At 39.8% G+C, this 248,813-nt stretch overlaps 11 protein-coding genes and 1 long non-coding RNA gene across 24 annotated transcripts; 8 read left to right on the top strand and 4 right to left on the bottom strand.

Annotated features, from left to right (window-relative positions):
• Window positions 1-9,791: 9,791 nt before the first annotated feature.
• Window positions 9,792-26,648, bottom strand: ptpn1 (protein tyrosine phosphatase non-receptor type 1). The gene is made up of 9 exons (XM_040007862.1): window positions 26,218-26,648; window positions 23,935-24,025; window positions 21,077-21,177; window positions 19,089-19,187; window positions 18,837-18,974; window positions 17,757-17,966; window positions 16,310-16,471; window positions 13,570-13,724; window positions 9,792-12,275 (listed from the first exon to the last, which is right to left on the bottom strand). The coding sequence occupies exons 1-9, from the start codon at window positions 26,272-26,274 to the stop codon at window positions 12,014-12,016; spliced, it is 1,275 nt and encodes a 424-aa protein (XP_039863796.1). The 5' UTR covers window positions 26,275-26,648; the 3' UTR covers window positions 9,792-12,013.
• A 116-nt stretch (window positions 26,649-26,764) lies between these two features.
• On the top strand, window positions 26,765-41,128 carry LOC120719024 (kelch-like protein 12). Of its 5 annotated transcripts, XM_040007857.1 has the most exons (13): window positions 26,765-27,257; window positions 29,168-29,394; window positions 29,572-29,725; window positions 30,875-31,092; window positions 32,224-32,265; window positions 32,404-32,553; window positions 32,669-32,783; window positions 32,869-32,975; window positions 33,806-34,001; window positions 34,123-34,281; window positions 36,442-36,540; window positions 37,385-37,571; window positions 40,047-40,294. In XM_040007857.1, the coding sequence occupies exons 1-13, from the start codon at window positions 27,200-27,202 to the stop codon at window positions 40,171-40,173; spliced, it is 1,839 nt and encodes a 612-aa protein (XP_039863791.1). In that variant the 5' UTR covers window positions 26,765-27,199; the 3' UTR covers window positions 40,174-40,294. The 5 variants fall into 5 exon arrangements, with proteins under 5 accessions (XP_039863791.1, XP_039863794.1, XP_039863793.1 ...); XM_040007860.1 differs by lacking the exon at window positions 37,385-37,571 and having other exon boundaries at window positions 26,765-27,052; window positions 40,047-41,128; XM_040007859.1 differs by lacking the exon at window positions 32,224-32,265.
• Window positions 41,129-46,674: 5,546 nt separating this feature from the next.
• Window positions 46,675-56,693, top strand: tuba5 (tubulin alpha 5). Its single transcript, XM_040008255.1, has 5 exons — window positions 46,675-47,507; window positions 49,191-49,416; window positions 51,341-51,489; window positions 53,760-54,440; window positions 56,251-56,693. The coding sequence occupies exons 1-5, from the start codon at window positions 47,505-47,507 to the stop codon at window positions 56,539-56,541; spliced, it is 1,350 nt and encodes a 449-aa protein (XP_039864189.1). The 5' UTR covers window positions 46,675-47,504; the 3' UTR covers window positions 56,542-56,693.
• Window positions 56,694-63,578: 6,885 nt separating this feature from the next.
• kdm5bb (lysine (K)-specific demethylase 5Bb) lies at window positions 63,579-87,488 on the top strand. Of its 2 annotated transcripts, XM_040008209.1 has the most exons (28): window positions 63,580-64,041; window positions 65,287-65,364; window positions 65,710-65,832; window positions 66,170-66,340; window positions 68,182-68,238; window positions 69,451-69,600; window positions 69,718-69,811; window positions 70,134-70,255; window positions 70,701-70,859; window positions 73,067-73,186; window positions 73,275-73,433; window positions 73,560-73,741; window positions 73,866-74,028; window positions 74,159-74,278; window positions 75,527-75,721; window positions 75,996-76,177; window positions 76,283-76,407; window positions 79,353-79,503; window positions 79,618-79,732; window positions 80,286-80,641; window positions 81,484-81,622; window positions 82,542-82,721; window positions 83,217-83,378; window positions 83,770-84,255; window positions 84,769-84,853; window positions 84,948-85,156; window positions 85,238-85,492; window positions 86,568-87,488. In XM_040008209.1, exons 1-28 carry the CDS (start codon window positions 63,889-63,891, stop codon window positions 86,703-86,705), a joined length of 4,629 nt encoding a protein of 1,542 aa, XP_039864143.1. In that variant the 5' UTR covers window positions 63,580-63,888; the 3' UTR covers window positions 86,706-87,488. The 2 variants fall into 2 exon arrangements, with proteins under 2 accessions (XP_039864144.1, XP_039864143.1); XM_040008210.1 differs by lacking the exon at window positions 68,182-68,238 and having other exon boundaries at window positions 63,579-64,041.
• A 5,106-nt stretch (window positions 87,489-92,594) lies between these two features.
• On the top strand, window positions 92,595-117,183 carry LOC120719194. The gene is made up of 3 exons (XR_005692633.1): window positions 92,595-92,606; window positions 93,056-93,066; window positions 116,836-117,183. It is a non-coding gene; the product is annotated as an uncharacterized LOC120719194 (long non-coding RNA).
• LOC120719193 (ras-related protein Rap-1A) lies at window positions 102,622-118,476 on the top strand. Its single transcript, XM_040008219.1, has 8 exons — window positions 102,622-102,751; window positions 105,044-105,131; window positions 107,446-107,514; window positions 107,627-107,683; window positions 107,767-107,907; window positions 110,847-110,990; window positions 114,909-115,027; window positions 117,819-118,476. The coding sequence occupies exons 2-7, from the start codon at window positions 105,075-105,077 to the stop codon at window positions 114,996-114,998; spliced, it is 558 nt and encodes a 185-aa protein (XP_039864153.1). The 5' UTR covers window positions 102,622-102,751; window positions 105,044-105,074; the 3' UTR covers window positions 114,999-115,027; window positions 117,819-118,476.
• A 203-nt stretch (window positions 118,477-118,679) lies between these two features.
• On the top strand, window positions 118,680-129,216 carry xkr5l (XK related 5-like). Its single transcript, XM_040008213.1, has 3 exons — window positions 118,680-122,875; window positions 125,032-125,231; window positions 125,500-129,216. Exons 1-3 carry the CDS (start codon window positions 122,340-122,342, stop codon window positions 126,459-126,461), a joined length of 1,698 nt encoding a protein of 565 aa, XP_039864147.1. The 5' UTR covers window positions 118,680-122,339; the 3' UTR covers window positions 126,462-129,216.
• Window positions 129,217-133,392: 4,176 nt separating this feature from the next.
• Window positions 133,393-145,237, top strand: LOC120719189 (CDK5 and ABL1 enzyme substrate 2-like). 2 transcript variants are annotated; one of them, XM_040008214.1, is made up of 9 exons: window positions 133,395-134,095; window positions 134,810-134,902; window positions 137,054-137,131; window positions 137,284-137,383; window positions 138,210-138,393; window positions 138,486-138,583; window positions 141,569-141,675; window positions 141,818-142,022; window positions 143,528-145,237. In XM_040008214.1, exons 1-9 carry the CDS (start codon window positions 133,560-133,562, stop codon window positions 143,666-143,668), a joined length of 1,542 nt encoding a protein of 513 aa, XP_039864148.1. In that variant the 5' UTR covers window positions 133,395-133,559; the 3' UTR covers window positions 143,669-145,237. The 2 variants fall into 2 exon arrangements, with proteins under 2 accessions (XP_039864149.1, XP_039864148.1); XM_040008215.1 differs by lacking the exon at window positions 137,054-137,131 and having other exon boundaries at window positions 133,393-134,095.
• Window positions 145,238-145,589: 352 nt separating this feature from the next.
• On the bottom strand, window positions 145,590-158,838 carry LOC120719191 (proteasomal ubiquitin receptor ADRM1-like). Its single transcript, XM_040008216.1, has 10 exons — window positions 156,993-158,838; window positions 155,119-155,376; window positions 154,921-155,037; window positions 153,861-153,984; window positions 153,673-153,759; window positions 153,469-153,574; window positions 151,682-151,923; window positions 150,231-150,388; window positions 149,779-149,881; window positions 145,590-145,938 (listed from the first exon to the last, which is right to left on the bottom strand). The coding sequence occupies exons 1-10, from the start codon at window positions 157,194-157,196 to the stop codon at window positions 145,835-145,837; spliced, it is 1,503 nt and encodes a 500-aa protein (XP_039864150.1). The 5' UTR covers window positions 157,197-158,838; the 3' UTR covers window positions 145,590-145,834.
• Window positions 158,839-158,954: 116 nt separating this feature from the next.
• Window positions 158,955-177,817, bottom strand: osbpl2a (oxysterol binding protein-like 2a). The gene is made up of 14 exons (XM_040008217.1): window positions 177,695-177,817; window positions 177,283-177,428; window positions 177,104-177,176; window positions 172,127-172,202; window positions 170,766-170,900; window positions 170,390-170,487; window positions 170,121-170,303; window positions 168,466-168,573; window positions 168,293-168,382; window positions 168,085-168,211; window positions 167,534-167,653; window positions 165,911-166,034; window positions 164,482-164,572; window positions 158,955-163,336 (listed from the first exon to the last, which is right to left on the bottom strand). The coding sequence occupies exons 2-14, from the start codon at window positions 177,317-177,319 to the stop codon at window positions 163,234-163,236; spliced, it is 1,365 nt and encodes a 454-aa protein (XP_039864151.1). The 5' UTR covers window positions 177,320-177,428; window positions 177,695-177,817; the 3' UTR covers window positions 158,955-163,233.
• On the top strand, window positions 177,068-194,922 carry si:ch211-197l9.2 (protein SOGA1). 2 transcript variants are annotated; one of them, XM_040008212.1, is made up of 9 exons: window positions 177,068-177,219; window positions 183,917-184,141; window positions 184,801-184,959; window positions 190,024-190,095; window positions 190,185-191,291; window positions 191,399-191,518; window positions 192,996-193,045; window positions 193,159-194,323; window positions 194,521-194,922. In XM_040008212.1, the coding sequence occupies exons 2-9, from the start codon at window positions 183,944-183,946 to the stop codon at window positions 194,674-194,676; spliced, it is 3,027 nt and encodes a 1,008-aa protein (XP_039864146.1). In that variant the 5' UTR covers window positions 177,068-177,219; window positions 183,917-183,943; the 3' UTR covers window positions 194,677-194,922. The 2 variants fall into 2 exon arrangements, with proteins under 2 accessions (XP_039864146.1, XP_039864145.1); XM_040008211.1 differs by lacking the exon at window positions 177,068-177,219 and adding an exon at window positions 180,942-181,782.
• Window positions 194,923-199,662: 4,740 nt separating this feature from the next.
• On the bottom strand, window positions 199,663-227,419 carry dnmt3ba (DNA (cytosine-5-)-methyltransferase 3 beta, duplicate a). 6 transcript variants are annotated; one of them, XM_040008130.1, is made up of 26 exons: window positions 225,315-227,419; window positions 220,957-221,082; window positions 220,145-220,290; window positions 219,488-219,653; window positions 217,663-219,368; window positions 215,899-216,019; window positions 215,263-215,319; window positions 215,079-215,134; window positions 214,600-214,749; window positions 212,390-212,455; window positions 212,094-212,243; window positions 211,884-211,991; window positions 209,989-210,118; window positions 209,729-209,845; window positions 209,565-209,609; window positions 209,405-209,484; window positions 209,180-209,292; window positions 207,092-207,275; window positions 206,005-206,089; window positions 205,211-205,356; window positions 204,994-205,084; window positions 204,749-204,897; window positions 204,565-204,650; window positions 204,268-204,337; window positions 203,984-204,102; window positions 199,663-202,816 (listed from the first exon to the last, which is right to left on the bottom strand). In XM_040008130.1, the coding sequence occupies exons 2-26, from the start codon at window positions 221,069-221,071 to the stop codon at window positions 202,675-202,677; spliced, it is 4,398 nt and encodes a 1,465-aa protein (XP_039864064.1). In that variant the 5' UTR covers window positions 221,072-221,082; window positions 225,315-227,419; the 3' UTR covers window positions 199,663-202,674. The 6 variants fall into 6 exon arrangements, with proteins under 6 accessions (XP_039864064.1, XP_039864065.1, XP_039864066.1 ...); XM_040008131.1 differs by having other exon boundaries at window positions 226,469-227,419; XM_040008132.1 differs by having other exon boundaries at window positions 226,474-227,419.
• Window positions 227,420-248,813: the final 21,394 nt, after the last annotated feature.

Here is a 248,813-nt window from a genome sequence, read left to right as displayed (position 1 = left end):
AACACATCTAAGACCTGTCGATATGGCAAAAAATGCGTATTTAAACCCTGTCTAAGTGTTCAGAGTGGGTATATATAGAAAAACGATCTGGAAGATAGATTAAGTGTTTTGAAGTTTTGCACTAAAAACATAGACCCTGTAAGTTAACACTAAAGGCAAACAATTATCAGAACTGAACCAAAAGTAGCCAAACCCTTGCCATTTTTTAGCAACAATGAAAACAAATATGTAAGGGTGATTTTAACACTGATTTTGCCTTTTTATTTTCAATTTTTAATTACAGTTCCTCCTCCTAAGTGAAAGGCACACCGGATATCCGGACCATGAGTTGTAACGGGAAGCCAAACCGCCTGAGATACGGTAAACGGACCAGTACATGATCTGTCTTGAAGTGAACCAAGATTTCAACATCTTAGTTCACTTCTGCAATTTTTTTTGCTGTGGATGACTGTGAAAATTGAAGACTGACGTGCAGAAGTGACTTGCGGTCACTACGCAGCAAGCCTCCCTGCCCAGATCTTGCATAAGAGCAGGCCATCCTTGCAAAACGAATGCTGGCTTAATTATTCGAGCAACGTTTGTGATCAAGAAGAGTTTATCCTAATAAACTCTCAATGTGTGAAAATGGAGAGCATTCAAAATGTACAGTACAAAAACAGTGATGATTAGGGAACTAACTTATACATCTTTATTCACATGAAACCTGAAAAGACTTTTTCATTTTCAGCGGTAAAAATATTAGGGAAAATCCACTTGAAAATAATTTTTAAAGTGTTTAGAAAGTCACAAAGTTTACTTACTTCAAAAAGCACATTTTCATCTTTACATGCAGTCTTACAAAATATTAAAATGCAATAGATTTCTGAGTCTTCTTGAAATTTGTGGTAATGTGATAATTTATTTGCACAGTTTACTTTTAAAGTAAAAAGGCCACAATGCAAAAACATCCAAGTAAAATTTAAAAAACAAACTGCATGTACATTTTTTACCAAGAAGCAGTCACCAATTATTATTAGCATGTTTATGTAAAATATTAGATTGTGTTTATTGCATGTCACAATAAAATAAGCCAATAGATGTCCAATGACTGCATAAATAAAAAAGCAAGTTAAACAAGTTAGGTAAATTTCAACTGTTTGGTTATTTAGTTAGTTATTTGTAACCACTAAGTAGGAGGCAGCCTTACAGCTACTTTAGGAACTGCTAGCCAATCAATAGTCAAGAAAGAAAATAGTCAAGAAATAAAGAAACAGAAATGTGCATCTGAGCTCGTTTAAACAGTCAAGACTTCATCACTCAGAGAAACTGACTCTAGGTATGACTGCATGCACTTCACTAAAGTAGGAATAAAAAAAAAGAAAAGGAAAGGAAACACAACATCCCACTGATCTTTAAGGTAATGAAGTTTATATCAATATTGAAAGTTCAGTCTAATGCACTGTTCCTCAAAGCTGCCCACCAAAACTTTCCTAGATTACCAGACAAATGAATCGCCATGCACACAAAGCAAACATCCTGTTTTATTCTGACGACCACTCCTTGAAAATGTTGAATATTGTGGAAGTGAAAATTTGTCCTCTGATGTACTCAGTGTATTTAAGAAATTCCACTTCCATCTAGAGGTGTATGATAGTACTGATACCAATGCGGGTTTTGGTATCGTATCGATACTGGGCCTCTGAATTCTAGCCCACTGAATTGTGTTAAAAAACATGTAAAGAAAAAATAATACCTCAAATAGTTTCAATAAAGTTTGAGCCTTTTTTTTTTTGGTGACGGTCACGTCTATTTTATTCATAGTTTAAATCACACATAAACAAGAAAAGCTGCCCCACATTCAAAATATACACAATGCTGAAAGGTGTGTTTTGTTGTATTAACTCATTATTGTAAAAAGTACAAATCGATGATTCATCTCACAAATCATGGGACACTGCTCTCCCCCATGTAAGCGGCCTTTGTAAGTTAAAACTATCAGTATCGGCATTGGCATTAGCAATACTGGGCTTGCATTTACTTGGTAATAGATTAATAGATTGATACCAAAATTTGCAGTATGGCACAGCGCAAAAATATGGCGCCATCTGGATTACAAAAGCCCAGCTTAAACCAGTTTAAACAGGTAGTTGAAGCCGTTGGGAGGTCATATGCCTCTGAGGCCGAGGGAGAATAATATAATGATGAAACACTGTACAGCAAAAACTCTCGGCTGAAAAATAATCAAATCACAGACAGCAGCTTGAATTATCATAGTAGTAGTGGTGTGTAGGCTTTGACTGACATGATTACTCAAGAGGAAACAGGGTGTGTTGACGTGGGTGGCAGCCATGAAAACATTTCACTCACCCACACAACTATGTGGCCATCCTCACGTTCACGTACACTTACCTTTCACCTCATTTGTAACAACAGCTTTTGGTAGCACAGACTCAGCGGTACACAACACCACACGCAACACTTCTTTTTTTCTTTTTTCTTTTGTTCCTTTCCACCGTTTCTACGAAGACAATATCAACAACAAACCCAAAGGAACACAGTGATGACATCTGTGGTGAGGCAGGTCAGCCAGCTTTGTTTACATGTCGACCATGTGTCGACGTCAAAGTCATCGCTCCTTGCTGCGTTCAGCAAGAGGAAGGATGTGGAGCTTATAAGCGGGGAAGCACCGGCTCGAACCTCTTATTTACGCTATGACCTACATGCATGTTTTTACCCTATGATAGTTGATTAGTATATGTCACATCAGTGAGAGTGTCGGTTGGTCCCAGCACCAGCAACCGGAGGGGGGGCAGGAACAGGAACAGGAACTGCTCACGGCTGAATGTCTCAACAGAAACAACCAAAGGCATCAGCCTCTGTCAGAGAAGCAGCAAAAACCGAGCTTTTCCATTTAACTTAAAAACAACATTGCTGCTTGGTTTGCAGAAAAATTACCCCCTGCGACTAACACATAAAAACACAATTTGACATGTTTGCGTGTAAGCTGTGCAGCTGCTTAAGGGGGAGCAGCAGGGGTGTAATCCAAGGGTTTTTCCAACCTCAGCGTCAGGGTGACTTCAAGAGGTCACAAGTTAACCTCGAGGACTCATCAGATGATGAGATGAGATGCAAAGTTCTGCTATATCCAGTCTTTTTTTCTCACGTCTTTGCTGCCTTAAAACATTACATCCTTGTATTTGTTGCATACCTGTTTGATCTTCTCATGTGGTTTTTGTTTAAATAGCTACTAGGGGAACTAGAGGGGAAGTATCTCTGGGGTGGAAGTGGTAACTGTTTTGTGATAAAAGGCCCCAGTTACACAAAGCTTACAGTCCGAGGTCATAAATCCTTGTCCTTTCCCCCCCTTGAAGCAGGGATATCGAACCCCTTTTACATCTAAAGAAGTTTGACTTTGTGCATTAAACTCCTGAGATAACCTAATATAAGTTAAAGAAGAGCAATTTCAACAGTGCGTCTCAGATTTTCTACATGATAAAGAGATGCTGCTGTAATAAATGAAAAAAATCAATCTGCAAGAGTCTTATGTCCTTTTTCACATTTTCACATTTGCCCCATGGGCCGATTAGGGCGTTTGCAGGGCTGATTTTGGCCCCCGGGTCTTAGGTTTGACACCCCTGCCCTAAAGGATATGTTAAATACGAAGCACCAGCAGCTCATTACTAATTACCTATTTAAAAAAAAAGTTTAGACTTTGTTTAAAATGGAGATAAAAACAGAAATCAAACCATTTTAAGGGTGTGTTTAGGCAAAGCAATAAGAAGACAACATGTGAAACCCTGAAATGGAAAACATTTGCCTTTCGATTAGAAATTAGCCTCTCTTTTTTTAATGCTCTCTTTGAATTTGATGCCAACAACAGGTTTCAAAATAGCTGGGACAGACACATGTTTACCGCAGCGTTGCATCACCTCTTATTTTAACAGCCTGTAGGCGTTGAAGAATGAAAGAGATCAGCTGCTGTAGTTCTGAAAGAAATATATCAATGAAGAATGGAAAGACGTAACGTTTGGAAAGACGTTTCAGCTACTCAGCAGTTTGTGGGGTCTTTTTGTTTTATTTCAAATGTGCCCTATGTTTACAGTTGGTGACATTTCTCGACTCTTACTACTACTTTTACTTTTATGGCGCAAGTTTGGGTGCTGAGATAAGATAGCGTGCAGGCTTGGTGGCAAATATTTCAACATTTGGTAGTTTGTCTCACCACTTCATGTTAAAAATACTCCTTAAGCATCTTCAGCAGAGGATATTTAGACGTTTCTCATGTTGTTTGGCACACAGTGTCCATGTACGCCAAGCAAATTGCAGAGAGCAACAGCTTTGTAAACTGTAACTTGGGTGATTCTGTTTGTTATTCCGTACCCTCTTTCTTAGTTTAGCACTAATCCAAGTCTTCATTAGGGTGAGGATTAGACCAAAGTCATAGCAGGATGTATAGGAGTGATTCATTAGATCACACTCATTTGTCTGAGTGACAGATAAATCCTTATTACTAGCAGAGTGGTACTTCTCTCACTGGCACTTTTTGTATTTTGGTTTTCCTTCCAAGCGCGCAGAAGAGGCAGTCATCTAAATGTGCATGTAGGAGGACACCGTCAAGAAAGGTCAAAGGTGTCAGAAAGGAATAAGGAAAAGAATATGTGAACAGGTTTTGCCTGGAACGCATCTCAGAAACCAGTGTTAGACTGATCAGTACGCTTCATACATTCATGACCCAAAGAAGGCTGTAATGTTTCTGGATGTTGTTTATATATGCTTTGTTTTGAATTTTTGAATGGACAGCGTTCAGTAACACTTGTTGTTGAGAGTCTTCCTGAGCCTTTAGGGCAGTGATTTCCAGCAGACTTTTTCCTGGCTTTACTACAGTCGCACTGAAGGGCCTGAGAATCATGTTCAGACAATATTGATTTAGATTTGGCATCACCGCTGGCATTGCATCAGTGGAAAAGAGATTTGTTGCCAGTAAACTGAGGTGTGAGTTGTTCAACCAGATTTTCATTTTTTGTTTTTAATCATTTAATATCAAAAGGAGCCGGTTGAGGTGGCTCAGCCATCGGAAAAGGATGCTGTCTGGACGCCTCCCAGGTGAGGTTTTACAGGTGTGTCCAACCAGGAGGAGGACCCGCAGCAGACCCAAGACATGCAGGAGAGGTTACATCAGTGTTTTCCCTTGAAGAGCTGGAGGAGGTGGCCGGAAAGATAAATAAAACGAGCATAAATTCTTCAAACTAATCACTGTGTTTAAATGATGTGCAATTTTTTTTTGATTCAGTTCAATTCAATTCAATTTTATTTCTATAACGCCAAATCACAACAACAGGCAATTTATATTGTAAGGTAAAGACCCTACAATAACACAAAGAAAACAGAAAACCTCACCAATCATATGACCCCTATGAACAACCCCTTATTTGGAAGTAAAAACTCCCTTTGAACAGGAAGAAACCTTTAGCAGAACCAGGCTCGGGGAGGAGGTGAGCGGATGAAGAATTTTCTTCTGGGTTTTATGTTTCTAATATATTTCCAGCCTTTTTAAAACAAAAAACAAAAACCAAAAAAACCAACTGCATTGCAGTTTAGAAAGACTAAAGAAAGACGGAGCCGACGTGTCTGGCTCTGCCGACTGGTAACGAAAATCTTTTGCCTCTAAAGGTTACTAATTAACAAAAATCAAACTCTTCATAAAGCTGTCAATATTTTCAGTCTAACTCCTGGCACAGTATAGTTTTTACAGTTAGAAGAGATATGTTTATCAGTGAGCCTTAGAGGTGCTGGAAGGTTGATTTTATTACCTTTGGACAGAGATAAACTGTTTCCAGTCTTCTGTGGTTCAGCCAACCCCTCTGGCTTTCTGTTTGCTGGTAGCTGCCTTTCACAAGAAAGTAAATGAACATATTTTCTATTATTGGTAGAGTGTTTCTCAAACAGTGGAGTGCAGACCACCAGGGGAAACATATACAATAAAGCTAAAGTGAGGTAAAGGATATTAAACAAGCAAAAGTTAACTCACAATTTAAATAAAACTTAATAAGTAAAGTGTGAAAATTGGTCAAGTGTGAACATTTTTTGGCTCCTGAAGAGGGGCGTACCAGAAAAAAAAAACAAAAAAACTTGAGAGCTTCTGTTTTAAATGCAAAAGGGTTAAACTCAAGACCCACAAGCCAAATCTGGCCCTTTGCAAATTTTAATCTGGCCCGCTTATAGCTGTGGTGTGCACACCAAATTAAACAAAGAGCCACACCTTCATACCACCTGACAGCTAACAAGGTAACACACAGTCCAACCAAAAGGCAGCTGAGGTATGAGACTGAGTAGGTCATGTGAAAAGAGGCCAGTTTAGGCATTAGCCATGAGGCAGTTTCTGTTTTAAGAGAAAATTGTGTCATTAAGGAACCAGTTGAAAGAAGAAGAATTTTGATGTTTAAATGAAAAAAAAAAAAGGGCATTTACAGCAAAGAAAAATATTCTTCCAGCTAAATCTCAGAGTGGGAAGTTCTATTCCTACATCCAGCTGGTTCCATGCCTAAACTGTGTTTCGCAGATGGAAAGTCGAGACGTTCTGGTGAACGACTGTGCTATCATGTTGAGTCCTGTAAAACGGGCTCGGTGAGACTTGCGGGCATATGAACGGGAACAGAATGAAAGATCCGCTACTTTGCTTTGACATGAAGGTGTATTTTTAAGTGACCCATAGGGCAGGTAGCTGTCTGTCAGGTTTGTGAAACAGGTTGCTGTGGGCTGGTTGTGTGGTAGCCTTCTTATAGTTTAAACACACAACTTTATAAAGTCTAAAAGACTTTTATGTGGGCTGATTGAGGCCTTTATGTGGTCCAAAGTGTACATGAGAAGGCTATATGAAGCATAAATGATCAGTCATTAAACTCTATATGTATGGCCCTTGCTATGCTTTTCATTTCCTGGTGTGGCCTCTTCAGAGAAACTGAATTTGACACCTGTGCTTTAACTGTGATTTTTCTTTTTTTTTTTAAAAAAACAAAAAACTTGTTTTTAAAGCCCGAAAAGGGATCGTGACTATTTGCATCTTAAATGTTGTGGAAATTTGAGCCAAGTTGCCTTTCAAGACAAGTTAACACTGAAAGCTTTGTCTTATTCACTCTCCTGGGTTTTTGGAGTTTTGAAATAATAAGGGCATGAATAGACATGATACACCTGATGACAGTGTACTCACACGTTGTGGTATTGAGCTCCCATTGTACAGCGCTGCCGAGTGTGGTGACTCAGACTTCTGCAGAGTCACTCTTGGAAAGATCTGACTCTCCTCTTATTCAGGAATTTCCTGATCCCTGCTCGGCTCCCTGTGAAAATGAACTGCAGGCTACAAGAGAGACTTCCAGTCAGCCATTGCCCCACCCACCCTCACAGCTGGCCAGCTATTGGGAAGTTCCAGGTTAATAACTAAACTCAGGACATATGCTGAAAGAGTTAGCCGGGCAGGGCTGATATCTTTTTTTGGTCAGCTGTGAATGTGGAGTCAGCATTGTGAAAATTAGGCTGAGTAAGGAAGCAGAGATAACACAGTGCACCTCTGACATTTATTTAAGCCCGTCTGTCTTCCTCCATTTTTTTCTTTAAGTTTCTCACTAAAGTAAAAACATCAGAAAATGTAGGCCGAGATGACATATATAGATAGGAAACACAATCAAAGTGACATTTAACACATGTCTAATATTAAAATAACAATTCATTTTCACCACAAACAGTGCATGAGTCACAGCAGCGCAGTCAGATTAGAAAGATTGTAGTTTCAGTTGAAACATTTGTGGTTTTAGGACTTCCGGTCACACCTTGATTGTAGTTTTCCTAGTGGTGCGTGTTCTTTGCCTTGACGTCAGCAGAGCGGTGGTTGGGAGTGCTATTACTCACTCACTGTTTAAAATACATTCTTGTACACCAAGTACAGCACAGTGCTTGTTTCTTAATTTCCCAAACAGGAAGTTCTAGCCAAGAGTGTTGCCAAATCATCTGCGCTACACCCCTGTGGTGAAGTTTACTCAAGAAACGCATGCATCTCTGGACATGTTTAACCTAACTTTAAAGTTTGATGGCTATTGTTGTTAAAGATTTTACACTAGCAGGAGCAAAATCTCGTTATTTATCAACCGCAAAGTTTGCTAATCACAAACTGTACAGCATTGTGGTTTTATCTGTGGGGATCTCTCAGATTAAATAATGAAAATTAAACTTTAAAGATTGGTTTTAATGAAAATGTTCCCTGTTTGTAAAAGATGGGAAAAAGTTTGAAGACAAAAAGAAAATTAATGTGACGTCCTTCCTCACAGTCACTGTGAATTCTGAAGGCAGTGTCTGCAAACTGGTTTACTCCAGGCTCTCCACCGCTGTAAATACAAACATAATTGATGAGCAAACACCGATATCATACAGACAACAGGAAAGAGTGGGCCGTAACAAACACGGCCAGGCTTCACATCGAAAACAGGTGAGGATCACAGTCCCACAGAGCCACCTGCTGGTGAAGACAAGCAGAGGCTGGTCAGTACTGCACGGCTCATGGCATAAAAACTCAGATCTGAGAAAAGTTAAATATTAAATAAAACCACGCAAGATTTCCCCTTGAAAGTACACAACCTTTTTGCTTTTTATTTTTGACATATAATGTCTTAAGTACAGGAGATATCCACATAACATATTTAAGCTCTTAAAACCAGAACCAAATCAATTGTACACTCCCTCCAAGTGTCACGCTCTAAAGCCAGAACCATTTTTCTACAAGCATATTTAAGTAGAAACATCAGGGGGTGTATCATAACTGGAAAAGCAAAACTGCCCCATTTTATGCATTGTCTGTTATCTGATTCTTCCTTCCACTAAATTTTATGACTGCAGGATACGTGGCTGCTCAAAATAAGTACGCATAAAGTTTGCATAACAACTACTGAGGAGCAAAAATGTAATAGTTTTATTTTTACAGTAAAACTGCACAGTTTGTTACTTTATTATCTGAATATTTTTGAATTTCTGTCATAGATAAATTGAACCGTATAAGAAACAAACAGAACCAGTAAAAGAAGTAAAATATTACCACAAAATACCCCCACTTTAAGTCAGTAAAATCTTTTCTTTTCTGGAGGATTAAATTACGTCTGAAAAACACGAGGGGCTCTTTGAGAGTTAATAAAGCTATGAAATTTTTCTTAGTCTCCTCTGTTATGCAGAACCTTATAAATAGGGTCATCGTATGAAAAATTAGCGAGTCCCTCCCAACTAACCCCGCCAAAATCTTTTTTCTTTTAAATTGTGCAATAGCTGTAATTTATCTAATGAATCCATGCAAAGTTTTACCTTCATTTTCACTCAGAGCTGACACACACTGGGCAGTTTCTCGTTTTCAGAACATTCTCTGTAAACCCAAAAGATGGTTATGTGGGGGAAATCCCAGCAGAGCCGCAGGTTCTGAAATACTCTGAGCAGCGTATGGCACCAGTCACTTAAATCAGCTCTCTTCTCCACTTTCATGCTCAGTCTGAATTTCAGCAAGTGGCCTTGGCCATACCCATTTGCCTAAACCCGTTGAGTTGCTGTTAACGAGCAGTTGAACAGGTACAGCTAGTGAAGTGGTCGGTGAGTGCATATTTTCATTTTTTCCAGTGATTCTGAAATCATCCCCATCCCCAACAGCAATCCAACAAGCAGGAAACCTCAGAGGACTCATAGTTCTCAGCTCACAGCGATTATTTGTCCAAAATATAAATACAATGAGACATTTCAGGACTGAAAACAAGATTAGGTGTGAATCAGGACAAATCAACAGCAACTGTGCTTTTTTTTCTCTTTTATTTAAAAAGGAAAATAACAAATGTAAATAAAAAAATACATGTTTTTGAGCTCAGCATAAGAATAGAAAAAACGGGAAAACCTGGTGCAACGGCTGCACAGGTGCTGAGATTTAATCCCTCGCTAAAGCAGAAAAAAAAAAAAAAACCCAGTTCAGCACACTGAAACCTGATTTAAAATATATGTACAGTATAAAAAGAAATGAGTACACCACTCTTTAATATCACCTAAATGTCAGCTCATGTGAAAGAGACAAAACCAGCTATAGTTAAAGCACCGCAAATGAAAAACTCAGTGCAACGGTAACCAATTAAAATGTGACTGAGCAGCAAATAGAGAACTGTCAGGTTAAAGGTCGTTTAATGTTCAATCGGATAAACATCCACTGGAATCTTCCTTGCTCGTCACGGTCACCTTACCCCTTCTAGACTCGGCCTAACTTTCACTTCACGAGCAGCGACATAAGAGAACAGACCACCTGTTGATTTCTCTCCAAGTGATCATTTCACACAGAAATGTAGCAGAAATCACAACACAGCTAATGTCCTTTCCCCCACATACACACGAGCGCCGCACCAGAGCCCAAAAACCAAGCATTCGGATGAGACTGTGTCGGGTATGTGTCAAAGGTGTGCTTACTTCTTTTGCACAGAGTTTCTACTGTGAAGCGTCTTTTGTTTTGTAACGTAACAACTCTAACGGCATTCAAACTAATAGTAAAGTAATAATAACAAATTTAACATTAAAAAAAGTTCGCAGGGGTGTACTCACTTCTGTTGTATGCTGTATCTAATACAGAATTATACATTCTAAAGAAAGGTACAGCTATCGAGTCCCAAAGGTAAACGAACGCTAGCAGCTTAACTAATCTCTTCTTAGGATAAACCTTTTGATTCACAAATGCAGCATGCTAAAAGAAATAATAATCATATAAAACAATATCGCCAGCTCAGGGCCATGACAAGATACAATGGATCATCACTACAGTGTATTATTTTCATCCCTGTGCTGGTGTTTGATTTTTGGTTTGTTCAAAGTCCCTGGTTCCCCGTTCAAACTCGAGAGTTAGTAAAGGGCGACACATTGCTGAGTATTTGTATTGCTGGAGAAAAGAGATGGACGTTGGCTACTTTGCATCTCCGGTCTTTAAGCTGGCACTCCACCAACTGAACACACATTCACTTATTTTACAATGTGAATCAACTCTGTTTCAGTTATGTTACGCATTTTATCCACTGTGAGCGATACTAGAACTAAAGCCCAATGTTTATAACCTTCTAAAAGTTCTCAAGCTGTTGAAATCACTCAGACGTTACAAATACAGAGTGAGACACGTCACTCTACCTTGTTTTTTTGTTGTTGTTGTTTTTTCCCCTCCTCCTGTGTCACTTTTGGGCTACCACGGAGAGAGAGAAAAAAGAATCACATACCAGGAGAGAACCCGGTCTACATCTCACATTTGATGTCCTGTAAATGTTATATTAATATTTTCACCGGGTAGAATTTAAAAACTACCACTCACACAAATGTACATATACACACAAACACATATATTGTATGTACTCAACCTGCAGGCTATTAGTGGAGTCACATAACAATTCAAGGCCCACCCCAACATGCTCTGGATTTCATTTTACTCTTGGGATCCATGTTGACCAACAGCAAAGGAACAAACAAACAAAACAAATAAGGTTTCTCCCACACTGGCATATTTTCAGACAGGCTGGTCATAAATCTGGTTCTACGATTTCTGATCTGTTTTGTTTAACCAAAAGAAGAAAGAAAAGAAAGCAAAATCCTAACGGGCTCATGATTTACTAATAACATGGAAGAACACATTCACGTGTCGTTTGGTAAATAAGAGAAGAGACTCATGACAAAAAATGGGCTGATAGGTCATTCATCCTGATTCACAGACCAGCAGAGCCCTCCGAGTCTGCGTTTAAGCCAGCACACATTATTTGGGATGTGACACCTGAAAAACTGAGGCCCTGAGCATCCAAGATGACACACAGAAAGAAAGTTTGGGTCGGTCATAAGGTCGGCAGCCAGCCAACCACTCGCACGGCATTTATAAAATTAAAACCAGTGGAAGTGAATCTGCTGAAGACCAAACAATCCACCCCCTAGCAGAGTCAAAGCGGGCTGATTGGTCAGCCTTGTCCACTTTGCAACGTCAGTGGAGAGACGGGGAAGAAGGGCATCAGTGGAAATAGGCTCGATAGCAGGCGAAAGCACTGAGAGCCAGCGCTGTGCACAGGCACACTTTGGTTAGTAGTGGGGACCAAGTCCCCGGCATGGGAGAGTTTTCCTTTGGCTGCTGCTCAGATTTGTTCGGAAAGGAGGTATCATCGTGGATCTCCAAATGGCCGTCGGACTGAGCAACACCGTCACGAGCGTGCTGGAGGTCAGCAGCAGGCTGAGAGTCAGCAGCTGGCATCCTTTTTCGAACTTTTTCTGAGGAGCTGAATGAGAAACAACGAAGGTTCAGATGAGAAAATAATTCGTTTTTTGGGTTTTTTAAAACTTCTTTTTTTCCACAGAAACATGGACTTCCTTGCTAGCTGAAATTGGAATATTAGTTTTTGAGAGAAAAGAACAAACACAAAAACAACAAACAAACAAAAACACAACAACGTACTAACTTTACCTTTTTTTGACCTCATAAAGTCCAATCAGTTACGTGGGGCATAAGGATTTCATTCTTTTCAAATATGAATGAAATTTCGAGTAATGAGGTCAGCATATGTACAAAGAATCACTGTGAGCAAAACATCCTTTTGATTAGTGGTACTTATTCTAAATTCATGTATTTAAAATGTTTACGAATCCTTTTCAAAATTACAAATTCACAACAGAATGTGAAGAAATAATCACTGTGACCTTGTATTCACAAAGTATTGTATTGAAAAGATATCATTTTTAACTCTACGTGAAAAAGGGCCACGCTGTACCTTTCTGTAATACCACATGTGCCACAAGATGGTGCACTGAGCCTGGGTAAAATTTATTTAACCAAGATATCAAGTATCAAGACTAATCTTGATTCATGATACAGAGTTTTTGCACAGTTGGAAATGCAGTGTGAAGGATTTTGGGTATGCAACCTACACAGATGTGCTTGTGTAAAAACAACAACAACCAAAAAAAAAAAAAAAGTAGGTGTACAGGGATGATGTTGTGCATAGGTCGCATGCTTATTGATTGATAAGTAGGCCTGAACAGGAAGAGTTAACATCACAGAGCGAGAAGGGCCAAATAAAACAAGTGATAAAAGGGTGCCAATGAAAAGCACAAACGGAGGCTGCACTGGACAATTTTCATTGGTTTTAAAACCCTTTGTTAGAGAGTAGTCCACAGAGCAGTTGTTTGTGACACTGCCCCCTGCTGACAGTAAACAGCTACAGCTAGACAACAATCTGCAAGGTTGTACGTAGGCTGTAGGACTAAAGTAGGCCCTGTAAGCATCAGCACACACCTGTGGCATCTTAACACACCCACTGGTGAAATGCTTCCCTCGGATGGAGCAAGTCGATCACGAATCAACAGAGAGCTTTCTGTAGTGTCTGCTAAATACTTAAAAGCCGTGTATTTAATTTTAGGAATTCAACACCTCATATTTCAAACTGCACTCTATTTAATTGTTTCCTGGCCTTTCTGCTCCACGGAGCTATGAGCTTTAGAATCAACACTGACACACGATCCTGTTTTCCTAACAATATTAGATAAACTCAAACAAAACGTGATCTGGATGATTACCCCAGACTGTAGGTCTGTGTTGCTCGGATGATCTCTTCAGGGAAAAAGGACGGCTCTGCTTTGCCATTCTGAGGGTCTCTGGGAGGAGGAAGAGGAGGAGGAGGGGTGAACTCGGGAGGATCGTCTTCCTCGTTGGACTGCGCTCTCCATGACTCCTTGAAGAGGGGAAAAAAATAAAAATAGCTAAAATAATAGATTTCAAATCGATAGATATTGCAGCATGTTTTGTTTTTGTTTATTTTTTAGAGGGGACCTTTCATCAACAGAGACTCCAGTTTACCTTCATTATATTGTGCATGTTCCTTTATATTTATTATATTATATCAGTCTAATCACAGTATGCTTCTTAATTATTATTATTATTATTATTATTATGTTTCTTATTACCAGTTAAATGAGAACATTAAACTCAGTGCATTTATTTTTATGGTTTCTCATAACTGACAAAACAAAACCTGTTTATAAAAAACAGACACAGGCTTTGAACTCCAAGTCAAATGAACCACCCACGCACACACACATGACCAAGTAGTGATTTCTAACATTCACTCTTAGGATGTTTATGTGCTTTATGTCAAAGGGTTGATTCTGTTCATCTGGACGTCTTATTTAAATGGCCTCCTTGACTCCGCGCTCCTCCCAGACCAGGATGTGTACATCCTGATCATTGAAAGAGTGTCCACTGGCCTGTAGGTGGAAATGGACTGCAGAGTCCTGGCCTGACGAGGTAGCTCTTCTGTGTTGTGCCATCCACTTTGCCAGAGGTTAGTTGGATTCCCCTATGTATAAATCATGGCAATCCTCCTGGCACTTAACAGCGTACACTACATTACTCCGTTTGTGTCGGGGGACCCGATCCTTGGGCTGGGCCAATTTTTGGCGCAGTGTGTTTTGGAGTTTAAGCCATGGAGACGCAGTGTTTAGAAAAAAATGCGTCTCAACTGTTCCGATACGCCTGACACATAAGGGATCACTACGGGTTTTTGCTTAGGCAGCAGTTGTCCTTCTCTCCTGGATCAGCTGGAGCTTTCTTTAGGCGCCTTTGCACCTTTGACAAATGTCCAGCTGGGATAACCACATTTACTCAGAACCTTCCTGAAGTGATGTTCTTCTGCTTCTCTGGCCGCTCTGTCTGTGGGGATGGTGTTTGCTCTGTGTTGTAGCGATTGACAGAATCAACCTTTTGGGATTTACTTACCTGGATGATTTGCTTTATGATGTTAAAGATGACCTATAATCCATTTTCTCACTCTATCCACTTTGTTAGAAACACCTTGCTAGGAAGGACCTCTTGTGCCTTCAGAAATGCCTTGATTCTTCATGGCATAGATTTGACAACTTTCTGGAATTATTTCTCCATACGGAGATGACAGCAACCACAGATGATTGTGTGGAAAAATCCCAGTGGATCAAAAGTTTCTGAAATATTTAGACGAACAACGTTCAAAGTAATTTAAAACCACCTTTCTGCACATTCTGATTCTCAGCTTAAACCTCAGCAGGTCCCCTCGGCCATGTCTACATGCCTAAATGCATCAAATTGCTGCCATTTGATCGGCTGATTAGATATTTTTGTTAAGAAGCGGGTGAACAGATGTACCTAAAGATGTTGTCAGTGAGCGTACACACTGGTACAATGAGGGGATATACTTGTATGGTCATCTCAGTGGGAATCCAGTCTTTAAGTGATGACGTGATGAATCCTGCTTCCAGCCCCAAACTACTCTGCGTTTAATAAGGCTTTTGTGTTTTTTACATATTCTAATGCTTTGTATCTTGTTTTATTTAATCTCAACAAGCCCCTAAAAACAGTCAGTGATCGTATTGTGTGATGGATTATCTCAGTTGTTCTCCCGACTGAAGTTCAGTCAGTTTACAGCATCCTGCCATGTGATTGCATTTGTCCCGAACCTTCGGGAACCCTCACGTTAACTTTTGAGTGGAAAAAAGTTAGCGTTCATCCTCCAGCTTCACTGTTTATATTATGCTAACATAGCTGTGTCGCTAGTGATCACATAGCACATCAAACCATCAAGCCAAACTTCAGTAACCCTACAAACGTCACTGCTGTTTACTTTCCTGTCTTCAATAATGTTGGAAGTGATAGCAGAGCTGTACGTCTTAATTTGTTTCATAAATCTCTCAGTCAGAACATGGTATATTATATTTAGATGCAAACTAGCGAGCTAACTTCCTGATAACTTAGAACTCCATTAAATTTCATAAATTCAGTTTTCATGGATGCCTGGAAGTTAAACTTAATCGTTACACCTGGTAGAGCAACAACGCTGATCATTTTAATAAAGATGAACGGATTTAGACAGTTTTTAACTCTCAGTGATGCCGCAGTGATCGCTGGACTTAGGGACCTGCAGCAAAGTTTGGGCACTGGCACGGCTAATGACGTCAGACTTAAAGACTGGATAGCTCCACCACGATACGCTTTACCAGTGACAGCTAATCAAATGAAAGATGGATTAAGGGGAGCAAGAAACTAAAACAGTTTGTTTCAGAGAGCAGATAAACTGAAGCTTTGGACTAAGGTCCAGTATAACATTAAAAAACAACAACAACAATAAAACAATAACTTAAATTCTGAAGCAGGTAAAGTTACTCTCATAGCCCTCCAAACATAAAAATATAAAAGGTGGATATTGGTATAGCATTTAATGAAAAACAGACAAACCAAGTAAAATTTGTGCATTAAGAGCACAGAGCAGAAACGAGAGGAGGGACTTGCCTGCACGGAAGTATCTCCCTTGATGTACTTGGCACCTTCAATTATAGCCAGGTAGGAGAACCGAAGCTGATCTGCAGTCTGAATCAAGCCCGTTCGATAGCGTCGCATCTCCAGCAGCACATCGCGAATACGAACTGAAGACGGGTCTTTGCGTAGGGACATCTACACACAGCAGCAAAAACATTCAATACAGACGTTTCTGACGTCCTCTGTAAGGTGTGCAAGAGCGTACTGACTTCTGTCATACTAGCAAGAAAAAAATAAAAATAAACAAAACTGTATGTGCTTCTACTTGAGAACAATGAGTGAGCTACCAGAGGTTTCAGCCACTAAACTGTAAAGACAACTTAAGCCAATAGATTTAGGCACACGAATAAATAAGAGCAGCTATCACCACTAAAATATACTTCTTTAAAATAACAAAAAACTGTAAAATTAAAAGACTAATCACTTGAAAACAATAGGAAAACTATAAATAGAAGAAAAATGCTCCTAATTTCAAGATCAGGACCTAGACTGAAAGGCAGGTAAACACAGGAATTTTGAAAATATGTTTATAAATACTAATACTGGAGCACACCTAATAAGATTCAGCAGGCTGTTCTAGCAGCTTGAAATACTTAACCTGAGGGTGGCCTTTGGAAAAAAAAAAAAGAAGAGAAAAAGAAAACGAAATCACCTCTTCAACCAACTAAAAGCCAATGTAACAACCTCAGTGCAGGTGTTCTATTTTTTTTTTATTTTTATTTTTTTTTAAATACAGCTGCATTCAGTAACTGATTTTTTTTTTTCTTTCTTTTCAAAGATTCCTCTGAGCAGAGTTTCAGTACAACCAGCCAGGTAGAAATAAACGCGTGGATGGTTTTTTTCAGCATCTCCCTGGAATAAAAAGCTTCTAACCTTTATAAAACTTCTTAAATGATTAAAAAAAAAAAAAAAAAAAATTAAACTGCGCTGCTGATGTGGTTCTAAAAGTGAGGTCTGCAGTAAGGTCTGTACGAATTTGGACAATGACACTTTTTTCTGCACAACAGTGGATTTCAGTCAATATATTACTGAAGTTCAAACTTTCAGCTTTAATTCAACATTAATGCAATACTCTTATTAAATTGACTTTTTAGGAATTAGACATTTTGATACAGTTTCCCATTTTTTAGAATCTAAAAAAGTAATTGGGCAAACTAACAATTTTAAATAGATTTTTTTTTTAACACAACCTAACCATATGTCCAATTTCTAACCAGGTGTTCCAACAAGACAGCTTAGACAACTAATTTGTTCTAATGGATTCCCATTATCTTAGCACATTTCATCTGAAAATCAAGTGTTGTTCTAGCACTACAGCTTCTCAAGAAAAGGTTGCGTTAATTTCCTGTGCAAATGTCAGTCTCCTAGGAGATTAAATTTGTTATTATCATAACTTCCTAAGAACAGAGTTTGTACACACCAACAAGAGGCAGGTGTCCACGAGGCAAAAGGTCCCAGAGCGCCCAATTCCAGCACTGCAGTGCACCACCACTGGTCCCTGGTCTGAATTCAGACAGCCCGACTCTCGCACCTTGAACAGGAAGTTGAGGAAAGATGCAGGAGACTCCGGCACCCCAAAGTCGGGCCAGGTCGTGTAGTGAAAATGCAGAATCTCGCGAGTCTCTTGAGTCTGCAGAGAAAGATTGGAGAGAAAACATGTAGGAGAAATGAAAAACTCAAAACAAAGTGCTGATTCCAAACTAAACCTGGATGTAGGGTAGAATACCATGTGGTGCAAATTCCTCTTTTATAAATTATCACAAGCATGACGTTCATGTTTTTTTTTTTTTAATCTGTGAATAAACAGACACTCCTTTTAATCATTAGCATGTTGGCACCACAAGTTAGTAGATGTGACAATTAAGCCAGCATCAAAGATGAAGTGCTGTTTCACCAAGTGTGAAATAGAGACTCGCTGGAGAGCCAAAAAGGAAGTGTATGTCATTTGTTGCTGTCAGTTCTTGAGTCTTACACAGAACAGTAACCAGTGGAGGAAAAATAAAAACAGAGGCTACACAGTAAAAGACCCTCGCAGAGAAAAACAACAACAACAGAGGACTAGAAGCAAAAGCAAAAGCAGCTCATTAGAAAGTAGACCATTTCTCACAGTTTCAAATATTTATAGCGCCTACAATTGCCTAAAAACAACAACAACAACAACAACAACAACAAAAAACTAGTACAGTAAATCTAGTGATCAAATCCACTACAGGGGGTATGTAAAGACAAGCCCTGTGAATTTGCCGTTTTTTTGTTAAGTCTGGCCTGATTCTTCATTTCCACTTCACCGTCAGGCTTGACTTATTCTTCTTTCTTTTTTTTCACTAATGATCTTGAGTATGAAAATTGTTCCTTTAAATTAAAATCTATGTTTACAAAGTTTTCACTTTTTTAAAGTTTTCTCATTTTCACTTCAGTTCATCATCCCTTTTCTTTACACCGGTGTGCTTTTACCCAACCCTACAGTTTTACAACCAAACTCAGCAGGAAGACAACTTACACACAGATTTTCCAACTCCAGCTGACGGACGGTGTAATAAGATTTGATGTCTTCAGAGACGAGGGTGAGCTTGAAATTGGTGTCTTCGAAGATGGCATCTCTCTCCTCTCTCTCTGGCCAGTACTGGGCACACTTAATCTAAAATGACATGAAGGTACACATTACACGCTGGGTAACGGACAGCAGTGAGGTTCAAAGGTAAACAAGGTATGACGATACTAAAACATTGTGAGGACTCAAACAGCTGCTTACAGAGCCTTTCTCTATGACCCGGTTCAGCATCACTACACCACGGGTCCTCTGCTCCCACACCATTTCCCAGAAATGGCCACATGTACTTGGTAGGGGTCCCTAAAAAGGAAGTACAGCACATTTGTTATATAAAAGGCAGGAAATAATATTTTTAGTGTAACAGAACACAATAAAACAGTATCTATTTAAAGAGCTTTCCAAGGCATCTGATTATTATTATTTATTCATTTATTTTTAAGACATTTGGTCTTCAGCATAAACACTCTTGCCCTGAAATTTCCTACAGAGGGAGACTGCAGTATGTTTACCCTTTGCTTAACTTCTTTGGATCAAAAACTGATCTAATCTACATTATAAACTCCTAAAAATAGCCTGGAAATATAGACGCAATTTTGAGTGCTGTTTGTAAATACATAACATTGTTTGTAATACACAGAGCTCTGTGTATTACAAAACTGTCTTGTAATACACTTTTGTTGTAATTGCATGGCTGGGAGAGGAAACATGATCACTCCTGTCTAATACACTTCTTTGAATGTTGCCAAATCAGCTTTGACCCAAAGCCACCGAAGCTACCCTCCATTATCAGCTCAAAGATGCCAGCTGCAGATCAGTTCAGTCCCAGTTCCTGCTCAGTTCCTTCTGCCTTGTCACCAGTTCATTGTCTGTCCGGCATTAGTACCAGCAGGGATCATCCCCAAGCTTTGCCCTGTGCTTTGACTTGGACACTTTGGGTCTTTACATTTGCCCATTTCCAATGTGTGCGCTATGATACGTGGAGCATTTACCAGCTTGATATATTGGTATTGTTAGTAAATAACTGACAATATTTGCTTCACAAAGTGCTCTAAAAGTTTTGCTTTCTCAGTGCGAGAAGGAATAAAGACATTTTAAATGCTTTTGGCAACTGATTTAGCTTTATGTGGGTTTTTTTTTTTTTTTAAATCAATCTTCAATGATCTTTGTTTCTCTCTCTATGGTTACGAGCTGTGGGTAGTAGATCAAAAAGGCAGAAAGTCAAAGCTCTAAAGGATGTCTGGGCTCAGCCTCAGAGACAGTATAAAGAGAGTGGTTATGCAGGAGGGGCTCAGGGTAGAGCCAGTGCTCCTCAGGGCAACTGACCAGGAGTTCTCCTGGCACCTCATAGGTGAGTTGTTCCAGGCAGGTCCTCCAGGGTGAAGAAGCCCCAGCAAACCCAGGACACCTTTTAAAGATTGTATCCCTTGGTTGGCAATACCTCAGTGTTTGCCCAGAAGAGCGTCTGCTGACATTGCTGCCTCTTTGACTTGGAGCCGCATAAACAGCAGAACAACACAATGGTATATTCATGTCCACTTGGCTGAACCCAACAGCAGCAGGATAAAAAACAAAAACCTGAGGCACAGGACAAGTTGAATGAAGACCAAAGCAGCACTTGTGCCTGCAATTGTGACTTCATTTCAGCAAGTATAACGAGCCCTAATGTCAAAGTGTTTTCCCAGTGTCACTCTAACCAGAAGGTCAACTCATTGATGCTGAGGATGACTTAAAAGTGATAAAACATGATAAACCTCGACTGAGGTTAGAATGAGGGTGGAATGAAAAGAAACCCCTTCATCGTTTAAAAGCACAACAAACAAAAGGATTCTAAATCTATCATAAAAGCCGAATCAAAACCTCAAGAAAACGGTGTCAGCAGAAACTAAGAATTATGACCTTCATAAAGGGAGGACCTCATGCTGAGTTATTGCATTAGAGTGGCCTTGTCTTTAGCTCTGTGTGCCTAACAAACTAATAACTCATATTCATTTTAAAAATGCTGCAGACAAGGACCTAAAATAAGGCGTAACTATAAAATACAAGATATTATGGTCATTAGGCCAACCAGGAAACTATATTATCTTATACAATCAGAAAATACTGACTTAAAGGTTTGGATTTTTCTGTCACTGTCTCTCTGAATTAGAGGAAATAATGAATTTTCAGTGCTGAATCTTTTCTACACTTACCTGAGTAAGGATATAGTTCCTCCGTGCCTCTTCTGCTGTTATTAGGCTGGCATTAATGTAGTCATTTGTACCTAACTGCAGACGTATTCTGCTGTGATCAACTGAGAAGAGAAAAAACAAAAAAGAAATATGAAAATATGCATATGAATTTTTTTTTTTTTTTTTTTTTAAATGCCACAACCCACCAGGGACTAAAAATGCAGTTCTCAAACCAAAACAGCTGTAGGGAACACTTAACAAGCATCTTCATACAAACTAAAGATGTTTACTATTGTGAGATTAGCTATTTACGATTTCCAGTGAAATAACCTTTTAGGTAAAAGGTTAGCAGTATAAAAAACTTTCAGGTTCCTCATTTTCATATCTGGTAAAGGGGAATAAGAAAACCCTTGTTGGTATTTACGGTAACTATTTGCAACTTGGTCTGAGAAAAAAAAATTTGCATGGCTTATTGAGTGTGAAAAAGAGGAAACTCTGGTGTTCAGCTGTTAGTTCAGGATGTTTGTAGAAAGTTCATCGCAACCTGACTATCTGCTGAAGCTGACATGAGGCTTTCAGTTGTTGCAAAGTCTCCAGCAGTAAAAAGATTTTGAGAAGAGGTCAGTGTGACTTGTGAGAAGATAATCACGAGAGGAAGTGCACTAGACCCATTTTAAATGCCAAACTGTTATAGAAAATTAAAACAAACAAGCAAGAAAACAAAACAAACAAAGACATTGATGATCAAAAAAAAAATACATATGGGAAAAAAATTGGTATCTTTGTGTTCTTTGAGTCACCAGCAAGAGGGAAACTTCCAGAGCTGAAAACAAAGAAGTGGCAAAAACTGCAGATCCTCTAGAGACCACCTGAGGTTGACTCTAAAAGCAAATAATTCCCACAAGACTCCCCTGTTAAAACACCCAAATTTACAGCATTAAAATATATATTTACAACTTGGTGTAGAAAAAAAAAGAAAAGAAAAAAAAAAAAAAAAAGAGGAAACTCATTCACATAGATAAGTGAGTTATTGAGTTAGCTTAGTCATTGCGTTGATTGACAAGTGTACTTACATGTAGCTGATGTACACCTCCACTAACTGCAGTCACTGAGCTTTTTTAAATGGAGATCATTTGACTAATAACTAATGTGTGATACAAACTAGTCACAAAGTTTGTGCTCCTTTTTGGTGAGTGTTTACTGCTACTGTATTAATCATCAATCATCAATCATGTATTAATCATCAATCATCAATGCTATGATGATCAAAAATCATCATAGCATTATGATGGTGGCAAAACTCTAACTTTAAAGCTTCAAAATTCAGCTTTTATCCACATGCACCTTTAACATTGTGTATGGTCACCAAACTGCCAGTAAGAATATATTTTAGATACACAGATTTATATCCTGAAGTAACAGCACAATATCCAGCACACAGCTTGTAACAGTACCAAAATTTTGGTCAAAGACACCAGTAAGTCCCAATGAGGGCAACACTGCTAATGAAATCAAGCTCACAAAAAACAGTGGCTCCTTTAAGATTTTTAAGATATATCCTCAATTCAGAAAAAAATATTTTTTTCTGTTAATATTTATGACTGAATTGTGCATCAGTACCGGTATATACACTCACTTTTTATGTAAAATACAAACAAATAGGAGCTGTGTGATTATGGATAACCATATATTAATAAGATAAGCATTTCCTCTATTTCCTCTCTTTTTTGTTTCTGTGTTTGCTTTTTATTTCACCATTTATTTCAACGCTTAAAAAAATAAATGATACTAAAAGCATTGCTGGGGAAAAAAACACAACAACTTAATTTCCCCTTTCCCTGATCTTACCCCGTGTAGCTGTTTTTGAGACACTCTGTAATAAATTAGCTGGAAACACTACGCCAGTCAGAGTGATGCAAGGCTGTTTCTATTGCACAACACTACCTTCACTTAACTTCAAACTGATATTACAGTTCTTCTACCTACTGAAACTCCAGCCAGCTTAGGTGTTTATATAATGCTGCATAATGCTGTGACTTCACCACAGATGTTTAAACATAAATAGGAGATTACAGACCCTTCAACACTGCGGGTAGAGTACCAAGCAAAGAGACCCACAGTGGCATTCACTTAACCTTCAAGTATTCAAATGAGGTCGCATTATCACCCCAGCTGTATATTTATATGTGCCTTTGTGATATTTTGAATCAGAAAAAGGTTCCTACCATGACATGACATTTGCCAGTCCACAACTTTTCATAGTTTCTTGCACGAATAACCCCTTTGGTGTGGCAAAGATAGTAGAAAGCTGTGTGAAAATGTGAGCATGTTGTTTTTTAAAACATAACAGTGTTTGATTTTATTGTAATTTTCCACTTCTACTCACTCATTTTAATGTTTTGCAATGAACCACAGTTCACAGAGGCAGAGCAAGATTCAGAGATATCCTGAAGCACATGTGGTTTGATAACTGAGCAACCAGAGCTGGCAGGCAGGACACAAACAAATCTGCTCCTTTCAGGGGCATTTGGACAACGTTTCTACTGCAGTTACCCAAATACTGTATCCCTGTGACCATCCTCTGTCTGCATGGTGCTAGCTTTAAGAGGCAGGTGAAGTTTTAGGTTATGTATCCCTTTTACAGCAGGTTTGGTATAAATACCTGGCATAACTGTGATGCTTAAAATCACTGAAAACCCTAGTTAATTACATGAAAACATTTTCAAATATCTGCCCTAGATAAATGAAACCAGTATATGAGTATATAATGAGGTCCTAAATGTAATTTTAGTGGCTACAACACCTTGAGAGTTGTGGGAATATTTAAGTATTTCAGACTCTGCAGTCCAGCACACTGAGGCAAGCAAAGACAAACTTACACGGGCTAACGTCTCTGTATCGATTCCGAGTCTTGTTTTCAGGTGATTTGGCAACCTTACAAGGGAATTCACTCGACTGCTGCCGAATCTCCTGTAACAGAATAAAAGGAGGAAAACAAGCATTAAAGCAGAGTTTTGGTGTTTTCACAGGGTTTTTTTTTTCTGTTTTGTTTTGTTTAAAAAAACAAAAAACAAAAGAAACATCCACTCCACATTAAAAAGCTCTGAGTGTGACTGCTGTATTCTTTAAGACAAACAAACAAATAATGATGACATTCGCTGATGACCCTTTTACAATTTCCTCTAGCTATTTCAATAATAATCAGGATTATATTTGCCTCAATACTAACACTGTCAAAAGCTTGTATTTAGACTACCCTTTCTTAGGGTGGCTAATTAAATTTTAATTTAAATGTCAATTCTCATTTCCAACTATTATGAAAACAAGAAACAACATTCATTTTCATTGTTTTTATTGTTTTATGATATATATGTTCCAAGCCCACCTCTTCTGCTTTCACCTCTTCCTAAAATGTTTAAACACGCTGTTTAGTTCAGCTGCAGGCAGTATAACTGCAAGAGAGCTAAAGAGTGAGAGAAAAAGTTTCAAGGCATAGGTAGGGGAACCTGTGGAAGGATTTTTAATGGTTGACTGCAGCCGTTTCCAACTTTAGATCACTTAGGGCCTGTCACCCTATCTGCTTTTGGCAATGCTGAACAGTTTGCTGTCAGCTTCAGCTCTCTGTGGATCACCTTAGGCTGCGTTAACGGTTTCCCAAGAAGGCCAAACTCTATTACAGCCTTTCGCCCATCTGGACCCACAAACATCCCGTTATGGAAGCTATGGGCTTGTAGGGACCATCACCTGGTCTGGCTTTATAATCCAAAGCCCTGCCTACTGAATTTTTTTTTTCTATTTTATTTGAATTATGTAACAGTTAAAGAAGATTCCATGTGAAAAAACAACAACAACACGGTTTTAACTTCAGCCACTGCATAATGTTTGTAAATAATAGAGAGATGATTGAGATTTGACTCACTGACCAATCATAGTCCATAACCTCACGTTCCACTGTTTCAGTTTATTCAATTTTCTTCAGTAGGGATGAATAACAAGACACGAGGGAGAAAACCAAAGTCCACAACAGGTCTGATTGTTTGATCACGACTGGATTATGAATAACAATTAAGCTCCATTAAGAGCATTTCCTGGCTCAAAACGAGCCTTTGGGGTGATTACATGAAGTTCAAGTAGCAGGTCAAATTTTCTTATACGCAGAAAGAAAGAAAAAAAAAAAACCAGTACACTTCATATCATAAATGAGGAAGTGAATGCCTTCAACATGTTTGGCAGACAATGTACAGGCAATGTACAGAAAATATTTAATGTGTTGGTAAATGTTTTGAACAGTACTTTTGCTAGTTCACAAAAAAAATTCCAAAGGGGTACTTCTAATTTTAAGTTTTAGGATATGGTCTTAAAGAATTAAAATAGAAGCTGTATGTTACATATAACAGACTAATGAATCCTTTATGTCATAGTATATTGGGAGAGGGGGATTCCTGGCTCAAAGCAGGTTTCAGTTGGGGTTTTTTTTTTTTTTTTTTGTTATTTGTTTTGTCAGTAATGTATTTTTTCTAAATTAACCCCAATGAAAACCCTTAACAATGCATTTAAATTTGAGTAAATCAAACCCCATTCAACAAAAATTACTAAATTTTATTTTATGAAAGGTTAAAACTTCTTTAGAACCTGGCTTCTTTATTAAGTTTTTACATAAAGGAAAGTTTCTACCATTATTGTGATGCATTTCCATTTGAATTGTTACCTATGGCATTTTACATCTTATGTGTATCATGGTATGGGAGCGAAAAAACTGCGATACGATATTTTGGAGGTTTGTATCGTGATTTCACTCGGTTTCAGGTGTTATACCCCTAGGTAATGTATTATAAACATTTATAATAACTATATTTAAGCCTCCGATTAACAGCGGAATGGAAATAGTGGACGAAACTGAGAATAAATCATTAAAAATAAGTTAGTACGTCCAAAAAAGTATGACGTCAGTCAGCGTTGAGCTGCTGCCTTTATACCCGAGCAGACGTATCAATCATCGGATAACTCCGAGCAGGAAGAACAGGCACTGAACTAAACACCAACACACTCATATAGCCAGAGAAACTATAGCTACCACCTCAATGTACGTAAGCTACACATTGGCCTAACCAGCTTCAGCTACGGTCTGATTATTTCCACCTTAATTTGCCAAGAGCTCTTACCTGATAAATGGCGTTCCAGCTGCCGTTTTCATCGATTTCCCGAAATTCAGCTTCCATCGCTGACAGTCCAGCTGCCACTCACTCTCTCGTTGTTTAGCCTCCCGATACGAACAACCAAAAGTCCCCGAAGATTAAACAAATTTCAGTCAAACTATTTCGCGCAGTAGCTGCCAACTGGTCTGCCGCTGTTTTGTAATTCTCAGTGCGGCTGCATAGATTACCGTCTCGGCCTGCTCTTAGCGGAAACACGCCGCTAACTCCTCCTCCTGCTGTAGCTGCCGTCCTTGGGTGACCAAAAAAAAAGAGAGCAGAATATATTTTTTTAAGAAATAAAATTCCTCCTGCGTTTCTCTGTGTGTCACTTTGGGTTTATAAGCCCCCGTCAAATCCGAATTTCACACTTTGTTTGCTTGAGACGGCTATTTTACTATTCCTACAGCGGCAGTTGAGACCGACCAGCGGGCATGCGCGGAAGGCATCTTGTTTCTGGAGCGAAACGCGTCTGGGCGGTCTCCTCGGGGGTCGCGCACGTACACTCACGTAATGGTCTGTTTACGTCCAATCTGTGGAGTCGCTACTCTGCTGCTGCAGTTTAGTCAACGGGATATTATATCTGGATAAAAATCCCATCGGGATTTAATATGATGCCGTTCCGATATATGTGTCCTCACGGTGCATAGAGTGACCCGGCAGAGGTCGTCATGGAGTAGCTGTAGTTGAGGGGCTTTGTTAAAGGCAGTACGACTGGGAGCAAAGAACTGGGACAGGGAGACTTTGGTGCTACTAACGTTAGCTAGCTGAGCAACTTAGCTAGACGTTTTTACTGCTGCGACAGGTATTATTACAAGTTGTTTTGTGTGTGTGTGTCGCTCCATGTGTTGTCTTCTTCTGGCCGTGAGCTCACTTTATATTGCTGTGTTTTCGTAGTTGTTATTGTTAGCGTTGGCGTTAGCCGTCAGCTGTCGTTGGCTGCTGCTAGCTAATGTGTAGCTATAGTTATTGCCTCCCAGTGGTGGAAAAAGTATTCCGATCTTTTAACGGTAAGTTGTATTTGCAAGACTGTAGTGGAAAAATATTCCAAAAATGTAAAGTCTGGAAAGAAAAAAAACACACATTGCTCTTATTTGACTAGCGTTATTAAATATGTTTTTTTTTTATTCATAGAAATAACTGATCATTTAAGCCTTTCTACAAGAAGTAGAGTGATGAGAAAAGTATTTGCCCCCTTTCTGAGTTATTTTTTTCACTTTTGAAATCTTCAAAGAACTTTTAAAATGAGGCAAATATAATCTGAGGTAATACAAAGGACAGTTTTAAATGATGATTTAATTTATTCATGGCGTAAAGATATCCAAACCTAGCCGGCCCTGTGTGGACAAAAGTAATTGCCCTCTACAACCTTGATAACTTGTTACACCACCCTTGGAAGGATGAACCGCAATGAAGTCTTTGTGATAACTGGGAATGAGTCTTTCACATGTGGAGAAAATCTGGCCCACTCTTCTTTGCAGAATGATTTTAATACAGCCACATAAGAAGGTTGTCAAGTATGAGCGACCAGTTTAAGGTCATGCCAAAGCATCTTAATCTGGTTTCAGTCCAAAATTTTAGTAGGCTGGTCCAAAATCTTATTTTTTTGAGCTGTTAAGAGGCAGACTTTTTTATGTGTTTCAGATCCTGCTGCGTAACTCATGTTAATTATGCTTGAGCTCCATGGGACAAACTGATGACTTCACATTGTTCTTCAGGATTGTCTGGTAGAGAGCAGAATTCATTGTTCTATGAATTACAGCAAGAAGCCCTAGACCATCACACTACCACCACTGTTTTTCATTGTTGGCATGATGTTCTTTTTGTGAAATGCTGTGTTAGTCTTACATCAGATGTAACAGGACACAAACCTTCCAAAGGTTCAACTTTAGTGTATTTTTAGAGTTTTTATTTATTTATTTATTTTCAAAAGGTCTGGGGTTTATTTAGATGTTCTTTGGCAAATGTGAGACATGCCTAAGACCTCCTGGATCAGTCATTGATGGGCTTTTGGCCAGCCTACCAAAATTACTCCACTCTGGTGAATGTTCACCATTGTTCCAAGTTTTCTTCCTTTGTGGTTAGTGGCTCTCACCGTGGTTCACTGGAGTCCCAAAGCCTTAGAAATGGACGTTAGTGACTGTTTTGACATGGCATAATATGTTGGTTTTTGAGGCCTTTTGGCCTACTTTACTTTGTCAGGCAGGTTACTCTTGTAATTTCTTGATTCAGTAGGTGTGGCAGTAATCAGACCAAAGTGTGGCAAGTTAAATTGAACTCAGATTTCCAAAAATGGGGTTAATTGGAGTTAATTCATGATTTAAAAAGGGCAACAATTCCGTTTTTACACAGGGCCAGGTAGAATTGGATAGCCCCCCCCCCTTAATAAATCAAGTAATTGTTTGCAAGAAATAAATCCAGAAGTCTGGCAAATACAGCCCAATAAATACTATAGTGCTTCTATGATAGTCAGTATTTTCTCTCCATTGCTGTCCTATAAGCAGAATAAATTATGCTATTTCTTGTCCTTGCCAAGAAAAAACATTGTAGAAATAATACACAATACAAAGTATATTAAGTAAGTATTATATAATGTAAAAGTTAATATAAAATGTTTTTTTCATGTACATTTTCATTAGCAGTTGGTGGTTTTTTGTTTGTTTGTTTTTTATAAAGTGTTGTAAAAAGGGTGTAAAATAATGAATCTGTTATCATTTCCCACAAAGTGTCACAAACTTATCTTGTGAATAGCCAGCAGTTCAACCCAACTGACAAATTACTGACAGACACACACACTGACTAGCTGCATGACTTGCTTGTACAATATATAAAAATGTGTCCTTGTGGCGTGCTTTTATGCTTACTGTGGAATACCTTTCTTCCCAAAGGATGTTTTCAAAATAGACTGTCTTTTTTCCAGATTCATTTAGTAGTTTGAGATCCGTAAGGGATTCTCAAAGCAGCATGGCTCCCAAAGACATCATGACCAATTCCCATGCCAAATCCATCCTCAATGCAATGAACTCACTTCGCAAGAGCAACACACTCTGCGACATCACTCTGAGGGTGGAGAACACTGATTTTCCAGCTCACCGAATTGTCTTGGCTGCCTGCAGTGACTATTTTTGTGCCATGTTCACTAGCGAGGTAATAATGTTTGAAAAATAGATGTCCCAGTTACATTCCTGATGCACTCTTTTATGCTGTTTTTTTCTTTGTTGGTCTTTCTGGGTGTCTTAAGGTGGTGGGTGTTACATTTGCCTAAAATGCAGGATGATTCTCAAAAGTTATCCTTCAAATAAATGTGTTGTTGTGGCTCTGTAGCTTGCAGAGAAGGGGAAATCTTTTGTCGACATTCAGGGGCTCACGGCATCCACTATGGAGATCTTGTTGGACTTTGTCTACACAGAGACTGTGCTTGTCACGGTGGAGAACGTACAAGAGCTGCTCCCTGCAGCGTGTTTGCTACAGCTCAAAGGTAAGTTCAGAGTTGTACCTTGATTTAAAAAGTTTCTAATAATTGTCTCTGGTTTTGACATTGTCTTCAGAAGCTTCTGTGTTTTGAGCTTTTATAACTTTGTTTAACATGTTAATATAACATAATATAATTATGTCTGTTTACCACAGTCTGCTGATAAGAATTAGTGTGTATGGGTAAATGTGGCATATTTACAGTGTTCATGTTAATCAAAGTGCAGTGTTATGATTAAAGAATATAAACATAATGATTAAAGAGTTTGCTTAAGCCGTCTTTTCTCATGACTGTAACCCCAGAAACGTCTTATTCAGTGTCCTCAAAAATAAATTTTACCAGGTATTACAAGGTTTGAATTGTTTCCTCTTGCAGGCAGTAATGTATTAGTTTTAGCATGATTTAGGTCAGTTTATGTGTCTACCCAGTAGAATAAACTGGGTTGTTGTAATGTTGGATTTTGGAGTTTTAGTAAGCAGGCTTGTTGAGATAAGTCACTTTCGCAAACGTTAGTAACTGGGAAATTCATCCAGTTACAGATTTAAATGGATCATCTTTAATTCCCCAGTCCATTCATGCAACAACGTAAGGGCTTAATTTGAACCCCAGTTACGACAGTGTAATCTATCAGTCATCCAGTGTTGTATTCAGTATTCATACCTTGTATGGCACCTGGAAAAATCCATGCATCCATCCATCTTCTGCCAGGATGAGTGGGCAGCAGTCTAAGCAGGAGAGCCCAGACCTCCCGCTCCCTGGCCGCCTCATCCAGCTCATCTTAGCGGACCCCATATAATCTTATATAAAAAAAATGTAAAACAAAAAAATGACAGCGAATGTTGCAAATATATATATTTTTGTAGAGAGTGTGCATGAGTCTGTTTGTAATATTAATCATATCATCCAGAATTATTATAGTCTGCTGGGAACCGCAGAAAATGTGATGTAATAATTATTTTTAGGCTTAATCATCAATTTAAAATTCTACTTTCTAATTTGGTTGGTGTGATAGTGAAACGTTTATTAAACAGTGGTACTATTCCATTAAAATGCCTTCTGCGTTTCCAAATTAAGAGAGAATTACATGCTGGTTTTTGAAAGAGTTAAGGCTACAAATGGTGCATGTGTGTACAAACCTATCTCCCTCTTCCCTAGGGGTGAAAAGAGCGTGTTGTGATTTTTTGGAGAGCCAACTCGATCCTTCCAACTGTCTGGGCATTCGAGACTTTGCAGAGACGCACAACTGCCTTGACCTGATGCAGGCCGCTGAGCTCTTCTCCCAGAAGCATTTCTCCGAGGTGGTTCAGCATGAGGAGTTCATGCTGCTGAGCCAGACAGAAGTGGAAAAGCTAATAAAATGTGACGAAATTCAGGTAGGAAAACTGCATGCAGGGAAGCTTGCTTCTCTTTAAAGATCTTTTTAAATGTGCTGTGAATGCTGCTTTGTGTTTTGTTGCTCCAAGCACCTGAAAGTTGCCTGGTAACTTTTTTGTCTGCATGAGAGTTAGTGATATAGTTTTGTATTTTCTAATTGGTTTGATTGACTTTTTGTTTTTAATTCAGTTCCCTTTCAGTTACTTTCCAGAGTGGCTTTATTAGTTTCATTTTAGTTTCTGTAGTTTGAAAATATTTAGTTTTAGTTTCCTTGGTTAGTATGAGTTATATGGAGGATATTTATCAGGGGGAAGATTTAGGGAAATCCAAACAGGCATTGCAGTTCAAACATGACTTTTTGTGAAGGCTGTTGCGTCACAGTCACATAGACATTGTATATCTACAAATGCACTAAAGCCTCATCAGACAGTTTATATAGATTTTACTAAAATAAACTAAAATGAAGACATTTCCACTTTATTTTTATTTTGTTTTTAGTTCATTTTGCAAGTTCACAGAGTTTTATTTCAGTTAACTAAAATCTTTTATCACAACTAGTTTTAGTTTGTAGTTGAGTTCTAGTTAAGTGTGATAACTTTAGTCTGCAGTACTACTGAAATAGTTAAATTTCAGTCTAAGATCCCTGAAACAAATAGTTGATTTAATGTAAATTGAGCTTGACTTTCACAGCTTCTATAATATCTGTCAACAATCTAAGCGCCAAAAATGAAAAGCAAGTATAAACCTGCTACAGAATCAGTCTGTGACCCCCCCCCCAACAACCCAACCACCCAAGTTCCAGTCAGTGTTGTGGATTGACCTGACAATGAAATTGCAGAGAAGTGAATCTGATTTAAGTTTGGCTTTGTGCTCAGGAAATTCCTGTTTCCCAACCACATACCCCGCTTTGTGAAAACATAGTTATTATCACATGATGATTTATACATCACAAGTTCTGTCAAATTGTCTTTCCTGTCATATTTGTTGTTTTTAAAATAAAACCAGACCATACATGTAAATCGTAGTCACGCATAATTTGCCTTCAGTTAAAGTTTTCTGTCATCTTTGAGGATTTGAAGTTTATTTTAGCAGACTGCGCTGTTTCACCTTTGTACATTTTGTCTTTGCAGTTGCAGAAGTCTCTTGAATTGTTGCCACTAGTCTTGCCACAAGTAATTATATTTATTGAAAAAAAGCTTGCATCAAAAATCAGTCTTGTGCAATAGTTCAATTGCAGCTGTTAGCAAATCCTTCAGTGTTGTGTAGATTTACTATCAGGTGTTATTACTGTATATGTTGTTGGTATGCAGGTGGACTCGGAGGAGCCTGTATTCGAGGCCGTGTTAAATTGGGTCAAACACAACCGCAAAGAGCGGGAGCCCTACCTGCCAGACATGCTGGAGTTTGTTCGGATGCCGCTGCTGACCCCCCGCTACATTACAGATGTCATTGATACTGAGGTGAGCCAGGCGACGCTTTGTGGGTTGTTGTGTAATCACATGCCAAGCCTCCTATGAAAGATTTTTCTGTCAAGTTTTATCACACCGTAATTAAGCAAGTTTTTACTCGTCTTAGCCTCTCATTCGGTGTAGCCTGCCATGTCGAGACCTTGTTGATGAAGCCAAGAAATTCCACTTAAGACCAGAGCTGAGGAGTGAGATGCAAGGCCCACGCACACAAGCCAGATTAGGTAGGAATCCAGTTTTCAACTGCACTTTAGCTAAATACTTGTCTTGTAGACAGAAGCTTTGTAAAATACGTTATTTTCTTTTAAGGTGCCAAAGAAGTCCTGCTGGTTATCGGTGGGTTTGGCAGCCAGCAGTCACCAATAGACATAGTTGAAAAATATGATCCCAAAACTCAAGAGTGGACCTTTCTGCCTGTAAGTATTAATTTGATGCATGTGTTTGGCTGTTGAACCAGGGGTGTCAAACATGCAGTGCAAAGTGTGAACGTGTTATTGAACTCATAAATTGCTTCCAATTTGTCAATGAAATGCAAGGTTTTTCATGATGCCCACATTACACAAGAAATGGACAGAAAATTAAATGTGAAGTTGTTAGAATCATGAACACATGAAATCCTCTTCAGAAACGAAAACTGTACAGCTTTGATCTGTAAAGTGAAATATTGTTGAAATAGATGTTTATTAAGGCATCTCATGCTTTTCAGCACCTGTTTTGTAAATCGATAACTTAATAAAGAATAAAAAATAACCTTTAAAATTAAAATGACTTCTATAGAATACAGTATTTTCTAATGGCTGGTAAATTTGTGAGGGTGTAGGGTGTTAAGGGTTGTCTTTTACTCAGGCTTCTGCTTTCAGCTTTCTTATATCTCAAAATGGCAAAAGTTGTTCTAAAAGCAAGTTTGAACACCTCTTTTTTGCAGTTATTGTGAAGAATTATCTAAATTTACTTTAATTATAGTGATAACAAGTATAGTGAAAAGCAGCTCGGCTTAAAGAGTTTCCTGTCTTTCCCCAAACATGGGATTTTGAAAAGCTTTTTCCCTGGAAGGTAGATTTCTACTATCATCTTTGCTTTGAAAAGAATTCTAATAGATTTCAGTTCGCGTGTCTTTTGCTCTGGCTTTGGTTCATGTCTGCAGAGTTGATTTCTTTTTAGTTATAATGCAATGCCCACTGTAGATTAAATTAGACTGTATGTGACCCATGAACTCAAATGAGTTTGACACTTGTGTCTTAAACAGAATATTGCACGGAAAAGGCGTTACGTGGCCACCGTTTCTTTGCACGATCGAGTCTATGTGATCGGGGGCTATGACGGCCGGTCGCGGCTCAGCTCCGTGGAGTGCCTGGACTACACAGCGGATGAGGACGGTGTTTGGTACACCGTCGCAACCATGAATGTTCGGCGAGGCCTTGCTGGAGCTACAACACTTGGAGGTCAGAGACATTCTATGCTCAGTGAGCTTAGTCCCTTCTCTGAAATCACCTGTGATTTTCTTTGTCCATCTCCATTTTTCATGTTTAATGAGAGAGCTGTGTTGTTATTGGCTCTTGACAGATATGATCTATGTTGCTGGTGGCTTTGATGGCAGTCGGCGTCATACCAGCATGGAGCGATATGATCCAAACATTGACCAGTGGAGCATGCTGGGTGATATGCAGACAGCTAGAGAAGGAGCTGGTTTGGTGGTGGCCAGCGGGCTTATATACTGTCTAGGTATGGAGACAAAAATACACAGTCATCAAAATTTGATTATCACATAAGCCCAAATATTAACCTGAAAACCAGCATAGACTGTATGTAAAAGGTAGACATAGACCTATAACCCTTGACTGTTTCATCCGTCAACATCTGGATGTTTTCATATCGTAATGATTCATGAAAATCATTACGAAAATCAGCGTGGTCATTGATTTGAGTGACTGCAGTAGGGTGCAAACACTGGGGGCTACAGGCAAAGCACAGATTTGTTTTTCATTGCTCCAATGCACAGTCATGTGTTTCTGACATCTAATGAGCCTTCAAACTCTCTTATCTGATACTTAAAACATGGTTTTCTTGATTGTATTTTATCATTATGTGAAGTAGGGAACCTTTCACAAAGCAGTCCCTGGTTTATATTTGTTGTGTTTTGCCTTTTCCCTTCTTTTTTTTTTTTTCTTTAAAATCTTCTTAAACAATCAGTGCGTTTCATTTTCAAATTTGTAAAATGCAAGGGGCACCCTATGCTCAGATTACCCCTTAAGCAGAAGTTTTCCATGTTGTGATGACTGAGTACAAATCTAAGTAGTCACTATGACTGAAAATGCACACGTCAAACTATTATGGCTAGTGCTGTGTGACTGAGGATGGAGTTTTTGTTGTTGGTTTTGTACAGTTAATTCTTCTTTTTCATCCATTTACTTTCTTCTGATTTTTATTTTCATTGACTGGAAAATTTAGCAAGCCTGTATAGGTGGAACAGAAAAGTTGGAAATGCTGGGTGTTGATTTGCGCTGAAGCTACAGGTCACCAGTGTGTAGCTCTGCATATTTGATTTAGAAGGTTTTCACATCAGATGCCCTTCCTGACGCAACCCTCCCAGAGGTTTGTCTCTCCTCTTGGTCTCAGCTAAAGTCATAACACCTACATTTCATCGATCTTTTTGACTCCAGCGAAGATGGTATTCTAAGAAACGAACACACGTTGTATTCTTTAAGACTTGAAACTAGCAATTGAGACCATAAACTCATCAAGAAAGGGTAGACTGGGGTCAGAGATCACTTGAGCAGTAGACATTTGAAGCAAATCATGAAGCAACTACCATTTTATACATACAGTATGTGATTATAAGACTAATTCTCACCCTCCTTTCCTTTTATTTATAACAATGAAAGCATGAAGTAAAACCATTTTAACATAGTCAGTTGTTCTGAAACACTCTACCATCAGTTTCGTGGAAGCTGTCTTCATTTTCTCCAGCAATAACCATTTCACAGGCATGTCTTTTAGAGCTCCTTGTCATTTATGACAGCAGTAATTCTTGGCTGTTCACCTAAAGAGTTTATCCAAAGTTGGTTTCCCTCAGAAGATGTCAGGAGGCAGTTTGTACTCAGTAGTCATTGGACTCCTCTCAAAAACTCCTACAGGATAAATTACTTTGATAGCTGACTAACTCTGACAGACACATTAAGGCTGCAAGCAACCCACAATGCAATGAGAACTCCATGTTTTCCAGTGCAGGCAAATATAAAAACTGAGTTATCATTTCGTCTTTGTTTCGTGTCAAGAAAACTATGTTAATGCGTCTTTTTTCTGGCTGGTTTTTTGGTTAATCGTGTGGTTCATAACTTTTTAGAAATTAGGGAGAGTAGGCATAGCCATAACGTTAGCGTTTTGGTTAAGATTTCTTTAGAAAACTGCTTATATTCTCCTTCTGACCTCAAAAGTAATCTCTGCTTTAGCTCATAAAATAAACCAAAAAGATTTTTACGTCATATACAAGCTGCACGTAGCTTCTGGGTCTGAAAAGTGAAACCTGTCCCTGATTCCCTTTAGAAAGAAATTAGATTTTACCGTAGTGAATGGAAAAATGGACCTCAGCTTTCCTGATGTGTGCCCTCAGTCAGTCTTTATGTTTGCGTGTGCACGCAAAGCAGCATAATGTTTGTTAGGATGACATAGCAGAAGGCGCTTTTAAGTGGGCCCGTCAAGTCGCTACAAAATGAGCGTTTTAAAAAGTTAAGATGGCGAGTGTCAAAACGCTCAGCTTGAGTCTTCACAATAAAGAATTTACAAGCCAGTGGGAGACATCACAGTCTTTAGTTAGAACTCTGTTGAACAGCAGCATAAAAAAGCTCATCATGATTAGTTTTCTGACCATCCATTTCTTGACAGGTGGCTATGATGGGCTAAACATCCTGAATTCGGTGGAGCGGTATGACCCACACACAGGCCACTGGACTAGTGTCACACCCATGGCCACCAAACGGTCAGGTAGGTAATAAAACATAATCTTTTTTCCAGTTTGGATACATTACCGATGGCTTGGTTTTGACTTTCTGCTGACATCGAGTACCAATCCACTGCAAGTTATTGTCTCCTAATTTCGGCTGCTCCCTTGTTTTGGGTTCCCACAGTAGATCATCTTCCTCCATCTCACCTATTCCTAGCATCCTCCTCTGTCACACCAACCCTCTGCATGTCCTCCTTCACTACACCCATTAACCCCCTCTGTGGGCTTTTTTTTCCTCCTGCTTGGTAGCTCCATATTCAACATCCTTTGTCATGTGTATCTATTATCCTTTCTCTGCACATGCCCATGGATTGGTATTTATTTAAAAATAAAACATAAACAGGGACCATGTTATTTGCCTCATTTGTAAAATTATTTATTTAATATTTCTAAAAGCTTCCAATCAAATGTTAATCTAAACTTAAAGACAGTGAAAGTGATTGAGCAAGAGATGCTGGTTTTGAAAGGTTTTTTTTGTGTTTCAGTCATGTTAACAGACTTGACCACAGTGTGCTGCTGACTACAAAAAAAAAAAACGGCAAAAATTTGAAGTTGCAAGTTCAGGCATATAACAAGAAGCTGTTGGAGTGGGAAGCACGCATCTCCTCCAGACAGCTGACCTTTTGCTGTTTCCTTGATGCTTTGTTAGCTCTCCCATTCACACTGCTGCTGATGCATGGTGTAGTAAACACAGAACATCATACATAAAATGGGCCACTGTCACAGATACTCAGTACAACTTTTTGAGCTATGGTCACACTGATATCCGATCCAAATTCCTGCGAGCTGTGCTGCTGTCTGTTGACGCCTTCCTGCTGTTTCCAGGGGCCGGTGTGGCTTTGCTCAATGACCACATTTATGTAGTGGGAGGGTTTGATGGCGTTTCACACCTTGACTCCGTCGAAGTCTACAACATCAGAACAGACTACTGGACCACTGTAGCCAGTATGACGACTCCTCGGTGTTATGTAGGAGCCACCGTTCTCCGAGGGCGACTCTACGCCATCGCCGGGTAAGAAAGAGTTCCATTGCTGTGGCAATAGTCCTAAAGGGGTTTTACTTAATACAGCGCTCACATATGATATGAATATTGGCAGGCTTTTGGGTTATTGTGCCTTCTTTCCATGTAGGCTATGAAGTGAAACCAGTTTCAGTACATTATCGTTATTCTCATAGTAGAAATGCTTTCTGAAGAAATGGTCTGTCAAGTCTACTGACTGCTTTTTGTCCCAGTGATAACACGAGGAATCCCTTCACGCTGTGTGGAGAAACACAAGTAGAGAATGTAGCACTAAAAAAGCAACTTTTGAGCACTCAGGCTTCGACTGAGCCTCAGAATGTATTTTTACAGAGATTATGGGTTTTGTTCCTGATTTTACTCAGCATAGAGCAGCTGGTGCACGGAAAGAATGTCTCATAGCTCCTTGCATACAGTGCGCACATTAATAGTAAAGAATAGATCACATATGTATTTTCAGCAAGTCTGCACACAGACATGAGAATTTTAATGATTGCATAAAGGAAATGTTTTTTTTAACATGAATGCATAATGTAATCCCACCATATTCCATTTATCTTGGGTCAGACCCCAGTTTATTATAGTTACTGAAACAATACCACATCCTTAGAGAAATTATTACAATTAAAACATGCTTTAGTTTTAGTATATTTGTTCAAAAATGTAAGCACAACAAACATTAGAAGGACATTATGTTTACTCAAACTGGAGTGCCCACATGGTTGTGAGCCATGTGTTTGTATTGTAATACAGGTTCTGACCTTCTTGAGTCATGCTCATGACGAATAGTCCCAGAACAGAAAAACTAAACTGACACTTAAACTAAACATATTCAAACCGTAAAAGCTCAACTTAAAACAAGCACATCGACTCTGGAAACGTAGTGAAAGTAAACTGAACTGAAAAGAAAACGGTAAAGCTGAGCAAAAATGTGAACTAATACAAACTGAGGTTGAGATCACCTTAGCGGGTTCAGCCTGGTCATTAATTTCGGAGACTGCAGTGGAGATGCAAACACTGGAAGCTACAGGCAAAGCACACAGATTTGTTTATTTTTTTCATTTGTTCATTTTTTTCTGCAATGCACAGTCGTGTTTCATAGTATATTAACAGTAGTTTCTTGACATCTAATTAACCTTCAAACTCGCTCATCTGATACTTAAAAACATTGTTTCCTTGATTGTATTTTCTCAAGATAAAAAACTTTTTACCAAAGCTGTCCCTGCTTTGTCTTTGTTGTGTTTTGCCTTTTCCTTTTTTGCTTCCCTTCTAGCATTTCAGTGTAATTAAAATCTTCTTCTTAAACATTCAGTGCATTTCATTTTCAGAATTCCCCAAAGTGACAAAGCAAAGGCATCTGTAAGTGGTTTAAATTCAGAGCAATTTGAGCTACAGAGACAACTCATAAATTATCGCTAACACTCTTAGGTAAGGTGTCCTAATCATGATGCTAAAGATGACCTATGATACATTTCCTTATTTTCTGTCATATCTACTTATGATACATAATAACAGGGCAGGGGAAGGAAACTAATCTGGGTTGTTCAGACAGATGCACTAACTGACTGCACAAAGCCCCAGGATAAGATGAATAATGGTGAACTGTGACACATACGAAGCTATTTCAGTATATTCCATATATACAGAGCTGAAAATAAGGATGGCGGGTCCTCGTAAAATAGGCTGATTTTTATCTTTGCATTCATATTGTTAGCAGACAAATTATTGTGGTCAGAAGTTTACATACACTGACCATGGGCATGAAAGTCATGCAATGTCAAACGAGACAAAGATTGAGCTATTTGACCACGATGACAAGAAGCATGTTTGGAGGAGTAATGCTCTGAGGCTTTTATTTGCCAGTGGTGCTGGTAAATTGCACAAAGTGGATTAAATTCTTTAATTTAACCTGAAATCAATACCTAGACAGTTGAAACTTGGAAACAACTGGGGGCTCTAACAGGACAATGAGCCCAAACCCTAACATCATACAACATATATTTGAGCCTCCATGTATACTTTTAGCCCTTTAAGGACCCTGATTAGAGAAATTAAAAAACACTTGTGCACCCAAATCTTGTTATTATAGTCATTAAAGATGTATGCTATACAAAAACGCCACCCTGATAAAGAACCAATAACCAAAACCATTAAAAGCCCCAAATTACCACAACATTCATGCGAACAATGAGTGTATGCGATCTTTTGACTTCAACTCTACATTAGTGATATTTGAGCAGCAGTTACTACTGTGTTTTCATATTTGTTCTTCATGGTACTAATGTACGCAGACAGCTGTAGACACAACGTGTTTCAGGGTTGAAGGTGAATTGTCTGATTTAACTTAGAATCGGTACAGCATTCTGCAGCAAGCTTGTCAGACAGTAGTAATGTGATCTTGTTCAGTGGCTTCATTCAGCTCTGTTTCCTGCTGTGTTTCAAACTCTCAGTTCCTCTCCATTTCTCCAGATATGACGGGAACTCTCTCCTCAGCAGTATCGAATGTTACGACCCAGTTATCGACTCTTGGGAAGTTGTTACCTCGATGGCGACCCAGCGGTGTGACGCGGGTGTTTGTGTTCTACGAGAAAAGTGACGTTTGCCAAGAACCACAAGAGGAAAAGCAAGCGGGAGGGCAGGCTGCTAAACTGTGCTTAAATGCCTCTAAAACACAGCCGCAAAGGGAGATGTCTGTTCACCAGTATTCAAATAGATACCCTCAAAAGATTATGAAGCGCAGCAGTTTGGGCCGCCTCCTCCAAAGGACGGTTAACCCTCCGCGACTCGGACCGTGCTACAGAGATTCAGCTTCACCGTGGTAGACTTACCTCAAAAGAGGCCTCCAAGGAGCCCATCAGGACATGCATGACTCTCTTCTGTGGTACTTGTGTCTGTCGTTACCTGTGAGATTATTTTTTCATTTTGTCTTCAAAGTGCAATATATTTCTACTCATGATGAGAAAACAAAATACAATGGAGCAGATTCAGGCTCCAGTTGCTGCTATATGCCTTATGACATTGGCCTACATCAAGCGGTGAGCATCCATGTTGCCTCCCATTTGACTTTGATGATCGTTGCCCTACATTAGCTTGTTATCGGGTGAACTCATTTGGCATTTGCAACGTCGTTAATGAGTCAGTAATTCAACCCCTACCCGTAAACAGTGCTTTTTAATTAAAATAACTTTAATATGTTTCATACATATTCTCTCTCTCTCTCTCTCAGAAGATATATTTAGAGATGTTTTTGTTTTAGAAAATGACTGATTTGTACCCATTGGTTCTTGATTCATTTGTTCCTCGATTTGGCAACTTTGAAAATTCAAGTATGAGGTGCTTGTGATTTATTTTTCTTTCCTCAGAGTATAGATTTGGATGTAAATGTATGATACACTCCTAACATCACTGTTGCCTGGGAAGTAAATAAACACATTGAGAACCAGTTAAGATTATCTGTGATACATCTGAACCACCTGTTGACAGGGAAGACAATTTGCTGAGGAAGGTTCATGACTTAATGCGAGCCACATTGAAATCTTCTAAATCAGCGGTCCCCAATCTTTTTTGCACCACGGACCGGTTTATGTCCGACAATATTTTCACGGACCGACACTTAAGGTGTTGCGGATAAATACAACAAAATAAAACCAGCACTGGTACCCAAAAAAAAATAATTATTCATAACACATGGGAAAAGACCCAAGGAAACCAGGTTAACGATAAAAACGTTAAAAAAATAATGATAAAAACCCTGAAAACCATGAATATCACACCCGAGCCTCAACTCTTGCAGTCCGGTACCAAACAACTCACGGACCGGTACCAGTACCCCAACCGTCCGTGGCCCGGGGGTTGGGGCCCGCTGTTCTAAATACTGAGAAGAGTATTTGCGTCCTTCATTACCTTTAGAAGAGGATACATTGGACTGTTCTTTATAAAAGGAAAAGCGATAATGCCGTTCCACAGCTCATAAAAGTGCACCATCTGTCATTGTTCAAAAAATCAGTGATTTTTTGAACAATGACAGAAGTGCACCATCTGTCATTGTTCAAAAAATCAGTGATTTTTTTTTTATACCCCACTATCACATGTAAAGCTTCACAGAGATTCACGGGCATAGAAACAGATTTGGTAAATGCACTGGTTCTTATATATAGCGCTTTTCTACTCAAAGTGCTTCACAAAACTCGCTCATTCACCCAATCACTTTTAGTGATTCTTAGACAGTTTTTAGTGCTGTCTAACTAACATTCATACACACAGTCACACTCCAATAGATGCATCGGAGAGCAACCTGGGGTTAGTATCTTTCCCAAGGATATTTGGCATGCAGACTGGAGCAGCCTAGGATCGAACCACCAACCTTCCGGTTAGTAGGTGACTTGCTCTACCTCCTGAGCTACAGCCACCCCAGATTTAAAACCTATCAACTGACAGGTGGCACAGATCACATAAATATTCATTAGGAATGTTTTTTCCATTTCACTTCAGACATATTTTAAACTTTCAAACCCCTTAAAGCCACAGGTGAGCTGTGAAATTATCATATTATGACTTAATGTCTTAAATTTTTGCCTTACACAAAGAACATAAAATTATATATTTAAAAAATGAATGTGGAATATTTAAATGATCATTAAAGTTCAATAAAATTCTATTTGCACTAGTTCTGTTTTTGCTCTATTGTTGCCTTTGCAATCATTGATTATTCCAACTTAAGTCACAGAAAGCTTTAATAACAACTGGATCATCTCTCTAGCAGGAAGAGAAAATGATGTGCGGACAGGATGAGCAAAAAATCTCAATGTGACAAACATTTCATTTCACTTTCAGGCTCTTTATTCATCTGTCTTTAAAAAAGAAGTTACTTTTCTAGTTAGGTGATGTTTTTCACCTATGGTTCTCTGTTATGTCTTGTGTGGAACAGCACTGGTTATACACAGTAAACCTATGTCAACGATCTCTGCCTTCATTTCATTAAGACACCTAGTGTAACTGAAATCACTGCACAGCACGCTTTTCCAACTCCTTATAAAATCTCCTTAACACCTTTCCCTGACCAAGTTTTGGAAAAATGATTTGGAAAAAGAGGTAGGAGGCAATTTTTAGCTTATCTGGCTGAAGGACTGATGAGCTTATGCAACTGCGAGGGAACATCATATAACCAACAAGAGCGCTCAGAGACCAGCACCTCCCCCCTCCGAAGAGCAAGGTCTATACTAAAACGTTGATGTTTTTATTGCAACATGCTGATGTCTGACCTTTGACCTATGACCTTGAAGCATTACATACTAAATATGTGATGCTTAATGGTGTATTGTATTATCTTTGCCCATATGATTTGAACAGAATTGGCTGAAATCTTTGGCCTTTATAAGCTATAAAATATTATATTTTTAAGATATAAGATTAAGATTTAAGATTTTGTAAAACTTTATGGCATCATTGTGACATTATAGGGCATTGTACTAAAATGTGTTGTACAGCTCTCTCCATGCCTTTTCGTATGATATATTATTCGATATGGTCTCTTGGAATTGTTTTTCAAGGTCAACCTTGTCCTTGGGCACTAACAATGTAGGTCAAGGCCAAATGCTTAGCCAACCTAGATACTCATGCCCCCCAAGGTGTAGTATATTGTTGTGAAGTTTGAAGAGGGTCCTTAAGAAATTATAAGTAATATGATAATTTTTATTCATGTTCACATTTCAAGCTTCTCTGGCAGAGACCCTTTAAAATGTTGAAATATCACAGAAAGATCACAGAAAGTAAAAATGACGGCTGTAACGTTTGGGTCTGAGAAGCCACCAGGCTACCTGTGGTTCTGGTTCTTCAGATATGATAAGATAAACCTTTATTAGTTTTTGGTCACAGCAGAAAGTAAAAGTTCAGAGCAATAAAAATTAAGAAAAACACAATAGAATAGGATAAGATAAAATAGAATAACATACTATACAAAATAGAATAAAATGCTTTCAAGGACACACATCGTGTGTGTGTGTGTGTGTGTGTTTCTGTCTGCACGTGTGGGGTCATGTAGTTCATGGGAAGATGATCCTCAGATTTGACCTCTGTGATCATATTACTGGTGAGTTTCCTGATGAGTTTCTGTCCTCAGTCACTCATTTTATAAGAAACTTAAGTTCAATTTGTACATTTTGAATAAGAATAAGATGGCAGCGCACACTGTTGCAGCGGCTTACGGCTCTCCGTCTCAGTACTCCATTCTATTCTATTTTGGTTCTTTTAGGTATTCTTTCTTAACCAGTTGTGACTGACAAGTCTGACTTGCCCCTTGCTATTCACGTCCGGATTCAAAACACCAAGATGGAAACAGCAAAAATGCTCTTCTCAAGACTTCAAAGTGTGACTTCACCGTAGCTACGTCCATCTTTTTCATGGCTCCTGGTAAACCATTTTTGTGCTGATCTTAAGACCAGAGGAGGTTTGGAGCTATGCAGTTATTGAGTATTGTATGTGTATATCTGTTGTGTTAGTTACTCTGGAACTAAACACTTGCACTTTGCAATTATAGTGCTTACAGTTAGTCGTAGAATAGCTGGGAGGGAAGAGATTTCACAACCAGACCGGTACCGGTCTGTGAGTCGTTTGATACTGGGCAGCGAGAGTTGAGGCTCGGGTGTGAAATTTATGGTTTTCATGGTTTTATCATATTTTTAGCGTTATTTTTTTAATAGTTTTTATCGTTAACCTGGTTTCCCTGGGTCTTTTCCTGTGTGTTATGAATAAATCTTTTTTTTTGGTATCGGTCCGGGTTTTATTTTGTTGTATTTATCTGCGAAACTCTAGAAAAGTATGTTAAAGATTATGTAGCAGCATGTTCCATCTGTGCATGCAGGAAGAATAACTCCCTTTGACCCTCAGGTTTGCGCCAACCCCTAGCCACACCTCACAGGCCCTGGTCCCACATAGCTTTGGACGTTGATACTGGTCTCCTCACTTCCTCCAGTAAGACCATAATCCCTTCTATAATAGACAGGTCCCAACACCATCTACAGTGTGGGCCTACTTCAAACTGCTTTTGAGTCCATTCCCAAATACTGGCCTTCTGGCCTGTGACAGCATTGCATCACTGACTAATGATTAATAATAGACTAATGTCCATGGTGGGACTGAATTACAAATTAAAAATAAATAACTGACACAATTCAATTAAACACGACTCAGCTGTATCTGGGGACTTGCAGGTCCTCTACAATCAGCCAGGGGCTGCTGCAGCTCCTTCAGCACCCCTGTTCACCCAGGCTTTGATATTATACAGTAGTTATTGCTCTAGAATATATTGTGTGACTTTTTGTTATACACTGCAACTATGTGTGCAAGTAAAAGTCTGGTAATAAATAAATAAATAAGCCTAGCCTAGCATGAACACAATAACAGCATTTTACTGTTAATTATTGCTAATTTTAACTAAAAATGTCAAATAATACATTAAAAAAGAAAAATTGTGGAGTTAAAACATTACAAAGTGGAAATGTCAAGCTAATAATTAAGACAATTAAGAACTAAAAACGAATTAAGACAGCCTCCCTTTGGGGGAGTTTCAGACTTGCATTCACCAAATGTAATTCTGGTAATATCTCTAACAATAGGTGCTTTTCCCACCACTAAGTACGTTTATTCCAGAAAGGAAATGCTATCTGACAGATATCTGAAGCTTTGATTTGATGAATGCTAAACAGAGCAATCGGATACTGGTGAAAGACTGCCTTTCAAAACCAGCGAATGATGAAACAGGATCATTCCAACAGGTTTTTTAATAAAAGAGAAATATTAGATTTCATGGCGCAAATGTGAGGAAGATACTCTCTTGTAGAGATCTTCAACAGAAAATGTATGTAAATGCAAACCTGAGTAATAAATCAAATATGTTTTCAAGTTTAATATTTTTGCAATACATGCTGATATTCTTAAGGTTCTTCATGTATGCAAAATACTAAATGTTTTATGTCACAGACAGTGCAGAAAAATTATGTTTCTTGGGATTCTCATGTTTTCAGAGGCAAAATTTAGTATTCTTTAACTCCTCCATACTGAATTGACTCATGTACGATTATGTGAAAAATACATTTTTCACAGGGTTCTGTGCAATTCTTAGAAAAGTACACTCCATGACTCAGAAGCTAGTAGAACCACCTTTAGCAGGAATAACTTAAAGTAATTGTTTTCTGTATGACCTTATCAGTCTTTCACATCGTTGTGGAGGAATTTTGTCCCACCCTTCTTTACAAAATTGTTTCAGTTCATTGAGGTTTGCAGGTATTTGTTTATGCACGGCTCTCTTATGGTCCCACCACAGCATTTCAGTTTGAAGTTTGCTTTGAGGTTTCTTTTCCTTCTTTAAGATATTCTGTTGTAGTTTTGCTCATGTGCTTGGGATGATTGTCTTGTTGCAAACAATTTCAATACAACTTTTAACTATGTGGACAGATAGCCTCGAATTTTATTCTTGACTACTTTGGTATACAGAAGAGTTAATGCTCAACTCAGTGATTTCAAGGTGTCCCGTGGCTGCACAACAAGCCTGAAATCGTCACCCCTCCACTTTTGTGCTGACAGTTGGTACGAGATGTTTGTGCTGATATGCTGTGTTGGGTTTTTGCCAAATGTGTCATTGTGCATTATGGCCAAACATCTCCACTTTCGTCTCATATGTCCAGAGGACGTTTTTCCAGAAGACTTGTTTTGCTCGAAAATACCTTTGCAAGCTGTGCTGCCATGTTCCTTTTAGACGAACAGCCTTTTTCAGGCCATTATTGTAGCGAAACCATTTGTACGTGTGTATCTTAAACAACATGTGTGTATATCGATCTGTGCAGAGATTTTGTTTGCGTATCCCAAACAGTGTGTGTAAATCTGTAAGCGTGCATAGATATTAATGGTTGAAAAGTCTCAAAGCTTTGTTCAAATCACTGAAAATACACACAGGTCACCAAGCTATGTTTTTTTTAAACAAGAATTTTGCTAAACTTCTGCATTTCTCTTCACAATCCTTCCAAACAAGCCATGTTTGTTACAGTTACAGTTAAACTTCCTGGGATGTCCACTCCGGCAACTGTCTCATTTTCCAATTATGAATAATCTGATTCACTTCAAACTGTTCAGAAATGACCTTGAAAACTTTCCAGATTGATGTGTAGTAACAGTTTCTTTTTTCAGATCATTGCTTGTGTCTCTCTTCTTTGACATTGTGTTAACCCACACCTGAATGCTCCAGACCAGTAAACCGCCAGCCTTCTGCTTTTATGGTGGTACTCACACCTGCTGATGGTCAGTAAACCAAGTGTATTTGTTTATCAGCAGGTGGCTACTACTTACTGAAGGTTTACCAGGTTAAATTCAGCAGTATAACCAAAAAGATTTTTCCCTCTTCCCTCTGTTTTAAATGTTTGTTTTCAGGTCAAAAGGGGAAAATGATTGACAGACCTGTCATAACTTTATAAAACGGAGAGTTGTTTGCAGTCAGGTTTTGCTTTACCAAGAGGGAAAATGTGAACAAACTTGTCAAAGATGACAAGTGTGTCTGATTTTCTGTCCAAATGCCGTTTCTTCTAATGCATACAAGTAACAACAAGCCAGAAAAGTGTCTAAAACAACATTTTGAGGCAGAACTGGCTTAATGGGGGAGGAAAGCTTTCATCCCTCCCTCCATACATCAGTCTTCTCCCTCCTCCCAAAGCCCTGAATCAGCACCTTCAGACAGACCCAACTGAGAGGCATCTACACGTATAAAGAGCGGCGAGCAGCACGCGGGACAGAACCGAGCTGTGCTGGTGGAGACACGTTACTCGTCCCGGGACGCGGCAGAGGAATTACGCAGTCTGTGTCTGTCCAGAGCTTCACTGACAGACGCTCAACTTCAGATACTCCACAACAGAAGCTGCTTTTAAAATCGTCTGAAGCAACATGGTAAGGGAATCTCTGGAAATCTAGAAACTTTAATGTTTGGTTTTTAATACATAAAAATCACTTTTTCCTCAATGACCTCCGCTCTGCACACGCAGTCTGCACTGAATAAATTTGTTCTGTTGCTCACATTATTCTTTAATCATATTTTAAGGGCCTATACCCTGAAGAAAGTGCAAGTAAATACACTTTGGTATATTTTTAATGTTTCTCGAAAAAAGGGACCTTTTTTCCCTTTTTAATTCAAACCTACATTGAGTGCTTGGACCTGGATGCGTCATAATTTTGCTCATGATCTTCCAGTTTTCTTTTGTTCTTCCTATCAGTTGGTTTAATCTGCAGTTTGTAGCCTATTTATTGGTTCATATTTAAGATTTGCTGCGCATGTTTTAGCATTCATGTTCTCTATTGTCTCCCTATAACTTAAAAACTGTCACTCAACAGTGAAAAATCATCTAAGGGGATGTTCTGCCTCTGGGTAAAACGAGCTGAAATTTTCAACATGCTGAAACACGACTGGAAGATTTTGGAAGATGCACCAGTGAAGTGTTGAAATGAGTGTGGCCTGTTTTTCAGTATTGTTTACACCTAACAATAGACAGACAAAGGGCACAGACACGGCACAAAAGAGAGTGTATTAGGAGATGTTTGTGCTCTGAGCTCTTAACTGCAGTGTGAAAGTAGAATTCTAAGCCAAATTATGAAATCTAATTACTTTAAATATTATTTGATTTTTAAATAAGTGGATTATTTTACATATTTTACTTTCAGCATAATTTAAAATTGAGCAATTTCATTTATTTTTATATACTTACATAGTATCTCTTCATTAATGTTTTTCTTTTCTTACAGGTGTTTCTTTTTAGCTTAAGTTAGGATTTTACATCTTCAGTTTTTGTGTCTGAATTAGAGTAACTCGACTTCTTTTAGCATTTCTTTATATTTTGAAGAATCAAGTTTAAGCAACTCATCAAATAATCATTGTCATATTTTGATTTATGGACACTTGAACATTCTGCCTGCATTTTTATAAATCCTCCAAAATAAAGAAAAATAAACAAACAAAAATCACATCAAATGTGATTAAAGCATTTTTCTCCAAAGTAAAACTTTTTTCTTTTCTTTTTTTTTTTAATTCAGTGATAATTAAATTTAAATACTGAGGACGTTTTCCGTTTGGCTCCTAGTTTAAATCTGTGATTTCATAACAGTAAAGGAAACAAGTCTGTTTTTACCTATGTGAGAGATTTGAATGCATTTTCTTGGTATTTTGGGCTTTGTCATCAATCCATTTATTATTTTATAAACCTTTTATTCCACTCGAGTAAAATTTAAAAAAGTTTTTAAAAAAGTTTCCAGTAATTTTCCTTTGGCTCTGAACAAAATCTCTTTGGGTGTTGCCAGAAATTCCTCTATGCAGAAAAACACCCTAATTAAATTTCTCTGGTAAAAAAAAAAAAAAGAAAAAAGAAAACTTTCATTGTCTGCTACTGTGCTGAGCACCTTTATCTGAAATGAGTCTGACTTCAAATATGCATCCAGCATGGCAAAAAAGTGCAGTTTTATAGTTAACTTGTCTTCTAAAGATCCTTTTTTGTGAATCTGAATGATGTTTCCAGTTGGTGACTGTGCTGATTTATACTTTGTGTCTATGATAAGCTTCCAACTTGATCTTCTTCTGTGCAGAGGGAGTGCATCTCTATCCATGTGGGCCAAGCAGGTGTCCAGATGGGAAATGCCTGCTGGGAGCTCTTCTGCCTGGAGCATGGTGTTGGGCCTGATGGCGTCTTCCTGGACTCTCCAGCTGAAGCAAACTCTCGAGAAGATCCTTTCAACACTTTCTTCAACACTGGGAGCTCTGGGCGTCACGTTCCACGAGCGATATACGTGGACCTGGAGCCCACTGTGGTTGGTGAGCAGCTTTGATTATGTGCTTTTTTTACCCTCCTTATTTTTTTAATTATCATTTGGGGTCCAATTATCTGTGGTCATAAGTATCAAGTGTGACGCATTTCAATCCACATGAGCCATGTGCAGTTAAGACTGGTATCCAGGCAACAAGTGCAGTCGTGAGTCCTTCACCTTTTATTGAATGGATATTATGTAAACAGCTGGATGTGGAAGGTAATATTCAGTGGATTTGAGCAGGGAAAGAACATTTTCTTCCATTATGTCTCAAACTTTTTCCACACTTTTATTGTTTCATTTTATATAACTGCTTACCAAGCCTTCACTGAACGGTCTTAAAATAAAATATTTCTTTCACAAATTTAGTTACTCTAAGGTTCTGCAAAAAACCACATCACCTGTGGATAAATAATGAAAAGTAACATAGTTAAGGAGCAGACCTTCACTACAGCAGCCCAAGCAGCAGCCTCTGGGGCTGAAAAATGAACACAAGTGTCAAAAGCTGCAGCTCCTCTAATGGCCACTTGAGGTGAGTCAATCCACAGAGAACTTTATATCATTTAAAAGTGCATTTACAACCAAAAAAGAAAAGGAATAAAGAACAGATTTTGCCTGTAGGGATAGTTTCTCCCTTCCTGCAGTCAGTACAGTGGTGGATGTGCCTGCCTGCTAGGCCTCAACTCATCTGTTGAGCCACTAAACTGGACCTCTTTGTTGTATTTGTGTTGTTGGTGATTGCTGGAGCAGTTTGATAGAATTATCTGGAAAATAATGTGACATGCTCTGTCGAAGAAGTTTGTGCTTCAGTTTTGATTCATGAAATTCTCGTATTTTGTCTACTCAATGCTAATTCCAGATCTTTTTGTTTGTGTGCTGAACACATAGTTTATAATTTCAACTTGCTAACCAGCCTTGGCTCCCTACAGCAATGAACCCCAGACTCCACAAACCCAGTATAATGGACTAAATCCCAATGTTGAAGCATTTAAAAAAACAAAAAAAACCCACTATGGTAGCCATATCCATTTTTTTTTTACATATAGTTTCTGGATTACACAAATCAGAAACATACTTGACAACTTTATAATATAATAAATAACTGAAATGTCCTGTATTCCCTATTTCAGATTGGTAAAATATTATAGATTTATTTATTTATTTATTTATGTGATTAAAAGTTTAAGCAAGTACCTTCATATGTGAAGTTAAAATATAATTTGATATTTTTGACCTGTCAGGTTATCTCTTGCTACATTTTGTCAACTTCATGGCTCCACGCTGTATCACGTTTGAGTAAAGTCTACATTTTATCACCTGCATCCTCACTGCATTAGATTAGATCTTGACTGGTAAAATACAGTAAAATGGTAGGATTACCATATTGATGTGTTAAAAGGTGAGGAGTGTGCAAACAAACACCAGACAAAAAAAGAGTGAGTTGTTTATTAAGATAAAAACCCCTAAAAAGCAGTTCACATCCAAAATAAGAAAAAACAAAATACAAACAAAACAATGAAAAGAAAACTTTGAGGAATGCAGGATTATGTAGTTTGAACCAAAAGGCAGGGCTATTTATACACATGCTTTTATACACTGAGGGCTAATGAGGGGAGAAGAAACAGCTCGGTAACAAGGAAGAGGTGAACTTAATCAAGGATAATGAAGTGGGGAGAGTAAACCAGGTGAACACTGAGATAAGACACCAGCACGCTAGGAAACAAGGGACTACACCCAAAGAATGCTAATCAACACACTTGAGCAAAAATGTGAAACTCAAATCTAATAATAAATCTATGGACCAAACACAGTGCTAAATAACAATTCAAAGTAAAAGAAAAAAAAAAACCCTTCAAAATTCAGGGGCTAAGAACCAGCATCATGACCTAAAGGGGAGATGAGTCGGGTCTGAATGTGATCTTTCCTTCCAGATGAAGTGAGGGTCGGAAAGTACAGGGAGCTCTTCCACCCTGAGCAGCTGATCTCTGGAAAAGAAGATGCAGCCAACAACTACGCTCGAGGTCATTACACTGTCGGGAAAGAAATCATTGATGGAGTCATGGAGCGCATCCGTAAAATGGTTAGTAATAATGAAAGAGAAGCGCTGCTATTTTCTTTATCAGTAGGGGTAATGGTGCTCTGATAATAGTTTTATTATTAAACCCTTTTTATTATTTGGACCTTTTATTTAAGTTTTCTTTTTTTCTCTCTAGTTATTCATTTATTTTTTTTGAGGTTTAGTGACTGTAGTTTAAAACGTTTTGGATTTTTTGGTTGTTGGTTTTTTATATAGTTTATCTGTGTTACTAGACTCACAGTTTAAAATAACCCTTGTTCATCTTGTGCTGTTGCCCCTTTCAGAAACAAACCATTTAAGCTCTTCTCGCTTTAAGGTGACTCCTCTCAAACAGCAGCTGTATTCCTATTGTTAGAGCAAATACATGACATGGAATAAGGAGAAGCATCATAATTGACGTGACACTTAAAGGAATATCCTGCTTCCTTTCTAGGTTTGAATCAGATGAGGAGATGGTAACTCTGTTATACCAATGCTACTGGCGTCAGTTACCCCAGGCCCCCCTCCCTGCTCATCTTAACCTCACAGCATAGCTTGTTGTAGCTTGTGTTTAAGAAACTGTTGCACCAACTTTGGCACAACCCCATAAAACCTGTTTGCACCGGTATAAAATAATAATTAGCAGAATTTAGAAGAACTGGTTTTACTACAGTAATAAAACTTTCAGCCTTTAGGCTATAGCAAGCTAACAGGCTGGTGGGTTTTGATACATATTGAACAGACGGATATGTGAGTGATGCTAAATTAAGTTACAGGAATAAGGCAAATGAGCATAATATGAAAAAAAGTCAGTTAATATTTTATTTTAGACTTGTTTATTATTAATCATTTTCAGGTTGGTACACTTTCTACCTGAAAGCAGCCAACAACAGACAACTGACCAAAGCTCACTGATCAAAGCTCACTGATCAAAGCCCACTGATCAATGGCCATCAGTACCATTCACAGAGAGTTGGGGAATGGCTGCAATCACAGCATTGTAAGATGGCGAAAGATGTACCCTTAGGCCCCCTCTTCGATTCAGAGATGGTCTTTCCCTTTTCACATAAATGGCCTCCTTGACTCCCTGTCCAGAACATCCTGGAGAGGCCATTGATCAGTGGGCTTTGATCAGTGGTCATGAGAATTTGCATAGTTAAGATTAAGGAACTGACCTCCCAGCCCTTTGTTCCTTCAATGGGCTGGTTTCAGTCATTATGCAAATGTACTGTTTATAAGATTGGGGAAATCTGCAGTCAGCTGAGACTGAAGAAGTCACTTGGATGAGTGATGAAACGTTTCTCCCACAAAACGCTACGTCCAGATGAACAGAGTCAACTTTTGGAGATTTACTTACCTGGATGATTGAGCATGCATCAAGACTTAACACTGGCAGATTCCAAGAAATTTAAAAACTCAGGCATCAAAGTGAAATGCAATAAAAGAAAATATTGCAAGATAACCAGACTGGTGGCTTGCTTCAGTGCTCATTAACAGTATCTGAGCTACTTTTCCCACATGAACTACAACTAGAGGAGATTTGGGGGAACTTTCTCCTCTGCCTTTTAATCCCATTGTACAGAAACTGTCTACAGGCACTCATGAAATAGCCCTGAAAGAAGAGGAGCAAATGACTAAAGAACCATTTATACCTTCTTCTAGGCAATAAACACATTAAATAAAAAAAAAAAAGTTGTTTTTCTTTAAAGTTTTTTAAAGTTGTTTAGTTTCCACAAGTTTTTCTTATAGTGAACCTGTTTGGCCCCGTATAAAATCAGCTAATGCATGCTGATTGGTCTGTTAAGGGAGATAAACTCCCACAATAGCTGCTGTTTCCAAATGATAGCTAGAAGTTAGAAATTTATTTTAACTTCAACAGAAACTGGCATGTGCGTGTAGGAAGCAGTTGGTTTTGGTGGTTGATAGTGATTTCCATCAGGAGGCCATGGCTGCTGTTTCTTCTGCTTGTGCTGCTATAATCAAAACTGCAGATGCTGCAAAGTGGCTTGTGGTGTCCTCAAGACTGATACACACGTGGTTTGGTACAACTGAAACCTGTAAGAAATGGAAAAATGGAACCAGTTGTAAAAAAAAAAAAAAATTTTTTAAAAAATGATGAAAATTCAATTTAGTTTTATTTATACAGTCACCTCAAGATACTTTATTATGTAAAGTAAAAGGCTCTACAATTTCAGAAAGAAACACCCTATCAATAAGGTTACTTACCTGTTTGATAAACTGTATGAAATTTGGCTTTAGCTGCTTTATTCCTGAAAACTCTTGTGTCTCGTCAGACCGACCAGTGCACCGGCCTGCAGGGTTTCCTCGTCTTTCACAGCTTTGGAGGTGGTACCGGCTCTGGCTTCACCTCTTTGCTAATGGAGCGTCTTTCGCTCGATTACGGCAAGAAATCCAAGTTGGAGTTTGCCATCTACCCAGCTCCTAAAGTGTCCACGGCAGTGGTGGAGCCCTACAATGCCATCCTGACCACCCACACCACCCTGGAGCACTCCGACTGTGCCTTCATGGTTGATAATGAGGCCATCTACGACATCTGTCATCGTAATATAGACATTGAGAGTCCTGGTTACATCAACCTCAACAGACTGATTGGTCAGATTGTCTCCTCAATCACAGCCTCCCTTCGTTTTGATGGCGCCCTCAATGTGGATCTGATGGAGTTCCAGACCAACCTGGTCCCATTTCCTCGTATTCACTTCCCTCTGGTTACCTACTCACCAATCATCTCTGCTGAGAAGGCGTACCACGAGCAGCTGACCGTGTCTGAAATTACCAGTGCTTGCTTTGAACCGACCAACCAGATGGTCAAGTGTGATCCTCGTAACGGCAAGTACATGGCGTGCTGCATGCTGTACCGAGGCGATGTCATCCCAAAGGATGTGAACGCTGCCATTGCAAATATCAAGACCCGGCGCTCCATTCAGTTTGTTGATTGGTGCCCCACTGGCTTCAAGGTTAGTAGCCATCAGAGACATTATAAAAGATGGATGGTATGAAGTTCTGTTTTGAAACCTCAAGCTGAACAATGTCACATTAACATCTTGGTGTTTGAAAACAGGAAATGGTGAGCAAGGGGTTGATCTTAATTAGAAATTGACCGGCCAGTGAACATACCCTGAAGAGTCCTCAATTCTGACCTCAGTGATGTCCATAATTTACAAAATGGACATCATATTTTATTTAATGTGACCAGAAATCAGTAATTAAACACATAAAGTCATCAGAAAAAGCTAAGATGGCCATGTGGACATTAACCTTAGTTTTAGAGCTTTTTCATACAGAGTAATCCAAACTGCACAGCAACATGTTAACAACTAACGTAGCATTGTGGATGGATCACCTCAGAGGTGCTCTCGACTGAGGTTTTCAGTGTCTTCTTCCTTCCATTCCATCCTGTGGATTAGCATGACGAAAAGAAACACAACTCATAATGATTTCTATTGTGAGCTCCAATAGGTTGTCTATATGTACAAGCTGTGATCAGCTGACCTGCTCTGCTACTCTGAGGTTTACTGCTCTTTGTGGATTTACACAGCTGAATTCAACAAGATGTAAGCGGATGTTTCACAGGCTATCATGACATACTGTCTTGACAGTATACTGTTTATATTGTCATACCATCCATCTTTACTTTTAAAATCACTAACAACATAGCACCGAGCTATCTTAAGGAACTCCTAAGCTCATATGTTCCTGCTAGGGCTTTAAGATCATCCTCACAGTTACTGTTGGTGCAGCCTAGATCTCGGCTTAAGTCTAGAGGTGATCGAGCGTTTGCTCTGGCTGCACCAGAGTTGTGGAACAACCTTCCGTCTGACTCTATTCAATCTTTTAAATCACGGCTTAAAGCGTATTTGTTTAATCTTGCTTTTTCTACCGGTTAAATGCTGGCCTTGTTTGCAGTGATTTATTCTATTAATTTTCCTATCATGCTTTTATTTGCGCTGTGCATGTCATATCGCCATTGTGTTTTGATGGCATAGTTATATTGTGCTATAGTTATGTGCTATAGTTATACTTTTTTCTATACTCAAGTAAAAAACAGAAAATGGAAAATTGTACTTAAGCACAGTAATGAAGTATTTGTACTATGGTACCTACCACCTCTGCAAACTCCTCAGAGCTACTTCCCACTACTGCCTTATTCACCATAGCAAGTGGCATAATCTGGCAGATTTTTATGTTTGGTTCCCTTCAACTAACAGGATTTGTGTCTCCTCCCAGAATTTAACTGTTAGGCAAATGTGTAAACCATTCGACTAAACCTCATAAATCCACTTTCCATGGCTGCCTGGATGTTAATCTTTAACACCCGAAAGAACAGGGTAGAGAATTTTGACTGTTTTAACCCTAAGTGGTTCCTCAGTGTCTGCGAAGGAGCATTTAAACCTAGAAATGGCTAATGATGTCAGATGTAATCAGTAGTCACACAGGCCGGGAAATCAGTCACTGACCCCATGAAATCAGGCATCACTAGAGAACATGTGTAGCAAGTAAAAAAACGTCTTTTTACATTACAGGTGAACATTCTCCATTTCTGGTTTGCATCTCACTTTTTCAGTTTTCAGTTGGTGACTGTTTGCAGACAAGTCGGTATCTTTCATGCCAAAAATGGCTGACTGCCGAAATCTGAGATCAACCAAAGCAATCATAACTGCAACTTCCTGCAGCCATTTGCCAGCCAGTCAGGGAAAACATATTTAGTAGTTGCTGGGTTGCGTTTAAGATACGTCATGTTTCTGACTTTTAACTTTGTCTTTACAGGTCGGCATTAATTACCAGCCTCCAACTGCAGTTCCTGGTGGAGACCTGGCCAAGGTCCAGAGGGCTGTATGCATGCTGAGCAACACCACTGCTATTGCAGAAGCCTGGTCTCGTCTTGACCACAAATTTGACCTGATGTACGCTAAGCGTGCATTCGTCCACTGGTACGTGGGTGAGGGCATGGAGGAGGGAGAGTTTGCAGAGGCCAGAGAGGACCTGGCTTGTTTGGAGAAAGATTACGAGGAGTTGGGCCGAATGAACCCCGACTCTGAAAACGACGAAGAATACTGAAATTTGTAAGGCTTAAATCTGTGACAGCAAAGCTGTTATTTAATCCTAAATAACCAAAGCGAAGCATTTCTCACTGCCTTTCTTGTAATGCCATTTTTATGTGAGCTAAGTTGTATTTGAATTGTGCTCTGAATAAATTTTGTCTTTGCATATTCTGTGTGAAACTTGTCAGAGACTCGGTGGTCTAAGATGGTGCCAGATAACCACATGTGACCCCTTTACAAATCAGGCCAAGGGGTCTTTGATGCAAGCCTTTCCACCCCCCTCCTGCTCATATTTCCTGTCTGCATCTACACTTCACGCAAGCCACTGGTGTCAAACGTTACCTATGACTAATAAGAAGAGCCTATTAATCAAATAGCAGGTTACTATTTCACTCATTTTCTTCTATGTACGCTGGGACTTGTCCTAGCTGCCTTTAGGTGGAAATTGTATTACACACAGGACAACCACACTCAAATTTAAAATCACCAATTCACCTGACGTGCAAGTCTTTAGACTGTTGGAGGAAGCAGGAGTACCGAGAGGAAACCCACGCAGGCACAGATAGAACATGCATACGCAAACAAACTCAGCCGTCCCCCAGGTTTGAACCCAGAACCTTCTTGCTTTGAAGCACCTTTGCTAACCGCTTCACCACCCACTAAAAATAACAGCTTCCTCTCGTTTGGCTGCATGTCCTCCTGAGATGTGTCGTTTGACTGTGAATAGCAGCCAGTCAAACACCGTGCAGAGCAACATGCAGCAAAATGGTCAACAAAGTGTTGTGGTGTTCCAGAAACTATACAGCATACAAAAATATGACTGAAGATCACTGGGACATGTCACCCTCATCTCCAGTATGTCTTGCTTGAGTTTTCACCGAGTGTTATGCTCAATTCTATCAACATATTTTTATTTTTATCTGCTAGAATAGCTTTGTATTGTTCACAGACCAAAATAATCCTTTATTTAAAACTTTTTGGCTCCCTGCTGTATCCCTTAAAAGCAACTACTTTCTTGTGTTTTCATTACATCATTAAGTGCTCTGGGGCATCTGTTGTAATTTGGTGCTATATAAGTAAAATTGAATTTAATTGATGTGCGGATCCTTGTTAAATAGCAGCTTTGAAGGGAAGATGTGTGCTTACATGACCATATTAGAACTATTGCCTCTCAGGGATATCATGGAGAGCCAAAAACAGAAACATTTTTTTTTACAAAATAGTGTTTACAGCAGTGTGAAGCTTGAATACAGTTATTTATACAATGACATCATTATTCCAAACTTCAGCCGTGTTAATACAGGCATTCACCATTGTAACAGGATAACAGAAAATGAGAAACTGTATAATAATTCCCATTGAAAATAAATACATAGGTGGCCCATGCAGTGATGCCATGAGTTGCTCCACAGGTGTTGACGACTAAATTCTTGTCTACATTTCCGTTAAAACACTCTCACAGTGTCATGATGGGACAAAGGCGGGAGGTGGAACAGCTTTAAATTGTGAAAGTGCTCGAATCTTAGACAATTTTCAGATTGTTAAACACTGGAATAGATAATCTGATTTCTTAGTTAAAGTTTCTATGGGCAGAAACAAGATTTCAGAACAGGAAGTAAAACAAAGACAAGACAGTAAAGTCAAATGTATCAGGGAAGCTTCTTCTTTCAGCTGCTAAACTGATCTGCAACAGTATCATCCTCCGTCACACCTCTTCTTGTTCTCCTTCACTACATCCGTGAATCTTCTCCACGGTTTTCCTGCCTGGTAGCTTCATATTCATAAATCCACTATCCCTCCTCTGCACATGTCCAAGCCTTGCTTCCCAAACTTTGTCTCCAAACTGCTCGGCCTGAGCTTTCCCTCTGATGTATTCCTTTCTGATCCTGTCCCAATTTTCCCATAAACTTCCATAGGACTGGAAAGCTTTTTGCAGCCAAAGATATCACCTCCTGGTGGACATTTAAAAGAATGCAATGAATGCAATTCCACACTTCACACCCAGTACCTGTAACCTAGCTTTGTTACAAATTAAAAATGAATTTCTTTTGCTTTGGACCCAAACCAGTCTCTGCTTTGACAGGTCCTGAGTCCTTTTGGACCTCACCTGGAGTCTTTATAGGTCTGGTTACTGTGAAAATGTGTCAGGTTAGTTACGGAGGACGGAAAGATATTCTGTGAGGTTTCTCTTCAGATATGTTTCTCCACTCTTTGCTTATTACAATTATCGCTGAACAATCATGTAAACACTGCTGTAAGCCGATTTAGTAATTAAATGGCATTCTCTGGTTTGGAACGGGTTACCGTGAGCGCAGGCTGGACCTGCAGCTCCTCTCCAGATTCACTGTATCAGGTGATGTTGGTAAGTAGGCCACGGCAGCTGTACTTCTAAGGAATCAACTGAAATAGGATGTAATCGGATGCAGAGGTGTTTCCTCAGTTATTTTGTTTCAGATCCTTTTAAGTTTGAGATTTACAGTTATTTTGATTTTTATTAGCTTTACATTTTCTTTACATAACCACGCTGCACTAATCAGGAAAAAGGGAAATAAAAAGATGCCACTACATCTTTTGTATTTACTGCTCAGCCATTCCTCACTGAGCACATTTTAAGTTATTTTAAGTGAATTTCATACATGCAGTTTCAATTTAGCATTAATCTAACATCTAACCCCCCTAAGTGGGTTATGGGTGGCCTGGTTCATGTTAATAAGTGTTTGGTTATATGTTAATCAAATATACTCTATTTTCACATAAATAGGGTTAACAGGCAACTATAGCCTGGATATGTGTACACTGGTCTCAGTTTTGTTGCTTGTTTTGTTTCCATGTGCAAACTGTTTTTTAATCTCCCTTCAGATGTGCTCAGTAAAAATATAACTATTTCTCTTTGTTTCATCTTATTTCTTCTTACAACTTCTATTCATGGCCTTATATCACATCCACAGAAATCGATATCCTGCAAGCTCCCTTTTTTGACTTGTTGTTAAACTCAAATGCCTAGAGCAGACATGTCCAAAGTCCGGTGCCTACCTCAAATGCATTATTTATGGCCCGCCACAAACAGAATTAATAAAGTGCAATTTCTTTGTTTACCTCGTGTTGTCAGCACCATGAGATGCAACCAATCGGTGTATAACACTTTTATACACTCACACAACAACAGAAAAGTACGCATCGATTACAATTAACATGAGACACTGATATTCAGCAGCTTCACTGAAGTTTCATGTATTTCAGACAGCTTGACCTCTGTGTTATTTTACTGTCCATATGTGAATCAAAAGCAGTTTTATTTTGTCACCATTATTCTTGTGTTAATGAAAATGCCTGGTTTTTTTTGTTTTGTTTTTAAAAAAAAAAAAACATGTTTACACCTCAAAAAGAAAAGAACGATTGAGAAAGATTATTGGCCCCTGGGTGATTTCCCATGAATAAATATGGCACTATTGGACAAAAGGTTTGGACACCCCTGGCCTAAAGTATGAAAACCACCAGTTTCCTCTATTAAAATAGCAGTTTCATCTTCTTAGGAAGTGTTAGGGTTAAGTGTAAGGTAGCAGCTGTTAGCCAGTTTATTACAGCAGCTGCCTCTGATTAGTACACACAGTGCTGTGCAAATGCACTCTTGGATGTTTAGATTCTTATCTGACAAACAGTACAGTAAGTGAGGTGGGCAAAATTAAAGCTGCCATTACTTCAATGCACACAGCCAGATCCAGGATGAATAATCAGTAAACTGAAAGACAAAGAGCCACAGATGGCACCGGTCCCCACAGAGCAGTGATCCCAACATCATGGAGTCAGTTTGGGATTATGAGACAGCCTAAATCCACAGAAAAACTGGGGCAAGTCTTACTATTGTTTGGTAACACAAAATATTAATTGCATTTTTTTTATTTATTTAACTGTTTACTCCACTTTGTGTGGAAGTTAACTGATAATAACTACTATTCATGGCAAAAACAAAAAAGAAAGAAAGAAAGAAAGAAAGAAGCAGATGTTTTATGAGATACATCTAATCAAACTGCGCTCAGTGTCTATTTAAACAACGAGTCCGGGCAGCCGTTAAAAGTGTCACCTGCACGTATCCCTCCGCGCAAGCATAAACATAAGTCACTCAGTAAAGAAGAAAGGCGTTTAACGCACAACTTCGTTATATTGTGTTTTTATTATATTTGGAAGCATGAAATTCGTTTGATATTACCCGCAATTCGCTGCCAGCTGTTACAGGCTGACGCTGAAGTGGAAAAAGTAAAGAGTCGTTTCACTTTTTTGGCGTTAGCTAAGATTTTGAGCCTGTGGAGCAGATGCATGGTGGCTGCCAGCTAGAGGCATCCAAAGTAATTTAAATTAAGTTGGGTTAGACAAGACCATGACATAATAATGTCCATTTTAAACAGATATTAGTTGCAAACAATTGTGAAATATTGACCTTAAAAGCTTGTACTTAGGCTGCCTTTGGAGAAATCCACAGAAATCAGATGGTGTTATTTCTTGTGAACACTGAGAGGTTTGACTCAGTAGTGGCAAAAACACAAGCTTTTCAGAATTTAGGAGTCCAATTAAAACATATATTTGTCTTGTTTAATGAGCAATCCATGTACAATGCACATGACGTGCAGCCTGAGATGTCTCAGCTGTATTGAGAAATACTTTTAACCTTAACTTTTGGCTGACCGGGATAGATTATGTATTTATTTCATGTTTTAGCGCCAAATATCTTACCCCATCATGGAACAAAACGTCCTCTGAGTTATTTATTTACAAAACCCTACTCTTGATTACAACAGTGTTTTTACACCTTTATGATTTACACAGCCTGCTTCATCTGTTTTCACCTGCATAATACTGATATTGCACAAGGAATAGAAAACACTTTATTTACCTAAATATAGATTTCACTGCCAAATTGGTGCCTTTGGTGAACAGTTTGTGGTCCCTGGGCCACGTGTTGGCCATTCCGGCAGTAGGCCATTACGCCATCATGTGGGCGGGGTCCAGTCCTCCAAAGTTTCTTTTGTCCTGTGTTCAACTGGCTGCCCCTCCCTCAACCTGGTTCTGTATTTATAAATAAAACGAAACTATGTAGAATTAGGCGAGTAAAAATGTGTGTTCGTATCTATAAGGTAAAAGTGTAGATATCAAAATGTGGCAAGCTTAAAGCTTCACATGACAAGAAACTTTCATTATACTGAATAAGCTATGAAAATGATTGAATTTGCATTTGAAATTGTGTAACATGTTTTAATTAAAAGGCAAAAGGTAATGCAAATTTTTCTGAAATTTCTTTTTACATAATTAGTGAGAATGGTAAATGGCCTGTATTTATATAGCGCTTTACTAGTCCCTAAGGACCCCAAAGCGCTTTATCGAGTCCCATTCACACACACATTGGTGTAGCAAGCTACATTGTAGCCACAGCCACCCTGGGGCGCACTGACAGAGGCGAGGCTGCCGGACACTGGCGCCACCGGGCCCCCTGACCACCACCAGTAGGCAACGGGTGAAGTGTCTTGCCCAAGGACACAACGACCGAGACTGTCCAAGCCGGGGCTCGAACCGGCAACCTTCCGATTACAAGGCGAACTGCCAACTCTTGAGCCACGATCGCCGCATTCAAAACATTCAAAAGAGGAATTAAAGATATTCAAATGCCACAATGACAAAGGAACATCTTTTTATTGATGGTTAGGAGTTGAATCATTGTCTGTGTAGTTCTCAGTCATCCAGGTCATGGTAGTCTAAGAAGACTGGAAAGAAGGTGACTGGGCTTCTTTCCAAGCTCCTTAAATGAGTTAAATCATTAGTTTTTACTCATTCTATGAATGCATGTATGTCATTTTATTTGATGATTATATTGTAATTTGATCTGCAAGTAATTAAATAATTAATAAGACAGTACCTCTGGTTTTTAGCGCAGTACAAACAAGTCAACTGTGAAGTAAGTAAGTAAGCCTAAAACACATCACACTTACAAAATACTGAAGTTAGTTACTTCCTTTTTCTAGAAATGAATTAAACATTTTCATATACCTACACTGTGAATCCCCATCTAGTTATATAATCGTTACTATTTAATTAATTATCTTTTTCACAAGGTGGCATACACTTCGTATCTACATAGTTCTCCCGTATTAGCTTCTCTTCACTGGCTTTTTGTAAAATTTTGAATTTAATTTAAAATCCTTCACATTAAATATAAATTCTGAAATATTATTACCAGATTAGTCCAACAGAGCTCCAATTTTGGGTTCAGGAGACAGACAGCCTTTCTACTTTTAAGAATAATCTTAAAACATTTCTTTCTGATGAACCTTATAGTTTGGTCTACATCAGGTGATCCTCAATGATCCCTTTCTTATGGTGCTATAAGTAATATATAGGTTTTTTTTGTATAGTTTTCTGTTAGTGTTGACAGGGCCAGCAGCTTAAAGAATTTGCAGATGCTGTTGCATTGATATGCACCTTTATGTGAAATTTAACACGAGTCCTTATCTGTTGTTTGTGAGTGGCAAGAATTGTAGGATTGGTGTGAACTTTATTGATTTTTTATTTTTTATTTTTTTAATTATTGCAGCATGCTCTGTTATCCTCTTTTTTGTCTTCTCTTTACCCTCATACCATACCCTTGGCTAAGGCCAGTCTTCTGGGGATCTTTTTCTGTTAAAAAGAGAGTTCTTCCTCCCCACAGTTGCCAAGTGCTTGCTCTTAGGGGATACTTTGATTGTTGGGGTTGTGTTTCTGATATTGTAGGGTCTTATCTTACGCTAAAAAAAAAAGAGAGTGTGGTGTTGTGAAAACTGAATTAAAATGAAATTTCCAAGTGGCCTAATTTCGAATCAGCCCCACGTTAAAGTGGAGTATATCCTGTTCCAGGGTACAGTTACAAAACATGAGGATATGAAAAAAATAAATAAATAAAACTATGATTTCTGTCTGTAAAGTCCTGCGTAATTTAAGATATCACATTACAGGACACGCTGTAAACTGTATTCCTTCTGTAGTTACTGATTAATACGTCGATTTAACCGCAGAAACAGAGAATTTACACATGCATAGATAAGAGCTGCGTGGTGTCTAGTTTTTCGAGCGGAAGTGCTCACTGCTCACTGCCTTGGAACATTCTCCTCACTGTGAGTGGATGTGTGTGTGTGTGTAAGTGGAAGAGTGTGTAGGTTATGTGTGTATTTGAGTGTGTGTATGTGTGTGTGTAAGCTGCCTCCTCTCATGTTGATGTCGACTGGCTGCCACCCACTCTAGTGGTGAATAGACAGGAAATAAAAATTAATTAATTAAATTGAAAAAGCATTCTTCGAAGGTGACCTGTCCTGTCCGAGCTTCCACCGGGTCGTCCGAAACGATGAGCCTGCCTCGGCCGGACGAGTTCAAGCCTCCTCCGGAGTGCCCGGTCTTCGAGCCCAGCTGGGAAGAATTTCGAGACCCGTACGCCTTCATCAATAAGATCCGTCCCATCGCTGAAAAAACGGGCATTTGTAAAGTGCGGCCGCCCCCGGTGAGTGTCATTAAAGGTGAAAAAAGCGTTACGGAGACGCGGATGCTGAATTAGTTCATCGTTAAAGACGGAGAGCTGGGGATTTAAAGGGACTGCTCAACATGGCGGATAAACGGTTGTTTCATTCTTTGTGCTGCCACTGCTAGCTGCCTCTCATTCGTGACTATTTACAACGTAGCCGCGCTGCTTTTGACCGACAGCAGTCTCGTAGACTTGTCGGTGTTTTGAGTGGGTTAAAGTCGTGATTCGCCGTGTGTCAACAAAGCGTCGATGGTCTCAGTCATTGAGTCACTTTTGCTTGGCTAGGCTAGCGCAGGCTAACAGCTCAACCTGTCATAATTCAACACACAGCTTTGACATAGGTGGCTATGCGGAAGCCATTAGGCTCCGTAGAAGAAGAGGATGATCATGATGTGATCATATGAGGGACAATGCTTTTACTCAGCTTGTTCCCCGAGTGTCCTCGCATACCTAAAGTTGGTATTAATTAGGGATTATTTTCTCAAGAGCATCCTGAAGTGGTCATCGCCCTCCAGTGATCGCCCCGTCACTTTTTTGGGTGTTTTTATTCCGCCTGGCCAAGTCCAGGATTAACTCTTCATTTCCAAGTGTCAGATATTGAACCCCATTGTGGGCCAAAGACTCAACTGGGTTTTCTTTCTGAAAAGTTATTGTTAAATCCGCCATATTACGGCCACCTACACCCTGGCGTGCATGTTATAAGAATATGAGTTTGTTAAGAGTGAGCCACTCTTCATGTATATGCCTGTGTTGTAGGGTGTTGTCCTCCATGTTGGCTTTGTGGTAAGCTGTGCTGGTGAGTGAGTCTTCCATCTGGCCATTTTGTGTGCCAGTGGTGAGGGGGGGATGTTGGCTTCAGACTTGAAACAAGAACTTTAGGGGCCCAGCATGGGTGTTGAATGGGTGTTTTCATTGTATAGCCCAGTTTGTGTGTGGTATTGAAGAGCTTATTGATTGTTGTTCTCTCAGCTATCAGCAGGCCTTGCCTAGCCTGCAAATATGTAGTCGTATGCCTCTTTACCTGCCTAATTTCACTTTAGATAAGCCACCAGTGTTTAAAAAGAAAAAAAAGTTTGGCTAATTTGGGTCCAAACACAACTGGGAAAAACTTAAAAAAACAAACAAAACAGTAGCCTCAGTCACATGGCATACTATTGCAAAAATGAAAGTCAAAGAAGACTACATAATTAAATGACCTTCACTTGTATTTTTGTTGCTGTTTAGGGTTGGCAGCCTCCATTTGCTTGCGATATCGACAAGCTTCACTTTGTTCCTCGGATCCAAAGGCTCAATGAACTGGAGGTGAGTTTTGCTAGTCAGATCATACCAGCCCTCATTTGACTCGTTTATCTTTCTGTGGATCAGTACTCTGAAATGTTGTTCTATTTTTAACTCATTCACGTAGCCAGTAAACCCACTGAGGCTACAATGAAACAAAGACCAGTAATGTTATTACTGCTTTGGAATAATGTTACAAAATAAAGGATTACTGGATTTAAAACTGAAAGTGCAATTATTTATGTTTTACAAAAACAGCAGAACAGCACCTAATATTCATTTTTTCTGGTTTTGCTGTCATGTCCCTCAGTAATCTTCTTGGTGTTGTTGGTCTTTAGCTGACTTTTCATTGCTTGTCTCTTTTCTCAGGCACAAACCAGAGTCAAACTCAACTTCTTGGACCAGATTGCGAAATTTTGGGACTTGCAGGGATGTAGCCTGAAGATTCCTCATGTGGAGAGGAAGATTTTGGATTTATATAAGCTAAATAAGGTTGATATTTGCTTGCACTGCACATCATTTTTAAATCAAATACCCAGGGGTTTTAGCTGAGTGAAAAAACACCCTTTGGATGGGTGACTACTCACATAAACACGATTAGTTAAGACTCTTATTTTTGAGGCAATTTGATAAATAAAAATGTATTTCAAATTTGAGTAAATTAAACCAAAAAGTACTTGTTAAGAGATCAGAGTCCTGGAAATTTCCTTTAGTGGAAGATGAAAACCTTTTTATATGGAAAAGGAAAGGAAGGAAAAGGAAGAAACTGTCCATTTATGTGTAATAATCTAGTTAAACCACTCTTATAACAAACTATGTGTCACTTCAGCTGGTAGCAGAGGAGGGCGGGTTTGACATCGTCTGCCGGGACAGGCGATGGACCAAGATTGCGCTTCACATGGGCTTCGCCCCTGGCAAAGCCGTTGGCTCACACCTGCGAGGGCATTACGAGCGAATCCTCTATCCCTACAATCTGTTTCAGAATGGAGCAAACCTGCTGGTGAGTTAGACCCATGCATCAGCCTGACAACATATCTTTTTTCCCGGTAGTGTGTGACTCATCTGGTCTGTGCACTAACTATAATGAGAAATGCCCATTTAGGGGGTGTTTTCTACTTTCATTGCTCTACTTGTGCTAATGCAAAGTATACATGCAGTGCTGTACCTTACTGTAAAATAAAAAGTAACCATCCCAATACAAAGTGTAAGTGCTTTAAAGCAGCAGATATTAAAGCAGCCAGATCTTTTTCATACATTCGGGAGCCGCTGCTTTAGTGAGACTTTAGATTAGCTTGCGTGTCGTTTAGTGGAATACATTTTCAACTTTCATTTTAACAGCAAATGTTTCTTTCTGATCTTGTTGACTAAAGCAATTATCATCTGGCAGTTTCCATAAAGATGACGGGTCATGGTTGCCATCCTCTTTTTGTTGTTTTCTTCTTCTTCTTCTTCTTCTTTTTTATAATTTCTTCTTGTTTCATTAATTTTGGGAGTACTGCAGCATCGATACCCAGCTGAGTTTAGAGAGACTAACAGCCTCAGCAGTGTAGGAGTGAAAGGCGCACATGTAGCATGGAGTACTGTGTTGTAATATACTGATTAAATCGTTTTTTTATGATTAAAAACATTCTTAGTAATATAGTAGTCTTATTACTATATATACATGTGTAAAATGTGTGTGAGTGTTAGCTCCACCGCTAACATTTAAGAGCTAAACCACAGAAATGGTTCAGTTTTCCTAAATAATTCCCACAGTTCATAACGGTTCATAGCTGCACTTCCTGGGTGGCTGTGGCTCAGGAGGTAGAGCACGTCATGTACTAAACCAGAAGATTGGTTCATTCCTGGCTCCATTAATGTGTTTGACAAAATTTTCTTGGCCACGATACTGAAACCTGAGTTGCTCAAAAACAAACAATAAAATCTTAAAATCAAGTTTAACAGCCTGCCAATGTGAGGAAGCCATTATAGGCAGTTTGTGGTCTTGCTTGCATATGGCAATTAATGCCCAAACCACAGCTTTTTGGACCAGTTTCCTTCCACCAAGCAGTGACAGACTGACACCTGAATAGAGAACAACAAAGATAAGGTACATTTAGTTGGGACACTACAGTGCCTGCAACCAAAACATGGAAAACAACCAAGCTCAGTATAATGAAGACAATGTCAAAAAAATAGCTTAGGAAGGTAAATATTTAGCTGTACACAAAAAGAGTACAGTTAAATAGAAAATAGAAAATAAAAGTGAGAAGCTCAGTGGATCAAAACCTAAATATAATATAGGAAGGAGCTCAGTCAGTAAAATCAACAAATGTATGCCTTCATTCAAAGTCACAATAAAACTGGTGAAGTTTGAACATGGTTTAGGGCACAGCAGGTGGCTGTTTGGAAAACAAACTTAGGCGTGGTACACGTTTGCATTAGCGTAAGTAGGACAATAAAAGCAGGAAATAACCACTGAACTGGTATTTCTCATTTCTTCTGCAAATGAAAATGATTTATAGTTCAATGTTTCCATTGAAGCTAAATGTTGTTGAATGCAAGTTGAATGTAATATGGAAGGAGCAAGATTAAACAAATGCATTATTAGGATCGTTTGTTCTATGTTGGGTTGTATGTTTTGTGTTTTTAAGAGCTGTCTGATTTTTGCAGTATTTTTAAGTTAGCTCTGTTTTCTTACTGATATATTGAGTTTGATTTTATCATCTTGTGTCTCTTTTATTGATTTTGGCTCTAATTTTTCATGAGATTTTGCAAGAGAGATAATTTAATTGGTCATTTGTGACTTCTTACACAGGTCACTTTAAACTCTGTAATCACCAAAGCTCTCTCCTGCCTTAGGCACCAGATCCAGCTTCCAAACTGATGCTTTTGGAGGCTGACCCTGAACTTCAAGAAGTACGTTTGTGTCATGTTTAAGAAGCTACTCGGCCTCACATCTAACAAAATGCATGTTTATCTGTGGCTGGGCAGCATAAAGTTGTGGGGCTATATTTACAGACAACATTTAAATCTCTTCATAAAACAGTTAATCTTAGTATCAGTTAACAGTATCTTCACCTTGATCTACTTTCTGCAGTTGTAATGTGTTATCCACACAATAACCTGCTGTTGGTAATTAGTTAAACTAAAAAGTCAAACTCCTGAGAGTCTGAGATACCTTACCTTCACACACAAACTGTCTCAACTCACACGCATCCTTCTGTTTAATTTGGCATGTTTCTTTGCTCCCTGTTTGAGGTGACAAACTAACCACATCCTCCTCATGGACATTTCTTCTTTGACTGTTTCACTATAATCACTCTTAAATACCAAATGATACCAAACTTTAAAAAAAAGTAAACCACATCTGGATATTTTAACAATAAAATCCACTCTTAAAACTATAATACCAAAACTAAAATAACTCTGAATACCAGATACACTATTAAGTCCTTATTGCATGTGTTTGTCTAAGAATGTGTACATGATGTGAAATATTGTGTTTGTATTGTCATACTCTGAACTTCTTGAATCACGTCCGTGAGAAGTACCACACATGTGATTATAATTTACAGATCAAAACTAACACTGAATCTAATGAAAACAAAATATTTTCAAACAATATAAACATCAGTATAAAGAATATAAACTTTCTCTGAAAAGAGAAAGAAAAGAATACAAAAATTAAACAAGATAAAGATTAATAAAAAAATACAAAAATGCTAGAGTAAATGTACCTTTTTTCCGCCAGTTATCTTATTAAACTTTTACACCAGTGCCTGACAGTGGTTAACAAACTTCATCAGAGTGAGAAAGACTAAATGATATTTTTTATATTCTTATATGTATTTTTTTTTTTTTTTAGTTAATTTTGTTTCAGGCAGTTTCCATTTTTTCCTTTAGTCTATAATCTTTTTTAAATTTCAGTTTATTTATTTAAATATTTAAATAAAATATTTCTTCTACTCTTACTTTTAGTTTTAGTTGTAGTTAACTGTACTGTACTACCTGGCAGTCAGTTTATATCTTCCTGATTACTGCATCTAATTATACAGGTATTTCCAGTTAGTCGCATAGGTTCTTTCTAACAGCCTTTGTGATATAGTTCTCCCTCGCTGGCTCTTTCAGTGTGTTCAGAAGCCTGTCCAGCCGGTCGACAGTGCAGAGGAGGGCACAGACATCAAGGAGCAGAAGCTGCAGGACCAGGCTCAGAGGACACCTGTCCAGATATCTGATGCTTGTCCAAGTGCTCGCAGAGCCAAGCGCATGAAGTGTGAGGTGGGAGCCACAAAGCCTGACTAAAACTGCCCTGAAACCATCAGTACAAGCTTCACTATTCAACAGTTATTTGAAGAATCTCGTAGTTTGACGTTTCAGTTCTCACTTTGTCTGTAGGCTGTCTGTGTGAAGACTGAACCAGGTGAGCCCGGTGATAGCAAGCCAAACCTGAGGCGGAGGATGGGGTCTTTTGTTGTCAAGACAGAACCAGGTCAGACCCACACCCCAGAGCGAAAACAGTTATTCTGTTGATATTCACAACATTAATGCAAACACTTCAACACACTTTGTTTGGAATCATTAAGCATTAATAAACATGTATGAATGTTGTAACAAGAGTGTAAAGTAGCGATAAGCAGAAATGAATGGTAATTAAACATATATTCAGTAGTTACAAATCCTCCTTTAGCCAAGAAAATAATATTTCTATAGTAACTTAAAAATACCAAATATGGAGTCCATGTATTTTTAAACATTTCCTGTAAAGGATAAACCTCTTCTTGGTCATAGTAACGTTTTTTGTGGCCTTGCAGAGAAAGAGATTCCAATTCTGGTGAAACAGGAACCAGTTGAAACCAAGGAACTAATATTTGAAGCTGACAAAGTTCCCAAGTCACGGTATAAGAAACTCATGCCTCCAGTTCCTCCAAGTCCAGTAAGTAGACACCAAAAGAGTGTGTTTTAGTTTAATGCAACATGATGAGAAATCCACCCTAAGTTTTTGTCATTTGGCTAAGTTGCTTCCTTTGTCCATTAAATATGTATCATTTTTTGAAGAGCACAAATAACACATAACAAAAAAAATGTGACATTTTAATGCTGAATGTAATTACATAAACTAAAAGATACAATAGCACAAGAAAAGAAGGCAGAGGTAATGTAAGAAGAGAAAAAATGAGGTTTAAAATATCATGCACCATAACTGATCCTTTAAAACTGACAGCATTTCAAAGTATATTTTTAACATGCATGTTAAAATTCTTCATTTTTGTAATAAATATAATGAGTTCTGGTAGATTTCAGTCTATGTAAAAAATGTTTTTCATTTCTATCTGTTTATTTTCGTCTCACTACAAACTGCTCCTGTTGTTATTGCCCAGGTGGATCTGGTTGTTTGTCTGGTGTGTGGCAGTGGGGGAGATGAAGACCGCCTGTTGCTGTGTGATGGCTGTGACGACAGCTACCACACCTTCTGTTTGATCCCTCCTCTGCAAGACGTTCCCAGAGGAGACTGGAGGTGCCCCAAGTGTCTGGCTCAGGTGAGATTAAACAGCACAGTCTGGTAACACTTTATAATTACTATCGTTAATACATAGAAAAATGAGCTAAATAGTTTTTCACTGTTAGCAAATATTGAAAAAATACTAAATAATATTAATTATTACTTAATAATTCTTTGTAAACCATCTATAACATTATCTTGATAGTTGTTAAGGTGGAATGGATGTTTATAAAGCTTCTAAGTAGTGCATAAATACTGTGTAGTCCATCTATAAACATTATTGTTTACTTTTGTTTATTGTAAATGTATTTGTTTTTTAAGCTGTTGCCAGGTTTTATAGTGTTTGTTTTTAAAAGAACATATAAGCAGGTATGTTATCAGTGACGTAAAGACTATGATCCTGTAGTTTACTTTCACTTTTGCTATCTGTTTGTTTGGCTTAGAAAAACAGTACTGGGTTGGGTTACAGTACAACAAATAAGAAGTAAGATCAGTGTCACTTGTTCTGCAACAAGTGTAACTGCACTAAATACAAGAATCTCTCATCACTAATGAAAATGTGTTACAAAACTACACTAATACTGTAACTACAATTTAAAGTTTCTTAGGTATGGTTATCTTAAACTGTTACTCAAAGTCTGTATAGCTTAACGCTAACATTAAAAGGGAACTAAAATGCGTAGTTCTACATCTGTATTTTGTTTTGGGCTTTTACTGGCTTGTATAGCAGAATTAACAGCTCAAAAAAGTTGTATAACTTCTCTTAGTTTAAGCAATGTAAGGAGTGAGTGGGCTCAAACAGCTCCCATAGCCAAATCACAAAAAGAACACGACTCCGGTGCAGCCAGTGTATTCCCAGGGTCGGTTTTAAAGGTTCTCCTTCCGGGAGCCAGCTCTAATGTCTGGCAGACTTTTGCTACCTGCAAAGCTCAGAATAATTTGATTTCACTTCTCTTTGCCACTCTTTACTTTAGTATGGACCTTCTAAATACACCCATGTATTTTTAATGCCAAATCAGAGCCAAAATATGGTGGAACTGAACAGTCTTCTGGGTGGAAATCAGAAAAAGAAATCATGTGTGAACGTCACACCTTTATGAGGCAGGGCTGGCTTTTACCACAGGCCACCAGAGGGGTGCCAAAGAAATATAAAAAATATTTTTAATTCTTTGTGATCTAATTTTGAAACACTGCTTACACCATTAAGCATCTGATACTCAGAGGAGACCTCAGGCAGGATGCTCTGCTGGGGGCTGACTCATATAACCTGCTGCTGCTGATATAAAATGGTGTTTAGTTTGAGTTTTAGATATATAACAGCTGCAGCAGTGTACATAGTAAGTGAGTTTCAGTGATAACGTACAGGTGACAATACCTCTAAATTGCAGTTACTCCAATGTTTTGTTGCCTTTGAAGTTAATGGCTGTTTAAATCTGGCCTAGACTGTTCATGGTCGCATCATCTCTCCAGGTGTAAGTTGTAAGTGTAGTGTGAAGTTTGTCAAAATGTCAGAGCAAGAGGAAAATTAAAATAATAAAACACCCAATCCAGTTGGAAATGGCTTTTAAGATGTGTATGTGCTGAAGGTTGGAGATCGATCTCCTCAGGTGTTGGCATTATAACAGTCTGCAACCTGAGTGCCACCCTTGAATCCCTTTACCACTGAGTGAAATATCAAATCTGAAACCAAGTGGGGATGCTTCCACCTGTGCCCCATTGCTCATCTGCAGCTTTCACTTTCCTCTACTGTTGCCGAAAGTTCTGAATCTTTGAAGCTGCCAATTTGGCTCTCTAGACTGCAGACTCTAGGAGACAGGCTTCTATGTTCAGGCTCCAACACTATTGATCTAAGGGTTTCGGGGACCCTGTGTTGTTGACGTAATTAGTTGTTTTTGGACAGACATGGTAATAGTGGAGCTTGCTTGATTGGTCATGCCAGAGGCCACTTTCAATAGTGAGATACCGAGTGAGGTTTGAAAGAGAACTGCTTTAAAAAAAATGCTTTAAAAGGTTTGCTCACTTTTTCTCCAAGATCGTTTTTTTACCTCCTGGAAGTTCATCCATTCTCCCACAGATTCAATTTCAGAATTCTCAGATTTTTACCTATATGTTTTTAATTATGTAGTTATAGAATAGGTTTTTGGCATCATAATTCCATAAATAATTGTGCATAAATTAAAAACCACACACACAAAAGCTAACCGTGTCAATATCTTTGAAAGGCTTTTTTAAATTTGCCCACAGGAATGCAACAAGCCTCATGAGGCGTTCGGGTTTGAACAGGCATACAGAGACTATTCCCTGCGTGCATTTGGCCAAATGGCAGATGCCTTTAAATCTGATTACTTCAACATGCCAGTTCATGTAAGTAGATAAGGTCCAAACATAAACATACTGCTCTATGTCAGTCTGAGTATTTTAAATTCAATTACCTCTCACTTCTTTGTTACAGATGGTGCCCACAGAGCTGGTAGAGAAAGAGTTTTGGCGTTTGGTTGGAGCCATTGATGAGGACGTTACTGTAGAGTATGGAGCAGATATCGCCTCGAAGGAGTTTGGAAGTGGATTCCCTATTCCAAATGGAAAATTTAAGGTTTCTCCAGCAGATGAGGTAAATGTCTAAATAAGCAATATAAAACCTTGCATATATCTGTGGAATCATGTTTTGTAAACTAAGAAGTACAAGCATTGCACTGTAATTCCTGCTATTGACCTGGGTATGCCGTTCCCCACGCAGAAATACCTCAAATGTGGCTGGAACCTCAACAACCTGGCGATGATGAACCCGTCTGTACTGACTCATGTAACAGCTGACATCTGTGGGATGACGCTGCCGTGGCTTTATGTTGGCATGTGCTTCTCCTCTTTCTGCTGGCACATCGAGGATCACTGGAGCTACTCCATCAATTACCTGCACTGGTATACAAAAAAAGTTTCTTGTATAGGTTTATTATTGCTTGAGCTCCTAAAATAAAATACATTTTATTTGCACCTCACTTTTGGCCAGCAGGAGTGAAGTCTTTTCTATTTTATTCATTTCAAGGGGGGAACCCAAAACCTGGTATGGTGCTCCTGGTTTTGCTGCCGAGCAGCTGGAGGACGTTATGAAGAAACTGGCCCCAGAGCTTTTTGAGTCTCAACCTGACCTGCTCCACCAGCTGGTCACCATCATGAACCCCAACACCCTGATGGACTATGGAGTCCCAGTTCGTAGTCTTTTTCACATCCTGTGTAGTCTACATCTGTATATGTAGTCAGTGTCTGTTATGAAGTGGATTTACAGATAAAACTTGAATATTTCTCACAGGATTTTCTCTGCTCTCCACTTTGCTTCAGATTTACAGAACAAACCAGTGTGCTGGTGAGTTTGTCATCACATTTCCTAGAGCTTATCACAGTGGCTTCAATCAGGGCTTCAACTTCGCTGAGGCGGTCAACTTCTGCACAGTGGACTGGGTATTTAATCCCTTTATTTCCGCTGTTCTAAACAGCATCTCTTTTTTGTTTGGAAAAAGTATTTAAAACACTTTTTCTAATATAATTTTATGTGAAAGTAGAAGATGTGAATGAATAACAAGGTCATTTTTTTATTTTTAGTATGAAAGATTTTCATTGATTGAGTACAAAAAAAAATGCCAGCCTATTTTAGTGGTACTGCTTTACAGCTTGATTTATAGTTCTGTATAAAATCTACACTTTACCTGATCTGCAGCTTCCCAGAAAAGTATTTACGCATCACAGCAACACACATTTTTAACCACTGTTATAACAACTGCTTTAAGTCCTATAAAAACAGAGGTCATGTTAACTGAATATGTGAAATCTGAAAGCTGCCCATCCCTTTAACAGGTTAAAACACAGATGGTGAAACTGTAAAATGGTACTAGGAGCACTGGTGTGTTTCTAAATTCAAACAAACACAGTAGAATCCTTCATGATGGTATTCAATGGCACCTGTTAGCAATAGGTGCAGAAGGATCACATATTGTGGGATTTCCTCTCAGTGAAGTGAGTTCTCACAGAATTAGAGAATATGTAAACTATCTAGAAGGCTGTGTGGCATTGATAGCATGCAGGAGAAAGAAAGACAATCGCAAGAGAGAATGAAGCACCAGTGACGGCTGTAGAGTCCACGAACACCAGCGCAATGTGCAGAGAAGACTTTTAGTAGCTTTAGTTCAAGTCTCTGTGAGAAATTTTCCCACGAAGCAGGTAGAAAAAAAATCATGCTGAGGGCAGAGAAAAGCAGACACAAATACCAACAACAGTCTATGCCACAGGCTCTTTGGGATTCAGTGCAGGACTATAAATAAAGCTTAAGCTGCTTTATCGGGTCATGCATCAGTATTTAGATTACCTCCAGTATTTTCATAGTGTTATGCAAAGGCTGTTACTATGAACTGGAGAGAAATGTGAAGCGGCAGTTTATATTAAAAGTAAATTATATTATATCTGTTCACCCAAAAAAGATCATGTTGCTTTTTTAAAATTAGTTTTCTTTTGTAAAGTAGCCACAAGTTGAAATAAATTCATTTTAGTATCACAGGAGAGTAAGAAAAGCTGAAAATATTTACATTAGGCTGACATTTTTTTTGTTCTTCTTTACACACTTACTCAAAATTACTGCTGACTAATTTCTCTTCTGCTATTGCTCCATCACCAATTACACACTTAACTTTCTTTTGTTCCTTTCTCTTCTACCAGATGCCTCTTGGCAGACAGTGTGTTGACCACTACCGCATGCTGCATCGGTACAACGTGTTTTCGCATGATGAGATGGTGTGCAACATGGCCACAAAAGCAGATACACTCAGCGTGGTTCTGGCCTCAGCCGTGCACAAGGACATGGTCGCCATGATCCGAGAAGAGGAGGAGCTGAGAGAGAAAGTGAAGAAAATGGTACAGCATCTTTCAACATCTCGTGTAGACATAATGACAGAGTTGCATAGTGTGTAGACTATTTTTTAATAAATAAATACAGGTTTATTTTTCATATCACTAGTTTAAAATTGCTTTTTTGTTTTGGCCTCGCAGAAATGTGTAAAAATGTGCCACTAAGCTTTATTGGCCAGCTGTGAAAGTAGCATACATGTTTAAAAAAAGTGCAAAGAGGTGTTGTGTTTAAACACACACTGCATCACCTAATGCATTTGCTGGTATCTCACACCTTCAGGGAGCGATGCACCACCAGGAGGCAAAGTACGATCACCTCCAGGATGATGAGCGACAATGTTTCAAGTGCAAGACTACCTGCTACCTGTCTGCCATCACCTGTCCCTGTACCCCCGGAGTATTGGTCTGTCTGTACCACATCAACAACCTCTGCTCCTGCCCCGTCACCAACTACACAGTGAAGTAAGTCCCACTGATTATTTTTTAGTATTAAACTACAGAAAACTGTGGTTCTTCTGATTTGTGCATCTTATTAAAAAAATCAATCGTTTTGCTTTGCTGCTACAGTTACAGATACACACTGGACGACCTGGTTTTGATGATGAATTCTGTGAAGCAGCGATCTGAGCTGTATGATGAATGGGCCTCCCGTGTAACAGAGACTCTAGAGGCCAAACTCGAAAAAAAGAAAGGTAAGCAGCAAAGGACCAAACAGATGGTTTCACGTATTTAAGTAAAATAACCAGTGTTTCCTTGCACCTAATTTCAGAAAATGAAACTATATTCAAATTTAAAACCAATGTTTTGAAGTTGCAGTAGACAACCTCCTTCCATGGTGCTGTAATAAAGACTGCACTACTTTCCATTTTAAAACATTAGCTTATACTCGACTGAGTAAGCAGTAATTATAGCATCTGAATCTCGCTTTCTATCATCTTTTTAGCCACCTCTACCATCCTCCTCCTTTTTCTTTTTCCATTTCCACGTTTAATGTGGTTGTTCTAGCATCAACCGTTTCAGTTATCTGGCCACAGCTATGGATCATTACAGCCCAAAACAAAAGCACTATGTTCAGTTTAGCAAACAAGTCATCATTTGGCAAGGAGATTTCATACCTGCTGGAAGAGACGATGGCACAGTTAAAGTGAAGTTTATGGACAGCCCATGTAAATGCAGACGGTTTCATTTATTCTGTAGCTACTATGTTTTGCAAAAGTAGAAAAATACACATCTACACCAAAACAGGGCAGGTGCTGAGCTGAAAACAAGCCAGCAAAGAATGTAAAAAAGTTGATGGATGCATGTTTAAGACTCATATTAAAAAGGATTGCTTTGCCTGCCAATCTGTAAATAGTCAGTAATATAATTTTGCTCGTCTTTTATCTCAGAAAGTAGAGCACTGATGAAAACCTTGTTAGTAGAAGATTGTCAGCTTTCCTGAGTAGATGTGAGAAATTCATTCATTTTACTCAAACATGTATCCAAACCTTATTAACTACCTCAGTTTCAGATCGTAAAATTTCCTACTCATCAAATTAATACAGCTGTTGTACACTTGACAAACTGCACAGTTTGTCATGTGTGACGCGTCCACCACCAGCTGCAGTCTGCGTACTGTGAGTTTGGTGTTCTTGTTTATTATGGCACAGCAGCAGGATCCCCTCTTCATCTGCCTGCCTCAGCATCCCTCCTCTCCATGTATTTTAGGCTCAAACTGGGAAAAGTGTCACTCTGTAGGAAGTGTAATCGACCTCCTGTTTAGACTCCTCAGCATGGTGTTAACTGTCTGACGTTTATTTTTAAAAGTGCCACTTGTTTAATTAAATTTCGTTTACTGAAGAGGCTGTCACACTGTTCTTGGGAGCTATAGACAGCGGAGCAAAAATAGTTTACAAAACTTGCAAATGAGAGCTCTACAGCTTTTTCTCGTTATCTTAATTAAGACGCTTTAATAGGAGAAACATGTAGCAAATCAAAGTGGTAACCTGCAGGGCTGAAAAAAGAAGCCAGTGCATAAGAGCCAAAACTGCCCCCAATCCCCCAAAACTCCCACATTAAAAGGACCAATGAAAAGACTTAAAAATTAAAATAAATGTTCACAGCTTTTTATAAAAATAATTGTTTGGAAATTGTTTGGGATTGTCTGTTTGGGATTCTCCAGTGATTAAAAACTGTTGGTAGATGAAGTTTTGAGTAGGTGTACCAGGCAGCTGTAGCCAACTGGAGTCTGCTAGAGTCCACCTGTGCTAAATGGAGTCACTGAACAAAACTGCCGTTTGTGTCTTTTGAAGCATTTTAATCAGGTAAATAGAAATTTGTCCAACTACTTTATTAGTCTGTTACTTAGTACCAATTGGAAGATATCTGAGTTTGTGCATTGCAGTCGTACAGTTGCTCATCCAAATATGCTCACTTCTGGTTTCAGAAAGCTCAAAACAAACGTGTGCCACTGCGTTTGCATTTTGACTAACAAAGCTGTGTTTGCACACACTGTTAAAACACACACTGGGCGAGACATCTTGAATGAATGATGTTGGACATTGACAGCCCCCTTTCTATTGGCCAAGTGGGGAGTCATCACTGCATATATTGCTCTAATATTAAGTTGCTCTGCAGCTGCACTGCGATTAGAAATAATGTGTTTCGAGCTCAGAGTCAAGGTCAGCATTTCCTGTGTGAGTGTATGTGCATTCAGAATGTTTTTGGCCTTTATTGGATGGTCCAGTATAGAGTACACAGTAGTGGGAAGACAGTGAGGGGGGGCTGACACACTGAAAACAACCCAACACAGTAAAGACACAATACATGTGTTACAGCTCAACCAGGTGAGCTTTAGTGGCGTCCCCTGTGCATACAGTGGTTTGCAGACCTAGGATCAGGTGTTAGAGGTATTTACTTTCATTCTGGGGCAGCTTGTTTGCGCTGCTATAAGTCCTTTAGTTAAACCCTTGGGACAGAGAACACAAAAGTCACAACAGACAAAGAACTTGTATATGATGAAGTGAGTCAATATGCTAAAAACAATGAAAATGCTTCACTGCCACCTTTGTTTTTGCCTTTCATGGTGCTTTTGTTCACCTTTCTTCCTCTTTGCTGAGTTCCTGTTCTATCTTGCCCCAACCTTTTAACCAGTCATTCATGCTACACAAAGCACATATCACTGTTATATCGTGAGTGCCTCATCGCAGTCCAGACCCGACCTTAAAGGGCCAGTATAACATAACACACAAAAAGAAGCACCCCGAGTTTTGTTCCTGTTTTTGATATTAGATTAGAAGATATTAGAATCACACTCGATAATCATAATGAGCTGTTTGACTAAGTGATTCTAAATAAAGTCAATAAAGAAATGAAATCCTAAAATCCTTCTACCAATGACTCCGCTCCATTGTCACTGTCAGCAAAGTAATTCCTCAAAGAGCTCCTGGAAGCAATTAACCTAAGACTCAGTTAAGTCAATAGTGGTGTAAGTTATAAGATAAAAGTATTTATTACTCTTTGCAGCGCCAGTGGCATGTTCAGCAAAAACAATAAAAAAAGAGGTTGCTGCAGTAAGTCATCAGTTGCTCAGCAACATGTTGGGTTATTTAAGCTGCAAATGTGTTAGACTATGATTAAGCTGCTCTTGTCTCCTCAGGCCTGCCAGTCTTTCGCACCCTCCTTGCTGAGTCAGACTCCAAGCTGTTCCCTGACAACGACCTGCTGCGTCGGCTTCGTTTGGTCACACAAGATGCTGAGAAGTGCGCGTCTGTGGCACAGCAGCTGTTGAATGGCAAGAAGCAGACCAGGTAACATTAATATGCGATGTCACCCAGGCTTATGCATTACTTGTTCTCACACATTCTTCTTGTTGAATAGTAATAGCGCCTTAATGAGGGTGATTTCTTCACTCATGGACACAGGTATCGGTGTGGAAGTGGGAAGTCACGGAGCCAGCTGACTGTGGAGGAGCTGAGTTCATTTGTGCGGCAGCTGTATAACCTCTCCTGCAGTCTCCCTCAGGCGCCCCTGTTGAAGGTAAACTGAGGAGAAGAAATTTGCTTTTACCAAAGTAAAATTTCATTTCTTTAATTTTAAGTCACATTGTGCAGCTTTTGTTATTTGTGCAGTTTCTGTCCTGCGTTCCTTGTATTTAAAAATATGGCAGTGTGATTGGCACTAAGGCCACTGCTAAATGGGACAGTTTTATGCCTCACAGGTGAACCACAAAGTGTGGTGTCAGTGAAGGGAGGTAAATGTTGGAATAGCTTATTAATGGCAATAAAGTAGACCTCTGCGTAACACGTTAGATCTGTGATCAGTTTTATCTGAACTTTATGTGATGTATTGTTTTTATTTGTGTGTTTTTATGTGTTTTGCGTTACATGTCTTTTCTGTATTGCATAGTTTGATGTGACCTGCTTGAGGACTACAGATGTAAATTAGTGGTTTTCTTACAATCTTACACGTTTACGTCTTATTTTTTACGTCGATGTCCATTAACATGCACTTTCCCTGTTAAATAAATAAAAATGCACTACTTGATCTGATTTGAAGACATTTTTCAACTTCTTGTATTTTGCATCTTCAGGAACTCTTAAATCGCATTGAAGACTTCCAGCAGCACAGCGAGAAGGTCCTGGCAGATGAACTTCCCAGTGTTGCTGAGATCCAGAGCCTTTTGGACGTCAGCTTCGACTTCGACGTGGACCTGCCTGAGCTGCCGCGCCTGAGAGTGAGGCTGGAGCAAGCACGATGGCTGGAGGGGGTGCAACAGGCCAGCGCTCAGCCTGCTACCCTGACTCTGGAGACCATGAGGAGGCTCATCGACCAGGGAGTCGGATTAGCACCTCATCCGTCAGTGGAGAAAGCCATGGCACGACTTCAAGAGCAGCTCACTATGTCTGAGCACTGGGAGGACAAGGCGAGCAGTCTTCTTAAAGCCAGGTGAGGGCAGCACCGATTAGTCCATGATAAAGTTTGCATCATAGCCACAGGATAGGAGCTTCCAAAACAGCAACAAGGACATATTATGGTAGCTTGTCATGCTCTGAGTTTAATCCAAAAGAAAACCAGATGATTTCTAAGATGTTATTCTGCTTCTTAGCTTTAACTCTGTGTCCAGGTATTTGCACTGATTGTAACTGAATAATGTAATATTACGTCAGTGCTCCTGATTTTGCTTCATTTTAATTACAGCTAGTGCAAAATGCTGCTGCTAGAATATTCAACAAGACCAACAAAAAGTGAGCATCATGTTTAGTTCTGCCCTCATTCCATTGGTACTCAGTGCTGTCCAGTATTAACTGTCATTAGTGCTTTTCAGAAGCTTTTAATGGCATGGCTGTCAGGAATGCGCATTTACTCTCACCATTATCAGGCAAACTAATCTCCAATCAGGACTTAAATATCAGCATTTAAAAAAAAAAGTTTTGTGTTTCCTCATCATGCTTAGTCCACTGCAGCTTTGAATTTGGGGTTTTCACAGAATTTGAGATAGTGTATGAAAAATATTTCAGATGTTTGACAATTAAAATATTATTTAATGTAAATAAGTTTGGTTTTCAAAATAACATAAGCTTTATGTTTTATGCAATTTTATGCAATAAAACCTGTATGTACAGAACATTTTTGAAAGTGTTTGTGGTAAAATAAATATTTAGAAAGCTTGTGAACGAAGTGTCATGGCATTTCTTGGTATGGATAATATAGATAACATGGACCTGATGCAAATATTGTGCCAATGTTTACAACCTATGGTGCATCATTTGTGTTTTTCTACCCACCAGACCACCACACTCCATAGAGACCCTTAGTGCTGCTGCTGAGAAGGCATCTAGCATCCCTGCCTACCTCCCAAACTGCCTTCTCCTGAAAGACACCATCAGAAAAGCCCAAGAGTGGCTGCAAGAAGCTGAGGAGCTTCAGGTTAGCAGAAATTTTAAGAATGGTTGGACTATTAGGAAATATAATATTATTATATGTTATTTTGATAGGGTGTGACTTAAAAACAATTGTGATGGTGTTTATAACGATTGAGAGTTCTCCTGTCATGAAAACTTGTTAGTAACTTATTGCCAGTTTAAAGGAAGTGCGTGAGGTTACTGCAACAAAGAGGCTGTTCTTAGAGGCGTGTAAAAGACAGCAGGAAGGCAGTGAAACTGTGTCACTCACATTTGTGACCAAAAATAGAGGCGTCTGGGGTGTAAAAAGTGTGAAGGGGTGTGTGAGTAAAAACTATTTTTAGATTCAGCCTCCGTGTTTCACAGCAGCAGTGAAGGTGACGCTGTCGTAGTTATTTTGAGGCTGGAGCCTCTCCACTCTGACCCACACACGCAGTGAGAGGAAAGAGGCGGTGCAGTGAAAACAAGGGGAAAAGAAAGTCAACAATTACTGTAACTACAATCGAAATCTCTGAGTGGAAAAGTCCAAAAAGACTCATGTATTGTATCTTTTTGCCTGATCCCATCCTCTGCTGATTTATTTTATACAACAACTATATAGTATACTGAAAAAAAGTGCTGGCTTACGTATTGTATGTTTCGCCGTGCCTTTCAGTGTCTGGCACAATAATAACATGCAGGGTTGAGTGTAAACAGGAGCACAACTTCCTTTATTTTAAGGCTTTAGTTTTTAATTATTCTTCAGAATATTTTTTTAGAATAATTAATTCTTTGTGTTATTATAACTATTAAGCTATTCACTAGTATATAACTTAATGAAAATTATTAGTTGTTTTTTTAAGGACCAGTAAAATGTAAACGAGGCCAACATAACTGGTCAGCTGGTTCAGGGTATCAGTGGGGCAAAAAAAGTGTGTTACACTAAAATAATCTTCTTGATTCAGGTCAGCGGCTGCATCCCGATGGTGGACACCCTCTCTGACATGGTGCTACGAGGACAAGCCATTCAAGTCCACCTGGAGCCTTTAGACAGGCTGGAGTCTCTCATGGCACAAGTGCAGGAATGGAAAGAATCAGCAGCAGCAACTTTCCTTCAGAAAGACTCAAGCCTCACCTTGCTGGAGGTAAAATTAAATTAGATTTAAAAGGATTTTTAGGACATTTTGAAATATTATCTGCTGAGGTTAAAACCTGGCAGGCAGAAAATGTTTGACTTGTCCGATCCTTCCTGTTTCTACTTCTCTTTGTGCGGAGAGAGTTGAGCTTGTGTTTAATGAATTTGAATACTGTGTATGTATACTGTATTGGATTCTCTGGAAACAAAGAAAACATTTGAAGATGTTTTTTTATGGGATCTTACCCAATAAACTGTATTAGACAAAACAGTTAGTCACCAAAACTATTGCCAAACTTCTACGTGAAAATCATTTATTTCCATCAAATTCAGGCTTCGTTGTAGTGTCTGGCACAATAATAACATGCAGGGTTAAGTGTAAACAGGAGCACAATTTCCTTTATTTTAAGGCTCGGTGCAGATAAAATCCCCGTGTCAAAGGCAGAGGTTGTTAGTTTTAGGTCCTGTTAGTCCAGGAGACTCACAGGGCTTTTGTTCTCTGCAGGTTCTTTGTCCCCGATGTGAAGTTGGAAATGTCGGTTCTCCAAAGAGGAAGGCAAAGAAAGGAAAGGAATCACCTAAAAGTAACAAAAAGAAAACTTCGAGGTTCAATACTCTCAGCGATGTGGAAAAAGCGCTTTCAGAGACCACGGATTCTACCTCTGCAGTAAGTATTCAAAGAGCTATTCCCTGAGACACATGTGCTTCAAAAGAATAAAGTTTGCTGAGTTACCTGATTTTGACGTTTTGGTGGTCAGATCCTGATGACGAGAAGTAGTTTTGAGCAGAAGGAAAGTCTTGTCTTTTCAGGTTGTTGCAGGAAAAGCTTAACTGCATATAGAAGGGTGCTTGGGATGTGTGTTGAGCAGTCAAACTTGATATGGGGCACAATGCTGAACAGGGTGATAACAGTCAATTTAAGAAAAAAAACAAACTTTTATTCAAACATTCGCTGTAATATGATGATAACACAGTAATTATTTGCTTAATCACTGCGGTAGAGATCTGACTGCTGAAATTCATCAGGAAAAATACTGAGTCTATGTTTTATTCAACAGATGGCAACTCTTGAGGAGCTGTGGGTGAGGGAGATGGAGGCTTTCTCTAATCTCAGGGCAGCAAATGAGTCAAAGCTCCTTCCCACGGCAGACTGCATGGACCTGAGGGTGTGTTTCTGTCAGAGGGCGCCCATGGGTGCGATGCTACAGTGCGAACTCTGCAGGGATGCCTTCCACAGCGTGTGCGTCAGAGACCCGTCAGATCCCTGCAAAACACAGCCATGGCTTTGTCCGCAGTGCCAGCGGTCAGAAAAGCCCCCCTTGAGCAAAGTCCTCTCTCTGCTGGCATCACTGCGGCACATCGGGGTGCGCCTTCCGGAGGGTGATGCGCTGCACTATCTGATGGAGAGGACAGTAAACTGGCAGCAGCGAGCGCAGGAGGTTTCACAGGCATGTAACCTACCAGAACTCGAAGAGAGGCCAGGAACTCCTCCCACTCTCACCCGCTGGGTTTCAGGCAGTGACAACCCTCAGAGCAACACTCAGGTCACTCCTCATCTCTTTGTGCCACTTTTTAAGCAGTTAATTTTTTGCAAATGTTAATTGGTAATGATGGGGAACAATTCTCTCCCCAACTCTGCTAAATGAAAATGTACGTGTGCAACAGAGAGTTAGATTTTCTCCACATGACACAATAAACCAGTTCCCTTACAAAACCATTTTAAGATTTTGGTTCAGGATCAGGTTTTTACAGCTTTTCCAAGCATTTCGTACAAAACAGAAGGAGCTAACAGAAGGAGATATATTAGTATATTAGTATAAATCATCTGGCAGGTGTAAAAATAAAATAAAATAAAATAATGAAGGAGGAGAAATGCACCATTAAAGGGTGCTGTGAGATGTAATAAAAAGATGATAGGTGTCTTAGAAGCTGCAGAAATGACACAAATCTGATTCATATGTAGAGCTCAGTTCCAGCCCTCTTTGAAGCTTAAAGAGTTGTTTTTATTATCACCTACCTGCGTGTGTTAACATCGGAGTTTGATGGTTTTGATACAGGCTCCTTGTTTGACTCCAGAGTGGAATAGGACAAGCCATGCTCAGACCGTCTTCTACACCGAGCAGAGATGCATACCGCTGCACGGTCAGTGTCCTGATCCACTTCATGAAGACATGACTCGCAGTTTTTCTGTCGTTTCAGATTGTCACATTTTAGATTTTGCGTGTTTATGTTGCAGGTTTGAGTCGGGACCTGGAAGAGCTGATGGTGGAGGGGCTCCTTCTGCAGGTGTCTTTGCCAGAGGTGCAGAGCCTCTACCTTGTCTTATTGGACAGAGCCAGCAGCCAGCAAACAAACCCATGCATGTCACCACCACAGGAGGAGCCCACAGACTGTGAGAAACACATGCAGTTTAACTCTCAGGGAACAAATCTGCCACTGAACCAGGTACAAGCCAAACCAATAAAGGAACCATTTCACATCCTGAACACTGCAGCGCCAGTTTCATCGTGCTGATTTTATTTTCAGGATGGTGCCAAAGGTGCAAGCAGCTCAGAAAAGAAGGTGAAGCGGCATCTGGAGAGAGACAGCTCAGATGGAGAGCGCAGAGCGAAGGACAAAAAGCACTCTCACAAGAGACAAAAGATGAATAAAAAGAATCCACAGCGCAGGCAAACCTCGACCTCGTCCTCCCCGCGCTCCAACTTCTCCCAGTCTGACGACTCTGATGAGGAAATGGCTGTGTGTCCAGCAGAGAGGTGTCAGCTGCCAGAGGGAGATGAGGTGAGAAAGACCTCTGACAGGAGCCACATAAATGGATTTAGTCTGCAGAGGACAGGCTAAGGTTACTTTACTGTCTTCCATATGAGGACCTCATCTCCGGTCAGGAAACTGCTGCTTCAAAAACAAGACGAGCTGTAATCTTTATTTTTATCTAAAGAATTGATCGTGAACAGCAAACACCAGCGCTCCCAGACAAACCTGTGCAAAAACTCTGTGCTGTAGGTTTCTGGTGAATGACATTCTAATATTTCATTTTATTAACATAAAACCTTCACATAAATGTGTTGGCGGGTTATGGGTGAGATTTTTGGAGCCAAAAGCGACCCCTTAACAACGTCACAGACTTCTGAGGGGGTCTGTACCTCACAGCAGGCATTAATATTAGTCAGATCAACAAAAAAAAGGCATCCCCCACAGCGGAGATATTCAAGTCAGGCATTCAAATTAGCAGAGTCGAGCCCGAGGAGGGTTGATCAGCTAAAGCTGTGTCGGGACATCTGTCAGTCAAACTGGCCAAACCTCAAACTCCAGTTTCCAGGTGGATGAGTTATAAAAAACACAGGGAGGTGGTGTAATGATGGTGGAAACTATCCTCCCCCTCCAGCTATGCTGTTCCCGTGACTTTGAGTTTGAAGGATTTCCAATTTTATAAGACAAACAAACTAAATAACAACAACATCATGAAGTAGAACATAGCCATCATCTCTTGGAGGACACATTTAACTTTAAATATATGTTAGATTCTCCTGTTGATTAAATGTTGATTGAATATGTGTGACAGGTCTATCATAAACAGGACGGAGGGGAATTTTTTCAGGATAAACGCAAACTAAAACTTTCCTCCGGATTAACTGAATTTTTCGATGAATATCCGACTGCAGACTAACTCTAAATCTTTATTAGATTTTTTCCATTGATGGCATAGGTGGCACCTTGTTTGGTCGAGCTTGTAAATTGTTTTGCTGCCCTCCATGAAAACACAGGTGGTGTTGATGAACATTGTGGAGCATATAGCTTTTGGAAGTGTAGACCTGTTGTTTAGCTGTGATGTTGACTGACTTGTGTGTTTCTGCAGGTGAATTGGGTCCAGTGTGACGGCAGCTGCAATCAGTGGTTTCACCAAGTGTGCGTCGGCGTTACGGCAGAAATGGCCGAGAAGGAGGACTACATTTGCGTCACGTGTACACTGAACGACGGGCGCGTAAGAAAGTAAAGATGTCATTCTGAAGGGAGGCGTGTCTTGAGTCTGGAGGGTCACTGACCCCGTACCCCTCTTCACCCCCTCGTCCCGTCTGTCTAACCCTTTTGTAACAACGGTGCTATCTCCTCTTTGACATGTTGTCCAGAACTATAATGTTTAGTTATTTTTTTGTATTTTTACATATATATATTATATATATTTCCTCCTTCTTATGAATTGTTTGTGGTTGTCTAAATGAAAAAAAGAAAAACACAGGATGTGAAGTCTGCTGCATGGCATCCCGTTACATCGACGCAAAGGAGTCTTACACCATGAACCCCCCTCCCCCCCGGTAAAGAGAATTAATCAAGGGTTAATATTATCTTCTTTAAAACTTTCTTGCATGTTAAACCAGAGCTAAGGGGACAGAAGTCGAGGTTTTCACCCCCCAAAAAATGACTTTTTTTTTTTCTTTGAAATCCAGTGTTTAGTACATGCATCTTAATATAATTATTCCCATTTTTTGTTTTGTAGAATAGTTTTATTTATCTGAGCAATAATTTTTGTCTGAATCGACTTAAATGGCTTTGATCTCGGCTGAGTTGTGTTTTAGCGATGATGGTGTGATGTACAGAAAGCTACTGGGTTACGTGTCTGGGTTACGGAGAAACACTGCGGCACGCCAAAGGAAAAAGAGGCTGCTGGCTGGGCAGATCCTCGCCTTGTAACCCGTCACGGGAAACAGCAGGAAGGACCTGGAGTAGCTGAAGATGTTACAAGTTTATATTGTGGAATAAAGCCCTTTTGTTCTATGGATATGCCTTGTCTTTTCACTTCAATGTAGTAAAAACAAAAAATCACTGCCTGTCCTCAAAAACAGGATTTAAATAAGCTGTTCAGACAGTGGTCATACAAGTTTACCCATCAGAGATCACAGCGACTAACTATTCTAAAAACCTGATTTTTAAAATGTAATAATCATTAAACCCTGATAATGCTGATTTTTATTGCTTCATCATGAAACAAATTTTACAATAAACATTTATGATCCCCAGTTATATTTATCTTTGAAGCCAGACAATAAAGACCTGAATGATCCGTAAACACGGAGTCTAACCAGATGCTGACGTCAATAATTTAATATCATTTTCCGGATTGTGGCTACACTACTTAAGAAACAGTGTAAATTAGAGTATTTTTACTGTTTATTTATTAGTATTTATTGTTTATCAAAGGGTCTGAATCCTCTACCAAAAAAAAATATTGTTCTGAATGATCGCAGTGCGGAAACAGGCGAGATTGCCTCAGTTTTCTGTCTGACAGTAATGATAACATTCGGTGGTTCTGCGATCTCATTGGTAGGTGACACAGATGGTGGGGTGTGGACAACCAGGAGGAAAACATAAAATCTGAGTCTACAGAGCTTATATTTATGTTTTATTTTTACAGAAATTCAATTTTGAAACCTTTTAATTATCAATAATTGATCAACATTTTTGTTTTCTGAAGCCGGGCCTGTCAAAACAAGTTTGAGAACCCAATTTTTCATTCTGTGTAACGCAGAATAAAATTTCAGTTATTTTCAGTGTTTAATAATTTAATAGGATGCTAATCTTTAAATTACACCCTCACTTTCAGAAACATCAGGATAACTGTAAAATGTAAATAAAAAAAACTGTGGAACAATTTCAGGATAATGTTGGTCGATGTAAAACTGTGAAGACTTTGAATATCTCATCATTTATAGATGAAAATATGATCAAAATATTCAGAGAATCCAAAGAAATCTCTGTCTGCGAGGGACAAAAGCCATGCCCTGCATTAAAAACAGACATGATTCTGTTATTTAATCATTGGATGGGCTCAGGAACACTTCCAAAAGTCATTGTCTGTGAACATGGTTCATCCAGTGCAGGTTAAAGCTCTATGATGCAAAGAAGGAGCCATATGTGAATATGATCCAGAAACTCTCTCTGGGCCAAAGCTCATTTAAAATGAGCAACGTGGAAATCTGTTCTGGGCTTAGACAGCTTGAAATCTGACGTCCTTAAAGAGGAGAGGGACCATCCAGCTTGATATCAGCGCTCAGTTCAAAAGCCTGCATCTGTGACGGTAGGTGCATTAGTGCCCATGCAATTAGCAGCTTGCACATCTGGAAAGGTTTCAGAGCAACATACATCCAGATGACATCTTTTTCAGGGAAGGCCTTGCATATTTCATATTTTAGTTATTACAACAGCTTGTTTTTTTAGTATAAGAGTAGAATGAGCTGCTAGAATCCTCTATCAGACAAGACTGAGACTATTTTTCCCTTAAAAGTCCAGCAGCTCAGTTCCCAGATGTTTACAGAGTGTTGTTAAAAGAAGACTGGATGCCACACAGTGGTAAACATGGCCATGTTCTAACTTTTTTGAAATGTGATGCTGCCATTAAACTCAGAATGAGCTAATATTTTTCTTAAATGGTACACAGCATCGGAACCTTTTCAGAATGTGTTTACCATTCAGCCAATTGTCTGATACAGGAACAGCATATCTAAATCTATTATTATTGTCATTTGCTAAAATTAGCAATAATTAATAAATTTAAAGATTCCACATAAATAAATATCTTTGCAGAATTACGTACTGCTGAAAAAGCTGCAAGGACTTTATAAAACCCTATAAGATGCCACCATTGTGGCAGCAGCTTTCCAACTATACTGGCATGAATGTGATCATTTCAGAGTCCTTGAGCCTGATTAATTCCCTTGATAAAAGTATCTATCTGTTTATACTTGTTTTTATACTCCAAAGTCCATACTTCAGATTATGTGTAATCTTTCTAAATCTGATAAATACTTGTCCAGACCTAGCACAAAGCAAACATGTGGACCTGCACAGTGACATGATGATTATTTTTAGGTATTTTATCAGACTACCTAACAAAGACGTGAAATGTGCCTAAGCCCTGCTTTATAATTGTGCACGCATTTCCTATCGACGCCTGTCTGAAGTCTTTGTGTTTGGGGGACATTTCCTCCTCTCACAGCAGGAGGAGAAGCTTGGTGATAGAAGCAGCTCCTTATGTGAAGGTAAATTGAATTCATTAACAGGAAGCAGCTGGGACAAAGACAGCAGCTTTAGCCACAGGGAAACACAATAGGTTCACCGACCCGAGGTACACCTGATCAGTGTCTTTCGCAGAGTGACCTCTCTAAGCTCTTTACTGGTTTATCCTGAAGGGGGAGCCAAAAACCAGCTAAGAGAAACAAAGTAGTCTTACAAAAATGACGAGGCTAAATAATAAAGCGACAAAATGCACACGCAAAAAAAGACACAAATGAAAGTGTTAACAAAGATTTTTTTAAAAATTGATAAGAGGAGAGAAAATACACATTGAGATTCAGAGATCTGAAAATGCACAAAAAGGAAGTAACCATAAAGTCTGAGGAAGTTATTTAGTAACATTCTGACATGTAAAATAAGGAATGAATATTGAAGGATGTGCACTATTTATAGACCAACTGTCAAACTGAAGCAGATTAGTAGTGCTAACTACATTAGCTCCTTTGTTTAAGGGGTCAGGTTTCCCTGAGTTGTATCCTTCCAGTGAAGTGGGATTCAGATATTTGATCTGCCCATCAGAGGTTTGTTCAGTTGAATCAGCTTGCAGCCATTGTTTAGCAGCTATAGATCTGGCTGAGCCTTCTTCCAGCAGAACAATGCTTATTAAGCAGCACTGTGATAGTGGAAAACAGACTGAAAGTTTCTAATGAGACAGCACTCCGAGGGACCAAGATCAAATTTATCCAAAAAGCATCATCAGGCGGATCCAAAGCAACAAAACTGTCAGAAGAATTGAGCTGAAAGATAGAAACGTGTCATTAGTAGAGCAAAGAAAGGGTGGTTATTAGTGAGGTTGTGTCTAGTCTAGCCTCTAAGCTTCTACTCAGGAAGGGAAATGTGAATGGATGGATGGTTGGATGATTGGTTGATTGGAGGTTTGGAGGTTTGGTTGGATATATTGATGAATGGTTGGTTGGAAGATAGATAGACAGACAGATCTATGGATGGATGGATGTGGTTCAGCAGGATTGGTTTGGTTTGGTTTGTCTTTTCTCTCTCCCCTTTTCTACCCTTCCCTAATAATTATTTCTGAGGCGGAGTTGCTGGGCTGGCACTTTGTGTAATCTCCAACCTGGGGCAGAGTTCTTCAATGTGAGTCATCCTTCACACACCTGTTTGCCACAGACTCAGGCTGTGAGTATATCAAGGACAAGTGGTGCCACAGTTCTCTGTGAGACTGTCCCCATCGATATGGTGACAATCAGACCACATTGCCTAGAATCTGTTTAGGAAGTCCTTGCCTACTTATCTGTAGTTTCTGTGTTATTCTACTTGCCTGTTTGGAAAGTCTTTTCCCTGGATCCTGTGCACGTCTCCTGTAACTCTTCTACCCTCTGGCACCAGCCACTGTGTTTAACTATTTTTAGATACTAAAGTAGATCGGAAACAAATGGGTTAAAAGTTATAAAGCTGTGATATAAACTACATGTTTGGCTTATATTTATTTTTTATTTTGATATGCTTGATTTTGTTTTTGTTGCTCAAAGTGAAATGTTGATTTAGATTTGCACAGATCTGAGATCATTTTTGACTAATTTTCACATTATCACTTACTGGGCTTTACTGTTTTGTGTCTAGAAATCTGCGTAACATTTAAACTGCTTACTTGTCTGCAAGTACCAATAGCTTGTTCTTGCTGTTGCTCAGTTGTGGGAAACTGTAACCTGCTTATCACAACAGTCTGAAGTGTCTGCCAAGCACATCCCACAAGCCACAAGAATTAACACAAGTCTAGAATGTACCATTTTCACTTCCCTTTTCACACTGTGTTGTACACAGATCTTAGAAGCTTTCTCTCGTTGTCACGTCCTGGGATTTTTTTTTTATTTATTTTTTTATGTTGTAGTTTCGGTTCCTGTTTTGATATCCATTCTCGTGTTTGTATATTCTTTTTTTTCCTTCCTCTCTCTGCGATGTCTTTCTGTTATTTGGTGTTTTGCTTTCAGTGTTTTGGCCTCGTTGTCTGTGTCTACCATCTGTTTCTCTGATTGTTCCCACCTGTGTCTCATTCTTTTTCACTTTTCATTTCTCTACTTTGTGCCTCGTTGTCATCTGGAAATCTGCTGAAGGATGCAGAAGGTGAAAGTAACATCCCATTCTTAATCCATAGAGTTTAATATGATGTTGGCCCACCCTTTGCAGCTATTACAGCTTCAAATCTCCTGTGAAGGCTTTCCACAACGATGACCTGGATGACTGAGAACCTTCACAGACAAAGTTTAGGAGTGTGTTCTCAAATTCATCCCAAAGGTGTCATATCATGTTGAGGTGTTCCTTTCACACCATAATCCCCCCTCCACCAAACTTTACACTTGGGACAATGAAGTCGAACAAGTACCGTTCTCATGGCAACCACCAAACCCAGACTCGTCCACTGGATTGACAGACAGAGAAGCAGACATGTCTCCACAGCTCTATAGTCCAGCAGCGGCGAGCTTTGCATTGCGTTTAGTCATGCAAGGCTTGGATGCAGCTGCTCGGCATGAAAACTTGTTCCAGGGAGCTCCCTATGCACTGTGGAGTCAAGTGTGTGTGTGGTCATATCGTTGCCTTTTTCAAAGCACCTCTCATAACCAATGAAGCAGACCAGATTCAAAACGTGGTACTCAGATTCAGTGAGTTTATTTACAGTGCTCCTGGAAGTTAACTATTTACAAAATGCGGATGAAGCCACAAATCTCCAATCTCTATTTACAAGGTCCTTTGGAGAAAAAAAGTCTATCGATGAGCTCCAATCTCTCTTCAACCTCTCTCTCTCTCTCCCACCAGGGAAATGACAGTTTTTCTGCAAAGCAGAGAGGAACAGGTAAGTAATCTGGAGTTCAGGGTTACGGATTCGATTATTATATAACTTTTATTCTTTTTCTTTTTTAATGCTAGCTAAGTATTTGCATATTGTCTGTCCTTTGTCTTTACTGCACAATGAGCTAGAATGACTGCCTCCGGGTTGCACGTCCTGAATGACAATAAAGGTCCCTTTAACTTTAGTGGATTCGGTTTTCTTTGGATCAGATATTCCCAAAGACAGTTTGAAATGAAAGTCAGAGTTTATGTGGGCCACATAAATGCTGATCACGACTCAGCATTTCCTCCTTTTTGTTTTCACTGATTTCATTGTGTTCATTTTTGAGTTTTCTGTTCCACTTCTACTTTTTTTCTTAAAGCTTTCTTTTTGCCAGCTGAAGGCCATTACTCCATTTGACCCATTTTCCTGTCAGCGACAGCATATAAACTGCACATAAGGTCAAATATAATAAGAATAACATGTAACCCAAGAGTGTGCTTTTGTTTTAAGACTTCTGCTTTCTTAATATTTAATCACAAATCTCTTTCAAACTTTATTAGAAAGTGAATTTCTCTTTATATAAATACATGTAGAAATGTTCCAGTATGGCCCACACTTTCTGTTTTAGATGTTTGTGTTTTTTTTAAATGAGCCAATCAGAGACTGGCTTTTTGTTGTGTAACAAGCCTCTTTCTTTCTCCTGAATCCTGACACTTATTTAAACTTTCAACTTTTTCATACTTCATTTATCTAAAAGTTTATTCATCTTCTCTAGAACGGGTTTCTCTGCAATAAACATAATACAATAAACATAATGTGGTAATAAGAGATGAGCTGATAGTCATCAGCTTATTTATAGTCTCCGCATAATATTTCTGCATCAGGGAGTCCCCTGCGCTTCTCTTTTGACACCTCAGAAAGTGAAGGCGGAGACTCGTGACATACTTGCTCTCTTGCGCCTTCTAGACAGGAAGTGAAATTGACCTGCCGCCACGTTGCCTCCACCCAAAAACAAGAAATGTTGCCTCTACCTTGTCCTTAAATTGAAACTTTTTTACTGTTGCTGTCGTTTTGGACCTCAGGGCCACCGCATCAGTCAGAGTACAGTGATCAACAAAGTCCATAAAAGTATAACCTCAAAGCAGCAAAGCTGATTATACATGTAATTCCCAGTTAAGTCTGTGTTTAATGAGTTCAAACGACAATATGCCAGTGCTCCCAGGGGCTGTTGTTTAAAGGTAATTCTGTTTACTTCAGTCACAATCTAATTTTAGGCCTGTCCTTTATAACTTCCATGACTCCAGTTTATGACTGTGAGCGTGGTAATAACTCCTTAATTTGTTTGTTTGAATAAAGGCACATTCTGCTTGAGCAACATGGAAACGCTGTTCTCGGCATTCAGCCCATCAAATGATATTTGCAGCCATAAGTCATCCGATGATGAGCCTGTCATGAAATCCATATTTAGCCAGCGTAATGAGGAAGATATGCAGTAAGAGCAACTCATCTGATCCATTCGGGCCCTGGATCGTGACCAGCCGGGCGTCTTCTGGCTTTTTCATGTGGTTCTTTGTCATATAGGGAGAAACACATCGAGCGACCAAGGACATGTCCAAATATAGCTGTCGATGATCAAACAAAGGAAATATCTAGATATGTACTCCCAATAATGCGACACACCCAGAGTAATTACGTGTGTGTGACAAACAAAGGCAGCATCTAACCACTCGAGTGAAGGACAAACAGACTGACAAACACATCAGGTGTCTGTGCCACCAAGGTTTTATCATTTTATTAGATTTTTGGTTCCAGCTTTTAATTTTTTTTGGTTATTCTATTGATGAGCTTCAGTTTTGTGATATTGTTTGGCTTTTTTTTATTATTGTTCTAGCTCCCGCTAACTTGTCTCCGTGTTTGTGCCTTTGTCTTCCTGGTTTGTTTTGGTAATTGTTTTCATTTGTTCATCTCTTTGTACATCCAGTCTCTTTGTCTCAAGTGGGAGAAGTCCGAAATGTTTGGGAAGCTGAGAGAGGAGAGGGCAGGGCTCAGGAAAATAGATAGGCTCCATCCTCTGGGGACCGTGATTGCTTGAATAACTTCATCATACCAACTGTTTGTTTGAGTCTAGACTAACTGATCAGTCACTCAGGTCACTTTTGGAGCCCTTAAAATTCTAAAAATACCGCAGATACATTAATAAACTGCTTGAAATGTTTAAAAATACACATTCAAACTGTTGGTACTTCCTAAGTGATATAAGGCTCTAAAATGAAGTGGCAAGACAAGACAATATTTTGCAGGAGTGGCCAGGGTGTGAGCACCAGGGTGGCACAAAAACTGATGTTTCTAATTTTTGTTTTCCTGGGTGGATCCTGCAGGGATTACTCTTTTTTTTATAGTCCAACATGGAAGCTAACATCACCCTGATTCCCTCGACAAGCAACCGGTTTTTCCACAGACTTCTGGATTATTGCAGAAAACAAAGAGTTCGTGATGCTTACACGTTATCTTCACAAACCGACGCCAAATTGAAATGTAAATCAATGGCAAGAACCAAAATGCTAATGTCAGGCTGTAAATGAAATACACAGGGGTGAAATGACTTTAACATCATCAGCACTAAAGGTCCCCTACAGCTCCTGAGGTCTAGCCACTTTTTGATAAACACCCTCTAGCATCAGAATTCACAGCTGGTGTATTTTACGTGCTTATGTTGCAGAGCAGTGATTCCCAATGTATGGTCCACAGCCCCCTGGTGGACCGTAAGAGGCCATTTACTATAATTTACTGTTTTGTTTTTTTTTTAGTTAAGTGAAATTCTTGCTACTTCTTTTTTTTCCCGAGATGTCCCCACACCATGTGGAAATTGTCACAGATTTTAGCCTGCACGCCCTTCCCGGCACAACCCTGCACTTTATCCAGGCTTCTGACTCCCTGAGGTTGGGTTTGTCTTAGATCTTCGGTGTTTTGAGTGACACATCTTTTGAACTTTTACAATCTTATAGGATAAACTGACAGGATAGAATGCACTACTAGGGCCAATGAAATGGAGAGTGAAGTGAAAGGTTTATAACATGGATGTAAAACTAATTTTACATTGTTAGCCACATGCAACTCACTTTGACCTTAAGTGGGTCAGACCAGTGAAACTCCTCTTTCTGTCAGTATAAAGAAGTTTAACCATTGAATTCCTCAAATATCTTCATATAATAAAAAACAAATCTATTGCAGATAGTGAAAAAAGAGGAACTTTTCCATCATTTCTTTGTTTATCTATTACTTAGATACTTTGGTGCTTTAAAAAAAAAAGCTATAAAAAACCCAACTTTGAAAATGCAGTTAAAACAAAATCTATGCCCCTCTTTATATTTTCCAAAGCCATCCAGAGGGCTGGATTGGAGTCTTTGGCGGGCTGATTCTGGCCCACAGTCTTACATTTGACACCCATGGTTTGCAAGTTGGTGATGAGACCTTTGCTTCAAAATAAAATATGTTTGTTTTCATGAAATCTTTACATTATAAAAAGAAACAGAACAAATGAAACAAAGAAATAGTGTTTAAAAATGTCTCACTCTGATGTATCGCCATTGCTAAACTTAAGAAAGGACTTAAAGCTGTTGATGGAGAATCAAGTTCACCAAATAAATGATCAAAAGATTAAAATAAATCAGTGAAACCATAAAGGAAATATTTAATTTTCCATCTGTGACAGTAGTAAATGGACAGATACATACACGTTGCTTTCTTCTCTAACTGAGCACCCAAAGCACACAAAAGCAGAAGCTGTGACTGAAGGTCCGTGTGAGCTGCAGAAGATTTTCACATTTTAAACAGTCTGAATTGAGGAATAGCTGCAGTGGAACAATATGTGAAAACGTCTTAAGCCTGTATAAACCACAGGCCTACCACAGGGAACTAGAAGTAGAAGAAGTGCTAACTCATTTCCGGGGTTTTGGATTCATTCCTGCAGCACTCTATAGCTGTATACCCAAAATCAGTTTTTCGGTTGTTTGTCTATGCAGGCTGCGATGAGGAAGTCATATACAAGTTAATGAGGTCTGACTGGGAAAAAAATCTAATAAAAACCAATTTCAATAAAAAATGGAATTGTTGAAAACGCTGCATTTTTTATATATGGGAACAACAGCCAATAAAAAAAGTTCAGCTAGAAAAAATACTTGTGCTTCCTGGATGTAACTGCAGTTTTTTGTGCCCCCTCACCCTCACCTGCACCACTGGTTAGCCACTTAGGTGGCCAGACTTCAGTCTGTGGTGACTTTGGCCTCAGCCCTGCTAAAATGGCTGCACTGTTTGCACCCAAACCTCTCAGGTAAGCAAACAGAAAGGCATGGTGGGCGCCAGCTCAGCTCTCCTGGAGAAAATAAAATCACATCAGAGGCTGTGATCAAAAGTTAAATATGCACTGCCTTATCTGATGCCTGTTCATACTGCAAGTACATGTATATTAGCTGAGGAGAGAGTCTGCACTAAAAGGTCACATTAAACATGTTATATACACAGCCACTTTATATAGTCGAATCCCTCAGGCAACAGGCAAATAACAGCATGTGATTGGCTGCCAAAAGTACAAAAACCGGAACAGAACCAATGTGACACTTTAAATAACATTTATCTGACAAAAAAAACTGTATAGCTGTCAGAAAACATGCCTTCCCTGTCACTTTAAATCTGGCACTCCAAAATGAGGAAGCACAGCAACATGAATGGCTTTTTATATCACATCACTGTGCATTATATACATCAAAGAACACGTTATTGGATTCAACTTCAAACGTCACTTCAAAAATCACCTGCCAGACATCCGTCCTCAGTGCAGCTGTGCTACTTTTTATAATCTGGAGTCTTTCCCTCTGCTGTGCTTTCTCTTCTCTTTCAGGGAGCCAAATCTATATTCTGAGAACTTATGTGCTGCTCAAGATCTGCAAATATAAACAAATAAGAGACCACTGTCTGCAGCCTTAACCGTGAAAATCTGAAGCTTTAAGGAGAGAACGGTGGATGTTCATCCTCTGCTGTTTATTTGTATGCTCTAGAAAGCATGAGAAATGCTTATCAGCCATTTCTATACATACAGAGACTCTTAAAAAACAAAGATGTCATCATACGTTAAATTAATCATCTTTTAATATTAAATGTATTTCCTTATTGGTTACTGTAAATATAGTTTTTGTATGTCTGTTACAGTTTCCCAGCAGCATGAGCATAAAGTTAGTTATGCTGAATGGACGTAAATACGTAGTGCAGTGTTATTATCATGTATTAGAAGTAAAACTACTGCTAATAATAGTGTAAATATATTGAAGGCACTTAAAGCAGAACAGCTGCCACGGTGAGTGCTATTTATATTATATTATCAGGGGGTTTCCCCGCCAGAGCCAAAATGGTGAAAACACTTTCGTTGTTTAGGATTAACTCTACAATTACAGGCATTTCCTGTAACCTAACATAACCTTTAGCCAGAAATAAAAGAAAAATGCACAGATTTATGTCAAATAAGTAAACCAGACATATTGCCCTTAATGTACAGGGAAGGTAGGAAGCAAATGAAATGGTAAATTAATTGCAGTCTGCATATATTCAACAGTGCCTGAGTATAAAGTGCAGCTGAATGAATGTACAAGGTGACAAGGTGGCAAATTTACAGTTATTGCACTAACAGTGCATCCCGGGCAGGGACCCTGGTAAGCCTGAGGGTCCAGCCATGAGAAACACAAAAATGATATGTGATATATTTTTATCACAACATAATGATAGGCTTATATATATGAAATACATACATGTGTTGAATAGACATAGAAAACAGGAAATTGGAGATTGTAACAGTAAAAAGGCATAGGGGTGATCATATATGGTGCACATACAGAACATGGGTCGTACAGAGGTCAGAGGGTGCCTTAAGAGGTGGTGCCTTGGAACAGACATGAGAGCCACTTCACAATACGTTATGTTACCTGGTAATTCTAAATTGGTCAGGGATGTGAGGTAGATAAAATGCTCAAAGTGTATAGAATAAAGCGATGTAGTTAAAAGTGCTTTGAATGATCAGTAAGACGAAAAAAGTAAACTGTGAGTCCTTTACACTTGCGAGCACAAGGACCCACAATGTAAGACATAATGCAAAAACAAACAAATCCATTTACTCTGAAGTGTGACTAAAACAGAGCTCAAAAGTGGGGATTATAATGACACCTGAAGTCCCACACACTCGCTTCCTACCACTGCTTTAAATGTATACAGAGAAATTTGCAATAAGCAGTAATTAAGTGTTAATTAATGTTTAACTAATATTGATAATTATAAAGGGTAGTTATTAGTATTGTTTTATGACAAAGAAGGGAGGACGGTGTTTACCAGTTTTAGTGTTTATACGTGATTATATAATAAATCCCATTAGCGCCAAAGGTTCTTGCCAACTTTCAATAAAATAAATAAATAAATAAATAAAATATCTTTATAAGTGCTTTGTTTTCATTTCTTTGGTAAAATGGGAGATTTGTTTTTCTCTAAAAAACGATTCTTGTCAAACCCATAAAAATACACTCTCCCTGCTCTGTGAATCATTAAAAAAAGAATCAATCGTCCATTTATTAATGTCAGATAAGCTTTTATATATTCAAAATTGATCTGTAGTTCAAATTTTGTTGCAGACATGTAATGCAAGAATTAATTGGCCCTGGTCAAATGTGATCTAAACCATAAGTGAAGGCATATAGAATATGAATAGTTTGTTAGAGTTAAATGAAGAGGAAAACAACTTAAAGTGTTGTTTTCATCGAGTCCGAAGCAGAAGAGTTTAAGTCTGTACACAAGATTATATGATAAATGCCAAATTGTGTAATGTTATTTACCTTAAGCTTTATCCCACTTCTAGTATGTAACTGGAGCTTGTTTTCAAAGTGAAGAGGTTGTAATTGAACCGTAACCTGGATTGCAGTGATTGGCTGATCCTGGTCCAATCAAAACACGACGGTCTCTCTGCCCCCCCTCCCCCGACCCTTCCGTACATCCACAGCTTCAGTTAGCGCACACATAGCGGAACACGGTGAGTGCCCTCTGCAGCTCTATCTCAAAGTAAAACTGTTATTTTAGTGAGTAATTGTTAGGGCCGTGTCTTCATTGTTTTGATCATTAGTCTCTAAGCATTTGTTTGTCTCTGATGAGACACCAGAGTTACTTCTAGTTCCGCCGTAATTAAATAATAGTGGTGGTAAAATAGCTTAGCTTCGAAGCTAACTTAGATTGAGGTGCTAACAAGTAACTAACGAGTTATCGGTGCAAATGTGGTTTGCGGTTCAAGTCCTTTAACATCCAATTATATTTTTAAACATTTATCCTAACATGTTTAGTGGCATGTCTGTTTGCTAACTTGTGCGTAACCAGAGTCGTTAGCATCAGATGAAACAGAAAAAGCTATTTTTAAGAGTTCACTCTTGTGCTAACGGTCTAGCTAACTTATTAGCCCCGGTGTTTGCTAAACAGTTCTTTTACCCGTAGCGCAACTTAAAATAGAGTTTGTCAAACTGGAACTAATATTAAACCGTGAACTCGATGGAATTTCTTCCGCGGAACCGACATTACTTAACGCGGCGTTTGTCCCGCACAGCTTCGCCATGTCTTTTCCGGGCTAGGACGTTAGCTAGCTTTCACCGGAATGTGCTAGCAGAATGCTAACATTTGAGTTGTCGAAGTGTGACTACTTTTGGGGCATCTTAGACTCCCAGACTTGGCATTCGGCTCACATTTGTTTCGTGTTTAACTGGTGATACTTCTCTCTGTGACTGGTTGTTTTAATACGCTTGACAGTGAAGGTCTGCTGCGCTGAGAAACTAAAAGCCACACCCTTCCTTTCGAAACTAACTACGTTACAAAAGTTATCCCGAAAACAAGTTGTCATTTAATTGTCGAATGGAAGCCTTCTGTTTTAATGTATAAAGTTTTACTTTAAATACTTCTTCAAAAACATGTTTTATTTATTTAGGGAAGTTAACTTAAGTATTTTTTTGTGCTTTTAAGTTGAAATCCCCCCTCCCTCTGGCTCTGACACATGATACTAGTATCTCTCAGGGTTGGAAACAGGGGTCTAAAAAATATTACTCTGTGTGATTAAATAGTTCAGAACAGCATATTTTACTGTCTGTTTGTTGATCAGCAACAGGTCCTGTAAACAGTGAGTAACTTTGCGTTTGTTATGTAACATGACAGCTGACCTTAGCTTATTTAAATAGCCATAAAGAGTCGTCCATCAAGCTCTCCATGTGACTGCACAAACGCACCACAGTAGAGTTTTACAGTGCTTCTGATCACCTTCTTTTGTGTGACTGGTGTAATGTTTGCTCTGAATGAAATGGCTTTTTTCCCTATCAGGTGTTAAGAGTTTGTAATAAATCATATTTAAGTTATTTTTTTGTTTGTTTGTTTTAACTGTAATTGAGTGAAAGGTTTCTACTCATTTAATGTTCTCTGTGATTTATTTATTTATTTTTTTTAGTTATTTTTAAAGAGCTCTAATAGGAACAATCATTTTTCAGTTCTATTAGCTGAAGTTTCTGCAGTGTAAAACAAATGAAGCAGTATTTCATTTATAATGACTGATAGATTAGCTGCCAGGTGACAGAAGAGCCCATCTACCCTCCATAATGTACAATATGTGGCATAGAACGCACAGATGAAAGGGAATAACGCTCCAGGAGTGCATTTCTTATTGAAACTTGTGTCCACCACTGGAAAAGGGGGGGGGGGGAAGCTTCCTGACTGACAGAGTTAAGTTGAAATTTTGAATTAACGTCTCAGATGTTTGAGTTTAGTGAGTTACATTTTGACTTATGACTGTCCCGCCCCAAAAAAGTTGTTTTGTAGTAGCGGAACAGCTGGCCGGTAGAATTTGGCCTGTTTGAGTTTCCATAACTTCTTGGTTTCAACATGTCAAATCTTTGCAGGTTGATATACAAGCTATGATATACGCTGAATGATTTAGCCAACTGTAATTGGCTCCAGACCTGTTGGAAGTATCCTCCTCCTTTTTTCTCTCATTTGATGATGATTATGATCCATCAGTATAGCTGCCATATGCGCACATTAACTTCAAAGCATGTGGAAGTCCAGGCGTGAGCTTGTGCTGCGCCCATCCACACTTAGAAACTGTGACAGATTGAATTAGTTAGTTATTAGTTAATCTCGGAGTAATGAAATTATTTATATAATGCATCAATGAGGAAACTGGATAAAAATTGCCTTGAGTGGGTAGCTATTGCCAGTCACCTAGAATAGAATAGCTCTTTATTGTCATTGCACTTGTACAACGAAATTGTGGGTGCTCCGCACTAACTGTCAAATTAAAATGTAAATAGTAGACAGCAGGAATAAATAGCAAACAGGAGAAATATACAAAAATAAGAGAAAGACAAATTGGAGAACAAGTTGTAAAGTGCAACTTGTTCATTGTCAGTGCCTGAAATCATTGTCCCTCAGCACAAACTTAACAGATGCGCTGCTTCAGTGCTTATTGGGAGGAGATTCCTCACATTGGTGGGTTGTATCTTTGCTGGTGTAATAGGTTATTATTGCGTATTGGCATTTGTTAAAAGTCAAGCTAGCTGCCTGTTAGTAACTCTTATATAGGACTTTACAACAGTTTAATTATCCACTGCAATGATCAGCTTTGTCTACATTTTGATGCTGGATTGCACAGGCACATCTCACGCTCAGGATATTTGTATAATGTCATCTAATTGGCTAAAGGTTGTGCGAGAGCATTTGATGAGTTGACGCCTGTGCTGGCAGTTCTCAAGCTGAATTTCTTTCAGTGCAAGAAACACTAAGCAATACAACCATAATTCAGCACCACTCTTTCCATTAGTGTCATTTTTGACAATGTTTGGTTAGTTTTCTTCTATATCTGTAGTTGGCATTCAAGAAAATTTGTTTGAAAGAAAACAAAAGTTGCTCCCAAAGTTGATGTGCAGTTATGTCAAATTGTAATTGTCATTCCTGCTGGATGATAATTGTTCAATTTAGAACTTTTTTCCTGTCTGAACAGTTTGGCGTGGCCTTGCTGGCACCTGAGCGACCCTTGGACCCTTCCTGTTGACATCCCTGTACCTGAGGATCTGCCAGCCCCTCCTCCCCAGATGTAGAGGGAGTTGTAATCTTCAGCAGCCGTGTACACAGTAAGTTGAGCAGTTTTGTTTGTTGTGTTTTATTCACAGAATGAAAATATGTCCATGTCCTAGTGTCTACTGAAGTCTGAACATGGTATATCATCTTGTAAGTAGTTAGCTTCTTCTTGCTCAGTTTTGGAAATTCTCTCTTTCATTGATGCCTGGACACTAACCTTTTTTACAACATCTGGGAAAACAGCCACACTGAGCATTTTATTGAAGAACAATTTAGACCTTTTTAACTCTCAGTGCCTCGCTGTGTGTTTGCCTTTGGACCTGGAAATGGCTAATGTGTCATTTCTAAAAATGGATTTTAAGGGTCTTTGTTCATTTGTAAATGGAGTTGAATATTTAGTTGTCAGTGCTGCTAGCATTCACAGGCACGTACTCTCATTACCAAAGCCAGCAAAAATTAATGAGTGGGATTAGCGAAGGTGGTCACAGCTCGCATGCTCGATAGGGCCACTGTTTGAATCCAGGCTCATATCTAATCACCGGAAGGCTTAGTTTTCTTATCTGATACCAAGGCTTTGAAGCAAGTTTTGCGACACCTACATAAATTTACATTTTAAACACGGTTTCATTTTCCGCAGCCTTCATTTTTATGCATCAACCAATGCATCAGGCACATGCTGGCGTCTCAACGTGCACACCTACCCTCCTCGCCACAATAATGATTTCAGTGCAGTGGTCATGCTCGCTCTGATCTCTGTTTTCTGTTTGGCGTACTCGAGTAGATGAGGGTCATTACAATGGCGCTTTGTAGAGGGCCTCGTGTGCCTGCCTCACACTGTGGGTTTCTGGTGATGCTTCATACGTCGTCATTAGAATTGCAAATGCTGTTCGAGTGTGACAGAGTGGTTTTTGTATTGTTTGGCTCAACATTTGACAAAGGTCCCACAGACCTAGCATAATTAGTAGATTCAAAGAGGCTCTCAAATGAGATTTTAGCCTGCATCACCCCCTCTTTGACATTTATACATCAAATGAACATTACATTTGCATTTCAGAATAACATTTAAAATACGCCTCTCTTTTAATACTACTTTGAAACTTTGTCATTGTTGTTACTGGTTGTTATTTCTGCACTTTCAAGTTAAAATGAAAATTCTTCAATCAGTCAACACTGAAAGCACACAGGAAGTTAGTCAGATCTACTGAAGTTTCCTCTTAAATAATCAAACAGGCAGTAGATGAAAACCCACAGCATTGACGAGTGTGATGATAAAATGAGAGGCAGTAATTTAATTTGGTATAATCTCACTTTACATTCAGTGAGGGGTTTCTGGAGAATAACAGGCAGATTTCAGTTAAAATGCCTGTCTTCATCCTAAACATTTTCATTCCTTTGACATCTCCTGTCTCCTCTGCCAATATTTTTCTAGGTCACGCTTACAGAAATGTGTCAGGCTGATGGAGTTTAATGACGGGTCATTCTCTGTGGCCTTTCTCCTCTGTATTATAATGAGATGAAGTTATTTGTGGCTTACCTGCTGACTGCAGTGTCACTGTCAGAATCTGCCTCACAGTGTGCTTCAGATTAAAGTTTGCATGTTTGTATTGCAGATGTAGTTCTTTCTTGAGTTTTACCTCCAGGAAAAATACTGGTTTGAATTCCTGGAGAGAGTAAGCCCATCTTTTTTCAAACTTTTTTCTAATTCTTTTTTTATGTAAAGAGGTGACGCCCGTATCATCATGAAGTCTCTTGATAGTGGGTGGGAAGTCGAGCAAAATTTTTTGGCAGACGAATGATTAGGTTTCAATCCTCTGAGGTCAACAGTGACTTCTCATTGTTGTGGATACTGACGGGGGTGTTCACACTGACATCAGTGTCTAGTCAGTAGATTCACTATTCGAAATGCATCAGGGCTTATCCTAAGAGCTTATTGCCCTCCAGGCACACTAAAAATGAAGACTCCAGTCAATCTCAGTTGTCAGTACTTCTTTTGCTTGTATGTCAGGCAGAGGCACTGCTGATAGCACATTTTAGCATCTGTTGTTTCATCAGACCCTTTTCATGACAGCAGGTTCTGGTTTAGATCCAATGCTCTGCCACAGTAGGTTGTTTGGCTCCCAGCACCAGTGTTAGGGTCATTACTTATTACTTGTAGTCTTTTAAAAACCTTACCCGTTTGGCTGTCATTTAATTATTTAAAGGCTTCTTTCAGGGGAGATGAGAACATAAAGAAGACTAGTGCCAGAAAATGTTTTGCTTATTCAGAATAATCTCACACAGTTCAGTGAAAGTAACACATTGATTGTCTGTCTGATATTTAGCATCTGTCTTCTGTATTTTCACAGATTCTTGCGCTGTCCAGTGAAGTTGCCCACCATGCGCGAGTACAAGCTTGTGGTGCTGGGGTCGGGAGGCGTGGGAAAGTCTGCACTGGTGAGCGATGGCTGCTACTAAAGTTTGAAAGCAGAGGGTATTTTTTTAATGAGTTTAGACAAGACTGTAAATGAATCCAATCCTAATTTTAATCACAGTTTTAGCTTCCATTAATCAATAATCGCTAAAATATTTATTATGTGCTCAGTTTCCCTTTCAGCACATCCTTTTCCTTTATTTTTGACACTGAGTAATGGGTCCATTATATTCGTCACATTGGTCATGTTGAGTGCAAATAGTGATGTCGCCACAGCTCCACGAGTAATTGCTGCAATACTCTGGGAGTGTACAATCGTACACATCATTTGCCACGGGACCCATGTTTGATTAGAAAAATTGAGAGACAGCCAAAATGACACCAAAGCGTGGCTCGATTCAGTGGCAGTGACATCACTTTTTGGTGTTCAAGGGCAAGAACGACAAGTGTAAAATGGGCCCCTTAAAGTCCTAAATTACTTCCCATTAGACAGAGGAAGGTTCATATTTATTTATACAGTTTATTATAGTTGGGTTGTATAGTAGTTATAAAGCATAGAGCTGAGTTATAATTAAGGTTAAAGGGCATTCGTTCTTCTTTTACAGACTTTAAAAATCCACTATATTTTCAAACTCTAGTACTGCTAAATAATTATGATTTTGCTGTTAATTAAACCAAACAGACAAACAAAAATGTGTGTGTGTGTGTATATAATATTACAACACACACAGTTGCAAAGTTTTTATTTACACATAGCTGAAATTAATGTTTTCTTTTCTCAGTGAGGTTTACAGAGCTGTTGAGCTATTTATCTCAATAACGGTGTTTTTCATATTTTATAATTATGAGGATACTTTACATATTTAACTACCCCTTAAATTCACCAGCAACAGAACTTATAAAGAAAGCAAGCATGCATATATCCTTAAATGCAAAACTAATTCCTTGAACGGGTCTTACTGTTTTTTTTCCTCAGTGTTTTATCATAGACTGTTACAGGAGCGGATGATCGCTTTAAGCATATCCAAAGTTTCAAGTAGTGAGGTGTGTGTGCGTAGACGGAATCCCTGTGATCCAAAAGCTCTTTTTCCTCCCACTCTTGAATCCGTAAGAATGAAAGCACAGAAGTTTCAGCCACCTGCTGTTCTGACTTTCCGTCTTACGAGGGGCAGCCAATAACTGTAAAGCCAGAGGAGCTAAAATGACAAGGTTCTGCGCACCGAGGCAGAGGAAATATAAATAAGAATTACTTTGAACTGGAAGTCCTGTAAAGCTTTTTTGTAGAGTCCAAGGATTAAGCGCAACCGGTCACCTGTAAAAACTCAAAATCATCCTGAGATAAAATCCTGTAAAGCAGAAAAAAACCCTGAACATTAAGAGCTTTATAAGGTAGGATTTACTGTACATCTGTTGTTAGATTGAAAGTCTGACATGGGAACAGCAGTCTGTCTGTTACATCACTTAGCAGAAATCTTAAACAGTTTTTAAACAGATTTTAAAGCAGGATTTAATTTACTCAGACATGCCAGATGACCAGAAATAACAGGGAAATGCGAAGATATCTCAGTAAGGTAACAGACCAGTGGTGTGTCATTCACACAGGCTTATTTCAAGCCACAAGAGACCCTGAAAATGTATGTTATACCTTTATGAAAATGGTTATAAAAGGAGTTATTAATTGAAAGCAGGGAGTTAATTTTACGTTTGGTGCTCCCTAAAACTGCTTTCGGGAGCGATCAAACGTCCATCTGTGCAAGAAAATCTCTCACCTCTTAACAAATTGGCATCCTGCTTTGAATGAAAATATCTACATAGGACTGTAGATCAATTCAAACTTTAAGAATATAAAAAACGTGAGCTACAATTATGTCTTATTATTTAAGGACTTGAAGTTGGATTAAATGTTTTTGTCAGATTGTCTTTGTAATAAGCTTGTTATGGCCACATCCATAAAACATTAAGGCTCAGCTGTGGCTAAGCATACAAAGAGAGTGCCACGCCCGAGATTTATTAGACTAAGTTCTTTTATTTAAACAAGAAATGAAATAAAGGCCTGAAGTACTGGCTAAAAGAGGGGGAGGATCTTGTACCATCATCCCTAAAGTAATAAAAATAAAGTAAACCCTGACAAATTAAAGCGAGGATCTTGGAATGCTGAAGACTGGCTTGTTCTGGGCCAGCTTCCTTTAAACAAGAGCAGAAGAATTCATCAACACTCCGCCCAACACACCTAGAAAATAAGGGAGGGGGTGAGAAGAAGGAAAAAAAGAGGAGTGTAGTAGTTTCGGATTGGTAATGATGTCCTGTGTTATTTCCCTTTTCTTTTCTTCATTATAGACAGTCCAATTTGTGCAAGGCATTTTTGTGGAGAAGTATGACCCCACAATAGAAGACTCCTACAGAAAGGTATGACCTAACCTGCACACACATTCATTGCTTCGCATGACTTTGTAAACATTTTCAAATAAAACAAGTCTTGTAAAAATGCACCTTTTTGTTGTTGTTGTTGTTTTAACAGCAAGTCGAGGTCGATGGGCAGCAATGTATGCTTGAAATCCTGGACACAGCTGGAACTGTAAGTCAAACATGAGCAGGATGCAGGGGTGTTTCGAGGTAATTGTGGACCGGCTGCTGATGCCGTTTGTTATCGTTCTTTAGGAACAGTTCACGGCCATGAGGGACCTGTACATGAAGAATGGCCAGGGCTTTGCTTTGGTGTACTCCATTACTGCGCAGTCAACATTTAACGACCTGCAGGACCTCCGGGAGCAGATCCTGCGAGTAAAGGACACAGAGGATGTGAGTTTAACACACTTTCACACTTGTTTTGATTATAAAGCGCTCTCATGTAAGAGGTCCCCATTAAAAATGTTTGTCCTCATTGTTCAATGAAAATTCCGAAACAAAACCTCCTAATTTTTTTCTTTAATTATTTGATACATCACAAGCAAAAAGGTTTTTAACTTTAAGGGTTCATAACTTTCTAGAACCCAAGCATCTCTTCTTTCCAATAAGTTTTTTTTATAGAAGGCCAAGAAAAGCAACAAATCTTTAATGTCTACTTCAGCAATGACACGAATGATTAATTAACAGAAAAAGAAAGGGATCGACCAATTAATTGGTCAAACTTGCTTACAGCTGACAAGGCAAAAAAATAATTACTAATAAACGTAAATACTGTCCAAACAAATATTGAGCATGAATTTTTGGAGTTCATTAGTCAAATCATGTTTCAAATGTTGCTGAATGTTGATTCGCTTTATGCTGCATATAACATGGCAGACATACAAACTGTGGTTTGCAGAGTTTGGTCGGCCAGAGCTATGTTCTCTTCTATGCTGGCGTCCACATACCGATGCAGAATGTGATTACACCTGTATTTTGGTTGTTTGGTTATATTCCAGTTTATTTAGAAACAGCCGACATGCAACCACTTACCTCTTTTTATGTCACCGTACTGCAGAACAGCACCGGTTACCACAACTATCAGCTGTTTACTCTAACCCTCATTTCAACCAAGAACTTTCTTACTGTGAAGTGACAGCACTAACCACTCCAACACTGTGCAGCCTAGTAGCACAGTGTTGGAAATGAGTTAATGAGTTTCACACATTTGAATTGGCTAGTAGAAACACCATCAGTACACCTGTCCAATCAATTTGCTTAGCGTACGTTTTTTACTGCTCCCTGTGCCCGTGTGAGCTCTCTTTGGATACTCTGGTTTCCTCTTTTGTGCTTGTTAATTGGCATTTATATATGCAAGTGTGAATGGCTGTCACTCTGTAGTGGGGACCCAGTATATGTGCCACTTGCATAGCTGCATCCATTAATGCCCACCATTAAGGCCCGCTGTAGTATTCTCCTGAAGGATTGCCACTCAGATCGTACCTCCACATCAGTCCTGATGTAGGAGAAGGAGAAGTGAAAACTGAAAAGTCCTGTTTTTCCAAACTGTTGTATAGCATTAAAATGGTGGTAAAAAGTGACATGATCATACACTGGTGTTTTCAACCCTTCGGCACAAGATGCCAGGTTAATAAAAAAATCCAGCCTATGAAATGTTAACACTTTTTACTGTCAGTTGCTCACCTGATATCTGCCCACTTACCTCTGTTCACTAATTACAGTAATTAATGCCCTCACTTTCTCTTTCTTTCCTCACACTGGCAGCAGTGTGGCATACACTAAGAAGCTCTTATAGCTTTTGCAGATACAGCATGCACTATTGCAGGAGTGTGTTTGCTCTGTTAAACTCCCCCACAATAGATAGCTAAATGTCACATTCAGATGTCTTTGAAATATTCTATTGCGTAATTAAATTTACAGTATTCATTCATATCCCTAAAATGTTCAACACTAAAGTGATACGAAGTTAAAGTTTGTGTCATATACATGTATATATGTATATATTTATCAAGTTTTTTTTAAAGTGGAAAACGGAAGTTAAATACTGAGTAAACAAAAAATATAACCACTGACCATGAGCCAGACTGTTGCAGATATTACTGTTAGCCCAAAATGTCATAATGCTTTAACAAAAGTAATTGGAGCTAAATTTACTCTTGATTCCTTTTCTATTATTCGCATAAAAATGCTGCTTTGACAACAAGCAGTAGCATCCTTTGGGGTTTGAAATAGTTTATTTGGCTTAAAATGCTGGTGCATTTCTTTGACCTACAGACAGACTCCTTTTTAAACAACTTTATCATGTTTATTTATTTATATTTATTATATTATAAATCTTTATTATGTTTGTCTTGAACAAACAAACGAGTAGCAAGCACTGGATAGATCATTGACCAGCCCTTTCTACGGACATCATTGGTGCACATCTGCAGAGAGAGCAAAAATAAATCCATATGTGTGTCTATCTAGGACATAAATACAAGTCTCACCAAAAAATAGAAACAAGTGTAAAAGATCCTTTTTTTTTTTTTTTTTTTTTTCTTTCTTTTTTTTTTTTTTAAGTTTGGTTGGTTGGTTTTTTTGGAAGGAACACCTGATGTCTGTTTTCACCGACCAGTGATGATATGTTGGCAGAGTATAATAAACATCTGAATGCTGTAATTCTGAGGCTCCTCCTCAGTCTGCAGAGGGAAAACTGGCAGCGTCTCACTGTGTAATCTGCCCTTGTCACCTCTCCTTCATTAAAGTCAGCACCGTGGGAGAAGAGGGCAGAGCGCAGGGAGGCAGGAACTTTGTGACGGGGTGGAAATGTCAGAGCTGCTGTTGGTTGCGATCTGCTGCCTTCTCCTCTCTCTAAATCAAGAGAGATGGAGCATGCTGAGTGTGTGCGCTCTTTATTTATTCATAGCAGGTTGCTCAGCTGGTCTGTGCGTCTTGGTTAAGGTCTCTTTTTGCTGCAACCTTCTGCTCCTCAGTATGCACATAAGCTTTCTAACCACTGTTTAGTCTTGTGATGAAATCTTTCAAACATGAATTTGGTCAACATTTTTGAGCATTTCTAATATATTCCTATATTTGTTGTCTTGTTTTCCATAATCATTTGGAGCCACCATTGTAATTAATAATGATGATAATGATCATGTGGATAGTTTAAATTAAAATCCACCCTCTGATCAGATTCCTGAAACTTGTGATAAACATGAAGAAGAAGGCATTTTTATGTATTTGTTTCTTTCATTGCTTTTGTGTCATTTTACATCTGCAAAAAAATAAAACTAAAGTTCCTCATTATTTTGTTTTTTGAACATGTCGCATGTCTACTAATCCATCAGGTTCCCATGATCCTGGTGGGAAACAAGTGTGACCTGGAGGATGAGCGTGTGGTCGGGAAGGAGCAGGGTCAGAACCTGGCCCGTCAGTGGAACAACTGTGCCTTTTTAGAGACTTCAGCTAAATCAAAGATCAACGTTAATGAGGTAAGTGCTAATACCACACGCTGCACGTATGGTCTCTCTTCATTATGCTTCTGCACCAGTGACTGCATGCCTTCATACGCCAATTATGTCAAAATGTCACAACTGTCTGATAGGACTGTAGCGATGACCTTTGACGTTTATGAAATGTCATATCTTAAAATTCACCATGAGATTATAATACTGTAAAAAAAAAAAATTCCCTACATAATTATCATGGCCAAAATAAATTATAAATACAAAATGACAGTATAGAGGCAGGAGGTGGTTCACTGAATGAATTCATAAATAATAACATATAAACTTTCTGACAATAAATAACTGAGCAGTAATCAGCTGCCTTCCCAGCAAGTTTCTCGTCCTGGACTTGAGCTCCACCATCTTGAACTTTTCCCTACAACATTCTATAAAGGAGTGTCCACAGGAAGTGATTTGCTTGTTACGTACCGCTTTGTTGCTGACAGTCAGTCACTGTGGACATTCAAGTCTCAGGTTGCCTAGGTAACCCTCAGATGTATGTCTTGCCTTCTCATTTGTCAGTCAAAAGTGTCCTTCACTCTAATTTGTAGTTGCATCAGTTGTGTGCCTTTAAGTTAATAAAGTTGAGCTCCGTGACTGCTCACTCAGTGTCATCACTCAGTGGTTATTTCATCCTGATTTTAAGTGCTCTTTAAGTGTTTGCCACATTGCTGCTAGTTGCTTCCTGTGTGGATGCCTCTTTATGTCTAGAGTAGCAGCACCTGTTCTCTTCTTCCTGCTTAGAACAACCCCTTTAGTTTGCAGTTTGCAGATCTTCAGCGCAGAAGGATGACAACTGACAAGTTTCAGTTTGGATTCCAAGATATGGATTTGAAGAATGTCCAGCCACTAGATGAGGGATTCAGGACAGCAGCACCCTCATCACCCTGCCATTAAGAAACAGTTAAAAAAATAAAAACAGTACTGGAGCTAGCTGGCTAACAGTGAATGAACTGTCACAAATTAAACATCCATTAAATGCCTTTTATCTATCACTCTCACAGTCAGGTGGATGAACGAGGAAATCTGGCATTTAGTATCCTGAGCCACAGCTGTCCAAAACTGGTTGACAGCCTTCAGTCATTAAATCATATTTTATCTTGTATGACTTTGAAATTCAAGGCACTTTGACATTGTGTTGTGTAGGGCTGTCACGATTAGTCGACTAGTCACGATTACGTCGACTGTCAAAATTGTCGACAACTAATTTAATAGTCGACGCGTTGTTCCCAAAAGGCGCAGGAATAAGTAGTAGGATTTAAGAGTGTAATAACGGACTGAAACAGAAGATGGCAGCACTGCATGTACAAGGATGCCAGCTGCCATTAAACCCCGAAGAAGAAGAAGCAGTGTCCGGTATCGTAGCTGTGTCCAAATTCAGGAACCACATCCTCCTCCTGTGCCCGCATTTGTAGGCCGATTACGTTACAGCGACACGACGAAGACTGTCCAAATTCGAAGACTCCGACAAATGCACCCTTCATTTCCCCGGCCCTGCTCAGTTTCCAACAATGGCAGCAGCTAGTTAGTTTTAAAATTACTCTTATTGTTCTTTCTGGGTCACAAAATAAACGTTTAACATATTTTCAGGCGAGAATGTAGCTGTGTAAACCTCAAATATCTGCTCAGTTTATCAAGACACCACATATTTTCAAAAGCGCTCCGACGTTTTCGGAGACGTCTGTTACCCACCAGCTCGATAGCTAGCCGGGGGCAAGGCTCACTAGAGCCCGTGAGAACACCGGACTCCCAGCAAATCGTTTTCAAACCCACCGCTGTCTTTCGCTACTCAGGTTAAACATGATATATAAGTCACTTAGATAACTTCAAAATGTTATTGTTTGGCTTTTTTCAGTTTTTTATTTGTTCTTGAGTAAATCGGTTTGGCTGAGATTAAAGTTATAGTTTTTACGCAGCTGAATAAATGTCAGGCAGACAGCTGATTATCAGAATGTGAGATGCTGGAGAATATACTCCAGTGTCCTGTTATATTTTAGATAGCAAGGAGCAGACGGCTGGCTGAGTTTATTAAACTTCACTGAAACAATCTGCAAATTTCATTAAAATTTAATAAACTATCATCTTGTCTTTATTTTTAGTTAGCACATACCTTAAACACTTAAAGCTGTAAGCTAATGATAGTTATATAAGAGCAGATGCATGCTAGTGCAATAAGCTGTAGGTTTTACGTCCAGTGGATGCATGATCTGATTAGTCGACTAATCGCAAAAATAATCGGTGACTAGTCGACTAGTGTTGTGCACAGCTCAAATTGCCTTGCCGAGTAGGTAAACATTAACATTGCCATCACCAGCAGCTTTCCTTCCTCACAGGTTAATGTCGACAGAATGTGGTGATACATCGCTCCAGTCAAGCGGTTACATGCAGGTTTACTCGGGCATAGCCAAAGCACTGCAGAACTGTGCTGGTTCACACGGTTGTCATCTATCTTTACTTTCTGCTTTGCTCGTTTACAACTTCCCATCATAAATAGGGAGATTGATAGGGGGTATTTTAAGCTACCCGATGTTGAACATTGATAAAATACGAATAGTTGGTTCAGCAGGCTAGTATTTCTGTTGGCAAGCAACAAGCAAGCAAGGAAGGTTTAGTCCTTTAAACAGGAAAAATAAGCAGACATTTACCAACTGAAGGTAAAAATCTTCATGCTTTTCAAGCTGTTTTATATCTGTATTACAGTAAAATAATTACATATGCGAGCCAGCTGAACAGTTGCAACTTGGTGGGGACAGATTGCATAGTCAGATGGCCACTCTTGACATCACTAGTAAAGTCTGTCTTGGAAACACTGCAATAAATGTAAACACTATTACCAAAACTTAACAACACAACATTAAAATATCCTGAAAGACTTTACAGTTCATTTTATTTAAGTATGCAAATGGGGGAATATACTCGACTACACCAGCATTATAAATGATATACTGAGACAAATTATAGAGAAGTTAAAATGGAGCACCAGACCTCAGTGACTCAGCCAGGCCAGCCAAAAAGGGTACACACACCTGACAGATGAGGCACAGGTTAGTGGAGTAGCTAGCTTTAAACAGTTAACTAAAGGAGCAAATTAACTGCAGGAAGCGTGGAAAACAAATCAGAAATTAAAATTGACAGTTCACCAGTCTTCAGTCCTTTGCTCACCAGTGCAATACCAGCATAACCTGCACCTGTCTGCGTGACTGTTTTCTGTTGTTGCAGCTGCTTCTCTCACTTCCCACAACAAACTCAGCAAGTCAGAGTAATAGTCATCCTCGTCTTACTTTAGTCAGCCATTAAGTGTGTCAGTCAGCTCAGTGGGGGGCTCAAATCTGCTGTGGGTGTAGTGGCAAGTGGTGTCTTCACATCCTAAACCCAACACTTACCTGCAGTTCTACATGAATAAAACATGAATAATATGTTTACCAGACTTATTTCTTTGGAAGCATGAGAGGGAATCTGTGTTTAAATGTCTGGTTGACTAGTTGCACTCCTCGCTGTAACAATAGAGTAAAACTGGGCTTAAAAAATGTAAATATTGAGTTTTAGTTGATCAGCTGCAGATTTACACTAACACACCTGAGAGTTTCCCATAAATGCACACAACCTTATGATATTCTTAAAAGCATTCAGTGTTAACTTAGTGACTTTGTGTTTCTAGTTATCTTTTAAAAATACATTTCTAATTGTATGATTTTCATTTTAAAGACAGAAGCTGCTTGACCGCTAGACCAGCAAATGAAACAAGAGAAACTGTGTTTGCTGTCCACCATTTCATGCATTTTAGTGTTGTGTGTCAACAGGAATTGGTACTGATAACATCATTCCTGAGCTGTAGCTCTCTCCGTACATCCCATAATATACTGAAGCAAAGTGCTGAAACACATCAAATCGTCTCTGTTGTAGATTTTCTATGATCTGGTGCGACAGATCAACAGAAAAACGCCGATGGAAAAGAAGAAGACAAAAAAGAAGTCAAGTTGCACACTGCTCTAAATTGCCATCCCACGATAGCTCCAGGCCAGGTGAGTGGGTGTAAAAGCAAAATTTATTCCAGACATTTGCAAGGCTCCAGCTGTGTTCTGAGCGCTGGGTTATCACAGAACATTTAGAAACCTACAGCAATAATTATTATGATGATTTTTTTTTTTGAGGGGGAGGATTGGTGTGTTGCAAATAACAAGATCTCTGTAGGTTTAATAGTGAATGTTTCATGTGGACTTTAATTAACCAGAGGCCTCTCAAGTCCTCTTTTTGTGTCTTCTGTTACACCATCCTCCATTTTAATTGGATCAAAGAGGGTTTACAGTGTGCTTATATGAATTTTGGCGAATGTGGTGGCTCCACCTGCTGCTGCAGCAGCGCAACTGTAATGAAATCTAATTATAGAGAGCACTGTTGGAGCTTCTCTGGCCTTTTTGTTCCTACAACAAATTCACAGAAATTACCAGCTGTTTTTTTTTTTCCTTAATTACACCACTGTGTTATTGTCTGATGTTTGTTTTTCAATATAAATCTTTGGTTTGCAGTCTCCTTGCTTTGATATAAAAAAAATCCGCCTCTGGAGATTTGAGGTTTGATTGAGATGCTGTGGACATTGTTTTGCTCTAGCTTCTTAAATGACGCCTGCTGTGTTGCAAACACTGGTCATCAAGCAAAACAAGGCATTTCCACTGTAATGAAATGGGAGCAAACTGGACTCCTGGAAGTCTCACCAGTTCTGCTACTTTCTCTCCCATCTTGCAACAGCTTCTACAGTGTGCTGATGATATTCACCAAAAGCACTCCTCCCAGACTGAACCCAAACTGTCCTTTTGGTGCAACACTTCGACGTTTCAAATGTTTTTCTTCCTCTTTAAGGTTTTTGTTCATCTTTCGCAGCACCATTGCTGTTTACCTCCTAGTTTCCTGACAGCGATCGTCTTATCATAGACATACGTCACACATGCTCAAGCTGGCGCAACTCAGGCAGCTAAGGCCTCACAGACACATTGGGAATGATGTTTATTGCACAATAGGACTGTAGATTTTCTCCTTATCACACTGGAAGTGTTTCAGATAGTGACTCAAAAGTTTGAGTCTTTCTTTTTCCCTACTACTATGATTTGCTTCTGAGGCAGTTATGACTTGTCCACACTTGTACTTGCCGTTCAGGAAATGTTTGTGAGTTGAGCATGCGACACTCTGAGTCAAATCAAGGCATGCTTTAGCCACTACATGCTGTTAATTCCCAGCTTCCTCACTGGGCTAAAATCCCAAAAGACAGTCTCTGAAGTGTGGCTCACCATCCCTGCCTGATGGATCTTTGTGAATGCAGAAAAACAGTTTATACTGTGATTGTTTTGTCTTACAAAGCAGCAAATATGAAGCATAACGAAGTTGACATTTTTATGTTTCATGTGACATTTTTGGGAAGCTGCAACAAAAACATAAACTGGGATAAGCAGCACTCTGACATTTTGGTGCCACAGTAAATCTCTTTGTAAACTGGAAACAAAGGTTCACCAAGAGGACAGATGGTTTCTAGAGAGGTGGAGGCTGAACATTTATGAGTTGTTTCAAAGCGTCTCGCCTCAGCCGAAGAAAGTCAATATTTTCTATGGTTTCAATATAGCTGCTTCACTTCACTGATTCAGAGCAGCTGAAAAGTAAAAGTTTTCACTGCAACAAGAACATCCCTTATATGGACTGACTCCCAAGTGCAAGTGACTATTGGACAGCTGAATTATGCTTTTATAGGAAAGTGATTTCATGAGTTAAATACACAAGGAGTTAGAGAATTAAGTAAAATGACAAGTACAAAAGAGGGGGGGGGGGACAGCACTACACTCAGCCAATGTCAGGTGTCAAAAAATGGGCAGAGTACCAAAGAACTGATGCTCCCAAAGTTTGAATCGCTGACATGAGTGCAGATGGGATGGCCTTCTACAGGAAACGTGCTACAGTTCAAATGAAACATGAACAGCTGCAGCAGTGAGAGCGCTTTGGTGAAAAGTCTAGCCTAATTTTCCATCGGTTTTTGGATTCTGAAAAGATAGAAGGTAGAAGGGGAAAAACTGAACAGCCTATCCAGTTGGCTCCATGTGAGGTCTCTATCCTGCAACAGCCGAAAATTAAGCAAGTGAACATCTTGTGCCCTTGTGGATTCGCTGATGGTTTTCATTTTATAGTTTATATTTTAGAAAAGCAAAGGAAGCACACTTATATATATGTATGTGTGTGTGTGTGTGTGTGTCTATATGTAGTAGATATTTAGGTGTTTACATCCATGTTAACTGCCACAGTTGAGGTTCAGCAGAATTAAGAGGATAATGTGTTGACAAAATTAACATTCGGTTTATAAACTGCATGTTTTTACAGTTTAAAATGAAAAAGAATCCCTTGTAACAATCCTCCTAGCTGTTAGTAGTCACCACAGTGGGTCATCAGCCTCCATCCAGGGCTTGACCAATTTGGTGTGGAATTATTTTGATCTGCATATTTGATTCAGTATTTATTTCACATCAGTGCAGCCCTCCCCATTTATCCAGGACTCAAACTGGCACAAGGAATAAAGGCTTGCAGCCCACCTTGTAGCTGGCTGGCTTCACAACTTATAAGAATTCAAGTCTTAAAAAATAACCCTGGTTGTTCATTTCCATCTTGATAATCATACAGGTTTTTCAAAGCAAAAACTACGGGAATTACTAAAGGTGGGCAAATGTCCTGCAGTGTCGAGACACCGTCTTGACTTTTTAAAATGTTTCAGGAACAAGTTGTGTCCACATCGTTTACATTGAATCTTCTGACTTTATTCTTTCTTTTTCTTGCTTTCAGAAACTTGTAATGATTAACTGTTTCCCAGTGGATCGTGCCAGCATTCCAAGTCCTCTCCGAAGCATTTTGAAAAAGGCTGACAGAGAAATTTCACCACTCGCAAAATGGCAGGAGACGGCACATACTCTCAAGAAACTTTCTTTCTGCTCTTTAATGGCAAAGATATCCACCTCTTCTTTTTTTACTGTCAGCCTGATGACAACTGTTTTGTTTTTGTCCTCTTCTCCAAGTTGTCTTTCTTTTTGGAAATATCAATATAAAAGAGGAGACCTTGGATTTATATCCATCTATGGGAACTAAAATGTTTTATTAAAAGTAACATCAGATATTTGACACATTGTGACAATGCGTTCGCAAAAGTATCCATGTGAAATGTTGGTCTTCTTGTACATTTCTGCACTAACAGTGTCAATGAAGATGCATCATTGTCCATAAATTACTCGCTCCTACTTACAAGGATGTGTATTGATGAAATAACATCTTTCCTAAGTGACTTTGTTTTATATCGAGAGCTGCAAGCCTTCCATATTTCCCATAATATATTCTACTTCCATTTTTGCATAATAAAGCTAAGGAAATTAGTATTTTATAGACTGATGGGGGAAATGGTGCGTTCTGATTTGTGTCTTGAGGCTGAAAATATATTGTACTAAACCAACTCTAATATCGCTTCTTGTGTTACCCTGTCACAGATGATTTTCCAGCTTTTATGAATGATTAAATTTTAGTACATTTTCATTAGTTTTGGTCTTGGTTTTTGTCCTTTTAGCATGTTTTTGGTGTTTAACAAAAAGATTGGGAGTGAAGTTTGGACACATCTGCTTATACTGCTGCCCTCTGGACCCAAATGAGCTGTGGAAAATTGGTTATGAAATCACTTTTTAAAATAATTGATTTGATCAAAGTCACATTATATGAACAAATATGTTTTATCCACAGCAGCATGAGTTGACAGTGCATTTCGTTAAGTTCTGGTTTTCTGGGTCACGAATAGAGCAGTGTGAAGATCGATATCTCCCAGAGAGCTAAAAGAGTAACTTGAGTGTTTCCTGTCAGCAGAAATGACGGCCTCAGACTGAGTCACCAGAGGAGGTCTGAGCTGAGAGGAAGCTGCAGAGAAAGAGGAACTCGTACAGACAGACAGGGTATGAATTGAAGGCAGCAAAAAGCAGAATCGAGACTGATTAAGATGATGAGCAGACAGAACTCAGCTGCTCCACCTTGGGGTGGTGGCTTTAATAATTAAGTAACAAAAACAGTACGTGACCACCATGATGCATTCACAGGCCAGTTCTTACGTACCCTTTGCAGCAGCTCGTTAACAAATATCTAATCAGCCAATCAGCAACCCAATCCACTTAGGCATGTAGACGTGAGCACATCCACATGTCTAAATGAATGCGGCATGGTTGTTGGTGCCAGATGCGCTGGGCCAAGTATTTCAAAAACTGCTTATCCAGTACTTTCCCACACAAACATCTCCAGTGTTTAAAGAGATGGTCTGAAAAACAATATCCAGTGAGCAGCAGTTCTCCAGGAGAAAATCCTAGAGGTCAAGCCTCTGAATCGTTTACATGTTCAATGGCAAACTTACACACTGTACACATGGTTTCTTGTGCAGGGAGACCGTGTGGGCACTGCAAGATTTCAATCCATTACAGAGTTGCCAGTGATGTGCTTGGTGACTATGGTCCCAACTGCCTCCAGATCATAAACAAGCTCCTAATTGCTCCAACAACTCTTACTGTCTTACCAAGGTTCTTGCTGATAGTCTTGTAGTCCACTTCAGCCCCGTGTAGGTCTACAGACTTGCTCTTTGGCCTTGGAGGTGGTGGAGAGGTTGAAATGGAAGAAATGTATTCTGTGGACAGGTGTGCTTTATACACATAAAAAGATAAGATCAGGAATATCTGTAATTGATTGATATTAATCTGTGTGGGCATACAGCCAACCTGTGGGAGCCAGAATTGTGGCTGGGCTGTAGGGGATCACATGCTTATTTCACTCAATGACATGCAAATTCATTTATAACTTTTGTGTCGTGTTTTTTCTGGAGTTTCGGTTGATTTTCTGTTTCTCTCCATAAAAATTAGAGACTGTTCATTTCTTGGTTTGTGAGCAAACTTACAGTTGTTGCCAAAAGTTTTAAGAATGACACAAATATTTGTTTTCACAAAGTTTGCTGCTTCCAATTTCATGATAGTAATTTGCAAATACTCCAGAGTGTTATAAAGAGTGATCAGATGAATTGCGAAGTCCGTCTTTGCCTTGACAGTGAACTAAATCCCCAAAAAACTGGCTGAGATCATTTCAATAATCTTGTCGTTAACTCAGGTGGAGATCATTATGTCATGCTGACTGGTTTAGAATACCAGACTGGAGGTGATGAAAGGAGGCTGATGTTTGAAATCATTGTTCTTCCTGTTAACCTTGGTTACCTGCAAAGAAACACAGCCATCATTGAATTGCATAAAAAAGGCTTCACAGGCAAGGATGGTTTTGCTACTAAGACTGCACCGAAATTGAAGTTCAGTTGAAATTGAAGGTTTCAGAGCAAACAAAAAAGTCCAACAAGCACCAGGACGGTCTCCTAAAGATGATTCAGCTGCGGGAGTGCCACCAGTGCAGACCTTGCTCAGGAAACGTAGCAGGCAGGTGTGAGTGCATCTGCACGCACAGTGAGACAAAGACTTTAGGAAGATGGCCTGGTGTCAAGAAGGGCCGCAAAGAAGCCACTCCTCGCAAATAAAATATCAGGACAGATTGATATTCTGCAAAAAGTGCAGGAAGTGGACTGCTGAGGACTGGCGTAAAGTCATTTTATCTGATGAAGCCCCTTTCTGATTGTTTGGGGCATCTGGAAAAAGGATTATCTGGAGAGGAAAAGGTGAGCACCACCATCAGTCCTGTCTCATGCCAACAGTAAAGCATCCAGAGACCATTCATGTGTGGGGCTGCTTCTCGTCCAAGGGAGTTAGCTCACTCACAATTTGGCCAAAGAACACAGCCCTGAATAAAGAATGGAACCAAAACATCCTCTAACAGCAACATCTAACCATCCAAAAGCAGTTTGGTGAAGAACAACGCCTTATCCAGCATAATGGAGCACCGTGCCATAAGACCAAAGTGATAATTAAGTGGCTCGGGGAACAAAACATTCTGGCAAACTCAAAGCATTGATTATGAAAGAATGGGTTCCCATCGGTCAGGATTTGGCTCAGAAGTTGATTGAAAGCATGCCAGGGCAAACTGCAGAGGTCTTGGAAAAGAAGGGCCAACACTACAAATATTGACTCTTTGCATAAACATATTGATGAAAGCCTTTAAAACTTATATAGTGCTTGTAATTCTACTTCAAAACATCACAGAAACAACTGAGACAAAGATATAAAAACACTAAAGCAGCAAACTTTTTGAAAATCAATATTTGTGTCATTCTCAAAACCTTTGGCCACTACTGTACAAATTCAGTAAGGGATCAAATAATTATTTCCCGCACCATTTACACTGGGTAAGTTTGAGCCATTCATTTATAGTTCAGCCTGTTTATAAAAGGGTGAATGTAGCCTTCAGTGAAGTGTTTTTGTCCTCACCATTTAGTTGTTCTGAAAGTAGACCTGTTGAGAGTGGATCTAAGAACCCCAGGGACACGGCACAAGATACTCTGCCAGCTTCTCTGCTTTATCACCCTTTTTGACTCTAAAAAATAACCATAGTTTGCAAAATAAACCTCACTTTGCATTAAATATGACTTGAAAGCAGCGATTGAGAACATAAACTCAACAGAAAACTCACAGACTTCTATTTAACTGGACTGTTTTTGGAAGCAGAAGCCCCCTGCTGGCCATTTAAAGGAATGCAGGTTAAAGGCACTTCTGCACTCCCTTAGCTTCTTAGACCCAGGACCATCATTTGTATACAGTTAATGCACTTTACACACACATATAAGCAATGTTTAAAAAAATTAAGGCAGACTCTGTATTCTTTTTGTGAATGCTATGAGACCTCTTTGAGCTTCTAGGGGACCCTGGTTAGGAAACATTAAGCTACTATGATGTGTTAGTAATTTATAATGTTACAGATTACAGTTTTACAGTTTTAAAATGTGAAACTTCTATTTGTAATATTTATTCTTCAGCTTTATTATTTTTACTTTGTGTCGAGTAAACTATTTCTGTAGTTCTCCCACTTCTGTCTTTTAATAAATTCCTGGATTTGTGGACGGACAAACCCAAAGTACCCGCTGTAACCGAACAGCTCAGCTCCCTTTGATGGAGAGAAATCTCCGCTCAGACCGCTTAAAATCTCATTTTCCTATATGATCTCCGATGATTGAGGAGCGGCAATGATTTCCCCCCCTCTGTCCCTCTCTCTCTCCTACTCTGGCCCTCCTCCCTGCCTCCTTTCCCCTCCCTCCCTCTCTCCCACACGCATTCATAGTCTACAGACCGACAGGCTGGGCGACCCCCCTCCCCCCCTTCCATCATTTTCCCATCCCTTACTCGCTTCCCTACAACAAATATGGCCGCGAAATCTGACGGTGCACCCGTCTCTCTCCGAAACGCAATCCCACCCGAGTGCCCCTCCAGGTCGGACCCGCGGACTCCCCAGCGCCGTCCCGCCGAGCAGCGCTATACCCTCTCGGACTGCTGCTGGACGCTGTGCGCCCTTCTGGTGTTCTTCGCGGACGGGGCCTCAGACCTGTGGCTGGCCGCGGACTACTACCTAAGGAAGTACTACCCGCAGTTTGTACTGACTCTGGTCTTTGTGATAGTCCCGTCCGTGGTCGTGCAAGTGTTGAGCTTCCGATGGTTCGCCTACGATTTCTCGGAAACCGTGGAAAGCGGCACTGCCGCGGCCGCCGTGGTGGCAGCGTCGGGAGCTGCGGAGCGCGACATCAGCACCAAGGACAGCGGCGAGCGGGGCGCTGGCCGTTCTGCCGCGGCCGAGGTGCTGCCAGGGCCGGGCACCGGGGGAGGAGCCCGGGGGTGCTGCAGAGTCTTCGTCTGGCTCTTCCAGGCTCTCATTCACATCTTTCAGTTGGCACAGGTCTGGAGGTAAGTCAGAATACTCAAAGCGTGATCTGAGCCGAGGGGGGACTACACATTGTGGCTGTGTGTGGGGGGGGGTCTTTCAAAGCACAGCATCACTCCCTGTAGTTATGAAACCTAATCATTCAGGGAGGACTGCGCCCAAAATGCCAGAATATCTTTTTGTATTGTTTGACGTCTTTCACGACCATGGAAAGGCAGAATTAGACTCCACCCTTCCACTCCCCCAACCCCCTGGCTGGCTTCTAGGTCAGTCATCTGTCTGAAAATCACCAACTCATCCACACCAATCGCCTTCAAATGAAGTAAAAATGGGAGGAAAACAAGAAGGAAGAAAAATCCTCTTGTCTTTTCAGTAGGAGGAAGGAGCCTGACTGCTCAAGAAGAAGGATGATAGTCATAAATGTCAGGAGAGTTGCTTCACATTTACAGTGATACTTGCCTCTCTATCACTGTTTGGTGTATTTTTAGTTCCTACCTTGAGGCTCTGGCTCTTATGTTTGCAAAATCCATATTCTCAAACCTCCCAACAGTTTTTTTTCCCTGCGAGCCATGTTCATACCCAAACATGTTTAATTACTGGGCGCTAAAAACAAACCGGTGTACACTTTGGCATTGCTCTCAAATAGATGGCAGTAGGTCTGTAGGTCAGCTACTCAAGCAGTGATGGTGAGTCGGTGCTCAAGCTTGGAGTGCCCTGATAGGCTTTGACAGGTTTGAACTGCTGCCAGCCAGGAGGAGCCATTCATCTAAACTGTAGTAGGTGGACAGTTAGACAAAATTACATTCAAAGACAAGTTGTGTTTTGCAGACATTTCGGGCTGTTGTAGAAAGAAAGATGCAAATCAGTTGTTTGATTTATCCGTAGGCCTGCATAATCTCTGTCCTCTCTCGCTCTCGCTCTTCCTGCCTCTTTAGACAGCCCTATGGGTAATAACATATATTGATTCCTTATTTCCTCCTGGAGACTAGTGTGAGAGAGCGTGTCCTGGATCACATTAAAACATTGTGGCGGCACAGAATTACCGGTAATGCCATTAAAGCTGTTGTGCGTGCCCCGTTCATTGCCGTTCTGCTGCTGCTGCTCTCAGACCAGCGTGTCTGCACATTAAGAGGATTACCGCTGTGTGTTTTACCCTCAGCTGTTAACTCAGGAATGAGCCGTCACTGATACACAATTAGTCAGGTGAACCGGGATCAATTTGGGCCGGCTACCAGAATTGAATGTCAGTGCGCTTGAGATGTGATACGGGCTCGTGTCACACACAGGGCGTGCGATGACACTGTTTGTGTGTGTGTGTGCGTCCTCTTGTGTGGCGGAGTCTTTGACCCTCGTTATTGCACATATGCTCTATTTTCCCAGTCTGTTCCATCCCAAGGCACGCTTTGTGTAGCAGGGACCAGAACAAAAAAAGGGTTACACAATCTCCCCTGTGGTTCAGTGGGCTTGTTGACATAGGGCTTCTCTGACCCTTCTCCCCGAGGCAATTACTGAGGCGATTATAGCATCAGTCCTCCGTGACAACCACCGGTGATTTTCCAACATGTAGATGCTCTGTAGCGATAATCGTTTACACTCTGTATATTTGCATAGTGCAAACACATTTGTGCAGAAATATGTGTGCTTTTCTGCAGCATCCTGTTTGGTGCCTATACAAGGTCACTGCAGAACGAATGGAGGTGGGACTACATGTCAGCAAAAGCTCAAGAGTTCAACAAAGGATTTGCAGCGAGCTCTTTTCTCCCTTCTAACCTTCAGCCTTGAAGGTTGCGTTGAGAGCATTTATTTGGATTTCTTTTCTCTCCGCAGCTCCTCGTATTTTACTTTTTCTGAACTCCTTGGACTTATTTTATTTGAAGAGAGACTGGAGACAAGCTTCACACATTCCCCCCTCTGATGTCTGTACTAAAATTATAACCACAGAGCTGCTTAGTTCAGTTTCAGTTTAATCTAAATCCCAGTGGGGCAAGTAACCAGCTTTCTGGCAAGAAGTACTGACGGCTCCCAGAGTTTGGAATAATGAGTTATGACTTCTGAGAGTCTGTGTTTGATGTCCAAAAGTTTTTGAAGCACAGCATTAAAGCCTAATCTCCCTTTTCCATCTCACAAAAACTAATGCACCGCTGAAAGTTTCTGAAATATATCTGCCTCTGATACTCAGGTATGTCCACGCCTTGTATTTGGGCGTGCAGAGCCGCTGGCACGGAGACCCAGAGCGGCGTCACTACTATTGGCGCATGATGTTTGAGAGCGCTGATATCAGCATGCTTCGTCTTCTGGAGTCCTTTCTGAAGAGCGCCCCTCAGCTCGTGCTGCAGCTCACCATCATGATCCGGGCCAATCAGGTGCTGCCCCTTCAGGGTAAGTGCCCCCAAAACGACCAATCACCACAGCCATCATGCACATGATCACATCAGTCAGTCATGAGTCTGCAGCCCACACTGTACGCACGCTGTGAGCGATGAGTCACTTGAGCTCGCCTCAATCAGGCTCCCACTGAGATGAAGGAAGTGCATTTTCTTTCTGTGCTACATGGTGAGACAGTTAACTCACAGCCATTTCCATCCCATCTTACTCCTCTTGCCAAATCTCTGTCTCTCTTCCTCCCTCTTCTCCGCTCTCTCCCCAGGGCTTTCAGCTTCTGCCTCACTGATATCCCTCGCCTGGATGATCTCCTCCTACCAGAAAGTCCTGAGGGACTCCCGAGACGATAAGCTACCCATGACCTACAATGCAGTGATAGTTCAGATTCTGTGGCACTTATTTACCATCGGAGCTCGCACACTGGCGTTTGCCCTCTTTGCCTCCGTGTTCCAGCTTTACTTTGGCATCTTCATCGTGGCCCACTGGTGCATCATGACGTTTTGGATCATTCAAGGCGAAACGGACTTCTGCATGTCCAAATGGGAGGAAATCATCTATAACATGATGGTGGGTATTGTCTATATCTTCTGCTGGTTCAGCGTCAGAGAGGGGCGCACCTGCTGCAGGATGCTCATCTACAGTCTCACTGTGTTTGTTGAGAATGTGGCGCTCACCACCTTCTGGTACCTGTACCGCAGCACTGGCGAGCGCCAGAGTACCTCAGACTTTTACGCTGTCATGATGGTGTGCGTGGTGGCCAGCAGCTACGCTCTGGGCACCTTCTTCATGTTTGTGTATTACTGCCTGCTGCACCCTGACGGTGCAGTTTCAGGGTGGAGTTACATAGTGGAGAAGGAAGTGCCCGTGGAGGCTCTGGCCTCGCCAGCCTCCAGCCTCCCTCCTGACCTGGTAAGCAGCCCTCCCAGGACCCTTCAGAGAACTAAAGGGTCAGACAGAGAGCCGGGGATAGATGGGGATGTGTTTAAGGTGCGGCCACCTCGGGGAGCTCAGACCCCAGTGCCTCACCTCACACCCAGGACAGAGGGCCCCGTCATCCGGATAGACCTGCCCAGGAAGAAGTACCCCGCCTGGGACGCTCACTTCATCGACCGTCGGCTGCGTAAAACCATCCTGGTGCTCGAGAGTGCTGCCCCCGTTACACCGAGGATTCAGTACCGCTGCCTGGGCACTCCCAAAGAAGTGATGGAGTACGAAACCACCGTGTAATGCGCCGATGGTGCTGTGACTCAGCTTGTTCCTGTGTGGACATCCTGCCTTAAATAAAAATGGCAGGAGGATGACTCTCACTGAGTGGTCAGTTTTAGCTCCACACTTACTTTAACGGCTCTCTGTTCTGGCCACAAACAGCCACAGCAGGGGATGGAGTGTTGCGTGTTTACTTTCTACATGGGGCAAGATTCTGCGATATTGTCTGGTGACGGTGCATATTTTGGTTTCTGTATCATTTCTCAGGTCAGGATGTGTTACAGAAAGATATGGAAGGTAGAGAGGATCACAGGCAGGCAGAGAAGTGGAGCTGTTATCAGTCAGAGGCAGAAAGTCCTCCTCGGCGAAGGTGCTTCAGCAAATCCTCGTCAGGTGGTCGACAACAGAGACAAGCCTTCAACATGCATGATTATTTATGGCAGCTAAAACTCAAACATCACCGAGTGAGTAGGTAGACTTGCACTGCATTTTTAAACACCATCTTATGCACAGGTAGTGGTCTCCCGAATCACAATTTTCCATAGCTATTCACTCATGTTGAAGGAGTCTCTGAAAATGCTGTTTCTAATCCGAAGGGCACATCAAAAGCAACATTTGAGTTGAATGTAAAAACAGTTGAAAATGTGATTATTTGTGACAAGGCTTTGAGCATTTTCATGCTGTTAGTGGGATTGTCATCATTCCTGTGACACTATATTTGTTTTTTGTTTTTAAGGTAAGCTATGTGCGTGTTTACAAGCAATCTGTTATTTTGGGGACATGCCATCACTATTATAACAAGATGCACCTTCCTCCAGAATGTGTATGTACTGAACACTGCATTTTACAGGACTCAACAGCTGTATTTTCATACTGCATCCATCTTCCACAACAAAAACAAAACAGGACAGATGATAATTTACATGTAAAATACTGTAAAATGAAGAAGTTGTTGCAGAGGGACAGCACTGTCTGTATTTGTACTGTATTCATATTTTGTTGTCTGAACAGTGTTTAAAAAATAGCTGCAGACTCCAGACTCCTAACAGAATAGCTTTGATATTACTGATGGTACAGGCATGTAGTACTTTTGGTAGCCCTTTATTTTGCCAGTCTGTGATTTCCTAATAATTTCCTCAAAAGCTTTTTAGGACTAGTTTTGTAGTTTGGCACAAGCAGATTAATAACATCCAGAGAAATTTTAGTGAACATATTAAAGCACAGCATTAAAATCACTTGTCTAACTCCTCTTCGCAGATCTTTTGGGTCTTATAGGGTGTGGGGCATACCCCCTGTTAATTGGGTGTGTGTTGACACATCACTCTAGAGCACAATCCTATTAGGATCTGGGAAATTTGGATGCTGGTGCTCCTCCTAGGGCTGTTTATTGTGTTCCTTGAAAATGAGAAAGGCCATGTTTGGTGCATGGTGCATAGTCTGGTTTGAGGAAATCACTGCTACAGTAGCAGAGATGTGAACAGAGGCAAACAGACTGTTGCCTCTGTTCACAAAACAGACTCCTTTTGCGCTGTGTTGTGAAAGCCTATTGGCCGAGAGTCTCCCAAAGAATTAATTCTGCTGACGACAATCAGAAAGTGATGACAAAGCTTTTTGGTGCCATTCGTGGGCAGCTGAGAATCTTCAGCTTCACTTTTATATAAAGAGGAAAGAAAGAGAGCGCTTGGAGAAAACTAAGCAAAATCACAGGACCCTTGTAAATTGTGGAAATATTGTACTTGTTACTTAAATCCAGAGTCGTTCTTCTTTTGTCTGTAAGGGGCAGATATTTGAAAAAGGGACTTTATTCTTTTGAGTAAAGCCAAAGTTACATCCACGTGAATTCCAGTCCACCCGTTACAGTTTTTTACAGTTTTTTTTAGTATATATAATTCATTCATTCTACGCTAATTATTGTAAACAGTGTTTTTGTATTTGTAGACAAATTGCCAACAGCTTTACACGTTTTGTTGACCTCCTGAAGGTTTTGGATGCATTCTTGTAAACTGTGCATGTGGAGACCGAAAGAAGGACTGGGTTTGCAGTCAACTATCACCTGAAGAGGATTTAGCTTTTTAGAAGCTTTTATTTTAAAGTCACCTGCGTAAAACAGTGATCAGTGCATGTAACTGGAACTCTTTGCCCAGATATCAGATGTGAGTGAGCCCTTTTTTTATTACAATTTACCCCAGTGTAATAGCAGTTTACAAATTCACCTAACAAATTAAAGCTTTCCAGTTCGGACCCTTGTGGTTGCGGGGCATCCAGCATATAAAATCTGCCAAATCAAACATGCAGCACTACCTCCTGTCACGACCCCGTGAATTAGGGAGCTGCTGAAAGTAGCACCACCCGAATTGAAATAATTGTTAAAAATGGACTGTTCAGCACAGTCCATTTTTAACTATAATTAGTGACAAATTACACTGAATTAAAGTCATTTTACATGAATCTTTTGAGGAAATTATTTTTAATTAATGGACTTATAAAATAAAGTTTTACCTTCCTTTCTTTTATCAGGGTTGTTTTTCTATAGAATAGTCACACAGGAGAGATTTTCTGACTTTTGTGTGTGCTAGTGTGTGTGCTAGTGTGTGTGTGTGTGTGTGTGTGTGTGTGTGTGTGTGCGCGCGCGCGCAAGCTCACATACCAGCATGTGTATGGGTGTATGTGGGAGAGTCCTGCCGTGTCCATTTAAATAATTTGAAGCTGTGTCTATGACAGTTTTGTTGTAAACACCGTCCTTTAAGCTGGTTTTTCCCAGATGGCAGAAACAAAAGAGAAAAAAAAAAGACCACAGAGCACCTTTACCACGCCTGCTGCAGTCAAAGAAAAAAAAAGCCAGAGAGGCTTTGATTATGGTGCTAACTCAATCCATCAATAACAACCACACAATGTACCATAAAATGAGTTTGTTGTGGCAGGAGTTGGGTGGGGCTGTACCTCAAACACAAAAGCTAGAATCTAAAAGCCTTAAGCTGGTCATGCCAGACTGTTGCTGTTCAGAGCAAGAAAAAAAAGATGGAACAAGAAGGTGGAGATGATTTCATGATGTTGTTGTTGCTAAAATAAAGAGCAGTGTGTTTACCTGACTATCTGTTACTATCTTTTTGCATAGATAGAGGGTGAATGACTGTAATGAGTCGGAACAACAGGCTAGATGTAGGCAAACAAACATTGATTTTAGTCAACCAAAACATGATGACAGATAAAATTCTATCCATGTGCATGTTTCAACCTGCAGCATGTTGATAGAGGTTGATATTATCAAGACTCAAGAGTTTTTGGGTTTTTTTTTTTTTACACATTGATTTAATACTTCAGTCTTACAGTTGGTGGTGAGAAGTTTACATACACTTGTCACGGGCATCAATGTCACGGTAGTTTGAATGAACTCTACTAAGAAAAAAAGGTCAATTATCCAGCCAGACTTATGGCAGAAGCAGGTTACAAAAAGTATTGATCGATTTGCAACTTTCTAAGAGATATTTGATCAAATGTTAGTGGAGGTGAGTGCATAAATTGAACCTGTATGTTTACTTTTAAGCCTGTTTGGATTAGAGAAAACCTGTGCACCCAATTCTTGTTTTTTTAAGTCCTTATAGATGTAAGCTGTACAACCATTCCACTCTGAAGAAAAATCACTTTAAAGAAATCAGCAAAAGCCCCAAATTACCACAAAATTCATGCCCATGATAAGTGTATGCAAACTTCTGACCACAGCTGTAGATAGATACTTCAGAGGCAGATCGACAGATTGTTCTGATTAGATTGAGTCTTAATCCCATCTCTGCAGGGGATCAGTGGATTATCAGTACTGAAGTTGTCAGTACTACCCACATCTCCAAACATCAGCACAACACAATCTGCCCCCTCTTTGGCACGCTGCTTGCAGTGTAATTCCCTTAAATGGTGAAGGAAGGAAAGGACCTATTGATTGCTCCCACTCAGGAGATGGAAAAGCTTTCACACTTCAGTTTCTGTCTCGGAGAAACACTCACTACGAGACTATAAGTGTGGAACCAAAATGCAAATATTGTGCTAACCGTCCCATTAACTGTGATTGCTGCAGTACAATGAGATAACAAGCAGCCGAGCTGTCTTTGATCTCACAATTACAGTCTCACGCTCCCACTGACTTGTTCACAAATGCTAAATAGGTGCTGCTGTAATTTTCTCAAAAGCCAAACAATGGTGTGAAAATATCACTTCAACATTTATTTCTTCTAATGAGTCACAACTGTAAAATCACAGGCAACCATACAAAGACGAGGAATTTTTTTCACAGCTGTCAACGACATCCTGAGGAAAGCTATCTGGGGTGTGAACAAAATGAGGAGGAGGAGCGCTAAAGTGATGACAAGATCAACTGATATCTGATCTATCATAAATTAAAATTTAAAAAGTAAAGAAGAAATGGCAGAAACACCCTTCAACCATGTTACAAGCGTTAATGTTCAATAGTTTGTCCACCAGAGGGCACTGTGCAACTTGGTGCCATATGTTTAGAACACCACAAACACAAGAAACAGCTGATCTGGGCAGAGTGTAACTGAGTAATCCACGACTTGTGACAATAAAACAAAATTATTACATGGTTACCAGTTTTAAATGAAGTGTTAAAATGAACAATTTCTCCACAGCAACGGGGTTTGTCTCCACTATAGCCCCCTTTTTATTAGTACCTACTTGGGTCAACTCAACACAGTTAACCACAGTTTTCGGGGGTTTTCAATTAAGTCATAGTACCTGGTACCAGGTGCCTGTTTAGTACCTGCTTGGCTGGGGTTCCAAGCATACTGAGCAGGTACTAAAATGTGACATCATCAGACTCCATGCCACCGATTTGCTGGTCAGTAGCGATGAGTCTTGAGAGGATCTCAAAAAAATCAAAACCGCCATTTTTGAGGGAACAAGGGAAATGGCTACAAAAAACAAAGCCATGGTCCCCCGAGTCTAACGAAAACCACAGCTCGAGCAGCAGGCATATTCTTGCATCAACGTCCACCTTTGTTCTAGCATTCATGTCGCATAATAATTATGGCACAGGATGCTCTGCAGCATTACTATGACAACAACCACACACACTAGGTGGTACTGGATTGTAATGAAAAACCAGTCGATCCGAGTTGAGTCGTGGCGATCCGTGGCGATACATGACCGATCTGTGCCGAGTCCATCCAAGTAGGTACTAATGGAAAAGGGGCTTATCGGGCTGGGGCTTTTCTTTGTGACTTTTGCATGTTTTCCCCATGTCACCCATTGTCTCTGGGTACTCCAGCCTTCTCCAAAAAACTTGCAGTTAGTGGGGTTAGGTGAATTGTCTTTCTGTATTAACTCTGCAACAGACAGTCAACCTGTCCAGGGGTCATCCAGCTGGGATAGACACCCCTGCAACCCTGAATTAGATAAGCATGAAAAAATGGTTAGGTTAGCAAGGACTCATAAATAATTACACGTAACATGTGTTAGAAAAATCTGTTTATTTTTGTGAATCTAGATGGAAAAATATCGACAGATATATGATATGTTAAGTCAGAAAATATCGGCACTGGTATCAGTATCAGTCTTTAAAATTCCTGTATTGGGTCACGCTCTAATGCAGACACAATAATTAAGTAAAAGAATAATGAAATACTTGAATTTTATTCACCAGAAGTGAAACACAAACTTCTTAGATGGTCCGGCCCACACAGGAAGTCATAATGTTTGTTAAATAATTCAAACACAAAGGAGATATCCAGTTAAAAAGTGAGTCCTAGCAGACAGCTCCCAGCTACAGTTACCTGGGTCATCATTCATTCACCCACACATCTTGAGTCATTCCCAGGCCAGATGAGATATGTAATGTCCCCAGTGAGTTCTGGCTTTACCCTGGGATCCCTTCCAGTTGGGTGTGCCTGAAAAAAACCCCAAAGGGAGGCATTCGTTCACCTATCAATCAAAGCAGGACTTTAGGCCTTACTAGCATTCAAGTGGATGACTTATAAATAAGTGTGCAGTTGTTATCAATAGGAAAATGATCCAAAGAGAACAAAAGTGTTTTTCTGCAAGGCTGTCAACGTGCTTTGCTATACCTAATGCTATAAAGTTGGACATTTTAAGATGGCAGTCTTTGGAGACTGATTCACTTTTGGAGTCAGCCTCAAGTTGAACCCTAGAGGAAGTGCAGTTTTTTTGACACTGTTGCATTGGCTTCTTTCAGCTCCAGAGACTGCTGCTTGAATATAACACATCTAGAAAAAAAATGTTTGCTTCCTTGTTGATTTTCAGACTTTCTTTTATGATAAAACACCAAAACATTCATAGAGCTTGAATGCTCAATAAGAGTGGAAAATTGCTAAATAAATGTCAATAAGTACATTATCAACATTTGTAGATTACACCAGCGTGACTGAATGTTTTAGGAATCGCATGTCCATAAATGGCCTATAGAATCTCTCAATCCAGCCAACAACATACATAAAAATCAAATAAAACTCCCAAATCAGTAAGATGCAGCGCTATGCTAAACACACAGAGGTAACTGACGGCAAAATTCTTTAACTCATTTAAACTGCAGTGTATTTCATCAGAGACCTATGCAGTGTTGCATATCAGACAACTAGCCAAATTGAAATTATTTAAATGCAACTGGAGCCTTCAGGTGGATTTGGCAATTCTATTCAGGCCCTTCGTTTAATATTATTAATAAAATGTGTTACCATGTTTTGATGTGAAAAAACACTCACCCACCTTTGATTACATTGAACACATTTTTTTTTTTTTTTAAAAAGAAGATTGTTAGATCAATTCATTAGTTTTTAGACCTTGATGCCCTCGGACTGAAAAATATTTATGCATATTCTGATTGATATAACTGATATAATTGATTAGTTGTCATATATAAAAGCCATTGAATATTTCCTTTGTTACTAGCCCCCTTCCCACTATAACATTACAGCCAACCAGGTACAAGAAACTAGAATATTTTGGTGACTATATCCAATCCCCTACCAGTATTTACACGATTTAATTTGCATAATCACCCTCAAAGCCAATCAGCAAACAGAGAGGTGGGGCAAATATGCTCTTACCGGTTTCGCTTTGCCTTTTCGTTCAACTGCCACATTTCAAACTAGAATGGCGACCGCTCTCTGCGGTCTACAGTCCACTGGCAGTAAATCGGCAAAGACTCACCAAGACCAGCGCAGGAAAGCGAAGGACTCCCGGCGAAGACAGGCTGCTCTGCTGTTTCTCAGTAATATCTCACTCGACGGACGACCCCAGTGTCAACCTAGCGATGGAAATGTCGACCAGAAAGCCGCTGAGGAGCCCCGACCCAGGGACAGAGACTGCGGTGCCGCTGTTGTGCCCCAGCCGTCGGATAGTCAAGGACCGGTCGCCCAGGTGACAGACCTCGCCGCAAGCGGTAGTGGCTCATCCTCCAGTTTCCCAGGGGTGGTCGGTCCGGGTGGACCTTCTTTGGTAATGTCCGGGCCAGGTGCTGTTGGAGCTAACGAGGTATTTTTGGATAGTACCAGTGCGGCCGAGACGCTAACCCCAGACACTCCTCTTTCTCCCGTCCCGACCGGACACCCGCACTGCTCCCGTGTCAAGTCAACGCCCGCCGCGCTCAGTCCCGTCGGTGCCGGTAATTCTCTGGATTCACGGCAGAGGTGAGCACATTAGTGATTTATGTGTCAACATGGGCCTTTAAACGGGGCTACTGACTTCCGTAAGAGACGGCACCAGCTGGTATCTTCAGGGGAAGTCACTTTGATTTTAATGGGTTCCAGCATTTTCGGTATTATTAGCTATCAGTAGGTCTAAATGTTAAACACGAGCACTTAAATCAGGGTTATGTCTCTGTAATCTGGTCAAAACTGTTCATTTGTGTCCTGAATTAAAACGATAATGTAACATGTTCTATATTCATGTCAGAAGTTGGGAATTCCTTTGCTACGCCAGATAAAAACAATCAACAAAACATATGACATGACAAAACAGAAGCTGAAGTAAAATAAAGGAACCCATTATTATTTTTTTAATGTATATAAAATATAATAATAAAAGTGTGAATATAATATAATCATAATCGCAACAGAAGTCTGTATTAAAAGCTATATGTAATACGAAGAGGAACAGAATGAATAAAAGTCTAAAGGTAATTTTTTAATTTCAATAGAACAAATAACGTGAAATAGCTCAGTACATGAAATAAAGCACATTTGTTATCACTCTGTGGTGAAAATACTCCAAATAATTCGCCTTTACCTCCAAACCTATAAGGCAAAGAGATTTGTGATTACAGTGAAAGTCCTAACACGTGCACACTCTTTGTTTGGGTTATATTGTGAAAGCATTATTAATTCAAGTGGTGTTTTAATCAGGCTGAGGAATGTCTCTGGCTCACCGGGACCCAAAGTGCCAAAGAAAGTCCACTTCATCAAGAGTATGAGGCAATACGATACCCGAGGATCCAGGTGAGTCTCAGAGCAGTGTTTGTACACATATTTCCACCCAGATTTTAGCAGAGGAATGTAAAAAAAAAAATGCAGAAAAATCTGTCTGTTTAATTTTTAAATAGGCCTTAAATATAGCAGCGTTGTACTCCTCTGTAATAAGCTGCTTATCTGGTGCACAAGCTGCAGAGGAATAACAGGGATACAGCTGCAGAGTTGTGATTGCTAAAGTGAATTTAATCACCCCTGGAAGCTTAGCAAAAGCCAAAAGAGGTGCAGTGTGGAAATGTAACACCCCATTACGGCAACAGTAAGGTAACCCAGAGGGGGCCAGGGAAATGAAATGCCACACTGCTGGCAGCTGGTTGACCACAACAGCGAAAAAATAAATATTCTATCTGTAAACTTCGGCACAAACATGTCAAATAATTATTTTTTTTAATCTATTATCTTACTCCCCATTTGCCATCCAACATCCACTGTCTACTTCATATCCATCCCCACATGCATATATATGTGTGTTCAGTGTTTTCTGCTGGTGCGTGCAAACCAATGACAATCCCAAACTGTCCCACAGGTTTGGCTTTCTGTTTCAGTTTGAGGCAGACACACATTGCGTGTTACTTCCTGAGCTGAAGGGAAGCTCTCATTTAGAGTTTATACCATAAGGTAATTAGCACTAATAGAAGTCAGTGTTGTAATACTGTCCCCCCCCCCCCCCCCCACAAGAGATTTGGTATCTCTCCGAGGGTCAGCCGGGCTGCGTGTTTACAGCTGAGTGTTGGCAGTGGCTGCTGACTGTATGTTATTGATGTTTTTTTGTGGGGAGCTGTTTTTAGTACGTACTGGTTGTGGTGCTGCTCAGTAGATCAGTCTGTTTGTCTGCATTTCTGTCAGCACAGAGGAGTCCTCGTGAGTGTTTACTGTGTTTGCTGGTTGCCTGTTCCTGGTTTGAATGAATCCAGCTGTAGTTTCAGCCCCTTGTGTATTACCAATACATTCGAGTTGCACAGAGGTTTATGCACTATATATAAGAAGAAACACAGAATCAGCTGATCTGAGTTACAAGCCCCAAAATACATAGAAGTTGGTCAAAATGGCACTTTTTAGGTCGCCTTAATGTTTCTGCAACCCTCATATTGTACCAGAGATGGCTGAAAAACACATTTAAGGTCTGTTAAAGTTTGAGCATCGATATCTTGGGATATTATAATGTCAAGAGCAGAACCACTCTAGTTATATGTATAAATATAAAGATTTGTGTAATGTAGAATAACAGAAACAAGCCGTGCGTTGGATGTTTTATCTGTTTTCTCATATTTCACTGGAGAAAACTTTAGAAGCTGTTTTTAGGGTGAACTTCTCAAAGGTCAAATCATCATGCGGGAAAGGTGGCAGCTGAAAATCATTCCACTGAAAATCAATCAGTGGCTCCCACCTGACTCCCTCATAACCAGCTGTAAAATAGAACGAAAATCACCAATATTCAGAGTTATGGACTCGCAAAGTATAGAAGTGTGGGTCTATTAGCCAAAGGCTTAGGCTTCAGACTACCAATACATGTTTCAGTCATTTTTTTTTTCCCAATGCTGGCTCTATGAGATGTCACTGAGAGCAGATATCTCTCTACTCACATGGATCTTGCCTTTCAAACACTCTCATTTACTAGGGGCAACCATTCAGAAGAATGCTGTCTCACAGGGAGCTAAATCAGCTTGTTTCAGTAAGATAAATAGGGATTATTTTCAACTGTGAATCACACAAAGCGCTCTAGTAGAGCCTAAGGACAAAATATGGAGCTGGAAATGAGCAGAACACGTCCTCTTTAAAATATTAATTGAATATTTGCAGAGTTGATGTTATTAAAGCAAAGAAAACGCTCACAGTATTGGCATACCTGTGGTTTTTATGCCCTGAAAAAACGGATTGTGATCCAGATTTTATGAATACCTCTGTGACTTGAATGTAATGGTTCCCTCCTCCTGCTTTAGGTTGTTGTCGAGAGCTGTGTAGCTTTAGTACTGACAAGCACAGAAGCGGCTGTGTGACTGATTTTGCCGTCGCTGCAGCTGATGAGTGTTCGTGTAGCTGCAGAGTAGTGGTGACTGTAGCTGTTGCTTGTAGACTGACACACCATCTGTTTTGTCTGCCTGTACTTGTTGTGTCCTGCAGGATCATGCTGATTTGTGCCAAGCGGTCGCTTTACGCTGCTTTCTCAGTGCTGCCCTATGGAGAGAGTTCAAATATCAGGTACAAAGAAAGCACCATCCCAAGCAGAGAGCACCCATCCTTCACTTTTATGTTTCCATCCTCCTCCTGTTTGATCCATATCATTCTCAAAAGGGCAGCGAGTGTGCAGGAGTGGGTGGAACGGTCACATAAATGTGTCTTTTCGTGAACAGTGACCCTAAGCTGGAGGCTCAGAGGCAAAGACTCTCCTCGGTGGTGGCTGCTGATCTGCTTCCTTCTCTGGAAGGTGTGGAGATGGGTGCCTGTGGAAAGGTGAGTGCCAGCCTGATGTACTGCGATACCTACAGTATACACACGATTGAAGCTCTGCTTGTGCTGTGACTCATACTCATCTGAGACTAGCACACTGTAACTTGCCACTGAAGACTTGTGCACGATATTAAAAACATACCAGACATTGAGTAGATCACTAGATCAGAGGTGGACACATTTTTATTTTCCAGAGCACTTTATTAACTAAATTATGTAAACTCCATGAAACTGGTAGACATATCAGGTTATTTTTTCTGGGTGAAAGTGTTTCCTGCACATAAAGAATTTTTTTTCCTCAATATGGAAAAAAGGGCTGCAACTTTGTGTTTTAATCTGAAGAATTTTGCCTGACTCAAAATGAGCTTATATTGGGTGACCATGCATATAAGCACGGTGCATGTTTACTGCTAATTCTGGATATTTGATAAACATAAAAATCTGTTTTATGCTTGAGTAAATGAGCGCTCTAGCTGTTAAACCTGAATAAATATCAGGTCGGAGTCATTACAGTCAGTTGCCTCGAGATTCATGAACATAGTGCTGCCTTGTATTGATTTTTAATTTATTTCATTTATTTATGTATTTTTGGGACTGGGAGTGGACGTCGGGGACCAAACTGTGATGATTTGCAGGCGGCTTCTATCCTTCGAGCTGTACTTTGCTCATCTGTGCAGTATATTCAGAGTTTGTGAAAACTGGATTGCCCTTTTTTGGGGGGGAATTAGACGAGCAGATTGTTGTTTGGTTTCTTTGTGTTTGTTTGTTTTTATTGTAACTAAATATACTGATGAAAAGGTAGATACTTGACTGTCTCGTTATTCCTCAGACGGTGTCCTACGCTCAGTTTCTTTATCCAACCAATGCCTTGGTGAGACAAAAGAGCGGTGGCAGCAGCAGCGGTGGTCCACCAGATAGCTGCACAGCCCAGACCCCTCAGTCACGTTTCCGAGGCAACGGGCAGAAGGGCTTCACCCCTGCTCGTCTGAACAACAGCGCGGCACAGGACCCATGTATGAAGCTTACATCTGCATCTTGATCCTAACTGACCGGAGCCGTAATTATTCACTCATTTCTGTGTGTGTGTGTGTGTGTTTGATTTCAGATGTGGAGGAGGTGGTGGAATATGACCCCAACCTGCTCAGTGACCCTCAGTGGCCCTGCGGGAGACACAAGCGGGTTCTCATATTTGCATCATACGTGGTGAGCGAGGCTGCAGCTCTTACTTTCATTATCAGCTAGTCGGGGAGTTATTTATCAGATCGCAGCAGATGAAACCAAGCAAAACAAAAAGAAACTCGGGGTTGTTTTTTTTTCTCATCTTACCAGCTAACTAATAAACACCGAAACACAGGTTTATAATAGAGGTGGTGTTCGTTCATCATCGGTTCGTCTGTGGTGTTGTTTTTGCCATCAAAACTCAACTAATTTTAACTGAGGAAATAGCATCCATGTCTCATTCACATTTTGTGTTTTATACCAGACCTCAGTGCAACTCACCAGTTCATCCACTCTGAAATAAGGCATTTACCACCCCTCCTGCTTCCCTTTAAGCCATCTTCATTCTTATTGGCTGTCCTTCCTCTGGTGGGTGGGCCAGAGGTGTTAATATTGGAAATCTTTGGAGAATTCTCTGCAAATTTGGCTGTAGGAGTCCCAGGAGGAAAAAAACGCTCAAAAACTTTTTAAGTGTTTCTTTTTTTAATCAGCTTAGACCTGTGATAGTTATAATTGCATTTTTATGTCCCTATCCCCACTGAAATTATAGGAACTTTAGATAATGCTTAAAAGTAAGTTCCCAGAGGAGTTCCAAGGCTTCTGTGCTCACAGCCTGAGCTGAGTGCCTGTTTTAGCAAACTAGAGATATTCTCTCCCTTGGACATCATATAAAAAAACCTTCTGAGCATACGCCACCTTGTTCCATTAAATCATCTGCAGCATGTGACAGAAACTAAAAGGTCCAAAATCTAAAAATGTTCGGCTGATAACCTCATAGCAGTTACAAACGAGAGCAAATGCTGACTGGAGCTGAGGCTGTTAAATGTTTAACTCTGTATCTGTATTGCTGGGGATGAGAGAAATCTGATTTTTACAGTGAGGTTTGTCCTCGAAGGAGGCGCTTTCTCTGCCATGTGAATGGATAACCAGGTTACTAACAGGTTACTACCTTTCCACAAATGCAATACAAAAGACTGCAGACATGGAAAGTAACAGTGGAGCAAACACAGAATGACAACACAGAAAAGTAAATGTTTGTGTGCACGTTTGTTCTTACGACTCAATCCAAAACTCCCAGATGTCTGCAGAAGTCTCCCAAAGCATTTCTTACTTAAAAAAGCATCAGAGGATATAAAAAAAAATCCAAAATAGTTTCCCTCGTGTTTTTGTATCAGATTCCAGTCTGCCACAAGTCATTTCACATCCAAAAACTTGAAATGGGATTGTTGCAGCAGTGGATTGTGTTTGCAGGAGGCTGCTCAATATGTTTTTGTGCAGTTTCATTCAGCACCACCACACCCAGAGCAAACACTGTACATGCTGCTAGCTATAGAAGCTAACCCGCCTGTTAGTTTCTAACAAGAGATGACTTCTGCAAATAGCTACATAAATAAACTGGGATCCAGGTGGGGCTCAGTTGATGAATTTGTTATTAATCTTTGCTGGAAAGTAATGAAAAATATATACAATGAGAAATGATTCAAGGCACGGCTGTTCCTCTGGTTTTCCATGATGCTGTGGGCCGTGATTGTACACAGTGTTACATATTAAAAAATAACGTCATGTCTGGAAATTTATTTTATTTTAATAGAGTTAATATATTCACTGAAGCATGCAAAACGCTACCTTCATAATATAGTTACAGAGTTACAGGCCCTCAGATTAGACACAGAGTGGTTGAGATTTGGCATTTTATTATTTTTATTTACCTTTTTTAAGTATATTTGAGCCCCATGACTTCATAAATACAGTAGATATCTACATGAAAATTTTCAAAGCAGAAAAAAACAATCACGTTGTCTAATTATACCAACACAGAGGGAATCACGACTAGGAGATCAACCTGACACTTAAAAAGAAGACATTTCATGTGACATAACCTATTATTGGCCAATTATTAATCCCATGATATGACCGTGAGATGACCCTGAAAGTCTACCCAAAATGCACTTTTTAAAGTGTTCTTCAGTAAATTATTAGAAACCAGATCAAACATCCAGGGTACCAATGCTTGTTTCTGTTCTCAGCATCACAGATATTAAGTTGCTATTAGCAAAAGTAACACCAGACTTATAATCACATTGGCTAAAATATCATGCACCTTGAATTATTTATTTATTGTAATTTTCAGTAGTTTCCAGGAAAAAGTATTAATGAATGTATGAAATGACCCCCACTTGGAGTCAGATGAGTGATTCTGAGAGGGTCAGCTGATTTTATCTTATTCTGTTTTTTGTTTTTTGTGTTTTTTTTTTTAATTGAATGACCCACATTTGATTTTATATATAAGGGCAGATGTTATACTGACAGGACTGCACAGATTCATGTTAAAGGTTTTTTCCATGTGACTGGAGACATGATGATACACAGGTCATAAATATCCCCACACTTTCATTTTAGTCTCTAAAGCTTGGCTGCTGGAAGTTTAATATGACGGTAAATGTATGACAGTCAAAAAAAGCACAACAGGGCTTCTTTGATAGTCTTAAAATGAGCTTATTGAGTCGTACAGAAGCTCAAAGTGTAGACGACTGTGATGGAAAAGCTCCCGTCCTCTCACTCTCTGCTCTGTTATGTGTCCTCAGGCTTACAGTAACCATGTTTTCTACAGCAGGTGTGAACTTTTCTCCGTGTCCTCTGTGACCGAGTTTCTCTGAGTTTCCCTGGTTCTTTGTCTCGCCCCATCTGTCCTCCTTTGTTTCAGAAATCAGGACAGGCCAGTTTCATTTGCCTTGTAAATTGTTGTAAAGCAGTTCTGCAGTCATGTTGAAGAGTAAATAAACCCTTTATCTCCAGTTCACATGATTTTATTGTTCCTCAGCTGACTGCGTCACTCGTCTCTGACCTCCAGCATGAGTGTGCTGGTGAAGCAGTCCTTATCAACACAAGCAAAGCTGAAACGCTTTACTGCGGCTGTTATTCCTGGCAGTTCCATATTGACACGGCGGTTTTGTTTTTCCATCTCTGCAGACGACGGTCATTGAATACGTGAAACCATCTGACCTGAAGAAGGACATGAATGAGACTTTCAAGGAGAAGTTTCCCCACATTAAACTGACACTGAGCAAGATAAGAAGGTGCCGATTTCTCACATTCCTCTCTGATTTTCAGAGTTTGAGCCTTTTAAAGATTCGGCCTCGGTCTGTAATCTGGTTCAGAGTGTACACACAATACGCCCTTCTTAGAAAACTGATGAGTGTGACTTCTCACCTCCTCTAGCCTGAAGAGAGAGATGAGGGCCGTGAGCGAGGAGTGCGGCCTCCAGCCGGTGACCATAGCAATGGCTTTTGTTTACTTTGAGAAGCTGGTGCTGCAGGGACGCCTCAACAAGCAGAACAGGAAGCTGGTGGCGGCGGCGTGCGTGCTGCTGGCTGCAAAGATCAGCAGCGATCTGAGAAAGCCAGAAGTTAAACAGCTGATTGATGTGAGTAAAGTTTCCACTCAGAAAACAAAACAGGATGTGTTTAAATGTAACTACCTACCTTTCTCTTCGCGCTCAACTAGTGTGCAGTGTAGTGCTAAAACCAGACTTTAACTGACCCACAATCATATAATGCAGTGTATTCTTCAGGACCAACAGTTGGGAGAAACAGAACAGTTTTTACAATAATATAAACTCAGCTCTGCAGAACATCTGCAGTCTCAAAAAAGACTAAAACCTGTAGATTTTCTTTCACTTAGTTTTTCTAAACTCTTAATATTCATTTGAGTTAACGAAAATGTTTTATAATAGCGAGTTTTAAGTCAACTGTAATAATCGTGGTCTGCATACTGCCAGCTTTCAGTTGAACTTTTTATTAATGTAAGCTAGCTGTGGATAGCAGATGAAAACATCAGTGTTATGACTTCTATTGTCATTTTTAACTGTAAGAAGAAACTAATCATTAGTGAAGGTTCAGTTCACTACATTTACTTTACAGGTGGTGAACGGGCCTGCGGGTCCAGTCAGCTGGACCCAAGAACCTTTTCACTGGTTTGGTGTAATAACAGGCATGTAGTGCCATTAAACTAAAAAAAAATGAAGAAACGTGCACTGCTCTCAAAAAACCCAACACATTTCAAAACCTTATTCGGTGTAAAGTCGGCAAACTAAGTCCCGACTGTGGAGGCAGAATTGTTGAAGTAACTTTAGGTTTAACCCTGTTCTCAGTGTTACATGTTTGGCTCATGTCTTACTGTTATTCCCAAGATCAGTACGTACAAAATCTACGCCTACCAGCCAAAAAGTTCTTTGGAAAATGGTGTCGCCTTTCATGGAAGATCAGACCTCAGTTCAAACATAGGCTCCTAATTTTTCCTGTTAGCAGAGGGTCATTTTAAAACACTTTTATCTTTCTGTGAACCTTAATACTGTGAAATAGGGCAACTAAATCTTGCACTTACTGACCTTTTATATGAATTTTTCAAGGAGGCTAGTTTGAATCCTGTCTTTCTATTTGATCTGAGAGAACAGTGCTGAAACTGTCTCAGTGTCACTGTTTTAGGAACGCATCACTGTGTCGATGCTTATAAAATATGCATCCAACAGGAGGAAAGGCGAGGAATAAATCTGTTTTTTGATTGATGCTCAACAGAAAGAGATCTAAAGCTGTGCACTGAGGTCCGCAAACTGTTTGTTAGAGATCTGATTGGTCAGTAATTGGTGGTTTCTTACAGGCTGAACTCTTATGTTGAACAAAATATGCTTAAAAATAAGTTACCATGACAATGAACCACCTTCATAACACTAAAGAAAACTCAGGGTTGAACCTGAAGTTAGCTTAATAATATGGAGTCCTGCTTCATGGTGCAGGTCTATTTAATAACAAAAAAAGAAAAGAAAAAGATATCACAGATCATTTAAGTCAACTGTTGGCATGGACAAAGCAACAGGACAAATCATCACCACCTGTTTCTTCCTCTGTTTTTTTTCTCTCCGTGGACGAGCAGAAGCTGGAGGAGCGTTTCCGCATAAACAGACGCGAACTGATTCCTCTGGAGTTCCCGGTACTGGTTGCCTTGGAGATGGGACTATATCTTCCCGAGAGCAAGGTCATGCCGCACTACCGAAGGCTGGTACAGCAAGGTTAGACCGGACGTGGCGGAGTAGGACGTGCACACGTGTGGCGTGTCGACCAGTTTATAAGCTGTGGTGTTTGAAATAAATACTTGTGGTACTATTTATTGTTGCTGTACATTAACTAGGTTACACTCAGACTTGATGGCATGTGTTTCTCTCCCTGAATGTCTTTTTGTAGGTGTGACGTTCTCATGTTGATCCAGTCATGAGCTCTATGTTAGAGATGTTCACTGAGCACATTAATGGTGCTTTTATTTTGGTTTCTTGTGGGTTTTTAGGATGCCACCCTGTTTTAACGTCTTTGTAAAGGTACGCTGTTGTGTGTGTGTGTGTGTGTGTGTGTGTGTTTGTAAAAAAAGAAAAAAAAAACTCATGTGCACCTTTCTTGTTACTATACAGACTGTATAGTATTTATTGTAAAAGACATATTGCTGATTTCTTTTTTTAAATGCCTTGTAAACCCACTGTGACGCTGAAGCATTTTTAGCAATGAGCCTGAAACATGACACTGTAGATCGTAAGTGGGAAACATCTTTTCGGGGAGAAGTGGCCTTTAATTTGTTTACGTCCATTCGATATTTGTACTGTATGTCTCACAATTATCCAGCCAAACTCTCGTATTTACCGCGAATAGTAAGAAAACATCAGACTCCTGTGGCAGCTCTGTGTTCTGACTTTGGTGTTGGTCGTGCTTGTATCCAGTATTTCCACTGTGCTGTGGTGTCACATGCAGAGAAACAGGATGATGGAAGTTTCTTATTTATAGTAAACTTTTTTTTTTTTTTTTTTCCTCTTGTTGTTTTTGTTTCGTGTCATTACCCAGGGATATGTTTTGTAAAATGCACTGGTTAGTTATCTTTTAATTCTCAGGAATTCTTACTTTTTCTTTTTTGGTGCAGTCACACTATGGAAAAAGGGTTGGAACAAACTATGTAAAATGACCTTGAGAACGTTGCGTCAAAGACATTTTTCAGGCTTGCAGCCACTCAGTTTCCGTCTTCAAAGAAACTTTGAGTTGCAAACAGTCTGTTAGCAAATGAATGATGTCAATTATATGCAATCAGTTTGTGATAATGTGGGAATTAACTGTGATTAAATTGGCAAAAATCACAAATCTGATGCCATCTGTTGGATCTACACAAAAATTCACATGAACTGTTTTTATTGAGAGTCCAGCCAGGATCGCGTAGATTTAAAGGATGTAGTTGCGTGTCCTGTTCCACTCACTGGTGCAAAATGACTCTGCCAACATGTTGCAATCAGTCTGTGTGTTTACCAGTGAGACAGGAATTATTTGCAAACCTCGAGCGAGTCTAAATTTAGAGACTTGCTTCTTTAGAAAAGGTGACCTGCAGTTGAAAGCGGTGGCCCAGATGTTGAGGGTGTAGCGCGCCGAACCTCTCTCCAAAAGTTGAACATCGGAGGTTGTCAACCTATTTTACTCTAGTGCGACTGAGCCGTTAATCTTTTGTAAAGTCAAACCCAAAGACGCCGTAGCGATCATCACTGGAAGATTGTGGTGTTTTCATTGTGACTCCATGAATAGATGAACCGGACGGTAGAAACGCGTCAAGTACAGACAAAAAGTGCCTGAAATCACAGCGGCAGTGAAATTGTTAATGATCGAAGTGACATTTCTTTGTCTTTCTGTGGTTGATCTTTAAATGTTGGTCTTGTCTGGGAAAGATAATCTGTCTTCTTACTTAATGGTGATTCAGTTTACTGTGTTTGCCTGATGTGATTAAATTAAAAAAAGTGTTCAAAATAACCGATGTGCAGAAAATGTACGGTTGTTGTCGAATTGTTGGATGATCATTGTGTGTTTACACTGTTCTGTAAAATGAATGTTTTTAAAATATATTTTAAGACACTGAAAAATTAAGTTTGACTTGTCTTCTTGGCTACTAAAACAAAAACAGTCAGACACTAACAAGTGTTTCTATTATTTTTACTGTTCCCTCATGTCTGGACAGGATAGGCTAGTAGCTGACATGCAGGTGGAGTACATGTTCACCCAGTTACATCAGTAGATATTAATTCAACACAGCACTATCAGCTGGGAGTCACACTTTCTACTACATCAACCACAATCTTTACCCTTGAGGTGTGGCGGGAATAAAACTGCAGCTAAGCAGCAAAATAAATACATTAAATAATAATATTTCTTAAAAGAGCGCTCAGTCCAGACTCATGTCTTCATCGTCGTCTTTCTTGTCTTTGGAGTCGCCATCCTGATCAGACTTTGTCTCCGTCTCCATGGCTTTAGCAAAAGCCTCCACATCTGGAAAGAATAAAGGAGCAGAATTCAAAGCTGGAGCTTAAGTTATCATGTAGTTAGCTGAGCAGGTTAACCTGGAAGCAATTTCTCATCCACAGTTTAAAGAGTTTTTCTCCACTAAAGTTAAAACAATTACATTTCAAATTTTACCTGGACAGAAAATAATTTCTGTTAGCATTTAACACGTTTCGTTTCAAAACTTCACACAGATGCAAACAATTTTATTTGTTTACTACAAAATTGTAATCTATCGCTGGTTCTTACTGCAACGTTAGTGTCGAAGCATTTTAATATTGTGGCGTTAAGAAGGATTTAAAACAAGTACAGTGTTATTAAAATATAATTAAACTGATTTTATTCAATCAAATATTTAAGTGTAAAATAAATCACAAACTCCAAAGTCTGTCAACTAACATCAACCCAGGTGAAATGTTGTTAAGAATATATAAAGTAGCATAATTTGCAAAAATTAAGCTGTCAAAGTTTGGTCTAAACTTAAAACGAAACTTTTTATTAAAAATAAAACCTACAGCTATTCATGGATTATTGCTAATGTAATATTTGCCTTGGTGTACTAAGGCCCAGTTTCAGCTCCTTTGCGTTTCTTTGTTGATCAAAGGCTGATTGTTAAAGTTTTTCAAATGATCAATCACATTAGCACAGCTGCTGAACTGATTAAAGCAGGATTAAATCAGACTGTCATCGACATCACTAATCTTAAGTAAAACAGAATTGAAGCATTCTTGTTCCAACAATTTGCGACTGTTCCATGTGGGGACTCAACACAAAGGAAACGTCAGATTTCATACGACACTGTGTACGAACAGAAGCTGGAGGTGCACAGCGAAGTACATGCTGCTCAGCGGGCAGCTTCATTAAATCATACGCATGAGAGAGATTTTTTCTGGCACGCTCCTGCACAGAAAGGCTTTCATCTTTCATTCCAGTATTACAATTTAGGCCTTGCAGGAATGTGGCAGTTTCTACTGAGGCTGAGTGACGCACATTTCATCATTACAGGGCGAGCAGGAGGCCCCGCGCGGACGTCAGCGTGCCCTCTGATTTGTTGCGACACATAAATGGACCAACTATGCGTCTGTCATTCAGGCAGATTAAAATATATATATATATATATATATATATACTTCTGCATGTGTGCCCACCTGCATGGAAAACTAAACTCAGCCTAAGAAGAAGAAACTGAAAAAAAATGTTTTTAACGATATACTAAAACCCATAAAGAAAACTTCTGGACTTCACTTTTGAAGCATAAGTGTTAGTATCCTGGCCGCCCTCCACTCAACGTTGATTCCTCACAGTCAGAGGTGACCATATTTTGTAGAGAAGGTGGTCTCCTAAGCCTCAAGGCTGGTTTAAATTTTTATTACTTGTTTTAAGAGTCTCACTGGTTTGGCGCCACCCTCTTGAGCAGCCCTAAAATCCTCCCAGAGCCCTGATGCTACATTACAAACCTACTGCTCTTAGACATTCACAGAGCCAAGCTCCAAAGCGAACGATGCAACAGAACAACCTGCTCAGTCACTAATTCACTTTAAAACACAGTCTTCCGCCCACAAAGACAGCATTTGATAAGCTCCCCAGTACCCTTAATGTCAAGTTTGAACCTCTCAGTATATCAATAAAACATGTAGATTTGCGTCCATTAGAATAGCTTCTAATGGCTTTTTTAACGTCCGTGTAGCACGTTGGTGAGCTGAGCTTGTTTTAGATGTGCTGTAGAAATAAACTTTGACCTGACTTGTAAATAAAAAAAACTAAGCACAAGCTTATTGGACAGGCTCTGTCGCACAGCAGATACAGTGGTATGCAAAAGTTTGGGCACCCCTGATAATTTTCATGTTTTTCCTTCATAAATCGTTGGTTGTTTGGATCAGCAATTTCATTTAAATATATCATATAGCAGATGAACACAATGAAATTTGAGAAGTGAAATGAAGTTTATAGGATTTACAGAAAGTGTGCAATAGTTACTTAAACTAAATTAGGCAGGTGCATAAATTTGGGCACCCTTGTTGTTTTATTGATTTGAATACCTTTAGCACTAATTATTGAAACATAGAATTTATTTGGTAAGCTCACTGACCCTTAACCTACATACACAGGTAAATCCAGTCATGACAAATGGTATTTAGGGCGGCCAATTGCAAGTTTTTCTCCTCTTTGCATCTTCTCTCGAGAGTGGCTACATGGGAGCCTCAAAACAACTCTCAAATGACCTGAAAACTAAGATTGTTCAACATCATGGTTTAGGGGAAGGATCCAAAAAGCTCCATCCATCCATCCATTCGCTTCCGCTTATCCTTTTCAGGGTCGCGGGGGGCGCTGGAGCCTATCCCAGCTGTCATAGGGCGAAAGGCGGGGTACACCCTGGACAGGTCGCCAGTCTGTCGCAGGGCTAACACATAGGGACAGACAACCATTCACACTCACATTCACTCGCACATTCACACCTAGTGGCAATTTGGATTATCCAATTAACCTATCCCCACAAGCTGCATGTCTTTGGACGGTGGGAGGAAGCCGGAGTACCCGGAGAGAACCCACGCAAACACGGGGAGAACATGCAAACTCCACACAGAAAGACCCCGGCCTGATGTTGGAATTGAACTCAGGACCTTCTTGCTGTGCGGCAACAGTGCTAACCACCGTGCCACCGTGCTGCCCTCCAAATCCAAAAAGCTATCTCGGAGATTTCAGCTGTCAGTTTCCATTGTGAGGAACACAGTGAGGAAATGGAAGACCACAGGGACAGTTCTAGTTAAGGCCGGAAGTGACAGGTCAAGGAAAATCTTACATAAGCAGAGGTGAAGGATGGCGAGAACAGTCATAGTCAACCCACACACCAGCTCCAAAGACCTGCAACATTATCTTGCTGCAGATGGTGTCACTATGCATTGTTCAACTATTCAGCGCACTTTGCACAAGGAGATGCTGTATGGGAGAGTGATGCAGAGGAAGCCTTTTCTGCGCACATGCCACAAACAGAGTCGCTTGAGGTATGATTAAGCACATTTGGACAAGCCAGCTTCATTTTGGAATAAGGTGCTGTGGACTGATGAAACTAAAACTGAGTTATTTGGGTATAACAAGAGGCGGTATGCATGGTGGAAAAAGACCACAGCAGGCTGTCCATGCTCAGAAACCATCAAACCTGACTGAACTGGAGATGTTTTGTAAAGACGAAAGGTCCAAAATCCCTTCACCCAGAATCCAGACTCTCATTGGAAGCGATCAGAAGTGTTTGGAGGCTAAATGTCAACTAAATGTTGATGTAATTTTTCTGTTAGGGTGCCCAAATTTATGTACCTGCCTAATTTAGTTGAAGTTACTATTGCACACTTTCTGTAAATCCTATAAATTTCATTTCACTTCTCAAATACCATTGTGTTCATCTGTTATATGATATATTTAAATGAAATTGCTGATCCAAACAACCAACGATTTATGAAGGAAAATCATGAAAATTATCAGGGGTGCCCTAACTTTTGCACACCACTGTAGATGTCAGTATTTGTCGATGTGAAAACAATCGAGGCCACAAACAGCAGTAAGCATGATTTTTATGCTGTCACGTTTTAACATCGCAACGTGCGAGTCTGTGTGGACTGAAACAGGTTTGGAGCGTCCGCTAGGACAGCTGCATGCCGTTCTGCAAACTTTTCAGTGTTAGTGCGTTTTAAAAATCGTCTCACTTGCTGCACATTATTAAATGTTTCTTACATTTCACGGCTGACAAAACGTAATGTTGCCGTTGACCTTTAAGTTTTGCAGAGCTGAAACAATCAGGTACAGCGTCTCTGCGCGACATGAGCCAACACTGACCTCCTTTGTTAGCAGCGTCGACGGCCTCTGCAGGCAAGCCAAACTGGTTCATTAGAGGCCCCAGCTGCCCGGACGCCAGAGCGCTGCTGAACATGCTCATAGCCTGCAGAGAGACCATAAATACCAACAATAAGGACAAATGCCACTACAAGATGCTAAATGCCAACAACCTGGATACTCTTAAACACACCGTATCTCAGTTCAGATGAAATTTCTGAAATCAAGGATAATAAAATATTTAGGTTTAATAGGAAAATGTGTGCATTTATCAGCCTGAAACTGCTACAGGTGCAACAAATGTGGATATAATATGACACAGCATAAACCAAACACTATAATAAAAGAAGAACAAAGCTACAGCAGTTTTAAATGACAAATGAGGAAACTGTATCACTTTGAAGGGAGCAGTCAGTTCCTCTCTGTTAAAAAAAAAAACTATACAGGACATCCACCTGCTGAAACTGAGGTGAGCTCAGCGTGTTTTGCAGCTCCTCTGAGCTCTGAGGCAGGGACTCTCCGGAGGGCAGATAGGGCATCAGCCTCTGCTGAACCTCAGGATTGGCCAAGATGGGAGCCATGATCTCAGGCGTCAGGACGCTCGCGAGGTCCACTGCGGGCAACAAAGACCCACACTGACTGGTTAATGCAAACAACAACATTATCATTCATATTTCAAACATACGAGACACAAAAATCACTTTTTTCAAGCACAGTTAGATGCAAGTGAATCTGTAATCTGTAATTCTGAGCCTCAGTGAGATTATTGCTGCTTTAGATCATGAGGTTTCTTTCTGACTTAAGGGTAATAATTCAGTCATCTGTGCCGTAGCGCCATAGAAAATCTTTATTAATGGAGCTTAAACGGTCAAACGATGGAGCTCTCAAAGGGCTTTATGATCTCAGTCACTATGGTTAATTTAGTAAAATTATGATTGAAATTAAAGTTAAAAGGGAAGATAAAGCAGGCTGTGCTTCAGGTCGTGACTACTTTTACTTCTTTGTGTTCCTCAGTTACAAAGTCAGATAAAATCTTCGTCTGAGATGTTTAGTGGTGGCTGTGAGATCACCTGTATGTCGAGTCAGGTTTTGACGTTATCTCTGAGGGTGGATCTGACTGATCCCTAAAGTATATTCTGCTTTACTGTCCTTATGAAGTCCACAAGAATACAGGTTTAAGGCCTGGATGCTGATTGTTGCTGTTTTTCTGAGCTTTTTGTTAAAAACAAATATGAAGCAATGTGCTGGGAGTGAATCAAACAGTAAGTTAGGAAGTCATCATCTGAGAGAACCTTGGTTCATTCACCAACTAATAACCATTTAACCCCCACAGCCTATCTAAGCATTGCACTGACCAGAACCACAGTGCACCCAGCTTCTAAAGGCCCAATAGGTGACGCTATCAGGTCAATATGGACCAGACCTCTAAGGAATGTTTCCAGCCCCAACCTGGTGCTAGCAATTTGTATCTAATAAAATGTCTAATGAGGGCATATTGTGCAATTTTTCTTATAAAACTTAATTCAATATCACACACTGTCTTTGGCCCTTTTCTTCCTCTGCCATCTTACTTTTTGTATATTAATCTGTCAGCACATCAGCAGGAAGCTGTGCCTAATGTAGCACAGCACAATGAAATTTAATCAAAACAGCGACAGCCTGCAGAATTTTCAGGGGATTCGTGCTCCTGCAGCAAACTGAATTATAATGCAAAAATTACGCAGAATTAGCGACACTGTTGTGATCACAGTCTTAATTATTTGCCACTTAATTAGTGAAGATTTCACTAATTAGGTCTAATTATTCATTTACTTTCAGATTTGTTGTTTTTTTTAAAATAAATAACAAATCTCAGTTTTGAGGAGAACAAAGTTCAATTTTCCTGAAGCTTCCATCAAATCCTCACCTCCCTGGCTGCTGGCAGGTACGTTCATGGTGGCCAGGATGCTCTGCAGGTCTCTCAGCTGGATGGGCTGCGTGGGGTTGGCTGCTGCTGCCGCCACGGAGGACACAGCAGGGGTGGAGGGGGTGGTGGCTGTTGGGGAGGCCGCTGAGGTGGCAGAGGGAGTGATGGGAGTGGTGGGAACCTGGGAGGAGCCGAGCCGACTAGCAGCGGAGGTAGAGGTTGGGGTGACGGCTGTGGACGGACTGTGGATGGAAATGTTTAGCAAAACATTATGTAAAATCACAACCCCTAACCCTTCACCAGAGGTTGTTTGGTTTCCCTGATTTATAAATCATGGCAATCCTCCTGGCCCTTAACAGCGTACACTACATTACTCTGTTTGTGTCGGGGGACCCGATCTTTGGGGTGGACCAATTTTTGGCGCAGCATGTTTTGGGGTTTGAAAGCCACAGAGATGCTATGTTTAGAGAAAATGCGTCTCAAATGTTCCGATACTCCTGACACATAAGGGATCACTAAGGGTTTTCGCTTCGGTAGCAGTCCTTCTTTCCTGGATCGGCTGGAGCTTTCTTTATGCTCCTTCTCAGCTTTGACAAACGTCCAGCTGGGATAACCACATGTACTCAGGGCCTTCTTGATGTGACGTTCTTCTGCTTCCCTGGCCGCTCTGTCTGCGGGGATGGTGTTCGCTCTGTGTTGAAGCATCCTGATGACACCCAGTTTGTGCTCCAGTGGCTGATGAGAGTCAAACCTTAAATACTGATCCATCTTTGTTGGTTTACAGTACACATCAACTTTTAAATGTCCCCGATTACTGATGGAAATCTCAGTATAAGAAGGCTAACCTGCCATTTTTTATATCCTCCCTGGTGAACTTGATGTGTTGGTCCACTGAGCTAATGTGATCCGTGAATTGTGGTACGTCCTTGGATTTGATTTTGATCAATGGTCTTTTATTGTAAAGCACTTTGTGATTTTTATTTTTGAAAAGTGCTATATAAATACATTTTACTTACTTACTTTCTTACTTATCAGTGGTTGTTGATCAATGGTCATGACAATTTGCATATTAATGATCAAGGAACTGACCTCACAGCCTGTTGTTCGCCAGTGGTGCTAGTTTCAGTCATTATGCAAAGGTACTGTTTTATAAGGCTGGGAAAACCTGCAGTCAGCAGAGACTGAAGAAGTCAACTGGATGAGTGATGAAACATTTCTCCCATTGAAAAAGCTGCATACAGATGAACAGAATCAACTTTTTGGGATTTTGGAAATAATCATATCAGTTGGAGCTCAGAGCTTCTCTGGAAGAAAACTCATGACTCATTACAAACTGACTCAGTATTCTACTAAACTCAAAGAAGGATTTAGCTTTCAGGTTGCAAAGCAAAAGTAAAAATGCATTCTTTTTCATGACCAGCAGGTGGCGACTTAGCGTTGAAGTATATAAAAAAAATGACTCCTCACTTTACCTCTGACCTTAGTGATTTTAATCTCAGTGTCAGAAAAGTCAGAAAAGTCAAAATCGCTCGCTCTAAAGGATTCAAAAGGGGAACTTGCTAATCATTGGGTGATAGCTCCATATCTATGTCCATCTTTTATATACAGTTCATGGCTAAACTGTTATTTTTAAGGTTATAGTTAACATTTGAGCTCTGCTGTACTGATGCTAAAACCTTCTCTTTCATAGCTTCCCTTTTATTGGAACTTCTCATTTTATCTTGTTTTCCACCTCAAAAATATTCTGGAATCCTTCAATATATTTAACAGAAATGTAAATAAGACACCTCGTGGAGGAGTTGCTGGCTGCAGGAACGCTGCTGCTGCTGCTGCTGCTGCTGCTACTTCCAAGAAGGTTGGCCAAGCCTGGACCAGCCAGTGTCCCGAGACCACCTGTCAATCACACAAACAGAGCTCAGCATCTCACCGACTATTGTTAATGAGATGTTTTCACGTTGTTAGCTTGTGGACTCAGTCATGAAGGTACTCACCAATCCCTCCCAGTCCAGTTGGTCCAATAAGCTGCATCAGCTGGTTGTGGCTCATGTTGCCCAGAAGGCTCTGCAGGCCACCCTCACCTTTACATGCAAGCAGAGAAGACAGGTGACACCCATGAAGGTGAGACAGTTCAGCTTCTTACCCACGACAGGTTTAAACTACGACACAGCGTGTTTGTTACCTCCGAGCGCAGACAGATCGTGTCCTCCGCTGCCGCCGCTGCCGAGAGCACCGGGCATGGGCGGGTTGTTAAGATACTCGTTCACTTTGCGGCAGTACTCGTCATCCTTATCAGTCTTTGGCTCCTGAGATCAGAAAAACAAAATGCCAGGGTTACTGAACATTAACATTTTGAGGTGTAAAGCAGAACAAACCTTATTATTGCAATACACAAAAACAAAAGATCGTGAATGTTGTTTTTTTGCTTTGTTTTTATCCTTTGTATCCTCTCATTTCCTCTAAACGTCTGCCAAAGGCATCCGGGTCTGTTTAAGCAGTCAACAGAAAGCTACCTGTCCTATGACTTCAGCTTGAATGGGAATACTGCTCACGCTGGAAACTGAAAATCCCTTCCAAGGGAAACTTGGCCTACTACCAAAGAGTGCTGGATCTGAACCAGAAGCAGGAAGATTTGTTATCGGCTTACGTGAAAGGAAGGTGACAGAAACGAGGTGGATTCTTATGTGTAAAAATCAGTCAAATCTGATTTTCAAATCTTTCTTTTTCACTCACTTTTACACCTCTCTGCATTTAATCGTTAGTTATCATTAATCTCTGCCTCTCTTCCACAGCCTGTCTTTGTCCTGCCTTCCTCCCCTCACCCTCAAACGCTCATGGCAGAAGGCTGATTGTTGGGGTTTTCTCTGTATTATTGTAGGATCTAGACAATATAAAGGGTGTTGAGGCAACTGTTGCTGATTGTTGGTTGTTGTTGTGATTTGGCACTAAATAAATAAAACAGAATTTTAAAAATTGACAATTGAACTGATTTTCCATGTAATGACCCAGGGGCCAGTTATATGGACAGCACAACAGATGAACCAGTTTTTGTCTGCTTGGTTTGAAGTGAACCGGGATGTCATGAGATGATTCTCCTGAATCTTCTTCAATTTAGTGAAAGATTCAGGAGAAAAGTCAGTAACCTTTCGGTAAGAAATAATTATATTTAGCTTGAATAAAAAGAGAAAACATGCTGGGAAACAAAGGATTAGTAAACAGACGAGTCTGGAGCAGCTGCATACCTGCATCCAGAAGAAGAGTCTTTTGGAGCCAGCTTTGAATTTCAGCACATAGACTCGTCCGGTAGTGCACTGATTCACCCGTTTGAACTCGCAGTCATCAGGAAAGATGATCAGGTCCTAAATTGGCAAATGGAAATGACTGCTGTGATATTAAGAAATTCAAACACCAGTTAACCTCATCCGGATGGCGTTACCTACATCGTCCACGTTCCCGGTGGTCCGATCCTTCCAGCAGAAATGGATGAGGGAGTCGTCCGTCTGTTGGATGTAGACCTGACCTTTACGCTTGTCAGGTGTCACCGTGCTGCCCTTCATGGTCATCTTACCGGCACGAAACTCCACCAGGTACTTACTGGAGGAGCCGCGGGACCCAGACACCATGCTGGGGAACAACGCTCCAGAGGCCATGATGATGACGATGATAAGCACTGACTGGTTTACAGCTGCTTTAGTGACCTAAATATTAGAATAAAATAACATATAATTATGTTATGGTCCACAATCTTATTCGCTGTGCTTATAATGAGTCAAATAATAATCTTCTCAGATTTTATGACTCTATGATCCTTTCTTTGTAACATCTGTTTGTCTGCAGCAGATAAGATGATCACAGCAGTACAGATTACATAATATATTTGTTTTTTCTCATTTGTTTTTTTTATATTTCATCCTTTTGATTAGCTATTTTGTGACTTTGCATTCAAACTAAACTCAACCTTCTCTGTTTATCATGAACATTGAGGCGATGCATCACGTTGCACAGCACACCCAGCCTCTCTGTATCGACGAGGTCTGGTCGCCGACCATCTAACTCCATCTTCTTACCCACGCTACAACAAGAAGTCTCTATAAACTTTGTTTGTACTTTAAGTGAAGCTTCACATTCAAGCACAGCAGAAGGGAAAGCAGCTTCAATCTCTGTTTTCTAGCATCACACTAAAAATATTAGTTCTGATCTGTCCATCATAAAATGAAAATGACACCAAACTTCACACTCGTTCCTTTTATGAGAGGCTTTTATATGCAAGGAGCAGCTCTATTTACTTTGAACCCTCTAAGCACTCTTCTCCCTGTTCACAAATGACAGCACCTCAGAAGGGCTGTCTGCAGATTGTGATGTTTGCGATGACACGATGGTCATGAGTCTGATGACCTCTTCCAACCTCCCCACTCTGGTAGGCGCTACAGATCAGTCTACACCAAAGCGAGGTTTGGAGATAGTCCTACTTCTTCATTATTCCATCCACTTTGTGTGGCGAACTGACTGCACAAAAGCTGCAGAGCATGATGCTACCACCACCATGCTTGACAGCTTACATAGTCTGAAAGTCTCACCTTTATTCCTACAAACACACCTCTCTCATTTTTTTGATTGGCAACCTTTTCAGTCAATTTTCTGTCCTTATTCTGATTTCCATCAGGTAGGATATTTTTTCTCCTTACCTAGAGTCCTTGAAATTATAAAATATTCTCGGCAATATATTATCAGCATAAATTCTCACATTTTAGAGCAGGTAAATGTTTGATAGTTCTGACTGAGACAATACCTGAAAGCTAAATCCATTTGTGGGATTTGTTCTGAAGTATAATCATTGCAGCTTTATAACACACACCCTGCTCATGCATTGGATGAAACGCTGTGTAACCACGATGGAGACTAGTATTACCCAGCATTTACAATCATCGCAGACCTTCATTCTGGTCTGCATTTGGATTTTTGAAGCCTAACAGCCAATTTAATGTAAACTTGTCATTGTGTTAGAAGCATTAAGGATTAACACATCTCTGCTACATCATCGTGATCACTGTAAATCTAACTAAGACTGTGGTTTAGATGCATATTTGATAATGTAACTGGAGTTAAACCACTGCTTCCATAACAACAACAGGGACAGGAGCAGCCTCCAGCCCCTCACAGATGACTCTGCATCCCGCAGCCCGTCCTAAGCTACGTGAGGTCGAGCCCGGGCTGTGGCTCTAAATTCACACACAGTGAAAATAAACCTGTTCCCGTAGTCCACGTTACCAAATTCAAACATTTACATGTAAAGAAATAAGATGTTTTTACTCACGCTTCTCTCTGAAATATCGTTCGGCCGCAGAAAGGTCGGGCTCGGCGTCGGCAACTTTGATTGGCTGAGCGGTGGCGGTGCTTCGCTGTGATTGGTGGAATCATGTGTCAATAAGGTGGACTTTAAATCCGCTGCGCATGTTTGGTAGAGATAACACGAGCCACTCGTTTTACGTATCAAACCTGCAGGTTTGGAGATTTTCATACGTTTACTGAGCTCAGCAAAACATTTTCCAGTTACAGTCTGATGAATCGACAAAGATCTTGTGGAATAAAGTCACTCTGAAAGCAGGAAAAATATATTAAAGGAAAGTATTTTGAGTGATTAGGGCTCCATGCCATAACTTCTACTTCTGCCTATAGTGAACCCAAGGTGCGCAGATCCCATTAAACTAGAGCTGGGAGGTCAGAAACTCTGATATATCCAGCTTTAAAATAAAATGCAGGCTTCAGGTTTGGCATTTAGCAAGTGGATGACAATAATATTATTGGATGCAACTTTGCCAACTGCCTCTGAGTAAATCTTGAGAGGATGAAAGGAAGCTGAAGGCTGTAATTATGGTCTTACGTGATAGTCTTCTTGCACATCTGTAATTATGGTTAATATGAAGGCAACAACTTCAGCTGCAGCTCGGTTTTTGACACACACCATCTTTGCCTTTGCCTGAAATAGAAAAATAAATAGCTTTCTATCTATTTTAGGCATAGGATTAAGAAGCAAGTGAACTCACACTTTACTTGAACCTTCGCCCACTTTCTTCACATTAATGGGCTAAAAGCCAGAAGCCAGAAAAGTAAATATGGGCCAGGATAAAAACGGAAATTAGCTGCAAAGTTTTGAACCACTTAAGAATAATCACCTTTGCATTTCATTGCTTTAATATTACACGCAGCACATAGGAGCCTGTATCACTGGCTCATGTGAGCAGCCCCACCGTGTGCGTTATTGTTTAATAAAGCTGGTGTGCTACAAATTTTAGTTTTCATGATGCAATAAATGTGTAAAACTGTTTTGTTTTGTCTCTAAATACTTAAAGATTCACATTTTTTGGGCGCTGCACAGCACTACAATAAATGGTGGGTTTAACAAATGTATTGACTCATCTGTCTAGGAATTTGAAATTTTTAAACACAGCCCAGAGGTCTCAGAGGCCCGGAATTAAATGTTTTCTTCTTGTTTCAGCTGCTCCCTTTACGGGTTGCCAGAGCGGATCATCTGCCTCCATCTCACCTTATTTGTAGCGTCCTCCCATGTTGCATCAACCCTCTGAAATCCTCCTTCACTACATCCATTAATCTTCTCTGAGGTCTTCCTGTCTGCCAGCTCCATATTCAGCATTCTTTCTTTAGTATACCCACCATCCCTCCTCTGCACATGTCCAAACCATCTCTAACTTTGTCTCCAAACTGCTCGACCTGAACTGTCTCTCTGATGTTCTCATTTCTAATCCTGTCCACTCTCTCAGTGCAAATCTTAATCTCTTCAGGTCTGCCTCCTGTCTTTCATCACTACCATCTTGTAAACCTTCCCTTTCATGCTATCCTTCTGTCACAAACCATGTGCTCCACCCTCCCTGCACTAATTTCTTCACCGTTCATGTACTGTGTTACTTTGGATGGTTAAGCTAGGCACTTAAACTCATCTACCTTCCCTGCCTCTGCTCCTTGCATTATTCTCTTTTGCCTCTGCTGATGTTTATTCCTCTTCTCTATAAAGCATCCATAGCGCTCCAGGGTCTCTCCCACCTGCTTGCTACTCTTACTACATATCACAGCATCATCTACAAACATCAATACCAAAATCAATACCAGTACACTTCTTTTCCACTATTAAATAAAACTAAAAATGGCCTTGAATCTTTTTTAAATTGTTAATTAAAAGACAAAAATGAGAAGTAGTGTCGTGTGGTGGTTATGACAGAAAAACATCTGGAGAGAATAACCAGATTTTCCAACACAAGGATTTTGTAGTCCATAATTTATTTCTTAAATATGCTTTGTATGCATACGGCTGTGTGGATACCAGTATGAAGAGGAAAGGAAACAACAGATCGACAAACATACAATGTAAACATTTTCAAAAAGAGGCTCGGCAAAGAGACAGCGGGGGATAAAACAAGATCGGATCAGATTGATCCTGCAGCTCTGAGCGGCTGCAGGAGTCACAAAGTGCTTTGAATTCAGAGTAAAGACACGGACAGCAGCAGAGGGGAAGACATGATGTGGGATATTTCACCGTACATATGTGCACAGGACAGTGAGCATTTGAAATGTGCAGTTTAATGCAACACTAGTGCTTAGAAACAAAAAGAAACTACTGTGAGCATTTTACTACCAGCACACAATATTCATTACCTGCTGCCTCTGTAGTGTCTCCAGCACACAGGCTGCTAGCTAAAGAGTGTTTTATTTCACATTTCAGGAGGGTAGACTGGAAGGATCAGTTTGCATAGGTTCATGATGCCTACAGCATCCCGTCTTATTTGCTTTTAACTGTGTCTGAAAGCACGGCTCCGATTGGTGGAAAAAAAATAAAAAATTGCTTTCGAAGTGTTACTCATCCACATGTGAAAAAGGCGCCAAAATGATGCAGCTTTGTCATTAAGGGGACAGATTATGCTCATTCCCAGCTTCATGTTTTCTTTTTTGGACTGTACTGGAGTAGCTCTGCATAACTCACAGTTCAAAACAACCCCATCTTACACATGGCTCATTCAGTTCACTCTGTGTCTAAATCACAAAAAACATAAAAGACATACACAGCAACAGGGACGTCACCCAGTGTTGAATGAAGTCCTGCTATGAAGCCTCGAGTTGAACATTTTAATTACTTTGGTGTTTTGAAATCAGGTGTGAGGAGCGAGACGCAGCTCTGACTTACTATCAATCACATGACCACAAGTTACCAAAGTGCTCTATTGAACATGATCTGAATCTAGTACATGACTCTATAAACACACCAGCAAACTGTTTACGGAGTAAGCAAGGATTCAGGTCGCCCTCTGGTGGCCATTAAAAAGACTACAGGGTTAAAATACAAAGCTACAGCTATCTTTTATACTTTCTACCTCTGAACAAAGTGTTTATCTCAGAACTACTGTTCTTCTGATTGGCTGCTCCTTGCAGGTGGGTGGGGTCTTAGTGCCTAAGGCCATAGCTGTTGACCAAATTAGGGATATCCACTCTCACTAGCATCACATGGAGTGAAGAGTAGGGGAAAAAAAAAGTCTGAAAATGAGTGTTTATAGCAGTCTGAACTTTTGGCTCACAGGGATCATTGTACAAACAAACGGCACAACACAGTCACTTTGAAGCCGAGGTGTTCAAACTATGGAGTGCACCTTCAATGGAGGAGCAGTGAGATAGATGCCTCTACTCTTTCTCAGGCCAGTGTGAACAGATGGCTGTAATCTTTTTACATTTTTAGTGTTAGTTTAACTTATATTTCCAGAGGATATCATTATGTAAATATCCAACAATCCACTCAGAACAAAGGATGCCCTCTATCACTGCAGAACTTGCCTGAGAATTTTTACATTATCTACAGTATTAAAGTATCCCTGTCGCAGTGGCCTGTACGTCCACGGGTACAACCCTCCAAAAAACCTCAGAATAACTAATTTGGCGTAGTTTCTAATGGCAGGCATTTGCTAAAAATGTAAACAAATTAAAAAAAGAAGAAAAAAAAAAGAAAACGGGACTCAAGCTGTAGTTGAAAGCTTATTAACCATTTTCATGGAAACATTATCATACGTGTTTACGATCCTATAAGCTCCAAAGTGAAGTTAGAGCAGAAAATCAGTGTGTTCATTATTATAAGTATTACCTATGATGTTTAATATTGTTTGGCAGCACCGAAGCTCAGAGCATTATTAAAAATATGTATTTAATGCAGTGTTTACACTTGGTTTTAAAAAGCCACTCTGGAAATTGGATCACAAGTGAACAGTCAAGACTCATCACAGTGTTGCCTCCAAGGATCGGACCACATGTGCTCAGACTTCCTTACAATCTGTGTGTCAAAGTGCCCCAAGTATTCACCTGTCTGTCATCAGTCAAGAGTCTGGAGAGTCCAGATGTAGAGACTGGCAGGCAAAGTTTTAAAAATGGTGCACAAAATAGCAATAAGAAAAACCACCACGTCCTGGCTTGATGGTTTGTAAGAGATAAAGTAGCCTCTCTGACATCATGCAGCTGTTATAGAAACCTCAACATCAGCGTTTTAGCCACCACGATATCTGGATGAGAGGGTGGAGCAATGAGTGATCAGTTAAGGCTAGCAAGCTTTGTCAGAAAGTTGCATACATTAAGTGCAAGAGACACATATCTGCAAACTAGAGCTGAATGACACACAAATAAAAATAAAGAAAATAAGGAACACAGACTGTCAGATAATCTACTAAAAATGCTCCAACAGCACAAACAGAGTGGATAAGTCCAGTTCAGGGCTTTGCAGCTGCCTGTAGTGACACAGCATTGAAAGGGTTGAGTTTAAAAGATAAAAATAAAATATAAGGGAATCAAAGGAAGAAGGAGCTGTAAACACGCTTATTAATGATGTAAAGTTGGGCATTTTATCATGGGAGCCTGTGGGGACTGAGTTGTTTTTGGAGCCAGTCTCAAGTTGTTATTAGAGGGGCTGCAGTTTTTGGCACTTTGCGCTCTGGGACTGAAAATGAGGCCAACGCAGAGATGCCAAAAAAACCTCTTAATTCCTCAAGTAGCACTAAAGCTTCAGCTATGGAGACAACTTGTTTACAGCTCGTTATAGAAAAAGTGCTGTCAGTACATGTGGACAGTTTGTGCTTCATAACAACAACTGGATGCAGGTGAGACTAAAGGCTGGGGCGTGACAGGTGTGTAGACACAGGCATCAGCAGCCTCACCTCACCCAAGTCACTGAGCTGGACCTTATCACTGTGTTTCTGCTATTTTGGAACATTTTGATAGAATTATCAGATAAAAATAGGGTAGCAGCAAAGGCAGAGAAAACCCTCATTAACTTCTAATGCACACCCAGAAGTTAGTGAGATATACAGGCCTGAAATATGACAGAAACCACTTCGATCACAAAAGAGTGACAAGGGTTATTCCTAGGAGGGTTTCAAGGGATAAAGAGTCATAACGACCAGCAGAGCAACACGCTAATGTTGAGGCTTTAATGTGCACCCAGAAAAAGTCCAGAAACCAGTGGGTGGTGTCACAGTAGCTAGCTCCAACTCTATTGTTCACAGTGCCTACCAGACCACACAGAGATGGGCCATAAGCCATATCACTGGCTTATATACTCGTATTTAATGCGGTGTATTTGGACCTGACACATTTTAAAACCAAGTGTAAACGGCGTCTGACACTCTGTCCGTTCACCCACAGATATTTACTGTGGATTGTGAACATTTTCACAGTGTGTGAGCGGTGAAGGAGCCAGGGAGGCGGCCAGTGTCAGACTTTTTAAAACGTCTCGTTTCTGCATCCCTTTGCCTTAAAGGTTTATATGGAGGCTTTTATTCTCAGTGCAGAAAAAGTTTTTTGTATGGCTTTAACTTGTGGAAATTATGATGTTGGTGAGCATGCATGGTTATTATACACATTACCTATGCTACAGCGGAGAACAATATAATGTACCAACATATCTGTTTACTGAGGCAGTAAACGTGGTTATAAGCAGCTTTCATTTCTACTATAAGTCTCTATTCACAGAAACACTTTGTGACATTTTCTTTGATGTTAAGTGCTAACTAAAACAGACATCTAATTTCCAAATAGGTTATATAAAAGTAGCAGCTGCGATTAAATAACCCCTGATATTTGAATGCAGCTTGACAGAAGAGCGTGGAACATCTACAGGTGAGATTATGGTACCTGAGTACCCGAACTAAAACTGAAAATATTTCCCTTGCATCCTCCACCAGGTAGCTCACCACGCCACAGATCACATTGGTGGCTGCTTTTAAACCCTTGGATGAGTGAATGGTGAGTAACATACATGTTTAGGGCATATAAAGAAGATGTTTGATGTTTACAGTAAGTAAACTCTACAGTTCTCTCCTGCAGACAAATGTCACAGTCAGCTGGAGATGATCTGATAACCTGTTTGAAATCAACTTTCATCGATCCTAACAAAGACACAGTACCAGCGAGCGTCTGGCTGTCACGACTCACAGAGAAACAAAATGAAACCTAGCAAAGAGAAGATTTTTTTTTTGTTTGTTTTTTGTTTTAAACACCAAACACCTCCTGTGTCAATAAATGTTGGGACAGTCAGTGAAGTTCCTGTCAAAGTATCCACCTGTGTACAGCCAGTCCTCGGCTCCTGTGTGAGGGTTTGTTCCCATCTGGAACCACCTGAGGAGGCAGTCAACAAGCCATATCTGTTTTTAATAACATGGTTATGAAAAATGCTGCACAGCATGAGCAATTAGTGTGTTGGGGACACATTAAAGGAAGTTTCCACACATTACAAATTAGATTTTGAATGCAATTTTTTGTCAATCTCCCCTTTAAAGTCATCTTCACTTGCTTATTATCGTTTTATTTTTCTTCAGTCTTTATTTAACCAGTAAATGTCAACAAAGCAGATCATTGCAGGTCTAAAACTAATTATAGCATAAACAGACTTTGGTGTTTACAACACCAAATGTGAATCTGAAATAAATGTTAAGACACGAAGAAAAACAAGCTGCGGAGCAAACAATACGAACACAATCAACTGCTAAAATATGGAGAGATAATACTTCAATCACCATGATGTTGGCTAAATTCACTCTTGAGCATTTTGGGCAAATATTTCAAACTTAAGTAAAGAGAAGGGAGGCGCATTTCTGGAGTGATTGACTGTTTGGCCAGGACAGTCATTCACTGAGTCATCTGCACACTGTTAGCTTATTTTAATTAGATTTGTCAATCTATCTGTCAGACTGACAGAATTTTTCAGTATTTAAAAGTTTATTTTGTAGTGATTTATAATTTTATTGAACTTTATATGCAATCCCAGCATTAACTGGAACAATAAACTGAAGATACTGCAAATGTTAGCTATGTGCTTTCAGTCTGGTAAATGGATGTCACCCACTTTATTAATTCCTGCATTATAAAGTCCTGACTCCAATAAATAAAATCTCTATGGTTCAAATGGGTTCCACTTCAAACTAACGTCTATTTTAAAACGTCTAGCTAGTTATTTCCATCTGTAAAATGCATCACTCAAGCATTGCTTGTAGAAAATGAAATTTTGGGAGGTAGACGAATTTACACATTCTGAGTTTGGACATTATAAAATAACAGAGTGATTATACAAGCGGCCTCTCTCTTCATGTTGAACCTCTGCTCACTGTGTTTCATGCTAGAGGTAAAGTAAATCTGATTTGGTCTGATAATACTGACATATTGAGTACAAACATGAGATTGTCATGCTACAAGTGTATGAAATCATAAAATCGGTCTATAAAAAAAACCTCCCCAAATCTCTTTAAATCCTCAGAACCTCTCACCTGGTTGACCACTCCTCCTCGTCCTTGGATCGTTCCCTGCGTGCAGCTCTCTGTTTCTCCTCTAAACGCTCTTTCTCAGAACTCGCCAAATCTATAAACACACAAATACAAAAGAAACTTTTAGAGAAGGTCAGACTGAAACGATAACTCGACTTCACCTTTGGCCACTGTGTTTGTATAAACTAGGAGGCTGATAATTTTGTAATCTTTCCCTACATGGTCTTTTTAACATATTAGGCCTGGGTGGTATGACCAAAGACTTCTAGCAGTTTTATAGTATACCATCATATTATTATTAGTTTACTTTTGTGTAAATGGGCCTTTATATTGACTCATTCTTTTGTCAGGCATCTTTAGGATAAAACATATTTTTGAAGTCACCATAAAGAAGAAATAAACCCTAAATTAAAAAAAAGCTCTTTTAGAGAACAAATACAGTAACTACTTGGAGAAAGAAGTCAGTCCTTAACAGGTTGCCTCTTCTGCTTCTTGGTTAGATGTCATGCCACTTATTTGTTTAAAAATAAGCTCTACTGTTTCCACAGAGGAGCTGTGAACCTGAAACAAACTCCATTCTGTTTCAGAGTCTCATGGCAGAGCTGATCATGAAAGCAAAGCTGTAAAATCTTCTAGTTGATCCATGTTCATTTATTGCCACGAAGTGACCAAAATAATGAGATGGTGGATAAAAGCACTAGAAAAGAGCTTCCTCTGTAGAATGTCTGGGCTCTCCCTTAGAAATCGGGCCAAGAGCTCAGAGTCAAGCTGCTCCACATCTAAAGGAGTCAGTTGATGTGGTTTGGCCATCTGATTAGGATGCCTCCTTGTTAAGGTGTTTAAGGCATGTCCAACTGGGAGGAGGTCCTGCAGCAGACCCAGGACATGATGGAGAGTTCTGCTCTCTCTGTTGGGTTGGGGATGCTTCAGTGTCCCTCCTTCAAAAGGCTGGATGAGGTGGCTGACACATCACGAAAAGTTTACTGCTCAACACTATTTTTTACTAGAAATACCTGTATAAATACACCTGTAGTGTTGATGGAGGTTACCAGACTTATCCATTACGCTCATCTCAGAGAATTTTACTCAGATCACAAAACATATGTTTAGGACCAACACATTTTAAGGTATGTTATGGCTAAGGGGTAACCAGGATAAAGTCACAGGACATGGCAGTCATAACAAACACTGGGTGAGGGTGACTTGGGTGAAGTGAATCTGATTCTCAGAATTTGCTAACTCATTCCTGCTTGTCATTTTATCACCTGTTAAGCTCAATGTAGACCAAAATGACCCTCAGGGCACCAGGAATTATCCCAGTGCTCCTGACGGGACCCTGTTCCACAGTTTTAGAGGCTCATAGTGTCCTGGTCACCAAAAAGTACACATGTGCAGTTTCAGCTGTTCTCTTTTCAGGTGAGGTTGACGTTACCTATGTCTCCGTTCTCCATCGCTCTGATGTCAGGCCTCAGCCGGCAGTCTGTTGGCAACAGTAGTCTCTCCATGCCGGGCTCCAGCTCGTTTAGTGTTATGGCAAAGCTGGTGAAGTTATACATCTATAAAAAGGGAGAAAGGGCTTTGTTCAAACAGTGCTGCATCCGATTATTTAACAATAAAAGTAAAAGTAATACTCTGCGTCAAGAGCACATTTTTATTCTTGACCTTAACTGCAGCTCTGAGCCATTCACAGATACCTAAAATATTTTTTTATCCAATACTTTACATGAACTGGTCCAATGACAACTGAACAACATCACCTCACTTTTCCAGATGTACTTCTTTTATATTATCTAGATGAATAAAATACCAACTTGGGGCGGTAACTATTTTCAAACATTCAAGAAAAATGAAGTAAAAAAAAAAAATCTTTTAGTAATTGGGCTGATTTTTTTGTCCTAAAATGTATATATTATTATTATTAATGGCACCTAGCAGAATGTTATGTGGTCCTATTGCCACAATGTGTGTCAAAAGTCATACAAAAATGGAAACTAAAATGTGAAATAACATTTGGTGTAAACTCCATGAGGTAAAGCTAGCATGTCACACGTCTTCCACAGTTATACATATGTGAGAGCAGATTGTGTGGTCATTCCATAGGAAAGATGTCACCAATGTCTCCCACCTGACACCCAAGACCCTCAGAATGAGCTGTGCATCTGTACAACACCTTTCAGCATAACTTCGACGTTACAGGCACATCGTAACGGCAAACTCTTATGAAACCCAACATTGTAACTTGCATTTTATTTAGTGAAAAATAAAATGTGATTTTTTTTCAAATTCAAGACATAGATATGTTTTTTACTGGTGCACAAAATGAGCCATGCATGTCACGGCGGAGGCTCTGCTGAACTCCTAAAATCCGACTCACCGAACCCCTAGGGTTCGATCGAACCCAGGTTAAGAACCACTGCTCTAGACCAAAAATGGTTGAGGAATCATGGTAATGTGAAGCGCACGTCGTAGGGCACATATAAGCAGAACTGATTTTTCTGTCTGTTCAGACAGCAGTACTTTTCCTGAATGCTTTTTGCTACTGTGATACACCAAATACCCCCATAAAGCTCTTCTTCTCTTCTTTTCAAAACCGTTTGAATTTTTGTCTCTAGCACAAACAGTAAGGGAGTTATGGCCATTTAAAGAGCGCTTGTAAAATGAGCCCTCCGGTCAGTTCGATGGTGAAAAAGACTCAAGTCATCTCATTTTTTCCAGGATTTGTAAACCATTAAAAGAGGCATGAAATCTTCAGAACTGAAAAGCAGATTTAAGCTCTGTTGCAAATGATCATGCGATCAATTAAGTGCTTCCCTTTAAAGCTTAGTAAAGTTAAACTTTAGGCACTCTTTGTGCAAAAAGATGAGCAGCAAATTTCAAAGAAAGCACCATGTGATCGTATAATTTTGCATGGCCTCATTAAATATACTAAAGCAAGCTCATTATGAGGGTGTGAAGCCGGGATTTTTATTATATTTGGCTGATTTTATACAGTCAAATACTTTCCAGTGATAACTGAACAACATTTCTGCAGGAAATGCCAAACCTCATCACCGACCTGTGCTGAGTGAGCGGGCCGAGATGTTATCCTCCACAGTAAGGCACTTCCTGGTATCACAGTCACAGTCTCTTGAACTTCTGGCATCTCATCTGCCTCCTCTGCTTCACAGCTACGCTCCTACACACACAGAAACAGACACACAGCTAGTTAAACAACTCTGTCTAACGAGTTTAGGTTTACATTACAAACAGTTCATGTGCAAACGGGTGATTAACAGAACTACGGTCGCCACAAATTCAACACGTCTCTCAAGCAACGATGCATGTCATTGCAAGACATCATGGATTAGTGCTGGCAATGATCTAATCAACACTACACTCTCAACATAACTAGACAACAGCAGCAGCACACTACAGATATCAATACACTTTCACCTTACCTTCTACTAAAGCCACTGCATGTTATTGTGAAAGGAAAAGATGCAGTTTAAGAGAAGAATTTCAGAGTTGTGAGAAAAAGTCACACATCAAACATGTTAAAGAGAAACGTCAGAGCAAAGTCAGAGGGATTTCATCTCAGCTTTCAGTAAAAGCAGAAACGAGCCTCACCTGTCTCAGCTTCTTTGACTCGCCCCCGCTCTTCTTCTCCGACTTCTTGTACGCGTCGTAAACCTTGGGGTCCACGCTGTACATGCACTCTGTCCATTTCCCATACATAACTCGCCGCTTCTTCTTACTGTTTCAACAACAAACTCCATTTAGAGAAAACTAACACAACTAAAATTCACAGACAGTGATGACGTGCTTAGGTTCTTACCTTTTATCTTGGATATGACCTTCTACTTTGTGCAGTTCCTTTCCAAACATCCCACAGGGTTTGAAGTTTAGGACACACTTATCACCCGTCCTGACGAATTAAAGGCAAAATTATTGTTTAATAAATATCAGTGATTCAAAAAGCTGTAAGTTTTCAATACAAGTTTCCATTACCTGTGGTTGACTATCTCTACAGTTCCATACTGTTCAATCCAGAGTTTTCCCAGGATGATGTTATGCACACAGCACATTGGATTCGTCCACGTGTAAGCTTCTTTATGTCTGTCACAAAAATCACAACATCTTAAAGGAACAGTTCGACATTTTCTAAATAATAATAAAAACTTCAGCACTCACAATTACATATATAATGTATTTAATATAACACAGCAGTGAGAAAAAAAAAAAGATGTAAATCAGCCCGTGGCTTTCCCCTGCTGTGCTATATTAAATACATGAAATACAAAATACAAGTTCGAGAGTTAAGCATGCTGTGGGTTTTTTTCTAAAATGATATATACATGTGAGAAGATTTTCACACAATTTGTGAAGTTAGCGTTTTACTCAGCAACCCAAAAGAAGTGGAAAATAACCAATAACGCTTATTTTTCAGCAGGGAATATATTAATAAAGCCCTCATTTTATCTGTCAAACACTCAGCTTATTACATTTCATTGAGCTAATAACTCTGCTGAATACAAGCTTAAGGAAGACAGATTTTTATATCAATGGTTCATCATTTCACATCTAAATATAATTTAAAAGTCTCAAAATACAACTGTACGTAATTAAATACACTTACTGCTCATCCATAACAATAACTCTGAAGATTTTGTTAACCCATTAGATGCCAAATGAATCTTAATCAACTGAAACCTCAGTTTCATACGATCGCCACCTTCTTTGTAAATCCCCTTTTCGTCAGTGTACAAAAGTTCAACTACATATTTTATCCCTGAGATAAGTCAACATAAAAAAAGAAACGCAAGTTTAACAATATGTCTCAGTTTCTGTACATGAAAAAAGAAATCCCGATGCAATAAATTAAAGAAAAATTACATGAAAAGTTCTGGCCTGTCATTACCCAGACTGTCCTGCAATTCTAGTTTTTATTAATTCCCTGTGGACCCACTCTAAAAAAAAAGTGGGAAATTTCTATATTAGTTCATTTTAAGGACAGGAACTTTTCTGTCATTTAATGGTTTATCTATTACTTAATTATGCTGTTGTAGTACAAATAACCACAAGGAAGGTCCTTGTCAGTAGGAAAAGGTGTAAAACGCAAAATATAAAGAAACTATGATCTGAAAACCTCACAGAGAAAGCATCTTCAACATCACAAACATCCAATAATTAACTGGATGCTTTTATTTTTTTATTGGACTGAAGTTAGGGGAAAATTGCTCAGTGTGTCAAACGTCAACAGAGTCAGTTTACAGCACTCATGTTCAATGTGATAATACTGTGTGTAGATACATTCCATGTATCAGCACATCTAAAACGCTCTAGTTAACATAATTTCTTGCTTGTTCAGTCGATAAGTGAAATCCGGATCATTTGAGGTTTTATTTATAGTTTTAAAGAGTTAATTAGGACCAAGTCATGAGGAATTTTGAGAGCTTTGAGCAGACCCAGATTAGTCGTTTAACCCTTTCCCATGACTACGCTAATCTAATCAGCTGCTGCTTGCGGCTTCTTCAACATGAATGAACATGAGGTCATCCAAAGTTCAACATGTTATGAAAGTTTAATAATGCAGCTAAAAGCCTAGCACCAGCAGAAAAGTGGGTGTGCAGAACACTAGATCAATAACTGCAGGGAAATCTCACTCTAGTAACTCCAGCGTCATGGTGCCTTTAGGTTCAGCCTCCACACTTTTGCCCCAGAACTTGAGCTTTGGGTAGATAGAGCCATGAAACTCAAATTCTTTCTTCAGCGACTCGGCGTGGAAGGCACTGACGGGAGGGTGGTGGCTCACCTGCTCCGAGATCAATCTGTAGCCTTCGTCCTCCCTTAAAAAAGATGATTTGAAATAACTGGATGACCTGAAGTATCATCATAAAGGCATAATGAAGCTTCAACCCATCCTCTCCAATACCTTGTGAGTTCATAGGTCTCCCCCAGTAAAGGATTGAAAGGCTTTCCAGTCCTCTCCCATTGAGATGCTACAGCCGAAACAGCAAATGCAGCAACAACCTGTCACAGAGATGTAACATGAATCAGAGCCGGGCTGCAGCCACTGACAGCAAGTGAAAAGTCATTTTTAGAAAACAATCCCTCATTCCTGCTTTTCTAGTGTTTATTTTGGGTTTATTTTTGGTTCATACACTTAAAAAAAAAGAAAGAAAAAGAGCTTTAAACAGTTCATTATTTTCCTTAGCAATGTTCAGAGGAAATGTATTTCTGGGAGAAATTTAAATACACTGACAGTATTTTTAAAACATCACAACATCACGTGTGTGTGCTGCCTGTACCTGCATGCGGTCTATGGAGTCTGATAAACTGCAGGCTTTGTGGATGAGGTGAGTGTGCTCCATGTACTCTGAGATTCTCTGGAGAAAGCTGAGCGGCTCGTTAAACACGACCGGCATTGCTATTTTGGACAGCTCCTGTGGCAGCACAACAAAAACAATCAATCACTCTCATTCAGAAAAATAACTCAAAGGCTGACAGAAATTACCTCACTTCAAACAACTTATGCAACACATTACTTAATTTACAACAAACATTCACCGGTTTTAAAAAGCAGGAGTAACAATAGCACAACATTTACAGTTCAGATGTTCATTTAATTATTTTGGTTATTTTGAAATGACTTACAGAAGCAAATGTAAAGACGAGTTCAGTCAAGACTGATTTTGTAACAGAGAGATTAAGTAAGCAAAAGCACTCAGTTATTCAAAGTTGACCTGTTATGCTTTCACCTTGCTGTCAGCAAATATGGAAATTTCCCTAATATGGTCATCGCAGCTCGAGTGTGACCACAGAAGCTCTGCCCACATGGTTACAAGGAGCAGCCAATCAGAAGACAGTTGGATTAGAGGGATGGGATAACACAAATATGGATTATTTCTAACCTAACTGTGCAAAGCAGCTCTACTAGACTGCAAGAATAAAAATGTGAAAGTGGAAATAAGCAGAACAGGAAAATATAATCACTCCAATCTTAAATCTGATCAACCCTATCTCTAATAATCAGCTATGTACCGCAGGCCCTCAAGCTGGCTTTTTTTTACTTAAAAAGCCATCTCTAGACCCAGCTGCCTTAGCTAATAATAGGCCAATTTCTAACCTTCCTTTCATATCAAAAATTCTTGAAAGGGTAGTTGTCAAACAGCTAACAGATTATTTGCAGAGGACTGGCTATGTACAATTTTTAGACTGTAGCTTTCTTTTCTCACAGTTTCATTTGGAGATTTTGAAAACCAGAGATGACATAATAGGGACACAGCTAGAAACTAGTAGAAACCTATAGGCTAAATCAGATATCTTACCCCTGCCCCTAATGACAGCTGAACCAGGATTTATATGAGCACATTGTGTTGCTGCACCGATGCATGCACACAGCTCAAGTTCACAATAGTGATGGGACATATTTCCACTTGATAGTGCAGTAAAGCCGTTGGTCGAGTACTTTTTATTTTCTTTCTGTAGTCATTAGTAATTATAACTACAGGTACTGACACTCTGGACAGACCATTAATGAAGCTATAATATGACGCAACTTTGTGTATAAGTATTTCATGTCACAGTGACCACAGAAATGAAAATCATAGATTCAAAATCAGCACCCAGCAATATTACTGGAGACAGACATGAGTTTGGTAGGACTCACCATGCCGATGCATTTCTTCAGAATATTCCAAACACTGAAGTTATTTCTGGAGATCATTTCAGCTGGCAGCTTTTTCCTGGATCGAATAAGAAAAACGATATTAAGCAACAAAAACTGTTTTAATAGATATCAAGGCCATTATCAATTCTGCTTAGAGCTCATATTTCTCATTAGCTCTCTTTTGCTTAGATCTTTGATAAAAAGTTGTGCTAGCATGCTGACATTACCTCTTATTCCAAAAAATATGCAGGGTGGACAGCTCAGTTCAATTTTATTTATATAGCGCCAAATCACAACAACAGTCGCCTCAAGGCGCTTTACTTAACTTTGGCTCTTGGCGAAGGCGGTCGCACTTTTCTCCTCTCCCTTCCCTTATCTTCCCTGCTTAGCGTCTTGTGTCCTTGGCTAGTCTCATCTATTTTCTTACTCTTTCCCTGGAACACTTTCTCACAGTCTGTTCTCTAAAACCTAAAAGAGGAATTATGGATTTGATCAACTGGTCCCTGAACACAACTGACATCCTCTTCTCAACGAGAAGCCTGGGCTCGGGTGAGCCTGAGTGTCCTGGAGTGTCCCTGCCGGATACACGATGGACGGGTGGCATAAGTGGAGGATGGCAAGACTGTCGATCGAAGACATCGAAGACATCTACCTGTTCGGAACCATGATAACAGGGTTCTTGCTGATCAGAGCTGGCTTGGCCCTAGCTTATCGAAGATTAAAGAAAGCGGAATTGGCTGTTCAAAACCCCACAAGGCTGCCCGCTGTGATTGAAACGATTGGACGAGTCGTGAGTTCTCAAAATGGGCTCATTGAACGCAGCACGGATAAGATCTTGGAGAAGTTTGAGGCTGCCGTGAACACTCAGAATAAGACCGCTGAGCGAAAATTGGATAACATATTGGAGAAGGTCATGGCAGTCTTGAGTTCTCAGAATCTGCTCTTTGAGCGCAAGATGGATAACATCGTGGAGAAGCTCACGGCTCTCCAACGGGAGATTGAGAGACCAGTGTCGGACTGCTAGAACAGCTTTGAAATTCACATGAGTTGTTCGCACTAAAGTAAAAACCACCATCATTTCATGCGGATACCACTTCGGCGCCAGCTGTGGTCTCAAGGCTGGAGCTGAACAAAAACACCCAGATAATTGACTGTGCATAGATTGTTTCTTCCTATCCTACGTAAGGCCACCTGGGTTGGCTGGAAGACTTTACTTAGCCTGGCAGGACGAAGGACACTGTCTCAGCTGAAGTCTGGACACACACACACACACTTTGAATGAAACGGATGAACCAGAATTGGTTTGTAAAAATGCTGCAACTTCAGTGGTGTGGAACTGGTTTAGCTTTCGTCCGTCAGATACACAACAAAGCACTATTTTTGGTAGCGCATGCTAGCGGGCCGTCGTTATTACCGTGTTTTTTGGAAAATACGGCACACATAAAATCAAACCTTTGATTTTTCTGAAAATCAACAATGCCCCTTATAATCCCGTGTGCCTTATGTATGAATTCTGGTTGTGTTTACTGACCTCGAAACGATTTTATGTGGTACACGGTGCTGGAAAATGTTTTAGTACGACTTTGCCAAGCTATGAACCCGCACAGCTTGATGGGCATTACGGCTATCGTAGGGAGGAGCCTCGTGGAGTGATACGCACTGTGCTTCAACATAATATTACCGTATTGTGTGTGTATAACCTCTTTCTAAGTTTTGTGGATATTCTACATGGTTATGCTGAGGATATGTCGGCCAATTTCCACTGGAAATGCCTTTTGGTTAAACTGTCAGCAAGGAATTTGCATTTGCACTGTAAAATTTTTATATAACTTTAATGCAAAAAACAGCTGCTTGTTTAAGTGAAAATACGTTGATTTTTTTTGGCACTAATAAAGTTGTGGAGTTGTAAAGTATTTTGTCTAGTGTCAATTATATCGTCAGTTATATTGTTATCGCAAATTTTCAAATGTATATCGTGATAAATATTTTTGGTCATATCGCCCTGCTCTACATGCAGGTATACACTCATCCCCCCTCCCCTTCCAAACGCCTTCAATGCTTATTCCCTCCCGATGCAGACGGTGGATCAAAGGGGACCAGTGCATATGCTGCAGGCCCAGATGCGCTGTCTACACGGGCTGTCTCTCACCTTTTACCCATCCCTGTTGCTTGTCATATGTTTCTATGGTGTATTGACAGTCATGTGCTTTTTGTGCCGGGGTGTTTTTTTTCTGCTCTCAAACTGTTCTCCCATTAGGAGCTCAGTCTGAGTGGAGTTTTTTTCTCCTCCTCTCACCTCGTGTTATGTATTTTCGTTGTTTTTTTCCTATCAGCCTACCTCTCTGACATGTCTCCCAATGTGATGTCTGTGTAAAGATTAGTCAGAGGGTTCCTTTGTAAGTGCGCATGCACCATTAGCGTGCTGCCTGCTGTAACCTATAATTTCCTTCGGGATTAATTCTATTCTGATTTATATTGTACATTATATCCTATAATAATAGATACAGAGAAAAACCCAACAATCATATGACCCCCCTATGAGCAAGCACTTTGGCGACAGTGGGAAGGAAAAACTCCCTTTTAACAGGAAGAAAGCTCCAGCAGAACCAGGCTCAGGGAGGGGCGGGGCCATCTGCTGCGACCGGTTGGGGTGAGAGAAGGAAGACAGGATAAAGACATGTGGAAGAGAGATTGTCAGAAAGACAATCATACAAACAGATAATTTCTAATCACTAATTACCAAAACCTAACATTCATGTCTTTGGGAGGAAGCTTTAATATAAGATGGGAGCATGCTAACTCCACATGACCATCCACCTCTGGAACATCTACTGCAGAGGTGTCCAGAGACCTTCTGGCAGAGGACAGCGATGGCAGAGTTGGTAAAGCAGACAAAACCAATTGCAGCCACTGGGGTTGATGTGATCTTCTCTAAACTATTTTAATCTAATCTGTCACACTCAAATAAAGCACCTCTGGCAACATTATTCACACTCGGTCAGCTGATACAGAGGATGCCCAATCTTCTGCATGATGCAAAATGCCACAAATTTCAGTTAATTTAAAATATGCTTAATTTTTTGAAGAATGTAATTCACAGTTTTAAATTACTCTTAAATACAGACATAATTTCTTTTATCGTCTGAGGTTATAACTGTCCTCCAAATTCTTTTCTCCAGTTTGAATATCTATTAGTAAAATTAGTTGTCAGTACAACGCTTTTTATGTTAATATAACATTAGTGGACATTGGTACTAACATGCATTACATGGAATATGTAATACACAACTGGCAGGTCATATATGAGTATTGGTTTAATTTAGAGATGCAACACTATTCTTTCAAATAATATCCCCTCGTTTTCTGATTTAATGAGTGTTTTAATACAAAGTAGCTCCCAAATCGTGCACCCAAACATTAATATTGTAAATACACAAAAAAAAATAGTGAATGACATTTAAATTTACTATATTAGTACATATCAACAGCCCTAACTAATAGTGAGGGGAAGAGAATTTGGGAAGAAGTGAAACTGATCACTTTTACCACCTAAAGAAAAAGAAAACAGGCAAATTAAACCACCGATGTCGTGGCTTCAGCTGGACTCAGGATGTCAACAGCCTTCAGCTTGAGTGTGTCATTAATAGAGAACAACTAATGCTAACATGGTGGCAAGCAATTTAAAGAGGCAAGAGGAAACCAAGCATCCATTCAGCAAGAGACTTTGCCTACTGTGAAAGAGCACAGTATCTGAACAGGCAGCAATAACATTTATTTGACTGTGTAAAAAGTGTCTGATAAAGAGGTGGATGCACGTTATAGTTCACCTCGTTATAGTCTGTGAATACACGCAAACCTTGGAATCTTGGTTTTCTCTTTTTTCCTTTTGAAAATTACTAAATGTGTATATATTCAAGGATTCCAAGGTGTTCAATGTCATTCTAACACATGTATTCACATGAGGTGAAACAAAATTGTGCACCTAGGTTCCGTGTAAAAGCCAAGAGAACACAAAAGAGCAATACAGGAAAAAGGGAAAAGAAAAAGTATATACAGTGTCAGTACAAATAAGACCATTTTCTAAAAATAATCAAATTGTGTGCAGTGGAAAGACAAGTGGCTTCACATGTGTGTTTCCTCTGGCTGGGAGCAGCAGAGACTACAGAGCACCACCAGAGTTCAACAGTCTTGCAGCCTGAAGAAGAAGCTGTTCCTCAGTCTGGTGGTTCTGCAATTGATGCTCCGCAACATCCAGCCTGAGGGGAGTGGGACAAACAGTCTGTTTCCTGGGTAAGTAGGGTCTTTCAAGACAGAGAGGCCCTTTTGCTGCTAGTGTAGATGTTTGTGGTGACGGTGGTCTGGGGGATGCTGCCAACACTGCTCTGTGGAGCTTTCACCACCCTCTGCAGAGCCTTCCTCTCTACCACAAAGCATGACATCCCACAGTGATGCAGGAGCACGGGACACTCTTCACCACACATCTCTAAGTTCAGAACTCATGATAGATCATCTGTCTCCATCTTACTCTATCTCTAGCACCCTCCTCTCACACACCAACCCTTTCACTCTTGCTGCTATCCTTCTGTCATAAATCACCCCAACACTTGTCTCCTCTCCTAACTACCTACAAACTCCTTTTCACCTCTCTTATGCACTGCCCATTGCTTTAAATGGTTGACCCCAGGTACTTGTGCACCTTCACTCTGTTTGCTCCTTGCAGCCTCACTAAATTTCACTACTCTTTTCTCTAAAGCATACCTCCACCTCTCCAGGTTCTTTTCCACCTGCTCCCACCCTCACTACAGATCACAATATCATATGCAAACATCATAGCATCAGGGAGACTCCTTTATCAATCTCTCCATCACTCCTGCTTTAACCTTTCAGAGGATCGAGGCGATCACTCAGAACAGCTCTGCGTCAATGAAGTGATTATGTTTTTCCGTAATTATTCCCCGCGTGTGCACGGCCCCTCACCTGCGCTCCCACACTCCATTCTCCTGTGTGGCATCTTTAAAGCTGACCTCGCAGGAATCATCTGACTCCAACCCTGGGGATGATGAGCAAGAGCGGGAGTAGGAGGAGGAAACAAAGTAAGTATACAGGAAATAACTATATATAATTAACTAATTTGGGCCTTCGTCGACATGTCTCACCTGTCTCAGCGTCGAAAAACTCCTCCTCGCTGTTCATACTGAGCAGACAAAGTAGCTGCAGGTTACTCAGAAGTCATGTTTCCACCGTTGGCCTGTCCCTGGAGTCCAGCCTCCCTCCGAGCATCACAGACAGCAGCACCCACCACCTACAACGACACCGGCAGCGTCAACACCAAGCGCATGAGTAATGTAATCAAAACAAAAACAGCTTCCTCTCTGGCTGTCAGTCGCCGTGCTCCTCTAAAAAAGCCATTAGTTAGCTTTAAGACTAGCTAACGAGCCCTTAGCATCGCTGCTGCAGATGGTGTAAATGTCCGCTGGGCAAAAAACGATGTAACAACATCAACACAGTCAACAACAAACCACAGCCGACACTGACACGGACATTTAAACACAGCTCAGTCACATATACCTGTGAGTTCAGGTAAAATTAATGCTCCGGTAAAATAAACAACCGAGCACTGTGGTGCCTCTGGAAGTAGGCGGAAGTGGGCAGCAAGGACACCACGATTGGCAGGTTCGTCAGCCAATCAGAGCGCAGGATGCAGAGGTCCAGAAAATAAAGGGCAAAGAGCAAACGTGGGGTCCAAAGGCTATTTTTGCACATAACCAATAATGTGACATTAAAAAAGGCAACACTGGGCTCAGGCTGACACGCTCCTCGACAGGTGCAAAAATTTGGGGGGGGGGGGGGGGGGGGTGAGGAAGACATTATATATATATATATATTATATACAGACATATAGTATATACACTGGGGTAATGTGCAGTAGTAGCAGCAAGCGGGTGAATTCTGTATATTAAATAGAATAGACATCTGACTATGTTTACAGGAGACAAATAACATATTTAAAATTAAAGGAAGTTGAAATGTACATTGTGCCTTGGTTTAGTGTCTGGAAGAGTCCGTCTCAGTCAATTATAGTGATGTGAGAGGGCGGGTGTGTGTGTTTAGGGCACGGATGGCTTGGGTAGAAGCTCCTCTTGAGTCTCTCTGTCCTTGCCCGGAAGATGCGGAACCTTCTACCAGATTGCAGAAGTTGGAACAGTTTGTTGCCAGGATGGGACGGGTCCTTCAGTATCTGCGCTGCTCTAGTCCGGCATCTCCTGGTGTAGGTGTCCTGAAGCGGGGGGAGAGCAATCCTGCAGCAGCGATCTGCTGTACGGAACGTGGGGTCCAAAGGCTATTTTTGCACATAACCAATAATGTGACATTAAAAAAGGCAACACTGGGCTCAGGCTGGATGGACCAGACTCTTTAAATATTAATATTAATATGTGTTAAGTGATTATTATAAGTTTATTATTTTATTTTATTTTATTTATACCAGTAACACAGGCGCACATAGAAGCTAAAGGGTTTGTAATCGCGAGTTTAAAATGACCAAGACTTACTAAATATTTAAATAAATCTGCAGTTGTTTATATGCATGCAAATTATTAGGCTGCATTATTAAACTGTACCTTAATTTGTACATTTTGTACGATCTTTAGCTTTTAATACAGGTGCAAATTCACCCCTGACATGGAGATAAATAATGGATTGATGAGTTTGTGGTAACATCCTGAGGCAATCTTAGTTCATGTACATTTTGTGTGGTTGGAATGATGGATGGGTGGTTTATTATAGTGTAACATTGAAGTGCAGGTAAAAAAAATATATCGAAAGATGAAATATCAACGGGTTGTTTAAAAATTCTAGAGGTTTCTTTTGTTTTTATTTGTTTTTAACATTGTGGAATTTTCTTTTAGGTTTTCTTTTAATTTTCTTTTAAGCTTCCTTGCCTGAATTTTTTTTTAGCAGGAAAAAGGAAAATCAGTGTTATTTTGTGCTACAAACTAAGTACTAGTTTTCATTTTTCAATTGCTGAAATATTACATTTTATCCAATAATTAGACTATAAATCTATATTAATTCAACCAAATCATTAAGGAATATGGTTTCATTGTGTCAGCCCTGTGATATAAAGCCTACATTTCCACATGCCATTGAATTTCTTATAAAGCACCCACTAAGATGTTTAATTGATTCATGTTGAGATGATAAAATGCAGTGAGGCAGTATGGAAGCCCATCAATAAATGGCAAAGAGTTCATTCTCTTTAATAAGCCTTTAAGTGCACATAAATGTTAAGTCATTATTACAATAAATTGTTGTAAATGCATTGTGGTGCAGATGCACTGTAGCGTTTGTGCAGAAGGTAAGATCAGTTTGTCTGTGTAGCTTCTCAGCCATCCAGTTCATTGTAGTCTAAGGAGCTTGGACTGAATTCTTGAGGAAATTTCACCTCTCATCCAAGAGGGTTCTCCATGTTAAGTCATCATTATAAAAATTGTTGTAAATGGATTGCAGTGCACCAAGAAGCCTCTTGAATGCTTGGATAAGAAGTGAAACATCTAAAAGTAATTTAAAGAAGTCCAGTTGCTTTCTTCACAAGCTCCTTAGAAGTTAAGATCAGCTCTTTCTGAACACTGAAGATTAAAAAAGAAAAATGTTATTTTTCACAACCTGACAACCCAGATGTTCTTATAATGGTTCATAAAGCACTAGTAAATGATTCATAACCCATTCACGAAGATTTAGGTTGTTGTTAGCTGGAAGAGGAAACATCTCATGTCCGTTACAAACCACAAAGACCTGCCTGTGGTCCTTTCAAACACAGCTCCATTATCCACAAGGTGGCAGCTTTACACAAACATCCCTCTTGCTTTATTCATTCTGCTAATTTTTTATTTTATTTTTGCAGACACTGGTCAATATTTCAAAAATAAATTTCAGTTTAAAACTAAATACATATTAAATTAGAGCAACACTACACAGAGGGGAATTGTGCAAACACCCTTTTAAAGGGGAGACCTGTAATGTTTGAACTTATTTTCTGTAATATATACAATGGAAGATGAAATGCTAAGCAAGGTTTAAAATAATGAGGTACAAGCAATCCTTGTGAGCCACAAAACTCAGGCTTCATCTGAGCTAAATGCTCTATTTCAGGTATTTTTTTCTACTCCTTGCTCTGTTTTCTTTTTCTTTTCTTTTTTTTTTTTTTTATTACAGCAGCACCACCTACTGTTCTAACCCTGTGTATGGCATGCAAGGTGCAGCCAATCAGAAGAAAGCTGGCTGAAAAGCAGATGAGCTGAACTGAATTGATGCGAATAGAGCATCAGTGAGGAGCTGCAAAAAGACCTGGTATATATAAAAAGATTATTATGAGCTAAAACATGCAAATGTAGTCTGTTAGAGGCGGATAAAAAATGTAACTGGGAATTAAGATCATTTATTCATAGTAGTAGTCGGTTAGTTGGGTTAATTGCTTGTCAGATTTCCAGAAGGAGAAAGTGGAAAAAACTGCTTAAGAATCAAAGAGAGACCGGAAAACCGTCAAAATAAAAGCCTCCAAACTGCCTCTCTACATCAGGCGTATGGGATGATAACAGTATGATAGCAATATGGAAACACGAGGTAACAAACACTTAAAATTGTATCTTTTGTATGGAAATTTACAAAATAAACTTAATCATTTATAATCCTAGGCCTACACAACATTTTTAATATCGGATTTGTTTTCAAATTCATGCTGGTTTGTAGCCACAGTTGAATGTTCTGGGAGAGTGTGTGTAGAATAAACATAATATGTACTCTGACCAAGATAAATGGAGAAAAAAAGAAAAAAGCAGAGAAAACGACCGGAAGTCCGTTCTAAGCTGCGGTAACATGACACTGTGACTTCTTCTGTGAGTGCGCTTTGGCAAAGTTTCAGTGCTGAGGATGCAGAGCAGCTAGTCGGGTGTTCAGAGTCTGTGAGCTGTGAATTTTGATATTTTAACACTAGTTTAAAACTGTAATGATCATCTTAGATTTTCTGTTTAAAAGCTAAAGAGAAAATGACGAACAAAGACGGCGATAAAAGCCTGAAGACTGCACTCCGCAGCCAGAAACAAGCCAGGGCGCACCAGGAGAAGAAGGATCCATCCTCCAATGATGGCTCCTATTCAAAGGAGGCACAATTCACGGGTCAGTGCGACCCTGTGAAGGAGGTAAAAACTGCGGGACCGCAGGAAAAGAGAGCAGGGAAAGTGTCATCAGGTGTCAGCTCCGAGTGCCAGAGGAGCCCCGGCGCACAGAGGAAACTCTCCGACGCCAGCAACGCTTCAGAGGATTTGAGCAAAGACTCCGGCTGCCTGTCGGGGAAACTGTCCTCCTCGGACAGCAGCTCGGAAATCTCTGACTGCCCGTCGGACGGTAACAAGCACGACTCTGACTTAAGCTGGATAGACGGCAAAGCTTACGTGACCCCGGATAGCGAGGGCGCAGGCGACGGCAAACCGTGCGCAAAAGCGGCGAGAGATATCTGCGTTCTCCAGGCGGAGGCTGCCGCAGGGGGCTTTAGTTTGTTCAACTCCTCGGGGGCGTTCATGAATCTTATGATGGGGGAAACAACCGAAGACCTCGTCAGGGAATTGGAAGATCTGAGATCAGAGAACGAGTATTTGAAAGTAAGTTTGATCTAATTTGATTAATTAAATTAGCTTAATGCAATTAGCGAATTCAATTTGGTTTTCACGAAATGCAGCATCTACCTTTCTGTATAAACTCCGTGCATGTAGGTTTTGCTTGTTTATGAGAGCCTGTGAGTTTCTGTGGGAGGACCCTCAGCTCAACACCAGAGCCGATTTTCTGCAAATGTTTAGATCAGGCCAGTCTTCTTTAGTGAGCGCAGAGCAAGTGGCTCTAATACAAGAGTCAAAAGTCACTACTGACCTAAATAAATTATGGAACAAACCCACACTTACTCAGATTTTTACAGTAGCTGAGTAACTGCTGACTGAGCTGGCGATTAGATGAGTAACTCCTGACTGCAAGGGCATTTTATTGGTCCAACTGAGGAAATTACTCTGTAACTTGATGCAGCAGATCACCAATTTGCAGGAATATATCCGGAAACTGGGGTTTGATTATAAATTGGTGGTTGCAGAGTTTTGTTAGTGGAGTACTGCTGAGCAAGTCCATCTACAAGCCCAATGGCAATGTCTGTTTTCCACTTTCACCTTTAAAGGGATGATCCACTTATTTAGAGCTGTACCTTGATAAAGAAAGGTCATAATCGAAGCTGCTGATGTCCAGATATTCAGACTTTCTGAGTGTGAGTCAAGCTTTCTGAGAAAACGTTTCATGACTTAGAATATGCTGGAAACAACATGTACAAAAAATAGCCCCAAATCCCTCTTTCTGCCCTAGATGCTCACTTCTGTGACATAACTTCACCTTGTAAGTGCAGATTCAAACTGTGGTCATTAAAGTAATCAGACACTTTGAAGGGTACGTACAAAGCACAAAATGGCCATTTAGGCATCAAACTGGAAAATATAACAATTAGAGCTTAAGTCATAAATCAGTTAGTTAGGCTAATATTAGCCAATATGTTTTTTTAATGAATATGTGTACAAAAATATTTTTTAAGTAATTTATACATGGCATTAACCCGTAGTTTGTCCAGTAGATAGGATCTTATTGTTTATAACACTCGAAGCATTGCTTGCAGCACATGTAGCAGAGTAGCATCCCAGCTGAGTAAAGAGTGAATCCATGTTTCACTTAGTTGTTTTCAGTCTCTAATGCCACCATAACACCTGGATTTAAGTTAACGGGAAAAATGGGAAAATATAACTTTCTGATATTCACAGTGTTGTGCAAAAGTCTGGAGCCTCATTTATTTATATTTTGCCTCTAAGTAGCCAGACATTCATGTAACGTTTTTCTTTGGACATTGGCTGCTTTTCTCTCTCAATTGTAGTCCAGTTCTTGTACCTGAGCATTTTCAGAGGATTTTTTTTTAATTAATTAATTAATTTTTGTATGTTAACCCACAGAACACAAACCTATGAATCGATCTAGCAAGAAAAACACGCCTAACTCAAGAGATGAAACGGTATTGTGTCTACAGACCACATAGCAAAGAACCTGTTTTAAACTGTATATTTAGGCACTTTGTTACTAGCACCCTGTCACTCAAGCACATCATTTGTTCCAAATTATTTAGCTGATTCTATGAAAAATCTGTGCTAATGATGAAACAGTTTGGCAGACATAAAATAGTATTTTTCCACTAACGAGGTGATTTCCAAACAACTAAAACTTGGCTTATCTCAGCATGGTGTACTGTAGGAGGGATGGGATGAGGGAAGGGTTAAGGAAGGAAGGAATACTCAAGGGAGAAAGATGAAGCAAGAGAAGAGGGAGGAAGGAAAAAGTAAGAAAGGAAGGAAGAAAAGAGTGGAAAGGAGGGAAGGAAGGAACAAGTGATGGAAGAGGGAAGGATGGAATAGATAAGAAAGGAAAAATCAACAAAGGAAGAAAGGAGGGAAGGAATGATGGAATGAAGAAGGGCAGGAAGGAAGAAAAAAGGGCACCACAAAAAGGACAAGGAAAGAAAAAAGGGTAAGGAAAGAAAGCAGAATCAAAAGACAAGGAACAAAGGGAGTTAGGAAGGATGTAGGGAAGAGAAGAATTTGGAGGAAGGGGCCAAGGAAGAAGGAAAGGACTGGATGAAATAAGAAGGGAAAAGGGGAAGAAAGAAAGGAGAAAATGCCTTGACTCATGGTTTAATTATTTCTGTGTCGTCTGTCCCAGGACGAGGTGGAGGAGCTGCGCTGTGAGATGCTGGAAATGCGCGACATGTTCCAGGAGGAGGAGATTTACCAGCTGCAGGAGCTGCGGCTGCAGCTGGAGCAGGCCAACAAGACGTGTCGCATCCTGCAGTACCGCCTCCGCAAGGCCGAGCGCCGCAGCATCCGAGTGGCTCAGACCGGACAGGTGGACGGGGAGCTGGTCCGGAGCCTGGAGCACGACATCAAGGTCAGAAAGTCGGGTGGTCTTTTTGCACAAACTCTCACTACCAACAGACTGTAATTAAGCTCCTTCTCTGAAAACTGACTCACCTAAAACATCAAAGTGAACTTTTACTGCAGAACCACAAACCTACTTTCATCACGGCGCGCTAAACGCTGATCGTGTTGTTCATACAGGCTTTAACCCTGAGTCATGGCTGTAAAGTACTCCCTGCTGTTCATCTGCACCACAAGAATGTCATTAGACTGAAAAGTTTTCATCATGCATCCTGTTTATATTTCTGTAGCATAATTACTGCGTGTGGTCGGCTGTTCTGCGTGAGGACTGAACGATAAAAGCAGAGTGATCGTAAGCAGAATCACCGTCGTTGAACTGAGGCAACCAGATTCTGTTTCTGTCAACCAGGCCAATGTGTGTGTGTGCGCACTATTGGATTCCTTACAGCCTCACCCTCCTTCGCCCCCTCCATCGACTCATGGCTCAGTTCCCGTCACAAGAATTTTCTTGTAAAAGTTTCTCGGCTTTAACCAAATCAACTGCTCTAAAGACTCACTCACTCAGAAAATAACACTCATGAGAAAACAAATAAACAGACAATCAAAAAAAAAAAAAACTTCATTCGCAGCACTTTTACTGTCTTAACCTACTTTGTGCTTCACCTGCAGGTTGCAAAGAGCGTGTCACTCCGCCTGTACAACGAGCTAGAAGCGGTGCAGAAGAAGAACTCCCACTTGGAGTGGGAAAACGAGGTGCTGCGTGAAAAGACTCAGGAACTGGAAGTGGCCAAGCAGGTCTTACAGACTGAGCTGGATAAAACCAGAGAGGTGAGCATTTTACATCAAAGACCCTTTGGTAAAAAAAAAAAATTAAATTTAATAAAGAATGTTTGAAGGAGACCTCAAAAGACAAAGGTCCTGCAGTTTTTTTAGAGACTGTCACCTTGGAAAAGTCCTGACCTGAACAATGTCTGTGTAAGTGTTCGAAACAGCTAGCACCACTTTTTACTCACCTTTTGAGATCTTCTTTTAACAGTCATATGATGCCAAATATTTGGTAAGCATTCATAAGTGTTCCTGGTCCCCTAAACCTTCAGGCCACAGAGGTTTTAGACCAGTCACTCTTACATGGTCATGAAATGACATCTGGTGAAGAGCCACGTAGCATTACAGCGTCTTACAGACCCCCCTGCACTTTGTCTACCAACTCTCTAGGGGGTTAGAAGACATACTTATTACATACTCTTCTAGGAAAACCAAAGACTGAAGCTGAATTTTTATTTATTTATTGACTTTTCGTCTGTGTTTGACAGCATTTGACAGCAGAAAAACTGCTGGAAGCAGAATTTTCCCTTCTGTCTTGTTTGGGTTTTTTGGATTGTTGATTTTCTTGGCAGCAGAACACTGCAGGTCAGAGTAGGAACTTTACTTTCAGAGAAAATGAGCAGACCACGAGCTTCCCTCAGGGTTGGAGGGGGGGGGGGACTCCTTTACACAATTTGTTGGTTTAAAAATATTTCCAAGAGATAAAAGCTCTGGTAGAAAGGCTGTAACAACAACCAATAAACTGCTGGGAACTGAAATGCTGAGTCTGCCTTATTGTACATGACGAGAGCCTTCCACTTACCTCCTCTTTTAAACTATTGATATCTGCAGGGTGATATTGCCCTCCTCTGTTCACAGGAAATAGCTCTAAAGGGTTTTATTCCTGAATGCATTACATTTCTAAATATTGGCAACACATTGGATGCCCTTTTTGACTGACAAAAACATCCTAAGGTGCAGTGAAAGTGTCTGTGTGCATGAAAATGTCACGTGATTTCCGCTACAATCCAGTTTCCCTACGTGGACAAATAAATGTATCAATCTAGAGGGAGGAGCTCAGCCATTCAGGCCTCAGAGTAGATCTGCACCAAAAGGAGCCAGTTGAGGTGGTTTGGACCTCCAACCAGGGCTCACTGGTGAGGTGGTACTGAAAGAAGGCCTCAGGGTAGACGAAGGATCAGGCTGCAGACATTACATCTCTCGGCTGGGTTGGGAACACCTTGGTGTCCCCCAGGAAGCCGTAGAGGAGGTGGATGGGAGAAAGAGATCATCTTAGACTGCTGCAACTGCAACCGGATGTTTGAGGTTCACGGTGCAGAATTTGATGATAGAAGGCACGCTGATTAAGTTTAACATGATGATTATCTTATTCTGGGCCTCTCAGTTCTTACTCTGTCTCTATCTGCTCCTCCCCTTATAAAACAACTTTCTTCTGATTGGCTAACCTTCTGTTTTTGAGGGGCAGCCAATCAGAAGAAAGTTGTTTTGTGGGGCTGGGAGAATGAGACCATATTAAGGATATCCATTCTGAGTGACATCGTACAGAGCTAAAAATAAAAAGAGACCTCTTGAAACCAAATGCTTGGTTTCATACTGTTACACTGTAACAGCATGTATGACAGAAAAAAGAAAGGAAAACTAGATCCTCTTTAAAAGCTTTGAATTTTCACACTGGATCCTTAATTCATGGATGGTGTGGAGGGAATTTTAAGCCTTAGGTGGCGTACATAGTAACAAACAGCTCTTGTTTATGGTCTCATTACTGACCTTGGGACAGACTTGACTGTTAACTAAATTATTATGACCTGGAGCTGAAAATGAGATTGAAACGAGTGCACAGATCTGTCAATCAGACATGACAAATCGAATCGAATCGATTAAATTAAAAAAGAAACTTCTTTAAAATCTCTCAAGACCTGCTGATAATTGCAAAAGGGGGTTCTTCATACACCTCAATGCGTGTCTTTAAGGGATGTGTGTATTTAGGTCAACCTTGAGAGAAACATAAACTTTCATCGCTCGGGTCAGGCATCCTCCTTTCCATTACCCTGCACAGCTGCACCCATCCAGACAGCTGTCCCCCTCATCCCTCTGTCACCCTGATGTCAGGTGACACACGATCCCGGTGCAGATCACTTATATGAGCGGAGGGCTCGGCCGGCAGCTGCCTGGTGCCGGGGATGGGCGAAGCAGCCTGGTATGCTGAACTCCAGGCACAGCTGACATCGTCGGCTGACAGGACAGAAAAAAAAGTAGAGAGATTACAAAAATAGACTCACTTTCTTTTTCTTACTGCTCTTATTAAGCTTGGATAAATCTGGATGAGTGTGTATTAGGGCATCAAGAAAGGAGGGTGTTGGTTGGTGCACAGGCATACTGACCTACAGCCATCACTCAGCACGCTTTGATCAAACTTCAGCCTCCACACCCCATCCACCTTTTCTTCTGCCTCCTTTGAGCACCAGTGTGCACTCCAGTGACACGTGTGCGGTTTAATCCAGGATTCGGTGCTTTGGCACGAGCTCAGTCTGCTCCACTCATCTGAGACAGCTGCTAGTCCCTTTGATCCCAACAGGGAAATCCACTTAGATTACCTAATCTAACCAGCAAAAAAAACACAGCATGGATATATTGTGAAGGAGGGTGAGTATGCCAGAAATTCACTCTGCTGCCGCTGCTGCCCGATGTTTTTGAGGCTGTTTGAGTTAAACGTAAATGTGTAGCTGCACAAGCTGAGCATAGACTTGTAGTAAGAGGACAAAAGCTGAAACAAAGACAATAATTTTACAGTTAAAGAAATATTACCATTTAATTCCATCTTTACTTATTAGGAACGACAAATTTCCGGTCACAGTAACCCAAATCTATTGAGCCTCCATGCCCACCGGCCTTGAATTCAAAAAGTGTAACTCCCTCTCTGTGTTTGCTCCTTCTAGCCTGACTATTATTAACACAGTGAAATCCTGTCGAGTGTTTAAGAGGAAAACAATGCTGCCTGACAGAAGCTTACATTCCTGACATACTCAGACCTACAAACTGACTCAAGTAGAGACGGGAAGAACTCGGAGGAGAGAAAATGTCACATTTAGCGCCTTTTAGGCATCTCTGAGAAGTAGTGCAAGAGCATGATGAATACTTACTTAAAGGATTAACTAAACATTTTGGGAAATATGCTTATTTGCTTTCTTGTCGAGAAGACCAGCAGGACTTTCATGCCTGCGGAGGTTTGTAAATCCTTCTACAAGCATTTTTAAAGCTTATTAATTAGCATTTTATAACTAATTTGTTTAATTTACACAGAAAATAACAGAAGAATGAACTTGTTGCGGTTAGCAAGTCTCCAGGAAGTCGTGGTGTCCAGCTCATAAACTGATGTTACACAAACATCATGTAAAGTTAGAATCTATAAACATGCTATACCCTCTCACTGAACAAATTTTAGTGTGTTATTAATTTTCTTATGTAATCATCAGAAACAAATGTTGAACTATTCCTTTACCTGCCTTTATATTTTTAAATTAAACTTCAGATTCGTCTTTTCCTTGTTTTCAGTGATGTAAAGAGCAAGAAACTAAGTACAGCCTTACTGGTTCTATAGGAATTAAGAGGGACAGTAGCAGCCAGGTGCTATTAATCAAATGTAAGTGATTGATTGATGATCAGCACACTATAAAAGCAGAGGTTTTGATAGTTTGCTGTTCTGGACCTTACAGGTATGTTAACAAAATGCCAAAGTATTGTAGGCAAATTTCTGCCAATTTGCCGTGCAGTTGGAGGGAATTTGTTGGGACAACCAAGGTCAGACTGAGCAACGCTCATGAAACTACAAAAAACCTAGAAGCTACAGACTCTACGGGCCTCAGTTGGTATGTCAAGTTCAAGTTCGTAACAGTAAAATCAGAAAAAGGCTGAACAAGTACCGAGAGTTGCTGGGAAAAATCACCTTCTTTGTAAAAATGACACAGCAGCATGGCTTAGACTTCTGGAACAATGTCCTTTGGACAAATGAGACCAGTTTGGAGATGTTTGGTCATAATTCACAGCCAAACACAGCAGATCAGCACAAACACCTCATACCAGCTGTCAGCACAGTGGTGAGGAGCGATGACGTGAACTTGTTCTGCAGTCACTAGATCTGTGCACCGTCGACCACGAACTCCTCAAACATGAGGCCACCTGTCCGACAGCTAAAACACAGAAGCACATCTACAACACACTGACTGAAGAAGAAAAGAATCAAGGTTACGATGGCCGAGTCAGAGTCCAGACCTCAACATGACTGAAATGCTGTTGAACGTTAACGGAGCAAAAGTGAATCCCCGCAAACCTCAAAGAACTGAAGCGACTTTGTAAAGAAGAGGGGGCCAAAAATCATGTGAGAGACATGCGAAACACCGTTACACTGTTACTTCAAGTTACTGAATGAAGTTATTGCAACCCCCACTGACCTGCTGTTCAAGTCAGTCAATGAGAGGAAAGTTGGCCTGCATTCTTTCTCATGTCCAGCAGGAGGTGACTCCCCTGGTTTTAATAAAAAAATAATAATTTTGTGTAGAAATATCTAAAAAAAAATTTAAAAACGATTCTTTGGATAACTTTCTTGATGAGTTTATGGTCTTAGTCTGTAGTTCTGTAGCCAAGTTCTTATTTAATACAGTTAGATGAATTATAAATCAAGCAAAGCTACTGTTGGAGTCAAAGGACAAAAATATGGAGCTGGAAATGTTCATCATCAATGTAATGTAGAAAAAGTTTTTTTCTTTAATATCTTTATTTAATTTCACACAGTTGTGGTTAAAACCAAAAACCAAAAGAAAGAAACAAACATAAACACAAAGACGTCTCGATGCATTCTTAATCATCAAGGTAAGGACATTTAGTTTTGCAGACTGAAGAAGTCACTTGGATGAGGGACGAAACATTTCTCCCACTAAACAGCTACGTCCAGATGAACAGAATCGACTTTTTGGGATAAATACAAAGAAGTTCGCTCCAGAAAATCTTAACCTAGTAAACTATCACTGTTTGTCTTGTGTGTGTGATCAAACTCTTATTTTTATTCCTTAGAGCTCTTTGAAGAAGAAAAGCATCAGATCGACGGCCAGCAGGGCAGAGAAGAGGCTCTCTCAGCAGATTGAGGTTTGCATATTTGTTTCTAAACATGGCTGCATCCGTGAGTTATTTCATGTCATCATGACTGTCGTCACTGCTGTTTGATTTGCCAAAAGGATGACAGCGCCGATCTCAAGTGCCAACTCCACTTTGCCAAAGAGGAATTAGCTCTCATGTGCAAGAAGCTCACCAAATTGGTATCAGAGAGTGAGGTGATGCGCGAGGAGCTGGCCAAATACCGCTCAGCCTACGGTGACGTGGACGCCGCCCAATCACCTGAAGGCAAGCAAAGCTACGCCCACGCCAGGGAGGCGGAGGTCAAAGTTCATCTTAAACTGGTGGAAGAGGAGGCCACACTTCTGAGCCGGCGCATCGTTGAACTGGAGGTGGAGAACCGTGGTCTGCGAGCAGAAATGAGCGACCTCAGGGAGAAAATTGGAGGTGGAGGAGGAGGAGGAGGGGAAGAGCAGGATGAAGAGAATCGGGATGTTTCGGAGGGAAATATGACAGCGAGTGTTGCGATGAAGGACACAGATGGAAAGGAGAAAAGCATAAAAATGGGACCCGTGATGTACGAGCTGGGTCAGGATGAAGGGTCAGAGAAAAGAAAAGGCGATGAGGAGACTGAAAGGATGATCACTCGAGAGGGTCCTGTGGGAGGCGAGTGGGATCCCTCAGACAGTCAAGAGAGTGATGACAACAAAAAACTCCAAGAGATGACTTTGAAGGACTACGAAGCTCTGCTTGCTCTCAGAGACCATGCCTGCATTTTGAGTTCAGCCATACAGCTCCTGATTACATCACCCAAAAATGGCCACAGCTCGTCTCCCTCGCGCACGTTCGCCTCGCCAATAGACTGTAACGGAAAGGCACAGAAGATTTCTCTGAATGAGGCTTTGGAACTTTTAGAGGCGATGCTGTTGGCTTTCATCGGGCGGGTGGAGATGCTTCTAACAGCCAAAGATACACAGTTAAACTCAGTTAAGAAGGTCTGGGACTCCTACAGTTTCCCTTTCCTCTGTGGAAATCCTGACGTGGAGTCAGAGAGTAAGCAGGAGTGTGGAGAGCCGAAGAAGACAGAAAAACAAACGAGGAAAGCACCTTCTGTTCAATGGGGCCTCGGTGAGAAGTGCAGGGATCCAAGAACGCAGCTTTCATTGCAGATTCTTTGGATCCTCCATCAGTGGTGTCAAGTCAAAGGACCTGACATGGAAGGAAAACAGGTACAGTGAAAGATGGCATAAATAAACTCTGCTCATGCTCATTATGACTCTTAAAAAAACATGCAAAGCTGTCGAATATTCAAATATATTTGGGCTTTTTTATTCAGGATAGAGAGAAAGCAATGTCAGTGCTGAAAGGATTGTTGCAAGACCTCGCTGCAGAGCTTCAGGATGAGCGGATTGAATGTGACAGTAAGGCCAAGGCCACGCCGGGCAAGCCAGCTGAGGTAAGGATGGTGTTTACGCCTCAGGCATGTGTGCCCCACTGTGTGTGAGGCTGTGTGTGAGGTTGTGTGATACAGCGGGAAGTCCTGCCGATGATCTGTCTCCCTGGCCTTGTGTCCGCCTGACAGTCGGTTCAGCGGGCATCATGAAAACACTCATGCCAGAGTATTTAGGCTAATCTCTTGAAGGGGGCTGCAGCCAAACAGGACAGGCATTTTCAAACATGCAGCACGAAAACGCTCAAACGATTCTCTGCAGTCCTTCAAGTTCTCCTGAATGATCATTTCCATCTCCTTTGTTATTCTATAAAGAAAAGCAGTTTCGATGCACAGCATGATTTAGGATCAGATTTATTATTTCAACAGCTTTTTTCCTTCCTAACCCACTGACTGGACTGTAATCTCTATTTTACTCTTAACTCTTTTACTTAACATTTAGTTTGAAGTGATGAAAAAAATAAAGACTCTACAGGCTCTCCAGCAGCTTTATTAGGCTTTATTGAAGACGTATTGGAGCCTATATGTCTCTGGGGTTATCTCTGCTATGAGTTTACGATGCTTTGTCCAGATAATGAACAGCAAATTCAAATGTTTCTGAAGGTTTGGTTAGTTAATAACACAGATGTGCCAAAATACCAAACAACTATAGATGCGTGATATTAATTATTAAACCCTAACGTAATTGTTAGTGTTAAATTATAAAGAGCAAATAAGGGGAAGCGACGGAAACATTATTGATTTTGCAGACAACGGGCTTTAAAGCGACAGTTCACCCAAAAGAGACAGCTTAGATTTTTTTGTGTCAGCTGCCCAGTTTTGGAGCACTGACGCTCACATCGCGGCAAAACAAAGCATCAACACTTCTTTGCAGAAATCATGGCCTGGTTTCTCATAAATATCCAGGACCCTTGTTGTGAGCAGTGGTTTTTAGATGTTATATAATTTTATATTATTTCCCCCTAAAATAAGGTTTAAAAAGCTTTTTTTTTTCTTGCAAGTTTCACTCTTACACCACATTCAATTAGATGACAATATAGCTTTAATAATGAGAGTGGCCACATGATCAACACCAACCACAAAAGTAAAGTTAAGTTCACCTTACATCCGGTTAGCCATGCAAGCATCAATAGAACAGTAGAATCCGACTGACAGCACAAGGTTAAAACTGTGTAAACCTCAACTGTGCAAGCATCTGTGAAACAACATGATTGGTTCTTTTGTCTCCCAGTGGTGATTGGCTATTTTGTAGAAGGATCAGGACCACTGCAACTTTCACCATTTCACATTTCTGTCTCTTTTAATCATCGTGTCAGATGCTCTGTTTGTTCTGTACAGTGACGCAGTGGCGGATGAACACACTAAAGAGAAATAGTCCCTACATAAAATTGCTTATAACAAGTTTGTGCATTTTTTCTTGGGTTTTAGTTTCTGAAGTATCTGACGTAATGTTTGGTGACATTTTCTTTCTCTCTTGGCTCAGCGTCGTGTTGGGGGTGTTTTTCAATGTGGTCGACACCGTGAAGCTGACAGGTCTGTGTTGTTCCACAAACTGTCATATGTTTTTCATAAGTTCACTGAAGTTGTAACTCATACATCGCCTGGTGTCTTTGTGTTTTTTTTTACAAAAAAATCTGAACCTGCAGCTCGACAGGAAAAAGACTCAGACGGCAGTTTCCTCCGTGCAGCTCTCAGAGGAAGAACTGGTGCTATCTGAGCCAAGAGGCTGCCCAGCTTGACCGAGAGGACCCGGTTAAGACTTGGGACCATCTAATCATGCCGCTTAGCTTCCCTGATCTTGACTTTGAGCAGATGTCCTTGGACAGAAGCCATACCGCTCCAGAGAAGTCTACCGTCCGCATCTACTACAGCCCCCCGTCGGCCCGCAGAGTCCAGCTGGCTCAGCTGAAGCAAAGCCCAGACAGAGGATCCGTGGACACGCCCTCTCCCTGGTGCACGCCGCCAACCTCCTTCTCACAGCTCTGTCTGGGCTCATCTGCCAATCTGAGCGATGACATGAAGGAAATGACAGCCGGCTGGAGGCAGAAGCGTCAAGACAGCCCACAGGAAAAGAGAGAAAGATTAGCAGGCCGGGGATGGGTGGATGTGTCCTGCTCCGGTACTCAGACCCATATGAAACCACAGATGGTGAGTGTTGGTCAGCAGACAGATGCGACTCAAGGGTTGAGCACCACGAGAAGCAGTCCTTCTCGGGCCCTGAACTCCCCTCTGGTCTCTGCCCGCTCTCACCACATCTCTGCCTCACTGGAGGGCATAACAGGCCGAGGGGAGAGGTCCAGACACTCCACCTCCTCACCTAAACTGTACCGAAGACAGTCTCTCCCCTCTCCCTCCAATCTGAGCTCCCCCTCCTCTGCATCTACCTCTAGAGATCGATCTCTGTGGAACCTGGCACATCAAAATCAGTCCGGCCTCGCGTGGACTCGACAAACCAGCTCCCGAGCAGGTGCTGGGCAGAGCCACGGCTCCCTGAGCAACGCCAAGCTGCCCGCCAAGTCCACCGGAGCCAACCGGTACGGCTTGGTGACAGAGTTCCTGCGTAGGGTGAGCGGGCGGGCAGACAAACCAGTGCCGGGGTCAGGGCAGAAAGCTAAAAGTAGCACGAGGAACCTGGAACGCGTTCCAACGAGGCCTCCCGCCGCCCCGCTCAACAGGAACGACAGCGTGACCAGGATCGTTAACCAGAGGTTCATGAAGCAGAGAGAGGAGGCCACCAAAGTCCAGAAGGAGGAGAAGGGAAGCAGCCTGAACCAGGGTGTCAAAAATGGCCTGAGCACCGTCACAGCAGAGGTGAGTGGAAATTATACAAATTATATTATATAAATACAGACAGGGCTCCCACCAGTTGCTCATACATTCATCTCATTATACAAAACACAGACCATGCTTGATATTAGCATCCTCCGCCCCATCATAACAACATATTAATGACAGAATATAAGACCAGCAGGTCCAAGTCAATACGTTTCTTCTCTCTGTTTGACCAGGAGAGGAGCTACGAGTGTGGCTCCAGCAGCACGCTCACCTTCTGCTTCGCCCGTCCGTCTCGCTCCACGCAGAAACAAACATCAAACCCGACCAAACTCCAAAGGCACAGGTACTCGCCTCCGGTCAGAGCAGCTGCAGACTCCACCTGCAGCTGAACATGATGGGAAACGGCAGCTTTCACACTGACACCACAGACAAATTTAGTTTGTAGGCTCGAAAATGTAAATTCAGCTTTTCGTGGGATGTTTAGGAGAGCTTTGAGAAAACTCATAGAGCTTTTGGTGCAATTAAAGTCACTCATCTTCTTTCACAGATGGGCTTAACCCTTAATTCACTTGCTTATAATTAATTTTGTAATATCTTTACTGTATTTTGTAGATAATAACTTTATGTTATATTCAATAAACAACAAGTTGATTGTGATCTTGTGCGTGTGTTGATTTCACCCTGGTTTCATTTGAGCTTCAGAAACTGGTTGCCTCTGCAGTAACCGGCTCCTTCAGGGCAGGGCTGCTGGTTGTTACGTCACATGCTCAAAAAAGAAAACCGCTAAGATGATAATAAGATTTCCTCGCCTGTCGGGACCATGACCCAACCTCGGTTCCTCTCTCTTTAATTGACACATTAAAAAAAACTGAACTGAGCTCATCAAAGATAACTTAAAAATAAAAATGTGTGTTAGCGGCAGCAGGTCTGGCTTTCCTGGAGCAGATCAGCTGCAACACTTCCTCCTTCAGCTGGCAGCCGGCCAATGATGGTGGTGGTCAAGGACAGGGCAGAGGAGGAGGTGCGCAATCACACGGGGGTCACATTTCTGCTAACAACATGTGTTCATCCTCTGTTACCCACAGTACATACACAGCAGTGTCGGCTACGTCCCAAAAGAGTTCAGACGTAATCCACCAGACACAAAATACTCAAAAAGAATGCAAAAAACAAATGGTAGAATAACTGCATTTGAGTTTTTAAATGCATTTCCAGCTGTGCAAAAAAACAACCCTGCTAAACTCCAATTGATTTGTCTCAGAAATTCTTCATATCCTGCCAATTTGTTTTACCTAATTTGATTACTTGACTTTTTCCTCTGGGAATTCACATTGCTTCACTACACATTATGTTCCTGCAGCAGTTTTTAGTGCTTTCTAGCTAACATTCTGACTCCAGTGAATGCATCTGGAGCAATTTGAGGGTAAGTGTATTGCCCAAGGTTACTTTGGCATGCAGAGTAAGTAGTAGATGACTTGCTTTACCTTTGAGCCACAGCCAGCCCAACATCCAATCTCATTTACATTTTGCGTACATTTTACATTTTTATCATAGTCTACATATATTATACTACAGATTATTCTTAGTTACCTAGATTAAATGTGAAAGATATGTATTAAGGTTTTTTTTCTTCCTATTTGGTTCACATATTCCTAATTTAACAACCTAACAGCAAATAAAGTGGTAAAAATTTGCATGTTGAGTTAAAATGCTTTAATCTCACAGCACTTCTGTATGTGCACTGTGTAACTGCTACCATTTGTACCTGAATAAATGATGGGAACGCCTCTCCCAGCTTTCCTTCGCCCTCATTTTGACTTTGTGGTGCAGTACTGAGCCTCACCTGCAGGGGCGCTGCAGCTCATAGCCCTGTTGTTTTGGCCGGGATGTGTTCCCTCTTTGCGGACGCTTGTTGTTACCGGAGGCGGACAGGTCTGCAGCTGCAGGTGTTTAGTGTTACTTTAGATCAGCTGAGGATGAAGAGTCAGTTATGCTGAGTGAATATGGAGCTCGTTTTTACACGGTTTGACTCGTTTGACTTTGAGTCGGATCAGCGGTTTGTGGACGGTCTGAAGTCCGTAAACAGAACCGAAACCGACCTGCTGGACCTGAAACTGTTCTTCTACAACAGGTAGGAAACACCTGGATCACCCGGTTAATCATTTATGTGTTTATCTACACCCCAGTGTGCACTGATTGGATTGATTAAAAACGAGAAAGTAAAAGCGTTTGAGATTCACGTTAAAAATGTTGTTTTCTGGTTTACTACATTACAGAATGAAAAGTGTTTTGCGCTCCATCCCAGCTTCAGCTTCATGGTTAGGATTTTACATCAATGGCAGAATAAACCAGCTGCGCACATACAGCACTTTACCTTTATCTCTGTACGCCTCACATTGGATTACAAGTCAGTCAAGATGTGACTCAACTGCAGACTTTCAGCTTTAATTCAAAGTTTGTTTTTTGTAGTTTTAGCTGTTATTGAATTATGCAAAGTCCCCATTTTCCAAGGCTCAATTTGTAATTGGGCAACTGACTAAGAAGCAGTCTGTCGCCCTGATGAGGCCTGTTGTCTTATTTCATGACAAATGAAGCGAACAAAATATCTGATATTGATTCAACGTGTTTAATTAGTATTTTTATAGCTGCATTTTTAAATAAGAGTCCCAAAGAGATGTCAGTTTCCAAGTGAGAGACGCCATCATTAGGCTGGAAGACGAGATAAACCTATCAGAGAGAGCTAAAACTGTAGAAGTGGTCAAACCGAATAATCTGGGCCATTCTTTAAAAAGGAATGAAGGAATGCGTTGTCCAGCTCGGCATCACCAGAATTATTTCCATGGTTAAGATAAATAATAATATTCAAAGCAGTTCTGATGTCAGGATTATTAGAAATGAAAGAAAAGCAGGACATCCTCGCACTGGAGAAGCTGGAACTGAGAAGTGTTTGCATCTGTGCTTGAGAAACTGCAGACTAATTAATTTGGTGTTACCCAAGTAGCATGTTTAGTTTTGTTAATGCAACTCTCCAATGATTTAGTGGAGAAGTGTCTTTGAGGACCTCATGTTTCTACTTGACCCTCTAAAGCCAGAGTCATCAAACATTTGCTAGAATTTTAACCTGAGTGTTTATTGAACCCTTTGATGGATTTAGAAGAAATTAACAAAAAAAAAAAAATCTATTTGCACAAATGAGTTTGTATTTTTTTACTACAATTTTCCAAAGCACTTTTTTTTTTTTTTTTTTTTTTTTTAAATACAAAGAGATTAGGGTTACAAAAAATCACACTAATGACGTAGAGGTCTCAAAAACTCATATCAGATACGATACACTTCCAAGGTTAAAGATGGTAATCGAGTGAATACAAGGCTCTGCTTTTCCATTGTACCTTGTTAAGCTCAATAATCAGCAGTGAATGCGTTAAAGCATTTTGTGATATTTACCTTCATGCCCAAACTTTTTTTTTTTTTTTTTTTAATGCCACCCTTCCAAAGAAACAAAATATCAAACACAAACCTCTATTCCTCTTTTCCCATTGTCCCCTCACAGGTTTGTCGAGCCCATCGACCGAACCGGCTACAAACAGTGGAGCTCTTCTTCCGATGTGAGAGGCTGCCCTGTTGAGCAGCTGGACCAGACAGCGTCGTCACATTCAGACTCTGAACTCACAGCAGAAACTTCTGAACCCACAGAGACAAAGCAGCTCTCCTTTGCAGAGGTGATGCAACTGGTTCAGGAGGGAAAGGAGGTTCCCGGAGTGACAAAAGTGGACATAGAGCCGAGCAACCAGAATCCCACTCCCTCTACAATGGAGCGGATGTTAAAACCCTGGGAAACCGCATCACCATCCCCGGAGTGACCTCTGACTCTTTACAGCACTGTGTAGATAAAACTCATAATAAAAAGTATGAAAGGTTGCATTGCAAACAGCCTGCTGTTGTTACAACTGCAGAGCAACAGTCATGTCCCCACAGCAGTCCAACATAAACATACGTACAGCTTGTCATACAAAACAGATCTACATGTCCTACACAGTCACCACTAGAACAGATGGAGTAAATGACATCCGTGTCTGTTGGTGTTTTCTTTGGAGAAGCTAAACTTTCATTTAATGGAAGTAACTAGAAATCTGTGGTCTGTGTCAGAATGATGGTCTGTGGCTCTGGGAGGAGCCAAATTTCATATACCGTTGTTGTTAAAAGTTTCATTTGGAGCTTTTAATGATTTATTCGAACTGTCCTTTTTCCAGAGTTGAATGATTGTACAGCAAACATCTTTTATTACTTCAAAACAAGATTGGGTGCACACGTAACTGCAGCAGCTGTGGGTAAAATACTCTTACAGCACAACTTGACAATTTTCTAGTTTGCTCCTATTTTTAAAAACACAAAAATAATAAAAGTGGATTGGTTGGGTGGTTTTGGGTTTAAATGAACCAGCTGATCTGCCTGTGCAGGTTCTCCCTCATAGTCCAAGAACCTGCTTATTGGGTTAACTGGTGACTCTAATGTGACCATGACTGGTTGTCTCTGTGATGGATTGGTGACCTTTCTAGTGTGTACCCCACCTCTCGTCTCATGACCTGTTCAGCAGTGCTTAATAGGATAAGTGGAGAAGATGGATTTAAAGATTGCTGCAATTCAGTTTGCATTAGTTGGTGTACTGCAAGCATTTCAGATTATCATGGATTATTCTGAGTATTTGAGAAAAAATATGAATGGAATAATTCGTCTTTTGGTATTAAAGTTATATTTTAATTGGGTGGTGTTATTGTTTAATTGGGCATGAAACAACACAAATGTGTGAGGCAAAGTTTTCAAGACGTGGCTTTGGAAGTCCATCTTGAGGACATATTGGTTTCAGACCCACATTAACAGCATCTGTTATTATTAAAGAGCCCATTGTAAATGTTATGAATTCCCTTTTGCAGCTTTCCTTTACTTCACTGTGTGAAGAAAAAAAACAAGACTGGAGCAGGATATCCTGGTTTTGTTGGTCTTTATTTTGTTATCAGTAATACAGATTTTGGCTCAAGGAAAGGCATTTTTGGCTAAATTAGTTCAGACAAATGAAAATAAAAGACAAACTTTTTCCTTTAACAGCACCTTTTATTTGTAATGCCTGAGTAAAATCCCATGAACACTTTTTCATTATGCCCCAACGTTTTTCCCCCTTCACAAAGATGATTAACTATCATGCTAATATTTTTCTACATCTTTTTCTCATTTGATTAAAACAAAGACACTTGAACATCTGAGCACACTGCAAAACAAAAACCTACACAGTTCACGTTCAACTAATGTCAGCATAAGATGAGGAAAAAAAAAAAAAAAGTGTAACAAACATGCAAAGTTAGCACCGTTGCAGTAGCACCATTAGAAATCCCAAAAGAAATGAGGTAAAAATCAACATCTAACTTTCAGCCTCTCTGTTGTGTGAATACGTTGACAGTACGAAATAATTATGTGATCAAACACAGTGACTCAGGATGAAGGGTGCCACCATTATTGAAATCTTCAGTAAAACTAACATAACATTACAAACTTAAACCTGACACCTGAACAGTATTTTAAAAACAGCACCAAATGTTCAGGTCTGCATCAGTGGTTTGTGTGAAGCATCAGCACTGATGTTACCTGATGTCGCTTTGAAACAGTGCATTTCTATTATTAGTCTCTCCATCATTTACCTGATTAATCAACAAGCAGTTTGGAGAACTGAAAAACATGATTACAGTACAATTTTCTGCAGCACGACATGACGAGTGTGTTGTCCCCCCCCTCGTCCTCAGTCAGCAACATCATCATAATCCCAAAAAAATTAGTGCTGGAAGTAACAATTAATCATTCTACTGATTACACTTTCAAAACAATGAACTGTAGCTTTTGAATTACAGAAAAATGTTACAGACCACAGACCAGTAATTTTCCCACAAAAGCTATTCAGTTTATATTTGGTTAAAAAAGGGGAAAAAAGAGCAATTTTAGGACCTTGAAACTGAGAACGCGCTTAAAAAAAACAAAAACAAACATAACTAAAATAAAATAAAAATTATTCTAAACTGTCATTATTTGATTGTTAATTATTATGAATTTATTGTGACCTCAGGGATAGAAAAGCACATTTGAGAAACTGAAACAATCACTGGTGATTTCTTTTTTTTTTTTTTTTGCTTGACACATAACCTGAACAATAGAATTAAAAAAGATTATCATGTAATTTTTATCTAGCAAATAGCTGCAGCTGTTAGGCCATGTAATTAGATCAGCAGATTAGCAGACGTTTCAGGTCCTTGTTTGAGGCTGCAGTTTTGATTCAACTTGTAAAACTTATGTCCCGGTGCAGTTTCATGTTTACTGCTTGATAAAAATCAGAAAATATGGATGCTGGACTACAAAATACATACATAAACACTATGAAATTTAAAAAATTGCCACATAATATTGAATCTAACTATGAAACAGTTAAAAGTTACATGAAAAGTTGCACTACTGTACCCCATTTTTTTCTACAATGACAGTCTTATTTTACAGTCTTACACATGAACGCGGCAGATGAATTAACAGTTTTTATTTTATTTTTCAAATTAAAAATTAATAATTATGCAATTTGTTAACAATGTTTGGCAGCCAGATGCCTCAAAGTACTTTTAGAACTTCCCCTCTGTGAATTTAAACTTTCACCATGAGGGGGCAGCATTTATCAGTGGGTGTGTTGAAATGTTTCTGGATGTGTACTTTGTACACACCCAGAAACATTACCAGGCCAGGACTGTAAATATTAGCAAACTTTGAATGGCCTACGTTGTTAAATAAGGGTTACACTGACCCAGTTTACCATGCTGTGGTACAATGTGGTATTACATTAAAGTCCAGTCCAGCCCCACTTCAACTCCAGTGGATATCCCTTTAACAAAATACAGATTTTGAACATAAAGTCAAAGGTTGTTCCTTCAAATGATGTTAAGGGCTTTAGTTAGTTTCAGAACCTATTAAACTATTCTTTAAAACACAGCAAATTAACTTTTTTTACTGGCCAGAAAAGAAACCACTGGAAATAAAAAGCCGTATTTCCCACTTTAGTAGACACTGCATGTTCTGACAAAGTCTGACTCGCGTGGCTTATTAAAATACTCAACTTGTCGTCAGTAAGTAGATTCAAAATATTTTTGATCTTGTGTAAGTAAAACTCCTTAAAAAAGACAGAATTGTAGCACAAATGCCCACTTGTGGGGTAAAAATCACCACTATTAGAAGCACCATGGTGGGATTCTTCAGACTGAGTAAAAAAGTGTTTAAAGATTAAAAAATGTAAGTAAAACACAATAAAATTCATCACAGTAAGAATTAGGTCAGACTTAAAATCCCTGCCTGGAGGATTAAACAATAAAAACATGATAAAATACGGATCACGTAGAAACAAAGCAATAATGGTTTGTGTTCACCTGTAGCTGCAGATTTGAAACCATTGCTGAGGTAGTGAGGAGGCCTGCACCATGAAGGGAGTTCAGTGGCTCTCTGGGACCTTGGACCGGGCTCAGGGTCTACATATTTGTGTCTCATTTTATAAGCAAAACAGGCGAAAGAACAAATTAATCCTATAGTGACTGATTTTAGGCCAGGTAAGGCCAGAGTCAGAAAAGCTGAAGCAAAAGATGCCTTTGAAGTCTCAAAAACATGATTCAGCACTTACATAGCACCATTAGTGTTAATGAAGAGTTTATTCTATAATATAGAAAACTATAGAATGATATTGTGCAGGATTTAGTGTGTTTTGGCTCTGCTGTGGGTCCAGAGGGAAATATAATTGGCTCTTGTATACTTCACTGTAGACATGAAGTTACCACTAACTGTGCATGTTATCAGTTTGAAATCGCTGACACTGAACCATAACAGGAACACTTCCCGTGCATCTTTTCACATCATACAGAGTAAAAAAACCCAAAAACCCTGACTGTAGCCTGTCAGACAAAAACATTGCAGTCATATTTAATTAAAAACCTAATTAAAATCAATATGTGGATTTGATAAGCGGCTATGATCTTTCCATTCATGATTAAGGTAAGCAAGGAGACTCCACTGATCCATAAAAGCCCAAAGATGGCTCGCAAACCACTTCAGCTCACTTCATGATGCAGGCCTGTGTTCTGAGCAACCTTAAAAGAAACCAAAAAGTGTCTGTGCCTGCTGGTGGTGGAGGATCACTGATGACTGACAGGATAAAACAAAAAAGAAATGAATTCATGAACAAACTATTTCTAAAAGTCAAAGCTACATTCGGTCCTCTAAAGAGAGACCAGAGAGTTTAAACTAACTAGCAAGGCGGGGCAGGATAAGGCATCAGGTTTACCGCTCCAGCTCTGATGCGAGGATTTGCTTCACAGTTGCTATTCACATTCAAAATAATCCTTCAGGGGGGCAAACAGGTGACGAATCACAGGCACACTCCAGGAGCGACCCAGGACTTTCTGCCTTTGCATCCGGCCCATGTTGTTCACATCAGTGTAGTGTTTGGGGAAACCAAAAATCCTAAAAAAGGGAAACCACATGGATAGGCCTGTATTTTCTTAAATGTCATAACGCTGTTAATGAAAAGCCTTAATGTTAAAAATCCTCAGATTGGTGCAAATTTTTTTCTGATTTGGTTTTTGTCACACTCCTGTTAGAGACTGTAAAAGCAAATACAGACTAACAGAGAAGAAAACACTCCCTGCGCATTCTGCACAATAACAAGATACCCTAGTTTGATTCTCGTCATATGCAAACAACTGCACACATGATGACAGGTTGGCCTATGCAAACACAGCTGAATCCATTTCCAGTTAATGTGGGCCGACCTGTGCACACTTCCTGTTAACAGTAAAAAGGTGCAGAGTGAAACAGGGCTGTAATTTCCAGGTTTCTCTCATCCAATCAAATTCTCCCTGGTCTTACAATCGCTGATGTCACATCAACAAACTCCCAGAATTAATTTATCTTTGAACGGACTAAAGAAACACGGACTTTTAAAAAAAGCATAATTTGACAACTTTGCAGCTCAGGGTCAGAATCAAAGATGCTGCCTTCTTTGAAGTTTACATCATTGCTCACCTGTCTTGTCTCAGGACCAACTACTAAGCCCAAGTTTCATGTTTAATGCTTTAGGATTTTAATATGAGTATATTAGAATTGGCATATCATATCTGGTCTAAAGTTAGGTACAAACTAGAAGTGATTTACAGTGATGTGGTGACCTGACCATAGAAAGTATCAGTAAAAAAAACAAAACTTCATTACAAAAAAAACCAAAACTCCAAACCCTGAAAACTTAGTCGGCGCTCATTTCACTTCCCGTTGGCGGCCTTTATTTCGCAACTACAGTCGTCTGCAAGTGACCAGCTGTCAGCTGTAAAGCGATGTGTACATGCGACTCAACTGCAGTGCATGTAGCTTAATAAACATTATATGTAACTAGCGTGTACTAGTAGCAGCAGCTACACCCATGTGACGCTGAATGGGAAGAGCTGTGTAAACTAGTGCAGCACATCAACGTTTTGTGGCGGTTTATATTGTTTTGCTTTTAGGAACCATTCAGGCATGTACTCAGTCAGATACTATCAGATGACACACATTAAACACACAAGAATGAAGTCATTATACACTGACATCGATAATGTCACACTGGGAACAAATCGGTAAATAATTTATTATGCTTACTGTTCCATTTCAGTGCACCACAGGTAGTCTTCCTTGCCATTCATGTCGACGGGCAGCGGTCCCATCTTCCCCTGCCTTATTGAGTTAGACTTTGTTGTGATAGTACGGACTTTGTCAAACTGCAGGGAGAAATGTCAAATTAACAGTGTTGAACACAAAATAATAGTCTCACGATTACACAAAAACTAATATTTTAAATTGTTGCCACACTATTAACCTAAAACTAAATCCAAACTAAACATGACCAATAAAAAAAAAAAAATAAATAAATAAATGATGTTGACCTTTGCCTGGCGTCCGGATTCCAAACAATCCTGCAGAGTCACCTTGTCGTCTAGAGATGTAGCGAGAGGTCTATAAGAAATCCCAGACAAGAGTGTAAACTTGAGGCCAGTTAGCTTCAGGACTTTTTAGTACCACTCAAAACCAAACAATCAAAACCGAAGAAAAATAAATAAATTAAAAAGACATACAAATTATTTGATTATTGTGGTTCTGTTGAGGTTCTAGTTGCACATTAAAATCCTTGCTATGATCTGCCGTGAGTCAACACAAATATTTTAGCCTGTATTGGTACATACCTGTTCATGCCAGGCAGGTTTCCCCAAAAGTAGCGTGCTCTGTGAGCAGGACTGACTTTTATTGCATCGATAAGAATTGGATTACACTGCAATAGAAGGCAGAAAGCATACATTAGGCATTAAAACTTAATGCAGTCTGACCCTCCACCAGGCTGGTAGCTACCTTTACTTAAAGAAACATTACCTCCAGGAATCTGCAGATATCAGATTTGTCATTGGCACTCATGAAAACCACGTTTTCAAACAACCAGAAAAACGGACGGTTGTCGTCTTCTTTCGGCCTCAACAAGGTCAGTATGCGGTAGAACTCGAAAAAGAGTCTTCCAGTACCCTCTGCAGGATCAACAGGGAAACAATTTTATTTAAAAAGATGACAAATAAACCTCTAGTGAGTCTTTATTTATTTATAGAAGTTTAGAAGTTGCATACCAAATAATCCTTTTCGAAGAGGGTTCACCATGGACAGGTCGTTACATGGACTGCCTCCAATCAGAAGATCGAAAGGACCCCATTCGGCCAGCTTTAACACACACAAAGAGACACAAACTCACTGAGATAAATTAAGCCATCATATACACAGAACTTAAAAAACAGGAAGGAGTTAAAATACATTTTGAGCATTCACGTGTGTCTTGCTTGTACTCACATGTTTCCTTGTAATGGTGCGAACGTCATTGACGTATTCAATCTTTCCCTCGTGCTTGACCATCCCTACAGCAATTGAATCGTCACAAATCTCTGAGGCAATGTAGCGCTCGATCTTAAGGCCCAGGTCTTTGAGCACCAGATATCCTGAAATGATGTTAAAGTAAATGAAATCAAGGGAACAATTAGAAATGCACACATTTTGCCAGTTCAACACTTTTCTAGTCTTACAGTATTCAGATGATTCATATACTTGTGGGAATGTCTAATTGGAGGACTTAACATTTTCCTCTGCTACCTGACAGATTTTCAGCTGGTTTTTAAGCCAAAAAGGAGGATAGCTGAGGAGCTGCTCATTTTGTTCAGTTGGATTATCTAAGATCACTCCTGATACAGGTATCAGTCACATTTATGTACGGTAATCGAGGCTATCCAAAAGATCAATGCCTCAGCCCAGAACCCGAAAACAATGACTCTGAAACTAACAAATATTAACGACCAACAGAATGGTGGATGACTACCGTTAGCTAATTATTTTCACCTTTGCGTTGACTTTGACGAACTGATTACTAAGGAGTCTTTCACCTCCCAGGCAGCACCATCATTGGCTCATTCAGGTCAAACCACTGACCTGATTGGTGGACAACCTACTATATTTTTAATTCATGTTAAATAAACCATCTCCTATTACATTAATACAGATGCCAACTGAACCTTCCAAGGCGCTTCATTAGTATGCACAGACAGAGTGTAATGGGTATTGGCTGAGTTTTCCACACAATGTCATAAACTCACCTGTTGCAATGCCATCAAAAAGCGAGAGCACCTTCATTGGCCTGCGCTGATCAGCAGAAATTGAAGGGTAAACTCTGTGAGGCTCCTGTGGTTAAAAAATGAATTCGAGTAACATTTAGAAAAAACGAAATGGCATAAACACACAGATTTAACTTAAATCTTCTTTGATTGGCAGAGCTTAAGAAAAACTAATTTCTCACCCTCAGAGAAAAACAAAATCTGAATATTATCTGACACTGAGGATCTGGAGCTGATCATTAAAAACCCTCAAAGAACAGACTGCTCATTCCAGTAATTAAAGGTGAAAGCAGGTCCATTATTAATAAAACTAAGATGCTTTTAATAAATAATTTCATTAAATATTTGATAAACTATGCTTACACACAGCCAAAGGCAACTGTCTAACATCAAATAATTGCCCCTCTTCCAGCCCCACTTCATGCATACAGTAATGTTCAAATACTCAGAAGTAAGAAACTCCCCAGGTGAAGATGATTAGGACTTCTGGGTCATGTGTAACATTAATTTTAACCTTCAGCAAAATCCTCAAAGGCGTCGACACATCTGACCTTTAACTACCATCTTAAAAAAAACAAACCTGCAGTCACTCGTCAGCCTGCAATGACTGGTTCATAATCAGTCACATAAGCCAGGATTAAAAGGTTTTAACCTGAGTTTAACCAAAATACACTTTAACAATTTGCATTTCGTTGAATGCGACGGGATGTTAAAATTAAAAATAATAATAATAATAAAAAAAACAACCCCCACTCCCCCCAAATATCATCATATCATGAAGGCACACACACACACACACACCACGAGGTCATTTTCATTCAAATGAGTCATCCTCTAATCTGGAACAAAATCTCAGTGCTGTTAAATTAACTGTAATTATAGCACATGTTACCATGCTATAATTACAGTTAATATAAAAATATATATTTAAAAAACGCTACATTGGCTAATTTAACATCACCTGACTCTCAAATGAAGAAAAAGATCTCTGTATGTTGGGATAAGATCAGACCGTTTGCTTATGAAAACAAAAACTGCATTTCTAATTAAAGATAAGAGCGGCACGTACAAACTCCATTGCGCTGTTGTTGACAAAGAAGTCTTGGACCTTCACACTCCAGTCTGCCCTGAGTTTGAGGTTTCCTTCACACTGTGATGGCTTGCATATGTAGCAGCTCCACGGATCGACATCTTTCAGCTTATCAAAGGTTTCTGGGCCCACCAGGATGTTCAGACAGTCCTTACAGTAACATCTGGGAGACAAAAATAAGAACATCAATCTCAGAAAGTTGATTCTGGTTATTTGGATTTAGCGTTTTCAGTGTGAGAAACTTTTTGCCACTCATCCAAGTGATGAAGACAGAAGAGAGACTGAAGAACTTTTTAGAGGCTGACGAATCATAAAATGAAACTCAGGGGTTTGTGAACTGATACAAAGACCTTAAGAGAGGTGAGGGGGTAGGACATGAGATAAAGGGAGAGGTTAGTGAATGACACTTTGACGTACATCTTCTCTCATTTGGTGGACTCACAGGTTTTACTCAATAGTATATAAACATCCACCATATTAAAAGGCAGTGGACACAACAGACCAGCTGTTGTAAGTTGTTTTTAAAGCACCCCGTTTTTATTTAAAGTCTGCATAGGCATATTCAGCAGACAAGTGCCACCAAAGACATGTCCAATATCCTCAGTTTCCATGAAAACTAGTTTGTCATACAAAAACATTACTTTTGTAATCCATCCTGATGTCATACTCCTGGATATAGCGACTTGGCATAAAATGAATGACATCAAACTCCTTCTTATGACCACAGAAGTTAAACCTTAAAATTGATACTTTTATTTCTTTCCCACTATTAAATAATCTAGTGATATCTGTCTCTCATAAATGGATATAATAAACAGAAACTGAAAGCAGGACCTAAAGTGAACTATTCATGATGGCGTTTTAGCCGAATAACTGGGTAAAGTATCATGTGGTCAATTAAAATATAAATGACTGAAATAAGCAGTCAATACCGTAGTTGATCACTTCAGCCCTGGAAGTATAGTGCACCAATGACAGACTCAAAAATCTGGATTCGCCCACAGTTTCAAGTGTAAATAACCTGAAGAAGCAACCACATCAACTTAGGTGTGGATAACAGAGCCATCATTCAGGAGAAATAAAAGTGTTTATAACAATATCCATCCATCAAGCCTCCAATGAAGCTAGACTGAAGTAGCAGCAGACTAAGCAGGATATGCTATATGTCCTTCAGTCCAGCAACACTCCTAGGAGATCCTGGAGGATTCTCAGGCCAAATGTCCAATTATGGAGATACATTACCTCTCCAGTAGGGGTGGGCGGTATAAACGGTATACGGTAGAAACGATATGGATTTGGCCAACAGTAGAGATTTTGACTATACCATCTTACTGCGATAGCGCGTGTTGACGATGTCATCAAGCTGCGCCTATTTTGGTCGAAAGCGTGGCAGCGGCTGCAAGCATGGAGCTTACGGGTCTGTCGACGTCGGTCATATGCACCTTGTTTGGGTTTAAGCAGCCGGATGTTGAGCAGAAAAATATCATCTGCAAATTATGCCGGGTGACAGTAATAGCAAAGAGAGGATATACAAGTAATTTGTTTTATCACCTTAAAACGAAGCACGCTTTGGAATATGAGGAAAGCCAAAAACTGTGCCTTCCACAAACGCCCAGTCAGTCAAGTGGAAAGAAAAAAGTGGCCCTACACCTAGACCTACACACCAGCAGACATTGATATTTTCCAAGCCTTTACCAAATGCACTCCAGGATCAAACAACAAGAACAACATCATTTTGAGGAGCAAATGTGAAGTTTTAGTGGTTTAATGATGCCAGGAGGAAGACTTTAAACTACTTGCATGTTTCAAAAGATTATGGAAACTGTAGCCTGATCCAGTCATCTCAAATTTGTCTCATGGAACAGGCCAATAAAAGTCAGTTTGTCATGAGCAAGTTCATGAATCCATCATCAAGAGGTTCTCTCAGATATTTCTGTAACAGTCTGATATTAACAGCTGAACTTTGTTTTGCTTATTGAAATGTTTTTACCTAAGCGAAAGTCACATCGAGAAACCATAAATATCAATATGTTTGCATGTGAAAAAGAAAACCTGTGGAGTTTTTACCTGCAGCAGCTGGGATTGCCACACAGAATGACCTCTAAGCCTGCACAGCATATAGTGCAGTACGACTGGTAGCCGTCGTCATCGTAGCGATACAACGTTTCTGTGAAGTTTGCCTGTAAAAATAAGGTTGTTTTCAGATTTTAATAGAGGACATCCTTCAGATAATGGCTAAATTTAGACACAGCAGGCTGTGGGAGAAACAGAATCTTTGTGTTATTACATTACCTTGCATCTTAGACAAAGACCACCTTTAAATAATGGGTGCTGGACGTCAATATCAGTTGATCCACAAGACAAACAAAAATCTAAAAAAAAGAGAGAAGAAAGTTATGTTTATATCAGTGGTTTGAAATCAAGTGTCTTCCATATTAGCTAAAGAACTTACCTTCAATTGTTTTTCCCTTTTCTTTGACGCCTTCTATTATTGATTCTGTAATGAAATATTCACATGAAATAAAAATAACGATGGCAACAAAATCAGTTGCTTCATTTAGTAGTTTCCTCACAAATATCTCTTTACAAGTACAAAATAAAAAAAATAACATTCACCTTTGTTATAGATGATGGCGGGGACATTTCCCTTATTTTTTAAAACATATTTTCTTTTCGCCGGAGGCGGGACGTCAGACAGAGTCGAGTCAGAGGATTGACCGTGTGGAGAAGAGTCTTTAAGAGGCAGAAAACAAAGAACATTAAATAACTTGGATGTTTTTAAGAAACATATTTGGCACCAAGAAGAGGGAAGAAGGAAAATAAAATATGGTGCTTTATAAAGAAAGTAAGAAAGAATTAAAAATAAACAGACATACCAACAGGTATAAATCCATCAGGTCCTGTTGGCAGAAATCCTTCAAAAGCCCAGTCCAACATCAGTTTCAGCTCTTTTTCTTCATTGCCTTGAGTCTCAGGAAAAGACTTTCCACACCTCTCACCTGCCAACTGCAGATTATACATGTCATCAAAATCTGGAGTATGGTACAAGTACATTAAACAAGGTTCAGCAGCTTGATGCTACGATACATGAAACGGTCACTCTGTTATTTAATTTCCATTGTAATATGCCCTCCTGCTTTTAACCTCATAACATTCACTGACCTGAATATACAGTAAGTAGAGTGAAAACAGACATCATCTGAAAGTGCATCATCGAATGATTCAAACACTTAACATGAGCTCACAGCAGCGATAATTCCCCACTTTGTACCAAGATTGATTACACAACACAACTGTTTTTAGCGACATCTACAAGGACACATATCTGAGTCCAACAAACACAAGCCTTTAGTGTTTTTGTAATAAAAGATTGCTCAGTCAGTTTGTTCCTTTTAGCAAATGTTTTGAAATCAAGCCACGGTTTTAACAGACCTACTGAACGAGTAACTTCAATAGATAACCATTTATACCTATACTTGACTTGATGTAGTCTTTTCCTAAGAGTCCAGTCACACCAGTTTGGCGACCCAGTGGTCACTTCGTAAAAATCTGCACTCCATGAGCTGTTGGCAAGCGGCTTCAAAATGGTTGCATGCTGTTGTCAGTACAAAGTGCTGCACCAAACACCAACTTTGATTGGTTTGGTCATTAGCAGGTTGATGCAGTGATTCATAATTATGTGTGGAAGATTTCGATTTGTCTGCAAACACACTCTAACTACTCCCTAAGTGGAAGCAGAACTGTGACGAGTACAAGACAAGCCACAAATAGTGACATTTCGCTTTCAAAGTAAAAGCTGCGTCTTTTGAAACGTGTTGGTTTCAGGAGGCACAACTTTCACCTTTCCAAGCTTAGTGGTTAATTAACGAGTGCTTAAAGAGAAGTTGGTGTCTTCCATGCAACTACAGGTGACTGGTGACTATGGCCATCTTCTAGTGACCAAAGCAAACACAGTTGTTTTTGGTGCAGCACCCTCTTCCACTTTCAAAAGGTGACAACCGGCAATCACTCACCAAATGGTTAGGGAATAAATAATGTTGAACCCATGGCAACAGGAGGTTGCCAGGTTGCTCTTTCATGGAGCTCATGAGCATCTGATGAACTAAACCTGAAATGTTATATCAGCCTGAGATGGATAATGAAATTAAGATTTGTGAACTATTTCTTGAGGTTTTAAACTTTTTACCATAAGTTATTCCCCATTAGAACTACATTAGTTTGGTTTAGCAACACAAACTAATATGTCTGAAGGTTCTCAGTCATCCGGGTCATCGTAGTCTAAGGAGCTTGGAAAGAAAAGGGTCTTTGAACAGAGGCGTTGGCTTGTGACACCAAGTCTCTGCCATCTATAATCCAGTTTTGAGATCCCTTCCTAGACGCCTTAATGCCCACTCACATCCTGGGCCAGTTGACCTCAGGAAATCACATCATAGGGTGGGGCAAGGTTTCACAATGAGCTCACCCGATAGCGACCTACACCCGTCTTCACACCTTGGCTCGTGTGATAAGGTAGAGGATCATTAGGGGGTCCATTGTCCCTCTTGGGTGGACACTCCCACAGGGCGTAAATCTGGGACTCTCCACCATTTGACCCTAGAACTGAAGAAGCTTCTCAGATGAGAGGTGAAACGTCTTAAAGCAACTTAAAGAAGAAGTCCAGATGCTTTTCTTTCCAAGCTCCTTAGACAAACTAATATGAATATAATATGAAGATAAATGGAAAATGAAAGACAACACAAAACATAAAGTAATATAAAACATTTAAGACTACCTCAAGGATTTGGTAGATTGCTTTCTTGTATATGGGCAAGCTGGCAAAGGAGTTTTTGCAGAAGCACCTAGTGAAGGCAGCAAATGGCGTAAGACCCTCAGTGTATACCTGCAACAGAAAGAAAAAATCAGATGTAAACAAAATCTGAGAATTGTTTCTGCATCATGAGCAAATAATGCTCAGCTTACAGTTGTGCATTGTAATTCTAACCTCTGAGAACATCCCGTCTCCAAACCACTCCACCCTCCGCATACCCACAGGAGCACACTTGGTTTTCCATGGCACCACCATCCCAGGCCACCAGTTAAACCCCTTAACCTTACCCCACACCAGCACTCCTGTAAGAAACCCTTTACCATCCTGCAGCAAAAATACAAAAACAAAAGCAGATTATTCACATTTTCTTATAAACAGACACTTTATATGATTCAACTGTCAATGCCTCTGTATGCATCTGTTGTTGGGGTTTTGTGTGTTTCTTTGAAATAAAGCAGCAGTAACATTACCTGGTAGGCCGGTTTACGTCGTGCTCTGGTTGGTGTGTGTTTATTGGGCGTTGAAGAGTCTTCCGACTGGAAGTCAACCACATTTAGGTAAAAAAAGAAGTCAAAGAAGTAAAAGGTAATGTATATTTTTAGAGGATGAACAGCGTCTTTCTTTAAAAGAAAAACAAAGGTTGTGACTGTAATCATACTAGAATTGCATTTGTGGTACAATGTGTTAAAATGAAGGTACGGAGCAAGTGTTAAGATTCATTCATTCGTTTTGTTTCATGCGTCATAATATACTCTAATATGATTAATTAAATTGAGTCTTTTACTGTAATTTGAATTTCAATATTATGGAAGGTTTAATAACTGGACAACCTCATTCCCCCTTTAACCTTTTCTCTAATCTGACCTCAGGTGAACAAAGCGAATGATGAAACTGAATGAAATGAAGTTAGATGTGGGACTAGATTCTAATCAGTTTTTCCTCTCAACAATTTCTCTCCCTCAACTTTGTTAGTGCTGTGTTTTTGTTTTTAGTACTCCAAATCACAGATTTGTTTTCCTTTTTCAAATTAAGAGTCCTCTCCAAAATTAGCTGCTACTGACTGACTGACATCTAGTTTCACTGTCAGGTATCAGGAACTGCTGGTGTTCCTTTGTGCTGAAGTTAGTCATAATTGACTTCTGTGCTTTAAAACGTTTCTTTGTCTTCCTCTTCTGCTCTGACGCTGCTAAATATCTCAGTCTATGTGAACTTTACTTTACCAAAGTAAAAGTAAGACTTTTAAAAACCTTTGTAATTTAGGATTTCAAAGAATTTCATCAAATGTATGAGATATGAGTGACAAAATCAAACTTATCAAAAATGTTATAAAATGATACAGTTTTACATTTAACTGAAAATATGCAACTGTTGGGCAAAGAAAAAGAAGCAGAAGAGGCTAAAAGCATGTTTAGTGGAGAGATCATGTTAGTGAGGGCAGCTGAAATGGTTTGGACACATGCAGAGGAGGGATAGTGGATATGTTGGACAAAGGATGTTGAAGCTGGAGCTGCCAGGCAGGAGGAAAAGAGCAAGATGACAGACGAAGCTAGGGATAAAGTGAGATGGAAGCAGATGATCTGTGGTGACTCCTAAAAGGAGCAGCTGAAAAAAGAAGAAAATTATATCTTCATGCTGAAGGTGGGAAATGAATTTCCAAGTGCCCCACCATAATCTCACAATCAGCCGTGTCCGCACAGAAGTAATAAAAGCTGCATTTACACAGCTCTACTTCTGCCCCCACTATGCACCAGAACAGTTTAAGCAGCCAGGCCTAACAACTTTTCTGGCCAAAATCCCCTAACAATAACATGCATACTGAATTCCTATCTATGTCTTTGAATTAAGCAATTTGAACAAAGTCAGGAACATGAGACCAATCATGGGCGTGTATCAGTATAAGCAAGGTAAGGAGGTCCATAACAAGACATCTAGTTAGCTGGCACTAATAAGAAAAGGGATCCATTTTCTAGAATATCGGGAGTGGTTTTCCCATAAAGGATCTCATACTCTCTGTTTACATTCATCCTGTAATTTATTGCCATCTTTTGGCTATTGTCTCTGGATGGAAGCTACCATGAATTTGTTGTTCCTGTAATTTTCGTGGTCATGTCCCGTTTCCTGTTGTCAAAGGCCCATTCTCAGAAAGCTGAAAGTGGAAAGGAGCATTTTTTGCAAGTTCTGACATGCAGAGCGTAGGTAAACTTTTACGACGGACCAATGGGAGACAAATATGCTAGTCATACTGCCACCGGCTTAGCTTCCCCTGCTCTGTCAATAGTAACACCGCATGTATCTAACGCACAGATCTCTGAGGTAATTAAGCATCTACAAGACACCAGCAGAAGTCGAACAAGCAAAATTAACTTAAGGATGCAGTTTGAAGCAGATTTGTATCATTCCTTCAGCACATTAACGAGGAAGACGCTCACATTTCAGATTAGAAGACGATCAACTCCTTGTTCAAGCGGGAACATTTTTTTATTCAATATTATCAATATTCAGATAATTTCGCTCTTACTCAAGTAGATATTTTTGTCAACTAATGTCTGATGTTTTATTACTTTTGAAATTTTAAAATCAGGAAGCTCAAAGTTTGTTTGTTTTTGTTTTTTTGTTCACTTTTAAATTCTAGCATTTTATGGCCCAGTGGTATTTTGGTAGTATACTCGAGTACACCTACCACATCATCTTGGGACCCCAGTTCATTTTTGCTGTCCTTATCAAGACCTACGGGTTTGGACCAGGTGTTATCACCAGCCTGAAACACTGTACGGGTCTTTGGCTTCTGGCGCAAGCTGCTCTCCCAGCCAAAATTCCCCCTAATGGTCCCCTGAGAGACAGCATACTCATTACACACAAAAAACATGCACATGCAAATGTTAACCAAAACACACGCACATACACGCCCTCATATAGGCAAACTCCACTTCATCTTCCTCATTTTGGAAACTATGAAGGGCAACAGGGTGTTAGTACATGACAGGGACTTAAGAGAGAAATGCAAAAATAAAACGTTCAGCTATTATGTCACATTTTAAACTTCACATAATTTACCATTCAAAGGCTGAATAGCCACATCATCTGCCCATAAGTCTAAAATGTTTTAGAGCAGTAGATCAGAAAGCAGAGGATTAACAGAGAGAGAAAAAAATCTTTTACCTCTTTCCATAAGGCACCATTCACTCCAAGTTTATTTTCATATCCATCACCTGGCTCTTTGGAAACAGTATTATATTATTGATTTTTTTTTAGTGCACTGCTTTCAATCTACAAAATAAACAACATGATATTTTAAAATGTTGTACATCAGGCAGCTAGAACTGTAAAGTTTTTTTCCCTTTACCTATTTTTGTAAGGCGGACTTCACATGGTTTCACTTTCAAAGGAAGGCCATTCTGACCTAGAACATGAATGCGCAGAGTTAAATATGCAATCACTCCCACTCAACTTCTTTTACATTTAAATCAGATCATCTCAAAGCTGCAGTTGGAAAAAAGATTACATCAAAACTTTAGTGTTGTTGATGTTGTTTGATTGTTTCAACTATTAGTGAGGCACCGTGTCTGGACACCAGCTGTATTTGTAAATGCTAGAAAGGTCCAGTCTGCTTTGATACCAGATCAGAAGAGTTCAAAATAAGGGGGAATGCTCATTTGTTTTTTCCTTGTTTTTTCCTTTCCTATACATCTCCACCCAGCTTCCTGGAGACCATATCAGAAATATGTTGTAAAACCGGTTTGTGGGTTACTCTTGTTTGTTCTTTGTATGTCCACCAGTCTACCAGAGAGAACAGGGAAGTTAAACATACGAAGAACTGAAGTGAAACCAAGTGTGGGGGAAAAGTATCCACTGCAGGCACTCTCCATACTTTCCACACTGTATGTTTTGATGTATTTTAAGACCTCTTTCATTCCTGCTAAACTCCACAAATTAAGCAAATGATTATGATCATCTCGTGCATTTAACACGCTCCTCTTACCTCGTGTGCGAACTTGATAGTTCTTGCTGCTGTCAGAGAAAGTGTCAGACGTAACATCCAACTCACTTTCTGTTAAGGCTTCACTGTCAGAGACTCCACAAACATGATCATTCTCCAAGGCCTTAAAAACAACATAAAGACAGCACCAAGTGGAAAAAATTAAAAGGAAACGAGTAAATTTTGCACCTTTATTATTCCAGTATGACATTGTTATGCTGGCATAATAAAGGTTTTGTTTATAGGCCCTTTTAACCCAGATATTTCCCTCCTAATTCTTAACTTTTATTTATTTTAATGCTGTCAGCGTTAATCTAGTTAAAATAATGTTATCAGCTGTCAACGCATCGCACTAACACGTTGATGCCGCCCAGCCCCACCCACGAGGCGATCCGCAGCAACTCGTTAACAGAGATTTGCTGTGTTATTGCAGTTATGGCGTTAATGTCATTTTAACAAGATTAACGCTTACAGCACTAATTTATTTCTCTTCAATTTATCAATTGATCTTTTCCACCGCTATGTTTTTCAGTTCCTTCTGGGCTATCCAGAAGCATTCCTGAGCCACACAAGCTATAATCTCTCCTCAGAATTCTGGCTCTACCCTGGGATCTCCTCCCAGTTTGTCTGGAAACCTCCAAATGGAGGCTTCCTCCTGATCAGATGCATGGCTGAGTCCTTTTGTTTCAAAGGAGCAGTGATTCTACTCCTCTGAATCAAACCTTTGAATCTAGTTTGATTTGATACTGTTTTAATTCTTGGGGATTTTACCATTTCAACAGTTTTTTTTTTTTTTCCTTCCCTCAAAGGCCCCACTCGTGAATGGGGCCACACATTGGACTGACGTTTTATCGTTTCATTTGCATCTCTGCGATATTCAAATTTGTGCTCTAAATTCTTCTCACCATATGCCTTTCAAAATTGAAACTTCTGCACCCAGAGAACCTGTCAAACCTCTTTGCCTGCATGTAGATCCCGCATGATTATTTCTGCTACGGCTGGACATTTTTATTGCGTATCAGAACACTAATCTTGCCCTGTCTTTGGACAGGTATCTCCCTCAGTTGCCTTCTGTTCATCTGTTTACTTTCCTACTCTACTTGAGTAAATATCCTGTCACTGAGGCTACTGGAAGGATTTGTAGCAGAGCTGATAGGAAATTAAGATTTCCTTTGATATGTTAAAGGAAGCTCTAACAAAAAGATCAAACTTGATTAAATATCATCTCTAACAACTGCCATACACCCCATGTTTGATTTAACACCAGTAATACCATTATCAATCCCACACCCACTAATTCCAGAGAGTCCAGCTATATGTGATATTTTTACTCTGATCTCTGGTCAGTGTTTGCTGTTTTTAAATATACCTATAAATAGTTTGAGGTGAAACTCATTTCAGCCATTTCTATTTGCTACTTTATTCTGTCACAACCCAGAGCTTATAATCACAGGCCAGCTCTACCTTCACCACAACAACAGGTACAACACCCGCATTACTGCAGTGGTGCACAGGTAAAGTGGGTGCAGCACCAGTGTGCCATTCAGTCGCTTTCACATCACTGTAAACAGGATCTTGAGATATTCAAAATCATCCCTTGAGACACCAACTCTTACCCTAAACCTACAGGAAGCAATCCACCATTTTTTCTTAATCACATATACTTTTTCAACTGATTAATGTTTACTTGTTGTGCAGAACTTCGTTAACATTTGTTGTGTGTAAATGTCTATATGAACAAACTTAACTGACTAAACATTCACATACCTGAGTAAAAACCTGCTGCGCATCCAGCGGAGGACATGGGAAAGACAAAAGGATCAAAAGTAGCTTCCTGAAGATTGAGGCTGGCTTGGTGTCATTCAGTATGTTTTCCAGTGAAACCACAGCTGCGCTGTCCTTCCCTCCATCCTCGGCCTCTCCCTCCTGAGCCTTCTGATACTCAAAGAATTCATTCGTGAGCTGTTTGACTTCCTCAGGGAAGTTGCAGATTCCCAGCTTGGTGCCCAGCTCCCCGACTGTTTCCTCTGTCACTTTCAGCCTGCTCTGTGAGTTCAGCAGCTGAGCGATGCCCTTCAGCACTGAGTCATTTAAAGGCAGCTCCTCTGCGATACAACCAGTGAGTGCAATATAAAAGGATAATACATCCTCCTGTAATAGTGGCAGTGCCTCAGCAGCTTCAGATGTTTTCAGAAAGTCTTCCACAGTTTTTTTACCCAGACAGAGTTCAGAGCTTGGCAGGTGGAAATTCTTGTTCTTAAGAATTTGGACATCACGTTCAATGAGGAAACGATCAGCAGCCTGTGGACTGAGGAAGTAGGAGGTGTAAATGGAAATCAGACTATTGGCTTCTTCTAGAATAAGCTCAATATTAGTACCAGAAGCTTCCTGTGTTTTCCTTTGAAAACTGTGCAGAGGCTCTAAGGCCTGCTGCAGGAACATAAACATTGCCTTAACTTTGGGATCATTAAGCTGAGAACAGATGGACTTAGTCTTCTCATCTTCATTGCAAGAACTAAAGTACAGTGTGAGATCGGTCCACATTTCCAATATTTTTGTGACCAACAGACAAACTCTAAAGCAGCTGGTGTTGGTGTGAAGCGATGCGCTGTCATTGCTGACATCTGAGTCAAAAAGATCTTTGAGGTTTTCATTCTTTGTAGAGCAGGCAGAGTAGTGTTCATGGAGGTCTACCATCAGTTCTTGAACCTGATTGGAGAGCTCCTTGATGGCAGCACGACAAGCAGCATCAGCGATGGTGTACAGGCCTCCTAAGGTTACGATGTTTGCGTTGAGTTCCCTGAGTTTAGAACAGATTTCCTCTGTGGCTGAACCATTGCCAGTTAGATAAACGGCAGCGAGATTATCTGTGGATAGCCCAAATTTCTTCAAGCTATCCACAACTGCTGCTGCAGACTGATCTCCTGCACCGTCCCCTGCCTGAAGAGCATCCAGAAATCTGATGCAGCGACTAGAGGCTTCAACATCAAAAAACCCAACAAGCAACACAGAGACTGCTTCATCTTTTCCTACAGGTACCCCTCCATAAATGTATAAACAGTAAGGAGTGTTTTCGCAGGCAGATATGATATCTTTGGGGTACTGTGATCCCAGCTTACAACGCGCAAAATGTCTATATCCCTGCTGACCTTTAGCAGATCCAGTGTAACAGTGATTGTAAATAAACTGGACAGCTTCATCACTGCAAGGCAGCGACTCAGTGACCTGTGTTCTTGCACCACATCTTTTCTTCGCAGCCCTTTTCCTGTGTTTGGTTGTTTCCACATGGCGCTTAAGTTCAAAAAAGCCTTTGTTAATAGTGCTAAGGTCAGTACCACAGGAGGAACAGTAGGTATAGTTGTCTCCGCGAGAACTGCGCTCAGCCCAAACAAAAACATCATTCCACTTCTCGCTGTAAGGAAACCTTTTAGTCGTTTTGCTGTTTTCCTCCGTGTCAGACTCTTTAGATCTCTCTGGTAAAACAGAGAAAACAAAAACATCACAGCAGATGTCCTATAACTGTGGTCCTCAAAACACATTACAGAGACTTATTCCTTTACCAAAGTGAAAGAAAATCTTGCATGACAATTACCTGACTTAGGAGACACCAAAATAGGGCTGATATCACAGCTGTCACGAGCTTTCACAGCGTCATAATCATTACTTTTCACATTTTCTGCGTAGAAGCCCTTGAACCACTTGAGGAACTTAATGTTGCTGTTAAAATCCCCTTTTATGAGCTTCTCAACTGGAATTTTCTGTATCAGGACAAAGAAGACAAAATAACATTTATAAACACTATAGTGTAAAACTCATTACTGAATAAAGTTTTCTTCAAAAGATATATATCCACTGTTATACTTACAAGGAATTGCACATTTCTTTCATAGCTAGTAATTATTATTATTATTAAAACTATTGATGTTTGTGGCACAAGCATGAATAAATTAACAGTTTTAAAAAATATTTTATGTTACAGATATAATATGCTAAGAATTTAGTAAATGTGTATCTTGACATTTTTGGAAAGCTAGACCTTCAATATTTCTGCATATATAAATTTTAAATTTGTAAGCAGAGTGCAAAGAAATTTAGGTAAGAAAGTAGTGATGACTCGCTGATTTGTAGACACAGTGTAAAGACAATAATAGGTAATGACAATGAGAAATTAATACCAAAATGTATTAAAACAAATGCATGAGCTAAGACACTTTAATGCTATTCTAGTAGAGAACTAATGCATACCTACCTTTGTGATACCATTTGTGCTGAAGGCCTCATGGAGTAGTCTGAAATTGTGCTTACAGTCGTCCTCACTTTGTGCATCAAACTTCACCTTGCTCATGTCAATAGATCCAGGAAAAACACAGTCCATCATCTGACAGTGGCACGCACCTATCAGATCACACACATAGACAAGTTATGTTAACAGAGGGAGAATCGTTGTTTTTTTTTAAAAAAAACTACATGGTCCACACCAGTTATTCTAGCAGAAACAGGCTATTTTTATTTAATGAACAATACTTTATCATCAGCATCTCAGTAACCAATACATGTACACTGTGTTCTCTGGAGTTGCTTCAAAATATGACATAAGCAGTTTAACTTAAGGCCAGTAAAAGCTTGGCGGGGTTACAGAGCTGTTCAGTCTCTCATTTGCACTTAGACTTAATCTAAAGTCTAAGATTAATGTTGCAACCCAGTACCGCGGCAAAATGTGTAAGAGTCATGCCAGTCCATTATTAACACACTTACACATAAATACATATAAGCTGCCGAGCTTATTTGTTTCCAGTAATTGGAATGTACTTAACACATTTTTTGCTCATTACCGACTTCGAGGCTTTTCTCTCCACCTGCTGGTAAAGCAATTTCTGCATGCAGTAATGGAACTTCTGCATGCATGTCTATTTCACGTTTTTTTGGAAAGGCAAAGTGTGGAATGGACACGGTGAAACGGCACATCTATTACATTTTGCTGTGATATCGTGTTGAATGTTATTAAAGTGGGCTAAGCCAGATGCATAGAAATACATTGGACTATTCATACTGATGAATCACCTGAACCCATCTCCTCCACATTTTTGAAGTTTGTCTTCAGGAGACTGTTGATCCATTTCAAATAAAAATATTTATCAGTTGAGGAGTCTGAGGTCCTGACCACTGTGCTCTCCATCTTGCAGCTCTCTAGAAAAACAAAACAAAAAACACAAAATACATTTGGATAAAGCCAGAGAGAATATTAACACACAAAGATTAGCGCGCCAAAACTAAAACTGTTATAGTATTTCATGGCTATAATCCTTATATTCTTTCTATATACACATATACCATAAGTAAAACCAGAGACGTAATAAGACAGAGACATGGAACTCAAAGAATCTCGAGCTTAAAGCTACAGGAGAGTTTAGCAGAAGTATTCCTTCCAGAGAATAAGATTTCTTAAAAACAACAACAACAACAACAACAACAACATATTAATAGGCACAATGTGATACAGATGTGTCCTTTTAATCTTCTGACTTTACTGTTGATTCTAAAAGTACAATATTTATTTTAAATTTCCATTGTTTTATGAGATATTTTGCTTCATTATATCATAACTATATTACTTTATAATTATTTAAATATATTCTTTCACATCGTGTTTACTTTACCTTCAATTTTTTAAATATATGTGTTGTCAGACTGCACTTTATCCTACTTAAGCTATTTTGTTAGAGGCTGTTTGCCTCAATTCCGGGGAGCTGTAACAGGATCTTTTGGATTACAATACATTTTAAAAAGATGATCATGTGACTGCAGAAAACTTTCTACAGTTGTTTCTTCTCTGCTCAGATACTTGTTGTCATTTCTGTTTGTTTACTTGATCTTTGGTTGTTTCAAGCAGTTTTATTACCTCTATAGACCAGTCGTTAAAAAAAGCAGAAGTTACTTTTTCCTACACCTCTTTAGGGCTACCGGATAACTTAGCCGCTAGCTAAATTAGCAAGTTAGCCGTTAGTGGGGGTAGCCGCAGCGACAGAAGGCGCACAAATGTTTCGTGAATGCTTTGCTTCTCGCCATGTTTTTGTCGGTAGGACGTCTCGATTGTAGAGACGTGTCTGTTGGAGCACACTGTTAAGTCAATTTTAAGCCTATCCGAAGATGCAGTCATTTCATTTAATCTGACTGCAGCTGAACATGTCGGCTTCGTGTTTGAATGAGCTCACTTTCCCCTCAAAGTCCGACCCTCCACTTTCAACAAGGCGAAAGTCTGAATGACCCGGTCATAACAAGAGACACGGCGCACAATATTTAATATTCATGTAAAACAGACTTTGCTTTGACAGCAGTAGGTATGCACAGTAACATTTTATACAACTGACTCGTTTTCTTACCTACAATACAATCAACACACAACACGGGGCCAGCGTGCAACAACGTCATCTACACACAAGGGTGAGAGGGTGACGGTGTCACACGCGCGTGCCACGGTGGCTTTCAATCATTGCTAAAAAGTGATAACCTACTCCCACTGTGACGGACCGCTGATGCTAATGAGCTTAAGACTTTTGGGAAAAACAAAAACTAGGGCCACTTAACACATCATGAGAACAGACGTGTTATGAACGAAACCTAACCTCAACTAAAATTAACGAACAACGCATATGTATTGAGCCCAAGATAGTGGTTTTACAAATTGAGCACACAGGACGATGATCTTGTGATTATCCTTCAATCTACTACTGGAAATCGGAAATCGGAAATCGCAATGCATTCTGGGATGTCGCCCGCCGCCATGATGTTGTTCACGCAAAACCAAAACAAAGGTAGATGCTAACAGATTATGAAGACTTTGGTTTTTCAGTTATGTAAATCAGTTTAAATTTTTATTTCATAATTTCATAACATAACACTGCATACACATTTATAAAGCGTAAAGTTGTACACAGTACTTAATATTTACTTAATATACGTGCATGCTCTACCAGGTAGTTGTACTTAATTACACAGTGAATCTTAAAAAATAAAAGCGATTCAGACATTAAGTAGTTTTAATGCCATATTGTTTTACTATGACACTTCATTGTCTGGTGCATAAGTAGTTTCTTTGTTGAATAATGGACTGCATTGGTGACATCACGAGCCCAAGATCATGCTAGGTTCTAGTTAAATTGGAAGCCTGATGTCGGAACACTGGAGCGGAAGCACTCCGCTAGATGTCAATAGATTGCAAAATGCAGTCAACATTTCTCTTTTCTTACCCTTCCAAATTAAAGTGCATAATCCTAGCTACAGTGGCTGTTGTAGGACAAGAGATTTTTTTTAAAAATGATTTTAGACTGTATCTATGCCCATCTTGTTTCTACTAAAGTATGGAAAATGTTGGGTGAAAGGTCTCCACTCTTATTTACTCAATAGGAGGCTATAAAACTTGGTGAAAGGAATCTGACACAGGTCAGTGAGTCAGAAGCTCACTAGTGACCAATGACAGTGATACTGACATGAGATGTTGAAGATTTGCTGAAATGATGGTAAACGCTGCTTTTTTGCTGTCATTAGCTGCTGTTAGTCAGTGTTAGTTAAACTATTTTTGAAGTGGATCTAACATTACGGGACTCTAACACTAATTAAAAAATAAACTTCATGCGATATGAGCATGTAATGAAACATTAACTACCATAATGTTAGCTTATAACCATCTGTTTGTTTTTTTTAGCAGGATTTGTCAGCTATCCAAAGACGGTACGGACACATTCTGATTACCTGATAAAAAGTAGTTGTGACAATATCGATAATAAATGAGCATGTTTTTGTGTTGAGCAGTGACTTCAGTTAAGAAGGTGAGGTTTAAGGTGAGGAGGAAGACAATGAGACTTTCTAAGGATATCCCATCTCCAATGAAAAACATAGGTATGATCTTTCCATTACCTTGAGTCTGATGGTGCAACAAAAATGTTAATAACCCTCCATGACATAGGAACAGCTACGACTTCTCTTTGCCTTTGATATACTAAATATGTGGCCAGTCTCTAGCCACATATGTAAAACACCATGCCTTTTTAACAGATTAATTAAGTTTTGACTGCATGTTGGAAGATATATTTACACACTATGTATATTTATAAGTACAGAATCCCTTTTTCAAATTAATAACCGTGAGAAATTACTGCTTGCCCCTTTAAATCCATCGCTGATGTTAACTCACAAGCCGCAGCTTAGTTTTACCTGAAACTATCTTACCATAATAAAAATTCCTGGAAAGTTATACACACCCCTTGTTTAATATCTAAATTTAATATCTAAACAGGTGCAGAACCTAGTAACATCTTTGTTGTTTTAATTCACTGCTTTTTAATGCATTTATAAAAAATGCAACAAAGCACTACAGAGAGAACAACAGCCTATTTTCTTTATCACTGATTCTTTGTAGTATATACTTTGTAATATATTATTTGTAACACTGTTTTTGTTTGTATTTGTACATCATGTATCATTTTCAGCTAAATTATTTATATACTACTAACATATGGTCTGTGCGGTGATCTCAGGTTTGTTCTTCTTAAAAAAGAAGACTTTCATCATGTCATGTTAGTGCCATAGCTGGTGTTTAACCCTTGATGACAGACAGGGAAGGAGGGGGCAGTGAGTGAGACCAAGCTACTTGATTAGCTGACTAATCTTCCTATTGTCTGTCTGTGGAAGATAGAATCTGAGGCTTTCCTCACATTTACATTTAATTGTTTTCATCTTGTCGTGTGTACATTCAAACGGTAAACGATGTACAAGCTGAGTGCTGCTGGACATTTGAGCCATGTTGCTGCTGATGCTCCCCCCACCCCTCCTTTTCTTCAATGTATAGAAGTCTCGCGTTGTTGTCCATTTTTTTTTCCCGCGAACGACCCAATGCAGAAAACTTTCAGTCTGAGAAACTTGAGCTTTAACGTGCAATCCTCTTACTTTCGCTTTATGCACTCGGAAAGCAAATATAGTCGTGTTGTGACTAACAGGCTGACCGGCTTTCGGTTCAGTAGTCTGGATTTGTTTTCTAACATTTTGGCTAAGCATGCATCGTACTGCACCTAAAGCCTGGCTCATTGTTTTGTTATATTGTAGCAAATGGTTAGGAAATAAGTTAAAATCACACACAGGTGTAAGGAAAATGCAATTACAACCGAGTGTGACTACATTAACCGGAATTAAGAAAATCTAATCGGAGGAAATTTGAGCTCTGATAGGAAGTCAAAAACCTCCAAGCTGGTGTTTCCTTGGGATGGTTCAAGCCGGTCTTTGTGTTATGAGGAGCCAGAGTGCTGGATTTCCAAAAACCGAGACAATAAAGACACTAAGAGCCCTAACCTCTTTGTTCGGTAAGGTCCGAAAAGAACGGAAACGGCGTTTTTTTGTATAAATAAAACAAATTACGGGTAACTTACCTCCACCGTTCCCAGTAAGCACAGACTCACAGCGCTTTCTTCAGCATATTCTCCACATGTAGACCTGCCCTGTTGGTCGTCCATTGGCCAGCCACAGGGAGGCAGTCCCGGCTAGACCCTATCAACGGGTCTGGATAGTCTTTTCCGACTTTAACGTCAACACTAGCGCCTAGCACAGGCCGAGCAAAGCGCGGAGGATTATAATTGTTCGAAATTGGACGCCATAGCAGTACGTAGCGAACACCGCCCTGTGCGCTAAAATAACTATCCCCACCTAAAGTTAAACTTAAATAAAAATAAAACTTAGACCTAGCCTTCCCCACAGGAAAATAAAGTACGATAAAAAAAAAAAACAAGAATACTGGTCTCGGCTCTTCGATCTCCTTTGTTGCTTCGTCAAATTAAGGCTCGCTAGCTATACCCGATGGCCAGTGTAACCAAACATACTGTAGCCAGCATTCAGGCCAACATCACTGAACCCTACCTACTTAAAAGTAGCACAATTTTCCTACAACTCTAGGTCAATTTAGGAATAACCGTCCTCAAGGTCAAAATCCAACGAGCTGTCCGAAAAAGCCGATGTGACCGACAAAATGAGTATGCTAGCAAACATCAACGATTAAGTTTTCATTATGTTTATTTATAACTGCAGTGACAGTGGAAATGTTGTGAACTGTTACACATACCTATTTGACGACGTGTTCTCTTTAAAAATAAATAACTAACAACTGTAACAGAGGTTTAAAAAAAATATCTGAAACATAACACTAAATTTGGGATAAAGGTGCTTTCTTCTACATGGCCGGTAGAGCTAGCTCGACAGCGACTTGGTTCGAATCTAATATGACTGTTAAACATAAAGCAATGGCGGATGTTTAATCGCGGTTTCCCTAACCTGCCTCTTTTCACTGTGTTGAATGACGGCGTAATGGCGGCCCAGCAGGTGGAAGAGCATAAGCGCTGCGAGATGTGGTTAAGCCATTTTTTTAAATCAAGTACCAAATATATATTTTTAACCTGAACAACCCAGGGGGGGAAAGCCGAAGGCGCATTTTAACCGCCCGACATACTAATAAACCCACCATAATGGCACAGGCGCTTCATTTCTGCACTCACAAAGGAAGGAACATTAAATATGGCTCTGCTTGGCTCACCTCACCTCCACAGCGAGAATGTGACAATCAGCCATAAGACACGCTGTACGTGAGTTCTGCAAGTATCTACCTGTACAAAGCAGTCTAACATCACCAGGCGTATCTGTGTTTGACAGCTATAGAAGACTTAAAATGCCTTCCACTAACAACATGTGTGGCCATTTTGTTTCTTCCCGGTGGCAGATGTGAAGTCATTACACCATCTCTGCTAGTCCTAATTACCAGTTTGATGGTATATACGCCAAAATCAAAAATGGTAGTGGCCGTTTTGTTTCATCCCCATCAAGTCATATTTGCGTTAATGGGACAGAGCTAAAAAACATCATTAATGAAAAATAAATATACTTATTTGCACAGTATGACTATTGTGCACGCTCTCTACATCAGTGGATCCCAAACCCTTCATGTGGGTTTCAAACACCACACAAAAAAGTTTAGGGAATAGCTCAGTTTAGTTTTTGATCTTTCTAACACTCTTTAAATCCATATGTCCATAGTATCCAGAGATTGGGCCATTTTCTACATGGTTGTAGCTGAACTAGTGATGTAGTCCTTATTCTGGGTCTGACATGGCAGCCCAAACAAAGACTGCAAACTCCGGTCTTAGCCAGTGAGGCTGGAAGTCAAGACAGACAGTACTGTGCAGAAGTTTTGAGCCACCATCGATAAATGTCAAATGTTATGAAATTCCAGGCAAAAGGGACCCAAATGTATGCAAGACAACAAAATTAACAAACCTTTATTCAGGCTGATTAGACAGTCCAGAAATTAAAAATGCAACTAACTACAACATATCATAAACAATCAGGGAACAACAGCACGTAAAACTGCTTATAATTCAAACACATTGAGGTCTAATGAGAGGAGTGGAAACACCTGGGTAACAAGAAACAGGTGGAGACCGTTGAGACAGGGGCCGTAAAGGACTATCAAAGTAAAACAAGAAATGAACACAACAGAAACACCTAACACAGAGATCACCACTTGACAATGTGAAAAAAAATACAAGGGGACACTAGGAAGATAGGAGTCAACTGAAACAGAGGGAATAGAATATAAATTACAAGAAGCACTCAGAGAGGGCAGTCTTCTGCTAAAGGAGCCCACTCTAGGCAATATTTACTTGAATGTCCATGACCATACAACTAGACAACTAATTGTCACTATAGACGGTACCAGAGTTCACTTAATCTGATTGTTTTACATTTTAATTGATATCCAATGCCGCTAAGTTGTTGTGTCCTAAATCCTATGCAGCCAACCGCCACCAGATCAACCATCTATCTTGAGAAACACCATAAATCTGTTAATCTATATATAATGTTAACACTATTATAATTAGTTCTTTTAAAGATCGTGGATACAAGTGGCGAAAATTAACTTTCTCTGAGGGGTGGATGGGCTTTCCCATTGGGTGAAAAGTTGAGTCATTTGGAAGGGGCGGAGTAGGAAGAGTTGAGCCGCTGCTCTTCCACATCGAAAGGAGCCAGCTGAAGTGGCTGGGGATGGTGTTCCGGCCGGGCACATCCTACTGGGAGGAGGACCCAGGATAGACCAAGACAAGATGGAAAGATGCTATCTCTCAACTGGCCTGGGTACACCTTGATGTATCCCAGGATATGCTGGAAGGAATGTGCTGAGAGGGAAGTCTGGGCTGCTGCCCCTGTGACCCAACGTCAGATAAACAGAAGAAAAGGCTAGATGATGCGTAATTTTTTAACTGAACTTTTATTGAAGTGGTTCGAACAGTGTGCAGCATTCATAATGCATGGCACAATGTGCCACTCTTCAGTTGTAGTTTTAGTTTAGTTTTTCTAATTTGTCATATTTAATAATATGTGAACATCTTTTCTAGTAGCATATTTTCATATCATATATAACTTTGGTTTATTTGAATTGTTTTCCTTCTTTATTGTCTGTTTGGATTATAACATGCAACATTAACAATGCATGGTGCGAGGTATTATAGGCAACATGATCAGTTTTTGACATCAATATGGTTCTTAAGTAAAACTTGATATCTGAGTGTTTCATAGTTTTAGACTAGTCGGTAAGTCTAATTATTTTTTCCTCGTTTAGTCAACTAAGAAATTACTGGCCTGGAACATCTCTATCGACTATTAATGGAAGTGTTTATTACAGTGTTTTCATTTTAAATGTATATTAAAAAGTTTATAGTGCAGTAAAAGCTTTTGTTCTTTGCTCTGTTGAAACCCATTTTATTATACTTGACATAATTTTAAGTACAACTATTTTCCATTATTTTTTTAAAATGTGGATATAGTCCATGTGTAGCATTCATTCCATTATTTAGTAAATTGTGCTTAAATGTTTACTGGAAAATATTGATTAGAAAAAGTTGTTGATCATAAATTAAAAAAAAAAAAAAGAAATATTCAATTCAATTTTATTTATATAGCGCCAAATTACAACAACAGTTGCCTCAAGGCGCTTTATATTGTAAGGTATACCCTACAATAATACATACAGAGAAAAACCCAACAATCATATGACCCCCTTTGAGCAGGCACTTTGGCAACATTGGGAAGGAAAAACTCCCTTTTAACAGGAAGAAACCTCGGGAACCAGGCTTACGGTGGGGTGGCCATGTGCCGCGACCGGTTGGGGTGAGAGAAGGAAGACAGAATAAAAGACATGCTGTGGAAGAGAGACAGAGATTAATAACAAATGTGATTCAATGCAGAGGTCTGTTAACACATAATGAGTGAGAAAGGTGACTGAAAAGGAAATACTCAACTCATCATGGGAATCCCCCAGCAGCCTACGTCTATTGCAGCATAACTAAGGGAGGATTCAGGGTCACCTGGTCCAGCCCTAACTATATGCTTTAGAAAAAAGTAACGTTTTAAGCCTAATCTTAAAAGTAGAGATAGTGTCTGTCTCCTGAATCCAAATGGGAAGCTGGTTCCATAGAAGAGGGACCTGAAAACTGAAGGCTCTCCCTCCCATTCTACTTTTTAATACTCTAGGAACAACAAGTAGGCCTGCAGTGCGAGAGCAAATTGCTCTAATGGGGTGATATGGTACTACTATTAAGATAAGATGGGGCCTGATTAAATAAGACCTTGTATGTGAGGAGCAGGATTTTGAATTCAATTCTGGATTTAACAGGAAGCCAATGAAGGGAAGCCAATATAGGAGAAATATGCTCTCTGTTTCTAGTCCCTGTCAGTACTCTTGCTGCAGCATTTTGAATTAACTGAAGGCTTTTCAGGGAGTTTTTAGGACATCCTAATAATAATGAATTACACTAGTCCAGCCTAGAAGTAATAAATGCATTAACTAGTTTTTCAGCATCACTCTGAGACAGGATATTTCTAATTAATATAGTTTTTAATTGGCCTTTATAGCATTATTGCCACTTTAGCTTTCAGATGAATCTATTGACCTTGAAGGAGAGGTCAGAGGTCAAGTATAAAAACTGTAGTTTAAATATTTTTTGGTACCTACTATTTGTTGACAATGCACACCGCACTTGTAATAATCATAGTTTCTAAGGAATAAGGCTTTTTTCAACTTTCAACCAGTTGACCATGAAAACACTGGTGGACGTTTTAATGAATTGCTAACATGACCCCACTCTACAGTTTGTTCAAAATTCACTAGAATTCTTTTAAAACTATCCTGTCTACAGTCAGAATGACAAGCACACACGCAAATTCTACCAAAGGCAATGATGCTACACAGAAATTAGGATTCCAAAATATCAAGAACTAACTCTAGCTGCAATAAAAAAAAGAAAAAATCTCAAATATGAAAAAATGAGGACTAAAAACAACAACATTCACAGACCATGACATCACACAAGTTGCAGTTTGATTGATAAATAAAATTAATTAATTAAATCTGCATGTCTCAATAATTTGTGACTATAAACTAGACCAGCAAGTTTCATAGCTGATTAAAGGATGTCTGTCTTTTATTCCTTTAAAGAATAAAGTGTTTCACATGAATCAGATTCAGTGCGTCATTTCATGATTTCCCTGGTAAAAAAATATATAAATAATGTGGCTGAACTGTTTCACACATCTTATAAACCTTCTGTAGAGCAGAGGCATATAGTCCTAACAGCACCATCTGACTGCCCAGCTTTCAGTGAGTAACCCTCTGATAGTACTAGCTGACCAGTCAACAGTAACAGCTGACTCCAACTGGCTGGCTAACAGGCACAGGCTGAGCGGCTAGCAAGGGTGACTGCAGCTCCTAGGATCTGAGAAAGGGGAAGACTGTGGGATTACAATTAAAAGCCTTTGTGCTATTTTTTTTTTTTTTTGTATAAAGAAAAAAGCCTTTGTGCCTGAAGGTGGTCCTAAAGCCTGCCTGTAATTTTATCCAACTTCAAATAAAATAATACTAGTTAACATATTTGGGAATTAATTGTGTCAGAAGCTAACATTAGCGCTCCAGATAATTGTTAATCCAAGTTTATTCCCATCATAGCTGCAAATGCTAAACTCTAAAGCTAAGCATGCCAAATGCAAAATAAATTCAAATATAGCCAGCTAAAGCTACAGATGGCAGTATTAAATGATACATATTGATATTTAGTCATATTTTGTTCAGTCAAACATAACGGTTGATACTAACAAGAATCTCTCCTGTGTCCTTACTGGCAAAAGTGGCAAAAGCATCAAAAAGTAAAAAATAATTAATTAATTAAAAACAAAAGCAATGCTTGATGTACATGTTGAGAAGTAAAAAAAATTAAAATGATACAAAAGCAGTGTCTGTCATTTGTCATCTGTGACCTCAGATAAGAAAATGAAACACTGACCTCTGCTGCATTAAGCTCACATTTGGGCTTTTGTTCCGTTCCATATTAGTTTCTCTCCCTCTTTTTTTATTTGTTTTTTAAATCAAGTTGCACAGTTCTTTACTTTTCACAGCCCAAATGTCCTGGTACTTGTAATACTTGTGTAATACCACAGTGTAGTCTGCCACAACTAGACTAAAAGCTAACAGACTTTCCAAAATAACAATATGTGTTTTGCTGCATTTATAGACAGGTAGGCAAAAGGACCCATCATGAGTAGAGCAAAGAAATATAGACTGCTCAGGGTGATCCTTGTCATTTTAAAATGACTATAAGAGACTTTAGAGAGCCTGGTTGGAGCTTTTCTGTTTTTATCCCATGTCCCACCACTGGGGCACACAAACCATGGAAACATATTGATTCAACATAACTATGTTAAGATGAAATGTAATTGACAATTAAAGAACAGCATGAAGAAAATATGTCCACCTAACAAAGCAAGGGTTCTAAATCCAGGATAAACACATGCAACCACTGTATTCTGCTGTTATCACCAGGATAGTTTGCATATTGGTGAAGCAGAAAATGTTAATACACTTTACTCCCAGCAATTAGCAAAAAAGGACATGAGTACAATCAAACTCGTTGATGTAACAACCCTGTTTCCCTGCTTTGTAACAGAGCTTAAATGAAAAACTTAAGATTAACATAGAGTTTTTCCTCTGTTATAACTGATGCACTGTTATTGAATATTGTACTATAAAAGGCATTAATATGACACAATAATGAGTGAAAGAGTTCTTTTATTCTTACATTATTCTTATATTCACAGTTTAAAACTTTAAATATTACAAATGCACTTTGTAAGATTGAAATGAAAGTCCCAATTTTAATAGACTCACACTATTATGCACTGTTTGGATACAATATTGTGGTGATTAATGAGTGTTTTCATATTTTATAGATTTCAAACAATTTTAAAACAATGCTCAGGAGGAAATATCTCAGAGTTACCCCAGTGCGTGTGCTTCATGTGGTCCATGGTGAGTTAAACAGGAATTATTGGCGCCACCGGAGAAATCGGTTGGCCTCACTTCCTCTTTTGCTGCTGTGTCACATGACCTCTTAGTTTCTTGTTCCTTCATGTTGTTTCCTTGCACCATTAGTTTTATTTTTGTTTTGGTTTTGGTCATGTATTTACAACAATGTGAACTAGAAAGCACACTCTCCGGACACAATAAAATATTATCTGGAACTCAGCAGGTTCTAAAATTAGGTAAATAAAACCTCAGACAAAGGTTTTATGACACATGACATATTACAAGGTGGCATTATTCATTTAACAAAAACATGGAGGCAAAGTGCAAAAGGAGTGTGAAAAACTAAGTACATCCGTACTTATACCAAATGACGGTAAGCATCAGCCAGACAATGTTGCACTTGATAAACTGATAAACAGGAAGAAGACGTTTTGTCAGTTTGCTGGTCTGAAGCAGTCAGGTGAGTCTTAACACCTTGACAAGGATGAAAGACAAGAAAATGTTGCTGCTCATGAATCTGAGAAGGTATAAGTAATTTCCAAACAACTGCAAGTCCACAGTTTCCAGTCTTCCCAGGAGTGGATGACCCAACAACTCCACCCTGAGGTTAGACCGCAATGCTCAGAGAAACTGAGGCAGATGAGTAAATCTACAACAGAATGGCTGAAAAACAAAAGAACCAAAGTGTTGCAATGCCCCGGTCAAAGTCCATAAATGCTATGGTGGGACCTCAAGAGAGCAGTGCATAAACGAACGTCAGCAAACCTCAATAAACTGAAGCAATGCTGCCAGGCTTCCTCCACAACAATGTGAGAGACCAATCATTTTAGAACTTGCTAAGGACCAGCTGATTTTTTTTTTTTACCTTATCCTGATAAAACAGGGGGAAAAAACCCTTAAAACCCTTTTTCTTTTTCACATAACTGTAAGTTGCTTTTGCTTTTGTATTAACTGATTATTGATAAAATACAGGAAAAACAATTTGTCTTGCCCTTTTGTTATAGCCTTATGAGCCACATTGTGACAGAAGGTAATAAACAAAATAGGGATTAGGATTAAAAAACTGTATTTAATGAGAATTTTTACTGCTTAAAGACTGAAAAAAGGCTGTCAGTAAAATAGTCAGGTGACACCACATGGTGTCTGGTAGAGTAGGACGTTCACATCATTACCATGATGCATTGTTTTTCCAAAATGTCCATTATAGCTCAGTCAATGAAAAGTTGATCTGGTGCTACCATGATCATAGTTTATTCAGTATTGCCTTTTTAGACTTTTAGACTGCAACTGATTGAGTTTTTGGAGGTTGTTTAAGGTGGAAGTTTTGTCCAGAGGTTAATTTCTGCGTCTGATTTTTTGTTGCAATAAATATAAACCAAGTAAAAGGCATAAAGCTAAGGCAGTGTGCCCATGCCGTGTTTTCCGTGGAGCAACAAAATGCTCCTAGTAGCATGTCTTGCCACTTGAGAGGCAACTTAATACTTACTTGTGTTGTTATTTTGAGACTTCTTTCTATATTAATTTTTATTTCATTGGTCACAGGGACATAAAAAGTCCATGTCTAGGATCACCTGTCAAATTTGATTTAAAGAAGGCATAAAAAGGTCTGCTAAAAAGCACATTTTTTCCACCTTAAAATACTCCCAGCACCACCTTTGCAGTTACATATTTCTCCCACAGATTTAAATTCATGATTCTTTGAGTGCCATGGCTCTCTACTATAAAATCTATGTAAAACGCTCTTAAAATGCGAAATATTGTTTTAGTAAGTGAAAACAAGAAATTACCCCTGAAGGGCTTTTTATGAAGGTCTTTGTTGCACCATCTGTGGTGAGCTGTTTCCCACAGTGGGGTCACGGGGTCAGGGTAGGCTTTGTTTGTCTTACAACCTCACGGCTAGCCCATCCTCCCAAAGTCGGGGGTTATCGCAGTGGAGAGAAGGAAATCACGGCATTTTCACTTTTCTTTATGTGGTTAATGTCTTAGCAATGTGTTAAATGAGAAGAATGATAAAATGTGAGTTAAAGATGAGCTCATTTGGAGATTTCTTTGTGTATTCACTGTTTGCTGGGTCAAAACAAAGGAAGAGTGTTGATTATAACCACAAAAGGAGCAAAAAGTACCACAAACCCAACAAAAACTACTCAAATATTTCATGGGATGCATGATCAGAGGCGATAGATTTGCTAATCTGATCTAAGAGAAGCATGCTAACAGCAGCTCTTACCTGAATAACATTCCAACATTTCTGTTTCTTCACACTGTTCCAGCTAATTTATTTTGGCCCTCAAAAGGAAAAAATGTCCCTGCTGCAACTGTTTCGTGACAAGAGTAATTGTAAAAAAGCAAAACAGCACATGTGGAAAAAAGAAGTGGTGTAGGAACGGAAGAAGAGAGGGATTGGTTATCGCTTTCAGCATAGGTTTTAATTTTTGAAAAGTATCTTTTACCCCATGAAAACGCTCAGAGGTCAGAGACATGTTCCCTGACTTATTCTATTTTTTGTCCAAATAAAAAGAGCAAACTTCAGAATCCTGATCTGTTCGCTTTTCTTCATTGCAGCCATCACATACTCCTTTAAAGGCTTATAGACACAACCTCACTCATTCATGTGTACACTTACACATGCAGACACACACACGTGCACAAAAACATGAACACACACCAAATGTACCGCCTTCGATTAGATTGCATATACATCTTATTTTAATTTACACTGAACTTTGACTGTACTTGAGATTGTTCATATATTTTTGCATTTAAGAAAATGTTTTCTTTAAAAAATAACATTTTAATATGACATGTAAATGCAATCACAAAGTTTAGTTGTTTTTTATTTTAGTGCTGCTGTATGAAGAAAAACTTTAAAACACTTCAATTTCTAACATTTCTAAAATTCACATTTAATTTTCACTGGAAAACACAGCCAATGTTTATCTTCAGTCTATACATTGTAACCATATTCACACATATACGGAACATCATATCATATTAATGTCATTAATCATGTATATAGATTATTTTAGGGTGTTAAATAATTATCTTATATTTATTTTATTGCTTTAAAACACCTTTTACATTTACAAACATCATTATGTCCATAATCCTGTCATAGTAATGTTCAAATCTGTGACAAACTAGTTAAACTGCTGGACTGAATTTTTGAAGCCTTTGAACCCTGAAAAAAAAAAAAATCTAAATTCAGTCAGTAATAGCTGTGGGTCAAAGTGAATTTATCTCTTGGTTTATCCTACAGTAAAACATTTCTGCCCAATCAGTGCCAAAGATTACTGGAGCTGTTATGGCATATGGCAGCCCAGCACCTTACTAAAGCCTATTCACTGTAGCTATGAGTTTCAGACATCACCAGTGCATTAAAGGGTCTTTAACCTGACTAATACAAAATCTGTAATGTAAGATTTGTCCCATGTGAGAAGAGTGCAGATCATTGTTTGGAGAATTCAGAGCAAGCAAATGGGTGTCTTGTCTGGTCTGCTCTCTGTTTAACCCAGGCTGTACCCTAGCAGACTATTTAATGTAGTGAAAAAACATCTGAAGTAGATTATGTGTTGCTGCATGCTACATGTGAGGAAGGGCAGGACCTACTTGGAGTTAATGCCAAAACGAGCTAAGACTAAAATCAATAAGAATAACTTTAATCATCCCAGAAGGAAATTCATAAAGTTTTAGCTCCTCCCTTAAGCCAGCATTGCTCTGACTGTCTGGGATGAGCATATTAGGGATCTCGCTGACATCATGCAAAGTTAGAAGTAAAAAAAAAAAATTTTTTTAGAGGAGTCTGAAGTGTGAGCTTTTGGCTCATACCGATTATTTATATTCATAAGAGAAAAAATTATCACCTGTTAAATGATCCGGTTTTACAAAACAAAACAAAAAGAAAAAAAAAGTGGAAATTGGACCGTTAATATACAGCACCATATTTGGTAAAACAACACAAAGCAACAACAAATAAAACACGGAGCAAGTCATATGAGTACAAACACCTCGCACAAACTGTGAAGCACAGTGATTTGGGCTTGTTTTGGGCACCTTGCAGGCACTGAGTTGCCCGTGAACACCTCTGTGGACCGAAGTATTGTGGAATCAGATATAAGGTTGTCTGCCTGACACCTGAAGCTTGGCTCAAACTGGGCTCGGGGGTAATTCTGTAACACAATGGCTGAAAAGGAAAAGAGTCAAGGTGTCAAAGTCCAAACCCTAACCCGACTGAAATGCAGTGGTGGGACCTTAAGATCAATACCTGCAAACCTCAGTGAACTGAAACAGCTGTAACAAAGTGGGAGACTGATAAAGTCATACAGAAAACAATTAGCTCAAGCATTTTTTTTTTTTTGCCTTAGTTATTGTTAGAAAAATAACGGCATGGTGTAATGTATCTTATGTAGGTTAAACAATTTGAAGACTTCCAGATGACCAGATATTTTTTTAATTTTGTCCTGATATGAAGAAACCCAGAATTAAAAAACGGTACACTTTCTTTTTCACATGACTCTACTATGCCACCTACATGATTTCAGAGTTTGTCCATGAGCAGCCACCATCATAATCATATGCAGAAAAAAACAAGCAAGTTTATTGGTTGACTTTAAGCTAATTTATATTGTTTTTTTTAACTGCAGTTTGTTAGCATCTGTAGTTAAATAGTTGAATTTCAATGTGAAAAACACAGTAGGTGAAGGAACTTCAGACACCATATTGTGACGATTTGCTCCGCAGAAATGGACTCCTGCTGTTTCGTGAATAAAATAACAATACCGACAGAGCGCATGAACTATTACATGCAATCAACAGTCATTACAATAATAATCACTTAATATCAACATGTTTCAGGGGGGATGCTCAAAAGATCTCTCAGAAGAATGTGGGCAGAGAAGAGGGAGTAACAAGTGGTCTGAGAACGAGGAGGAAAAATCTGAAAAGGGGAAGAAAACAGAGACAAAGGTCAGCGGGAGCATTTAGGGGATAAGGCTTAAAAGGACAGAGCCTGACAGGTGCAATCAGATGTGCCACACAGCCGTTGTAAAGTGGATGTCAGTGGAGCTACAGGGGGCCGCCGTAAGCATGTCACAGCCAATCAAGAGGGCTGAATAAGAGCTGTGGAGTGTCTGGGCAACAGGGAGTGTTTGTGCCTCTCCACACTGAGCCTATTACAGCTGAGAGGTATCAGCGTGATCAAGGAACCAAATCCAGGTGGTGCTGATGGATCCCACACATGTTAGAGGGCAGTGGTTGAGTGCCTCGGCCACATGAAAATCGAGGTTTTTGACTGTTCAGATCACGCTTCGGGGGCTTTGCTGTGATGACTGTTGGCTTTTTGACACCCTGTGCTTGTTTATGGCTCGACTTGCAGACTTTGAAGCCACTTTGTTCGTGCCTGTCAATTTAGTAAGCAGATGTTGTGTCACAGATAAAGCTTTAGTTTATGAGCAGTGGTTAGGTCATGCACACAATGTGGCTTTGTGAGGTGATAACAGGCTTCCTCTGGGGCCCCTCGCAGCAGACAGGGAAGTCGCCTGAAAGGGAGGGACAGCGGGTACATAGCTTAAAGACTGTTGTGTAAAAGGGAGCAAGTCATAAATACACAGTTAACTTTTACTTCCTATTAACTGCCACATTTAAACCTGCAGTGAGAAGTTTTTGGGTGGGGCCACTTGAGGGCAGCAGAAACAAGAAAAGATTAATAACTCCAGAACAAACTCTTCTTTTAATCTGTTTTTGGTCTCAACCACCCCCTGATGAAATATCTGGCTCTTTAGCTGGTATGGGTGGTAGCATGTTGTAATGTGGTGGCCTGTGTGTAAAAATGGATGTTCTTCCTAAACATTATTTATGCAGTGGCTTTGTTTACCCTCATTTAATGCTAACAGCCTGCATTCAGTCCCATCCTGACTGATCTACTGACAAAATTACAAAGAAACATTAAAAGCTCACTGTAATTGTCCAAAAACGTATGGGTCTATCTGGAAAAGACAATAAGTTTTGGTGCAGAACAAGAGTTTTCAATTCTCTGTTAGCCTGTTATTGATTATAGCTGTTTAAACACGAACACACACACACACACACACACACACACACACACACACACACACACACACACACACACACACACACACACACAGAGAGAGAGAAAAGGAAGTTTAATGGCTGCTGCTCGCCTCATTTCTCCTCTCCTCGTGCAGTGTGCTCATCCACACCCCCTCATGGATTTGCACAGAAAATGACAGTGAGGAAAGTGTGGACACCCCCCACCCCGCTCCCCTCCAGCTCTCTAATTCCGTGTCAACCCGGCGCACGTGGGGAGGGAGCGAGCTCGCACTTCAGAGCAGAGAGGTCTGCAGAGAGCCAGGGCCCGTCATTGTCCCTCCCTCCTCCCCTCATGATTAGCCACAATCATCCACCCTGCATGGCCCATCGTTTCCTGTTACTTAGTTACCAGTTGCCATGATTTGCCGGGGCCGCCTGTGTTTCCATGGTGCCCGTTCTGCCGTCTCCTGGCTACCTCGCGGCTGCGCTGTCCCGATGGCCTGCCGCCACCCCGGGCCCCCGACCCACTGCTCCCTGCCTCACCGCCTCATGGTCCCATAAGGACTGTCAGTGTGACCGTCACCACGCCAGGCTGGTAATGCAACTTCTGGCTTCTGCTCCATGTGGCAGCACACTGAGCAGACAAAGAGGGAATTGATATAATAGAGAGTACATGCAGACAGCCGGCTCCCTCTCTCCTTTACACAGCTTAATCTCATCCCATCTCAGCAGCGTATGAGAAGAATTAGAGACAAAATACTCAAAAAGTATAATGACTGAAGGGATAAATAAATCTTAGTCTTATCCGCTTTCAATAAAATCCCTTTTGAGATCCCTAATTTTTTGGTTTGAATAATACTTTTTATAGTAGCACTACTTGTCCCAGGAATCCATCTCAATGTAAGATATTGTGAGAAATTTGGATTAGGTTTTTTTGTTTGGTTATGTCATTTTTGTCATGCAGGTGTGTTTCCTGGATTCCCCCATCCCTGAAATAAACACACCCAGAAAATATTTTCATTTGATCATTCTTTTAGTCTAGGCTTTTTTTCCTCTTTTTTTCTCTTTTCTTTTCTTTTGAAAAACTAACCAATAGAAAGCATCAGAAATATCCAATCAGCTAATCACATGGAAGCAGCTCAGTCTATTTATGCCTGTCAAGATAACATTCTGATATTTAAACCAAGCATCAGGATGGGAAAGAAAGGTAATTTACGTGGCTTTAAACATGGGATGGTTGTTAGTGATGCACAGGCTGGTCTGAGTATTTCAGTAAATACTGCCACTCACTGGAAAAAGCCCATGAGCATGTCTGAAAAAGCCAAAGGAGAATTGCCAGACTGCTTCAGGCTCATACTAAGGCAACAGTAACTCAAATAACCATTCATTAGACACAAGGTATGCATAAGAGCATCTCTGCACAACACTGAAAAAGATGCGCTACAGCAGCAGAAGACCACACCAGGTCCACGCCAAAATCACCAGTCTTGCCCAGGACATCTTTCTAGCACAGGGATTTTTTAATATTACCCTTTTACCTCAGTTGTGGTGAGATGAATAAAAATGACAGTAGAGTTTCAACCCTACTTTTTACTTTTAAATCTACTCCATAAACAGTTTGCACCACAGGTTTATGATGCTAACACTGCAGGGGGGTAGAGCGCTGATGGCTGTGACATTTCAAACAATTACATTCAGCATGCAACACACAATGAGACTGAAGTTAAAATAGGTAAAGTAAAAAACTTGCTGTTTATTTAGGAAGCGACTGGTACGATCTGTGTATGTGGTGTCATGATCGGCTTATTTTGAGTTTTCCTTTATTCATTATTCTCTATGGTTTTGTACTCCCTGGTGTTTGTTTGAGTTTCACCCTCCCATGTCAAGTCGTTAGATGTTTCCCTGTTTGTGTGTGTTACCAGCCAGTTTCTGGATTCTGTTTGTCTGCCCTTGTGTTTCCCAGTTTATGTCTTCGATTCAGTGGATTGTAATTGCTTTCTTTGTGGATTTTTTTTTCTCATCTTACAGATTTTGGTTTCCAGTTTAAATTAAAGATCAGTTATATGTTTACCTGTTCTGCCTGATAATCCTGCATCTGTGTCCTGTTTCTCACTGAACCATGACATGTAGGAGAGGATATTACGTGGCTGTGTGGTCACAAGCATTGCGTAATCAAATAAGGTGTCAGTTAAATGCATTTAAAAATATGTGAGCAATTCCCTTCTTGATTGTGATAATATTTCTTACTTCGTAAAGAGGGCCTGACCTGATCTCCGTGGTATGTGGAAAAAATGATGAACTGTGAAACAACATTGATGATTTAACCATGTTTACTAAAATTAAAATTATTTTACACATGCAGAGTCATATTGAGTCGTCTAAAAAGAAAGTGCACCATTTTCCATTTCTAAGGTTTTACATTTAAGGGTATAATAAATTATATCATTAGTTATTTAACAAAAATTATAACTCAGAAGCAGTGTGTGAAAATCTTCATACACTCTTACTGCTACCATAGGAATTAAGCAGGTAAGTAGCAGCCAGGCGCTGCTACTGATTGATTAACTAATCATCAGCCAGCATGAGCACCTCTATAAAAGTAAAGTCTGGTAGTCGGGTCTGGAGCATTCAGGTGTGTGTTAACACAGCGCTGTGGAGTAAAGACATCAACAGCATCTTAAAGCAGCTGCTGCTGTCCATCAGTCTGGGAAGGGTTATAAGGTCACTTCCAAACAATTTGAAGTTCATCTTTCTAAAGGGAGAAATTATTCACAAGTGGAAAACACTCAAGACAGTTGCCAATCTTCCCAGAAGTGGACGTCCCAGCAAATTCACTCCAAGGTCAGACTGTGCAGTGGTCAGTGAAACTGCAAAAACCCCAGAGCGTAGATCAAAGTTATTGATTCATTAATGCATCGCTTTAATGTTGCTTTTGGAGATTATTTTGATTCTTTTATAGATTTATTTATAATAATAAAGCATGCATAATAGTTAAAAAGATTTATATTTTAATAACGATGAAATTATAAGTAAGGATTCCCCTACGGTGTTTAATGCAGAAGTATAAATCCCCAAGTACATCATGTAAGTGGGCCTACTTACTTTAGAAGAAGTGTACAGACCATGATCCAAAAGCTTATGGAACCATTTTCAGCTGTAATAAATCTGAAGTCATTGTTTTCTGTATGATTTTTATCGCTCTCTCACATAATTTTGGCAGAGTTTTGGCCCACTCTTCTTTACAATGTTGCTTCAGTTCATTGGGGTTTGTAGGCGTTTGTTTATGTACAGCTCTCTTCAGGTCCCACCACAGCAATAACAGTCAGGTTGAGGTCTAGACTTTGACTTGATCACTGCGAGACTTAATTATTTTCTTTATGAGACATTCTGCTGTAGATGTGCTGCCATGCTTAGGATCATTGTCCTGTTTTACAAGCTCAGTTTATGCCAGGCTTTAGCTGGATTATCAGAAATCAATCTTATGTTAGAGTAAAGGAAACTTTAATTAAGAAAGACAGTGATTTTCTTTTGGCTCAGACTAAAAAAATCTTTGGTGGAGCTTTAAAAATATATCCACGCATGATATTCATAATACATTTAACAGAAAATATTTTTACAATAACATACAATTACAAAACAATTATAGTGCAAATGTTTAAATCCAGAGGAATAAATGATCCAAACATTTGATTATCACATTTGTGCAGTTAGAGTCCTATAATTGTAAAGTTCATGGTATACGTTGTATTGTGGATCTCAAACAATTTAGGAAATATTCAATTTGATTTGATCATCCACACAATAATTCGGGACATTCTCACTTGCTGCTAATGTAAAAAGTGCAGTTTAATTGTTCCACCTCATTACAATAGATATGAGTTTTATCCTATTTTATTGGTTTTATTATTACGGCTTCATCGTTGTGATTCCTCGTGTGCGTTTATCTCACTGTTCTTCTCATGCTGGCTTATTCTTAGCTTTTAATGCACTTTGAATCAGAGTTATTTTCTATTTTTCATCAAATTTCTTTCTATTTTGTTTTACAGTTAAGTTTCCTTTCTGGTTTAGTTTTTTTTTTTCTAGGGTGGGGTTTGTAATCACTTTAGCTCCAAACCAATCACCAATCTTGCTTTATATTACACTAACCTGTCTGCAAGGTGTGGTTAAAAACTCATAACAACCAGATGAGTTTCTGTGAGTGTGCAAACAGCCTACAGCAGCAGAAGACCGCACCGAGTGCCATCAGCTGAAAACAGGAAAGTGAGGCTACAATTCACAGGAGCTCATCAAAACTGGACAACAGAAGACTGAAAAAACTGATGACTTTGCAACATTCAGATGAATAACACCATATCACAAAGCTCAGTTCATCTCAAACTGGTTTCCCAGACATGAAAATGAGTCCACTGTACTCAAATGGCCTTCACAGTCATCGGATCTGAGTCCAACAGAGCACCTTTGGGATGTGGTGGAGCGGGAGATTCACATCATGGATCAAATGATCAAATGAAGCTGACAAATCTCCAGCAACTGTGTGAAGCAATCATGTCAATATGATCAAAATCTTAGAAGAATGTTGAATCTGCGCCATGAAAACTAAAGCGAGCTCTGAAGGATCAAGGGGTCCAACCGAGTACTAGCAAGGTTTGCCTAATAAGTAGGTGGTATAAACTAGTCCTGGTAAAACTGACTAAGCTATTTTCAGTACTTAAACCACCGAAAATAACGAAAACGAAATAACATTAATTATTTCCTTCAGTTTATTGTGTATGAGTGGAAACGCTAACCATTTATTCTGAAAGGGAACATAAAACATAAGAGTGATTCAATACAAAACACAAACAATATATGATGATCAAGACACACAAATGAAGCAGTTGATCATTTGCGTGCATTTTTTTCTTTAATGTTTACAACTTATGTAGGACAGGTCCGCTTCAGAATGGGCGACACAAAGAAGGTGCAGTTTTCAGCTCCTCCATCAGGAGGCACTAGCCATCAAATTGTCACTCAGACTTAATCACGCACGCAGATCAACACCGGCGGAGCAGGGTAAACTTGTCATCCTAACTGAGGCTGATTCACCATCACTCCCCCTCAGTGCGCCTGCCTCTCATCCTCTTATTCAGTCTCACACTCTCAGCTCTGTGCCGCTGTCTGTCTCCCCGTCTCTGTTTACTGTGAGGCCGCCCCCTGTATGTCCTCCCTTAAGCTCTGCTCAGGTTCATCCAAGACAGATTTTGTTTGTTTACGCTACAACTACACAAGAAATCTTGTTAGCAGTGCAAATACCCCCGAGGAGAAAACCTTGAATGTAGCATTCAGAGATACCATCAGTGCTTGCGATACCTCTGCTTACATGTTGTAGTGAATTAGAGTTTCCGTGTTCTCAACTTGAATATTTATATGAGTGGTGTAGCGTGAAAATCCGGGCTGCCTGAGTGGGCTCCCTTCTTTTTTAAGTACATCTAGTGGCACATATGAAGAAGCTGTAACACCTCAACAGTCACATACCCCATTTTTACTCAAGAAAAACCCAGATGAAGAATTTTGTTTTATGAAAACAACAGAAAAGATAAGAAATCCCTGGATACAGTAAACACACTTTTATTAAAAATAAGGATCTGTTTGTTGAAAGTCTAAAAGTGCTTACACCTGAAGCATGTCTGCTCTTTGAAAATCAATGGTCTCCTTTAAGACTGACATACCAGAAATAGCTTAACTAAGACTTTTTTTTAAAAACCTTTTTATTTAAAATCTTCTGCACAGATAAATTAAGGGAACACACAATTCTCACAGTATAACACAAAGTCAGTAAAACTTTAGGTTTTATCTATCTGAGGAAGCAGAATCAGCTTCACGTGTTTTAGTGCAAATGAAAGTGACACCAGGTGCGCTGGAAAGGCAACAAGGTGGTGGCTAAGGACAACTGCTCTCTCCTTATCCCGCTTGAGCAATTTGCCTTTAGTTTTACTTTTTGCTAGTGTCCTTATCTCAGGTATCCCAGCTCCTCCATGATGGCGCATCCACATGTGTCTTGCTGTGTCTTCCAGCACAGTCTGGAGAGTATGGAGGAGATATCACGAGAGGGGCCATTACACGAGGAGAGCTGGAAAGGTCATGAACCCAGCAGCAGGACCGGGATCTGCTCCTTTGTGTGAGAAGGAAGAGGAGGAGCATACTAAATGACCTCCAGCAGGCTATTCGTGCATGTTTCTAGTCAAACTGTCAGGAACAGACTCCATGAGGGTGGAATAAGGGCCTGACGTACTTTAGCGGGACCTGTGCTCACAGACCAGTGCCATGCAGCTCTGTTTATGACATGATAAGATTACAATATAGACTGGATCTGTAGTGTCATGTTTTCTTATGAAAAACAAATGACTAGAACAATGACCCTCCAATAAATTCTGACAATCGTCTTCTAGGATGAGTTCTTACCACTTACAGCCATCTTGGTCACACAGCTGGATACATAAAAGCTGGATTTACGGAATCACCAGTCACATCAGATAAAAACTGCTTTAAATAGTTTGCTGACCTTGCTCCAAAATAAGGTTTTAAAAAGCTTTTCCCCTTGAAAATTAGAGGACCCCATCAAAAAAAGGTGTGTAAAAAACATGGATGCAATGGATTTCAAATGTCATAAACCTATATTTTATTCACAACAGAGGATAAAAGACATGCCAAATGTTTAAATCAAGACATTTTACTATTTAATGAAAAATGTTAGCTCATTATGAATTTCATGCCAGCAGAATCTTTTAAGAAAGTTAAGATAGGAGGCAAGAAAAGGCTGGAAAAGTAAGTGGTACTAAAGAGAAACCGCGGGAGAAGTTGGTAATATTGCTGGGTATAAAAACAGAATCTTAAAAAAGCACACTTTCTCAGAAGTAAAGTTGGGCAGAGGTTCACCAATCTGGAACAAAATGCACCTGCAAAGTGTGGAACCATTTTGGAATGCAAAGACTGAATATTTCATCACCTACAGTTCAAGATATGATCAAAAGATTCAGACAATCTGGAGAAATCTCTGTGTGTGAGGGACAAGTGTGAAATTTAATACTGGATGCCTGTGATCTTCGGGCCCTAAGGTGGCCCTGCATGATAAACCATAATTTAATCACTGCATGGGCTCAGGAACACGTCCAGAAAGTGTCTGTGAACATGATTCATCCACAAATGCAGATTAAAGCTCTGTGATGCAAAGAAAAATCCATATGTGAATATGATCCAGGCCAAAGGAAAGTGGAAAACTGTTCTGGGGTTCGATGACTCAAAATCGGACATTCCTTTGGAAAACATGGATGCTGCATCCAAATAAAGAGGACAGCAACCATTCAGATTGTTATCAGCGCTCAGTTCAAAAGCCTGCATCTTTGATGCTATGGAGGTGCATTAGTGCCCAAAAAAATCTTTAGCTTGCACATCTGGATTTGCACCAGAAAAGCAAGGTGCCAAAATGTATAAACAGGTTTCAGAGCGACATATGCTCCCATCCAGACAATGTCTTTTTCAGGGAAGGTGTCCCATGTTTGAGCAGAACAATGCTAAACTACATACTGCTGCTGTTACTACAGCATGGCTTCATATTAGAAGACTGCTGCTGAACTGGCCTGCCTGCAGTTAGTCCTCTTACCAACATTTGGAAACCAAAAACAGGACAAAGAAGACCCAGGACTGTTGAGAGGCTGGAAGTATCTATCAGACAATAATGGGACTACATTCCTCTCCCAAATGTCCAGCAGCTGGTCTCCTCAGTTCCCAGATGTCTGTGGACTGTTGTTAAAAGAAGAGGGAATTTTACTTGGTGTTGCTGCCACCAAATGTTTGGACTTGAATTCCACCACCGCCTTAGCAGTTACATACCTCTCACATAGATTTCAATTCATGGTCCTTTGAGTGCCATTTCTTTCTATTATAATGTCTCTGATTGTGAATCCTGCCTCCACCAGCGGATAGCACGCTGACAACATCGCGAGGGGCATTAGCAGGAAAGACTAATTTAATAGAGACAGCGCTGCGTGTGGACAGTGAGGTCGATAAAAGAGTCGAGTTGAAGCAGCAGTTATTGAGGTTCAAGCAAGGGTGTGAAAATGCTGTCATCCTGCCTGTGTGTCGAAAACTTGGGTTTTATTTTTGAACGTGAGGTATCTCAGCGCGAGACAGCCCTTGCTGTGGCCCCCCAGGACAGCAGCAGTCCACCTCATGGTGAACAGAAAGCGCTCAGTGGGAGATTGTGAGCATAATTACAGCAGTTTTGCCTCATTAGGAGTGAGGAGGCGTGACCCTGCCCAGAGGTCCAACAGCTGACGCGCACGGATGGTGGCGCTGAGAGATGTTCTTGGCTCACAGGAAGCTACGAGGGCAATCTGAGTCCTGAATCCTTTAATATGTGCGAATTCTGCAGTCCTTTTTGTCACGCTGTAAAATTACAAGCTGTGCATTCATTATGTTACATATGAGTACAGATCTACCAACAGTTTTACCAAAAGAGCTCGAAATATAAACAGCTGAAGTACTCATTTGGACTTCCTGTGAGATAAAGCTACATGTTTATCACTGTTTGCTCTTTCACCCTTTCAGTTTCCAAGAATCTTTACATACTAGATGATTTCAGCTCTCCAGGGCTCAAAACATCCTTCAGATAAGAAAAATCCAATATGGTAAAATCACAGGGTAATAACATGCCCTGTGTGGCTTAGCACAACACCGATATGATTTATGGGTTAACAACCGGTCAGCTGTTTCTACAATAGAAGCTCGAGTTTAACCTCAAAACAATAAAAATTATGGTAAAGTTCTGCAAATATGTGCAGATGTGGAACTAAAACCTGTGAATGACACATAAGACAACATTCAGAGATAAAGCAGAGAATAACACACAGGCAAAGCAACCACATGTCCCTGTTTTTTATCCACAGGTGAACCAGCCTTGTTGCCTGAGCCCCTTTCGACCCAGGTTAATCTAATGCATGATAATATGAAAGGTTGGAACCAGTTATATTACTGGGATCAAGATGACCCAGATTCTTACTAATGTATGTACTAATGTACTAAAGCATCACATTTGATAGCATAAACAGAGACAAACACATGGCCTGCAGGGACAAATTGTGCCACTGATGGTTTTGTAAAGTGTGATGAAAGGAAAGTGGGGAGAATTTTTTGTCTTTCGCTCTATTTTGCAGTTAAGGACGGTTTGTCTTCCAGTTTGTTCTTTTCATAAAAGCCAGAGATCTGAATTATTGTCACTTTTACAGACATTACCTAAAGCCAGACATGTGAGACAGAAATAAAAGTTTTCTTTGTGATGACAGCACAGTGTGAGAATTTGTCTTTGCTTGTTGACATTAAATGAAGGGAAACATTTTGAAAGTGTTTTATCTCAACACCTCGGGTGAAATATAAAACATTACCATATTCAAAGTGGTGCAAAAAACATTAAGTTTAAATGAATCAAAAGAAAATAAATGCAGATATTTTGGTAACTCAGTAATTGTTTTAGTAATTTTTAAGCAGATAAATAAAAAAAATACCTGTGCTCGTTTGTCTCACATGATAGGAAAAAATATTTCCTTTGTGACCTCTGATTCACCAGAATAAATATATTTGAAGATGTTCACCTAAACGGTGAAAATCTAGAAGTCTCACTGTTCTATAAAATATTTCTATTATTTTATTCTATAAAAAACTATTTTATAGACAGAATGATTAATTTAAAAAGAAAATCAGATTGTGGTAGATTAAAGTGACTGTTGCAGTCTCATGAAACAGCATAAAAATGGGGTGTAAGATAGTTTTCCACATTAAACTCACCTGTACAATACCAGCTGTTCATTGGTAACTGAAAAAAGCATACCTCTGCTATGCTTCTTTTCTTGTTTGTCTGTTTCGAGCAGGTTTAATAACATCACAGCCTGCTGATCAGATCATTTATAAAGATTTTACTCTCTCAGTTCTGATTAGGATGAAGTAAAAATTACACTTTTTGCTGGAGTTTCTCAAAACGCACTCCTTGTGATGGGGACAGAGTGGCTTCACTCCTTTGTCCACTCTCACAACACCCTTTAATGTTGATAGGTCTTTCCTTTGCAACATAAAGCACAATCAAGCCACTGTTGCTATGAACCTGTGCTATATATATATACAAATATATAAAAAAACTGTGCTGAAGAAGTGCTGCAGAATTTCTCAGAAAGTTGCACATAAGAACCCCGAAAGTACCTCCACTCCCGGAGAACACCGATTTACTCCCTGAGTGCAAGTTTTAAGTAATAACAAACTGAACGTTTCTGTCCTAAACTCGGCCTTTCAAAATAAAAGCCTGTGTTGAGACGTGGCGTCTCCCCTGAGGGATGGATGGGCAGCTCCCAGAGCGTATCCTGCATGCAGGCCAGTCCTGATAGAAGACACAGCACGAGACCACATGATGAAACGAAATGAAAGCTGGCGAAAGCCTCGGTCATTCAACACGCATGCATTC

Source organism: Simochromis diagramma, unplaced genomic scaffold, assembly GCF_900408965.1.
Source record: "Simochromis diagramma unplaced genomic scaffold, fSimDia1.1 OVJJ01000545.1, whole genome shotgun sequence".
Taxonomy (NCBI): domain Eukaryota; kingdom Metazoa; phylum Chordata; class Actinopteri; order Cichliformes; family Cichlidae; genus Simochromis; species Simochromis diagramma.
This window is presented reverse-complemented; position numbering and strand designations above follow the sequence as displayed.

Bases quoted from the DNA above. Each gene is read 5' to 3' on its own strand.
- kdm5bb (XM_040008209.1), top strand. From the start codon at position 63,889: ATGAGCCTGCCTCGGCCGGACGAGTTCAAGCCTCCTCCGGAGTGCCCG. The intron at 64,042-65,286 runs GTGAGTGTCATT...GTTGCTGTTTAG, and splicing joins GTAAAGTGCGGCCGCCCCCG to GGTTGGCAGCCTCCATTTGC. The intron at 84,256-84,768 runs GTCACTCCTCAT...GTTTTGATACAG, and splicing joins ACCCTCAGAGCAACACTCAG to GCTCCTTGTTTGACTCCAGA.
- ptpn1 (XM_040007862.1), bottom strand. From the start codon at position 26,274: ATGGAAGCTGAATTTCGGGAAATCGATGAAAACGGCAGCTGGAACGCC. The intron at 17,967-18,836 runs GTAAGTTGTCTT...CTTTCTCTGCAG, and splicing joins TGGAGTTGGAAAATCTGTGT to ACTCAAGAGACTCGCGAGAT. The intron at 16,472-17,756 runs GTGTGTACAAAC...TGCTGTGTGTAG, and splicing joins TGGACACCTGCCTCTTGTTG to ATGTCCCTACGCAAAGACCC.
- dnmt3ba (XM_040008129.1), bottom strand. From the start codon at position 222,324: ATGACGTTGTTGCACGCTGGCCCCGTGTTGTGTGTTGATTGTATTGTA. The intron at 212,244-212,389 runs GTAATGTTACTG...TTTTTGCTGCAG, and splicing joins GACGTAAACCGGCCTACCAG to GATGGTAAAGGGTTTCTTAC. The intron at 210,119-211,883 runs GTAGTCTTAAAT...TATAATCTGCAG, and splicing joins CAATCTACCAAATCCTTGAG to TTGGCAGGTGAGAGGTGTGG.
- LOC120719189 (XM_040008214.1), top strand. From the start codon at position 133,560: ATGGCGACCGCTCTCTGCGGTCTACAGTCCACTGGCAGTAAATCGGCA. The intron at 134,903-137,053 runs GTGAGTCTCAGA...TGTGTCCTGCAG, and splicing joins TACGATACCCGAGGATCCAG to GATCATGCTGATTTGTGCCA. The intron at 142,023-143,527 runs GTGAGTAAAGTT...GTGGACGAGCAG, and splicing joins AAGTTAAACAGCTGATTGAT to AAGCTGGAGGAGCGTTTCCG.
- si:ch211-197l9.2 (XM_040008211.1), top strand. From the start codon at position 181,171: ATGACGAACAAAGACGGCGATAAAAGCCTGAAGACTGCACTCCGCAGC. The intron at 190,096-190,184 runs GTTTGCATATTT...ATTTGCCAAAAG, and splicing joins GGCTCTCTCAGCAGATTGAG to GATGACAGCGCCGATCTCAA. The intron at 191,292-191,398 runs GTACAGTGAAAG...TTTTTTATTCAG, and splicing joins CTGACATGGAAGGAAAACAG to GATAGAGAGAAAGCAATGTC.
- tuba5 (XM_040008255.1), top strand. The intron at 51,490-53,759 runs GTTAGTAATAAT...GTGTCTCGTCAG, and splicing joins TGGAGCGCATCCGTAAAATG to ACCGACCAGTGCACCGGCCT. The intron at 54,441-56,250 runs GTTAGTAGCCAT...TTGTCTTTACAG, and splicing joins GGTGCCCCACTGGCTTCAAG to GTCGGCATTAATTACCAGCC.
- LOC120719024 (XM_040007857.1), top strand. From the start codon at position 27,200: ATGTGTAGCTATAGTTATTGCCTCCCAGTGGTGGAAAAAGTATTCCGA. The intron at 31,093-32,223 runs GTAGGAAAACTG...TTGTCTTTGCAG, and splicing joins TAAAATGTGACGAAATTCAG to TTGCAGAAGTCTCTTGAATT. The intron at 34,282-36,441 runs GTATGGAGACAA...ATTTCTTGACAG, and splicing joins CGGGCTTATATACTGTCTAG to GTGGCTATGATGGGCTAAAC.
- xkr5l (XM_040008213.1), top strand. From the start codon at position 122,340: ATGGCCGCGAAATCTGACGGTGCACCCGTCTCTCTCCGAAACGCAATC. The intron at 122,876-125,031 runs GTAAGTCAGAAT...TCTGATACTCAG, and splicing joins CAGTTGGCACAGGTCTGGAG to GTATGTCCACGCCTTGTATT. The intron at 125,232-125,499 runs GTAAGTGCCCCC...CTCTCTCCCCAG, and splicing joins TCAGGTGCTGCCCCTTCAGG to GGCTTTCAGCTTCTGCCTCA.
- LOC120719191 (XM_040008216.1), bottom strand. From the start codon at position 157,196: ATGAAAATCTCCAAACCTGCAGGTTTGATACGTAAAACGAGTGGCTCG. The intron at 155,377-156,992 runs GTGAGTAAAAAC...TCTAATATTTAG, and splicing joins ACGATATTTCAGAGAGAAGC to GTCACTAAAGCAGCTGTAAA. The intron at 153,985-154,920 runs GTATGCAGCTGC...TTCTGATCTCAG, and splicing joins GACTCTTCTTCTGGATGCAG to GAGCCAAAGACTGATAAGGA.
- osbpl2a (XM_040008217.1), bottom strand. From the start codon at position 177,319: ATGAACAGCGAGGAGGAGTTTTTCGACGCTGAGACAG. The intron at 170,488-170,765 runs GTACAGGCAGCA...TCTCTGTGACAG, and splicing joins ACTCCATAGACCGCATGCAG to GTTGTTGCTGCATTTGCTGT. The intron at 164,573-165,910 runs GTAACGTCAACC...GTGTGTTTATAG, and splicing joins GATGGAGAACGGAGACATAG to ATTTGGCGAGTTCTGAGAAA.
- LOC120719193 (XM_040008219.1), top strand. From the start codon at position 105,075: ATGCGCGAGTACAAGCTTGTGGTGCTGGGGTCGGGAGGCGTGGGAAAG. The intron at 105,132-107,445 runs GTGAGCGATGGC...TCTTCATTATAG, and splicing joins GCGTGGGAAAGTCTGCACTG to ACAGTCCAATTTGTGCAAGG. The intron at 107,684-107,766 runs GTAAGTCAAACA...ATCGTTCTTTAG, and splicing joins TCCTGGACACAGCTGGAACT to GAACAGTTCACGGCCATGAG.